This window comes from Paralichthys olivaceus, chromosome 11 (assembly GCF_024713975.1).
Source record: "Paralichthys olivaceus isolate ysfri-2021 chromosome 11, ASM2471397v2, whole genome shotgun sequence".
Taxonomy (NCBI): Eukaryota; Metazoa; Chordata; class Actinopteri; order Pleuronectiformes; family Paralichthyidae; genus Paralichthys; species Paralichthys olivaceus.
In genome coordinates, this window is record NC_091103.1 from 22511746 (window position 1) to 22732427 (window position 220682).

At 41.3% G+C, this 220682-nt stretch overlaps 8 protein-coding genes across 15 annotated transcripts; 3 read left to right on the forward strand and 5 right to left on the reverse strand.

Moving 5' to 3' along the window:
- The first annotated feature begins 3529 nt into the window (after positions 1-3529).
- LOC109630033 (rho GTPase-activating protein 42) lies at positions 3530-66394 on the forward strand. Of its 4 annotated transcripts, none has more exons than XM_069533945.1 (25): positions 3530-3878; positions 22814-22909; positions 25589-25650; positions 43143-43214; positions 50290-50391; positions 50625-50735; positions 52205-52309; positions 53008-53137; positions 53511-53611; positions 54084-54193; positions 55171-55227; positions 57214-57292; positions 57559-57598; positions 57957-58019; positions 58164-58238; positions 58872-58956; positions 59149-59207; positions 60049-60154; positions 60342-60501; positions 60576-60726; positions 60987-61376; positions 61731-61887; positions 63239-63301; positions 63421-63500; positions 64323-66394. In XM_069533945.1, exons 1-25 carry the CDS (start codon positions 3725-3727, stop codon positions 64409-64411), a joined length of 2697 nt encoding a protein of 898 aa, XP_069390046.1. In that variant the 5' UTR covers positions 3530-3724; the 3' UTR covers positions 64412-66394. The 4 variants fall into 4 exon arrangements, with proteins under 4 accessions (XP_069390046.1, XP_069390045.1, XP_069390049.1 ...); XM_069533944.1 differs by having other exon boundaries at positions 3533-3878; positions 60975-61376; XM_069533948.1 differs by lacking the exon at positions 55171-55227 and having other exon boundaries at positions 3534-3878.
- A 35-nt stretch (positions 66395-66429) lies between these two features.
- pgr (progesterone receptor) lies at positions 66430-72486 on the reverse strand. Its single transcript, XM_020087931.2, has 8 exons — positions 71213-72486; positions 70350-70459; positions 69333-69449; positions 68832-69137; positions 68513-68657; positions 68287-68417; positions 67785-67942; positions 66430-67686 (listed from the first exon to the last, which is right to left on the reverse strand). Exons 1-8 carry the CDS (start codon positions 72100-72102, stop codon positions 67531-67533), a joined length of 2013 nt encoding a protein of 670 aa, XP_019943490.2. The 5' UTR covers positions 72103-72486; the 3' UTR covers positions 66430-67530.
- Positions 72487-73403: 917 nt separating this feature from the next.
- Positions 73404-83545, reverse strand: trpc6b (transient receptor potential cation channel, subfamily C, member 6b). Its single transcript, XM_020088170.2, has 12 exons — positions 82881-83545; positions 80812-81580; positions 80533-80718; positions 80278-80442; positions 78607-78823; positions 77863-78090; positions 77103-77367; positions 76757-76952; positions 76023-76229; positions 75733-75789; positions 74692-74767; positions 73404-74608 (listed from the first exon to the last, which is right to left on the reverse strand). The coding sequence occupies exons 1-12, from the start codon at positions 82901-82903 to the stop codon at positions 74469-74471; spliced, it is 2529 nt and encodes an 842-aa protein (XP_019943729.2). The 5' UTR covers positions 82904-83545; the 3' UTR covers positions 73404-74468.
- Positions 83546-84380: 835 nt separating this feature from the next.
- On the forward strand, positions 84381-97263 carry cep126 (centrosomal protein 126). 3 transcript variants are annotated; one of them, XR_011244475.1, is made up of 13 exons: positions 84381-84709; positions 85331-85450; positions 86209-86354; positions 86457-86568; positions 86719-86872; positions 88020-89874; positions 91482-91603; positions 91948-92017; positions 92336-92542; positions 92654-92718; positions 92815-92913; positions 93330-93481; positions 95632-97263. XR_011244475.1 is itself a non-coding variant. In XM_020088024.2 (11 exons), the coding sequence occupies exons 1-11, from the start codon at positions 84675-84677 to the stop codon at positions 92896-92898; spliced, it is 2970 nt and encodes a 989-aa protein (XP_019943583.2). In that variant the 5' UTR covers positions 84382-84674; the 3' UTR covers positions 92899-93298. The 3 variants fall into 3 exon arrangements, 1 of the variants encoding a protein (XP_019943583.2); XR_011244476.1 differs by having other exon boundaries at positions 92815-92908; XM_020088024.2 differs by lacking the exons at positions 93330-93481; positions 95632-97263 and having other exon boundaries at positions 84382-84709; positions 92815-93298.
- A 136-nt stretch (positions 97264-97399) lies between these two features.
- yap1 (Yes1 associated transcriptional regulator) lies at positions 97400-126003 on the forward strand. The gene is made up of 8 exons (XM_020088428.2): positions 97400-98173; positions 99698-99933; positions 111858-111976; positions 112532-112645; positions 118426-118589; positions 120888-121015; positions 122160-122272; positions 123132-126003. The coding sequence occupies exons 1-8, from the start codon at positions 97973-97975 to the stop codon at positions 123365-123367; spliced, it is 1311 nt and encodes a 436-aa protein (XP_019943987.1). The 5' UTR covers positions 97400-97972; the 3' UTR covers positions 123368-126003.
- Positions 126004-127965: 1962 nt separating this feature from the next.
- Positions 127966-168922, reverse strand: maml2 (mastermind like transcriptional coactivator 2). Its single transcript, XM_020087935.2, has 5 exons — positions 167660-168922; positions 135494-136708; positions 129699-129863; positions 129499-129607; positions 127966-129416 (listed from the first exon to the last, which is right to left on the reverse strand). Exons 1-5 carry the CDS (start codon positions 168068-168070, stop codon positions 128575-128577), a joined length of 2742 nt encoding a protein of 913 aa, XP_019943494.1. The 5' UTR covers positions 168071-168922; the 3' UTR covers positions 127966-128574.
- A 2267-nt stretch (positions 168923-171189) lies between these two features.
- On the reverse strand, positions 171190-208736 carry gab2 (GRB2-associated binding protein 2). 3 transcript variants are annotated; one of them, XM_069534204.1, is made up of 10 exons: positions 207387-208736; positions 191763-192063; positions 179459-179687; positions 176890-177485; positions 176010-176107; positions 175551-175830; positions 174742-174832; positions 174465-174567; positions 174213-174335; positions 171190-174096 (listed from the first exon to the last, which is right to left on the reverse strand). In XM_069534204.1, the coding sequence occupies exons 1-10, from the start codon at positions 207456-207458 to the stop codon at positions 173953-173955; spliced, it is 2037 nt and encodes a 678-aa protein (XP_069390305.1). In that variant the 5' UTR covers positions 207459-208736; the 3' UTR covers positions 171190-173952. The 3 variants fall into 3 exon arrangements, with proteins under 3 accessions (XP_069390305.1, XP_069390307.1, XP_069390306.1); XM_069534206.1 differs by lacking the exon at positions 207387-208736 and adding an exon at positions 192183-192267; XM_069534205.1 differs by having other exon boundaries at positions 172285-174096; positions 174213-174332.
- A 142-nt stretch (positions 208737-208878) lies between these two features.
- nars2 (asparaginyl-tRNA synthetase 2, mitochondrial) lies at positions 208879-214494 on the reverse strand. Its single transcript, XM_069534207.1, has 14 exons — positions 214167-214494; positions 212492-212601; positions 212280-212400; positions 212035-212175; positions 211869-211949; positions 211699-211793; positions 210729-210861; positions 210465-210563; positions 210294-210331; positions 210132-210198; positions 209886-210023; positions 209671-209768; positions 209216-209242; positions 208879-209115 (listed from the first exon to the last, which is right to left on the reverse strand). The coding sequence occupies exons 1-14, from the start codon at positions 214317-214319 to the stop codon at positions 208971-208973; spliced, it is 1446 nt and encodes a 481-aa protein (XP_069390308.1). The 5' UTR covers positions 214320-214494; the 3' UTR covers positions 208879-208970.
- Positions 214495-220682: the final 6188 nt, after the last annotated feature.

A 220682-nucleotide genomic window follows, 5' to 3' on the forward strand; every position in this document is an offset into this window, starting at 1 on the left:
GCAGTCTCTTTATGTTTTTTTTGTTGGTCTCCATAGGTGCAGTCACAGAGAAAGACATGCATGGCCTCTCGGTAGAATTATGTTTGCATGACTAATATGAACGCGCAGCAGTCTTTTATGAGAGAGGAGTTCAGGGACACAGTTCTCTATTGAGCATCATCTTAATTAAACCAAATTTCCCTCAAATACTCTACAGGCAGCTATTTTAGATTGCAATTAGCCATGCTTCATACAGCTAACTATTTGTCCACAAGTCTCTGCTGGTGTGTATATTTGAAGACAACCTTCCTGCATAATTTCTGCATGCAGCTGGACTGTAGCACACATTTAGATTTGTTTTCAGAGAATTAGCAGTTCAATGAACCGCCGCTGTTCCCACGGTCATATCCCACCAAATGGATAATGCATGCAATGGGCATCATTATGACGGCAATAATCACTTATCCTGAGGCAAACTGGGCCCTCTGTCCAGCTTCGTCACATGTAGGTTTAATATAATTTAAGCGGTGACCACGGCGAGCGTCACATCGCCTAATGAATCACTCCGGGCTTCTGTTCAGGTTTCATTACCAGACTGGAGATCATCACGGTAAATGTGTGCGGTATGTGTAAAGAAACAGATGCAGCTGCCGTCACTGGTTTCTCGGGTGCAGCCAGAGGCCGGTCTCCATTCCAGGTTTGTGTCCTCACAGCTGTTTGACTGTTGCAGAACAGAGGCACAGAGTCCGAAATATACGCTTAGCACTATCGCCTCACAGCAAGGTTATTTAGCTTTGCATATTCTCCCTTTACAGACCTTGTTGGACGACTAAAAGACATAAAAACCTGAGTGGATATAAATGTACTCAATCTCAATGAAATGAAGACTGAGATCATTATTTTTGGACGACCTGATCTGCTGCAGGGGCATGATGGTACTTTTGGCCCGATAGCATCCTGCAATTGATCTTCTGTGAAGAATTCTGGCGTGATATTTGAGAGCCACTTCAAATCTGACGAGCAAATTAGCTTGGCTATCGAAACAAGCTTTTTGTCAGCTATAACTTCCAAGGACTTGGTGAGAGTTATTCAGGCTTTATTATCTCTATTAGTTAGATTATTGTAATTCCCCATGAATTACCGAGAGGTAATGAAATGCTGGTGTGGCGCAGTCATGTTTTTGACATTTGTTTGTACAAACCTACATTTTTTATATACATTTAATATTCTTTTATTTCCATATTTACAGTGTGTTCAGCACTTTGTTCCTCTGGGGTTGTTTAAACTTGTGAAATAAAAATAAAGCTTGACTTGACTTGATCCCTGGATTTGGGTTTAAGCACAGGATAAGCACTGTAGATGGATGGAGAGTCAAAGATGGTATACGTGCACTGAAGGATCCATTGAGATCAGAGGTGATAGAAGATGGTGATGGATTATTTAATTAGGGAATGCAGATAATCAGAGTTAAGAGTCTGTGTGATCTTAAATGTAACATTGTGCTCCTCACCTCTATACTCCACAGTGAGTGTGCATTGATTCCTGGGACATGAGACAAGGCCTCCGTCCTGTTTATGTAATATTTATAAGTTGGAAATCAGAAATTTGAAGTCGCAGACCTGTCTCCTTCAGCTACAGGACAAACAACCCTTCCAGCAGTCTCGCTCTGGCAGATCCATAATTTAATTGGGTCACCCTCGGGTGACGCAGGACATGCTTGTTAAAGGAAACATTCCTGGCATGCTGCTGAAATAGTTTTTCCACCTGATCAGATGAAGCACTTTTATATCCAGTACAGCAAGTGATAAAGTAATGGTGTAAAAATCCAGTTTGACCATAGACCTAGTGGCCATTGCCGGAATATGATGTTAACACACAATAACAACACAACCTAAATCACATGACGGAGCCCAGGAAGAGGATCTGTCTCCGATGATTTATCTCACAGTTACCTACGGCCCAATCCGCTATCTTGTTTGGAAAAGGTTGCTGGTTAGTCATCAGGGAGAAAAGGTGCAAGCCTCCCGTCAGAAAGCCTCTCCACACTTACAGAGCTTATATGGTTTGCTCTTGATAGTGAAGCACTGAATTATTTAAGCATTTTCATTTGTGTGTGTTGGTTCCAGCCAATGCTGCAACATCCGCCTGTCCATAGAGATATTTTTATTTTTTTACACTTTGCTCAAAGATAAAGCCTCTTCCCGGCCCCCTGATGCTGCAAGGCACCATAAGTAGAAAGAGTCATCCAAAAGACTTAGTGCCACTAGTGACAGAGCCTGTGCTGCATGCCCGCTGAGATACTTACATGGAGCGCGACACCATACTTCCCTGTTGCATGAAGAGAATGTGACAAATTCCCCTGACTCCAATTAGGCTCCTGTTTAATTACTTCCTTTTACCAAAGTATTAACTCAGACCCCTCCCCTCAAATCCTCACTAATTCCAGAATGATGCATTGTCATCCAGACTTTCTGCACCGTCTACAACTTTAAAACCCACAGACATGATTTAAGCTAAAAAACTAAAACCTCTTGAGCCCGCCCTGCTTTAACTCATCAAACTCCAATAATGTCACATTAAAGAGGGAAAACTGTGAAAATATATTTATAGAAACCTACACATGCATATCTTTTTATTGCTTTATTTAAAAGTAACTCTGGTTGTATCTGAAATACATCTAATGGACGAAGCCTGCATGTGAATAACAATGACTGCACTGCAGATTTTGTTTTTGTGAAGAATGGAGAAGTGGTCCACAGAAATGTAGAAACTGTCCTAAATGAACCAGCAGGAGTCACAAGACCACTGATTTCTATGATGTGGGAGACAATCAAAATGGAAGTGAGAAATGAATTATCATTACAGCTCAAATATTATTTTGTAAACTACGCTCCAAGCTTGTGGAACAAACTGCCGCTAAATATCACAGAAGCTAGTTCAGTAAACGTCTTTAAAGGGAAATTAAAAATTAAAAAGAGCAGGAGGAGCGGGCAAGTGTCTTTTCTGTTTTTATGCTTTTTCCTATTTAATTTAATTCCCTTTTTTGTTTCCTTTTTTAAAATGTCATTTTAACATGTTCTTATACCTAAAATCGATTCTCTAATATGAATTACTTTACCTTACATGTTTTGTGAAGCACATTGAGCTCCATTTCTAAGTATGAAGGTGCCATACAAATAAAGATTATCATTATTAAAGTAGTAATAATCATATTCATAATGCATAATAACGTTTGAATGATTGTTATGATTTAAAGGGGACCCTCAAACCTCTTGAACCGGCCCTGCTTTAACTCATCAAAGCCTAATAATGTCAAATCAAAGAGAGTTAGGGAAATATTTATATAATGGAAATATATATATATATATAACCTATATATAACTTATATGTTGTATTGTATCGAGCTGCTGTTATGTAAATGCATTATTTAAATCTTGTGATTTTGCATTGGATCGTTGACTAAAGTCTTTGGAGATAAATGCAGCTTCTCCCAGAATCCGTTTCTAAGTGACCTGAACTAACCAGCAGGAGTCACACCACCACACTTTTCTGTGATGTGGGAGGAAATCAAAGCGGAAGTGAGGAACTCACAGCAGCAGGGGAAACTTTTTTTGGGGGGAAGAAGTTGGAGACGGTTGAATCATATCGGAGCTGAGCGGGATGCGAAGTCAACTCTTTAATAATCTCAGAGTTTAAAGAGTGGTTGTGACTGTGTGTGTGTGCGCGCGCGGGACTGTGTGTTAGGATGGGACTCCCCACTCTGGAGTTCAGTGACTCCTTCGTGGACAGTCCGGACTTCAGGGAGCGACTCAAGTGTCATGAGATCGAGCTGGAGCGGACTAATAAATTCATCAAGGATCTGATCAAAGATGGAAACATGCTCATCACTGCGCTCAAGAGTAAGTGTCTCCTCCGTGTGCGGTGGGTGGCTCCTCTGGGCTGCGGGTCCCGGTCCCGGTCCGGGTCCCGGTGCAGAGCTGAGGATGCTTCTCTGCAGCCTGTTGACAGCGGCTCCGGTCTGAATCAGTCCCATTTATCTCACCGGGGAAAGTTTTCAGTCTCCACGGTGTTCTTTGTGCTCAGATTCTTCCTGAGACTCACTGGCATGCACAGACTTGTTTAAACTGAGGAAGAGTCAGAGCTGCTCATGTGAGAGGAAGGAGTTGAACTTCTGCTCAAAGTGACACGAGACTAGTGAAGGGTTAGAATTCACTTTAACATTTCACTGTCACCTATCAGAGGGAGTGTAGCCTGTATAGATATGTGTATATGTAATGTATGTGTGTGTGAGTGTGTATATACATATATGCATGTGTATATATGTGTGTATGCATATATATATATATATATATATATATATATATATATATATATATATGTATATACAGTATATGTAATTATAGATGTGTATATATATACATATATGCAGTGAAAAAACAAATCATGGAAGTGAGAGTGTCACAGCAAGATATTGAAATTCGCTGCCGGCCACGCACACGCCCCCTGACAAAAAAATACCAAAATACAACCTTTAATTAAAATGAACATGACATGTACATAATTTATAGTTGATGTGATGAAATCTGTAGGAGCAGCATGTGTGAAAGTGCCAAAAGTCATGCCAAATGTATTCAATAGAAAATGTCCGACTTCCTGTTCGGTTAGGTGAAGAGTGGCGAGAGGATTTTTTTGTGTCTTGGCATGATACACATCTGTGCCAAATGTAATTTCTCTGGGCGAGAGTAAATGAATAGGAAGACCATCTGTGAACATTTATAGGGGGCGCTATCGAGCCATTTTCAGATGTGCATCATGTTTCTATACCACCGGTACATTTGATGTCAACAAACCTTCTCTTACCACAGGGTATTTAAAAGAATCATCTCTCAGTGCAGATGAGGCCAAACGTATCTCCGTACTGGGTCTTTCTCTTTTGCAGGGAAATAGTTGTGACGGGGCCGGGCACAGGTGGAGAGGAATATGCTGCTGAATGGTTTATTCATGGCAGCGAGGTTACTCAGTAGCAAGATGTCAAAGGTCCATGCAAACAGTTTAATACCAAGTAAGACCTTAATGCTCCAGGTTGTACTCTGCACATACGGGTAGAATGAGACTCTGATTGCCTTTGATTGGGTTATTGATGCAGGAAAACATCTTGTCCCACCAGGTGGCTGGCCGCTCAGAAGATTAAAAATTAAAATCGAGGAATGCTAATCACCCGTTGATGAACCCTTATGTGTAAACTGTCTGAAACTTCACCACAGAGATGATTTGAAGGAACTTTGCATCTTATTTTCACGGTCGTTGAGGGGGTGTGAGGGTGCAGGAAGCCCAGGAGACGGATGTAAATTATTGATGGTCTTTAACTCGGGACGCCATCGAGGTTTATGACCCTTTATGACCTGCCATCAGTGGTGACATTACTGGAAGACCTTCCGCGGACCCCGTTTTAATAGTAACCATCTCAAGTTTCTACATGGAATGGTATAATTGATGTCTCTGCCTGTGCTGTCTGAGAGAATGAGGCCTGTTGAGCCAAGGTTGACTTCATGTTAATAGATTACCTGTAAAATGGGAGCACACATTACTGAAACCACACCGAGCTGCAGTTTCTGGTGTGTGTGTGTAGCTACAGCGCTCTGTGTGTGTGTGGTATGTGTGTGAATGGGATGATTGTCGTATGTGTGTGTACACTAAAAACAGAGGTTTGGTTATATATATATATATACATAGTTTTGGTTGTGCAGGTAAGATCTGTCTCCAGATGCTGTAAATAACTTTACCTCACTATTTATTTCTGGTACTTACTGTCCTCACCTGTTGTCTATAACAACCACTGACTTTTATCCCTCCGCTGAACTGCAACACACTAAAGGCACTCAGCAATTCTTGAGAGTGTTTCTCACAGATATGAGGCAAATAATGATGTGGCATATTTTGTCATTTGTCTTTATAGGTTGCCTTAAGCGTCACTTACTGTATGTAACAGTGACCATGCAGGAGAGTCAGATTGTGCTGCTGTAGCAAAGAGAGATGAGCTGGTGAAAAAAAGAGTGTATGTAAGGAAACAGGATTTACACTGCAAGGTACTGCAGAGATTGGCCAGTTGAATTAAAATGCCGGAGCATTGGACCAACCAGGCATCTTCAGCACTTCAAGCCCCACCCCAAAGATGCCTGTGCTTTCGTTGAGTACTAAAACATATTTTTTAATCAAAGCTAGGATTGGTAATGTGGAAATGAGGAGCAAGAGCAGGCTACACTTTAGGAACTGAAACATCCCAACCCCCAATCAGCCCTCTCACTACGCCCCCAGTACAAATAAATGTGCACTGCCTGACTACTGCTTGAAGCCGTCTTTTCCGTGACTCTCTCTTACTTCTGGTTGTCGTCTTACCAACCGCTCATTCAGACCCTGGTCCCTGTTCCTGCAAAGGTTCCTGGGAAAAGTTGCATTCAAAACGCGGCTTTAGTGGACTTATGTTTCAATAAGTAATCTTTGCAGTTTTCTGTGTTTTTTTATCAACTTGATTTTGGAGCCCCAGCTGCACTAAGCATTTTCAACCCTTACGACCTTGTTTAAATCAATCTGAGATAAGAGGGACATTCTTTCTTTATGAATTGTGAAGCTAAGGCCTCTGCCCTTCAACTCATAACGCTGTATCACTCATGATGACGTCGTTACGGTACTTTCCAGTGGTCAACGTGCCGTCACAGTGGGTGAAGGCACCAGGGGACTTCCTTTATCTGTCCTTTATCTCAAAAAACATAAAATGTAGTTTGCTCAAATAAAGTACAGAGTGCTGAGAAATATTTTGTGTTTCTATAGTCGGAAATCTGTTTGGATGAGTATGTTTTATTCAAAAAGTGTTATTATCATTTTATCAGTATTTTACTCATCAGTTATGATGGTTTATTTACTCACATTTTGGCTGAGGATGACTTTGGTGATAGAAAACATTTGAAAATACTCTAAAGTCCCATTTATAGAGTTCTAATAGCAACCAGAAACATTAAACTACAGCAAGAAAACTAATATATAACCAGAGGTGGCGAAAGTATTCACAATCTTTACTTAAGTAAAAGTACAGATACTTGTGTAAAAAAGGACTCTGGTAAAAGTAGAAGTACTGATTCAACCCCTTTACTCAAGTAAAAGTAAGAAAGTACAGGCTCTGAAATGAACTGAAGTACAAAAGTAAAAATGAATTTTTAACTTCAATGATACACGATGCCTCCTTTGATAACTCTGCAAAATGAAAAAGTTGGAGGCAAACAAATAAAGATAGTTTTCCTCTTTTTTTAACAACCTGCACAGATCTGGTACAGAGAAAAAAAAAATTCAGACAGAATAATAAAACTGAACTGAACAGAGGTCCTGCATGAGCACCTGGATCATTTTTACAGGGAATAAATGGATGGGGAATGTGCTTGTGTTGATTAAGTCCCTGCCCTTTGTACACACCGCCCGTCGCTACTACTGATTGGATGGTTTAGTGAGGTCCTCGGATCGGCCCCGCCAGAGTCGGTCACGGCCCTGGTGGAGCGACACGATCATACTTGACTTTCTAGAGGAAGTAAAAGTCGTAACAAGGTTTCTGTAGGTGAACCTGAGGAAGGATCATTACCGGTACAGCCGCTCGACTGCAGCCCGGTCAAGCTCCGGGCGCTTTGATTCTCGTGCTGCCCCCCCCGACGGCACACACAGGGGGCAAGCGAGCGAGTGAGAGGTGTGAAAAAGCGTAAAAACAAGTAATGATCTAGTTTTGAGAATGTAAGAAGTAGAAAGTACAGATATTTGTGTTCAAATATAGGGAGTAAAAGTAAAAAGTCATGAGGAAAACATATACTCAGGTAAAGTACAGATACCTGAAAAATCTACTGAAGTACAGCAACTTAGTATTTATACTTCCCACCTCTGTATATAACAATATGATTGTGGTTGGTAATAGCACATATAGCTTTGATTTCCAATACCACACACAATGTATTTTTCTTATAGATATCTGTTCTATAACATAACATGATAAATACTTCTGCTCCAAGAGGTGAAACGGGACATTACACTGAAAAGGTTAAAAAAAACTGATGATTTCCCTCAAATTCTTAATAACGTGGCATGAAAGAGAAAAATATTTTCCTCCATTTCTCCACCGTTATTATTATTTTTTTCATCACGTATTATGTTTCACGTTTGTGTCCCATTTGCAGTCCTCTCTTCTCACCACCTGTCAAGTACTGTTCAATATTCATTAGCCTTTTAGCTGTGGATTGACTGGCCGGCTCCCAAGGAAAATATTTGAGACTGTTTGGCTCACTTTACGTTTTGACCTTTTCCACCAGCCACTTGTTTCCTTGGCTTTTGTCATTTTACGCTAGCGTGCAGCTGGCTCGGTTGTGAGTTTGCATTCAGACATTTTCTGCTACACATCGATTCATTTGACAGAGGCGACAAGCTTTGTAATCGCTTCTCCATGATGACTGCACGTGATGTCACAGATGCTGCATCTATGTTTTCTATAATTTGGTTGAAACTGAGTTATTGGCAAAACAAGCATTGTCAAAAACTGTTGTTGCTGTGTGATTTTTTGTCGTAGGCCGTACACAATGTGGATCCCATTTTTTTGACATTGTTAAATGTGCATGAAAAACATTGGAAAATCACTGCACTAAAGGTCCAGTGCTGGTCCCAGTAGAGTCGGGCGGCTTTTGGACGATGGCGTACGTCCTTCACACATAATTTGTGCAGATTTGCAAAACAGAAATCAACTGCTTGTTCCTCGCTTGTGCTTTTTTTTGCATCCCTTTCTCCAAAAGCTCTCAAATTTAAACGGCGTTGTGCATTTAAAGTTATTGCTCAAAAAAGGCTTTTTAAAGGAGGTTTCCGTTTTTATAAATCTGAGTAGGATTTAGCCCATTATTATATTAGCTGTCTGTCTCCAGCCCATGCCCACGTCTGTTCACCAGCCTCAGAGCGACGCTGTACATGCTGTAATGAATAGCTGACAGGCATGCAGGTTGTTATTATGAAAAGTACAGTATTTAGCAAGTCTGTAAGCGGCACCTTTTAATTGTCCCGACTACGCCTGTGTATGTCAGAGCTCTTTAATGCAACTTAATCGAGCTGTAATTAGCGAGTGTTATTTTTACTGAAAGAGGACGTGACGTGTAGACATTTGGCGAAAAGTGATTTCACAATCGGCTTTGGGAACTCACAGTGTTTGTTTGTCTGAGGACAGATGATGCTCCCAAGGCTCAGCCACAGGAAATGTCCTGTAAACATGCTTGTGTAACCATCCCCCATCCTCCCTCAGATAGCGTTTGGGCTGACATCACAGTGTGTGTGTGTGTGTGTGTCTGACTGTTACTGTAAAACAGGCCGTGTGTTGCAGGATTATATCATTTATAATGTGTTGCTGCTGCTTTGACTACTTTGATAAATTTGAACTCATGTAATGGAAATGTAATACAGGAGTACACTCTGTGACTCGTTCGGCAGTAAAACCGAGTGGAGCGGCGAGCCCGGCTCACGCCGCACTGCGAGGGACTGGCTTGTTTTTGTGGACAGATTTTGATAGAAGGATTACACATTGTATTCCTAAAAGCTGCTTCCCCTCAGACTGTGCAGGGAAATGTGTTTGACTCCAGATTGAGGTCTGCTCACAAGCACTCAGTTGTTACTCTGTCAGTCAAAGTGATTGTCACACCGAGCACATCGTTCTCATGCCTACAGCTGGTATTTCTGCTGCCGCTTCTTCAGACTGAAATGGATAACATGTTGCGCCGTGTGTCTCCTCCGCTAGATTAAATATTAATTCACTCTCTCACGTGTTAAATGTTGCATTGTGCGGTGTTGTAGAGGCTATTGATTAATAGTGTGCTGAAAGCAAAGACTTCTAAGCAAAATGTTGTCACCCAATTATGCAAGGTTCAGTCAAAGGAGACATTTAGCTTTTTCAGTTTTTCTTTTCTCTTGTGCGTTAAAGGTTTTTTGTGAATGTTAAAGGTGTGCAAGATAAATAGCCCAAAGTAAAGGGAGCTCCTCTCCCCCACAGGAAACACGCTCCTCGTCATTAGTCCCGCCGACGCTACTCCATCATTGTGATGTCACAATGCTCCACATTTGCATAAGGCACACCTTGCGGCTAGTCTGACACGCCCCCTAATGAAGCCAGGTAACGCCAGATTGGAGGACGATATTTCCAACACACACACACTCACACAAAAGAGAAGTTGACCAATCAGAGCAGACTGGGCTTCATCTTGTCAGAAGCCAAATCCATCTCAGACTGCTGCAATTTACAGTGTGAGGAAAATGAACATTAGAGCATTTAAACATCTTCAGGTAATAACCCAAATTAAAATTATGAACATTGATATGAGCATAATAAGTCTCTTTTAAGATGAAAATGAGTCTAACTGATCACATTGACTTTCAGAAATGTTGCTTTGGTTACCGGTTAAAAGCAATGAATGCAGACATCTCAAGAAAACCATTTATAATACGTAAATCGGATGGCCGTGGCTCAGGAGGTACAGAGGCTTTGTCAAGTCCTTTGAGTTGATATAATATTATATATACTACATAAACCATCCCTGTGATGAACCAAAAGTTTGTCTGGTAAAAGTTGGTGGATTTGCATGTCAACCTACGCAGATGCTAAACTCAGACTTTGCCTGGCACATTAGAAACTCTCCAGCCCTGTGGGTTGCCAAGTTTCATCACGAAGTGTTTGCACAATGGGTGTTTAATTTAAATTAGTCGTGCACACCTCATGTTTTCTAATTGTCTTGGAAGCATCTCATTGCCTTAATAAGAGCACGACGACTTCACACTTAACGGATCTGTTGTTAAATTGTTTTTCTGGAAGTGCAATGCTAACGATCGCCACAGATGTAAAATCTATTTTTTGTTCCCGTTATGTTTTTTCCTCTCCATCAGAGCTTGTGTCAGTCGTGTTGTCTTTGTGTTGTGTGAATTAAAAATCTCTCAACTCAGTCCAAAGGCCGTGGACTCGGTGATAAATGGTGGAGGCTGGCCAGGCTGCCGTCTATCATTCCAGCTGATTGCAGGGGCTAATAACGGATCTTTTGTTATGTGGAGCTGAAGAATGAACTGTTGTGTTTTTGTTTTTTTTTACAATATATCACGGTAATTGGCCTCAAATTAAAATCTAAAGGTTATATTGATCATAAACGTATTTCCCATCATTCAAACTCCAGGTATCTCTGCGTCCTGTAAGACTAGAGATACGACCTTATATAGCTCATATCGATTGGAAAATCATTTCTGATCATATGGCTGGAATAACATCATCGTGACTTCACTATGGAGGAGAGATGCAATCTACACCCTATGTAGATGAACCCTTAATTCTGCCATCATATGGTATAAATGACATCATGATGACATCATTATGAAATGGCGTTATAATACCATTATAAAATTAGAATATAAAAAGGTTAGCACTGCTTTGGTATATACAGCATGCACACAGGGTATCTGATGCTTGTTACTAATAGTGGTCTGCATACATGTAGCAGATCACTGATTCCATAGATTACTGGTTATGTTTATCCAATCAAAATACCAGTATACCATCTTTAATAGCGATGCCAGTCATTACCAACCAGAATATTCATTGTAAAGTATAAAGTCTGTATGTCTGCAGACTGTATCACTGCTCCCCAGAGAACAATGTATGAGATGAACATCCTCCCTTCATGTTTTATGCAGCCATATTAAGAATTCACTGTTGCTTCAGACTCAGGTTGACCAACTGCCTCTTGAAGTTCCTGACTGCTACCACCTAAGTCAGCGTGCTGTTGGGTTATTCGATGAGGCTGTTTGAGGCAACTGCTGCCAGTGGGAAATGTTCAGCATGTTCCCGGTGGCGGCGGGGGTGAGCGTTTGTTTGGTTGGCTCTCCTGACATGGCTGCAGCCCAGCCCTCCACCACCACCACCCGCTGGGGCGACTGACAGGCAAACGTAATAGTAAGCAGGTGCAAGAGGCCTTACCTGAAGGGCTGCTCCCCCGGTACGCTCCCCCCAAATGGAATCAAAGTGGCACAATGCTCCCCACTGTTGCATCAAAGAGATCTCGCCGTGTCTCGTTAAGCTCGGTGCAAAGAAGCGTTCCCCTTTGAAGACCTTCTAATCTGAAATCAGCGGTGTCTCCCAGAAAGAAAGCGTCACTGTGGCATTTCTCACTGATGCACAGGCTGACAGTCTGCAGTCTCTGCTCAGGCTGCACATTATCACAGGACGCTTTAGTTTTTGTGTGTTGGGCTCAGTAAAAAGACAAAGTAAAGCCTGATAACATACATGCATCTGAAAGAGAAAAGCATTCAGCGTAAAAAGCTGCAGATCTTTCATGTTGCTTTTCACTGGAGCGTTTCTGCAATGGTTTGTATTAAAGCGCTTTGTTAAAACACCTGAGACTTTTCAGAGGAGTGAAAGCGTAACTCGGATGCTGCTGAGTAATTAGCGCTGTGAGGAGCGTGCAACACAGAATGCTTGCAGGCTTCAACACGCGTAAGTCAATGGGACATTTTTCAAATTCTCTCTAATAAGTATTTGAACAGTAGGTTTAACATTTAAGTTTTTCATCAAAATGTGTTTATTTTAGCTTCATTCCATCTCTTATCATTAGCACCTTTTCTTTGTGTGTTGTTTTAGACTATTTATATCATTCACAACATATTTAAATGCCTTTGCGTCCTTGGAGCAATGAAAAGACAAATGCTGCTATTGGAAATGAACTTAGTATAACCCACCCTTAGTACATTTTAGAGATACAGAAATTTTAATATTTGATGTTGCGCATGCATAATATAATAACACAAGGCATAATGATTATATGTATATTTTACGTGTAATATGACATTTAGAAACAAAGCTGTATGGATGTGGGACATTTAGGCAGAAATAGAGTTTGTGTTGTAAAGCATTGGTTTAATTTTAACAGAAAACTAATGTTTCATAGGATACAAATGTACCTTTATCTTTAAATATTCTTCATTTTGAATGAATGAAAATGTTTTTTATTTATTTGGTAAAACATTTTAATAAGCGCTACTGTACATTGGGTAGAATCTCAGAACTACACTTAAGTGGTGTTACAGAATTTTGTGCGTGTCCTCAAATTATATTTAATGTCCCAGTCGCTACAGAAGTAAACATTTACTTTAACTTTTTGCCAGAAAGCCACAGACTTCCCTTCAGTGTCGTCTGTGTTTTGTCAGGGTCGTCAGCACATGGAATTTGGTAGTATGTGGTTGCCTTGGAGACGAGATAAAGGCCGTACCCAGGGGACTTTGCTGTGCTCTGACTGACAGCCATAGTCCTCCCTCACATCTCACACACCAGGCGCTAACCGGGGGTAGCTGCTCCATGCACTCATGCCCTGGCTGTGTGGTCAGACTCGGCCCTCTTTGATTAAAAACCTGCACAGGAGGATATTACACCATAACTTTTGCTCGCTCTGTTTCCTTCTTGCGTGCTGGGTGAGATGAAGTGTTTGCTGTGAGTGATAATGTGAGGTGCTGAAGTGATTGATTAATTAGACCACATGAGTTTTCCATTTCTTCATCCTCTCTTTTCTAATTTCATAGTCCCACTTAAGATCCTCCAAGATGCTCCTTTTATTACTCCACTGAACCGCACAGCCCTTTTTCACACCACATCCTCAAAGTTGGCTTTCTGTGCAGTGGAGATGAAGTGAAGATAAAGTATCTGGAGAACCGTGTTGTTCTCCATCTACCTCCTGAAGGTGTTTCTTCTCTTTCTGTCTTTTATTTTTCATGTCCTTCCTTTCTTCTTCAATAGAAGCGAACCCGGCCTGCTGTCGTACGTCTGCGTTGCATCAGACTTTGTGAAGTGTTGTTGACTCTGATCATTGTAAAGTAGCTGCGACATGACAAGTCTGTGCAGAGCATCGTAAACATTAAAACCGGAGCAGCCCACGTAAATGTCACTACGTACTGTGTAGGGTATTCAGGCGCAATGTTTGTACACAATAATAGATTTCCTTTTCGAAACTTATATGTTCACTCTGCTGTTTATTAGACTATAATCTGATGTGCACAACGTGGGCAAGCAAACTGCATCACAGGCAAAGCTCTGAACAATCGGCCTTATTAAAATTTCAGGTTTGGAAGTTGACCAAGAGAAGAGAGTGACTGAAGCTGATAAACGGCCTCACAGCTGAGGGTCTTTGTCTGCAGTGTTTCCACGAAAACTTCCAAATGTACAGCGCGGAATGTGTTGTGCTGCTTCTGCCCTTACTGCTTACCTCAGGTTAAAAAACGTATCTGTTCATTTATCTTACTTTTTCACTGATTCTCTTGCCATTTATCTTTGCTGCTCGGCCCTGAAATCACTTAAAGTGAGGCAGAATATTCTCTGTGCATCCCACTAATGGGTCAAAGTCACTCTGTAAATAATGCATATAAATAGGGAATAAACTGAATTGTTGTTGCAGGTCTTTTTTGAGCGTTGCCCTGATTAAAATATTTATTCATGCATATCTTCAGGTGTAGACACAGCAGGATGGTAGTAATGAGCCTCAACATGTCTGCAAACCTTTCACTCTGCAAGTGTTTGTAATGACTGAAACCGACATTGTACATGGACACTAACATTCATTTAGTCAAGATGCAAAAAACCATTCATATTCATGTCTGTTGGGTTATGACTGTATATATACTTGTAAGAAAATATACATACATTTGTTTTTTAATATTAGTTCCATGCAATCAATCATCATGAGATTGTTCACGACTTCGTTGGTGTGGAAATCATGATAAACATTGGAAGGGTGCTGATATCACCAACGGCCGAATGAAGAAAGTGAAAAGCTGCCCCTTTATTCAGCTGACAGACAGACAGACAGACAAATGAGAGGATGCAGCTACAGAGAAAGAACAGTGAGTTCACTTATGGTTAGAGGACATTAGCTGCTAACCATCAGTCTCCATGTGAGGTGAGTGAGTCACTACTCAAAGCTTGTGGGTAGTGTAGTATTTGACTCAGGAGCAGAGAATCAAAGCTGTCCCACTTTTGAGCGACCTTCTGCTCCAGCAGCTGTGTCGACCACATCTCCCACGGGCCCTTGACACACGATTGCTGTTAAAGCCTAATGGGAACTGTAGCCATGAAATACTAATTACAAAACATGCTGAAAATAATGATTATTTTTCTAAATTAGCAAGTAAATACTTTGCATGTATTGCTTGAAAGTGTTGTATTCATGTGCCGACCCCTGTGGTTGTGGCATCCGAGAATGTTATAAGGTAAAATGTCTGAAAAGGACATTTTGAGAGATGTGGCTGTTTATGTTTTTAAATGCCTCACAGCAGGTTTTTCTGAGGTAGACGTATCAAGAAACCTTTTTAAATCTGATAAGAGAGAAACTGATCCATATACCTCTGACATTTTTAAATGTATGTACATTTTGTGAATATGATAACATTTGTTTTTCTATATTATATTTTCATACTTCTAAAGGTTGTCTTACCACAGCATTGGCGAAATATGTGTTTTAGCTAACTACCACAAAGTAGTAATCTAAATCTTGTACACTACCATATATTTGTAATTTTAACTTCATAATAAATAGATTTAGATAATTTTTGTGCTATGGACACATTACACTGGATGCTCTTACTTAAAGCAGAATCATGTAGTTGTTATCATGTGGACTCGTTTTTTTCTTCTATTTTTTCAGTTGTTGGCAGAACATTGTTGTATTTTTGAGGTTGGGGCCTGTCTGAATGTCAGAGCCGAAAGATCATCCATTATTGATGGTCCTGCGAGCATCTCCAGACAAGTCCAGCTAGGTATTGATCTCAAATCAGCAGCGTTAGAGTCAGGAATGATATGAGCACATCACTGGCACAATACATCTTCTGAAAAGGTCCACTCAGTGGCACTCGGGGGCAGCGACATGCACATGTTGTCCCAAACACTCGTCTGAGATATTGTGTAAGGTGTGTAAGAGCTTTACAATCTTCAGTCTTCTTATTCTGCTCCCCCAATAACTAAAATGCACTTAAATACAATATCATAAGGCTGACTGCCGGGTAAAGAAAAAGATGCTCACTGACGAATGAAAGTCTTTTTTTTAAATCTGGCTGTTTATGTGCCTGCAGAGATGTGAGCATTGATTTCTTTGAGCTTTTAAGGCCATTTTGTACCTTGGGAGGCCTGTTAGATAAACTGTTGTTGAAGAAGGAGGTTTGAAATCAGTATTCGTTATTACTCTGGAAGATAAACCTCAAACCGACAAGATATAGCAAACGGTAGGAAAGATTTGACACGTGTTGACACTCCAGTTCTAATCATTATTATAAAAGTTATTGGGCTGAATTATATTCAAAATAAATCCTATTCTGACAGAAAATACATTAGAGACTAGTCACATAAATCTAACTCTATTTGAAAATAAAAAATTTACAAAAATGATGATATGATTTTTATTTTTAGATGGTGCCTGCATCCTACAAGCATATTTCCTTACATCTGGATAATACTGTGTTGCCAGACATCTCTACAGCCCCACAGGGCTTCATTTGATGTATTGTGAGACATCAAATCTCAGCTCCTGTGATTTCGATATTGCGTTTGTGATTTTAATCACATTTCTATTGATTATTTAGCTCTAACTGTGATACTCATGCACTATTGCTTTCCTCTGTGTCACATACGTACATTCTATTGTTGCTCTAGGAAATGGGGTTATGGTTTTCAGACAAGAACTCTGGAGAATATCCAGAAAATGGGGTGTGGACATTTTTCCGAGTTTTTCTTTCTCACTTCTACCTGCTGTGTTCCAACTTGGATACTTTTCATACATTTTACTCTGGGGAGTGTCTGGAGCAACTGACATTTGTGTTCTCTGCAGAACAAACCTCACATACCTTTAAATGAAAAAACTGCATTACTTTGCATATTCATACTTTTGAGGAGTCTCATTTGTTTTAAGAACAGACATGACTGTTGATGTGAGGAGAGAAACGGACATTTAACAAAGGATATGAAGGAAAATGTGTATAAATGTGTGTTTTCTAGAATCTATATCTTATTTTGCCTTTAATTATAAAAATCGTATGAATCTTAAAGGTCCAGTTTGTAAGATTTAGGTTAAAGGACTTTTTGGCAGAAACTGAATATGAAATAATCCCAGTGATGTTTTCACTGGTGTGTGTCATCTAGATTATATTAATTGTTGTTTTCTTTACCATAGAATGGACCTTTATATTTAAAAACTATATATTTACTGTGGAGGCTGCCATGTTTTTTACTGTATTACAAACTGGACAAACTAAAACCTTTTGAGTTTTCATGAAACTGAAGTTCACCACAGGTTTTCTTTCATGTTTGGAAGGGGAGGGTGAAATGAGGAGTATTCAGCTGCAACATGAAACTTCACCTCTAGATGTCACTAAATTCTACACACTGAACCTTTAAATCCTCCACTACGTGTTGAAGCTTCATCCCACTCTTTAAATATGCTTGTAAACAATGTGACAGACCCACTTACTATTCTTTATGTAACTGAGTTATGAAACAAATGTAAATCAATTATATCTTTAAAAAAAAAAAAAAATTACAAGTGATTCATTCAGTGGGTCAGATACGCAGGTCAGCACCGCAGCTATTTTACCCTTCGACTTAATATTCAGCTTCATTAGTTTTGCTCCCAAAATGTTTTCTTGTGAATCCGATCCTTTTTCCACTTGTGGAATAAAACACACTGATGGATACTGCTTGCATATACTCTGCTTTTATAGTTGCTCTATGTTTTCATTGATTCTTCATGTTAACGATTTGATGCAGATGGAAGTATTGTTAAGTGAGGTTTATTTTTGTCTTGTCTTGTATTTGGAGCTTATTTTCCGCAGCATACTTTAATATGGGCCATTATATGAATGTATTCAATAATTTAAAAGGGGAATCTGCCTTTTAATGCCTGCCTCAAAAAAGCTACAGGGGTTGGGGCTAGTGATTTTTTTTTGAGCTTTTACATTCTGTTGTGTCAGAATAAAAAATGTCTGAGCCCTTAAAATCTGTTTTTTGAGCAGCTCAGCAGTTGTGTGTTGGTGTTGCCTAATTAGGGAATTTGAGCTTTTTAAATACTCCACATAAACTTTTGAAAAATGCTCACACAGAGGCATTTAGAAAAAAAATACATTATTTCATATAAAATTAAGTGGCAGCACAATATTAAACTTGAAACATTTAACCGACCGATTTCTAACCTCCAGGTCCAAGTCAAGATATCTGACAAGGGCACATTTTGTTTTTTTTAATGTTTTTCTTGGAGACTGGAAAAAGTGAGAGGCTTTAGATGAGAAAAGATTCAGGAAATGAAAACTCTTTTTTTTCCACAGACCCTATTAGATTCTTGAATGGGCATGCAACACTGCGGTTGACTCATCACTGCAAACAATGAGCATATGCTCTCGGCTAATTCTGGCTCGTTGCAGATAAGTTGGTAGAAGCATGTGTGCACAACATCACAGGAGAAGTGAGATACCCCTCCCTGCTACAGATTTTTCTCTGCTGCTCAGACACGGAGCTCACAGCTCGGCTGGCCGTGGCTCCAACAGCAGGATAAGAGCAGATATCGAGCTACGTAGAACGTGTTAAATACGTTCAACAGCTCAGTCGATTCTTTCTGATTTTTAATCATGTTTGGATCAATACAGCAGCTAGTATTCATTCCTGATTGCTGCATTGGAACTCGTTAAAAATACTTCAAATGATTTACACCTTGAGCCAGCTTCTTCTACGCTGCAATGACTGGTGAGGCATCATGGGTAGTGTCGTCAAAAAAGGTAAAACTAAAGGAATGAAACAAATGTAGATTCTTTTACAGAGCTGCGCTGTATGCTGTATGATTGAGATGTTAACATCCAATCATGCTGTGGCATGGACAAGTATAAAACTACGGGCTCAGTTCAATCTCATTTTCTATGAAGAGGAAAAGACCTTATATCTCAGAGGGTTCATTGTCTGGGCACAGGTAGCAGATGCTAAGACTGCTCATCTGGCTGGTGTTTCAATAATAATAGTGACTTATGTTACATGTGCATTTAGATAAAGACATTTGTAAACAGGGTCGTCTATTGTGGTCAACAGCGCACGCTTGATGACCGTGACGCTCGTGAAAAACCTAAGCACAATTTTTCCCCCGTGGGACGGTAAAAGTCGATGCGAGACGTAATCAGACTGTGTCAGCAAGAACAAGTCATTTACAATTACATAGAGAGAGATATTGTAGCAGGGCTGCGGCACATAAAGCCCCTCATCACGAATATAAATGCACGTTTGAGAGTTCAGTGGTGAAAATACAATAATTACTGCAGGTCTAGATTGTGCTCTTGGCGATATTATTTACAGAGACCCAACTTTCCCCCATGTGTAAGCATTTGGGGACAAGTGGAAGAAACCGGTAGAACAGTCGAGCTGAGGGTGGGAGAGAGAAAAGCAGGGAGCGGTAGGAAAGAGAATAGCGTACAATCAGGTTCCCCATGGAGATGTATACTAATAGTAATAATGATTGGAAGACTAATAATAATTGCAGTTAGATTGTAGAAGCATTAGGGGGCTTGCAAACACAGATCGAGACTGCAGCAACAGGAGAGAGACGATTAAGCACAAAACAGTTGGAGAGGAGAAAAGTTTGAAACCTGTAGAGGATGATCTTCCTCCCAGACCCAAACTGGAAGATGGTTCGAAGCCAGAAAGCTGATGGCATCTCTCTCCCAATGGCCGTCAGGAACCACAAGGAGTGGTGTTCTAGGAGTGTGCAGGGTGCTAAGGTGACAGCAGCCAGGGTTTTATCAAGAATCAAGAAATGAGGTCATTATTTCAGAAGCTGTCTGAGCTGCTTAGATTTGGGAAATAATTGTACTTGTATAAAAGGTTAAGAGTTGTTCCACATCTTTATTTCTTTAGGTTGGTTAGCTCAGACTCCAAAACCAAACTGTAAAATTCAGTTTTTATCCATGAAATATTTGGAATGTGCTTCCACCACAAATTATACAAGCAAAGCTGAAGAACTACTTTTATTATCTTGCTTTTAAATGATTGTATTTTTTGTTAATTGCAAGTTGTTTTTATTTGATACACTTACCTTCACAGTTGTGTGCTCTTTAATTTCTTATTAATTTTGTTTGTTTGCTCATTTGTTCATAGTATCACCCTACATGTCATCTGTAAATACTTGATTCTTGTTCGTCACGTATGAAAGGTGCTTCAGAATTAAAGATTATTATTTATACTAAAGATATAATGTTACCCCATCAGTCAGGGCTTTAGGAGTTAAAATGACATTATATATTTCAGTGGGAGTCAAGGCAGAGAAGTGGAGATATGTGATTTCTTTTTCTGTCAGCATCCGCTCTGCAACGTTTTGGATCCTCTGGTGAGAGCAGTTTTGGGGCAACCAGATAAAAAGGAATTGCAATGGTCCCGTCTACAAGTATCAAATGCATTACCTTGTGTTTCTGCATCTTTTTGAAACAGGATGTGAAGGACTGCCTTTTACCTGGTCAATGATAACTCCTCACGATGGTGCTGCGGCCTGGGCAATACCATCTAGACTCACTATATCATTAGATGAAGTGTTTCTGGGGTTGAGGCCAAGTACAAAAGCTTCCATAGTAATATGTAGTTTACACCAAGAGTTAATACAGACCTGAGTGCTTGACCCCTGAAGTGAGAGGATCTGCTGGCTCTGTTATGCTGTCTGGGGCATTTTTACTGGCGTGGAGTTAGTCCACTTGTCCCCTTTAGAGCAAGAGGTCACAGCAAATCAATAAAAAGTGTTGTTCTGAGTGATCACCCTTATCCTACAGTGAAATATGTCTGTCCTGTCCATTCCACAATGTCAGTGCCCCGATCCCTATGGCACGGGGGATCACTGGAGGGTTTGATGAGTATGAAAATGATGTGAATCACATGCTGTGGCCTTTTTGGTCACCAGAGCTTGACCCAATTCAACCCCCCATGGAAGATTTAGACCAACGTGTTAGAAAGTGAATCTGAAGGCGAGGGGTAAGGTTTTTTGAGGTTGGGATCATTTCTAGCTTCTCCAATCATGTTTGAGCAGGCTTTGGTTGACCGCAGGTAAACGACTTGTGTGACGAAATAATTTTGTCAGTAAATGATGTACAGCGAACTGAAGAGTCTTGGTCCGGATATCTGTCTACAACGTTAGACAGCAGCTCACTACCAACAAAACGCTAAATTTGGGGGATTTCTTTTGAAGAAGAAGAATGCTTCTCTTCAGAGTTCTTTTATTTTATTAAAATAGAGACGTCAAACGTAAATTTACAGCAAGGAAAATACTTTTGAAAGTGCAGAGATATAATCTTTTCCACTGAATATTTTAATAAAAGGCAGGATGCACTTTCTCAGCTGGAAATTTATGGAATAGAAAAGCTTAAGCCTTTTCTCTGGAGGTTGTCAAATGTCACTGGAAATATTAGGACAGCACTTTCTTACATCCTGGAATGCAGTAAACAGCACAAATTTATATCTTTCAGTATGGGAGTGTCCAGATGTGGATTTTCCCTCACTGTGTACTTTATCACTTCTGACACAAAGGTTAGGCAGCTCAGCTGGGCTTAATTCTTCTGGACAGATTTGAGTATTATGATTAATGGACAAGTGATGAAGTAAATATTTCAGATATTGCAGTCAGTCATAGACCTGCTATTGTATAAATGTCAGTGGGCTTGGAATTGGACAGTCAGCAGATCATAAAAGTGCATTCTTTTGCTCCTTTGGCTCCTAGAAACTGTCCAACAATAGTCTTTTTAAGTTCCACTGTTTTGTTGTAGTTGCAACTATAACAAATGGTAAACTTAACTGCAGGGCCTCTATGTATACAGATACTAAGGGCTCTATTTTAACAGCCTATTGGCATGAACCAAGTGCACTTAGCTCCTGTGTAAATCTACTTTTGCTATTTTAACTCCAGAAATGAGGTCACAGCACGAGTCAACAAGGTTAAAAAATGTGCTACATTTAGTTTCTTAATTAATCATGAGGAATAAACCAATCAGAGTGCAGTCTCCCATCCCCTTTAAAAAGCCAACAGGTCTGCTCCTGCACAAAGTGACCAAGTGTGTGTGACAGAATGTAAATGCATTGTGCACTCACCTACGTAAAATGTGCATTTTACCATCTTGACAGTGCATAATTGGACCACAAAATACTGCACCATTGACTCCAGACCAAGTTTTTGTTGGTCAATCGCTTTCTGCTTCCTCAAGGTAGCACATTAACAATGATCCACCTCACCACATTCAAGGGTGCTCAGATGGAAGGGAGTGCATTTACTATTTAAACAATGTAAGTGCTGGATCGGAAAATCACAGCTGCATCAGTTTGAAACTAGCGAAGATGCTTGTGTTGTATTGACACCGCTTTGTGCCAGGTTTAAGATGGGGTCCGGGAAGTATCACTGGCTCAACATAAGGAAGAACGATCAATATCAAACTCTACATGTATGCTGGACAAGATTTCAGCCCCAATCAGCCATCGATAGCTGATGGGATCTTTCTAATTATCTTGCTGCAAACTCATCAATAACTGAGAAGGGGTTTTGTGATGCTAAGGCTCCCCTGACACGCTGATATTACCATGAGATGTCTGAGTCAGTCTTCATGTGACTTACAGGAAGTAGTTCTGTAGCATATATGTAGAGAAAGGAGGTTACATTAAGTCAGTTGTCGACTAGTACATTTGTAGAATATGTCTGAATATGTGTGATTTGTTTGTGCAATGCTTTATTCTAATGCTCAGTCCCTCTGATTTCAGATCTTTCTGCTGCCGTCCAGAAGTTCTCCCAGTCCCTGCAGGAGTTCCAGTTTGAGTGCATTGGTGATGCAGAGACAGATGATGAGGTGAACATTGGTAAGTTCAGTTTGACAAGACTCAAGACAGGATCTCTACCCTGTATTCAATATTATTCCCTCTCTGATTTGTCCTAGGAGATACACAGACTTTCTTAAATGGATCAGAAGAGATAATGTCCTGTGGCTCAAAATACCATAATATTATATTAAAGTAATTTTACATTAGAGAAGGTTGTTAATATAGAAGGGAACAGCTTCATTAGAGTCAGGGGGAGTTGCTGGAATTGGATTTGGCTTTGAGTATGGATCTGAAAGTTGTCTGAGATACATGTATAATTAATGCTATCGATTTGCTTATGATGCTTCCCCTGTATCTTTTCGAGCCTATATGAAATCAAAGGGACTAATTGTGATCAGTGTCAGAGATTAATGGAGGTGCGAACCTCCAAGCCTCCAATAGGAATATGGAAGCAGCTGTGCAGAGGGTCTCTCTGCCTCTAATGGGCAGGACTCCCAGTCTGGCCTCTTCATCCTTTCTCTCCTTTTTTTTACACTGCTCATTATCCCCAGCTTGAGTCCTTTGCTCTGCAGAACTGGAGACTGCAGAATTACTGTCCATCTGTGTGGGCTAGACTTGATATCGACCTCCTCAATATGAGGCTGTAATGTTCATCTGAATGCGTAATGAACAGTCCTCTTTTCTGCTTTCTCTCTGATAAAGCTTCAATGGCTGTATGATGGTTCGGGTGCAGGAGACCCATTATGCTTACTGGAAAAATCCACACCCAAATCCAAGCCTCATTGGAATCAAATGTGCTTTCATTTGAGGCTATACACTCATTTCCTGGCGTTCTATCAGGGTGGCGTTGATGTCAGATCGAAACAATTTTAGCTCCCCACCTGTTATATTACTGGACCTACACAGCGTTTTCACTGAGAATCAATGACGCAACAGAAACAAGTGGTGTGGGTTGGAAACAATTTGTCAGTGCTCATTTCACTTGGGAGGCTCAAGAATAAGTGGATGCAACATTTGCACAGATAATGAAATTTTTAAAAAAAATTACACCTAATAGCACTGGACCGACTGCATTATTTTCTGTGTAAGAAGAGTTTCAGTATCATCTTAACTGGAAATGATTTCCTTACACTCTGTGCTGCCCTGCGCTCCCTCTCCTCGCCATCTCCAAGAGAAAATACCGTGATTGCTGTCAGAAGAAAAAAAATGAAACAGCCTGTTGAAATCAATCTAGTCATCAATGAAACTGAGCTTTCTGACTGACATCGCGAGACCCCTGTGTGAATGCCAGCCATGATCTTGATGCGGTATTGCTATAGTTCACTTTGATGCTCCCAACTTCCTCCACATTACTTCGGGATCCTGTATGTGCTGCCAGACAGGTTCACCTGACCTTTTATTGATTTCACTCTATGACTTCTTGCAGTGACATTCACATTTCACGCCAGTTATCTAGGAATCAATGGGGCCAAAGATTGATGTGGCTATAGAAATTTAAATTTCTAGAAAAGTTTCATGCCCTTCTCACAGAAGGTCAATCCAGGAATCTCCTAGAAGTGTTCAGAGCGTTTTCATATGAGCTCAAATCTCAAAGAGCTTGAAAATAAATAAATAGCAAGCAGAACGGCAATATTTAATCTCATAAAATGTTGGTAAATGAATAATCTTCTATATTTTCATATAAGCTTATCTTATCATCTTATTTGTCCACTTTTGAGGCAGTATTTTTTATTTAATTTAGAGATTCATCAGGTCTATTGCCTCTTCTCTATTTACCAGTGAATGATATGCAAGCTGTAACCTCACTTTGACTCCCATTTCCTTTCTTTGGAGCCTAATCTTGTCCCATCAACGGCTCCAGCTGTGCCCTTTACCCCCTGAGAGGTTTGTGCTGTTGATAAAGGGGCTGGCGGCGTTAATAGGAGGCCAGCCTGCCTGCAGGATCACTGGCACAAAATCATTGCTCCCTGGTCTTTAAAAGCTTTGGTGTGTAAATGGGACAAAGTGTCTAAGATGATGCATGGGTCCCCATGCCAGGCCGTCACAGCCGATAATGATGTTACTGTGTTGGCAAGCAGGGCAGCTCGACCGCTGCTAAATGGCTGGACACGGGAAGATACAGGGGGCTGACCAACAGAGGCCACACTGTATCTGGCCCTCTATTTAATGAAGCTGTGAAGCTATCAGGCTCAATTCTGTGGCTGATAAGGTTGGATGTATTGTATGCTGAATTCATCTGGCGCTGCAGAGTGCAATATAAGCTATCAGAGTATAGCCCAGATGGCACAAGCGTGTTTCTACTGCATCAGTCTTCCCTACGTTGTGACAATATATTGTAAAGCCTAGCAGGGGAAGAAAATAAAGGGAAGTAATCAGTGGGTTCCATTCAATTAAAGTATTGTTTTTTACTGCTAGTCTTGGTTTTAAATTGGACATCTGCATGATTTTATTAGCTGCTAAAATGTGCTGCACTGAAAGCTCCGAAGCTGCAGCGCAAATAAACATTTAAGCACCATGCTACTGCTTGTGGGGACCTGGGAACATCTGATGTTTAACGACGGAGCCACTGTGTTTTTTTTAGAAATATCTTTTTTTATCATCTGGATGTTACAGCAGCGTGGCACAAGGCATCATACATGTCGGTGCAGTTGTTTACCAGACATTCAGTCATGTGTCTTTCTCATGGTGTTATAGAAATTATCCATCTTTGTGTTGCAGCACAGTCATTCAAAGAGTTCTCGCAGCTGCTGAACACTGTTGAAGAAGAAAGACGACGCCTGGTAAGAACGCAACTTTGATTTCCTTCTTGAATTTCAGAAACAACAATATAATGGGAACATTGGCTCTGACTGACACTGCAGCTTTTCTCAGGGCAATTTTTCATTGTGTCAGTTGATAGACAGGCCTATTTATAACTCGATGTAGAACAAAAAATAAATCACAAATTGCCTATTATCTAGTTTACATTTCTTCGGTCCCTTTTATGCTCAAAATACAGTCTGTATTGGTTTGCTATTTAAAGTCCAAACATTATGGTTTCCAACCCAGTTCTGTCTCTTGATTTATATGGGGCAATTGCTGTTGAATTTCAATAGTAATAATTAATCAGTTGCAATTCACCAAAATATTAAATGCTCCCTCGTAATGAAATGAATTCTATATAATAACATTGATAAACAGTATCTTGAACTAAAATACTTTTAAGGTACTTTTCTTGACAGAGGCAAACATTTATTCCCCAGTGTGTCTGATGATTGACAGCAAAAAAAAGCCAATCACATCATAAACACTATCCAACAATATGAAAATGTTTAATGTAAAGCAAAGTAAAATAGCAATAGAACAGGAAACTAATGTTTCCTGTGTTGGATCATTTAGATTTTGGTTACGAGCGCACTGATGTTGTTCGTTTTGTACAGACAGTGATGGCTCTGCCTAAAGGCTGGAATACAAGCCTCTAAATGTCTGCCGACAAACCAGGCGTGACAAAAAGGGCAAGGGCAGCAGAGGTGGGGGCTGCACACAAGTATGAGAGTGTTGCAGAATTGGACCCTTGCCCCCCCTGCAATAATATACAGAAGAAAATGAGGGGTTTTGTACATGTATAAAACCCAAGCGCTGTCCTAAATAATGTGCAGAAAGTTGTAATAGAAGAGATTTTGTGAAAAGAACTGAATCTGCCAATTTCTAGCATTCAATTTCCCAAAAAGAGCCTCCAAAAGGGTTTTGCCACTTTGTCTGTATACCAGTCAGCAACTGTGTCCAGCTTCGATAAGACATTTATGCTATACTGAAATAAAGTAGTTAGAATTGTCCACATAAATAATGTAGTCAGCACAGTAGAACATTAATGTCTTGTATCTAAATATGCATGCACACTGTGTTAAGTCTTGTGTTTATTCCTTATATTTACTCATTTCAGTGTAATTCTTCAAAACACTGTGAAAAAGGTCAAACCCTACAACCAAATTCAAGCTCTGAAAATTCCCCTCAACCTTTTCCTTATTACCTCTGTAAAGCTGGCCCACCAACTTTATAAGTTCTCTGCACAACTTTCTTCGCTGTGTCACTGTGTTGCTCCATTTGCGCAGAAGAAAAAAAAAGGTCTGCACTTGACATTTGATTTATTAAAAGTAGACGTTTTTAGAGGATGGTACCAAGAACTGCCTCAAGTCAGGCATTTGCTTAGTCCACATACTTTACATAATTTGCCAAGTCTGATATGCAAATGAGATCAGCTGCAAGGTTGCAGTCATTGGTTTCGTAACGACGTGAGACATTTTGGATATGCGAAGGATCAGACTTTCAGACTTTCAGATTGTTTTCAGTCTACCAGGGCATGAGTATTTGACACTGACAAGATTTGGTGGGGGGGGGGGGGTGGGCACAGATGGGACTAACACCACTCTATGTTAATTCTAAAAATAAGAGAATAATCTGAACTAAAGGTCTCACACAGGGCACCATTCCTATAAAGAACCACAGTTACTGTGCCTGTGTGTAGCAGCTGCTGAAACACCAGCTCATCCTTTAGCTGTTAACGTGAAGGCTTAAATTTATGTAACATCAGTGTTACCTCTCGACATTCCTAGTGCTACTAAACTTTATAATATAAATAGTTGCCATTTGACGATGTGGGTCTTCTCGTTGTGGACCATGTAAGTTCATGGAAAATGGCCCTAATCAATTTGACAGATGTAAATGCACTATAATCATAAATTCATATAGCCTGTTGAGCTAATCCCAAACCTCGACCCTTTTAAAATGATTTTACTGCTGTAGATGGTCCATGACCTGTCATATCTATGTCACTCTGAACCATCATATCTGGTTAATTTAGCAAATGAGGGAATGCTTGAAAAAATATTTAAACAGGATGGAAATTGAATTTACTTAAAATTTGAATTAATGATTCTGTAATACGGCACACAATCATCTTCTTTTGGAATCTATTGCCAATGCAGATACGAGAAGTACTTATCGTTATTTTACTGCTCATCTTGATTTGCTGCCCGCCTGCTGTTTGTCTTTGTTGGTTTTTACTTGCTGTGCTTTGTTGTGTTGTCACTTATTGTTATGCATGTACCTTTCTGAATATTAGTCTGTATATGTTGCTTGTCTATGTGATTTTATTTTAATTTTATGCTGCCATTTTAAAAACTACCCAGGGACAACAGATGAAATTAGCCCGTTGAGCTAGTTCGGGCTCATTTACAGTAATTTTGCTGTTAATTAATGAGCAATGTCCCTGTCAAATAAACAAATAATGACAATAAGTTAGTGATGTCAGTGTCACCATATATTGAGACAAACAACCATCCATGATCACATTCACATTAACCTAACCTGCATGTCTTTGGACTGTGGGAGGAAACAAGAGTACCTAAAGAAAACCCTTGCAGAGATGATATGCAACATCCACCCAAAAAAGGATTCGAACAAGGGACCCTTCTTCTGTGAGGCGACAGTGCTTTACCCCACTGTTGTGTCAAAGGAACATATATTTCTATAGGAACATTGTGGGTTGAAACATGTTCATCTGAATCATCGTGGATGCAAAAGCAGGATGTGACACACTCGCCGGTGAACTCAGTGTGACGCAGTTGGCTCTCTCTGTCTGTGGTGTCTCAAACTAGACGCAGACATATGGTTGTGCTTCTGTCTCCAGGGTGTAGTGGTGGTCATTTGATGGCTGTCGAGGATAATCAGGGCAGACTTGGGTACACGGGCAAGTTTCATGACACTTCAAACAGGCGTTTTTTTGAATTTTTGTCCGTGTGCACATATTTGCGGGATTATATAATAGAAAAACAGAAAGAAGACAAATGCACATTAAACAAGGTGCATGCACATTTTTTTCTTAAGCATCTAATTTGAAAGGGTGTAAAGAAATAAAACAAATCAAGATGACAAACAGAGACACGGCTGAGCTGAATAATAGAAATTAAATGACACCGCAGCTGAGTAAAAGTGTAAGATGAACAAGAAAATGCATGATTGCATGGTAATGGAAATAAACATAATAAATCAAAGCAGCTATATAGCCACGCAAGCTATAGGAGGCAGTACTTCATCCAGCTGTGATAGATTTAATAAGTAAAAGCCTGTTCACAGCCCACACATCCTCCCTCATACACCACATCCCTCTGTACATGCTTGAAAAGCATCCTCTCTGTATCATCTCTCTTTTTTTCGAGGTCTTCTGTCTCTTCAGATCACTGGAACATATAGAAAGACGCCGCAGATCCCTGCACTGTGAGCTGTTGATTGATTTGTAATGTTGGTGGTATAGGAAGTATAAAGCTTATTTTTCATTTTTACATGTTCTAAATCTCTTGGAATACTAGTGTTTTATTAAAAAAAACTGTTTTTAAAGTGAGTAAAGTTTTCCAGGAAGATTACACTGGTGCTGACTTTGAAATTAAATCTTCTTTTTTTTTTTTTTTGCTGCTCCATTAAATTAACTCTGAAATGTAAATGAAACATCTCACTTGAAGGTGTAAAACTGAATGTGAATGACATTGCTTAGTACACCACAACAGGTATTCATTGTCAAGTTCATTTTTAGAGGAGCAGGCTGTGAACTCACAAGAGGATTCTTGTCCTTGGGTTAGATTAACTCCTCCTGACGATCGCGGAGGTGTTTCTGATTTGAGGTTGATCTGAACATACCATGCCAAATGATCTTGATATATATTTATAAATATATATAATTATATGTGATAGTGGGGGTGGTTAGTGTCGGTGGCAGGAGGGAGAGATTGGGCAGGTGGCTCAGGGATTGGTGGCATGGAGAGAGTCTGACGGTGTACAGGTAGCGAGTAGCTGGAGGCAACCCGGACAAGCCCAGCAGGATAATTATATATATATGTATGTATATATATATATGTGTGTGGGAAAACGAAATAAAAGGAGCTAACTGAGCACTGACTTGACTCGTTCTGTGGCGAGGAACCCGCGGTGGCACGGGCTTGCTACATTATATATTGGGGAGACTTGTGCATTATGTAAGGAACAGCGATTGGGCGAGTAATCAGAAACCGAGGGTAAGCGTCACCAACCAGAACAGCCTACAAGACTTCTGCTGTGCCAGGTGGACAAAGTTGTAGAATTGTGGCAATAGGTGTTTGTTGTTCTCTTTGATTACGTTTTTCAGTATAAATCAGTAGCTGACAACACTGGCAGCCGGCCATCATGTTTTTATCCTGAAGTTGCATTTGATCACGCAAGTTTCTGTGAGTTCCCAAGTCTCTGTAATCAGAAATATTTGTTTAAATCACTTACATTTACCATTGGTTTGTGTTATTCCTAACTTTTAATGTTTTTTTTTCCTCAGGCCTGCTGCTGTTATACTGGAATTTATCAGCACATACATATTAACTCTAATGGGAATAACCTCAGTGAAAAGTCTTTGAAAAGCTATAATAGCCTCCTGTTGCTGGAAATGTAATCATCATGAACCTATGTATTGTCAGATGTAATATATTGGAAATACAGGCTTCATATGGCTCCAGACTGAATAAAAGGACCCAGAGCGTTTACTTAGCTCACATTTTAACAGTATTATACATGTTCCGATTGAGTTTTATGTAGAAATCTAAATTGTATGCAGTTCAATTACAAATACTTGCACTGAGTGGGAAACACTCAGCAGTAACCTTTCCATCTCCAGTCTACTCAGCCTGTAATTTTCTAGATGTGGAAGAACAGGGATGAACAGCTCCTACAAATAATGTTTGTCAAGTATGATTGAGTGGTGTCAGGTGTTGTGCAATAGTTTCTCTTGCTACGCACAAAAGATGTAATGACTCCATCATGGATGCTTAAGCTGAAATGCTGCAGCCGCTTGCAATTCAGGAGGGTTGGTAAAAAGCTGCGATGAAGTTAATGTCACATTCATCGTTTTAAGCCTTTTCATCTGTTTGTAGAAAGAAAACAAAGAGCAAACAGCACAGTGGTTCTGTAAGCGATAAATCCATTGTTAGCATATTATTTTCTGACACCAGTCATTAAATCAGTGTTGCAACCTCTTTCAAAGTGTAAAGACTGTTTGATGCTGCCAGATACAGTATATGTTTTTCTACAGCTGTTAAATAATTAACTGGTGGTGGTGGTGGCAACAAGCTTTCAAGATTTGAACATAGTGTTTCCTTTCATGGCTTGCATGCTTGCATCGGTGAGCCATAATAAATTGTAGTGAGCTCTTCAGTGAAGTTCAGATTTTTACTTTCACCGAGGAGGTTTTATGTTTTCCTCATGAATTACGGGGGAGCTAAGAGGATCCTGATTATTTATTATTTATTAATAATATTAATGAATTTGTCAATATGTGATTTTTCTCTCATTGAAATAATACCCCTCTCTAACATATATGTCCACTAATTAACACAATGCTGTGTCATTCCTGCTGTGGCCATCCATGCGTAATGACACTGCTCTTGCATCAAATTTTTGATCGTTATGTTGCCTTCACTGAGTTGGTGCAGCCACTGTATTTGAATGATAAATCGCTCAAAGACAATGATTTTATTTGGTATGCATGCATATTTAGGGGACTTATTTGTTAATGCAATTTGGTGCAGGTACAAACAATATCCAGATATTGCAGATTGAAATGCAGTTTCACGAGGGGACTGTTGGGCCTTGGTGGAGGTATGCCATTTACCAAGTGCCCTTAGTTACCTGTGTTTTATGCTGGATTGTGACAGATGTATCAGAGTAGTATATTATTGTAGTTCCAAGCAGCATATTGTGTTTCTCTTTTTGAGCTACAAAGATATCAAATCAGGAATGACAGCGCAGGCAACACAATAGAGATGAGTTATGTGTGATCTCCAGGGAGAAAGGTGCCAAATGGATTTTCAGCTATCTGTCGGTGGCTTAAACATTGTTACGAAGGCTTTATTTTCTTTATGTATTTAGATTAAACCCTTTGCTATCTCACACATGGGAGAGCACAGTGTTTTCAGATCCTCTCTGTCATAGCTTGTGCATCTGGTTGAATGAAAAAAGCAGGAAAGTGCAGATGACCAGATGGTTTCTTTCTGGTCTTTGTGTAATTTGAAAGCAGTTGGTTTGCAGAATGAATGAAATGTGTCTCGTACCGAGGGGAAACTTCTACTCTACTATACATTGAGTGGGTGTAAACTCTTCATCAGCAGCGGTTCCTAAAAAAAACACATTCTCCCATCCCCCCCTCCCTTACTCCCATTCACATCTGGACTGAATCTGTGAACTAAAAATAGAAGGACACCGACTGATACGAGTGAGTGAGACTCAGACGTTTCAAAGCAGATGGAGAGGAAACCTGAACGCCTCGAATCCAGCCCCAGAATGTTAACCAACATCTACTGTATATATCGAAGGTGTCTCTTAGCCGTAGCCCAATTCCTGCCAGCCCCGACAAGCATGAAGAGTTTCATTGTTTGTTGGCTCGGCAGGTGGCCAGGCCAGAAATCTTTTCACTCATTCACTTTGTGATTGGCTTACAAACCTGCCAAGTGTGTGATTCCATGTGAAGACTTCCCCAGATTCCATCTTTTTAAAAAACGATTCCTGCTATAATTCCCCTGCTGATAAGCCTTTCAACCGCATAAAGAGGAGGGAAAGTGGCTGGAGTTCTGCATGGTTTGAGAAGGTTCAGCGCTGCTAAGCATGGATGACATTTAGGAGTGGAAGGGCAGTGCCCTGATGTTGTGGCTTTTGGAGTGTTGATCATATCCCCGTGGGAGAAAGCCTTTTATGGCTGCAGTGTAAAACAGATTGTTGTTTCCTGTTGTTGTTGTTGTTTTTTCACTGAAAGGGGAAATACTGCATTTTTAATATTCCAGCTCGCTCAGTGGAAGAGTGGACATTGGATTTTTTCAAGATGACATTACATGAAGTTCATTTTAACGAACCATTATGTTTAAAATGACACTAAAGTCGGTAATTGATTTTGGCAGACCGGTGTATATCTGTGACCTGTGTTGAGAGTTAATTCTAAATCATTGGTAATGTGATATATATTTTATTTTGGAGTTTAATTTATTTTACATGGCTTCATGGCTTGACTAATTAAAAAATTACACAGCATGAGCCACAAATTTAAAACTAGTTAATTATGTTAATGTTGTGGCTGATCAGTGTTTAGAAATACTTTAAAACATCATTGAACTTGTGAAAACTTAATAAAGAATTTTTGTATTTTAAAATTCTTAATGAAAATGGTCACGTTTCCTTTGTATGGTGTCATGTTATAGGTATATTTTAAATGGTGAGACTTAATTTATGTGAATATGTTTTAGCCAGGATATGTTATTTCATATATATTATATATTTTAAGTGTCAGACACTGAAAGCTGCGCTCTCATTGTAATTATTGTAATTATTGTGACCAGTATTAAAACTTTTTGGCCATATGACCCAGCCCTATAATACACCTCCATACGGTTTCCTGCAGATGCTTACTACCAGGGCATGATGGTGTTTTGTTATTGATGTGTTTAAGGTACAGTTCCTGCCTCAATATACTAAAAGTTATGTTTTATAGCCATAACGTCCAAAGAGTCGTAACACTGTCTGAAAATAGCTTCACACGTGTACATTCATCTGACACAGACAAACAAATCAGCACATTCTGGAGACATTTTATTAAAAAGCCTATATATCTAAACGTGTGTTGTATAATGGAGAGTAGAACAGAACGTGTATTTCCTTTTCCACTTCTCCTGGATCACGCAGATGACACTTTCTATTCTCCTCTGGAATTGAATTGAAGCATCCAATTTCCACTGCCGGAGGGCAAGATACCACATCACAACAGGGCATAGACAGACCTATGCTCTGGTCAGGTGAGAGGTGACACAGTGCTCAGGCCGGCAAATACACCAGATCAGACTGGACTCAGATATGACGGACATAGACTCACTGTTTAGAGATCGATTCATTCTTTTTTTTTGTTTTGGAAAGAGATGTTCCGATACCATTTTTAGAATATCAATTCCTGTACCTGGACTTTGCGTATCAGTCGATACCAAGTACCGATCGGCTACCACTGCATTAAAAGTTTTATACTGCTAACCCTGTATGGAAGTGATGGTTGCTATCATTGTTGTATGGCCTGGCCCAGGTTAAACCCTTTTAAAAACAAACACATACACAGAATAAATGTCACATAACATATTTTATTATCCTGTTTGACAATCTTAAGGGAATAAGAACACAAATACATAAATGTAAGAAAAAAAACAAAAACTACTCCCTTCAAATAGGTGTTAAAGTGCAGCCACAGCAGCAATACCTATTACCTTTTTAAAAAATGTTCAGAAAAGTGGCCACCATTTGAAGTAACTTATAATCTGCTGCTGTAAAAATAGTACTTATCGACGGCAGTACAGTGTGGATGTGATTTCTGGGAAACTTTAAATTGCAATTTTATTTGGGAGAAACAATATACTTTAAAAGCGTGATATTGGTACACAGATTAGCGTACTCAGTATCTGGGTGCATTATGCATGCATTACAGATGTTGGTATTGGTATCTGAAAATCTCTAGTTTTGAATTAGAAATACAAACTCATAGAACGTGTACGTCTTTAGAGCCGTCTCTCAAATCTTAAAGACAGCTTGGCGAGAGCCATCAAGCTGTAGCATCATTATTTTCCTCTCAGTAATAAGAGCAAAATGCATCTTGTAATTCTGTTTCCCTGCTCTTCTATATGAGATGAACAATGAAAACACTCACGGTCTCTTAAGTGCTGATTTGAAGCATCGCGTTGCGTTTATTTCCCACTTGGAGAGTTTTTCCTCTGGTTTACATTCTCTTCAACAACCTTTAAACACGTACACTAACACATCATTTATCTGTGCCACACAAGCGAAACCAAATGGTATGAATGGTATGGGGGGGGGGGGGGGGGGGAGGGGGGATTTGACAGTACAGTAGCTTCACACTGTGGATACCTTGTGCAGCAGCCTGCGAACTGAGGAATGTCCCGTTGACCCTGAAACAACAGTGTGAAATAAAGGCAGTCATTGTTCTGAGCAACATTGATGGTGGCTTGTTTAATGAAAGTTTGAAAAAGTATGTGGAACGAACAGTATCAACCCTTTGTGCTTCCCACCCACACACACTCACCCCCCCCACAGCTAAATGACCTCAGCGTGAGCCAGGATATCACTGTGTATATCATTATTCACCTCAATCATCGATACACACGATATTAAAGTTCAGCAGAGAGTCTTGTGTCTTTAACACATACACATAAACTGTAAATAAAATTGATGATTTGATAAGGGTAGTATCTTTTTCCAGGAAATCAGTAGACTGTGCAGTACATAAATATATGTAACTATGAGTAATATGAGAAGAACAGATGTTTTTTATTGTTTTCACCCCGAGCCGTCTGTGTGTGGACAAAATAACTCATTAACGCAGGGATACATTTTCACTAAACTTGGAGGGAATATAACTTGGGAGGGTATCTGCAGATGATTAACTTTAAGAGCTGATCGGTCAGAGGTTGAGGTCAACAAAAATGTGTTGCGACAAAAGCATTTTCCAAAATCTAATAGAGCTAGAGAGAAGAATCTAAAGTTTAGATTGATTTGGAGATTATTCACCATCATGTGATATCATGAAGAAATCAGAAAATTATGTCAGGTATAGTTCATAAATGCATTTTTGATGTATCTCTGCATCCTATGTTGTCCCCCTGACATCACAATGAAATCAAATTATGAGTTTGTAGTGGACGGCTGTGGCTCAGGAGGTGGAGCAGATCGTCCACAATAAGAATGTAAGAGGTTTGACACCGGGCGGTATTAGTGGAAAAATAATGGCCTAGATAAATACAGACCATATAGTAGCGTAATGCATTGACAAATCATTTGTCATCATATGAAATAGCAAATAAATATAAAACCTTTTGCATCTTCTTGCAGAGTACACATGAGCCCTGGGTGTCTATCAGCAGAAGCTTACTTGTAGGAAACAAAAATAATTGTAACCCTCTACCCCAAGTCACAGCCTAATTGATGTATAACTAATGTTTTTCACTTCACCTCAACTAAAATTCTGTCAGTACCTCAGCCAAAGAACAAAGTACCTTCTATCCTAAGTAGTTGTTCAAACATTTTGAGCCATGTTGACTGTATGTATCAAACACGTCTCTATATGTATGGATGTCAGTGTTTTGTCAGTGCTGGTGCTGCACTGCAGTGAAATGATCCTTTTCCTTCTCGCTGCTCTAGTGTCTTTGTGCTTTCTGCTTGTCACATGTCACTTCAGTAAAGCAAGGTCACAGATTCCTCTGATGGAAAGCATTTTCTCCTCTGATGCTAACAGTCAATCTGCAGACAGCTACTTGTCTCAAAGTGCGGAGAGCAAAGAAGACATTTAGACAGTTTGCTGACATGCTGATTTCCTGTTGCTCCAATCCCACGGAGTCTGCATGCTGAAATGCCTCCACACGATGAGAGTTTTTATGATCAGATATATCAACCCAAAGGTTCAGCAGGCTTACGTTAATTAATACATGACTCTCAATAATCTATAAGCAGACAAATGATCTCGCTCGCTCAGGGTTCTCAGTAAACTCCACCTGCCAGCTTTACTAACTCTATGACAGCTTCATTTCTTAGGGTCCATTTAATTTTTATGGCAACAGTTTTGGTTGCTGTTGTAAATGTCTCATTTCAGTGCATTAGGGCTGCAGTGCGGGAACAGCTCTACGTTTACTGTAAGAGAGTTTCTAGTTTTGACACACAGGCATAATAACAATGTCAGTCATGTGCTATTTTCTCCTCTTTCAGTGCATTATTGTCATCTGCTTAGAATAACAGGAGTTTCACGACTAGACAATATCATGCATAAGCAGATAAGTTCACATATCAACAAATGTATTTTCAACCACCTATATGAATGTGGTACAGCACAATCTGTGATCCAAATGTAAATGAAGATGTCAGTAGTAGTAGTATCATCAAATTTAAACCGGGGGATATAGTGACAAATATATCCTTCATTTCCATCCATGTGTAATAATTGTAATATTTCCGTCATTTTCAGGGCAAATCTTAAAAACAAAGTTTGACATTTTTTCATCAAACTTTACAATTATGTTAATTAGGCAGAGAAGTGGTTTATTTTTATATTTTAGGAGTTCATGAAGCACTTATTTTTCCTGCATCTCCATGGAAACGGGCTTGATCTGGCCAAAATGTGAGTGGGTTTTGTTTCCGGAGCAACTTGAAAGCATTGTTAATCAGTTGGTTCTCGACTCAACAAATTAGCAACAAAAGATACCAGTATTCTGTATACTTTTTGGTATATTTTGGAATTACTTTGGAATTACTGAATTACGTCGTCACTCATCACTGGACGCCTCCTCATTAAATAAACTCTATGTAAAGACACCTGGCGTGACCATAAATTGCTGTGGGCAGGATGTAGAGTAAGAATATTAACTTTGTATGTCTTACTTTGCTAGTCTTCATAATTATTCTCATGTAAAATACTACAAAATGGTAATGCATGCCGTACTGCGGGAAATATTACGACTTCAGGATCTGATCTTTTGTGTGCTGGGGGGAATAGCTCTCCTGACTCGTATTTAGAAAAATGTGAATTTTCTTAATTTAATCTTCTTTGTGAAAAACAGTTTGGCTCTGTGAGTACCATATAGAAAGTGTTTCAATTCACAAGGATGAAAAACACATTCAACTGCTCTCCTGCAGCTTTCACACTCTGATATCAACAAGCATTATAATATATCACAGGAAACCACACTGCACTTAAATAACAGAAAATCCTTATGGAATCCACAAACCAGCAACGGTTTCACATCCTCCCTTAGCAGCCTTACTCTCTGATGAAATGTGTGGGGCAGATGTGTCACTTGTCTTCGCACGGTGTCACTTGTCTCAACTTGCGGAGTTTTTTAGTTTTTATTTCATTGCTCATAAACGTTGGTTTGGCTTCTGCCTCCGTGGGTGCCGGTGCTGCAGCAGATAAAGATTTAGCCCTCTAATAAGTCACACACACAAACAAACATAAACACCAACAACAATCTGCAGGTTAGAAGTGAATGACACAACACAACCACAGATGTCCCTCTTTTAATAGAGGTCAAATCGCACCATCAGCATGAATTGGGACATTTTACTCTGTAATAATGATCAGGGCAATACTGTTTTTTATGCTTTTAGCACATTGATTAGGTTGTGAGGGCTTTGCTTACACCGACTTTAATGAGTCTGACTAATTCCTTTTGGTTTCATTGTGGTTGTTGGTGCGAGTGTTGCTGATCATTTTATGTGATGCTGCTGGCGATCATTAGCTGTAATACAACTGAAGACAAAGAGGTGCAGATGTCTGGCACTCAGGCTCCTTTATATGTGAGGAATACACACACACTTCCCACTCCTGAGCTGAGCTGGCACAGACTTTGATTACACGTGTCAACTTCGCACTCCGGAATTTTTACACTTAATAAATTGACACAATTGTACATTCAGATCAGCTGCGTTTCAATCTGATAGGCTTTAGTTGATCGTTGGACGAGGGAAATGTAATGACATGACAAGGATGAAGGCGGCTTTCAGTCTGCATGCTTTCAAGGTGAAAAGAGGTTTGTGGGGGTGTTCTTGGTTTAAAGTGGCGACAGACAGGTTTTTTTCTTTTTTGCTACCTAGTGATTATGACGTAATGGTGACTGCATGGTGTAATGGCTGACGAATAATGACACCATCTGTGTTTAGATTGGTTTCCTATAAACTTTGTTTTCACTGTGAAGTTCTCGCTGCCACAGGGCAAGACATTTCGGAGGGACAGTAAAACCTTTATCGATTTTTTTACGGTCCGCAGACCCACCAATGTGGTGGATTTGTCGCAGTTTTCCTAATGGCCAGTACAACTATGGAGGAAGCTGCAGGACTTGACTGACACTCAGTTGGCATTGTTTCTACTAGATCAGTGATTAACGAAACCTTCCTACTTTATAATATAAGTGCTTTCCTGTGTCTTTATCACTTAGAGGTTTGTAGTTGAGTTGTGATTCTTGTCTGTTGTATTGTATTAAGCAAAGAACATGTTTTGCATTTCTTTCATGAGCATCTCTCAATTCCATTTTTACTAGTCTACCAATAAAGGCAAAATATGAATATGTCAACCAAATTTAATAACACTTGGGAACACAAGAGTTTTCTATGTAATAGTTTTTAAACAAAGTTAATATAAAGTATAATTAATATCATGATGGGGGCCTTTTCTGTATCATTGGAGACAAACTATTAATTTTATTTACCAGAGGTTATTTTTATTCAAATCAATCAATAAATAATTATCTTGTTAAATGTCAGACGTATAACTGTAGATTTCTCTCTGAGGCTAAATGTTGGTGTTTTATTTTTTTTAATCTTCTTAGTCCTCATTTCTTCAATCACTCAATGTTTGCACAAACTAACAACAAACTCTAAAACAAATCAGTTCTGGCCAACAGCCTGTATTAGGTCAGATCCCAATAATCTCAGGGGATTTCTCTACCTTTTCCTGTCAGAGGCTTTTGCTAGGTTGTCATAGTTGGCAGATTTTAACTGGCAAGCAGAGGCCGACCCGTCAAAGCCTTGTTACCTTTTTATTTTTCTCCAGAACTTTCTTTTGAGCCTGGAGCCAAGTTTGCCTGGACATTCTGTGTGTAGACGTGAAGTTGCTTAACAACAAGCAAAAAAAAAAAAAAAGCTTTTTCATCTGAATGATGGTGCGGCACAGTGAACGACCGCGCTTTTATGACACCGCTACAGCCGACAAACCACGGCAGCACTGGTGTGTTTATATGTTTGTGTGTATTCATATAGAAAGTACTTCAGTTGATTTGCAGTGAAGAAGCAGGACCTCAGGTGCATTAAGTCGGCTCTTCATTGTGAAGACGATGTCAAAACGGAGCGGGCAAAAATCCCATAAAGGTTATTTACTACCAGATACTGCAGCCAGTGAGTCAGCAATTCACCGTTAAATGCTCCAATGATTGTAACCCACAAGCAAATGCTGTACTTTGATATAAGTACACACACACACACCATTTCCCATGAATGAATGACAGTAACAACCTATACGCTCTTCCAATAGATCTGCAACACGATGATACATAAAACTTGCAGAATAGACTTCATGGTTTTGTCCAGCATTGTTTCATGATCCAACACGATTCACCTCAGTACTAACAAGAACCGACCTGGGGGATGGTTATCTATAGGCGACTGTGGGATTTATGCTCATGTACGCATCCTAATTGTGAGAGAAATTGCAGAAAAGGTTGTCAGATCCTTCAGGGTACGTTTTAATGGCTAGATAGATGAATAAGGGAGAATGGACTAGTTGCGTTTCCAGATAATTTCACATTTAAACAAATTCTACTTATATTTTTTGACAGGTGTCAAAGGGAAATTTCAGTTGGTACACTTTGCACTGTTCAATTTGGCCCGGTCTTGGTGGCATTCTGATCCGTCTCTGCAAATTAACCTCAGAGCAACACTTTTGATCCGCCTGATATTTGGAACGAGCGAAAGCAGGGGCAGGGGAAAAACAGCACATTGACATTCCTCCCCCTATCCAGTAATGAAATTGCTTAGCGCTATTGCATCCTTTCAAGCATCACACTGTGCTCGCTCATATGGATTTAATCCTGTTGAGAGAGGCTGTTGCTGAGGGCATTCGGCACATCGCCAGTTTGAAAGTAATCCATTGAGTCTTAAATAAGTTGGCCCCTTTGCAAAGTATAAATATCTGAATCGGCTTATTGGAAATTATGAATAATCAAATGCTGATAATGGCTTGAATGTGCACTGATTGTCACTACAGAAAAATATGAATACAAATATATTTGTTCTCATTCCTTGTCAAGGTGTAAAATTAAGTCTGACTTGGGTCATACAGCATCTAAATGTTGAACCCCATAGAAACATAAGACATTTTATTCAATGTCCAATCAACTGAAATTTAATAGCTACATTTAAAGCCTGGTAATACTGCAGACTCAATTAGACTGAAAGCATGAGGAGATAAGACAGAGGAAATGTTATTATCACGCTGACAAAGTAGTATTATTCTCGCTGTTGACACAAGAGATAACGCAATGACTTCGATATGACTGCAGAATTGTAACAGTTAGATTTGATGACCATCAGATGTCCTCTACTCTCCTAATGGAAGGTCACTTGTAAGTAGATTGTGTTGGTTTATCTCACAGAAGTAGTTTTTTTTATTGCTTTTTAAATGCCATCTATCTCAGCCTTTAAATGTGTGTTTATGTTGAATGTGGATTGATTTCTGTATAAATTCAGATGTAACTAACAACTTAATGTTTGCACTGCTGTGTCTACATCTGTTAATACATTTGGCCGCTTCCTAATTTACACATAACCTCTAATCGTCACAAATATTGTCATCTTTCAAGAATTCTTATTTGCTCTTACAACATACAGCTAAATGATCTTCAATTCTTGAAATTGAAGATCATTTAGCAGCACCTGACCAGATCTAAAATTTGATTTGTAGAGTAGACATGTGTCATGGAAGGCCAATAGTCTACGTAGTTTTGTTCAGTTAACACTTTTTACAATAAGGCTGTAAATTATTGTTTATTATTGATAATTCTTTCATGAACCCAATGAATTTTTTTAGTTCTTAATATCAAAATTATTGTAGCCCATTGCTTACCTTTGCTTTAACTTAAGTTTTGTTAACAACCATATGTATTAATATGGACAGTGCATCTGCACTCTCTCAAGTTTTATCAAAACAAGCCAAAATATCCCAGATACAGGCGCCGCCATCTTGTGCCTTTGATGCCATTTGGAGCCAGAGCCTTTGCAGTATCGTTTTAATAGCATCCAATAATCAAATCAAACAAAAATCAACACCTACATATTTAAAAAGACAGAGGCCTTGATCTTGAATCACAGAGAAAAATGTATTTACCACTATTACAGTCAGCCACCAGGGGGCGATCCAGATGATTTTGTGTCCCATTTGGGAAATTGTCACGTCATCCATATTCATACACAGATTGTGATAAACACCATCTGAACAGGGTTACAGTTCCGAGTGTGAAACAATTTTTGAATAAGCCCAAATATCATGCTGGGATAAAAGTACGTTCTAAAAAATAAATTGACACCACAATCTTACAACGTCCCACATTTGCTGCATGTAAAGGGAAAGATTGCAGAGATTGAAGCTTCCTCTCTGAAGTCGCTCATCCAGGTTGGTTGATGGAGCTGTCAGGATTATTTTGGGACAATGAAAATGTGCAGTGATTAATGGTTCAAAACAAAAACTCCTGAGATGATGTGTATGTGTGTGTGTTCAGAGGAGTGTAGCTGGGGAACTGATAGTCCATCTCAGCCGACATCTCTAAATTAGCTGGTATCATATCCGTATTATAGAGCACAGCCTTTAGTTTATCACATGCACTCACCACACAGAAAAACACCTTAAATCAACCTTAAGAGCTGTGTCGTTTGTGACAGCGCCTCCCGTTGAGCGGCCCCCGCCAGTCTGATGTCATCTGATCTCGCTGGATGAAAACCCATCCACAGGAAATTCAGGAGCCCCTTAATGGCACCTCTCCGAAATGCTCACCTGCGAGGATCAGGCGTCGACTGTAATTGGTGCAATATATCTCGCCTATATCTGTTTCTGTCTGCGAGGAGGAGGTAGAGCCTCCAGCAGCAGAGACCTTTCACTCTGGTCACGATCACAGGCGAGGTCACCAACACGTGCAAACCTGCAAAATTTAAATGCATCGCAGGCTGCGGCTGTAAAGCTTCCTCATCGGCTGTGCGGTGTCATATTTCTGCGAGGTTTGACATCGCCGGTGCTTCACAGCTCACATAAAAAGGCTTCATATTCTTCTATCTAGCAGGGCCATTGTTGAGTGCTCTGTCGCTTATCTCCGCTGTGCTCATTTTAGAACCTCACGGTGACGCATTGTTCATTGTCACCAGTTTTAAGAGATATTAATGGATGTGATTGCTCCATTCTCCACTTGTATTTGGACTCAATGCATCTGTATTTGACTTGGGTGGGATAATTCTCCGCGCTAAATTTCCCATGTGCACATTTGTAAAGTAAGAGCTTTGTAACGTGAGTGACTGATTACAAGATTAGAGGTTTTTGTGATATTTTCATTCTCTCTGACAGTATTTTTGAATAATTCAGAAGTTGACACCGAGTCAGATCACATCTTTACCTCTTCTGTCTCTGTACTACTTCCTTTTTTTGTCATTTCAGATTCAGAATGCAGATGATGTTTTGATTACGCCCCTGGAAAAATTTCGGAAGGAGCAAATCGGAGCCGCAAAGGTACGAGACCTCCCACACGCGCAATTAGCAGTTGCGCAGCAGATATTTCATGTGTTGTCACACCTTCGCATCTCCCCCTCCTCCTCTTCATCTTCCATACTCTATGTAAATCATTAATTAAAAGTAAATTGTAACACTGCTCGGAGAAGTGGCCCACTCAGACTGGTGGGGGATTACAAAGATGTGTTTGCAAAGGTAATATTAAAAGATATTATAAATTGAAAGGATCATCGCTATTCTGATTTTATGTTGAGATAAAGTCAGCATGTTCAGCCTCATAATCTTTTTGAGATATACATATTTTTATGAAAATGTGCAAATGGTTATTCCTCCTTCAAAGACCTTTCAAGTGCATTAATAATCTGATTACTCTAAAGTTACATGATCTGATATGATGCATTCACACTGTTTGTAATCAGATTACTGCAACCCTCTGACATGCATTCCTCCTCAACCTATTGGATGCAGAGGATTGATATCAGTCGGGGGTTCTGCAGAGTGCTGCTCGAGGGCATGCTGGTTCCACAGTGGATATGCTGTTGAAGCTGGAGTTGACTGCAAAGAGAAGTGTGGGTTTGTAGCTACAAGCGATGCTTTCATTCCCGGCCAACACAAAGGCATGAAAATGAAAATACAGCAGCTTGTTTGTGGTCATTCCCTCGGTGAGATCAGAGGCTGAACACGCCGGTGCAGCTCGGGCCTTTTTACAGGTCTCCCACTGAGTTTCTGAGTTCGCTGCTAACTCTGCGCTGGACCCTGTGAATCATTTTACGCATCTTCACTTCACCCTCGAGACAGACGTTCCAGCCTCGAAGCCAAACTCTGGTCCATCTCGATTTGTTTTAGAAGACCTGACAGCCTCTGCTCTGCGAAAATATTATTTCACTATACTTCATCACAGGCCAAAGGAATGTGATGTAGACGAACTATTTCTCTTCCTGCTTTTCTCAGGAGCAAGAATCAATCACTCTGCTTTTTCAGCGGCCAGGCTAAATAATCATTGTCACTTCAACTCTCAACCATCACGTGGATCTGTCAAAATGAAACGACACATTTCACTGCCATCTCTTCCTCTCACTCCCCTGCCGCAGCCCTCGGTGTTATTTCACTGACTCCTCTCTATGTTTAGAAAATGGTTTCTTAAAAGCCACTACCCCCGTCACTCCCACTACCTCTTATTTCCTCCGACCACTTCCTCCTAATGGCTCTCTCCTCCTGCGGCCCATCCCCCGCCAAACATTAGCCCAACTAGAGTGAGATAAAAAGCAGACTTCACGAGTGGCTGAGCAACTTTCCACTGTTCTGAGAATCTGGAGCTCTGCAGGCTGTCTGACCCTTCTAGTTACTGGGCTTCATGTCTGAGGACGTCAGCCGGACTCTCTGACGGCGAGCTCTTGCCTTATTTGGCAATGCTGCCAGTAATCCCACCGAGGTTACGTACCAGTGTATCGGCTTCAGAGGCACAAGCACAACACTTTTCATGGCCGTAGCACACCAGCAGATTGAGAGCAGCACTACAGTCTGCTTCACACAAGGCTGAATCATGTTTTTGGAATAAAAACCTTGTAGAGTGTTCAACAAATGCACGTTGTGAAAGCAAGCCAAACTCAAACAATCGTGTATTTTCACTGCAAAGATGTGCACTTGCTGCCAAGAAGTGATAGGTAGAAGTGAAATTATTTTGAGGCTACACTTTTTTTGTGTTTCACATGTATAGGAACTGAAATAAGAAATGAAAATATGTCCTGGTTTCATTTACAGAGTTTGATTTCACTCAAATAAATCCACTCATTTGCTAATTGATCTCCGATAACAGAGACCTCCCATTGACCTGCTGCTCTAAGGGTCTACTTCTTCGTTCTTTTCCACAAACTGAGAACCATTGGAGGTAAACTGCCTCAAGCTCGGTCCAGCTACACAATCCGTGTGTATGTGTGTGCTTGTTAGATGTCAGATTTTTTAAGGCCTTAAAATTTAAACAAACCCCAGGGACACTTTCTCAAGTGAACACCAGGGGGTGTCTAACTGGTGGGTGGCATTCCTGCTCTCTGAAATTTTGACAGTATTATATTCCCTTCATGGGCCCTCAACAGTAGAGGCACTGTAGGGGTCCCCCCCCCCTCTAGCTCAGTGTGAAGAATTAGTGCAAACAGACCCAGATGGGAGTCAGATGGCCACCGATAATTTGAGCTGTAGAAAGAGTGCACACGCACATCAGATGATTTTATTTTGGCTGGTTATGCTCTCCAGAGGCAGAGATGACATTTGCATTCATGCAAAAATCCCAGAATATGCTAAACAAGACAGTACGGAGTAAAAGGATCAATTAAAATGGTTTGGGGATATTCTGGCCAGCTGTGGGCTGCACAACTTTTCAACCACACAAATATGTACAGTACATTTTTTATATTTCATTAATCCTGGGATGTTGTGGTGAGTCTGTAGGCATAAGTCAGTACCAACTTCATGCTCGTGCATTTTCCTCCACTCCTCTTCTCTCGAGCTTGTGATGCAAAAAAAAGAAATTACAGGTTTGTGCAAAAGTGATCATTAAAATATTTTTTGTGGGACTGAATATGAACATATTGTTCATTTTACAACATTCTTGGAGTTTCTATTTGCCACAGATATTCACACTCTGAATGTATCATTGCACCACAGTTGCCCACTGCACAGCACAGTAACTACACTGGAATGCTGCAGAAGTTTGAAGGCAGCAGCTTCCTGCCTTTTCCAAAAGGACGAGATACTCAATCAGATCATAAAGGAACTGGAAGTATTGCAGTTCTGTGCATTATTGTGACCATGTATCGTTTTGAAAGGATAATAAGATGAAAAACTAAATATTCTAGTACCTCATACTGTTGAAGTTTTTATATATTTGCACATAATCTGTGACACTGATAACTTAGTTTTACTGCTCTTTGCTTGTTTTTACATTTCCATTCATTATTTTAAAGTAAATATATCAGATAGCATGTGATATGTGCTCCAGTTGTACGGTGACTTCATGGAATTGTTTTGAAGGATGGACTAACATCATGGCGTTTCATCTTCCTGTATTTCCTCCCAGTATACACAGTTCTCCAGAGCTGAAAGGCTGCATGCTTATGTTTCACGTCAGTTTCCCTGTGATTAACTTTTCCTATAATTCTTCAGTGTCTTTGGGTTTGACAAAGCAGAATTGTCAAGGCAAAACACAAGACTGCTCAGCGGTGAAGATTAAAATTTAACTAACTAATGAAATCTTAATCCTTAAGAATTGGCTGCTGCAACTATTAGAATTGACACTGAAATTAAACATATTACAAGAGGAAACAAGTCACGGACTGATGCTGCAGTAATCCAGGCACGAATGGGAGAGTGCCTATTTCTGCCTGGAAAAGCTGTGGACACGATGTCCTGACAGGCTGGAATTTGTGAAACCTGCACAAACACAATAATTTGCAGTGATCGCAAATGAAATGCATTGTAAAACAGAAAAACACCATCTTACTTGCACACAACTGCTCAGACTCAAGAACAACTGACCAAGACTTTCGCCACATGCCTGGAAAAACAAAATAAATCATGAAATAACTTCTCAAAGGATCATTTACAGACAAGGTTAAGTATATATTTCATTTAGTTATTATAAAATTAAGATCAATGAGTAGACAGCCTTGGTGCAAACATTCAAATTCTTCTTGTTTCCTTGAACGTAACTAGTCTGAGGAAGCTCTTTATCCGTGGATAGGCACCGCTAACCAATGACACAGCCTAAAACAAATAATCGCAACAAGGATTTCCAAACCTCCCAATGACTCAAGTTACCTCTTCCCACTCATTACCTCTGCAGGAAGGTGGTGAGAGCGAGCTTTCAGTTGATCTTGACAGGGAGAAGCCTCAGGGATCCCTATAGGATACAGTGCAGTCTTATATTTATGCAGAGCTTGTCAAAAGACTTTTTCACAACATTATAATAAAGAAGCTTTTGAAGATTGGTCTTATGAAGACGCCAGCCTTTTCTTTCTCTTCCCTTGCTGCTTCGCTGAGACCTTAAGTGAGATCAGATACAGAGGCAATGTCAGTGTTTACCTGTTCAGTGTATGGAGCCTTTGTTTTGTCGTTGTCTTTATTATTATAGATGATGTTTCATAGAGCAGATAAATGTTCAGCTCACACACACACTAAATATGGTTCATTTGAAAATCAGCATGTTTGTTTTTCAGCTCCTCAGAAGCAGATGTTTGTAATTATTTCCTGTTAATTGGCAAACGTCTCGCTGTCTGTGATGTCTCCGCAGGAAGTCGGATCTCAGGTATAAGGAAGGAGAAACTTTTGGCTTTTTTGAGGCAAAGAATCTGAACTAGAACCGAAGCCGTCTGTTGCCTCTGCCTCCCCCGTGGAAGCGAGACCAGCCATTGCTCTTTAATCACCATCCTGGACCCCTGCTCCAATTAGATGCCTCTAATGAGCTCACAGACCGGTTGCAGAGTTCTCCCTGTCATGTCGCTGCTCGGAGAATCCATTTAAAATGAACATGTGGTGAAATTTGCTGCACGTGACGCCTCGCTTGCCATTGATGTTTGCATTATTCCAGGGTGTTGGACAGAAGTGAGGAAACGTAGCGTGATGCCGTGTGATATTTGGGTTCTTTACTCTACACACACACACATACACAAAAGGAAACCTCCCTTGCCGCTTACATCTGTTGCCATGGAGATGAGGCTCAGATATGATGGCCCTGAGGCTCATTAGGGTTGGTGTCAAAACTGGTGTTGTACCGCTTGCGCCCAAATATTCCCTCTGTCATGTTCGTGCCTGTTCTCAGAAGCAAACAGAGAACACCTGATGCCCAGATCTGCCCACGGTTTTTCCTTTTAATTATTTTTTCCTTTGTTACCAATTCGTAAAATCGTCCGTACCACAGCTGGCATCAAAGTACTGTCAACAGTAACACAAGACCTTCCAGTTAGGAATTCCTAGGAACCGGCATCAGAATCTCCTCCTTTCTGATTCTTATTTATTCATGAGGGAGCGAACAAAGAAATCAGACGAGGAAATCTCCCAAGTGCTAAGTTCATGTTGGTTTTGTGCACCAGAGTGTTGGGAAGTGCTTTGGGTTTTAGTCATCCTCAGTCAGCTGATAACTGGGGGGGTGGGTGGCGTTAGCTCGTATCAGAAACTCCCACTTCACGTGTGCTTCAGGCTGCACCGTATATCTATCTACATCTGTGTCCTCTGTCTCCACGTGTTGGTTCTTCAAAGCCTTTTCGCCTGCACTGCAGCACCCCTCTCTGCAATTTAAACGGCTCGTATTCCATATTACTCTCATTGCACAAACATGTCCAGAGGGTGGAAGGCAGCCGTGGGGTGGGGGGGATTCACCCGACACATGCACACACCAAACAAACACCTGGTGTTCTGCTGGGGTGTCATTATAGTAGCACCAGTTTATACATGTACTGGCTGGATCAGAGACAAAACAAAAGCAGGACACTTTGTGACTTAATCAGGCTGGTTCTGCCTCACAGATTCAATACACACTATTTGTAAGAGTGAGAGTGTCAGAGCAGACATATAGAGGAGGGGGTTTGTGTGCGTGCGTGTGTGTATGTGTGTTTTCTGGCACACACTGGTAGATTCCTGCTGTGACTGCCGGGCGCAGCTACACCTAAGGTTCTTAATTTAATCTGATCCCCAGTGAGTGAGTGTGTGCGAGTGTCTGTGCAGTTACGGCGAGCGTGTGCGTGTGTTGGGTTTTCCTTTTTTTCCCTGGGCTTCAGTTGTGTGCATGCTCACAAAATAACGTCACGTCAACGGTAGTCACAGTGGCAGACAGTCAGCTCCCCTTTGTTTTGTAATAAAAAAAAGGCCTTAAGGGAAATGTATTTCCTGTCTGCGCAAAATTTAATCGCATGTTTATTTTGCTATCCACCTGTTTATTTTCTCTTTGTTTATGAATAGTGAGTAATTGATTTTATTTCCCCTCCTCCTCCTACTCCTGAGAAGATCTTTCCCAGGCCAGACATGACAAGGAAGATGGAAATAAGATGCTACTACATGAGATTATCTATTGATTTTTGTGCTGTACTTGTAATAGTTATATAGGAGGGTCACAGTGTCTTGTGCTGAATCCCTCCGGTGTGTTTCAGATGCTGTGGTGGTTGCTGAGGCGGAACCCTGTTCTAGGTCATATCAGTAGCATACTAGTAGATTAGAATTGCTAAATTTCAGGGCTGTGGAAATGAAAACAAACAAGCGAGATCTGGTTACTGCCTCCGAACTTTTCCGGCCTCGGCCCCGAGCCACTTTATGAATGTTTGCGCAGCGAGTTGGACCTTAAGTGGCCAAAGCTTCGTTTAGAGGTCAGACTTGCAGATGAGATGACTTGGATGCCCTCACGCAGGCAGGTCCTCTCTGCTTGGGTAGAGTTTGATTAATGCCTGCGAAGTGGTTGATACAGATTTTTTTTTGGGGGGGGGGGGGGGGGGGGGGGGGGGGGGGGGGGGTGCATTTTTTCAATCTCTCAGTCCATATGCTCTATAGATGGGCATCTGGCATGAAAAGCCCATTTCCTGTTCCCCACTAGGAGCCTTGTGGGACACTGTCGGAGTCCTGGGACCATCGTGACTACAGAGCTTGACTTGTCTTTGCAGGTGGTGCATAACGACGGAGGAAAATTCAAACGGCATCCAGCCAGTCCCAGCTGTGACAGCGCCAAATGCATTATGCTATTGATGATTTACAGTGTTAGGTATTTTGCTGTGAACCTCCATCCCCAGCTGGGCTACTGTGAGAATAATAGCGTATATTTCTCAGAAGCCCTATTGATAATGCACAGTCCTTGTTGACCATGCCGGCAGTGCCTGCTCGTCATTACACGCTCATATGCCACTTTTATGGCTCGTAATAATCTCTTGACATGAATTTCAAATGACATGTGGCTGGTGGCATGTGAAAATGTAGTTAGACCTCCACCTAGTGGCAGCTTGAGCACACACACACACACACACACACACACACAGTAAAGATACATGACATTTTCTGGTAAAGCGTTTAATCCTTTCATGTGTCTCGTGCATCTTTTTAGGAGGGGAAGAAGAAATTCGATAAGGAAACGGAGAAATACTATTCCACACTTGAGAGGCACCTCGGCTTGTCATCCAAAAAGAAGGAGGCGTATCTGCAGGAGGTAAATCCAAAACAACTTCTTTCATTCCTATCATGTCTTTGAGTAATGCTGTTTTGTGGTTGGCTGGGTGTCACCTAAAAATAAAGCTATTTGTTTGTGTGCCCCTCTTTGCTCATTAGCTCTCTGAGCACACAAGGTCTCCAGGTGGTGGTGTGAGCATTAACTCTCTGCTCCCCCAGCTTGACCCCTGTCTTTGTTGTGGCACTGACCCCGGTTTGTTTGTTCATTCCCAGGCCGACGCACAGATTGACAAGGAGAGGCAACTCTTTTATGACGCGTCGCTCGAGTACGTCTTCAAAATACAAGAAGTGCAAGAAAAGAAGAAATTTGAGTTTGTTGAGCCGGTGAGAGGATTTCACACATTTCCTGCTCAGTTTGTGTTGACTGCATATCAAAGATGCTGTAATTGCTTTGTGGAATGTGTGTGGAATATATTCAAACTAACCACTTTGATACATGTGCAAAGATTATTTAAAGCTTTTTAAATCATATATCGGTGCTTATATATTCCACACATGTATCATCTTCATCACACAGTGTCTGTGTGTTATTGTCAGTTCTTTGGGGGATTGTGTGTGTATATTTAAATAAATTGGCTGTTGTTAAACACAACTAAAGCAAATCTAAGCCCCCCCCCCACCGTACAGATAAAAGCCGTCGATTCTAACATGTTTAGTCGGGAAGTTTCCAGGAAACATTACGTTCTCGAGGTTTTAAATGTCAGGGAACGTGAGATGGGAGCAAAGTGACCGTTTTTAAAGCCCCCACTCCCATTTGTTTACATCTACTGGCAGCTCACCCGGAACCTAGGCCAGAAATTTAAATCTACGGGCCCAGGTAGTGCTGGGGGGAAATGACAAGGCTCAGCCTTGCCTGTGATGAATCTGGTCACAGATAAGATGGTTCATCCTTGAACATTTGATATACCAAGCCTCATCCCAGAAATCAAATCAGCGGTTGTGTCTGAGGACGTGGCTCAGTGCGGCTCTGTGTTGGGGGGATCCTATATGCTAGAGATGGGATCAGCTTTTTCCTTCAACAATACTGTCGCTGCCTTTTCCGCAACAGTCAGTAATGTTTGTGTGATATACAGAAAAAAAGATCAGTATCTGTCAGACATACAGAAGCCCAACTTTCTGTTACATTCTTTTTGTGGCTCTCAGCCTGTGTGTAATATCCACTTGGAATTTTTAATTTAAACAGATCCGTTAATTATATTTTCTACAAAGTACAATAATGTTCAATTAAAATTTAATTAGGTTTTGACTTAATTTACTCCAAAAGTGTGAGAGTGTGACTATCTATAAGCTATGATTGACAGCACGTAGTTAAAGCAAATTATAGGTTTTTGCAGATGATCCCATGTTTGTGAGCTATAAAATGATAATTGTGATTGCATGGTGGTGCCGTGGTTCGCACTGTCATCTCGGCCGGGGTCTTTCTCTGTGCAGTTTGCATGTTCTCCCCTCGTCTGTGTAGGGCTTCCTCCCACAGTCACAGACATGCAGATCAGGGTTAGGTTCACTGGAGACTCTAAATTGACCGTAATTGTAAATGTGAGTAAATAGTGAAAAGCTGGGACTGGCTCAAGCCCCCTCTGCTACCCGCAAAGGAAAAGTGGTACAGATGATTGACGGATGGAAAATCATAATACATGGTCAAATGTGATTTTAAATGTGATTATTGTTTCTTGTGTTTAAAAAGGTTATTCCAAGCTGCAGTAAACCATTTCTAAAATATGCTGTATTTGTGTAAATTGGTGATCAGGCTCTGTATTCTTTATGAATCACCCTTAAATATTGTTCCTCTGCAGCTCCTGGCCTTTCTTCAGGGATTGTTCACGTTCTACCACGAAGGATACGAGCTGGCTCACGAGTTTGAGCCGTACAAGCAGCAGCTCCAGTTCAACCTGCAGAACGTAAGTCTCAGCAACTCGAGGTTGTACGCAAAGGCAACCAGCCACGTAATCACATTCTGCAGCTTATCATGGCCCGATACAACAACGCAAGAGCTTTCACAAATGGATATGTGTTTTCAGAGTGTTGTGTTGCAGGCAGTCACCCATTTAATGCCACTGTGTCAAGAAATAAATACTTTTGAGTTAAACTGCAGCTGCTGACATGTCCCTCTGCCTCCTTCCATCACTATGACCTCACCTCCTGCCGCCCGGGGGCCAAAATTTCACTTTGACCCAAAGTGTCAGCGTCATTGCCCTGAAACTTTCCACTCCATAACCCTCTCTCTGTGTCCTCAGATACAGAGAGCTCCAATAGGAGCTGGAGAAGGTGACGCTCTCTCATCTTCTCTCAAAAGACAGAAGATTTCTTGCAGCATCAACGACAGAGTCTCTTTCCTAATTTGGCATCATCCTCTTCTATTATGAATTGAATGTGTTTGGATAAGATGCAGTGTTTGTATTTTCCAAATAGCTTCCCAATGTGTTAGTCTTTCTCTCAGGTGTTCTCATGCAGCTGCACAAATATGAATCATTTGCCCGTTGTTTGTGAATCCTCAGTTATTTGTAGTCGCTGGCAAAATAAGGATATTTCCGAGATGAGAAATCACACAGTACACAAGATGTCTGATCTGTAACACAATCCCATGTTTTCCGCGCAGACACGAAACAACTTTGTGAGCACCAAGCAGGAAGTGGAGAAGCTGATGAAGAGGATAAGGTCCGCGGATCAGGACTACAAACCCCCGGGCCAGTGGACGATGGAGGGCTTCCTGTACGTCCAGGAGAAACGTGAGTCTCTCAGACTGGGCTCCTGGCCAGCTCGGCCCTCTCGCCCTCTCCCCCTCTCCCCCTGCGCCTCACTTCTAAGTGCACGGTTATGCATCCATCACCATAAACATGCCTTGAGTTTCTCCCAGGCCTCCGCACATGAGATCGTCTGACACAGAGCTCATAATTCATCCGGTTCTCGGATTCGCTTTGATGTGCTCTCAAACAAGGAGGGGGGGGTGATACCACAAATGATAGATTTTTATCAGCACTCATAAACAACTTTTGATTCATCATGCTTTAATTGCAAATTGATTTTCAGAAGTCCTTCCAGAAGTCTGCGTTTCAGAGAAAAATATTTTGGCTCATTTTGTCTTCTATATTTTTGTCCCAGGTCCTCTGGGATGCACATGGATTCGTCACTACTGCACGTATGAGAAAGACAGCAAAACCTTCGCCATGAGCAACACAGAAAACAAGTCGGCCGGGAAACAGGTAGTTTAATCTAATGAAGCTTGCTTAGGTTTAGTTGCAAAAACAAGCTGAGAAAAGACTGTGATCTGTGTGGGTGAAATCAGAATCCTTTTGAGGCTGATAAGAATGTCTCACCCCCAGAGGAAGGAAAAAAAAAAAGTCAAGATGACAGAACTGCAAATTGGCCTCAAAACACAAAAGACTTAACTCGAAGCCACAAATAACAAGAAAAGGGAAATAACCTTGAAGTTTAGATGAGGGTTTGTGCTGATCAAATAATGGAGTTATAATTGTTTCATACTTTGTGTATTAAATCAAACCATTGCCGTCCTGTATTTTTTCTAATGCATTAATTAAACAATCATATTTCTGTTTTTAGACGCGTATCAACATTTTGCATTTGCAACGGCAGAGTCCAAGCAAGCGGATTCATGTTTCTATTTTTCATCTCAGTTCAGAGGCTGTTTATTAATGTTTTTTTGTATTATTTTAGAACGGTCTTGTCCTGAACCAGCCGGAAATGTTCAAGCTCAGATCCTGCATTCGAAGGAAAACCGACTCCATCGACAAGCGATTCTGCTTTGACATCGAAGTGGTGGAGAGGTCTGTGGCTGTCTGAGTAATCCACATGCTCTGAATGTGTTTAAACATTTTGCCTGATCTGAAAACACAGAACCTGATATTTATGAATTTGAATAAAACATTTAATATCCTCCGCAAAGGCCCAACAGTCCCATCATGAAACAACAATCAAATTCTCTAGATCTGGATTGTTATTTGGATCCGCACCAAATTGCAAACACAGATATCCCTTGAACACACCATTGATTTTTATCATCAAGATCTATGAATTATTAAAAAATCAAGGAGAATGTTGAATCTCACAATAATAAAGAAAAAAGAAATCCTGGATCTGATCCCTGATCTTGAGCTGCACCAATATTTAGTGGCTTCTTACTTGACCCATACAGCATCATTCCACCAGGTATTGTTGGTTTTGCATAAGTCTGCCAACTAAAAGACAAACAAATGAACACAAAAAATTATAATGATTCAGTATCCACAAATCAGTGTATTAGTCTGATTTACTTTACTATATACAATGCAATGTATAAAAATGTTATATTGATTATAATATAGTGACCTCATCATGGCAACACTAACTAAATGTAAGTTTTGAAAATGGTCACAGTGGTTAATTTACATTTAACATATTTTAAGATTGAAGTTTAGTTGATGTTTTGTCCTCATGCATTTTTCCTTCTATTGAACTCAACTGATATTGGCAATTAACCCAGATTATCATGGGGAGTAAACAGCATTTGAACATGGTTTGATTCACATCTTCAAAGACTCTCTGTTGACCAGTGTTACATGTTTTCAGCTGTTTGTGTCCTGCATGTTCCTCCAGTCCCCCCCCCTCTCTCTCTCTCTGTGTCTGTCTGTCTCTCTCTCTCTCTTTCCCTCCCTCTGTCTCCCTCTCTATCTCTCGCTCTTGTTTGTTGTTGTACACGACTTCCATATTTGCTCTGCTTCTAAAACCAACTCCCGTCTTTTTCTCTGTGTTCGTGTGAATGTAGAAATGACATCTGTCGTGGAACTCTTTTCAGACCGCTTCAGTTTTTCTATAAAGTCCGGTATGTGAACTGACCAGTGCTGCATGTGCTGCATGAACGTTCTGCTAATTGTTGCACTCACGCCACAATCTCAAATTTCTGATGAAATCCAATTCAAATTTTGAAACCTTTAAAATTGTCCTAAAATTACTCTAATAATCTGTAAAATTATCTTAATCCAATAATCAATTAATCATGTTTGAGGTTTGAAATCTCTTTTGATTTATGAGAATATTCAAAACTGATTTGTACTGTGACCGGGCAGCGGGATAAGAGATTGGCCGAGCATCAAACACCTGAAAGCGGCTCCCTGCTGATTAAAAGCGGCTGCATTGATCAAGCCAAATCCATGAAAGCTTGATATGAGCTCATTATTATGATGTGAGCTTCTGAATATTATAGAATTATCTCATCACCATGTGTTGCTGCTGCGTCGCACCAGCCGGGCCGCCGCCACCGCTCACCCTTGGCAAGTTGCTGAGCATGGACAATAACTGCAGTTTATTTGCAGGACAACTCATTTATCATAAACAGCGATGCCCCAAGGTGCTTACTCCAACCACAAGGACAATGCGGGCCAAGCTCCAGTCATCTTCAGGCTCATCCATTTATCCTTGTTATAATAAACATGCTGTTGCACCCACAGCCCAGACAGAAGCAGGCCGAACGTCAAGGGTGTTTACACCCACACTACTTATTTATTTTGTCATAGAAGGTATTTTCATTTTATTTGCTCAGATTTTGACATTCAGCCCAATTGACCTATATAAGAAGATAGAAGATGTTTTGACTGGTAAAAGCTGAGAAGCCACAAATTATTTCGATATTGGCTCAGCCCCTTCCATAGACAGTGCATTAAGATGGACTACATGACAGCTCCCAAAAAGTACACTTTAATAATAAGTCATTCTTTCCAAAGATGGTGTTAGTCCTGTTAGATATTCATTCACACAGACTCTATGACAATGATGTCAAAAGCACAAGATGGCAGAATGACCAGGATTTTTGGATTTGTTTTTGTACAATGGGAGCCAGTGGAGACGTGTTGTCTTTATAAACAGTCGATGGTTAAATGTCTCAGTCAGCCATGACAGTGAATCTTATCTCACCAAACTACAAAATACACCACTATGCTAGAGCGTGGATACCTGACCCAAGCGTGACCTGTCGGGATCCAATGACTTGGGCGGGTTTTGGAATGATATTCGGGTCGCATTCAAATTAGCTGTACTTTGTTCTTTATTATTATTTTCATTGTGCTAACCTGTACAGTAAAAAAATCCCTTTTGACAAAGAAATAGTCTATGAGCAGTGTTCAATTTTAGATCCTCAATACACTGAAAACTTTTTAAATCTACAGCAACATGTCTGGAATGAGTGTCCCCAGTAATCCACAGATCTGTCACCAGGTTTCAACCATACAATGAAAAGTGGTAACAGGTTGTTTTATGGGTTGAGAGTAATGGGGGTCTCAATGGATTCTTCATAAACACACATCCACTGTGCAGAAATCTTAAAACCTGGTCAAATAAATCCCAAACTATCTGCATGGCAAAATACCCACGGGTTATTTTTATTGCATGTGTGCATGTGTTATATGAATTGTAACACATGCAACCTGACCTGGCTCCATGCTCGCACTAATTTACACTACTGGTGGGGTGGAGTTTTATTTTTTTTTCCCAGTATCATCAGACAAAGTCATATCAACCGAGGCAGTGCAACAAATGCTTATGCGTGAGGAGGTGACGGTGTGTGCATGTTGGGTGCAAATCAAGGAATCACTCTAACATCAAGCACACGTAGCTTTTAATGACGGGGTGTGGAATGCGAACGCACAGAGCCAAGCGAGGGCATCGCTCGTTTGAGGGCAAGAATTTGCACACGAGCTATTTTAGTCGCACTAGTCCTTTTATAGTGGTTTCAGCCAGTGTAAACATGCTCTGTCCAGGGCCCCAACGGCAATGAGATCAGACTGAGACCAGCTTTTCTCTGAAATCTGTCCAGGCATGGCGTTATGACACTGCAGGCACTGTCGGAGGCCAACAGGAGATCGTGGCTGGAGGCCATGGATGGCAAGGAGCCGGTGAGGAACTCTCGCCAGATTGTCTTTGAAATATTCATTTTGTGCTTGCTGCTGTTTGCCCAGGATGTTTTATTTAAGTGTTGTTCTCCGTCACTGGCGTCCTCTACTGGTGCAGGTCAGAATAGAAACCATGACCTCACCATCCACTTGTGCTAATAATAGAACAGTCAAGGAGCACTGGGAAAACAAACTGTGTGACATAATTCTTCTTCTTCCTGGTTTTGTGAAAAAGTGGTTTAATAATGATTTTTGCAACCTTTCTCTAGATTTACAACCTGCCGGCCATTCTGAGCAAAAGAGAAGAGAGTAAGTGTTTTTTTCTTTAAAACCTCTTTCCTGATTTTAAATGAATCCTAAAAAGAAGAAAGTAAGTGCCTCTTTCATTGAATTCATCTTTTTAGGGTTGTGATCAAATCCACACACACACATAATATAAAATAACATATTTTGTTACCTATGGCTACAGCATGTGTGTTCATTAACACAATCACTTGACATACACACACTCAGCTGACATCACAGAGCCTTCTAGCACGGGAGGGGGGTGTCATATCTTATTAGTCAGAGCAGCAGCACGGGCAGAGCTTATTATTCCTGCAGGATGCGTGGTTAACCCAGACTGTGACTGACGTGTGTTGAACCCTCTCCTCCTGTTGTATTACAGCATTTCTTAATGAGGCGGGATTTAACTTCGTACGGAAATGCATTGACCTGGTGGAGGTGAGAGGTGAGGCATTCAAACACAGCACACGGTGGTTGTGAATAACAATGCGCTGCATTCATTCATCGGTGGACGTGGTGACGCGATGCCTTGGTTTGTCTTTGTTGCTCGTTCCACTTCTTTAATTCCCTTCTTTCTTTGGTCTCTCAGGCATAAACACATTGGGGCTGTACAGAATCGGAGGTGTCAACTCCAAAGTCCAGAGGCTGATGACTACGGTCTTTTGTAAGTAGCCTTGATATCACAAAAAAACACATTCGTACTCACAGACCTGCAGCAGAATTGGGTAAAAATGAGCCAAAACCCATTTTAACAGTATTCATCAAGCACAGAAGAGTTTCTCTCTCTCTTTCCCTTTCACTGTTTCTTTATACTGTTTATATTTAACATCATTCTCACATGACATGCAGCAAAACAAGCAGGTATGATTCTGTGATTTCTAAATACCTGGGTGGCCATTATCTTTTTTTATTGTCTTTTATTTTCCATCCTCTCAGGTTGAATCTAGTGCTTTAACAAACCTAATGTGACCCTGTAGAGTGAGAGAAGAGGTCCTCCTTGTGGCGTGAGACAGTAACAGCCATCTGGCCTTGTCATCATGTTTGCAAACGTTTTATACATTTAAAAAAATGTCTGAATAATAAAACTTGATCTCCGTCTCTGTGACACAACACACATGTTTTTCCCGTGCACTTGCATATATTTCAAAGTCTCCTCTCGAGTCAGTTTACACAAGGAGACAGTCTGTATTTTTAATGCCCGTTTTAAAGCGGGTCGTGTCAGGTTGCCTCGCTTTCTTCAGACAGTTTACAGCTTAATCGTTGTGGAGATATAAAAACAAAGTGTGTTCCCCAACAGCCTCCAAGGCACCTGCGGATATGGACCTGGACCCGGAGACGTGGGACAACAAAACCATCACCAGCGGCCTGAAGAATTACCTCAGGTCAGCTCGCCCTGCCAGCTGTGTGTCCTCAGCTGTCAGGAATCATCATTATCTCCATAATGTCTCTTTGAAACCTTGCAGGTGTTAGTCATGCATTCAGCACTGCCACTGACTCACACATGAGGGGAAGGTGGATGTGTTGAAAAGAGCTGTGTCACCCAGAGAATAAAAACTCTTCTCTTTACTCATCAGGTGTCTCTCCGAGCCTCTAATGACCTTCAAGCTCCACAAAGATTTTATCATGGCTGTCAGTAAGTTATGACCAGTTACTAATAATCATATTGTAGCAGTAAGACTTTCATTATTATATGTGAGGGATTATTAAATTAGCAGAGTACACTCACGTCAGTTTACTGAAGAAAGTTTGAATTGTAATCGTCTGTATTTGTTCCAGGAAGTAGCACATCTTTCACTTTGTTTAAAGAGCAAGAGGCTTTGAACTGAACCACGATTGAAGTTAATTCATTTCAACAGCTTTGTGGACACGTTGACAGTAGGAAGATTCAAACAAGCAACGATTGCACCAATTAAACTCTTTCCATCTCAGAAAATGGCTGCGTGCCATGTGTGGCGAAAAAATTTCAAACTGAGAAATTAAATTGGTTAAATCTGTGCCCATTGGTTTCTTTCTTCACTGCGAGACATAGCTTGAAACTTCAATGTGGAATTTTTTTGTTTTGTTTTCAACCACAATTTGAAGTTCTAGTGACGTCCCCGCTCTAAATATGTCTGTAATTAACGAGCTGTTTCCTCGGCCTGTGGTGATGCTGGTTGCAGTTTTCTTTCTGAAACTGTAAAAGGGACCTGCAGCGATTGCCGCTGCTGCGCAAAGAGCTGCTGCGCAAAGAGCTGCTGCATTTCCAGATCGCACACAAAGTCGACACCTTACGTGTGAGACTGATGAACGATTGTGGAGAGATACGAGTCACATACAGACAGTCAGACTCCGTTTATGTTTAGTAGATGAATTAACTGCATCCATACGTGTCAGAATAATCTATTCTGTGATCATAGGATTATTATTATTGGATAGATCTGGAAAAAAAGCTATATCCCCATCCTAATAATTTTATATCAATTTGCCTTTCTTAGAGTCAGATGATCAGAACTACCGGGTGTGTGCCGTCCACGCCTTGGTGCACAAGCTACCCGAGAGGAACAAAGAAATGCTGGAGCTGCTTTTAAAACACCTCGTCGTGTACGTATTTCAGCAGTGAATCCGTCACATCCCCAGGGGAGACAATTGAAACATTTTATGACTGATTATATTATATATCATAAATGTGACGTGTCCCTAAAACTGTTATTATCTAGTGAGGAATAAATCGGTAGAACAATAGAGTTTGTGTTTAGCAGCGTGTGATTCCCATTGTGTCGACCTGCAGTGTTTCCACACAAAACCAGTGCAACCTGATGACAGTGTCCAACCTGGGTGTCATCTTTGGACCCACCCTGATGCGCTCGCAAGAGGAGACTGTGGCCGCAATGATGAACATCAAGTTCCAGAATATCGTGGTGGAAATACTTATCGAGAACTTCAACAAGGTGAGTTACAGTCTTGAAATTTCAAAACCCCACCTGAAATACAACCTCAATATTCTTTCATGGATCTCCACCAGATTTTCCACCAGCCTCCGGACCCCAACGTGCCCCTGCCCCAGCCGCTGAGCCGGCCAGGCCCTCGCAGGAGCAGGGCCATCTGTCTGTCGACGGGGCCCAGGAAGCCCCGCAGCCTCTACACCCCAACACTTTGTCTGGCAGACGCAGAAAGTGAGTACCAAAGCGGTGATCGCCACCGCAGGTCATTACACCACCATTTGCCAAAATGTGTCAGGGGCCTTTAATATTTCTCAGACATCTGCACAATTTCTGACGGATTCCCCTTCTAACGAGCTGGCTTAATAAACAGAAAGCTGAAGGAATATTATCTTGTGAGAAGAGGGATTTTCTTTAAGTCATAAATGAACCACCTCCTCACAAAGCAGGTTTTAATGAGGGCTTTGTATTCCTCCTCCCTGGTCCCTGCATAGGTGACACTTTGAGCAGCAGTCCGGGCAGCACCCCCATGGGCAGCATGGAGTCTCTGTCCTCCCACTCCTCTGAGCAGAATACCTCCTCCAAAACCGCCTCCTCTGCTCAGGTGAAGGAGAAGTCGCACCTGGACCTCTGCCGGACGCCGTCGCAGCTCTCAAACGGCCCCAAAAGCACCGTGTGTGTCAGCAGCCCCGAGTCCAGCTCCAGGGAGGACGCGGGTCGTACAGACGGAGAGTCGGAGGATGCTCTCAGCTTGTGTTCAGTCAGCACAGCACCCAGGCTGTCTCCCGCACCGAAAAAAGCCCCACACTTCCGCACCGATCTCAGGCCGCCGCTGCCGAGCCGTTCACCTGCTCCCTCCCTGAAATCCCTGCATATATCTGAAGGTGGGACAACCATGGAGTAATCCGTCAGGCCTGCCTGTCATTACTGCATCGATTATGTTTCCCTGGCAGTAATGAAGGGGAAAGTAACCTCATGAAAGTGTCATTTTCAAGTCTGGATTCGTAAACTGGATTGTTTTATTGTCATAACTTATTCCTCCAGGACGTTGTAATTTCAAAGAGTGATAGCACCCCCTCCCCTTAAAGCATGATTTAAATACCTGCATTAAAATATTTCTGACATGGATCAGTTCCTGAGTTATTCGATGCCGCGTGTGTTTCGGGGTATCAAACTTTTTAGTATCTTTTTGTCATTTACTAGCAGACAGAACTTATTATTTGTGTCTCTGCCTCAAGGCCACAGGAGCTGCTCTGGATCTGTCCAAAATCTGTCAACGCTGGAGCCCAGAGAGACTCTAAAGCCTGCGGAGCACCCAGACCTGCCACCCAAACAAGTCATCCGCCGCAGGCTGGACAACTCAGTTGGCAACGGATACCAAAGACCTGGCTCAGTGTAACTTAGACTTATTACTTTAGATTAGTGCTTCTGATTAATCTGAATCGTTAGTATCATTGTGGTCATCTCCGGAGTTCAGTGCATCTCTGGAAGCAGCTATTTGGGCATAAAAATTATGTGAAGATAAAAGAAAATTCAAATCAGTCTTTATTTTTAATTATCAAGATAAATATCACAATATTTTCTTCTTTTAAGTTTTTCTAAACTCTAACTTGATAAACAGCAAATAATTTTACAAATCTGATGGGCTATTCCTCATTGTGCAAAATGCATAAGCAATATATTGATATTTATTTGGAATGTTGTTATATTTCTATTGTGATAAATATAGATATCTCTTTATTGCTCTGCCTTATTTTAAAGTAGGTCACTTGTTTCACTTGGAAATCTGACATCTCTGGGTTTAGACTGAAAACAAGTGATTTAAAGCAGCTAACTTGGCTCTGAAAATGTTAACACACCAGGCATTTTTCTATGTTTTCATCAATCAACCAAACGATTTTTATTAATTATGCTAACACTCCATACACATAATATTCTCTTTGGGCATGTTGATGATAAAAAAAAGTCTTCTCTCCTATTGGGCGAATGTTGATTTTTGGGTCGGTGGTAAAAGTTGGGAAAAGCCAATTAGTGATTACGGTGAGAGTTTCCAGGAAATTAAAGTCATGGAGACACGACTCCCTGTCTCCACCTCCTCCTCCATCTGTTTATGAGCGCAGAGCATTGAGAGGTCTCTAAGATCACATGAGCATGTGTGAGCAGATTTATGTCTTTTCCTCTATGGTGGGAGAGCTGGCTTTAATTATGCTCAACCGGCTCCTGGGTTGACGTGACCCAGCAGCCGTCTGAGCTCACTCTCCCGGGACGAATAGATTGTTTGACTTGTCGTGTGTGAGAAGCTGCTCACGTGGTATCTCAAGTAGTGTCCTTGTATAGCACCCACCCGGCTCGCCCACGGTCCAGCTGTCCCCTTGACTCTCTTGACTCTGGGGCTGTGGTGTGCAGGTTCAAGAGCAGCCCTGTTAAATGTTTTTTAACTTGGTTTATGTGCGTGCTGAAGCTTGGTCCGCCCGGAGGAAGGAAACCTCCCGCCTCTCACCTCCTTCTAGACAATGAGGAATGCTGGCACGGCCGAGAGAAAGTGGACAGACCTGTTTTAGGTAGAAAAGGTCAGATAGGGTTGAGTTTGTCTCTGGGGCAGCACTGCCAATCAAATAGATTAATAATAGTATTGCTTTCTAATCATCTCATCACGGGACTTGTTTTTCTTTCTATGACAAAATATGTTTGTAATCCTTGACATAATCACGTTGAACGATCTCTGTTGTGTTTGTAATGGTTGCAGGGTTGCTGCCAGAGCCCTGCTATTTGAAAACATCCCTTCCCTGCAGTCTGTTCCAGTCGGAAGGTGCCGTTAAAACCACAACACAGCAGTTTTGACTTAATTAACCCCCGACCTTGTTCTCATCTCTTCTCATCTTTCCTGACATTCCCTGTTTTTTTTTATTTGCTTGCCTGTCTTCACAGAGATGCCAAGGCCATGTACTCCTGTGAGGCAGAGCACAGCCACGAGCTCAGCTTCCCCCAGGGGGCGCACTTCTCAAACGGTGAGCAGAGTCAGAGGACAGAGGGGAAACTGTGCTGCAGCAGTTTCTCACCACAGCACACATGCCTCCTTGCGTAGGCTGACTGGACATCTGAGCCGTGCACACAGGCAGTCTGTCATGTACTGGCAGCGAGCACTTGGCCAATTCCCAGTGTTGTGTGGAGGCATAAAATAATTTTGCTCTTAGCGTGACACCCCCATGCATTAACTAAAGAAACAAACAGCCCCTGGGATTTTTTATTGCCTTTGCTTTTTCCATGAAGAGATGACTTGGCCCACAACCAGTGCAGGCAGGTCACTGCAACCTAGAGATGGAAGGCACCAGTGCCTGTTCCCTGTTAACACAGCCAACAGAGCCAGCAGCCAAACGTAGAAACGTCAACAAACGCTCCCCAGCATTTACCAGAGGCCAAAGCACTTTTACAGCTCTCAGCGTCTACAGGCCGATTAGGCCTCCTCCTTATTCAGCAAATCTGATCATTATTAAAACTTAATTTTGATGAATCTCAGCTATCCTTTACCTCATTGTTTCTACTCTAAGTGTGTGATTAAGTAAGATGATCCCATGTTCAAGCCTGATAATACTCTGCAGGGACTGAATTAATGAGCAGCCTGACCCCGAGGCTTCCTTGATCTGCTTTAAATGTTTATTCGTCTGCGTAATAGCGTCTTTAGTTGTTTTGTTTTTTTCCGCTGGTATTCACCAAGTCTGGGAAATAACGTAATTAAATACAAATCCAGTGATTCTCATCAGATTACACTTAATGTGCTTCTTTTTTCTTTCACTGAAGTATTTTTTTTGTTCTCTCTTTTCCTCCTGTAGTTTACCCCTCTGTTGAACCAGGCTGGCTCCAAGCAACGTACGAGGGAAAAACCGGTTTAATCCCTGAGAATTATGTCGTCTTCCTCTAACAGGTGGTTAACGCTGCATCTTTTTCATGGTATCCATGGAAGAAAAAAAAGAATACAGATGTGGTTGGTTGTTGTTCATTGCCGTGCTGCCATTATCGCTGACAACCAACATTTCTACAATTTATGTATTCTTCAAGTAGAGCAGTAATTGTTGTAACATCTTTATTCGAGAGCGTGGTGTTTCAGTTTGAGCGCAGGATTTTATTGATTTCACGTTAAGATTTTGTAACGCTTTCACTTGCACTCAAATACCCCCGCTTGTGCTCAAATTGTGTGCTCGCGCTCAGATATTTTGTTGCTCGGAAAGATTGCTGCTCACCCCCTCATGCTCATGCTGCTTCTGCGTGTTCGTGTGCTAAGTCTGCTCTCTGAGTTCTCCTCAGTTGTTTCTGTGCAACAAATCTGTCAAACTTCAATAGAATACAAGGTGTAGTTGCCACATAGAAGCAGAACGGCATATATTTTGTTCCTATAGCTGCTATGAAGAGTAACCAAATAAAACTTAAGATCCTTGATATTGCAGTTCCATGTTAAACCAGGAATCTGCTGGACTCCTGATCCGTGAAGGTGTTGTCGCTTTTTTCCTTCAGCCCACAAAGGACTCTTAGAGAAGTAAAGCTAATTAAAGACAATTCCCTTCATCAACACTACACCTGGCGAGGAGAATAGCTTAAACTGGAACACAGGAAATCTGCCCAAGCAACAAAATATCTGCGCACTTGAGCACAAGCAGAGGCTGTTTGAGTGCGAGCGCAGTGTTTTGATTGAAATCATTGCAAAATCTGACCTTGATATCAGTAAGTTCGACTCTAACACAACCTCATATTAACAGTCCTAAAAGTTCAAAGTCCAAAATGTACCTCCATTTTCTTTAACAACTTCATTGTGACATGAAAAACAAGAAAAAAATAAGTACGACATTATTGATGGATGTAAATGTTTGTATATGTAATGACCCGTCGACTGCACTGATGTTTTTAGTCCCAGTTTTAACCTTTCAGAGTCACAAAAAAAATCACAATCAATTTCACAAGTTTTATTATATATGTAATAATAATATATCTTTAAACTTCCCGTTATATCAACATAAACTTTCAGCAAGTGCTACATGAAAATCTGCACAGTTTCATAAATATTTCTGTATTAACCGTAATTGAACAAACTGTGATCTTTTTTTTAAAGTAAGGATATTAATCTAATCTATGAGTAAAAGCAATAATGGGGTTTTTGCACCTTAACTCTCATGTGTATGGCCTGTGATCATTGTTGGACCACTGAACCTGCTCACTGCTGCAGTGCACTTTCTGGTTAGCTACACAGTACTGTACTGTACATTAAAGCTCATATGTTCTCCTGTAGTCGCTAATCAAAAAATATTTACTTCTTATCACATCAAATATACGCCATGTGTAAAAAAAGTGTTTTTATAACGTCACGAACGCTTCGTTCATGAGGTGAAACCTTCAGCTCTGATGCTTGGTACGTTAACTCGCTGGTACACTGGTGTACTAGTAATGACAATGTATTCGACTGTGTTGTGTTAAAGACTCCATTTAATATTTAATTTTCTGCCACTGTCGAAACTTTTCCAAAGTAGAAAGTTCTTCATGATCTAAAAAGTGAAAAATAACAACAATAAATAATTTTCTTCTTCAGTTATTACGAACTGAATAAATTACTCCAAAAATAAACTTTCTGTGGCAGGAAAAATGTATTTCTGAAGGTATTTGAGATCTGGCAGTTGCCAAGATCACAGTGTTCTTTTCCATTTACATCTTTAAGAATGTGAAGTGACCTTGGAATAATACTCCCCTACAGTCTGAATTCAGATGGCGGAAGTGACATCAGTATCCTGAATATGTAATCACTTGGCATCATTTTTTTATTTCTTTTATATATTGGCAAGCTTGTTTCCTTGCAATCATCTACTGTGTCTTAACGGTGCATGAACATGTCTATAAATAAATAGCGTGATTCATTACACCCGCGCTTCCATATTCTTTGTCAGAGTAGAACTTGTTTGCTGGAACGAGGAACTTGAAATTCAACATGGGAAACATCTTAAACGTTTTAGCTGTTGGAGGGTTGAATCTCTTCCTACTTTAAAACATAGACGTGCTTTTCACAGAAATAAATCTCAGGATTAAACTGATGATATAGGTTCTTTCCTCTCCACAGTTAAATTTGTTTTATTGCACATTTTTGTCCTTTGTCAAGGCAGGTATTTTTATTTCACTTAAATAGAATTTAGTTTAAAGTTAAGTCCGTTAGTTTTAAGGATTTCAAGACTACATAAACGCACTCAATCCATCACATGCATCCTACTAACATCCATCAGTGTGTGTATATCCATGTGGATTTAGAAAATTAAAAATCTCTTCTATTATAAAAATAACACATGTAGGGCACTGAGCTGTGTAGGTGGAGATGTGCATAGACTCCACATATCACTTACACAGTTATGTTGTAGTTTTCTGTCCTCCACCACAGAGGCTATGTTTGTCTGTATATATTATATATTGTGTAATTTTCTGGTCCCAAGGAAGAACCCATTACATTTTGTTGCAGATCAAGGGAATTACCAGGTAATAATTCATGGATCTTGATGAAAAAAATCTGACATTTACACATGTGTGCAATTTGGTGCAGATTGATTGAATTTAACGGGACTGTTGGGTCTTGGTTTAAACACATGAGAGTTGTCTTCCTCCCTGACGAAGGTGCTGTTAACCCTAAAATAACACGATTACTTAAAGTGGCAGCTTTCTGTGTCTCCTGCACGTCTCCTTTATTGAGGGAACACTTTGGGTTAGAAACACTGAATATTTATGCTGTAGTACAAAAATATCTCTATCTCTAGAGGTTCTCGAAGAGGACGGCTGCACTAGAATCATACAGAGGAGCTTCACTGATTCATGCCTCTGAATTTATAATATTCAAGATGGTTCTGGACTTAAAACGTATTTTTAAGGAACATGTTCATTGTAGTTCACCTCATAAAGAGCATCAGAGGCAGTTTGGCAAATTACAGATGACTGACTACATTTGTAATCGGTGGGTTGCTGAGTAATCCAGTCGCAGGATGTCTCCGCAGGGTTGTGACGTCTACGCTGGCATCGTCATTTGCTGTGGAATAAGAGGGGCCTCACCATGCCGGCCAGGACCTTAGGAAGCTGGGAGGCAATGACCTCTGACATCATCTCTGGAAACTCCACTTTCATGGCGTCGGCCTGGATGAAGGTGCTCAGACAGAACAGGTTGACCTTCTTCACTATCTGTCGGAGGAGAGACACGCAGACAGTTTGTCTTAGCAAATTGCATTGAGACATGTGAATTTATGGTTTTCGTGCTCAGCTGTGCAGAGGGAGCCTACATCGTGCATGGTGTCCATGAGTTTGGTGAGGTGGAAAAATCGCTGGGAGCTGGCCACCATGCCCTTCTCCCTCATGTGGATCGCATTGGTCAGCTCCCGGATGTAGTTCTGTCTCATGTCTTCAAACACTGCCTGACTTTTGAGTCCCTCAAGAGGCACTGAGGAGCAGACAGGACAAAAACACATTCAAAAAAGGATTTTCTCCAAACATGCACAGTAGAAACAAATGTCGAAAAATGAAGTTCCAGTCAACCGTTTTTGTTTTTAACTTAACAAAACAATGTGTTTTTCAGTCTGTGTAAAACCAGGACTCGATAGCAGCTGCTACATAAATCCTGTCAAGGTCCAGTCGCCCTGTGCAACACTCAACACTCCCTTTTTTGTCCAGCAGCTCCACAGTAGATTGTTATCGCAGCATCACGTCTCTGTTTGCAACACTTTATGCTGAATGCTTTTAATTCAAACAAGGTCAGTGTTGCAGAAAAATGGATTTGTCTTTTACCTGTGTTGAGAAGTATTATGGCTTTCATGCAGAGAAACTCCTCATGGGTGACTTGGAGGTTTGCAAACTCCTGGGGAATGAACTGTATTGCCAGGCAGAGGTCGTAAATCGGAGTTCTCCTCATTTGCTCCCTGACGGAAAGAGAACAAAAATGGTTTCCCAACATCTCAAGAGCTGGTTCTTGAATAAATGCATCAGTCTCATGTATTTAACAACTTCTACTTACTGGCTAAGAACCAGGTCGGGTGCAAAGTATAAATATTCACTGGTGACATTCTGATAAGAGCGCCACCCGAGCGAAAACACCATCAGGTTCATCCACGAGTACTGGATGAGGGTCATCTGATCGGTGATGTGAAGATTACGAAATCCTATGAAAGAAAAGAAAATGTGATTGTCAAATTATTATTCAGAACTTGGAATCCCTTGTCTCATATCCAATAATCATGGCTTCTATCTGAGTCAGTGTTTAAAGGATGAGACCTTCAGTGAGGCAGTGGATCTCCATGGCAACAATAGGTGACCCTGAGCTGAGCGATCGTTACCTGGCAAAGACTTGGACCACTTGACGATCCACAGCAGCTGTTTTTCACACAGCCTGTTGAGACTGGTGAGCAGGAGATGGGGCACGTCGGACTGGGAGTTGTCATAGCCGGAGTACATGACGTCCGGTTCAATGTTTTCCAGGATATTGATGATCTGTTGGCTGAGCTGCACCTCTCGGATGCCTGGTATGCAAGACATGGAGGTCAAGGTCTGACTGTCGCTGGACATGGCCAAGTGGGACTGGAACATCAGGGACGGGGCCAGACCCAAGGCTTTCATGGCCCCGAAACGCTTCAGCTTCCTGCCTGTGGCACGGATACAAAGACTGGTTAGATTTGATGACGAAGAGCACAATTTGGGCTTTTTCTTCTTTAAATTTTAAATCAGTATATATTGTCTTTTTAATCAATTGAAACCACAACTAATTCAATTGTTTGTTTCATTTCTGCCATATGGGAGCATTAGCTCTGTGCAAAAAAGAAAATCCAACCCAATGCTACCTCCAAGCATCATCCCTGCTTGATAGCACTTTCTGAGGCGACATGCTGGGCAATTTTTCCTCCGGATTTTGTCCACAATGCAGTCATTCCGCCCAGCGCACAGATAGCTGTGATGACCTGTTGAGTGAAAGGATAGGGAAAATACACAGATTTTTAACAGTCTTTGATTTTCAGATACATGGGGGAGGAGTAGAGGCACATAATGGGGGTGGGGGGTGTTGAAGGGCTCCTGACTATTATCATGACTGCTCCACTCTACTCTGAGGCAGCGTTCTGAGGACAGATCTAAAGAAGAAAATTAGATAGAGGCAAGGCTGGGAGGACAGAGTGACACGGCCGTGGTGAGACATAGTGGCTCTTACATATCTCACATCCCCAGATAACGAGGAAAAACAAGTCCGAGACGAAGAACACGGTGAACACTGGTCAGTGTGATACTGTTGCTATAATGACCTTTTAACAACTACCATTGAAGGTCAGTCAAATTTGATGCGGTAACTCCCCTTTCAATGCACCACAGCATGTGAGAGCTGATATCAGAGAATATAATCCCTCCTTTGGGGTTTAATTTCTTTGTACCAGCGCCCACTGATCAACTCATAGACTTCATAAATCAGCTTAACTTTAATTCAGAGGAGCCCTTAAAATGTAACATTAGTGGAGTAATGGAGTATAGTGATAAGGGGGCGAGAGATTACACATGCACCAGCAGAACAAAAACAATAGATACACTGTTCACTGTGTTGTAGATAGAAGTAGAGAGATGAAAAACAAAGAGATAGTGGTTGATAAAACAAAAAGAACTTGATAGAATAAAGTAGTTTAAGTATCTACTGTAGCAGATGATGTCTCTATTTCCCAGTTCCAACATATTATATATGTGGCTTGCAAATTTTGCGATGTCTTGAATCTTGAAATGTGTACAAAAACTAAACACAAAATTATGTTTGGAACGAGTTGTAAATAGCAACTCAACATTTCCAGAAGCAGGTATTAGGTTTTCTGTATTTCGCTTACCTTCGACTGCTCTTTTAAAAAAGACTTTACAGCTCCCACAGGTCAAAACACCGTAGTGACAACCTGACGCCTCATCGCCGCAGATCAAACACTGTCTCTGTGGCGGCATACTGAGGAGGAGAAAGAAGATAAAGTACATGAAAGAACGCCTCAATAAAGCTAGAGTTTGTATCATAAAAAGGCAAAAACTAAATTTTGATCAAATTATACAGTTTCTATTTTTATTGTCTAACCCTTGACTTAATTCAAAGCTTACTTAAGAGACCTCTTTACATGTTTGCAGATTAAGATAAGACTAAATATGATGACCCATAAGGACCATTATATGGTTATAAAGAGTTTATAGATTTTTAGGAGCGTCCTGTTGTTAAGTGGAAGAACTTATGTGTAGAATAATTTAACTAGAATCCAAGTTTCCATGAAGTGCAGATGACAGTTGAGATGCATAAAGGTGAGCGGATGTGACTCCCTATCAGATCACTTTCTATTTCCAAATGCTCAGAAACAGACTCATGAATGTCATCGTAATCAACACTGGCAAATAATCTGCCTAATAACTTACTGACCATGAACTCACATTGATTACTGAGTTTAAGTCATATCACAAAGTTAGTTTCAAAGTTTGTGTGACTCAATAAAGTTCATATCACTTAAAAGTGAGAGTTTATAGTAAAAGTAATAGTCACTGCTGCACCTTGGAATGTTTAAAGTTTTTGTTTTGGATTTTATTTGACTTTATTTTCTAGGAAGCTCTTTCTACCTTGCTTTTATCTTTAATTTAACTATTCCACTGCTGATCTGACCTGTTTCATCTCATTGTACCCTGTGTTAACTGGAATATAAATGAAACTTGGTCGAATTACCCGGGGAATGCAGCGAAGGGTAAATGGTTCCTCTGGGTGAGGGCCTGGGTCTGGATCCCATCATAGCAGCCGAGAGTGAACGGGTCGTCGGTCACAGCTGCGGACTGGCACCAGTACTGGGGCTCAGCTGGCATCTGCCACCGGGCCACCTCGTTCTTAAACATCGGCTGCTGCGCTGCTGCGTGATTGTTGGCGTCAAAGTTGATGACGGTCTTCCCGGTAGACCCGCACCTGGAGTCGGCCCTCGCCTGGCCCAGCGCCGACAGCTGCTCCGGCTGGTTAAGGTCCATCAGGAAGTTCGGAGAAGCGTCCAGCACCGACCGAGGAGCCGCGGTGGCTGCCGTCCCGAAGCTCGTCGACTCCGCGTCACCGAGCCCGAGCTGCTGCGGCTTCATGTAGGAGTCACAGCAGCTGGCAAGAGCCGGTATCTCCGGTGATGGGTCAAAGTTAGGACACGGGGTCTCCATAATCCCCGAGGGCTCCTTTTCGTCTTTTATGAATTTACGCGCTCCGACTGTCGCTGCGCCTGGCAAACTTTCGGACGTGGCCAAATCCGTCCTCTGAACTTTTACAAACTCTTCCCATGGCAAACTGTCACACTTAAGAAACTCACTGCCCCGGTCGTAAAAGTGTTTTGAAGCGATAGAACCATCGAGCACGTTACAATCTTTAAAAACATCACCCTCGACGCTGGAGTGGAGCCCATGGATCAGTGCGCCAGCGTTACCGAAATTACGCACGGAGGGTGGCATGCAAGTTAGAGCCTGTGCCTCTGTGGGTAGTTTAATATTACCGTACCCGGCTTCACTGCAGTCACCCACTCTTGTATCGGTTGAATCGACGATGGCAACACCCATGGTGATCATCCTTCCGTTTATTTTATTCTCCATTTTCTGAACCGCAAAGCGCACAGCAGCAGAGATGTGGAGCGCGTCCGGAGGCTGGACGGTGAGTGATAAATTGTGGCTCAGAGACCTTCCTGTAATCCTCCTCCTTTTCGAGGAACTCTGTGACTTCGTTCTTTCTTTCACACGAGAGTCTCTGTTCCAAGTTTAACAGCTGATGAGAGAAAACAACGATAAACTACTTGTATGTCTTGATGCTGAGGAATCAGTCGTGCGTAATTTTGAATCTTTCCTGAAAATAAACCTGACATATTTGGATGAATCACAAAGTGTTGTTTCCTTGTTCTCGTGTGTCTCTGAATAGTTGTTCAAGATTTCAGTAACTTTCTTCTTTCAGACTAAACCCGGGAGAAGCTTCCGAGAGGAGAATAAACGCAGAGTCAGGCTGGAGAAATGTATGGAGTTGCACCGCTTTAACTGCAAATCTGTGATAACATATCCAGCCAATGGGAAGAGTCAACAATGGATTACCTCGATGTCGAGGGCCATTAGTCACCACCCTGCTGTACATGGATGAGGTGTAACACGATGCCACGTTTGGCCAATGCCAGAAATTATTGAAAACCAAAGCAAAACCAGACATGATATAATACTTGGCTATACTAAGTAATAAACAGTTCAATTAGAGATCAAAATCCAATATTATGGTTGTCACAGAGACTGAGGACAAAATTATTCATCTAATTTTTAACTTAGAAACATACAATCTATGTAAGTCTGCAATAAATTTAAGTAATTTACTTTGATTTTAAATTTTACCTATTTTTTGCAAAAGATTCAATAGATTTATATATATTTAATAATTTCCTACATTTGCATATTTGCATCTATTCATTATGTTTTTACTGTATATTTGTCATACATGTTGGGAAGTAGTACAAGACCAGGCATACTAATATACTTGGACACACTGAGTGAATAAACACTCAAAAACGGATCAAATCTTAAACCCTGCTGGGTTCAGTTGGAGAGCAGCATATTGTGGGTTCATAATATGCTGAGGACAAAATCATGGATCTAATTTATGCTTCAACATGTATTGACAACTGCGAAACATCATCCAATCTTTGTTATGTCTGTACAATTATAATTTTTACTTTCTTTGCAAAAGATAGTTCTCATTCAATAGTTTCATTTTCAATTATCTTCCATTTTCACATATGTAAAGTTAACGTCCTCAGTTCAGAATGATGTTTAATTATATATTTGTCAAATTCACATTCACAGCCTTCGACAAAGTGACGAACATCTTCTGTTGCATTTCTGAAAGATGTTGAGTCATAACTGAACCAAATCTAGTGATTTACATTTCTGTTATCCTGCTTAGATAACACATCAAGTTTGACAGTTGGAGTTAATCAGTGGAGTATGGATGTATGATGCACACGCAGGCCTTGGTCCTATCTCCTGCGTCAACACTTTAACAGTATCAGAGGGGATCCTCATGTCGTGGCCTACATAGTACTTGGATAACAGTTTCACACTCATATCTAAATGATGTGTTCTTCACAATGCTGTAATGGCCCAGTTCTCAGACGAGACTCTAATCTGTAAATGTGATGCTCGGTGACCACCGGCAGCTTTCAAATCATTGTGTAACCCAATCCCTCTGGCTCCCTCTTTGAAAATCAAATGTCTAATATTGCAGACACACGATAAACGCCGCTCAGGGACCCGGCTCGGGAGCTTTTACTCTCTGAGTCGATGTCTTGACAGGTCAGACTGTTCTCAGATGTGTGTCTTGCTTCACAGCGAGTTTCAGGGAGCACAACAAACATCTCATCTAATGATGTTAGGAGGCCATAAACCCTCTGTGCACCATGAGATGAAAACAATCATGATAGATTTTTAATTATATTCTTTGAATCAAACAAAGGGAATGTCCTGTGTAAAAACCACAGCTTGCAGATTGATTTTAAGGTTCCTCGGAAGATAAATGAGATTCACAGAGACCTCCGAGGTCCGTTACCTCCAACAATCTTTCATTTGTTTTTACGTTTCTCTCATTAAATGACACATCCAGACACATACATCTGTTTTATTTAAACTGATTTTTACCTTCTAATGCAACTCTCCCTTAAATTAAACTATACAAAGATGATATGTGTGCAGTCAGTAGTAGATATGAGGAAAACAGAACCTGTGCAGCAAGAAAAGAAGGTTCCATCAGTGCCACCATGTTGTTAACTGTACAGAGACAGGCAGAAAGAGAAGGTTTCCATATTTAACATACAGAATATCCACATCTGAGCATGAAGGCCTTTTGACCCTCCACTTCTCAATAATGAGATGAGTGCAGTGTGTCCAGTACTTGATATTTACATTATTTTTAAAGAAGCCAGTTTGTGCCTCTACTCTTCTTTCTGCTGAACACGCATGGTGTCTCCCAGTCGCCCGATGAGCTCAGCCAGCATCTCCATGTCGTGGCTCTGCCTCTCCAGCAGCTCGTAGCGGAGACTGGAGATGTCTTGCTTGATGTCTTTAAGCTCACCTGTGGGCCAGGTAGATAAAACGCATGATCACTTTGATTTTAAAATATATACCAAAAAAAGCAATGTATCCAGACAAACGAACCTTCTTTCACTTCGTCGTTGTCTTTATCCGTTTGTGCTTTTACGATGTATCTCTTGACGAGGCGGTTCATTATCTGCTGTAATAACAAATAGATTTGAGTTAGAGAAGCAGCCAATATGATCTGTGGCCATGATTGATTATACAGTGTTTTTATATTGCTGTTTATACCTGCTTTTGCTCTTTCACCTCTTTCTCAGGAGCTAATCAACACTTAATTTCCCTACGGGGATTAATAAAGTATTTCTGATTCTGATTCTGATGTATTTGACTGACTGATTATGTTGGCACATGTAAAGTGAACTCATATATTTGCTATTTCTTCTTTTTTATTTTATGCTGCAATCTTTTTCTATTTTTTAAAAATAATTTTCACTCTACATTCAACATTTATCCCAAATAAGATAAATATCCAACGTAGTACGATGTATCTTGTCACATGTCCATGTGTCTTTTACATCTGGTCACTCTGTCATTAAGTCCAGGCTGTCCTTCTCCACAGTTTATCTCCACATAGGATCTCTGGAGCGCAGCCTGAGTGACCATCAGGTTCCACCCAAGGTCGCTCTCCCCTGATTGCTTCCAAACTTCTTCATTTTAAGAATTATGGAGGTCACTGTGGCTCCTGGAAATCCTTCAGTGCCACAGAGCTTAATTTTAAGTCACTGAAGTTCAATTTCAAGTTTCATTGCAAAAACATATTTTTATGTGATAATTCAGTTTGTCCTTTTTAATAAATTCTACTTCTGTTTTCCCATCAGCTGTCACTGAGTTTAGATTTATGAAGGGAAAATACATTTAAGCAATTGTAGCATAAGGCTGCAACAGAGCAAAAATAGTGAAGGAGTCTGAATTATTTCTAAATGCACTGTAGGCCTATATACAGCAATTATCTGATTAGGTTTTTTAATTTGTCCTCTCGATATGAACTACTTTATTTTCTAGTATTACATTATCTCTTTTCATATATGTGAATGATAATTTATAGTCAGACCAGCAGCTCAGTTGAGATGAGTCAGCATCAGGAAACAGAAATGTCTTTACCTGGTGGTGAGACGGACAAATTGAAGCTTCCACACTCAGATCCTCCTGTTGCTTCAACTTAGATTAGAAAAAAACACAAAAGAGAAGAAGCACTGTTCATATCTATTTTAAAACTTAAACTGCAGCTTTTGAATGTGACACAAGGGGGCCCTGTAGATCCTTATCAAAGAATATACTGTAAGTAAACTTCACCAGGTGAATTTATGTCTTCTAAAATTACTTTACAGACAACAATATGGTTTTGGTCATTTCCTTGCTTGAGATATTTGTGTCAGCAGCTGAAGCCTCACCTTGTTAAGCTCCATCTCATCGTTTGAACTCTCTTTGTTTTTGCCCTGAGGTGCAGGACGGAGAAATCCTCTGATCCCCAGCAGAAGGGAGATGACAGACTTGGGGTTGGGTACGAGGTTGAAGGGCACGGGCAGCGTTACGCCGTGCTCAAAGTACGAGAACCAGAGTTTGGCTCGAGCAAACTTCCACTCGACATCAGCATCGTCCTGCATCAGCAGAGTAGATAGAGAATAAGAAGGTATGAAACATTTAATATTCAGGATGATTGTCTGTCTCCATTTTATTGTTGAGGTATTCTATTACATTATCCTCTATTCTATTCTGCTATACCATACTATTCTATTCTATAGTCAGTTTGCCTTTCTGATGTGCAGTGCAATACACCTGCATTTGCACATGCTCTCTTATCATATTAATTGTGATCATTTTAGTTCCAAGATTGTGGTGTTGCATGTTATTTACTATGTTATAGAATACATTTGCATTTCATGTACATGTACATTTTCATGTACATATAATGTATAATGTAACATAATTTTTGTAGCCAAGTTTCACATCTTTCACAACGTGACAGCTTTTACACAGATCAGCAGTAAATCACAACATTTTTTTAAATGAATGGAGTCCAAAACAAATATGATCATACAGCAAAATGTCCCTTACAACCACAGATAATACACAAGACACAAAAAATACATTTGCATTTGTGGAATTGTGGATGGATGCAGACTACCTGTATTTCTTGGAAGGAGCTGTTGAACATGGCGATGAGCATATTCAGCAGGACGATCACCATGATGATGTTGTACACCCCGTACAGAATGTAGCCAGTGTTCTCAATGAACTTATGGTCGATATTCAGGACCACTGACTTCACTTCTGACAAACCAAAGATGGCCCAGAATAAGGTTTTGAAGCTCTCCTCGAGCCTGGAGGAATGAAGAGATGACAATTAAATGAATGCAGTGCAACCGATGTGTTACTCTCATCTCAAATTGATTCACAACAGACTGTATCTACAGGCAAAATTTGTCTTTCTTTTTTTAGGTAAAAGTTTGATTGAAAACGCCCACACTCACGTTGTAAATGCATCGTTGTGCTTGGCTCCGAGGTAGTACGAGTACAGATTGAACATTCCCACCATGAAAGCCACAAACACTGTAATGAAGACCACCATGAACTTAAAGATGTCTTTCACTGTCCGTCCCAGAGAGATCTGCAGAGGCCCGAAGCTCTCGTTGGCCGGCAGAATGTACGCGATGCGAGAGAAGCTCAGCACAACTGCAATGGCATAGAGGCCTTCAGAAATGAGCTGCGGGTCTGAGGGCATCCAGTTGATTCGAGCTGAGAATAAAGCAAATGGTGTATGAGAGCAAACAGACACAGGTGAAAACATAACGTCTTTGGTGGGAGTCATTAGCCTAAAATCAATTATAGTAAAAAAAAAAAAGCAGCCTGCAGAGATACGTTGCAAAATTTGGTGAAATTTTTTCTCGGTGTTCATGAATTTTCATGCTCATCATCAAGAAGAAGTTTTAAAGTCACCATTGAATCATGCAAACTAATATCTGAGTACGAACCAGGGGAATCTCTTAAATAACTGGAATGACACTGGTCGAGCACAAAGATCCAAATGTCAAAAAGCAATATTTAAGAAAGTGGTTAGGAAAATTCCTCAATCTGGCCCTTTGCCCAAAATTTTGTGGACATCCTTTCTGTACTTTCTGCTGAGAAATAAATAAACAAACACATCCTCCTTTGCAGAGGAAACAACACTCAGAAAACTCACTATTGAATCATTGCTTTATGATTCTTGAATTCTCTGCTCCCCAGACTTACCCAGCTGGAAGTATTGTATGTCAGAGGGCAGGGTCATGTTGGACAGGTCAGTGTAGTGCTCGTCAACATAACACTGGGCAGAATATGCGTGCCAGAACGCCATTAACCTGGCAATGAAAGACGTCATGAATATGGCCAATATACTAAAGTCGAGAAGGTTCCAGGGTTCTGAGATGTACTCCCTGATATCCTGATTCCAAATATCTTTACATTCCTCCCAGATCTTCCCTGTAAGAAAAAGAAAAATACGATGAATAAGGATTTATCTGATCACACAATAATTACTGATGCTGTACACTGGCAAAGTGAATGTGTGTGTGTGTGTGTGTGTGTGTGTGTGTGTGTGTGTGTGTGTGTGTGTGTGTGTGTGTGTGTGTGACGCTCCAGAGTCTCCCCTGTGGAGCTAAGTGAGAGTGTCACCTTTGCCTTTTTCATCTTTGGAAAGTCATTACAAGTCAGATTTATTCTGGTGCACGTGGAATGCATAATTATCTACGTGGGCCATTTCATTAAAGATAGACGTTTGGGATTTATAACTCGTAATATCATTAAAACTGCATGCACAGCAAATTGATGCAACTGTGTCATAGCCGGACTTAAATCATGGGTGGAAGAGAAGAGCCAGCGTCAGAAACGTGAAGACATTAACATAATCTGGAAAAGATTCAAATTTATGAGGAAATGATCTGAGCTTGTAGCGACTGTAAGAATGGGAGAGAGGTGGATGGAAGGGAAACTCTTGACCTATGACCCAAGATATGATGAGAATCTCCATCCAGGTGAAGGGGGTGGTCTTCATACGAAACAGCTGCGATGGGTGGTCGTGGACGGTCATGTTGGGCAGCAGCGACGTTCCCTCGAAGCGGTCGGCGGCGTTAAGGACCAGCAGGCAGAGAAATATCATGAAGGAAGCAGCATGGGCCACAAACTTCAGAAAAGGTCCATGCATGAGTTTCCCCAACTGAGAGAAGTCAGGGCACACAGAAGAAGAAACTATTAAACTGCTGCAGGCTTTTGAAAATGTATTCAACACCTTTTCATGGTGAGAAATGAACCAACACATAAGGCCAAAACAGTAAACTCTGGTCTGAGAGGGTTTTCTGACAAAAATGCATTAATCTTGTTGATGAGAGCAAAAGAACTTAAGAAAAAGTCCACAAACCCACAGCTGTTACACAAAAACTACTGGACAGATTAACCACGAAACTTGGTTGAAGGATGTGGTATGTGTCGGGGGAGAACCTATTATTGGTGCAGATCCAGGAATTCTTTTGCACTTTCTTTAACATTCCGAGACAGGGTGTTGACATTTTCACCAATTTCCCAATAATTCCATGTCATGTGAAAAACGTTGACATATTTAGTGGATTGATATCTGTAAGTTGTGAAATTTAGTGCAGCTTGATTGGCTGAGGGGTAGAGTGGTCATCCTCAACCAGAAGGTCAGCAGCTCAATCCCCAGTCTTCCCCATCTGCATGCCAAAGGGTCCTTGGGCAAGATGCTAAACCCCAAATTGCCCCTCATAGAAAAAAAAGTGCCGCTCATAGATGCACTGTATGAATGTGTGTGAATGAGTGAATGGAAAACTGTACTGTGAAGCACTTTGAGTGGTCAGACTAGAAAAGCTCTATATAAATACAAACAAACCATTGAATTTAACCATTGAATTTTTTCATGGTGGAGATAAATGCCACTCATGGTTGTTGGTTTGTTGATTGCCCACAGTATTACATAAAAGCTAATGGATGGATTTCCACAAAAGGATGGGACATGGGCCAAGAAGGAATCCATTTATTTTTGCAGCCGATCTGGAAATAAATGTTCTCTCCCTATTTCTAACATTGGGACATAGTGCATTTTTGTTAGTCACCAATTTTCCAGGGAACAATTCATGGGTCTTTATGAAAAAAATCTGACGTATTTAGGGGGCTGCTTTCTATGCGTTTGAGAAATTTGGTGTGGATCCAAATAGAAATCCAGATCTAACACGTTTAAATGGGATCCTGTCACAGAATCTGCATCTGGGTCTAAATTAGTAAATCCTTTCAGCTGCTGTACGATAGCTAATAGGGTGAGGAACCTGTAACTATGTGTAGCTGAGATAATGTGGATTCAGTAGAGAATAGCTTTATATCTATGTCCAAATGGCTGTTGGGCCTTGGCGGAGGTATGCGCTCTACTGAATTCAATTTAAGTTGCCTTCTAAAGTTTTTGTTGCAAACATGTTGGCAGCATTTGTTGTTTTAAACGTTCAACAAACATGGAGCAGGATTGGAATCACGACAGCTGCAAATGCAATGTTTATGTCCTTATTTTGCGCTGATAAAGTGCAGTTTCAAATGTTTTATCTAAAAGAAAAGTCAAGAAAACAAAAAGTAGAATCTTGCTTTGCGTTTGACCGTGCAGGAACTAACCTTACTCGAAGGTGCTATCCAGTACATGAAGGCCAGGACAGGCAGCCCGACAGCTACACCGAGGACGAGCAGGATTTTAACCGCTGTGTTCTGCTGACGGAGTCCGGAAAAGTTCTCGTACCAGATGTAGAGGAGCTGCTGCTGGCAGTTCGGATGTGCTACAAACTGAACCATTGACAGAGAAAGCTTACATAAGCATTCAAGAACACGTGACATCTAAAACTACAGAATAAAGTGTGTTCCTCGCATGCTCACCTTTTTAACTTCATACTTGATTGCGAGTTTCAACCTGATGTGGTTTTGTCTGCCAAAGGTTTCATAGCTTTGACACGAGTCAGGGTCCCCGTTTAAGACGGCCTCCACCTCCTCTGTGCTTCGACACAAATCCAGGAGTCCGACGACAAAGTCTTTACACTGCATGGATAGTTTGATATAATCATTCTGCAACAGAGAGAGGCAAGATCTGTAGCATCTTGACATAGCCTGCAATGTTTTTATTCAATCTAACGTATCATCTGACAGAGCTGATCATACCTTGAACTCCTTCTCGATGTTTGCCAGAACAGCGAGCTCGTTGCTCAGCTCGAGGGCTGCCATCACAGGGTCCTCGTTAGAGAGCGACAGATACGCCGGACTGGCCAGACCTTTATATGCATTGATCCTGGATTGTGAATGGCTGAAAGCGTCGTGCCTCTGCTGCTCGCTGCAGGTTCTGCACTGACAGAAGTAGTCATGAGGCCGCTCTATACGGGCACCCTTCATCAGAAGTATGTGCACGATCTCATACTCATTGCACTGTGAAGCCAGGATGATGGGAGTGATGTCGTGAGAGAAGCGCGTGCCGTCCTCGTCATAGGCAAAGAAGTCGTCGTGTGACTCAGCCTGGCTCGGGCTGTTGGTGAGTTTCTGACTGTCTGCAAAGGCCTGGTGAGCCAGTATGGCCTCCACTATGCGGATGTAGCCTTTGCTGATGGCCAACAGCAAAGCATCACCTACTCTAGCGAGGTCTTTCTTCCTCAGCAGGAGCTTGGTCACCTCTAAATGCTCGTTGGCCACTGCCAGCTGCAATGCACTTTGGCCCATGTAGTTCACACAGTTGATGTTGAGAAGTGGAAGCTCCTCCAGCATCCGCCTCACTTCTGGAACGTTGCCGTATTCTGCAGCATCTAAGAAAAGTTCCTCTGTCATGGAGAGGAAGGAGGAGGACTGGGCACGAAAGAGGTAACCGGCTCCTCGTAGAGCAGGTCTTCGAGGTCTGGGCAGAGCCGGCCTCAGCATCATGGCTTCCCCTTCACTGCTCCATCTGGGGAAAGTATATTAGATGATATAATACCATTGTCATATGACTGCAAGTACAAATTATGTAGCTGTAAAATTCTAAATGTTACCTAAAATACTTAATTTTCACTCCAGCAGCTTCAGGATGAATATTAATTTCTCCCTAAGCAGACACATTAACTTTAATTAGTCTACTGGTTTAGATGCATGAGGATTGGCTCCATCTGCATATCCCAAAAGAAGGCCTCGGGATCATAAAGCAGTGAGTGGACAGCAATGTGCGATGGACAGCTGGTCTCAGCCGAATCATAACTCTCACAACATGTGTGACGCCTCCCACAGACTCATCATCTGCTCGCCTTCATTTCTTGGCCTGGCCCTGTTCATCCACTCAGCCTCTGCCCGATAGTCGGCAAAACGTGGAACATTACACAGCGATGCCATCCAGTGTTTAATCCTGGTAAATTTTAATTTACTGTGAATATGATGGTAACTCACTGCATTAGACTGTGATGATGATACTATATGACAGTGACTGTTTTGATGCAGGTTTGTGTCGTTGTCAAAACAAGTAAATCCACTTTCTGTTCAGTGTAATAGCATTTGAATAATGTGGTTATCTCAGAAGCTAATTGCTTCAGCAATGACAGATGACAATGTTCCTTCATTCAATCATAATTAGACCTAACAAGATTTTAAATAATTGAGCAAACTGGTGAGCACAGTATAGACACAAATACACACATGGCATGTTTGGCATCTATATCAGCTGAGACAAATTCGTTTTAAATTATATTCAAAGTGAGGCAATTCTGAATAAAAGTAGATTGCATGATCACCAATTTAAAAAACAAACATTTCTGTTATTTGAAATTACAAAGGTAGCTGGGTTTGTTTCTGATCTTCTTGGTAAAGACAACTTGGATGCGATGAATAAAGGTGGATTAATGTCTCATTGCTTTGGCAACAAAGCATCGCCCCTTTAAAGGTGCACTGTATGATTGATCAGATTGTTCTGCAATTAATTAGTCTTTGTGATATCAGCACACATGTAAACATATTCCACGTCCTCAACATGTGGAGCAGAAGACCTTAGTGTTTACATGTTGAGAAAGACAACAGAAGATTCAGAAACATGGGATTCTGCAGGATTAGACCCCTCTCACAGGCTGCTGGTGCTTTTCATGGGCCTAAAACTTTACCTTCAAAAGCCAAAAATAACACCCAACATTTCTCAAATGACCTCTGCAAGCAATTTTCATTCATTATCAGTGTGTATTATCAGATATTTCACATCAAAATCCAACAAGATAACATCCACTCACCTCAGAGAAAACTGCTCCACCATTAAGTTGTTCGAACCCAAAACTCAAACATCCACAAGCGTACAGCTGCACCTCGTGTCCACCAGCCTCACGGCGTCCTCTCTTCCACCGGTCACACTGACTCTCACCCCGAGACCTGAGCGACAGAGCTGCCTCCGCACGCCCACTGGGTGGTTTTAGAGCAGCTTTGAAGGTGTGTTTTGTAACATGGGATATTAGCATTTGTTGGGTACATTTGGTCCTTCTTTTAGAGATGATATATCTTAGTTTACTTAATTTTCTATAATTGTGCCCAGTGAGCCAAAAAAAGGCAAGATATTAAAACACTTTGTCAAACTAATGGAGGATTTAAGCACTGACCCAACTCACTGTGCCATAAATTCAAGCAGACTAAGGGATTATTGTCTTGTGAACTATTTGTGGTGATGGTCAGTGGTGCACAGGCTTCATGCAGCAACACTAATACTCTATATGATTGTTTAGGATTTATATGATAATTAAATACGGTGGGCTCTGTCCATATTGCATAAGCAATCTGGAAAAAAGCAGATTTTCCCAAATCCTCTTATCCTCACTATGCCACCAGATGTAACAGGTAATAATAACCTTTGTATTTTGTAAGAGGCATTGTCACAGAGCAGGTAAAAGCAACGCAAAAATAATATATCATGAGTATTCAAACTGTTTAAAATAAAGCTATAAGATAGAAATACTTAACTTTTGGAGGTTTCATCAATATGAGGGGGCTTAAAATATCTTTTATGTAGAAAAGCCATGAAATGTCTTATTTGGACTGTTTGTAAATGTTGCTTGTTTTTCATATTTCATATCATGTTATCTTTCTTATGTTTGTTTGTCTTGTTCTGCTCTTTGTTGTTTTGTAACCAAGATCTTTGTAACCTTGTTTAGATAAGTGCTATAGAAATAAAGCTTAATAAATAATAATAATACATTTTATTTAATGGCGCCTCTCACAGCACTCACGTTATGTAGGTTGGCCAAATGGAAAACGATCAGACTGAATATGTCAGTTTAAAAAGATGGGTTTTCAGACAGGATTTAAAAAAGGGAGAGAGCCACTGTTTTATTATTATTATATCAGGGGTGAAATATGTTTGAGCAGACATTTTTCCATATATCTTCCATACAGCCTATAATTAGGGTGTTTTTATAAATGAGACTATCCTATCATTCAGGCTGCAGTAGGACTAGGTTGTATGTCTTGTATAGAATTACATGCAGCAATAATACAAATATTATTATGTAAACGTTTCTGTTTGCTGCTTGTTTCTGTATTTGCATGTGATGTGACTTTTGTCGGTGCACGTGTTGTCGAATTGATGAAGTAGCTTTCTCAACCTGCACATGTTGTGTTTAAGTTGCATCACCTCGTTTATGAATTAGTGCTGTCCAGCGATTAAACAAATAACGAATGAATGAACTTCTCCGACTCTTCGCCATCTTTTCTGTTACTAAGCAACCAGCTGATGACACCGCCCGCTTCCTGTTTACACTGGTTACGTGACTTTACCATGATCACCAGTTCAACCAGATAGTGACGGAAAACACCGGCTGAGCTTTTCTCGCGTTTCCAATCGAGCGCAGAGACTTTGAGGGTCATCGGGAGAAGTTACCGAGAACGCACTTCCGTGTTGGTCTCCACGGTAAACATGGATGAATGAGTTAGCATCGTTAGCACGGAGCTCCGCCGACGTTAGCTTCAGAGGGACCCGAAGCTCGGAGCCTCACCGGCGGGCTGAAGCTGCCTGAGAGCCCGGCGTCAGCCAGCGGAGGATGAGGCTTCCTCACGACAACTTCTTCTACCACTCGTATCCTTCTAATGTTTTATTATAATAATAATGATATTTATAATAATGACTTTACTTTTTTTTTAGAGAGCAACGAATATTAAAACAGTTTCATGTAAAATAAGATGGATATAATAATACCCAGTGGGTAGATTCAATAAATTCTGAAGCAGAATAATAATATTAAATTGAGATTAAGATGGCATATACAGTTTATATAACCATTTGTTATTTATATACTTATTATAATATTTCAGATTTTTTTTCTTTCTTTAGTTTTCATTCTTATGATCCTATATCTATATGCATGCATACATTTATTTATATACTTTTTTTTATTCAACAGAAAACATAAATATTGTAAGATTCCTATAACTATGATTGACATCATACAAGCAAATTTAAAATTGTGAGAACTGGCATATAAATTAAATAAGAAAATGTACATAAAAATGATTCAAATACGACATTATAAAACAAAAAGAAAAGTGTGTTACATGTGTGAGAACAACTAAATTAACACGGGAATCACTATGATGATTAAACCTGTGACCGGCCTGTGCAATTCACAGTGATTCACTGAAGTGAAATGTTGCATTCAGGTAACACATTGAACTGTCTTCCTTAGCTGCTCTCTTCCAGAAATACAAGTTTCGGAGTTGCTGGCGACCTCCATGATGAGAAAAAACTTATGGCCGAGGAGCAGAAACTCTGCCGAGCCCGAGCTCGCAAGTTTTCCCTGGAGACCAAACGACGCAGGAAGTAAGTGGACGGACAATATGATAATGACGCATTGTAGTTTTTATTTTAGCACTATGCTGTCTGTACTCTGCAGACCAAACCTGAACTATCAGGATCAGCATCTTTCATTTCCTACTGGAGGCAGAAGCTGACTTGTTGGTGTAGAGTATGTACCTGACTCCTCAACGTGTAGCTTATGGCTTATGGCTTATGGTCCTGGTCTGCATGGGCTTAGGACCATAAGGGATAGATGAGATTTTTTCAGTCTAGGCCTGGAAATAGATCTTGAGCTGCAAAGTTCATCCTCATACAGACACTAAAAACAACTTTCCTTTTCAAGTGTGTGAGTTTCTAATGAATGAAGTCTTAGCTTGACGCTCTAAAGACTCTCCTCATTTTAATCCACAGGACAACTCTGGATCAAAACAATGATCAATTTCCAAGTTAACCACTGAGAAAACAACTAGTTTCACCCACTAAGAGCCTAGAAAATCAAAACCAATTAAAGTTGCATAGATACTAGGAAGCTACACTCATAGTAACATCTTCCCAAATATTAAAAATGTATAATACAAATATGAACTTTATTGACCCTGTAATGTCATTATTGACAGACTCTGTGGACCCAGCTGCGAGTGTTGGCTTTAAATTATTAATGAACACGTTCCAAACACATCTTAACAACCAGTTTCAGGTTTCTGTATCGAAAACATGGCCAGTCTAGACTTAATCAGTGCAATCGGCCTCAGGTGAATGCTCAGCTCTCTGTCATGGCGCAGGGCGCTGGAGGAAAGACAGAAGACGAGGGACGAGCAGGAGAAGCGGGAGAGGGAGAAGATCCTGCAGCAACGCAGAGAGAGAGTGCAGGATGCGACCGAGCGCTTCCAAAGAGGCCACCTGCCTCCTTCTCAAAGACGAAGACGAAGTCAGTCATGCGTCTTACATACGTCTCTTAGAAATGAGAAACATTGCACAGCAGTATTAACTCATTTCAGTTTGTTTTGTCTTTTCCTTCATGTGGTTTTAGCTTTTACAAGAGACGTTCCAAATATTGACGATTTCCTCAGTCAACTTCAAGGCCCTTTGAGTTGTTACACCCAGCAGTCGTCATACCTGTCCGGAAACTCCAACATTAACAGGTAAAGAAAAGGCAGAATAATATATGAAATATAACCCAATCACTGTTTTTTGGATTAAAAATGAATACATATATATATTTTATCTGTAGCTCTGTCTTATTGTTGGAGGATTCATACATTTTACCTACATTTTTCTGTTTTCTCTTAAAGAAGCTGCACTCCCTCTCCTCAATCCTCCCATAGCCACTCTCTTTTTGTTGTGGAGGCCCACACCAAAACATTTCTGGAGCAGAGGATGGCTTTCTCCAAGAACCTCGGAGAAAATGAGACGACACAAGAGAAGCAACAAAATCACAGTCCACAGGTTTGTCAGTGATTTCAATTTGACTTCAATCTTGAAACCAAATATTTTGCCGTTTTAAGGTGTTCTTACTCATTCCATTTTATACCTCCCTTTTGTAGTATCAGGGATGTTAATAATGCAAGATGCTGTTATGTCTCACACACATAAGGACCTGTAAATAGATCAAATACTGTTGCAAAAAGAATTTAGAAAGATAGAAGGGCATTTGTTGGTGCAATGTACCCAATCTAACATTCACATCTTTTTAATTTTTAAAAAGTAATATGAGCTTGATCTGTTGCTCTAAAACCAGCAGATCATTTTCTACACTTCTCATATCTTGTTGGAAACTATGCAGTTGATTTAGTTTTAAAAAAACTGGGCATCAGATATTAATTCATCCAATGTGGTGTGGTGTGTGTTTGAACATTTTCGCATAACTAGTTTATTTTTAATGTGAGATCTGGTTCTTTTTATATATTAACCTACACGATTAGTCCCCTAGGGTGCAGCAGTGTGACATGAGCTCTTTCCTGTATCAGAGGACTCACAAGCTTCAGCACCCTGCGCTTGTTTCAAACGAATGTACCTTATTTTGCTTCTTGTGTGTGTGGAACCCAAACCCCTCAACTTCGTATTGAACAATAACTTAGATGTCTGGACTAGATTGTCCACAGTATAATTTCTTCTTGTATCAAATCTATACTTCTCTCAACTGATGTGTGTTTAAACAACACATCCAACTCCTTTCCAAAGCTGTTGTACTGCCTCAGCTTTGTTAACAAAAGTAAAGTCCACCTTTAACGGCAGATACGATTTTAAATAATTAAAGTGTTGTAGGATCTCGTGTCCTTCAAGCAGACCAGAAGCCTAGCGTAGTTTTCTTGGTGTATTTACTTAGGTTGACCCCTGAACTTCAGCGATGTGTATGTATAAAGTATCTACATAGTCACCATTAATCACTTCTGCGAGCGTGATCAAATAATGTCTTGTCTTGTGGGTCCAATATGTTGTCAAATGGGCGATTTTGTGCTGGAAAAAACATTTGCACAGTTAATGTGGTATATAAAAGCAAACTCAAAAGCGTTCAAAAACTTGCCAGGACTCCTAAAGGTTAGGAAAAGGTAAATCATATTATCTTCTACTCTCTTCTGCCTCCATATTTCAGGACAGCCACGTGTCTGACAGCTGTAACTCCAGTAGGGACAGTTTGGAGAATGAGGACCACAACCATGGCGGAAATAATCTGTGGTGTTCCCACTTTTACTTACTTGACTCAGAAAAGCCGCGGCATGCATCAGACCGAACTTCATCAGCAATGCGGCTCCTGAATGGAAAATTCACCCAATCAGAAAAGCAGCAGGAGCCACAGCAGAAAAAGCCAAATGACTCAGAGGGTCCTAACAATAAGATGCACATTGCCAACGCTTCCTGGGGGTTCACATCTGAGCAGACGCAGAAAACGGAGACACAACCTGCAGTGAACAGCGACAATTTATCATCATCATGTGAAATTAGTAGCACTGACCCAGAGCACTTTGAGACCAACTCCACACGCAGCTATCCCAAAGACAACATTAATTTTACAGTTACGCTCGACAGCACAGCACTTGACTCATCATGTCCAAAACAAGAGGCTCTGTTGGATCTTAGACAGCAGCGAGTCCACGATGACAGACAGTTAATACATCCGTCAGCTACAGAGATTCTTCTGCCTGCCAAAAATGGCAACAGCAGAGAGATTTTGTTTGGGGCTCCCCTAAAGCCAAATATTTTCCTAAATGAAAGCAACACAGATAATTCCTCACAAGTGGGAACGCTTCAGCACATAGGAAAAGAAACCCAGCATCTTTCATCCCAAAAAGAGCCCAGCGCTTCCATTATTAACCTCAATGCCTTTTCAAACCTGGAGCCGACAACTGAGAAGCCCGTGCTGCAACATGCACGCCTGTCAGACATTCAGTCAGACACCCTCAAATGCTTCAAGCGTCCCGAGGAGGACGAAGAAAAGTTGCCTCTCTCAGTCGTCAGATTAATTAAAGGGATTCTTAAAAAGCCGTCCAGATACATGTCAACTGATGCTGCATGTGGGTACAGTTCAGGGCAAGGGATTTTTGCAGAACAAGTAGCTTTAGCGATCAAAGATAGTGTTGAATTGACCCGGGCAAAGACGAAGGATGTGAGGAGCAGTGCTATCAAAAAGAGGGTGCGTTGGTTTGATGAGGTTCACGAGGAAAAAGAGCAGATCAAATCGAAGTCTTCCATCCTCTCTCAGTCAAAGAAAAAACCAGAAGACCACAAGCAAAGTCTTACTACAGTCTCAGGGGCTTCCAAGCCTGGACCCAACGTGACCCCTGCAGCCTCCACTGGTTATCACTTTACAAAGCAAGCGTGGGCAGATGTTGGGGTTCAAGTCAGTTTATCCCAGGAAAGAGCAGACGAGGTCAAGGTGCTGCAGAGCGCCACCAGGTCCATTGGCCCCAAGGCCCCTTGGAGAGAGCTCCCTGCCCGAGCCAGAGCGGGTCCTGTTTCCTCACGGAGTAGAAAGGGCACCGTCATACGACCTCAATCTGCCACCGAGGTGAATCGGATTGCCAAAACCCAAGGGAGGATCATGGTGCCCCGCCCACCTCCCCGGATGGAAGCGGTGGAAGAGAAGATGGCGTATGTTACCAATACTCCATATGGCATGGATCACACATGTAGTGTCAACAGTAAACAAGCTGTGGCTGGAGAGCAGGCCCTGCACAAGGACGCCTCAGGAGGCTCACCGTACACACATCATGTAATCAGAACAGATTGCAGTGTTATGCACACAGCACTGCCCCCCTCGCACACATGCCCCGTCTCAGAGGGCAATGAGAAGAGCAAGCTCAGCTCAGGTCACCAGGAAACTCAGGGCTGCGGGAGAAGAAGAGGGACGGTGTCCAATGAAAGGGGCCTCTGTTTAGACTGCACTCCCACAGATGAGGAGATCTCACAGCTCTGGCACGGTGTCCGCAGCGCCTTAGTCATCAAGGACGGTAATGTATATTTTGGCTGACCGCCCCTCACGCTGCTCAGGCCTGGATTGCATGTTTGCAGAGATGTGTTATTTAAAGTTGCCCACAGTTTCTCTCAAACCTGTTTCTTGTAGGAAACAATGCCCTACAATCTACAATCTCAGCGACCCTTCGATCCTTATCTTCACACACAGTTTGATCTGATTGAGGCAGAATCTAGTCAATGAACTGTGGTGTTTTTGTGAGTCGCAAAGTTGTGTAGGAAACCAAGGACATCCATTTCCACCGAAACGTCATTTTTCATCATTTACCCATACGCTGTGTATTCTTTGACACCACTTTTTATGTTACACATTTGAATGACTGTTCTTTTTGCGTCGTTCATGTCTCGTATTTTGATATTGAAAATATCTCTCTGCTACATACTCACACACAGAAGAGAGGAAAGAAAGAGTAAGCCTCTAATATGTGGAAAAGTGGACTTAGTTGACCCTAAAACCTTCCTGCCTTACAATGGCCCCTTGTCTGCCTCGCCTCAAGCCCAGGCCAATAATCTGTCCCATGTTGCCATCAGCAGTGTCGGTGTTATCAGCTACAAGTGATGGCTCAAAACTGTATTTTCTTCCACAGCAGGACTGTTAAAAACTTACTTTTAGCAAATGTGCTCCTGCAACTTTCATTTAAGCTTGCACTGCTGAGCAGATCCAGGTTTAGCTTCACCATGGCAAACTATTGCTTTTTAAGTCAGAAACTATTCTACTTTGTTTTTTTGACATCTTTGTTTTGCAATGATTTTTCTCTTTCTTCACTTTGTTTGGAAAAATGCATTAGTTGTGACTGTTGTTTGAAACTGAGACAGAAGGTAGACAGAAGGTAGCGACGAGCCCATAGATCACTGGTGCAACAGCATGTCACAACTTGTTTTACTGCGTTTTATTGTTAGGCAACCTCTAGCAGCTGTAGTGAATATGACGGGAAGAAGTCAGGTGACGTCGTATAAAGAACAAGGAATCAGGAAGTCAGGGTGGAAGGATGTGTTGACAAAACACAGTAGATGCTTTTTGTTTCCTGTGGTTTTTTTTGTCGATGACGGCCTTCACCATTTGACAACATGACGTCTTCTAATCTTAACAATGCCTCATTTGAAATCAAACCTCTATCTTTTCCGAAACCAAACCAAATCGTCACTGTTCCAAAATCATAACTGCGTTTGTATTGTTGCAAACACGGTGACAAAGGTCTGTATACCTCCCACTGTCAGGGCTCCAACTTGGGAGAAGCTGTGCGGTCTCTCAGGTTACACGACTTGTAGACAACAACTACAAATAATAACTAAATCAAACTAGAATCAGTAGAGCGATACCTCCTCCAAGGCTCAATAGTCCCCTTAAATCCAATCAAGCTGCACCAAACTGCACAAAGGAATAATTTCCCTTAACTTTCCTCGTTTTCCATCAACATCCATGAATTGTTCTCTAGGAAATCAATGAAAATGTAAAAATAAAAAACAATGTTAAAGAAATGTTATGTATCAGGGCATGCACTCACCACTTTCTATTATCATTCATGTTGATGTAGTTCTGTTTTTCATGTTACTGTTTTGATTCTGACAAATGCTTTCCTCTCAGCAAAAGCCGTTCTTAGATGCAAGGCGCCGGAAAGTGGGCGGGCTGCGAGGAAACCCTGCTCGGAGCAGAGCAGACAGTCTCCTGGCTCAGGGAACAGGAGGCCTCCTCCTCAGCCCTTTCAGGTACATGCACGCAGTTGCCCTGTGGGTGGGGGGAGGGGGGTTTCAAATAATTGATCAGTGGAGGGCTGTGTTTGAACTTGTTGAATAAGTTCACAGTCCCTTTAATGTTGTCCTCAGTGTTGGTAAAACTGACGAGACAAACTATTCATAAGTCTCAAGACGAGATTTTCGGAGTTGATCTTCAGTAAAACTAAACACAAAATGTTTTGTTTACTTCTTGCTCTACCTGCTTTTGTGCATAATACTTATCAACCAGGATATTTTTCTCAGTACATTATAGACTTTGTGAATATTTTATATAAGATCGATCTAAGCCTTAAATGACTTGTGTTTATTTTGTACAGTCATCAAATCAGTCAACGGAGCCAGGCAGATTGTTTTCCAATCCGTGTGACGTGGCCTTGACTCATGAAGGTACTGTGTTCGGTGCAGATCAACATTTACGTTTCTGTTATAGATCAGACAAGCTTTTCTTTTTCTAAGAAACTGTCGTCTGTCTAGTTCAACTCATAAGACTTCGCTCTTGCGTGTTTTAAGTACCCAAACATTCATATAGATAATGTGAAAGTAAAATTATTTTTGGAGAGAGATCCAAATCTTCCAGATCTTAGAGTTTTTATCAGGAATAAAGACTACAGCACAGCCGTATTTTACATAGAGCAAAACTGCCAGTGTAAAGTGGAAGCAGGTGAGAATACCATGCCTTTGACGTGATTCTGTCTGTGCTCTCAGGAGTGGGGAGTGCAGCCCAGTTACACCTGGCTGAAGTACACGCTCCGGGCCGACTGGAAGAAAGAGATGTTGTAGCTGCCATGGAAACCGCCCAAACACAGAGTCCTGGAGCAATGCAGCAGCAGCAACACAAGAGCCTCACCACCATCTCCCTGGAGGAGCAGAAGATCCTCCTCTCGCTGGAAAAACTTAACCACCAGCTGCACTGTGAGTGCTCTGTAAATGTTGTTTGCGTTTAAGTCAGAGCTGATCGACCGCAGTGTTGTCCTGTTGTCATTTCAACGCATGGTAACCTCCCCAGCCTCTTTCTATTTGTAGGTGTGAAGAAACACGCTGGGAGCAACTCTGGCATGCAAGGCCTCATGCTTATGGATGCAGCCTCTGTGAGTGGGAATATCTAAGGTGTTCACTGCTTCCCTCAGGGTATATGGTGATTTCTGAGCGTGTTTTAATTCTTTATTTTCTTCTGCTGTTTTCAGACTAGGGAAATGAAAGTGACAAACCGCCACAAGCTCCGTGCACCCTCGGCTAACAACCACGCTCGGAACCTGAAGAAATCCTGAATGAAAGCATGTTAGGTTCAGAGCATTCTTCACTCCCATCAGTGCATTACTCCCTGAGTCAAGCACTTTATTGCCTTGTAAAATAGATGTAGCCTCTTTTAAAAATGAAAGTGCCTTCTGGAGTATCTGCTAAGATATAAAACACAGTGGACTGTAGATAATTAAAGTAAAATAAGACCAAAGTAAAATATAAAGTTTGTGTGCCTGAAATTATTGTATTTTCCATCTGCTTAGGCAAGAATTCAAATTCAAAGTGCCTACACATGAAACTATTAATTTATTTTTATTTTTTTTTTAGAAGTATTTGTTAGATCTATAATTTGAGAGAATCTATTTAAGGACCTTAATTGATGTGAACAAGGTTGTTGTGGATACACTGATAAACTGACTGAGTGCAGTGTGTGTGTGTGTGCGTGTCATTATTTCCTCAGCTATGCAAAGCACAGTCAATAAATCGACCCAGGACCGGAAAGGGTTTATAAAAAGAAGTGTTGCGACAGCGAAGGTGTGTTTGTCTTTCCCGACGGCTGCAGAAAGGACGATTATGTCTTGTGCACTAGACTCAACCTACTGGCTCAACAAGGTGAGCCTCTGCCACACGGCCTCCAGTCCTCTGTCGCAGCTGCAGCTACACTAAACTTTACTATTGCTTCGCTAGATACGACTATTTAATTTGAATTGTCTACTGCTAATTTGTAAAATAAGATATGTATTAGTCCAAGGCTTCGCTCTCCCTTGCCAAAAAAAAGAGAAGGTTCATCTGGGGGGAAAAATAGCTGCAGGGATTATTGATGTGAGTTCAGTCGCCCCTCCTTTACCTGCATGTCTGGTTTTGCCCTTCAGTCCGCCTGCTGGAACTTGCTAGAGGTGGAGGAAGCCAAGGCTCATTTAAAGTGTCAGGTTTCCGACAGTAATGAAACTCTTTGTGGTTTAACTGCAGATTTCTGCTTCTGATGCATATGATGCATTATTCTTTCCTGAACGTTTAACAACAGAGATTCAAACAATGGTGTAACTCCGGAACTAGTTGCCATGATAAGAAATAGAGTTTTGCATCATCTCCTTTTTATCGTCAGTTAAAACCAGAGCAGGGAAATACATTTATTCAGGTTTGATGATGCAGCAGCAGAAGAGGACAAGTTGTGTGTAAAAACAATCATGACACAAATTAATGGAAAGAAAAAAACACTGACATTAGATCTAAATAGTAAAATGTTGGGTTATGTTATTAAATTAAACGCATATTCAGGAAACAACTAAACAACTGACTGTCTTAACCTGAATGTACTGTATTTTTGTTAAGAACAATTTTAACTAAGAAAAAAAATCATTTTCAATAGTTTGACCCCTTTATTTTAATCTGAATGGATACATAAGAATGCACAAGTATAAATAAAGAATACTTTAAAATCTTTTACCAAACTTTAGCTCAGAATTCTACCGCTCTGAAATCTGAAATCCCTCCGTCCGACTGTAGCTAATGTACCGAGTCATCATAAGCACACAATGCTGAGCTTAATGACATTTAAGCCTTTTCACCAGAACAACACCCAGAAACTCGACAAGAAAGGGCAAGAGTGCTGAAAATAAGCTAAGACTTTTTCCACAGACGCAAGTTCGAGCTTGTATTTTGGGGTCTGCTGTGAAGCTCAAATTCTCAAGTATTTTGTCATGTTTTTTGGTCACTGTTCATCTAACATGAGGTGAATGACAGTTTGGTCTGGCTCGACTGAATAATCTCTTGGATGCATGTAAAAAAGAGCAATTAACTGTTCAACAATACCAAAGGCTAAGTCTTGATGCAACTGTTCTCGTTTACTTTTGTCTTGTTAACTTTTTCTACCTGTTATTTAGTTTTATGCATTTCACCTCAACTTTCTTGCAGTTTATTATAGGCTATATTATCGAAACTTAATTTAAGACCTAAATGATTTGTGTTTTGTTTTGTGCAGCCAACAAAAACCACAGTCAGTCAGAGCGTTCCCCTGAACATACGATATGCAGTGAACACAGCACCTTCACAGATAAAGGTGCTGTGTTCACTGCATATCTACATATATTTAGGCTTTAGTTACAATTCTGACTAATATATAATTTCTTTAAGAAACTGTTCCTTGTCAAGTTGAAAATGTATGAACATATTGTATAATCAACTGACTGCAAAGATATGCACGCCCCACATGTGTAACAGGGTAAAGTTGTTGATTTGAATCATGGAACTGAACATTGCATATGATAAAAACACTATAACGTGCAGATATCTTTCATATGTATTATATTTGATGGCATACACTTAATTCTTGAGGTCCTAGTTAAGGTTACTGGTGAGATGTGAGTTGTGGTTATAGGTTAAGCTTCGGGTAAGGCTTGAATTGGCCATGGTTGATTAAGTCAGGTTAGGGGTGAGGTTTTGTTCATAGACTGTATGAAAGTAAAATCAAAGTCCTGATAAGGATAGCAGCTCAAACTCAGTGTGTGTGTGTGTGTGTGTGTGTGTGTGTGTGTGTGTGTGTGTAAAGAAAGTTCACATGGGTTTATTATGAAATACACCTATGTAGTAATCATTATAGTCTGTAGGGGGCACTGCCTACACTGTACGTCACTGTGTCCTATAATAACACCAGAGCAACATGTTTGAAACAAGGATAGTAGTTGCAGCCCGGCAGGTTTTCAGCCGTTCAGACTGATTGGAGGAAATAAACCCCAGTTAATGGTTTCTGTTGATTTCTGCAGGTCGTCCAATCAAACTCCACTGAGGATAAGGAGGATGGAGCAGGATGAAGGGCTGTGTTCTGCTGAGTGGGTGGTCTCCTCAGGGAGACACTGCAGTCCATCTCCTTTAATGTGTCTGACTGCATTACAATGATGTGAAAATGAGCACTTCCACCCAAATAATGGAGACGTCCTGACTGGCATCATGTGTGCACGTAATGTTTCATTCATACAACAAAAAGTAGTTCAATATTAAGAGCTGCACTTACTTCAAAAAAGTTATCAGACTGAATCATGAAAAATATTTAAAATATACACAAAGAAATAACTTTAAATCATGTAGGGCAAGGATACAGACATGTTATGATGTAATAAATAGAATAAAATATAGTGATGCCATAAAGTCTAACCTGTTGCATGCTCATCTAAGATATTCTAAAATGATATGTTAAATAAACACAACCTGAATAAATAAAAGCAAATGCACAAACTAAACTTGAGGCCTGTGTGTGTGAGTGGCAGAGCGAGGCTCTTTAATCTGTTCATCGGGGCTTTACAGTGTCTGTGGGCATTTAATAGGGCTTCATAATCATTCATTCAGGAGATGTATGGGAAAAAGGCTGGAAACAGAGCCTCTGTATCCAAAGAGACTGGATCTTGACAAAATGATTTCTCAATGGAAGAGGGGCCTCATTTGCATAACAATTGTGGGAACTGCATGGATCTACTTTTTCATGAGCACTGTAAAAAAAAGGGAGAGAAAATAGTTCCATTATTATGAGAGAAAGTGTGAGTTTGAATTACTGAGTTGTGAAAATGTATGTGGCACCATCATAACCTAAAGATAAACTATGTTCTGCTTGTTTTTCATATTTCAAAAGTTTTACATGTGCACTAAAAACCTTTTTAAAAACAAATAAAAAAATATAATTATATATTTTATATTAGAAGAATATAAACTAGAATGCCACACACCTCTGACAAGGCCTAAATAATCCTACATTATTCTGCAGTTTTTATGAGATGTAAAAGTAAAAAATTAAGTGCAGTTTGATTACCTTAATGAATTATTTGTCGTAAAAATTTGAAAAATTAAATACACACCTACATTTAATGGCTTCCATGTAATGCCCCATCCCTCCACCAAGTTTGGTGGAAATCTGTTAAGCAGTTTTTGTGTAATCCAGCAAATTCAGGCAAATAAACAAAAAGGTGAAAATGTAAACAAAAAGTAAGCACTAAACCTTTCTTTTGTAATTTCCCGTGTGACAATTATATAGCTGAATGAATTATAAAACTTGCTTGTGTATTGTATTTTTTGTTGTGTGTTTAAAACTCAGGCGCTTCTTGCATTTTGTGTTGCAAATGAGCCATAAATCATTGTTCCCCTGAGTGGGCTCTCCAGGGCCCAGCGGGGGTTCCTTGTCGTGTGCAAGCGGGCTGCCAAAAAAAATAAGGAAGACGAGAATTCAGCAATTAAGTGAAAGAATGAGTGTTGAAGATGCCCCATTATTAGATAAACAATAACAAAAGTCACAGTTGAAAAACCTGTGGCTTACACGGGATCACATCGAAAACTTTGCGTTTACATTTTTTTAAATCAAATGTGGCTGATGTTCAATAAATTAAAGTTGATGTTTTGACGTAAGCAGGGGAAATGTAAATGTTTGCGGGCCCATGGACCCTCCTGGGCCCCCGGGTTTACACTCACTGTACCTTTAAAGACTCTTGTCCCAATTAAAGCCAAGCTCCGCCTCTGGAGCAGACATCCCATGAGTCATAAAGTTTGATGTCCTGCCCAAAGTTTAGACCCGACTGGAGCGAAACTTTTTTTTTTCTTGAAAGTGAGCCGCCGAGATTTGTCCTGCGAACCCTGATTGTTTCTCCTTTGTGAGAATAACCTCTAACACCTTTCGTTAGGAAAACAAAACAGTGGGACTCTTTGCGCGTTTGTTGTGTTTTTCGTCTTTTGTGGCTGCGTCTGGGTTTTTTTTTTCTTTTTGGAAAAGCTGGGGCCGGACGACAACACATCAGATTCCAGTGTGGAGTTGTAGATATGCGCTTTGTTACATCCACAACTATGCCAGCAAGAAACCCCAGGGAAACGCTGTGTTTGACTGCAGACTTCGACAGCTAACACACCGCGGGAGAAATCCAGAGTCATCGGCTGAGAAACTTTTAGAATGACTTCGGATCACTTTTGCTGAGAGCCGTCGAGAGTGATCCACATTTCCTCCTGCGTAAAAAAAACAACAGAAGAAAAAAGTTTGGGGATTGGCTCAAACTTCTTGTTGTGCGCCCCTGAACGCGTCAGTTTCGGATTTACGCATAGAAGTAAAAGTTCGCCGAGTGTTTTGGCACAATGGATCCGAGCCAGCACAACCCTCCTGCCGGACACCAGATCGTCCATGTACGCGGTGACTCTCAGACAGACCTGGAGACGCTTTTCAGCGCCGTGATGAACCCGAAAGGCACCATCATACCCCAGTCCGTGCCCATGCGGATGAGGAAGCTGCCAGACTCCTTCTTCAAACCTCCAGAACCAAAGTCCCATTCCAGACAAGTAAGCCCACCCGCACTGCCTCTCCTTCCCCCTTTTCCCAGAAATCACGGTTAAAGCCCAGGCCCATCCTGTGGCCGCTCAGGCCTACATACAATACGCGACTGCTCCACTCACTTTAAAGTTACTTAATCCGACTTTGTACTCTGTTTTTTCCTCTTGGGAAATCTTGAAGTTGCACCCAAACTGTTTACCCTCCTCTCACATCTCAAAATTCATATAATGAGTGGATTTTCCCACCTAGTTGCAAATATTTAGTCAAAATCACCGAAGAAAACAAAACATGTCCCACGGAACCTGTGCGTAAAAGTTTCACAGTAACCACAATATTCTAAAAAAAGCTATTTATTTGACATGAGAAGTTGGTCTAGATGATTTGAGGGGTTGTTATAATTAAAGTTAGTAGTCACTGACTGAAACTACACAGAAGAAGTTGACTTAATCATATGCGTAATATGATTTGATCAGATTCACAACCGTGCATTCACTGAACGTTCATGGACGTTTTGCAATGAATATGTTTTACATTGAAGAAATCATATGATGGTTGATTTCCTCTTATTTATCCCCCCTCCCGTTCCTCCACAACTGTTGCTTGTGGTCCCAGTGGAGTTTTATCATCGGTGCCATTGCGCATGTGTTGTTGTGCAGCGAGTCTGCGCTCTTGTCTGTCCCACACAGGCCTCTGATCCCCCTCCTCCTCTCCCCTCCCCTCCCTTCCCTGGACCTAAACAACACTCAAACATGCCTGCACATGAATGGAACTTCCTAACATATGCATGTGTACTTTGAACACGTATGTAAAATGACTTGGATTTCAAATATGTGTGATGTACATACACCACAACACAAAAATCACTAATTATCTACATGGTGCCTGTTCTGTAGTCTTTTTCATCCTTAACACACAATGAAATTTTGCATTCAAATTTAATATGATTCATTATATTTTATTAATTCTCACATGAATTCTATAATTTGTAAAATGTTGTCTTAAAGGTCCAGTGTGTAAGATTAAGGTGAAAGGGATCTATTGGCAGAAATATAATCCTCATGATGTTTTCACTTCTCCGTTTCATCTAAATTGTATGAATTGTATTTTTCTTTACCCCAGAAAAGACCCTTTATATTTAAATACTTTATATTTACATGGAGGGGACCCTCTCTACAGAGACCGCCATGTTTTTTACAGTAGTCCAGACTGGACAAACTAAACACCTTTTGAGTTTTTATGACAATTAAAGGCTACCACAGGTTCTTGTTCATGTTTGGAAGGAGAGGGTGAGGTGAGGGGTGTTCAGCTGCAACACAAACATTCAACACTAGATATCACAAAATTCTACACACTGTGCCTTTAAGATTTACAACTAATTTATTTCAAAATGACTATAGTGTCTTTTTTATCCAAAGATAAGTGAACAAACCAAAGTTTAACAAATGTTTTTCCACCTCCTAACAACATAGAATCACATAATAGAAATGTACAGCCTCTTAATTGATGATACCTCTCATCCAACCCTGACACAGGCCAGCACTGACGCTGGGAGTGGTGTCACCCTCACCCCCCACCATGTCCGTGCACACTCGTCCCCGGCCTCCCTGCAGTTGGGAGCCGTTTCCGGTGGCTCCCTGTCTGGCATGGCATCAGCAGGTGCCTCCCCTCAACATCTCCGTCAGTCCTCATACGAGATCCCTGATGACGTGCCCCTCCCCCACGGGTGGGAGATGGCAAAGACCACCTCCGGCCAGAGATACTTCCTCAAGTAAGTGTGCCGGCATCTGATGTCAACACTGTTTCCTTGGAAAAAGTTGAAAATGTATTGAAAATGAATGGATGGCTTTGTTGATGTTTACCACATGTATACCTCAGCTTCACTGTCAACACTTGGCATCCTGATAAAGACGATGTAATGTACGTTTTTGTCCATAAAAAAGCGAAATTGCATTTAAATTTTTAGACATAAGAAAATTGGCATCTATGATGTCTAATGTGAACCACCCAACTATCCTGCTTTCATTTTGTGAAAGTTGTGCCTCTTAATGTGATTGAATGACTCTGAATTAGTCCTAAGAAAGCTTTTGGTTTTCACACCGGAGTGGGAAATCTGCTTAAAACCTGGTGTCAAGAAGAGTTAAAATGGTTGTGTTCAAAGTGGTCCAGTCTTTAAGGCTACATCCATACCACTATGTTTTTGTTTGACAATTGTGTTTTCTACACAAGCGTTTTGTCTCCATATCAGTTTAAATGCTGAATTATACGCATTCAAACAGTTGTTTTCTTGTAAAATGCAGAATTGAACTGTACAGCAGCTGTCCAAAGACAACAGGGTCAACAACACTTGTAATTGATTATCCATGCCGTGTTCTACACTGGTACACACGGCTAATGCCAATTATTCTGTTCTGGGAGAGGGTCATGTGACAGGAGCCTGACAAATCAGTGAAGGTTACATTGTGACCAAAAAGAACCAATCAGCAAGCGGCCATGAGTGTCTGCGTCATCGTTTTCCAAACTTCTTTGTTGTAGCGGCAGTAAGGGCTAATTCACATCAGGATAGTACGGGGGACTTGGTTCGATTGGGCAGGGAATTCCGAAAAATTTCACACCTTCATTTGGTCCGGTTTGCTTTCACATCGCACTTTTTAAAGCGGACCAAACCGCCTGGACAGCGTCACGCAGTTACAACAGCTGCTCATTTGGGGCGGTATTGCCCGAAACAACTACTGACCATGAAAAAAAAAAGGCATGATGAAGAAAACCCGGCTAATCCATTGGCCAGGACAGAAAACGGAAAAAATATTTCAATGAGTGCCTATACCTCCATTTTACTACACAGGAGACATTTTGCCACGTTTTCTTCAACTCCCAGTTCGCGCCCCTCACTTTCGTTTCTTCTAACCAAAATACACAGCGCTCTACGTCACCTCCTCTCGTTAGTCCGCTGGATAGTCCGTTTGCGTTTCCCACTGTAAGTGAACAGTTCACACCACTCCAAATGAACCGAAACACCCGTGGAAGCGGACCAGGATTCATTTAAAGCGGACCAAATAGCACCAGTGTGAATGAGCCCTAAATCTCTGCAGTAGTGTGGATGCCGGGCGTATCGGTGACGGAGTAGATGGGTTTTAAAACAAAAATGTAGTAATGTGGATGTAGCCTATGACAAAAGCTCATATAATACAATCTTTACAATAAAATAATACTTATCTTCAGCAGTTTCCTTACATGTAGGTAAAAAACATAAAATTCTAGCCTCCAGCAATGGCTAAGTTATCAACGAAATTGTTCTGAGATTGGATACTGGCACTACAGCTCTTTTCATTGTGCACTATGCTGAGAACCATTGACACATTTGCTACAGCATGCAATGGTGACCAGTGTCCTCAAGTAGACAATTGCAATGGTTAAATTGTAGTTGATTGACTCCAGTCTCCTCTGCAGACAAGAGACGTCTTAGAAGGAGCTGCTGCTGTATGTAGTGTTACTTTACTTAGGTCTCAGGTTTCGGGAGAAACAATGGACCACTGTAGCTGTCTCCCAGACAGCCAAGGACAGACAGTCCTGCAGAACTCATCTCCTACCAGCGCACATCTCATCCACATCAATGATCCGATGCAAACTTTTTAAATAGTCGGCAGTAGGAAAACCAGAGCCCTGTGGGCAAGTCACAGAGTTTATCAGCCACTTGTTGGGTCGTGAGGCGTGTCTTTATTCTGTATGTACTTAATGGTTTTTTAATGCATCCATTCTCTGCAGCTCTGTGAAAAGACGGATTGAATAATTCATCCAAGTGATGTCCTCCTCAGCGATTCATGTTAATAGAATCTGTTCATTGTGATACGTCCCAAAGTTTCTGAAGCGGGCAGCTGCTCGTGTTCAGAGACGATCCGACACCGAGCTTCGTCATTCCTGCTCCTCCTGAAGACGAGATGTTGTCAGTTCTAGGAAATATTATTGCCTGACACAGAGTCTGAACAAACATGATAGCCTCAAATTTACTCGGATCAAAAAAAAAATCTCAGCACCAGATGTTTGAAGGTTTCACATCTGGAGAACATCTGGGCCGTTTGGAGGAGGCTCTCCTAAAATCTTACAAAAAGACGGGGGGTAGGAGTGAGGGAAAACACTTTCCTCAAAGACTCTCCCTGGATCGCAGCAGTTGTTTAGAAACTGACTGATCTGCTGCCCGTCCAGACACTGAATCTATTTTGTAAACTAAATTAAAGTTAAGTTTGGAATGAGAAATCTTGTATAACTTTTTTAGTTCAAACGATTGCTCAGTTTCATAGGAAGGACGTCATTATGTTTTTATAATTGGAACAATGTGTGATTTTCTTTTTGTTGTTGTTATATAACCACCGGGTAATTTGAGATGAGTTTATTCGACTGCTTTTACTTGGAAACAAAACAGGAAAGCAGAGTGAGAGTTGCATTGATTGATTAATTGGTTAACAATGTAAGACAAAAATCTACAATTACAGCGTTTCATAAAGTCTGAAAAATTGGAGCCTTTTGTTTTTCCGCAGTTGCCTTTCACATATGAAAAATGCAGCAGGAGATTATCTGGGTCAGACGTCTTTTCCACCTTGATATATTTTCATTATTTGTGGTTTTGAGTCTGTTGGATTTTAAAAACATCAACAAGAGGTCCACTCCTTTGCCATGAATTTTACAGACATTTTACTTGGGGTGGCTGGAAAAGATCTGGAAATGTTTGGGCACAGTTTCATTCTAACACACAACCCCTTTGGAAAATGGAAGGGAATCGTCTGGAGTTCAGTGCATCTTCCAAAGCAGCTTTAGAGAATGAGAGAATTTTAGTAAAGTATGTTTACAAGTCAATGATAAAACAGAATAAAACACAAATTAAGATGTTTTGTTTACAATGAGTCCATTTTCTTTGTATAGTGCCAAATCACAATATACATTACATAGTGAGGCAGAAAACAAAACACTGCAGCTTCTCTCTAACAAAAAATACAACTAACTGTAAATCTTGCCTTTTTAAAAATATAAATCATAAATGTTCTTATTTAGGTAGAGATTGAATTTAGTTGTGGCTACAAATGACTTTCTGCTCGCTAGTAAACCCGATGTGAACTTTTGGAATTGGAAAAAACAGCTGAGTTACTGCGAGCGGAGCACGGCATCTGTGCTCAAGTAAGGAGACGTCAAGGAGAAATCTTCCATACGGCGAACATCAAAGTGCAGATATTTGATCTGGAATAAAGGCAGCCTCGCCAGAGCTTTGGGAAAAAAGACACTCCCCTATTTATAAACAGGAGTTGCCTGACCAAGACATGTTGCAGGAGGAGTGAGAGTGTGTGTGTGTGTGGGTGGATGGACGGGTGGGGGTTGGGAGAGTTGATCACCAGCGAGCAGAGAGCAGGGGCTCACATTTCACTCCGTTGATCACTGTTGTTCTGAGAGATATATCAACTCAGGGTGAAAGTTTCCCTTTAAAGATGCTGTCTCTCCCTCCTGCTCCGTCCGATGGTTCACTACAGGATCATACAGTTGGGGAATGATCGGCCTCCGTGAGTCACAGCAGCTCCGCGGACACCGATGTCCCACTCCCCTTTTTAAAATCCTGGCTCCGTTGTTGGAATGAATGGAGCTGTGGTACTTGTGATGGTGCCTCCTTTGTGTCAATGAAGTTAAATGGCAGCCATGTGGAGATGACTAGAGGAGAGGCCAAGAGAAACTGCGGCCCTCCCTTTTGTCCAAGCAGTGAAACAGTGATCTTTATTCAGACCACAGGCCTGTTGAGACTCATGTGAGCCTTCCTAAAATAGACAAATGGCTGACATGAAGCTTGAAGATGGTGGAGAGAGAGAGAGAGAGAGGGCAGCGGCTTCTCTCGAGAGTTTGGCCATTTTTCTTGACACCTGAAATGTGACGCTCTTGTCAGGCTGAGAGTTTGGTGTAAAAAGTCCCCGTGCAAGATTAACAGTGTTGACAGCTGCAGTTTTTTTTTCCCTTTTGAATAGTGATAAGTTTTGAAATAATTTGATCTTTGAATTTTTCTGTCCCCAGTAAATGAATAGCTATAGTGCTCGAAACATCACTAAGGCAAATAAATTGTTTTAGCGAGATCTTTTTAGGTCTGCGGGTTTCTATAATATTTTGTTGATCCAGCACCAATCAATTTTTTTTTACAGGAGGTAAAAAAATATACTTTTTACCCAGGAAATGAATTGCCCACCACAATGGCACTGAGTGAAGTGTATACCTCAGCCAAGGCCCAACAGTTCCCTTATGAAACAATGTTTAAATTCACTTCATTCATTTTATTTGGATCTTCTCATATACTGTATATCAGTCCCAAGCTACAATATACCAAGCAGACAGGGATGAAAACATGACCTCCCTGGCCGAGGTAATTAAAGTACATTTGCCATTAAATAAGGTATAATCAGTGAATTCAGCTTCTCAAAGATTCATGAATTATTCTCTGAGAAACACTGAAAAATCTCACAGAGTTGAAGTGTGGGGGAAAATGTAATGGGTCCCTCCTTTGGTATGAAAATCTGTTTTTGAGTTATTGTGCTAACTAACAAATAAACTCAGACGTCAACATAAGTTCCCTGTTGGAAACAACAAATCTGATAATCAATATAAACACAGATTTGTTCTCTTCTTATTTTCCTATCGTAAAGTTTTGATTTCTAATTGTTTCACCGAAGTCCCAAGGATGTGGGGATAAATTGTTGACCGGTGCCTGCAGACCCAATGAACATCAGATACTAGGTCTCCTGCAAAATGTTTTGTTGTGGCTGTTACATAAAAAACAAAACCCCAAAAGTGTGGAGAGGACCGGGAGAATGTCAACAAAGTCTGTTGACCTTTCCTCCTCCTTCTTGCAGCAGTTTGCTGTGGCCCGTGATTTACGACAGCAGGGGCAGGGAGGTGGGGTCACCTTGCTTGGTGCTCGGACTGAGGGCCAGGGTGGGGGGGGGGGGGGCAGGGCCGGTCTCCAGGGTTGGGTTGTAAACTAATGAAGGTTTCTAATTTAGACACACCGGTGAACCAGGAGGGGTAATCACTGTTTCCGGGCGCTTATTAAATGCAGCTTTGAATGAGCTTTTAGTCCGTGGGAAGTCAGCCCTAAGCAGAGGAAAGCTTTGGGGGGGATGGGCAGCTATTGTCTGCCCTCAGGGGCAGGTAGAGCCGTGTGTTGATGGACACTTTTGTCTTTTCTCAATTGGATTCTAAACTGTTTTTACGAGTCTGGTTTCCCACAAGAGAACGGCTGATTTGTGTCTTTTCTATATTTAACTAAAAAAAAAACGGCTGTAAATGATTATATTATCCACAGTGGGCACATCTGATGAATCCTTTTGCTGTGTGCATTTTATTTTGAAGTGTTTTTACACTGTATAGCTGCAAGCTCCCGATTAACCAGGAAAACTAGACAGACTGATAACTAGTGCAGCTTCAGTCTTTCTAGAGTTTCCTGAACATCTGTTGCACTAAATAGAAGTCGACACCCCCAATGAGAGCTGGAGAGATCAGTGTTTACTTGGACTTTATGCAGTATTTATATCTGTGTAGCACATATTAAGATTTTCTGCAGACATTTGTACTATATTACTATTTAGGAAATTGTGGTTTCTTTAATGAGTGCAGAAAAAAGCATCATTGAATTAGTGTTTTCTGGGTTTATCCATATTGTTAAGTAATGCACAATTAAAACAACTTAAGTTTGGTTTTTGGGTGCATAAATAAAGCATATTTTAATGACTGCAATACTATAGTCCTGTGTGAGTGACACAAAGTACAGTTGTTTATTAAGATTAAACATTAGGTGATGACTGTCTCTCCAATTTCTAAAAATTGATTAAAGTGTTATAGTTAAATTACTGCTCAACATCTAATGTAAACTTTGTAATACCTAAATGTTTCCTTTATCAATTATCTAATTTACTGCAACTCTGCCTGAAGCTCGAAGCTATAAATGCTCAAATTGGATTTCAAACCAAGCTGTTATAAACCAACGCCACCCGGTCGCTCACAAATGGTGCTGGGAAGCCCGAGCTGTGAGTCTGCGTGAAGCGCTCATTTGGAGCAACTTTGTGTTTGACAAACTTTTGGTTTATTGACCACACACAGACAAGACCCTTCCTGTTCAACTGGGGCCTGTCTGCTCGGTACACAAATGGGACTGTGAGAAAGTCAGGCTAGTGTTTACCAAAGTCTTGATGTAACACCTCTGTCCCAGACATCAATGCCTGCACTGTCAATGAGGGCATCACCACAGAGACGTAGTATCTGAAAAGCGGAGCCTCTCAGGTGGGGTTCCCGAAAGTGCTCAGACTCATAGAGGCTCATGACAGCTGAATAACAAAATAAAACATATTTGTAAATAGGTTGTCTGTTGCCATATGCATACATTTGTATTATTTCTACTTTTCAAAAGTTTGTATTTGATAATTATTAATAAAGTGTGACGTGGCAACGTGGTAACGACGTGGTAACATAACTGGCTTAAGTTTTTGCAAAATGGAAATAAAAATCAATCCATTGTTCACTTTTTAACTGTTCAATATTCATTTATGTCTCTGAAATTCATTTATACAGGAAGCTGTTTAAGTCTAAGAAAATTTATTTTTATTTTATTTTTTATTATTGTACTTATGGAGAAGGGGTGCAATTAAATAGGTTCGGACATCTGGAGCCTAGCTGAGGTGGTTTGGGCATTTAATTGGGAGTCCTCCTGGGTGTCTTCCTTTGGAGGTTTTCTCCTAACATCCAACATGGAGGATGCTGGGACTGTTATATGTATTGTTCTGGGAACACCTTGGCATGATGTTGCAAAATGTTTGGGAGAGGTCACTTGCTGCCTCTTGTGACCCCGACCCCTGATAAGTGGAATAAAATGGATCGATCGAAATAAAGGGCTGTAAAACTGAAACACAATCAGTCCTGCTACTTGGTGAATTAGTTGCTTCATCAGGAAGCACGATGATACAAACACTCCTTCAAAGGGAAACTTAAAGCCACAATAGGGTCGCAGAGGTCGCCTCAATAATCTCTCTTGATGATGCCCTGCTGATAGAGAGGCAGCCAGGCATCCCCAGTCAACCAGAGTAGAAATGGTCATCCTCATCTTAGAGGACTGATTACATCTGGCCTCCCTCAGTGCACTCTTTAGTCATCGGCTTTAACCACCTTCCAAGCATATACTCCCTGGGTGGAGCCCCTGTGGCCTGAGGATCCCATTTTTAACATTTGACAACTCAGCTGTGGGGTGTGTTTCATCACTGCTGAACTCCCCATAGCTTCACTCCTCTGTTTTAACACCAGTCAAATGCAGCTTTTGACATCTGGCTTTTGAAGAGAGACAGTTTCGGGGGAATAAAAAATCAATCTCGCCTCAAATCCAGCTTTGATCCGCTGTTCTGGCAGGTAACAGAGCTTATTCAGAGACATTTAAACCAAAGGGCCGACTTATTTCTGGCTGCAACGTTCTCCTTTAAAGACAGATGTAAACGCTGCAGTGTTCATGGGTGCAAACAGGCCACCTGTGTGTGTTTGTCAAATTACTGTAATGAAAGCTTTTAAAATTTTCACACTTCTTCGACAGGCTCCCCTTAAAGGGATAGTTCACTGAAAAATGAAAATGCACTCAACTACTCACCACTATGCAGAGGAGTGGGTGAAGTGTTTGAGTCCACAAAACACTTCAGGAGTCGCAGAAGTAAACTTTATAGCAGCAGAATCCAATACAATTAAAGTTGATGATGACCTAGACTTCAGACGTAATAAAACAACAGAGCATGCCTCCATACTGCTCGTGTGGTGTCATCCAAATGTCTGCAAGCCCTGACATTCTATCAAATTCTACTTGAATTCTACTTCCGATATCTTCCTGAGGTGCATTCATGGACAATGGGACACACTAAGTCTGCTAGTTTAGCTACTTCCAGTGGACTTTTTGTCTCAAAACACGGTTTCAAGTCGAATATGAAAGTTGGGGCTTCCAGACACACGAGCAGTAGGGAGGCATGTTCGGTTGTTTTGTTATGTCTGAACTCTACGTCATAATTGACTTCAATTGTATTGGATTCTGCTGCTACAAAGTTTACCCCTGAGGCTCCAGCAGTGTTTTTTTTGGACTCAAACACTTCACCCACTCCTCTGCATAGTGATGAGTAGATGATGATTGCATTTTCATTTTTCAGTGAACTGAAACTGATCCCTTTTAAGGATGTTGAACCTCTGCTATGGTTAGGGTTAACCCTGACCCTGTCACTGCCCATAGGAGAGCTGTTATATCTTCAATTATCTCACTTTTACAAAAAAGAATCACAAGTTGCAGGGGGACTACCCTCATGTGACCAACACTGAACAGAAAAGTTGTTGTACTTAAGCAAAGTCAAGTTTAGCTATTTTTGCGAAAGGCTCCCCCTCCTTCCTCTGCGAGACACATTAAAAATAACAGTGGCACAATAATCGCCAGCTTGATAATTGGGCCATCATTCAAGGAGATGTCAAGAGCCTGGGTGGATCAAGAGTCCTCCCCTGTGCTCTGCTCAGCCACAGTCGACCATGATGACAGCTTGAGCAAAAATTAGCAAGTAAAGCACCATATTAGAGCCAGACAACTTGATAATGGGTCATGTTTGAACCACAGCGCTCTCCTTTGTGTGAATGGCAGTACCTGGCCATTTACAGCCCCCCCCCCACAAAAAGGGGAAGATAATGATTGGTATTCAGTTGTGTGAACCACAGAAGACTAAATATAACCAAACTGTTTTCTTACTGTTATGTCCAGTCCTCCACAATAGGATTGCATATTGGTTTGAAAGAGACATTCGCTTCATTTAAAGATACTGTTGAATTTGGAAAGAAAATGAAGCACTCCAGTCACAACTGCTCTTCAAACAAATGCAGCGCTTTGAAAACAGTGGAAACCACTTGACAGAAATGATATAAAGCTACTATCACACCTTTTGAAGACTTGGACGTTTGGCTGTGGGCTTGTACTGTGCTCCCTTATGAAGATTAGCAGCGTTGACGTGTGTGATCTCAATCAGTTGCAACTGATTCTAATGGTGATAAGGCAGCACTCCTCAATCCAGCTTTCGGTTCACAATCCAACCAACATGGATTCAAGATAAACAGTCTTTAACAGAGACTCCAAAAAATTTGGTTAAAGCTTTAACACCTTGTTAATGATTTGGCCACGTCAGTGTGGACTACAACCCAAACCTTGCACATGTAAACACTGCTTTCAAAAGAATCTGCTTTTGTGTGGACGAGGCCCACACCACAGCCACTTGTCTCTGTGTCCGCTGCCCTGCCCCAGGGTCGGACGGAGTTTTGGGGGAGGGTATGGTATGGCTGTCCTGCTGAGCTCACTGTGGTGTCAGAGACATGTAAAGACAACACCGAGCAGTTGTGACTGTGGAGGTTGCAGATCATCAGCAATTCCTAACAGCAACTGGTGGCCTCCAGCCGTCCGTCCCAACAGTTGCTATGACATTGTTTTGTTTTATTTTTCGCCTGCCGGAAGCAGTGTATAGCCCCAGCCATGTAGGGTACGGGCAGGTTGGGTGAATGGATTATCCTTTAGTTTTAAACCCTAGTGATGAATTATTGGCTCCTGGTAACTCATTTACCAGGTCTCTCAGTTCCCACGTACGGGGTTTTTGAATACAGAGCAGTGCTGAGTTGCAGTGTGTGAACTATATCACAGGGTTTTTGATTATCACCTCCTCTGTGTTGTACTGAAGCTTTGTTTGCATGTGTTTTGTTTGACTTCAGACACAAAAGTTTGATAGAAAATTCAATATTCGTTCTTTCATCTGCGCCCGACAGAGGAGCAGCTCAGCGAGGGGGGGGGGGGGGGGGGGGGGTGTAAGGGTCTTGGAAGTTGTACATTTCCATTCATGTTTTCCAGTTGTTGCATTTCTGTTAGGCACTGGTGTACCAGGATATGCAGGCCTCTCATTTACGATAAAGCCTCCCTTCCCTTCCCTCATCCCAGTGCTCGTCTCCCAGTCTCCTCCCCTGTTCTCTCCTCCCCTCTAGAACAAATGTCATAGTTTCCAGAGTGGGAATGAGGCAGCGAAGGGGGCAGGGCGGGCACTCGGGAGTGTAACAGGACCACAGCAACTCATGCAGCCAATAGAATTCGGGGGGATTGCTTCCGTAGATGTTTTTTTTTTTTTTTTTTCCCTCTTTCATTCTTTTCTGTAGTTGTCTTCCCCCTGCTCGCTGTGACCCCTCTTTCTCAAGGGGCCCCTCCAGTCTGAGCAGTTCCAGCTATTTTGCTTGGTTTGTGGTGTTTGTGTGTGTGTGTGTGAGGCCTGGGGTGGGGGGTGGGGGGTTGTGGTCGGGGATTTGGCAGCTCCTTTGATCAGTAAAGCATAAACAAGAGGGGGCTTCAAAATGGGTTGCATTGTGTGTGTGTGTGTGTGTGAGTGTGTGTGTGTGTGTGTGTGGGGTGGGGGGGTGGAGTGCTGAGTCAGGCCCTCTCGCTCTCTGGCCTGGGATGCAGAGCAGACAGGCAGGCTGGGATTACCACAGAGGCCAAGAGAAACTATCCGAATCTCTCACTTCACCCAGCTGTTCCAAAATCTGTGCTAATGGCGCTGCTGGATCAAATGAACAGCAAGTTGTAAAGAATCACAGCGGGGGGGGGGACCCACACCCAGAACGTGATTATTGCACAGAGCTGTAGATGGATTGCTGAGGGTGATATTCAGTTGCATCAACCTTTTTTTAAAAATTTTTGTCGTGTATAGGGAATTAATTTTGCCCCCGCCGCAACATAAATGTAAGCGTTTGGGGTGTTGCATAAACAAGCTGCTGGACTTTGGTGCCTATTTGTTTGAGATGAGGGGGGTCTCTTAAATAGGATGGCTCAAAAAAACAAAAAACAAAAAAAAAAGAACAAGTGAATAGTGGGGTTTTAGGTCGTAGCTCAGTCTGTGCCTTTGTCAAGCAGGTGAAAGCTTTGTAAATGTGGCGCCAGATTGTTAAAGCCCCTGACACTCCACAGTGTCCGAGCCGCTTCCAGGAAAAAAGGACCCCCTGCGTTGAGCCCTGGGACTGACCCTCCCTCAATAGAGAGGGTCCTGCTCGGGAGAGGAGGGCTTCCTGTATTAGCTTTCCATCTTAATCAAGCAACAAGTACCAACAAAGCACTAATTATCAATGCCTTCACACAACGCAACACAATGCCACCTCCCCCGCTCCAGCCCCAGCAAGGACGAGCCCGTGAAATAGACGGAGCAACATTGTTTGATGTCACAAGAGTTGTTTTGAATCCTCTTGAACATTTTAAAGCAGTAATTTCAACAGTTACAGTTGATTGACTTGATTTATTTTTATAACTTTTGTTTTGCCGTGATTATTCATTACTTCATTTTTATTCACAATGTACAGTTTTATGAGAATTTCAGGAAACAAATTCAACCCTATGTAATGATAACCGGCTCGTGTGGATCTATATTAAATTGTGTGTTCATACAGGCGGTGCAAATAGTTGTCGTTTACAGAAAGTTGTTTTTTTCATCAAAGAGCTTGTTGAAGCTGCAGTGAGTCATCAGCTCCTGCATGTGACCTGCTTTTTTTTTTTACAGACCCTAGTTTGAACTCACTACTGATTATTACTGGTACAAAACATTAATGGCAGTTGTTGTTCATTAATTTTTTTCTGTTGTTGTCTCTCTACAGTCACATTGATCAGTCCACCACCTGGCAGGATCCTCGCAAAGCACTGCTCCAGATGAACCAGGCTGCTCCGGCCAACTCTCTGCCGGTCCAACAACAGAATCTTATGACCCCAGCTAGTGGTGCGTACATGTTGACATAAAAGTTAGTTCAATTTTACCATAGTAGCTGCATACTACATGTCATACACATGATTATTTTTTTTTGGCAGAGTTCAATTTCTTTTCACGTTATTTCCAGGCACTTTCTTTGTTTCTAACCCAATATATAGGATAGTCCTCTGGAGCTGTCTCGTCTAGTTATTACATGTCACTAAGACTCTGTACCTCAGATTTGGCCATGCAGTTGGAATTTGCCCTAGGTGGAGTAAGACGGAGGCAGAACGTGACAGGTCCTGTCTGACATGTTTGGGAGCTCTGTGACTCACAGATTACAGAGTTCACCCGTCAACTCTATCTCTGTATTCTCAAATCGTCACTTCTCCGGCAACCTACGAGTAAATCTGAAAAAAATAACAACAACCTGATAGCATATACATGTTGACTATAATACACTCTACTATCTACAATATACTGTAATTAAACCCTATTATTTATTATACTTATGCAATGCTTCTGTTGGGCGGTGTTGGAGTGGATGAACCACCAGCGTCTCTAACAGAATTTTTTGTCCCTCAGGTTCTCTCCCTGATGGCTGGGAACAAGCTATTACGTCAGAGGGAGAAATCTACTACATCAACCACAAGAACAAGACCACATCCTGGCTCGACCCACGACTCGACCAACGCTACGGTGAGTTTGGTGCAGAGCGGCATTTTTTATTTAAGTTGTTTAGTTTTCAAAGTAAAGTTCACCTGATTTGTTGAAATAATATAGTTAATGATTAGGTAATAGCTACTTAGAATTAGAAAATTAGTACTTTAAAAACATTTTTGTGACGGCAATTTACTTTCCCTAGTGCGAAGCTCTAATCCCCAAAAAAGTAATAGTGTGATTGATTCTACGTGACTCATTTCGCCACACTAAATTGTTTTTTCGAGTGACGAGTTGCACTGTTGGTTGTCGAAACCACATTTCACCTACACTCCACCTTCAGAATCTGCGCCTAACCTTTTGTCAGCCATTTTAGTGCCGGAGCAACAGCTGAGTTGGCCATTAATCCCCCCAGGCACGGCTACAGTTTGACAGTTAGCTTTCTGTGTGTGGTGGCCGGGGGCCGGTGAATTAGTGACAGGGCCGCGTTACATGTGTCGAGACTCTGCGGCCATGGGAATGAGCTAATCCCCCCTTGTGTGCCAGGAAGGTTTCAAGAGATGAAGGTTCCTGCTTATGTCACTCTGACTCATTTACGCTTCAGGTGCCATCCCTTCATTAAAGCAGCATTCCCCGGGGGAGCTCACCCTGGTTCGCAAAGTCAACATGTGTGAATCAGCACGCAGCCTGTTATCCTGTTTAATTTTAGCGTTACTTCTTTTATTTCCTTTTTTTTTTTTTTTTTACGAACCGAGGCACAGAAAGGGCAGTTTTTTTTCTGTAAGAAATTGTGTAACCTGCTCTGGAGGCAGGCAGGAGAGTTCAAAACAGAGTTGTAAGGCGAGCGGGGCAGCTGGGAAAGGTGGCGGCTCCGATCGGTGGAGCTCTTTGAAGATTTATAAGTCTTGAACACACAAAGCTGCTCGGCCCCTGAAAGTGAGTGAGAGGGGGGACGAGACCATGTTAACTCATTATATGCCATCAAACTGAATTTCAGTCCACGTTATATATAATCCTTGCACATCGTAAATCTCAGGGCTCAGATTTAGACTTGTTCCCATGTCGCTCATCTGTGGTTTTTGTATTTTTTGAAGTTCCACACTCTTCAAACAACTTAATATTCATTTGTGGCTCTGTGTTTGAAGAAAAACCAAATGTTATTCTTTTGAGTCATATTCTTTTCACGTTGTGCATAGAAAGGTGCTCCTCTGCATCAGAATCCACTCTACTGCTGCTATGTAGGTCTCTCTCAACTATAAGCCAGCTGCTTTGATAATGGAGGCTAATTTGAGCTTTGAGAAGAAAAGCAGCGGAGCGCCTTTAACTGAGTGCTGCTGCCGGCTGGCTCTCCCCTGCATGAGGCCCAGAGCAAGCACAGCCCCATCCTGCTGCAGCTCCAGACAGACTTGAATCTCTGCCAGGCCTCTTTATTCTGTGGTCCAACTCTTAATCTTTTCCAGACCTTTTCAGTCAAAGAACTCCAATGTAAGACGGGGAGGTTGGGGGGGCACAGGGAGAGTGAGAGGCAAGGTGAAAGGGGGAAAGAAAGGAAAAAGGAGGAACAGAGGGGAAAACGCAGACGGGATAAGCATGCATCCTCTTTGAGGTCCAAAGAGGTGGTGAGCAGCGAACAAGCGTTCAGAAGGGGGGCTGGCCTGTGAGGGTGTGTTGTTTTCTGCACATACTACTACTACACAGGAACAGTAGGAAACACACAGTCGGGGGATGTTGGAGTGCACAAAAACCCAGATTTAATCCAGGAGTGTTACAGTTTTGCTCTGATGCTTTAATGCACGCCATTCGTCAAACCCATCGCTGCGTTATCTGTCATGTGATGTTTTTCTGCCTCTGCTGTCAGAGTCAGAGAAGTTAGCACCTTTTTTATTAATGTCACCTCCATGAGACTCTCAGCGAGTCAGGTTAAAGGGTCCAATCATATTTTCTCACTTACCCTTTAGAGGTATCCCTATGTATGCACAGTTTTTTTTAGATTTCAACATCTGATATTTAGGCTGCCAGTTGAAAAATAATGGTGGTGAATGGACATTTGTTTGGAGGTGCAACATCCTCTGTCCTGAACTCTCAACACGAGTAAAAAAAGCAACACAAAAATAACATTTTAATGGGGGAAAAATGGACGGACAGAAGTGCAATAGAAGCTGAGTGTAGCAGAGCACGTCCGCAAAATGACCATTTTTACAACATTCATGAGAAAAGACATAAATGAAAGTGTAACAAAGTATTTATACAAAAGAAAAGAGGTATGGAAGTATTGCCAATAATAGTAGTATATGTGAGTGACAGCTCATGATCACGGTCATGTGATGAAGAGCAAGAGAAGTTCCATGTGTCATGTGTCCCGATACAATCTAGGCCAATCTTAGCATTGCTATTGATTTCATAAACAATGTCCAAAACTTACTTTTGATGATTCACACACTTTGAGCAGGTTTTTGTTGGAACTGAAAGAAATACTTCATGTTTTATGTAATTTGGATCAACTGACTTTTTAATAGGGACACCCTGCAAATGAAAGGAGGATAGATTGAAATAAAAAAACATACAGAACAAAATTACTTAAAAAAATAATAAAAACATTAACATATTAGCTCATTATATTCAGCTTAATAAATAAGGTATTATTATTAGTATTAAAATAATTCCATGATTGGCTGCTTTAAACACGTTTCTATTGTTTCCATCTCCTTGCTTTGCTGTTCAGAGCCAGGTCAACACAGACTTCACTTCACTCTGACCATACAGGAGTGCGATGATAAACCAGTGTTTGTTTTACATCCAGACTCTTTCTTCACTTATCTCAACGCTACAAACCCAACATTTTCCCAAGGGCCTTTTTTTCAAGACTTGTTAAAATCGAAATCAGCTAAATATTTACCAAGCCTTCAAAGGTGCTTTGCCCTGGTCACATTGAAAACTTCCCACAGCTGGCACACCCTCCTCACCTCTACCTGCCCCAGGTGATCTTGCAGTGTAATGTGCCTGCCAGTGTGATTGCGTGATAAGGGCCTGTGTTGCTGGCTCGCTGTGTTGCAGGAGTGCGTGAAGAAGACAAAAGGCAGACGGCATTAAGTTGTCTCTTATCTGCTTGGCCCACCAGCTATCGCTGCCTGTATGTGCTGCAGACTTCTACCATACACACACACACACACACTGTTCTCTGCCTGGTCTGGCCAACTTTTTAAGCTTTAATCTTTCTGGCCCTCGACTGAACCTGTCCTTCGCTGCTATCTCACCCACAGATGTAATTCCCTGCCTCCATATACTCATTGTTGTGCATAGTTCTTTTCAGCAACATTAGTTACTGTTTGGTCTGTGAAGTAGTCCTTGACTGGGTGGTTCAGTAGAAATGCAGTTGTGCGACCACATTGCATTAGTGCATCTCTTTCTATATTGTATAACCCCCATGTTAGCATGCTTTGCAGAGTTGTATTATTGTTCTGCAGGAGGATACAGAGTTCAGTTTATCCACGCGTCCATCCATCCACCCGTCTGCCCGTAATTATTTTGTTTTTTGAGCAGCACTTGAACAGTTTTTATATTTGGTGGTGGAACACAATTATCTTAATCAGGAAGGAAATGCAAACTCATGTTTACGCACATTGTATTTACCAGAGTGGTAAGACCTGGGAACATTGTGGTTTCAGTACAATAAATCCTCTGGGGGCAAGAAATATGAGCGGGCAGCCCATGAGACAGGTTGTGAACAAGGTGATCGAAAGCACTTTCAGAGGTAAAACTAAGTGTCATTTGAAAAAATAATTACATAGGTTGTCTGTGCAACTTTGACATGTATATTTCAGATATGTAACAGTTTGCCTTTCACACATACACAAAACAGCACGAGGTTTTCTGCACAAATATGTTTACGACAGCAACAAATCATCTGCATTTGTCAGGCGAGAGGTGCAGCAGTATTTCCTGAACTGCAGGGATCTGTACATTTCTAAAACGGCTTATGAGTTCAGTGTTATCGGTGACGTATGACCCAAGTTGTTTGAAACCAGAATTCTAATTAAACGTGTGGTCTCATGTATCTGTGGATCAGTCTGTGTACGCCTCCCCTCACTTGTGGACTGATTCAGAACTGAGGCCTTAACAGATCTACAGCTGGTGTCCTTGGGTGGAGGGATCCAACCACAAAAGGCCTCAGTATCTGACAGAGATAAGAAGCGAGGAGGAGGGACACACTCTCCCATGGATTTGGTTGATGTGTGTGGGAGAGAGGAGGCTACACTGTGTGTGTGGCTATGTTGGGGTGGGGTTGTCAGGGGAGTGAACAGAGAGCGGAGGGAGGGAGGGTGAGATGGAAGGCAGGGCAGGGTGGGGCCTGCAGAGCTTCCCAAGGATAGCCCTGAGCCGCGGTTCATTCAGCTGGTGAGATAGTGTAAACAGTGATTGAATGGTGATGAGAAAGGTGCCGGGGCGGGCAGGACAGCACAGGGAGAGGCGGCCCCGCATGAAAATTGTGCCCTCGTCAAGGCTTTGTTTTGGTTGGTGCCCCGAGCGCATAAGCAAACAGCGCTCCTCATTGGTCCCATTACCGTTACACCCCTTGTGGTCAAGCACATTTGCTTGTCTGTCTCCACTACAGTGATAAAACGTGTGACCTACTTTGCATGCATAGATTACAGCATTTGCCGTGCCGCCTTATACTTGTGTTTATTATAGCCTCCCCCGCTAGAGTAAAGTAAAACAAAGATTTCACTGGGGAGCAGCTGTGTTTTCAGTACACACACGTTTGCTCTGATATTGTAAACATATAGTGAGCTTGTTAGTGCACAATGCAATTACATTTGTTGGGTGAAAGAACTTTGAAGCTGGAGTTAAGAGAGCTACAGTGTTTACCGATGTTGGTCTATTTTAAATGAACCGGGCCGATTTGCATAATGTGCTCATATTGCATTCATTAAATCAGCTGAAGTGGCCTCATCAGGCCGGCGTAAGGAGGCCGTCAGTCTTGAGGGATAATCTGCGATTTGTGTAGAAGGAGAGGGAGAGAAAAAAAGCACAATGAAAGGATAAGTCATGACTGATGCAATGTACGAAACCAACAAAGCCTGTCTTAGTCAGTGAGTGGGAGGGGATCAGGTCTTACAGGAATAGTGATTGTTTCAGACACTAGGTGGAAAACTTGTATCCGGCCGTCACTCGTCCTACACAACCTGCTGCACTGGCTCTGGTCTTTTACAAGTTCACTGTGCAGACGAAGTTGTCAGGCTTGTTGAGCAGTGTTTAAATGCAGCCTTCAATGGAGTATTTTTTTTTTTTTTTCATCCAATTATTGCAGCATGAGAAACAGAATGAGGAATCAGCATAACACTACCAGCTTGGAAAATAAATCATGTTAACCAGAAAATTCTTGATTCTTGATATTAGGTGTTTTTGCCACTACAGAGGAATTCTTGAAGGCTGCTTTACATACAGGTCCCTTATATCGAGTTCAATATAACTCAAATGAGACAAAGTCAAGGGATTTTCCTTAGAAACTACTAGATAATCAATTGACACTACGAACAAGACCAACTAGTTAGATCTGTAGTTCTAAGATAAAGATGTCCTCTCCAACTTAATTGAAACCAAGCAAATGTGTAGGGACATTACCTCACTTACGAAGCATTTCAGACAAAGCTGGAATCACAGGTTTAGGGTCAATGTCCTTTGACATAATGTAGTAACCGTCCATTTCTGCAAAGTCTAAACCTCTGTGTGCAAAGTTCAAAATGAGCACTGGTGTCTCTGCGCTACATGTTATACGGACAGGAGTGACTGACCTGAACTCCCTTTTGTCTCCTCTGCAGCCCTGAACCAGAGGATCTCCCAGAGTGCTCCAGGGAAGGCCGGCCAGCTGCCCCCCAGCATCCACAGCGCAGTCATGGGAGGCAACAATCAGATGCGTCTGCAGCAGATCGAGAAGGAACGACTGCGACTGAAGCAACAGGAGCTGCTTCGGCAGAGACCACAGGTCAGAAATCAAGAGTTACAGCAAAAACTAGACAGGCACAGAGTAAAGTGTGTGACTCCGCTGAGGCCTCACAGTGAAGCCATGTTTAAATTCACTACATCCAGATATTTTTCAGGATCTGCACTGGAATTGCACACACTCGTCAATTTCAGTCATTTAAATGTGCCTGATTCTGGATCTGCCCCCTGATCCGGGTCTGTACCAAAGGTTACTGGGTTCTTCCTTGGGTCATGCCCCACCCCTCTACTGCTAACAATCAAACAAAGACAAAAACATAAGGAAAAAAAGTATGGATGCAAAGGACTTTTGGGAAGTGCCGTTGGACCCATGAAGGAATCAAAAAGGTCACAGGGTCAATACTTTCAGTCGATGGCTGCTGAGCCTGGACACCGGACCTGTAATTGCTCACATGTTGGGCACTAGCAAACTGTTTATATAGTAAAACGAGTGAATCAATCTCGATTTAAATATGAGTCAAAATTCGTAGGTATAGTGGTGGATTACAGGCCCCTTTGATGTGTCTTTTATTATCACACCGCCCTGCAGTGAAGAGCTGAGTCATCTGCGGTCACTTTATTACTTCCTAACGGGGATGTGTCACAGGGTGGTGCAGCCCAGTACGACAGTTTACTCAAGGTTGTGTCACAACACCAGAAACGCAGCTTTATGATTATGAATGACAGCACTTTGTTTAACATGAGCGGAGGGACCCCTGTGTGTGTGTGTGTGTGTGTGTGTGTGTGTGTGTGTGTGTGTGTGTGTGTGTGTGTGTGTGTGTGTGTGTGTGTGTGTGTGTGTGTGTGTGTGTGTGTGTGTACATGCACAAGGCTGTAAAAGGAGAATGATAAGTTACACTATCCTTACTTAAAGTCCAGAGAGCATATACACTGTGCACTTACAAGCCTGATTAGTTTCGGGAGAAATCTGGTTTCTATAATCGGGGTATTAGGGGATGAAGAGAAATGTGGTTTGCACAGATTGATTTCTATGAGAGAATCCAGATTTCTTAGTCACGTCAAACAGGTTTCCTACCTGCATGTGTGCATGACAAAGAAGTAAACCGGGTTATAGCAGTACACGTATCCTCCTCTCTGAGATGTCTTGTGTGTAAATAGCCATAAATAAAGAATAAATGAATGACATAAGGAAAGAATTAAAGTTCTACATATGACGTACAAACGGCTCAATTATCCAAACCTCAGACAATGAAACAAAGAATGTAGTGGGAAATTAAAACTGAAAACCTGACAGACGCCTCTATCTGACTAGATTCCAGTAAACCCCCCAAATTCCTGTAACCTTTTTAGATACTATACTGGATGTTTGAACTGCGGAGGCCACAGTGTTGTAGAATATAGGAAGAAATTGTGTAATCGTTCAGGCTATATGCTCATGTAGAGAGTTCAACTTTGGGGCAAAACATGCCACACCCAAATGTATTCCACATGGCTGAAGTAGCAGCGTTGAGCTCTGCTGAGGCTGCTCAGACATGCACAATGACAGAGCCAGTAAAACCATGGAGGATGTTTATAGCATATTACCCTCAGTGCTTCATAATCAAAATCGCTTTGTTAATGTGTGTGCAAGGGATTTGTGGATAGATCTTGAGCAGGGACTACCTTCTATAGCACCTTCCCTAATCAATGTGAAGTGAAAACTGATAAATGGAAAAAAAAATGAAGGCCTTTAATTCCTAGTTTTGCCTCAGAACGTTGACCATTTATAGTCAGTCTCAATCGACGACGCAAGGGTTTCTGGGAGAGATCTTGGAGAGGAAACACTTTTAATTACCATTGCCAACAACATCAGAAGCAAAAACAAATATGGGGAAACAAAATCCACAAAAAAAAACAAAACCCTTCAACCAACCACCATTATAAAAAAGACATCAGATCTCATTGGATCTCTCCTTGTTGTCATTTATGACCCTCACTTCTCAGGAACCGTGACACCACTCCAGTCATTCCAGCTTCCTGTTGAAGGGTCCAGAGGGAAAAAACCAACATGACTTCATATCCTCAACCTTATCTGATACAGCATGTGTAGAAAACAATTGTCTCCAACTGTGGTTGGCCCCCCTCATGTAATCTGACACTCTGGATGAGGGGGAATGGAGAGTCACCATGTTGGAAGTCTGTGTGCAATTCCTCAATTTAACTTGTTACGCAAAGGCAGCAGAGCGCCAGGCGTACAAGGCAGCTCCAACATATTTTCATGAAACTGTAGCTGTGTGTAATTAGCCTCTGAGGTCCGGGGCGGGGTCGATTGTGTCGCTCATGGTTTTCTATCATTCCACAGGAGCTCGCTCTGAGGAATCAGCTGCCCACCAGTATGGATCAAGATGGCAGCACGAACCCAGTGTCCTCCCCTATGGCCCAAGATGCCCGCACGATGACTGCCAACAGCTCCGACCCATTCCTTAACAGGTTGGTTTCACGGATGTCCGTTCCGCAGAGCAAACGGACAAATAGACGACATAAACAGTGCGGCACAACTGCGAGACACGCGATGTCTGTGCAGGGCTTATCGAATCGTGTTCGAGGGAGTCTGCGAGCTGGGCTGTTTGAGTTGGAGCCCCGGTGAGAGCTCCCTCAGTTACACAAGTAGTAAAAACAGAAGGCCAGTCTCTGGGCTTAACCCTCTTCACATGGTAATGACTCATTCAGACCTGCAGCTCTGCGCCGGAGTTCACTGCACAATGATGACCTCTGGTGTACGACTGCTGCAATAAAGGCGAGCAGAAACCAAAATGCTGCTGGAATGCTGCAAAATTATATTTATATTATAACACGATTTCCACAGCTTGAGGAGTGAAGACACAAAAAAACGGATGGACTGGAACTAGATGTGCAAACAGCAGTGATCAGGAGGTTCTTTTCTAACTCGTCTGTGAAGGCCACTCCGTTGCAGCCTGGGAAATAATTCATGCTCGTCTGTATGAGGACGAAGTGAGGAAAAGAGCTGAATAGCAAGCAGGCCATGAGAACATGTGGTCCAGTCAGTAGACAGACCGACCTAATCTCCCCTCCTCCCTGTTGCCTCCGCTCCCCTGCTCTCACAATGGCCTCATTCATCCTGCCCCTGCCATACTCTGCCTACATATTTTTCCTCTGCTAATTAGTATAGGCTTGTCAAATGTCTCCCTCACTCCCTCCTTTGTCTCTTCTGCCCCCTTTCATTGTTGCTCTTTTTCGTATGTTCCGCAATCGATGGGCAAAGAACGTGCAGCTCGGTTTCAATGGCGTCACTGTGAATTAGTCACCAGCATCGTTCGCATAGATCTAAGTGGTGAAATGTGCACGTATATGTAGAAGATCCCCCGAGGGAACCGAGACCACGCTTTTATTTTTCAGCCTGTGTGCTTTTAATAACCGCGTTTGTTTCTTGTGGGATTGTTTAATTAAATTCACAGTTGAGTTTTTCAAAGCAGAATTGCGGAGATCGTTAAGCTCGTCCCAAACTCTGCTGAGACGAAAAAAGCTTTTATTTCCTGCCGTTTGGTGAGAATTGTGGATGTTTATTAGCGTCTGTGCAGCTCTTTTAGCTCTTTTTTATTTTTGTATTTTCCAGCGGGACTTACCACTCCAGGGATGAGAGCACAGACAGCGGCTTGAGTATGAGCAGCTACAGCGTCCCTCGCACTCCAGATGACTTCCTCAACAGCGTGGATGAGATGGACACAGGTGAGGCTGGGAAACAAAAAGGGGATACGGTCACCCACAGAGATTTACTTGTGAAGTGAATCTCGTGGGTCAAAGTTCACTGAAGTTTAACTCCACGCAAAGCCATGGTGCGTTTTGCTTCTGCACATGAAGCAGTTGTTTATAAGCCTCCTTGCTCGCACTCATTGGAAGTGAACGTGCCACTGACACATCAGCGCATGTGTAACTGTGACGTAATACAAGCATTCAAATCCAACTGCTATAACAACACATTAACAAATTCATAAAAGAAAATGTGTCCATGTTTCCTTAGATGTGGGGATCAAACCCTTAAGATTATGGGTGATCACCACTTTTGATCTGTGCCGCATTTTATGGAGAGACGTTTTTATAAAGCGGATACTGAAATGAATGTGGTGGACATGTCTATATAACAATTTCTTAATTTATGTTCCATTGTTAATCATCATTATAGTAGGAGGGTCATACCATGTAAATGCAGAAGGAGCCATAAGTTTTCAGCCATTCTTCAAAAAGTGAAATCAGATTCAAGCAAACTCCTTTTTAATTAGCTGAATAAACTGCAGGAGTGTTAATGGTGGAGTTTATACACTGAGCTGATAATGACAGTGATTTTTAATTCTCACCACCATGTGGGTAATGGTCCAGCTCTCACAAATCCCCTGCACATAATTACCAGCGAGCAGTGTGATGTGACTGTTCTCTTCCCTCTCGGCTGCTCATATTAATGCTCTGTGTGGTTGACGAGTGCGGTTCAGTTGTTTACTCGTACTCACCGAGCCGACTACGTCCTCCAAACATTCTCTATATCTTGCTCTGTTAGATGATTAAAATATATATTTTTCTTCCCGGTCACCAGGGGACTCTCTTCCACCCTCCATGGCAACACAGCCCAGCCGTTTCCCAGACTATCTGGACGCCATCCCGGGAACAGACGTGGATCTGGGCACCCTGGAGGGGGAGAGCATGGCGGTGGAAGGCGAAGAGCTGATGCCCAGTCTGCAGGAGGCGCTGAGCTCCGACATCCTCAACGACATGGAGTCCGTGCTGGCAGCTACCAAGATCGACAAGGAGAGCTTCCTCACATGGTTATAGAAGGCCCAAGCGGGGGTGCGCCTTCCTCCTCTCCCGACACTCTCGAACTGCTGCCTGCTCTAATCTGTGAAGGATTCATGCTTTTACAAGACATTTCAGCGAGCCTCTGTGGACTTCTGTCTCTGCGTTTAAGGCCAACCTCCTTTTTTGAGGCTGTATCATTCTGTTCTTCTCTCTTCACTGGTGTGTTATCTCTTTTATTTTTGTCTGTGTCTTCAAGGCTGGCCCATGAACAGACAATTACGCAAGGGTCCCCAAATCGTTCACAGCTCTGTCAGTGAATCTAGGGCATCTCCACCTAGAGTAGGGGTCGCCCCGGCCCCGGGTCGCCCCCACCCCCCTCAGAGCGGAGCTGGGCACACACTCCTTTGCAAAGACTGCCCATCCGTTGTCACCTGGGGTCTGTGGTGCCTCCTTTTCTTGCAGCACTACTTTACTGTGTTTGGAACTATTTGCATCTAGCTTAAGTAGCTTTATATTTGGCCTTGTAAGTTTCTTTTCTTTATTTTGTTTGTATTCAACGAGCCTGAGAAACCAAAAATGATGTATTTGAAGCATAAAGAACAATACTGATTTGGAGTAAAGGCAATGTGTGGCCCAGCTCGGACATTTTGGCTTTGCCGCGGGGGGTGGGCTGAGGGTTGGAGCCCGGGGACAGACTACATTGCTGCTTGGCTGTGCCAGCAAGTCTAAGTTAAACCTTTGATAGATCAAGTGCCTTCAGTTGTATTTTTTTGAGACGCGAGCACCACGAACAATTACGAAGTTTCTGTACCGCAATAAGCATTAGGCTGCGTTCATAAGCGTCAGCCACACTCTTCCTCTATCTAATGTTCAATAATCAGAATTGTATTTTTGTTTTATAAACACATGAGGGGATTTAGGGAATAACTTTTTATCTCAGTCTTATCCAAGCCTAATTCATGATTCATTCTTTGTTTTATCTTTTTAGTATTCTTTTTATTTTTAGGTTACTACATATGTATGATAGCGTAGATCAAACGGCATTTTGCTTTTGTTCTTCATTTCTTTCATCGATGAATTTCTACATTTAACAGGGTCGACTGTTATCACAGCACCTCACTTCACCAGAGAAGAAGTCGTCTGCCAGGACAAGGATTGATTCAGTTTTGACTTTGTATTTTATTTTAACAATCTAGCTGATTCATTTCTTGTCTTTTTTTATTTACTATATACATATTGGTGTGATTGTTTTTGTTGATCACATGCAGCTTTTTACTATCTTTCCTAAACATTAACCAAAAAGGCAGATCTCAAACAGAAACTATAGCTCTTTGATCAATTGTGACAACGTACATTATATACAGCGTTTGAAACCGTCTTCCTGTGAGCATGGGGGCGGCTGAACGCCTCCTTGCACGATGCTGTGCTGTGTTGAAATGAGGGGTTTGTAAACTACAGCTTGGACAAGTTTGAGCAGGTTTAAGAGTCAAGTCGAAGGGGTGACGCAGAAGGCCGAGGTTTGACTGACTGGCAGTGAGTTGTGTGGATTGTTAATTTTAATTTTTTTTTTTCGTGGAGTAATTAAGAAAACAATCAGTTATTATCTCAGTCAGGAATTGTGGTGGCAAATTCCAAAGATGTTTCTTTTCTTTTTTTTTTGTAACGCCGACACTTATATTTGCTTCCATTTTCACCGAGTCCAGAAACGGTATGATTTGTAAATCAGCCTCTGTATGAACAAACTGTATAAGCTAATGAGAAAAAGATGTAGGTTTTTAAGTGTTAACGGGCACGTCTGAGTAGGTCTAGCTGAGAGATTCTTTTTTTTTTTTTTTGGTTTTGTTTTGAGTGACTAACCCTGAGATTTAAGGATTTAAGGTTTCAGAACAGAGAAGCAAGTGTTTTTTATCTTCTATAAGCGCTCACATGTTTACATGCTCTCCGAGTAAGAAAGTGCTAAAGCCCCAGTGGAGACGACACACCGGCAACACTCTCATAATCATGTTATTTTGATGTTTACACCATGACTACACCTTCTAATTACTGCAGTAACCTCTGAATAATCAGCCTGCCGTGCACGCCCTTGATGAGGCCTTGCAGGATGTCACAGCGATTCTGTTGCCAGCCAATACACAATTGGTAGCATTAAGTTGATGGAACAATTCTTTTTTTTTTTTTTCTTTTTTTTTGTAGATCTGAGAACATGAACTTTTTTATTCTGTGCGAGAAACCTCTTTTTTTAGTTTTGATTTTATTGATCATTAAATCATGTGTTGACGATGGATTAAGATGGATAAACAGTGTTGGTGAGAACAATGCAACTAAAACGAGTGGTACACTGCAGTGCTTGTATTGCACGGCTACAGAGTTTTCATTTTGATGCAATGATGCATTTTGTCACAAACCTGATTTTATGCTTACTTAGTGTGTACTTGTCGGAGCATATTAGCTGTTGACTGTCAGTGTAGCAGTAGAACTAATCACACAAGTTAAAGGATTTTGTATTTAGAGTTTTTCTAAATGCACATGAAATGATTTATATTCATTAATGATCTATTCATTTTTCGATAGATATGTGCATGTGTTTTAGAACAATAAATTCTGTTACATTATATCTCTCTTCATATGATACTTTGAAATTGACCTGAAATAAACTATATACTTTGTGGTAATATTTTCCCTGTGTGCCAATTTATTCTTTGTATTTAAATTATAAACCCATCAATACACATTTTAATGTTCCAATGGGTATTGACATGTTACTATAGTATATATATTAAATAATGATATTTTTGATGCCTTATGTACTACAACATTTTCCATGATATTTTAGTCAATGCGACTATTATTTTATTCAGGAAATTTGTGAGAAAAGTTAACAAATATTACAAGCAAATATAATTTAATACAATACACAAGATAATTATACAAATACTTAAAAAGACATTGCTTTTACTGTGGGTGTTAAATTCTCTCTGCCCTCTGTTATTCATTGTGAATAACTGAGATATTATGTTTTGTAGTCACAAAGTAAACATAACAATGCACTATACTTTCTGCAAAGAGTTTGCCTTGAGATAATGTATGCTGTGATTTTGCACTGTACAAATGATTCAATTTCCTAATACTTTAGTTTTTGTAATTATCTTCTTTGCTCCTTTGATTGTTGAATGTTTTTGTTTGTAGATTTATTGAACCAGTGCTTCTTAAAAACTTAAAGCGAGACATTGCAGCGCTTAGAAAGTTTATAATAAATCCTCACACATATTTCAGTAATATTTCCCCTCATCGTTTATCTTTTTATCCTGACACAATGCAAAGTAATATTTCCATTTAGAAGCTTACTAACAAAATAAGCAAGATGTAGTTACCTACTGCGACTTCTAGAGGGCAGATTTGGCCCAACTCGACAACACAACTTTCGATGAAGACTTTCATAGACGTTAGGAAGTACAACTAATACATCGTTGTCATGTAAGTGCCCGTTAGGGTTAAGGTTAAGTGCTAAGTTTAGGGTCATGTGCCAAAGTTAGGTTTCGGTTAGGTTGCTGGAACACGTAAAAACTCAAGAACCCAGGTAACAGTGTAAATTTTGGGGGCGTTGATTGTTCTTTTCACCACATTTGGCTCCAAAACCCCAGTTTTAAAGCAATATTTGTTTACTTTATATTCACATATTTAGCACAAAATCAAATTAACTGAAGATAATGTCACTGTTAAATGTAAATATTAAATGTAAACCTAAAGTGTAAATGCTGAACCTGAACGTGAAAATGTAAAAGAGTGAATTTAAAAAATACACAACATTTTGGAGCTAAATAAGGTCAAAAGTTGCAACTTTACTTTTGGCGCCCCATACAGATTTTCCTCAAATAAACAAACTAATAAATAACTATAACTATAACTATAACTATATATATATATATATATATATATATATATATATATATATATACATATATATATATATTAATATGTAAATAATACACAAGACAACAGAATTTAGGGTCAGGAGGTAGATGGAGACTTCTAAATAGGTAATTCAGACAGAGTATGGATCAGCATATTTCTGATTCTTATAATATTGATATGATATAATATCATGTTTACTTTGCACTGGTTGTTCTCCCCTGATGTTGGCAGCATTTTTCTTCTTCATGTAGACGCTGTTGATGTTTATGCTCATAGATAGATTAACCGTTACATCGGACGTGAACACGTTTCTTCACCAGCGTCATCTCTGACATTTCTCCTTTGATAATTAAAATACAAACCAGAGCTGGTTGCAGGCTCTTGCATCACTTTTCAAGGCTTTCATGTTTGTCGACAGCGACTGTGTAACGTCGGAATCTCTCGTGGTTTTATATCAAAATCACAAGAAAATAACTATATGTTAGTATTGTCTGTATACAATGCCTGTGCAGGACATCCATCACTCCTCTGATATTCTGAAACTGAAATCGCTCATTATAATTAGATTGGGGATTTGCTGCCTGGAGTTAAAAGAACATGTCACATAATTGCAATATCTATATTCTAGTAAAACAATAAAAAACACAAAAATAGAAATAAAAGGTAATTTCTGTCTTTGCTTTAGATGCTTGACAGTGAGGCTATTCAAGAAAACAAAACACTGAATTCAAATCAATTTTATTAATTGCATGTGTTATAATGTTTTAATACTATCCCAATAATTATTAAATATCACATGAAAAAAAAAGAATGGTTACATTATTTAAACTGCATCAAAAACTACCACAGATCAAAAAAGCTTGAACAGTACGTAAGAAAAAAATAAAAACATTTGTGTGTTTGTGTGGCAGCAAAACGTCTGAAGGTAAATACCATATCATGCTATAGTGGGTGGAGACATTAAACTTGGAGATGAACCTGAAAGCAACACAGCAATGTTTTCTTTTCACAGTGTGAATTTGGTATCTCATCCTACAGGACAGCACTACAGCTTGAATATGACCGACCATAACAACAGTGACCGCGAACAGAAGCAGTTTCTTGGACAAAATACCAGGAATCGAAATATGCTAAAGACAGAAAACAGATTTCACAGTAAATACAATATAAAACAATACAGTATTACTTGGATAACAAATATTGTGAGTTTATAAAATCCCATTTTTATCATTATTTACAAATGTTTCTCCTTCCACCTTACATACAGTTTTGTGGGTTTAGGCTTTGGGTCTTTGTTTCTTTTTCTTTTTTTTTTTGTGAACGAAAATTCACTAGTGGCTGCCAAGAATCTCATCCAAATTTATGTCTTTCATCCAGTCGTCGTTCCCAGAGCCAGACTTGAGCAAAGAGTCAATAAAGTCTGAGTCTGTGTTGATGCCGGGGACGGTGTTGTCTCCCTCGGGCAGGAAGTCAAAGGTCAGGCGGTTGGCCCTGTTGTTCTGGTGGTAGCTGGTGGAGCTAGGGGTGGGCTCGGCGAAGTTCCCCGCCGGCACCCTCTGTTCAGGAGAGGCCTGGTTCAGGTTCCCCACTGTCGATGGGGAGCCCATGATCGGCTGGCTCGGCCTCGGGCCTGTGTCTCTTATTGAGGGGTTAAGAGGGAGCATCCCTATATCCGGTGCGACCTGGTTCGGCGGTCCGATGTGCCTCTGTTGGTAAGGATGGTTCGACATGTCCAGCTGCGCACCCGGCGACTGCAGCTGGTTGGGTAGACGCCTAATGCCAAGTCCAGTTGTCAATTGCTTGTTGGCTGAGCCCCACCCCATGTTGACATTTGTCATCAAGCCTCCGAGACCCTGCCCCGGGACCCCTGAGGAATGCAGGTCAGCTGTCGTTCTGGGATGTTGGACACCTGCTGCACTGTTCATCCCAAAGGAACCTGCTTGGTTTGGTCCGAGGAACCTCGGTTTATTCTGATTTAGTCCAATCGGATTCTGGTTGTTGTGTGGCTGGAACTGGCTGATACAAGGAGTCGGATGACAGTCGGTGCCGATGCCAAATCTGCGCTCTGATGGTGAAGGACTCATCTTCGAGCCAGACCCACTTGGGAGGTGACAAGACATGGACTGCAGGTCGTTCTCGGGGCCACTGCTGGAAGACGTGGAGGAGTTCTGACCTAAAGAGATCAAAGAAAAGCTGGTCGTGAATAAGAGTTACAATCACATTGATAATTTCAGTCCGATCAGAAATGGCAATACCTGTGAAGATATTTCCTTGCTTGAGTCCCACCATACTTCTGGACTGTTTGTAATCTGGGGGTGGTCTCGTGAGGTGACGGCTGAACTGATCATGTGCGTTGTCTTTGTCCTGAAAAGAAAACACAAAGTTATAAATATAATGAATCATTCCTAACAAATGCTCACCGCTGTCTGAACTGCTCAGGAGTTAGTGATCTTACTGGATTGCTGATAGTGTGCTGTTGTTGGTTAAGCTGTCTCAGCATGGCTGGAGTTTTGGTCGGGCCTTTCTGCAGGTTGTTGGGCACCGGGGCTCGTGGCTGCGACTGGGCTGACATGACTCCTAAGCTCCCATTGATGGGCAGCCTTGGACCAGGAGGAACGCCCTTAGAGGAGGACACACATGGTTTCACATTAAAGTCAACAGCAAATATGCCTTTTTGTTTTTTCTCAGCTGAGTGCAGTGAAAGAAGCTGTTGCAGGGAAAAAAAAATGCTGCACGAGAAAACGATGCAATGACAGAGGTTGGCCACGAGAGGGCAAAACTCTACAAGGCATTTTAGATCTGTGTCAAAGATGCTATGCAACCTCCAGAATGTGGTCAAGGCGACTCCCTCTGCAGATAAAAAAGGGAGACTTGGTGAGAGGATTTTTCTTTTTTGGAGGAGGGGAGTGCGAGCCCTCCTCCTCAAGGCCTGCGTCTCCCTTGATAATTGAGTCTAAAGAGAGTGGAAAGAATCCCTGAGACAGCAGAAAATGTGTGCCGATAGGGAGTTAGGCGCCAGCACCATGACTACCTCCATTTAAGCTCTCCTTTACTGATCACTGTTGTGTTTGGCACGGAGACATTCCACCCTCCAGAAAACCCATTTGGCTCCTGACACTATCACACTGATTAAAACGTTGTAGTCGGCTGCACTCAAAGGAAATTGAGACATCTTGAGATTTTTTATTTGATGTCATGTCCTGTGTGCGCTTTCAAGCTTTCACCATCTTGGCATTTGAGATGTTACATATCCTTGTAATGCATATTTTTCTTTTTAAAGCTGCCATCCATACTCTCCAAACGTAAAGCTAAACCGGTCTTTCTTGTGGACACAAGGACACTCTCTACACTGGAGCTTCGACAAATTGCAAGCATTTGTCATGAATGAGGTTAATGTGCACCAAATCCAAGTAAACACAGGCTGTGTATACAGTGTCAGTCATTGTGTTGACTTAAAATATTTCCCAGGGTGAAGTGGATTAAATCCAACAGTGCATTTAGCAGAAGCTATTACTTAGAGAACAGATTCTTTGCTGAGGACGACTCTCTACAGGGTGGTGACTCTGTGGTCCCAAAAGAAAAACAGAAAGAAAAGAGAGGGAAGTGTGTGTGTACGTGCCTGTGTGTGTGCGAGAGAGTGTGTGCGTCGGTGAATGATAATGAATGGGGGCTGAAATATGGAGAACTAACGAGACAGGATTAGAGAGTGAGTGAAGTTGAAACTCATCAGGAGTCACAAGCCATTTCAGATGAGCTAATATTCGGCTTCCTCGTCTGAGCTCAACCCACACAGCAAACCGAGCATGGCAATGAGGTTACACAGGGACTAAAACATCAAAACACTGGTTTCTCCTGTTACTCTCCAAAGCACAGTCGCTGGCTTCGCTTCGCTGTGAGCAGACTGTGAGAAACTGTGTCCATCACAGACATTTTCCCCACAGAGGTACACTGGAGAGGGCTTGTTCCATCGCTGCTGTAAGACAAACCCAGTGAGGGGTGTTCTAGCATGTTCAACTGAGTAATCCTCTCTGTCATCCTCATGTGTCATAAAGCTGTTTTCCGTGTTTTTTCCCCCTTCTCATTCTTCACAAGCTTGTTGTAAATGAATACCACATGTGGCTCGGGCCTCAGAGAAGGAGCGGAGTGATTTAGTCTCCCATCCTGCGGCAGTGTAGGCAGCTGACAGTGATCCAGGCCCAGCCTCGCCGGCTCTCACACTGCACTTCCTCCAAGTCTGGACTCAGGACGCTGTCCCCGGGGAGCAGCTCGGCATCTGGACTTGGCCGCGGCTCCCTTTCCCAGGAAACAAGCACTCCCTTCACTGCACTGCCGGAGTGACCTGGTGGAGGCTCAACCCTCGTGGCCCAGCTCTTATGAGGGATGTGGTGCCACGGGATAATCAACAAACGCTGCAGAGACCTTATTTACAACAGAGCTTCGGCTTTAGTTGCACTTACAATTTTGGTGTTTCTGTGTGCGTAGAAAGGAGAGAAAGCAGAGTGCTAGCTCTAAATGGGAATCTATATTAGCTGAGGCTAATAATGAAAGCGATGACATTACTGCACAATATTTGTCTTACTTGGAATAATGTATGTACACAAGTCAACATAATATAACACATCTAGTCACTTTTAGGCATTTTATTGATTTTTCTTCTACATATTATCTTTTCTTAAGGAAATTGGGTCATTTGGAGTCCTGAAATATGTTTATTGATTGTTGAATAATATTAAAGAGGTCTGCCTCATGAAATAAAATGATACAATAGATATATACAGATACAATAAGATGTATTTATGCATGAACTATATGCACAATATGTGTCTTCCCTTGTGCTGAGCAGATAAGATTTTCTGTGAAATGTAAATTTGTATGTAAAGGTTTATTAGTGTGCCTGTATATAGTATATAGCCTGTTTCCACTCTGCTAGATCAGTAGATGGTTGAAACTATAAAACTAGGAAGTGACATTTATAAATCTGTCCTGGAGGCGGTTCCAGTTGCAGTTCAACAGTATAAATCCAATCTCCATTGTGAAAACTTGCTTTTTTTCGCAACATTTTATTATATTACAAGAGGAGTGAATAACTCAAAATACCTCAGTTTGAGCCAAAAAAAAACCTCAGTTACTATAATTCTTAAAAATTGCCTTTTCTGCACCTGCGTAATGCTCCAAGGCATTTCGATACTAGAAAATTGCAAACAGATATTTTGCACAAAGGGAAAAAAAAACGTTTGATTTCAGGCAGCATAACGACAGCCTGAAATTATTATGAACACGTCAGGTTTTTCTCTTTTTAGCATTTGTCACTGTAGCTTAAATACACAACATAGCTTCACCGCTGAAGTGTGTCCTTGAAACAGCATCGCCCACCAACCACAGCAACCCAGGTTTCATAATGCATCAGTGTCCTCTACTTTTTCATACATTCCCTGAGTTAGGTGTTTTTTCTGTGTGTGTGACATCATGGGTTGGGATTTGCAGAGTGGTGGGTTTGAATTTTGACACGTCTGACTCTGCAAACGATTATTTCAACTGCAAAGCTGTTTTTTCGAGAAAAGGTCCTCAGCCCCTCTCAGTCGGAGGAAGCCCGGTGCTGTAGTCCCTCTCACTGGTGATGCACGGGGGAATCAGGGCACTCTTTCAGGACCCTTACTTATCCAGCATTACTAATTCAATTCCCTGTGGGAAGAGACTCTTTTTTCCCTCCTCTCTGTGAGCTGTCGCTTCCTCATTAGCTGGACGTTTAACCCTCTCCACGCTGACAGCATAAGACAAACACTGCTTTCAGTTTCTTTCAAACACCTCCTCTTCACATTTTTTAAAATATCTCCTCCCTTCACGTTTGCATATTTCATTTGTTCAAACAAAAATGCATCGTTAAAGCTCAATGTGCTTTGGAGGAAAGTTGTCTCACCCCTCATGAACTCCTGCCAGAGCTTCACGTCCTCAGTAATTTAAAGACCAGAGGTGACTGAGCTTTTTACTTTTAGGAGCTTCGGGCTTTGAAAACCTTTGCTTTTTTAAATTATTGATCAAATTCCATTCAAAGCTTTTTCATTAAGCTCTTCTACATCTCTTCCATTTCCCTGTCACTACTGTGGCTTTTTAATTATGTACCATTTATATTCTTATAATTTCAGATTTTAATATGCTGCATTAACTTCAGAAGGACGGAAATATTATCATAAGTGATTGTCAGCAATGCTTCTAGTGTCACTAATAAAGCTAAAGTTAATGGTAATTCTGGTCATTTTTATTTAAAGGATATGGTAACTTTGGCAGTCTCCCAATCAAATCAATAACAAAAGACCTAGTTTGATGATGTCATGTAGCAGCATGGGATCATGGGAGTTGTTGTCTTCACCAACCTTGCGGATGAACATCTACCTTATGTGACTCCAATGAAAATCACGTTCACGGATGAGGTTTTGATATTTAGTAAGTTATGTAGCAAACAGCAGGGAATAATCGTTGTTCCTTCTCTATGCGTCATTTGCCCTGGAAGTTTTGGCAGAGACGGGCAAAGAAGAAATTAAAAGGCGACCACACGAAACATCCAGGTACCTTGAATAAATTAGGGGATTTCTGTTTTGTTAATATAATATAATTTGTTAATACTTAATATACATTGTTAAAATGTTTTAGAAATGGGGTCATTTGGAGTTCTGAAAAATACAGATTACAGATGAATCAGTATTGAAGATTTCAAAGATCTCAGCCTCATAAAATAAAACACAAATCTTTGATGATGAATATATTCTTAGAGACTTGGGGGGGGGGGGGGGGGGGGGGGGGGGGGGGGGGGTTAAACATGAGTGTACACAGCTACGTGTTGTGTTGAAGGAGTCAGTGGCTCCCTGGTATAGTAGTAAAACTGGTTCTGTTACACCCATGCATGATGATGTATTTGTCATCCTATCTTGTTTACTTCAATGTCTGCACAGCTCCCTCCCCTCCCTCCCTCCCTCCTCCCACCCTCTCCCAGTCACTCAGGCACTTGCCTTGATCTGTAGAGGTTAGGAGAGCTCTCTTGTGTGGCTCGCATTATCATTTCACACAAAGACGGTTACAGATACTGTGAGTGCAAGAAATGAAAGAGGGGGGGACGACCTAAATCTCCCCAATCATAACAAATCAGTGATTCAACCTCCGGCACCAGGCTAAGCAGATTACTGTCATTTTCCACCACTTGTCCCTTGTAGCTAACAACCTCCAATTAGCAAATCCCGCTGTGCATATCTGTGCCCTGATGGGGAGCCACCATGACAAGCAAAGAAATTAGAAGTCCTGCATGTTAATCTACCGTGGTCTGGCAATCTGTGTCATCGTCAAAGCACTTTCAGGGGGAAATACATATTCAACAGCAAAAAGGCAGAGACAGCAGTGAGAACAATGACAAGATAGTCTCAAAACAAACAGCCGCTGCACTGTTGACTGCTGCGAGCAAACTGAGGATGTCGACTGATGAGGAGGACTAATGCGAGTTTGTTTGACTGTGAATCATGTTACTACACCTTCAGCAGAGGAGATGGCATCCAGTGCTATTACTTATTTTACACATAGAGGAATAAAACACGCAAGCCAGTTATTCAAAACTTGCAACAAGATAAATCATCAAGATAAATCCTGAAAGGATGTAAATGAATTTTCGGCCACTCACATCGTGATTTGCACCATCTGTCATAAAAGATGCTGCCATTAACAGCTCATGATTTAATGGCATCAGCTGTGAAAACCTTCTAATGCCAGGGATCATTTTTAAATAAAAAATGCATGATGGAATATTCTGTATATTTCAATTGTCTTGAGATGACCTAGTTTGTGTGAAAAACCCTTTTTACAAACAAAAGAAATGCAAAGCGGATTTGTTTTAACTCCTTAAAAGAGACATATTATGCTTTTTAAGGTTTTTCTTTCAAGTGTGTGATATTGTGTTTGTTAAACTTCTGCAAAGCTAAAAAGCAGCAAAGGGAGCTCCTTTTCCCCACAGAAAACACTGCTACTGAAACGCCTCGTCAGCAGTATGGCCAATACTGGTGACATAACGTTTTCCCACATTTGCATAATGTACACAGAGCGGCCAGTCTGATGGAAATTGTGAAGCACTTTGAACTTCACTAACCTGTATGAAAGGCGCTATGTAAGTGTGATGGATTGAATGAATATGTGAACCTGAATAAGAGCATAACATGTGTCTTTTAAAAAGTTCTACAAATTTTTTTAATAGAACTTAAATGGAGCCTTTACCTGTCGCTGTTGTGTCAGCTTGAACGGCAGCCCGGCAGGAACAGTCTTGGGTTGCAGACAAAGGGCCCCTGACGTGGAGATCTGTTGGTTCTGGAAGTGGAGCGTTGAATGAGGCTGGTTCTGGCACGTCGAAGGCGACTGCTGCTGTTGGGCTGAGGCCTTGTTCACTGAGCTTGCCATGATAGACATCGGCTGACCCCCGGCAGAATGCGGAGCTTTGGGGCTGAAGTGCAGTGTGGGCTTGGTGCTAAGAATCTTCATGTCCAGGTGATGGGAGCCACTGTGGCCGTTTGACTTGAAGAGGCAGTTGTTGATCCCTTTGCTCTGGGCTCCGATCCTCTGCTGGTTAACCTGGGCTGGGCCGGAGACCTTGTCCTGGGGGAAGGTGCTGGTGGAAGAGTGGCTGCTCATGGCAGGAGCCCAGCTGGTCAATCCCACAGGTGGTGGTTGGTGGTGGTGATGGAGCAAAGAGCTCGGCTGCTGCTGGTTTGCCGCCATCTGCTTCAGCTGCTCTGCGTGGGATATTTCTGGCCAGCAGGGCATGGCTCTGGGGTGTCCTGCCTGAGTGTTGGGTTTCTGTGTAGTGGTGGTGGAAGAGGTGCTGGTCAGTGTGAACGAGGGCCCTGCTGAGGCCGGGCGAAGCTGTGGCGAGCCAGCGTGAACCTGGCCATAATCTGGGGAGTGCTCCGTCTTGATCGGCTTGTCCATCGGGGAACACAGACTGGCAGCTGCGCCTGCTGAGCTTGGCCGACCTAGATCCAAACCGAATGTATCATCCTGTTTCAGCATCTTCTCGAACTCCAGGTCATTCAGCGGGGACACTGTCTTTGTCAGCTCATCAAACAGATCCTGGAGATCTGGGTCAATCTGACTGCCACATTCATCCTTGAAGTCAAAAATCATCTCTGTGTTTGATTGGCCACACGACGGGACCTCGATGGGCTCTTTTTTCATTTCCTTCAGGGTCATGTTGAAGATGTCGGACCCCACTCCATGAGGCATCATGTAATTTTTCCTCTGCATGCCCATGGCTGATGACCCATGGAGAGAGTGAGACTGGGTCAAGTTATGGTTGCAAGGCCCATGTCCCAGAGCGCCAGTGTCCACACGGACCCTCTTAAAGTCCGATCCTGAGAAACCGCAGGATAACCCATTCTGCTTTGGTATATGTCCTGGTGCATGTCCCTCGAGCTTTCGTCGCAAAGATCCTTGGAGCTGCAAAAGACAAAAGAGCAGAATTTTAAAACCTTTTCTGAAACAGACACAAAAGCCTCACCTATAGTTTATGTATTTAACATGTGACTAACCCTAAAGAAAATGTTTTCGTAGCTGGCCTTTAAGTCCTGCACTTGATTCCTGTAAGCTAATTTATGTTGTGGCGATAGTTCTGTGTGCAGGTGCATCAAACTCCAAATCCAGTTCAAAGTATCACCATGTAAATTAATCCAATTTCACAATTTGCTCCAAGGCTTGTAGATGCAGCTCACTTGACAAACTTGTGAAATTTAGGAAGATGACTTTGCATTAATAGACAGTTTCTTTTTTTTCACTTGGTAGAATTTACAACAGAGATGACGTCTCAAAATGAAGATTCAGACTGAAACCACCCAGTCACATTGCAACATAAGACCGCACAGATACATTCAGATAAAGCTTAAAATATATAAATGTGTTTAACAACGTGCAGTGCAGCGCAGCAATGAGGGGAAACGCTGCTGCAGCACTTAGAACATTGTTTTTATATAATGTAGTTTGAGCACAGTGGATGGGCTGAGAAGATAGTAAGAATCTGATACAGTCGACAGACCCGAGAGAGAAGAATAGGGTCTTTGTCTGTTTCCCTCATTTGCATACATTATATCTTCATCCATTGTGCTTCCTCAGATTGCAGAGTTTCTCCTTTGTGGCTGAGATTCTGCTTAACATGCTGGTGCAGATATCTGACTTCCTTTTGTCCTTACTCCGTGTTTTCATTTAAAAGGTTCTAAGCACATGGAGATGACTCACAACTCTAACCAACACCCCCATATTACATTAAAAACTAAATTCTCCTCCATGTCATCAAAGAAAAAAAAACTGGATTACTCATATTTTCAGATGTTATCGTCATGTCAATAGTTTCTTCCTTCATGGGAGCTCTTGCATCATCGTCAACAACTCGCTGAGAAAGAAATTGTTTATGCAGCGGCACAGTGTTGTATACACATAAAAGCGTTTTGTGTCATTATCTGACCATCTTTTAATGTGGCGCCTGCATGGAAACAAAATGACTCTGATCCTACGCCGACCTGAACACCAGAGAGAGGAGTATCAGTGTGATGCATATTTCACTGTGGGAACAAATTTGAGTCATTTCCACCTGCTGGCACACATTGCATTAAGATGATTCATAGCCGGAGGGTTTGGAGAGAATCCTGTACTTCACTACATTTCTACTCTGCTCGTGTCTGAGTTACTTCTGCTAATGGTCTTAACAACTGTTCGGAGATGGGCCTGCATGCTCACATTTTAATCAAGGCACAGAGGCATCGCTGCCACTGATGATGTTAATGGAGAATCTCTCCACTGCAATTATCTATTTTCTGCAGAAGATCAGACTACTGCTTTTGCATTTAGCTTACTGAGCACAAGCATTTTCAAAAGCACGATTAACTTCCAGGTAAACATTGGGTTTATTTTAGTAAACATGTGCATGAGCTGCATAACAATGACAAATGTGAAGGCAGAACAAAATAAACCATTCACTAACTCACATTCAGCCAAACACGAAGGGAGACTGATGTCAAAGTGAGAGTGGCCGGTTTGTTTTCTTTATTTTTTTGCCAACAAGATGTCGTCACTTTGTGGAACTGCAGCTGGAGGCAGAGTCCTGCTTCTGAACTTTGTTTGGTGGGTGATTTACAAACCTCCTGACATCTGAAAATGTAATAATATTCTGTCTGTGCTGTCAGAAAATCCAACTGAGTAGAAAGAGGCGGTTTCTTGCAATGAAATGTTCTCGGTCGACATATGACTCAAACATATTACTGTATATGTTAGACTGTCTTTGAATGCAGTGAACAGTGATTGTATTGTAACAGTAGTAATAGTAGTAGTAGCAGTAGTAGTAGCAGTAGTAGTAGTGGTGGTGGTGGTGGTGGTGGTAGCAGCCTGCCTTTTAGTATGACATGTTTGATTTTGTATTGTACTTTATTTCACTCAAACTATATTTATTATATGTATTATTCATCTTAGGCTGATCCATATAGCTGTACTGTTTATTATGTATATGTAAAATAAGACATATCACATAATTTCACCTGATTGAATACAGCAATAATTTAAATTGATGAAATGAATGTATATAAATGCAGTGTAGGAAAAAGTAGGAGTACTAAGTGTTTGACAATAAATAACTAATTAACATTTTAATTATTATTATTATTGACAATAATAATAACAGTATGCTACGTATTTCACATACTGTACTTTGCTCATATTATATATCTATTGATTTATATACATTTGGATATACTGCACTAACTAACGTTTCTATTCTTTTAAATCCTTTTGTAATTCAGGCTGCTGTAACATAGGGATCAATAATGGACAATCTTATCTTTACCTTTACTGCCCTGTGTACAGTGAAATATATAGATAGGAAAAGCAAAAACCTATTTGAAGGGGAATATACTTTGACACAAAAGTAAGGCTGACTTGAAAAATTCTTGACAGAGACAAGAGAGGAAGAAATCTTGTCTGATGATGTAATGGCAGCCGGGTCGGATGATGCCAGTACAGAAAATTACAGAGACACACATACAGTTCAAACTTGGAAATGTTCCATGAGTTCATCTGCACTGTTTCATTCACCAGCTCCTTTCACCATCATCACTGAGGTCCAGGCTATTAAGCGTTGTGCCCCTCAACATATTACTGGACATCTGTTTTTCTCCAGAAACAGATGAAAACAGGCCCTTCCAGTGTGTGTGTGCAGCTCATGCACTTTTCTCTCTAACTCTCCTTGTGGAGAAGACAGACAGGAGTACTCCTCGTGGTTCAAGGCACTGTCTGAGCAAACACGTCATGAATAATGGAAAGGACAGTGGATGTGTTGCAAAAAGCCATTGTGAGACAGGGTTGTCTCACTAGTGCCGCTGTGCCATTTATAAAATGGACCGCGGTCAAGGGTAGTTGTTCATTCAGAATTCAAAGCAGAGGCTTCTAAAGACATTTTGCAGTTTGGGTGAAGGTCAGATCACGTGTGCATCATGATATTACCAACATTTAAGTAAAAAAACATTAAAACACAAGCTCAGACACTTGTTAAAAATACTTTCCAACAAATAAAGGATGGTCCTGTTCACTCAGTGCTCAGATGTAGTAGCCTCCTGGCTGACCTGAAATCCTCATGACAGATCTCCAAGTGATCTGAAAATAGATTTTTTGATTAACATTTAATGAGCTTAGAAGCTCTGAATCACTTTGAAAGTGACTCCTGCTGCATGAGAGGCTCAAACATACATAGTATGTATTATATACCCGTCATCCTGAAGATGAAAGCGTTAAAGTTATTTCTGGGTCAGTAAAAATATGAATTCACCCACTTTCGAGTGCGTAGCGAGCAGATCGTCCACTTAAGGAATTTAGTGAAAACCAAGGCTAACAAAATAATTTCTCACTGGAAGTTTAAAGTTCATCTAAACTTCTCACAACTAGAACTCACTCAGTAGAGCACACACCTCTGCCAAGGCCCAACGCTCCCCTTATGGAACTACATTGAAATTCACTACACCAGATTTTTTATTTTAATCTTCACCAAATTGCACACACACATATATTCATGTCCCCTAAATATCCCTGATTTTGTTCATCAAGATCCATGAATCCAGGTGAACACATGGATTTAAAGGCACATAAGTTGTCAGCGTGTTTGTGACGTCGGAGATGACACACCCTACTATCAATGGGAGAGGAGTTAACCGCCTTCTATAGGTTCACCCACGTTTAAATAACCTGCATATACCTGCTAATTTGGGTGTGAACAGGTGTAACAAGGTTCAACTTCTTTAATTGACCTATACCGGACACACAATAAAACTATTATTGACCGAATCAAGAATAGATTACATGTTTTTGTTTTTTCTTACTGCTCACTGATCCCCTTTGACTGTGGCAGTGAGGAACCTAACCTTGGCCATGTGAACAGAGGCTATCTATTCCTGGGAGCTGGGTGGCTGGTCGCTCGAGTGTCACGCTGAGCAGTGTGGTGATGCTGAGCACTGTGGATGGAGCTTCGGGTGAGCCACAACACCAGGCCTCCCGGTACCATCTGTCGCACCGGTGGCACAGCCCCTCGGAGCCACGCAATGCTTCCAGGCTATTGGTCTGAAAAGTGTTTGAAGGTTTTTGTTGCCTGTGCATGTGTTTGCGTACAAAAGTGCGGCTCCACAAAAAGCCTGCGCTCGCCAGCCTTTAATCTATTCACCAGGATCCCGAGACATGTTGCAATCTGCTCCCGCAAGAGTTAGAAACCTTCCTCTCGGCATCTGACATGGAAAAAACAGCCCCAAAATAAAGGAATAAATACCGCTATTGTGTTTCTAGGGAGACATAATATTTGTGCGGTTCTGCAGGTTGTGCACGGTTACAGGAGGGGATTTCAGCTCGCTTATTGCCAGATAAGAAACAAGAGCCCTCTCAGTCCAGTGCCAATGATCAGCTGTCATGCAAAATTCAGATATCTGCCTGAAAACAATGTGGAGGGCTTTGTTTAATTACAGGGTTTCTGTCTGAAGCTGTAAGCCGTGACAACACTGTAAATCCAGGGAAACTGAATCAAACATCCTGGATAACTTGACATAGTTTATAATGGTGGGGAAGCTGAGGCTGCTCCAACAAGATCATTTAGTTTTAGTTTAATTTCAGTCGGATCATGTCTGAGGGGCTGTCACATCCTTACTGTTAAGTTTTCATTACCTCCGCCAAATGTTTTTGTCTGTGGGTTTGTTTGTCTGTCAGCAGGATTACGCAAACACAGATTTCTACGAAGCTTCGGGAAGTAGTTACGGAGTTTGCCTCTCACATACAATTCTAAAGATCCGTTTACCACAACACAGAAATCTGTGGTCAACACGTCCACTCTCTCACTGTTAATCCTGCCGAGGATCTCCTGCTGTATTTTCACATCGGCTCATGCGGACATTCTCCGGACTTCTCACTAGGCAGCTTCCTAGCAGCCAGATAAACTTCTGAGAAAATCTGGAAGCTGTCAGACATTTGCGTTGCCTCAGACAAGCCCCTCCGGAGGATGTAAGGAGATAATCCAGAGTTCAGCGCAGGTCTGAAGGCAAGTTAACGTTGCAAGATATAAGGCATTTCATTTATTTCTCCGAGAATAATTAATACAAGTCAGAGTTTATCAGGAGCCATATTAGTTGTTCTAATACAACAGCAACTCTTCTTCTGTTTGTTTATCTTTAAACTGTACACTCATCTCTAAGCCGTTTAGCTGTAAGCCTCACATATATGTAATTTAAAGAGATCAGCATGGCATGTAAAGGGATGTGTGTTGAAGGATGCACAACAAGAAATTGTTATTTATGAAATCTATATCTAAAACATATGCCATGCCAACACATAGAGTGTTTTTATAACAATCCAGCAGCTCAGCGCTTGTAAATCTTGGCAGCTACTTGCAGCATTAAAATAAAACCTTTTACAAGACGTTATGGTGGATAAATGAGTCCCTGACAAACTGACTTCTTTACACATAGTGAATTATACACATTTATCAATCTTTCCTCAAAATGGAACAACAGAGGAAACATATTTAACATGTTTCATGTGCCGTGAGGTTGCACAGGGATGTGAGCACACAGGATCGTAGTGTACTTTCCTAATCAGGCTGCTGCGTGTTGGGACAAAGCAGCATACTGCAGAGGTGGGCTACTTTTGGCTCATCAGCACTTTGCATCCCCACACTTCCTGACACAGTTGTATTAGATTGAGGCTGCCCTCCAGAGAGCCAGCAGGAGAGAAGGATGAGCAGCAGAAGCAGCAGCAGCAGGGAAAAAAAAAGAGAGAGAGAGAGAGAGAGAGAGAGAGAGAGAGAGAGAGAGAGAGAGAGAGAGAGGCAGCTTTGTGGCCGCCTCTGGGAAATGGGAAGAGATGATAAGAGCTCCTTTGAAGAGAAATCAGCCATTATGTTTACTGAAGGCAGATTTTTTTAACAGTTACTGTGGCTCAGCTCGTAGTTCCATGGAGAAACTTGCTATTTTAACAAAAAAACGCAGCTTGAGCACAAAATAAATCCTTTTGGAGTCATCGCCGTTCAAATAGCTCTCCATTATCCAAATGCACAGATTAAAGCCAGTATTCCAATCAGCCCATGCTTTGACGTGCCCTTTAGACAAGTTTAATATGGTATCCCCGAAGGCTAAAGCAGCTCCGGCTTCAGAAGAAAATATGCAGGGGGCCCCTACAAAAAAAAAAGAAGAAACAAGCAAAGCTGGTATCTCTGCAATCACCGGTCACTGCACACCCATTACAATGATGAGAGAGCTTAATTGAGGGTGACAAGGTATGTGAGGCTGCTCTCGGACACTTTGAGTCACCGGTCAAACTGATCTTTAATACAGCTGCTGTTTTTTTTCTTCTAAGTCTCTAAAACACAAATCATTAAGGCGACCTATTGTCGATTCTCCTGTGAGGTACAAAGAGTCCAAGAGCTGTGTAGTTCCTGGCCCTCTGATTTAAAAGATGACAGGACAGCAGTGAAGTGATCCTGTGAACCAGCGTGTGTGTGAGTATCTGGTGTGTGTGTGAGGGGGTGGGCGGACTCTTGTCAAGGCCTCGCTGCAGAAGCAGCTAGGCCACGCCATTGCAGACGTACCACAGGTCACCAACATCACAGTGACAAGCTGTCACATCACATACACCCATGGCCATGTGGCTCACAGAGCTCCTGACACTGCTGTCGCCTCTCATCTACATGTCATTCTCAACCACGGAGACGTTAGCTGAGGAGGACCAAGGGCTCCCTGGACTCAGGAGCGATCCCGTGCAGCACGTACCACTGTGGCTTTCAGAGTAAAAGGGATCCCTTCAATAAATGATTTAAAAGCTGCAAACGACATCGGCCACAAAATCATTTGCAGGTTTTAAAGGAGACATGTCGTGCTTTCTCAGGTTTTCTTTCCTCTCTAGAGCGTAACAGTGACAGCCCACTTTGAGAACTCCTCTGGTTCGGGAAGTAAATCTCCCATTCATTTCTCCATGGACGTTTTGTAAGCCTGGAAACTGGCCGAGCAACTACAATGCAGCATTTGAATCTAAAAAAATATTGAATAACTGGAACAAGTATGGAAGGTACTGAAAAAATGATCCCTTTCCATGACTTCCAGAGCTTTTCTTATTGAATTTAACGTTAATATAGTGTTGCAATATATAGTTTTGTGTTTTATGCATATAGTTTTTCATATACCCTATAGTACAGTGACCTAGTGTAGTAGCCTGTCAGAAAGGTAAATCATGGTTGCTTTGAATAGAATGTAACGCTGAATAATCTGATCAGAGCCAAGATGTTTTTCACGGTTGAGGTAAATATTTCCATGGTAACAGCAAGCTCCACCTACCAGAGATGTCGCTACTACACCTAGGGATTGTGGGTAGTGTAGTATTTCTCTTTGACATCATGAATAAAATATATTTTTTCATAGAACACAGCTGATATCAATACAGACTTGTGGCTTCTACATGAGCATATTAAATTGTTTCACAATCTCTTGGCTTGGGGTAAATCTGCCATGGATGGTTAAATTAAAGGAATTTTTACTTCCAGAACCACACTAAACAGAGACAGGTGATGGACAGGAAGACCAGAGCCAGACATACATAACGATACAGGCTCTGCTTGTCACCTCCATACATGCTAAGATGTTATTGTAGTTCAAGGGGTTTCATTTTGTGGCTTGAATTCTCACTGGTCCAGCAACACCCAAGTTGTGGAAACACCCTCTATGAGCTCCTGCTCTCCCAATCCACATCTAAAGTGCTTCACTCTGATCCCCAAAAATGACAGGACATGATCTATCGCCCGTGATGACATGTTTTTTTTCAATTGGTGCATGTACTTAAGTGTGAGAGGCAGGAGGTAAGAAACAATTTTCAGCCTGGGAAACTGCTCGAGGGTGTGGGAGGGTTCACATAAATCAGAACCTTAAAGGGCTCTGCAAGAATAAGAAACTAACAACCCTCACAGACACCAGAGGTCACTGTGAGCATGAAAAGATCAGATGGAAATGTTCAAGTTAACAGTCCTGGATGCACTTTGAGGATTTACAACATCAGAGAAGGTAAACCTGGACAACAGAAGTGTAACCTGAGTCTTTAGGAAGCCTGGAGCTACATGACGTAGGTTAACATATCAGCAACTCTGGGTTCTGGTTTTTTTTGTTTGACTATGACATTACTCCAAAATAAAATAAGTGCTTAGGTGAAACCAAGACATAAAAATGAGGCCAGGACATAAACTGCTCAATGATTTTTCTCGCTCTACTAAAAAACAAACCCCTTGTCTAACCCATCTAAAGCTCGACAAGCATGTTTGTAGCCTTAAAAGGCCATTGCCACACAACTGCAAGCACCTTTCCCTAGTAACTGTCAAACACAGGGCCTGCCTCCGGTAATGCCACAGGAAAAGGCCCATAAGCAGGGAACAAGTTCCCTTCCTGTTTTCAAAGACGATTCCTATGGCATGCAGAGCCGTTTCCTGCTTGCTAGGCTTATTTCACCATCTCAAACATCTGGCTGCTCTTCAGCATGCAGCTGCAGCACGGTGAGAGCCAACAGTGCCACTGCTGAGTTGAGAAACACAGTCGTTCCAGTAATATCTCTGGACACAACAAAGAAAACCAACGTCTAACTTCACTAGGTTATGAAAGGCTTCCTTATAATGTGAACTGTTCAGGATCTGCAGTAATTATTGATGAAATAACCTGTAATTGTGCTCAGGGGTGGAAGTAATGACATATCTTTCACTCTTGATTCTGTATCAAATAGCTTTTTTGTGTGTACTTGTACTTTGTGGGTACTTTTAAAACATTTACTTTGCTCTTTTAACTCAAGGGGAAATACAAAAGTGACATTGTGATTAACTTTTTGAGCCAAATCCGCAGCAGCAGTAGAGCAGAAGTGGCCCCACCCGCCAAAAACATCCGGTGATGTCGTGTGACCAACAGGTGCATGCTGGGTCTGCAGCTAAATTATTGATGGTGAAACCTTCGACTTTTATGTTCACCTATACCTTCAGCCAGGAGTGCGCCACCTCTCTGCTGTTTGGGAAAACACAGAACTCATTCAGCTCAGTGTCCAAACTCGGAGGAGCAGAATGGAGTAGTAGTATTTCACAGAGGGAATGAATAAGCAGTGACGTTGGATTTAGAGCAGATTGTGCAGAACTCACAATAGCGACATTTACAGAGGAGAACAGCTTTCATGTTGCCTAAGAACAGTTTCTGTGTTTGCAGCCATTGTGGAGTTTGTGTTTTTGATGCGTCTCTTAATTTTCTGCTCCTTTAAGCGGAAGCTATTTGATTTATGTAGCTTAATATTGCTAAAGAAAGTCAAACACTGACCTGCTGTGGGATCCACAGGCTGCAAAGGGCCTGACTGGAATGTATTGGTTGTTTTCTGTGTGGTTTTCATGGGGGAACAGCGGATATGGAAGAAAATACCAATGTATATACACCTGCCAGCCTAAAGATGTTTTATCATCCAAAGACTGTTAGATGTAAAGTTAACATGACAGCTGCTCAAAAAAGTGAAGCCAAAGTTTCTCAATCACTCCCTAGTGGCTGGCTGCAGTATTTTTCATAAACCCTGCCTCCATCATGTTAGCAAACTAAGAAGAACACATCAGGCAATTTTTTCTCAAAGATAGTTTTTGTAATTTGACGTATTTCTTTTCACACTGATACATTTCCAAGTGCAAATTTGTCTGTTTCTGGTAACAAGTTGAAACATCATGATTGACAGCAGAGCTTGACTTGTGATTGGTTGAGAGCATGTATTGGCAGGGCCTTGTTTCCACCCCCTTCACAACACAACTGTGCAGACTCTGGCTCCAAATGACATCATTGGTGCAAGATAGTATCGTTTATATTTTGGCTTCATTTCTGGATATTTATTTACAGTTTATGTTACCAACATATATATTTTTTTACACCATCTCTTCTTGTGTACTATTTACTCAGAGTACATTTTAACTGACTGACTTTGCATTTTTATCAGTTTTACATGTACTTGAGTAAAATTTAAGCAACAGTACTTTTGCAGTTCCAAATCAGGAAACAATATTCAATATCTGATAGGATTGCAGCAAAGTGCTCTTTAGCCGCATCGCCGTGGCGATTTCCCACTGAAACAAGGATCCATTTTATATCCCATGAGAAACCTGGGCTGAGTGGTTAATGCTGTGCTAATGCTGCTTCACTGAGCCAGGTCTTGATAAGCCTCATGCTTTCAGAGAGGAGAACACATTTAGTGTTTTAAACCGCTTCAGTGGAGGAAGCTTGGAAAGATCCACTGGTTGAAAACGGCGCACTTGTTGAGTTTTGTCATCTCTCTCAGGCTTCTCTTTAATTACACACTCACGCATGAGGACGGGCGAGCAGTCGTACTAATCTGCCCTCACGCTCTGAAACAATCCTCCACTGGTTCTGTTGGAAAAGGGACTGCTGCAGCGAGAAAGTCAGAAGAAAAACATAAGTGAGTGGGAAGCTTTATTTGACTCCCACTCCTATCAGTCCTGACATTCCAAATAAGGTCTGTGTAGACCAGCATTCGCAAGAGACCGACACAGAAAACACTGCAGAGCTCTCACCGACGCCAACCAAGGAAAAGTGTGCGTGGAGGGAGGAAGGGAGGGACAGAGGGGGGCATTGGGGGGATTGTGGAGCAGAAAATATGTGACCTCTAAAAATTTATCATCAGCCTGACATTTCCCAGAAGGACAAAAACAAAACACCACATGATACTGATACATCTTAGATATTAGTTGAGTATCGCCATCTATGAAAAACAAACAATTCAGGTCAATTCAAAACCTTCTGCCTTGGTTCAGAATAGCTGTGGTCTAAGAAACAATTGGCTCTCACTCTGTTGAAAACAGGAAACTCATGGGAATCATCTGGTGGAGCTCTAAATTAATAGCTACACAATACAGTTTGCACTGAGCCAGCTCCAACATTTCTAGGAGGTAACTTTCAGATTTGAACACCAAGAAATCATGAAAACATGTTCATGGTTAACAGCACATATTAAATTCACTAGCAAAACACAAATAAAGGGAAAACATTGAGTTTGAAGTACAGTGCATGCTTCTTCCTGTGTGAGTTTTTATTTTTATTTTTAAATTCACTTAATCAATATTTTTATAATAACATTGAACCAGATTATTATTGGAAGGGAGCACGGAGCTAACTGCTCCAAGGCTAATGCTCTCGTCATGTGAAAGAAAGTTAAGAAAAGAAAATCCCAGATCTACCAGTTTATCCAGATCCACTCTGAACACGTAAGCGGTTCTTCCTTGTGTCATGTCAAAAATATTCCTGGCTATCAGTTGAGCGATTTTTGCATAATTCTGCCAATTTACAAACAGAGCTACAAATGCCAATTAAAACACTAGAATGGCAGGGAGTAGAGCATCACTCTGCCAAGGCCCAACAGTCCCCTTTATTTCAATCAAAGAAACCAGTCCCCTGATTATCAAGATCCATGAACTATAATGGTGGAAATGTCAAAAAACGTCCTGTAAGCCATGTAATGGCTTCTTCCCTGACCCACACACTTCCACTAAGGTAATCCGTCCACTAGTTTTTGTGTAATGCTGCCTTACATCAGACAAACACACACACACACACCCAGATGAAAACATAACCTCCTTGCCTTGTATTGAACCTCGGAGAATAAAATCTATCTCATTGTCCTGGTTGCAGCACATTTACAGTCTCACCACTCTCGACATCCTTAAGCTCAAGAACCAGATGTTTTTTGGATGTTGAGACCAAAACTGAGATAAAAGAGACGAAAACTTAAATTAGTCAGGTGACAGAAAGCCTATTTGAAATGATAATGATTTTGAGTGAATGGACTATTTTATAAATACATTGGCTACTTTATCTTAATGTCACATGTCATCACAGTGTCAGTTCTGCACTTTAGTGGTCAAAAACTGATTACGCTTCAACTTTTATTTGTCGCTTCCTGATACCTTAACATCTGCATTTTGGCAACAGAACCCTCTTCTCTATTGCTGCCACCATTCTAAATGTATGGTAGTATTTGTTTCACACTAAACTGCTGCGTATTGTCTTGCGAATATGAATTAAAAAAACATTTTTGAGGGTTTGCCTAAATTTCATTCCCATGGAGCCCTGCAGGTACTGAGCTCACAACTGTCAGGGCAAGCGGTGGCTCTCACAGTGGCAGGGAGAGTTCAAGGTTGCAGCAGAGCTTGTGTCTCTGAGCAAGTTCGTGCATGTAGGCAGCTCTCGGTGTGCGTGTCAGTGTGTGTGTGTGTGTGTGTGTGAACTGACGCTTTAGGTCTTTTTGCATGTCGCAGCTGGTGAGAGCCAGAGACACAGTGTGCTCTCAGGTAATCTGTCCAAGTGGAAAAAAACGACTTTCCCATAACGTGATCATTGACACACATTCAAAGTTAAGGGGAAAACACAAAGCAACCGCTGTTATTTCTGACTGTTGGAAGATTTGTTTTACTCATCAAGGCAGTTATCTCTAAGCGTGCAATCCCATCGCCGAATAGGTCACAGCAGTTCAAAGCAGGTCCTAGGTAACGTGGCATCTGGTCAAGAGAACTTCTGATCCATAGCTTGGAAATAGACAAACTGTTCTTAATGGTGAGCATTATGTCCGTGATTTAACATGCATGTCCCAATTCTGCTACTGCCAAGACATATAATCATTCCTACATTGCTAAATTCCTTTTACCTCGTTAAATATATTAAATTCAAAAACACAATGAAAAATACAATTCTGCTTCAACTTCAATTAACTTCTGCTGACAAAAAAACTGTAGAACTAAAAGAACTAGACGAGCAACCAGGGAGTGCCAAGGCCCAACTGTGCCCTTATGAAACCACATTCAAATTCACTAGACAAATTTAACGTGCTCTTTCCTGACTTATGCTGTGACCTTCCAATGGGTTAGCATAATCACATGGAGACAAACAATCTGATATGAAAACATAGCACATAATATATATAAGTATACGACACATAAACTGAATGGACGGTGAACCCTCAAAATTCAGAGAAAGAAAGCTGCTCAGGCGAGGAACTCATAGCCAAGTGGCAGCATCTGTTTAAGAGGAGTGAGCAGAGAGCAGAATCTGGCCGAGCTCCCTCTGCCTGTTCTGTAGAAATGGGCCTTGGAACAACAAACCAGGCAGAGACTGTCGTATAGCAGATGAACCAGCAGATCGCACATGATAGCAGAAGATGAAGAGATTGGAGTGAGAATAAAAATACGTTTATCGATCTCATCTCAAGTTATACACGAGGCAGAGCAAAGTAGGCATGTTGGAGAAGTGTGAATGACACAATAACAAAACCTGTGGCATTGCGTCATTTATAGTTTAAAATGCAGTTTGGTAGAAACGCCATTCAAGCAAAAGCGACATCTTCCTTTAGTGCCAACGTGACAAGATTCAGTTTTATCACCTTATACATTCTGCTGCTGTCATATCAAATTATACCCTGTTGGGTCGAGGGGGCTGCACACATGGAACTATCTGCATCTTCCATCCCAGGATATGATGTTTGGTCTGGGTAGAAGAGATTATCCTGCCTGCTTATGTGAATTTCACAGCTCAACTGGCAAGACGTTCCTTCACTTGCTAGACAGCTGTTTTTTCCCCTCTCGTTTTGACTACCTCAGGCAAAACAGATGAGCCTGGTGACTCAAACCTCAGCCAAGGCAGCATAACAGAGGGGAGAAATCCTTCTTACCAAGGGCATTAATTCACCAGGAATGATGATGAAGACAAACACCGATAAACACGAGTGTCGAGTATGTTAATCATTCAGTTGATCAGAAATGATAGACTAGAAATATGTGCACTCAGTGACCCACTTAAGTGACTGTTTAACCACCACATGTTCAATTACAGTAAAACAAATATCTGAGGTGAACGTATAACTTTTACGGTAACAAGGACAAACAGCGTCATTGACGGAAAAGCCCACAAAACCGAGCAGAACCGCCAATGGCAACAGATGTTCCAGGCCTGCACATGTGGCCCTGAAGTCTGAGTCAACCCAGCGGCTCCAGCTCCAACTCTCTGTGCCTGTACAATCTACAGTGTAGATGGTGAGAGTCACTTTTAAGGCAGCCTTTGTCCGAAGGAAGCTACATCATCACGTTCTTCAGGTTTTACAGCGGCTGTCGCTGCTAGTTTCACATGTGAAGCACCCACATGTAAAACTAATTATGAGACATGAACTCCAGAAAATGACTGGAAAACTGGGTCTGGATATTCTCTGCACTTTGCCTTTAGCGTATGAAGAACGCAGAAGGAGACTGTCAGAGTCAGACGTGTTCATGACTACAGGAAAATCTCCAGAGCGGTAAATGGAGGCGTGTTGCCTGGGTAGAGCAGCAGGAGCCAGGACATAATTTCTTGCAGCAGAGATCCCGCGTTTTTGTTTACAGCTCTTATCACCAAAAGCTCTTGAATCTCGTCGTCTTTCCAAGTTGACATCTTCGTCTGCATCTTCTACGTGTACGGCATGTCTATTTCATCCTGAAATATTTGTATCCTTTTTATTTAATTTTCATGTCATCAATTGACCCACGCGATCACGGTGAATTCTCCCGCCAGACAGAATCCTGCTGTCCTACATGGTGTCACTCTGACATTCTCCACAGATTTTGTATCGGGGTTTTGGCAAGAAAAGTCAGAAGAATGACTGACTAGCATTTTTGCATTGTCACTTGCAGTTTGGAAAATTTCAGGAGATTATCCGGAGTTCATTTCATGTCAGGGAGCATCAAGACTGAAATTATAACATTATGAGGTTTTGATTTGTTACATTTTGGAAACAAACAAACTCACATACATTTCACACCAAACTAAAGGGCTTACAGTATTAAATTCATATTAAGTGCTAAAACTGAGGATCAAGATATTGACAACCTACATGTATTTCAGTACAAGCATTAAACATGATATGTAACTGCTTCAGGGAGCTACTCGAAACCAAGTGGGGGAAGTGAAGTTGGGAAAGCATGGACCTATATTAATTTATTTGACCATGCCTGTATGCAACTGAACCACAGAACACCATGCTGCTAGGTTATGGCATAAAAAGACTGGCTTTGTTGCCGGATGTGGGAAAAACATCCAATAGACTCTAAAAAAAGCACAGGAAGGAAACTGGGGGTGGGGTGGCAGTGAGTAGCAATGGGGGTGTGGTGGTGGTGCAGAGTGGGAGTGAGAAAGGAATGTTCTCTTCACTCTCTCTTTCTTCGTCTTGTTATCATGCATACACACACATAATAACCCCACTTTCCCACTAACAGCTATGAAAAGAATGCAGCATCACAGTTTTTCACCATACGCAGGATGACAGCAGAATGCGTCCTTACTTGCTCGCCGATCAATAGTCATCTCAACTCTGTCCGAACGATAATAATAATTATTACCGTTGTTATATTCTTTCATTTTACTCACCTCAGTGAATTCAGTTTTGTTTGGTCTCATGTGCTGCATGTGTCCTTCTTGGGAGCGACTGACACCATAGGAAATTGATGGGGAAGAGTTGAATAATTCATTAATTAATAATCATTGGCAGCACTTGACCTAACGCATGATTCCCCTTCTGATGCCAGAAAGCATATGCTACATCCATACTAATGTTTTGGAGTTAAGATGGCGTTTTAATCTCTGTCCAGGAGCGTTTTAGCTCCATATCAGAAGTAATCTTCGTCTGTACATAATAAAATAACACAATGATTCAAGTGCAATGGGCAAGTGCATGCCGGTGTAAACAGGAAGCAGATTTTCCTCTCTGCAGCTACATGTTGCTTAGTTGCAAAAATGACTAAAAATGAGGAACAGAAATGGTGAAAAGATCATGGATTTCATTGCATGGACCGACAAAGAGGTGGAACTCTGACTGACACTATATGTGTTAAAGCGGAGCCAGCGACATTTCCACTACATTATAGTTTCAAGTTTGTTTTAAGGATCAATGTCACTGTAGAATAGCTTAAATCTGAATTTATTCTGCTGTAGATTACTCAATGTTGCATTCACATTTGATCTGGTTTATAATGATAATGTGTATACAAGTTGCTGCCATATAGTTGTAGGATTCACCTCCTTTATTGCCATGAAACTTAGTTTCACCTTCTGGAAGCAACACCTGGCTGACACGCTTTCTACTTTTTCCAACTCAGAGGAGCAAAGTAACTAAGAATTAGGAACAATTTCTATAAGAACCTGTGTGCAAAGAACTTTCAGGGAGAGGAAGACACTGAAAATAAAGGGCCTCATTAAGATGGAAGGAATTCCCTCCTTTAACTTCCCCTTTTATATTATGGCTTTCACTTTGAGCTAAAAACCATAGAGAACAAAACCATGGAAAGCTTTCCCGCACAACAGGAAACACCATGAACTACAATCTCAAAAACATGAAAAAACAATAGTCCTTAACATAATAATTATATCTATAGTAAATCTATATGTGATAAAATATCATATTACAGTGGTTTCAATCTCTCTAGATACTCAGTGCACTTATCTGAACCTCTGGATCACTCTCATGCAGCAAGTATGACTAAGTAAAACATGAGGGACTAATACATCATCACATCCATCACATGGGAAAGACTCTACTCCCATCTGCTCATCACTTTCCTCACACTGTCCATTACTGAAGCTTCTCTCACCGCCTCTGTCTGAAATACTTGGTTCCAGCTCCTGTCTCTTTAAGGCCCAATTAAGCCCAGCCTGCTCTGATTGGTCAGCTGCCTCACTCTGTTGTGATTGGTCAACCGCGTCCAGCATGAGTAGGAAATGTCGGCCTCCGCTCTCGCTTTACCTGGTTTTGTTTCAGACAAGCTGCTCGGAGTGCAATTTGAAAGTGTGAGGCATTGGGATGTCACAAGTCATCTCAATAATTCAGGATTTCTGGCCGGACTATGCCAAGCTGAGAGGAGCTCCTTTTATTTGGGCTTTTTAACTTTGCAGAAGTATTATACTCACAAAATAACAATATAAGAACATTTGAAAATGAATCGCAGGTCTCCTTGAACATACCTTGAACTAGACATAGTATATTTAAAATCAAAAAGGTGATCAACACTAATTCACAAATCCATTTCATGTCTGTGCCATAACAGGCTGACATTGATGTAAGCACTTTATGTCACTGCAGGCCTGCTTCCTGCTACGAGCAGACTGCAGATGATTGGACAGGGCAGACAGGGACCAAAGATCTTCCCCTGGTTTCACCTCTCTGTCGATGCAACAGCAGTGTCTGTGTACCTCTGGGCAAGGTGGAGAGAGAGCAGGCGCCAGAGCATAGCTCAGCACCGTGACACCTCACCACAGTTGAGCACTAACGCAAACATTCCAGCTGCCACTCCTCAACCTTACTGGCAGAGTCGCGGCGAGAAACAAGAACCATCTATGTTCCTCCTCTGGACCCATATCTGATGCCCGGCACAGGCTGGTCTAGACGTCGGAAACACATGAATTAGGATTTTAACAGTTGTGGAATTTGGAGGCTTATATAGAACAGGTACATATATATTTTGTACTGAAACATTTGCTGACAGCCAGAATATTATGGTTGATTTATATTATTATTATTGTGGAATGATTTAGTGGCTCTCTAATATTTCTACCTCTTATTATCGCAAAGGCCTTTGAATTACGAGATTTTACCATTTTATTTAAACTTTCACAATTAAATTGCTAATTCTAATATCCTCTTTACAAACTTTCTCTGCAACAACGATGCCATAATGGTCACCTATCGCCTCTACCTGACTGTACAGCCAGTCACAAATGCCACAGTTGAGCTGTTTTCAGACATACACTGAACTCCGAAGATCCTCCGCCATTTCTCCAGAGTGTATGTGTTAACGCAAATGTCCGAATGAGCGCCTCGAGAGTTTCGGTGTACTCTCTCTCCTAGAATAAAGTCTGCATAAAGTGGCAGAAGGCGATGTGAGAACACAGCAGGAGATCCCCCGCTGGATTCCCCCAGAGTAAGTGGAGGGTTGATGTCACTTCTATGAGGCACCAGACACAAAACAAAAATTAAACAAATATCTCAAAGACAAAATATGTCAAGTGAGTCTGTGGTGATTAGAGCCAATGCCGTTGCCGATAAACAAGATCATGTGATCCCCTAAGCCAAATTAAAGGTTCAGGGTGTAGAATTGAGTGACATCTAGTGGTGAAGTTGCATGTTGCAGCTGAACACCCCTTACCTCACCCTCCCCTTCCAAACATGAAGGAGAACCTGTGGTAGCTTTAGTTGTCATAAAAACTCAAAAGATGTTCAGATTGTACACTTGAGTTTGACTTTAAAAAACATGGTGCACTATTGAAGTATTTAAATATAAAGGGCCCATTCTAGGGTAAAGAAAACAAATTAGTGAAAACATAACTAGTATTATTTTATATTCAATCCCTGCCAGTAGATCCTTTTCATCTAAATCTTACTCACTGAACCTTTAAATTGGTTGCTGTTGTGAACATATCTGAGCAGAGAAACCCCACCTGCATGTGCATGTGTGAAAGGCAAACTCCAATTCTCCGGAGATCCACAATAGGGCTTGTCTGAAACAAAGAAACCTTAATAAGAAAGCCAACATTACAAAAACTGATGCAGAAAAATAATGTGCTAACTGCCAGACACATGCTTGAGCAATTTGTTAACAGCTAACAAGCTAACAGTTTAGAAAGACTATCCATTACTTTATCTGGAGGTAAAACAGAAAGTGAACCCACAGAGAAAACTGTGTGTGCAACTTAGGGCAAGTATGGTAGGTAAAACTATGTATGATGAATGTTTACAACCATCTGTTTGCCTCTGTTTTCTGCTTCACATTTTGCAGTACTTCCAGATAAATCCATCTTCAAATCCAAAAGAAAAACATCCTCGTATCTATACTACAACTCTTTAAAATGTCCAGTGAAATCCAAACTACTGATATTTTAATCGGTTATTTAAAGCCCGGGTCGAGGTAGACAGCAAACCAAAAAAAGTCCATATATTAAAACAAGCAGTGACAGACAACACAAAAGATATAATGACACAGTAAACAGACTAATATACAGAACAGACACGGAAACAAATGATAAAAATGATGGGAAATAAAATGTTAAAAACAACTCTTCAATCCCTCCCCAGTAGTTTATTACACCTCTTTAAACTTGTCTTTCTTCCTCAAAATCACATATTCAAAAGGTTGGTCAATAAAAAAGTCCCCTCATGGTCTTAAAATGGCTCAAATGTAATTCTACACCTTCCTTCCTCATATGGTGACTGGAATCAATGCTAATGTGGCCCTGCCGCTGCTGCCCGTCTGCCCACCCTCACAGCACCACATGCAGCTGAGAAGTCTTTTCAGCTACTAAGCCACACCCCTAGGGGGCATGATTGGTTTCTTAGATTTGTGACATCACAAACGCTGGCTGTGAACATTCAGTATTTGTTTACTGTGATGTTTCAGTGGAAAAACTCCATGTTGTTTACTGCTTATTTTGCTTATAATGTCACACAAGGTAGAAGGGGACATGTTATCATGTTTATAAACTTAATTTTCACAGGAGGGGGACTTAAGAATATTTTTAAACAATATTTTATATTGTTTATATCAGCAGAGTGCTCCATAATTACTTCCACCAAGGAGGTTATGTTTTCACCCTTGTCTGTTTGTTTGTCGGTGGTTTGTTTGTTAACAGGATTAAGCAAAAACTACTGGACAGATTACCACCAAACTTGGTGGAAGGATGTGGTATGGGTCAAAAAAAGGATTCATTTAAATTTTGTAAACATTGATTTCCCAGATAATAATTAATGGAGGTTGATGAAAAGAATCGTATATTTCAGGGACTGAGTGCCAGATCCCCCCCCAAAAAATCCAGATCAAATGAATTTAAATGCTGTTTCATTAAGGGAGTGTTGGTCCTTGGCGGAGATATGCAGTCTTCTGAGAGCCCTTCTTTCTATTTGTTTAAAATGCTTTATCATATAAAAGGCCTATGTAAAAAAACTTGATTTTCACCAGAGGGTTTTAGATTGTTTAAATCAGCTGTTTGCTTCAGATTGAGTTTTTAACACAACCCTTGAAGCTTGTAGATAAAATCCTGCCACACAGCAGTGGAATGATTTAACTACTCAGTGATCTGAGAAATAAAAACATTTCACCCACAAATATTCGGTGCAGTCAAGTTGACAACACTGAAAGGTTATCATTTTTGATAAAGTACCAGCACTGACTCAGTAGTTTAACTGTAATTCACATATTGGTGTTAACAATGGGAGTGCATTCACCTTGTGTGCTTTTTTGCCAGATATTGTTCTTGTCACTGCTGAGGCAGAGAGAGGGGTTTGCATATTAAAGAGAAAAAAGATGAAGCAAAGGAGATGTCAAGGACTAGACACAAAAAAAACTGTAACGCATACTTATGCTGAATTTCCTATGAGCTCCTTAAGTTTGTTTCTAAAACAACGCCGGCAACATTTAAGACATGCAAACGTTCCCTATATCAATTAGGTTTGTGACTTTCACCTTTCGTACATTTCACGTATGTAATATTCCCCGGAGGACAAGAGCAGAACGTTACCACGATGCAAATGGAGTTGAACTATGACTTCGACCCCAGAGCACAGGAGCGGGAGGGAGGGAGAGAGAGAAGAGAGGGAGCGAAGGGAGGAGAAGAAAAAGTGAATGCTTGTGCCTCTTTTCAGCACTCCGCAACTCTGGAGCCTGGGAACTTCTGCAGCTTGGCCTGGCTCTGAGAAATATCCTGAGCTGTAATGTAAACATGTCTGAACTCTGATCTAGCGTGCCCCTCCCCTCCACTACCCTTTCCCCTCCCCTCCTCCCAGTTTAACCCAGCGCTCTGTGCTCGGGGTTTGCCAGTGACATCAGGAGCCCACTTTCTCATTTCCTGAGCAGGGTAATGACCCTAGGGAGAATAGGCCGTTTGAAGTCCTGCAAATAAAGCTGCTTTGCTCTGAACCCAATTGTTCCCCGGCAAGAGGAGCGAGATTGGCTGATTTAATTCGCGGTTTGAATGGTTTTGTGTGATAAATAGACCTCGTAATGAACCTATAAACCCGCGGCAGAAGGCTGGAGTGTAGCTTCTTCGGAGAGGTGAGTACAAGGGATGTTGGGTGTGCACGCCGTGACACATACACAGTGAGTGGACATCCACACCCAGTTCTCCTGAGGCAACTGTGATAATCAGATCTGTTTACGACATCAACCGCACAAGTCCAGGAAACTCTGACATATCAGGTGGCTGATTGGATTGTCAGATAAGTGTGAGAACAGTTATAGATAAGCTCCTGTGTGTGCAAGCACACAACTGCTCCGGTTCAAAACAAAACCTGAATACCTCAAGGTAAAATGCAACATGAACACAAAAACACAAGCCTCGTATACTATTATTATTATTATTTTGTTTCTTTGTGCAGATAATTTTGTTTTAAAACACAAAAATATCTCTGTCCAAACGAGAACCAAAAAAATCATGAGAATAATGCGAAACTTGTAATGTAGAGCTAGCTCTAATAACCAAATGTGGAGAAACTGGTATATAGACGCCATTGTTGTGGTTGTTTCTGGTGCATGCTCTTCACACAAAGCAACAGGGGGAATTCCCAAAGTAAATTGCGATGTCATTGATTCCCAAAAGCTCCATTTTACATGTAGCCATACATGGAAAGTTTTTGTAAGATTTGCAGTTGCAGTGAGTTAAACGGTTTTAACACGTGGAGGCGAGGCCCAAACGCAGAGGGAAAATATTCATTTTGCTGCATTAGTGTGGACGGGGCATAAAACACACACCTTTATCACTGGGTTACAACAGACTGTATTTTAAAGATCTTGTCCTTAAATAAACAAGTAAGCTAAGTTTTGCTCATGTTTTGTTTTGTCCCCTGAATTCAGCTTCCATGCACGGCACATAAAATACACCTGAACATGCTTCTTCCCACAGGGTTCCAGTTTCAGCGCCGGGTAGCAAAGCACTTGTGGAAAGACACTCTGAGGCTCTAACACCACCCCCCCCACCCCCCCTCCCGTCTTTTTCCTCACACACAATCCTGCCCTCTCTTCAATTAAGTCAAGCAGGAAAAACCTGACAAACCTCAAAGAGCTCTCTCAGCAGAAGAAATCGCATCAGGCATGAACGGATACCTCGACAAGGCCCCTCTGAAGATATAGATGTACCAGAGCATGGTCCTTTTCCTTCTTCTTCCCTCACATATATACTTTTTGTGTTCACATTGCAAATGATGAAAAGCAATGAAGAACCCTATTTCCGGGATGAATTTATTATCTACAATGAGTACTAATATATTAGTCCGCCTAAAATTCCCCACTGACTGCAGTATAGCACAGATGATGTTTTTTGTGTCTTGAGGTCCACGTAATGCTTTAAAATTCAGACAAAGTGCTGGCAACAACGGGAAGCATGCTGAAAGCACAAATCAACAACAAAGGGATACAGTGGGGACTCTCTAATCCAAACCCCTCGGGAATGGAGGTATTTCAACCCAGAGAAATGTTCCGTTGGATGAAACGCTGAATACTGGGGTAATTCATATTCATTCAAACATGAAACAAGTATCTGCACATAGTCACAGGAGTCTGCTGCAGAATATAATTTGCGGTTGGAGGAAACAGTTGTGCACCATTTTTCCAGGTCATTTTCAAATTTTAGGTGAATTTATCGTATTTCAAGTTTTAGATCCGTATTATTGACAGATATAAGGCTCCTGGATGACTACAAGTAAAATGCAAGAAAAAACTTTACTTATACTAGTTTCATAGACCACACTTTGTTCTTTTTGTTCAGTTAACAACTAGGATGTCAAACACCCACACCAAGGTCAGACAGTGCACTTGTGAAACCATATCTAAATATTTATTTGGATGTGATCCAAATTGCACAAAATATCGGTCCCCTAAACATGTCCATAAATCCATCAATTATTGTCATTTACTAAAAAAAAAAACTTGGATCCCCCTGATCTGGATCTGAACCTAAATGTAATGATATCTTCTCTGACCCATATCAGAACCTTCCAGTTTTGTAGTAATGCGTCCTTTAGTGTTTGTACAATCTTGCTAACTAAAAAACAAAGAAACACATTTTCAGAAGGAAGATTACCAAAACCTGCCTTGTCCAATATCATGTTTTCAGTTTCGATAAATGAATCAACCCTTTTAACCCAAGACACGTCACATCATTGTTGTCTTTTAATCTTTTGAGAATAAACAATGCGAAACAGATATACACAACCTATTATTCATTACTACACAGACTATAAATGAGCCCATTCAGCACATAAACACAACAAAGCCTGTACCTCCAGGGACGAGAAGCTGCAAGGCTGATGTTGATCATGTATTTTCCACAACGCTCATGTCGGAAGGTAGAGCTGTTACCTTGCAAGCTCATCTGGACACCGCGGACCACAACCAAGGACAGAATTTGGATACGATCTACGGCCAGAGGTTCCACTACAACTGCAAGTTAAATTGACTCTACAGATGAGGCTGTTAGATGCTCATACAGCAGCAGCAAAGACCCGTGGGCCCACCTGGACCGTCAGGGGCCTGCGTTCCTCTGAGCATGTTCCCACTTATATTGTATCATTCCCTTGAAGACTGAGGATGAGATGGGTCTGCTACATGATTTCGGCAGCACTCTTCAAAGACAGATACAGCCTTACCATCCCATAGACTGCTGAATAAAACATGAGGCAAGCGCAACGGGGTGGGTTGTGCGTGTGTGCGTGTGTGTGTTATGTGAGAGAAAGAGAGAGACAGGTGGAGGGTTGGATGTGTGGGAAAGTGGGAAGAGGGCGGGATGGGCTGCTCCTCAAAAACACTACTAGAGATACTGTATATACAGAGCAGACGATCCATGAAGGCTTTTGATTTGACACACATCCTCACTGCCCCGCTGAGCGTCTGGAAGCTGCCGTCGTCCTCATGTTCTTCTCTTCTGTCTTATTATCATGTGTGTGGTCTATTTTTTTGTACTTTGTCTTTTCTGGATTAATCTAAATCATTGCAGAAAAGAACGAGAGCTTGCTCGTGTCAGAAGGCAGCAAATACAAATCTTGCCAGGTACAGAGATGTCCCAGATTCAGGGAGCATTATTTCCAACACGCCGCTGTGACACCACATTTGCTGAGTCTCATCTTCCAGGAGAAATTACACTGGAGTTTTTTTATCCTTCCGCCGACATAACATTAAATTAACATTGAATAACATTAATTCCGGAGGCAATAAACATATACTGATTTATTCAATCAACATGGACATCAAATAAATACAATTGCAGTTTAGATATTATTAGTTTCAGTTTCAGTCTAAATATTTTCTTTTCCAGACTAATACGAAGTCACTGTGACCTTTGACCATTTAACAGCTCATCTTTGTGACCAAGTGATAACTGATCAAAACTTGAAGAAATACCTTTAAAGGCAGACTTGAGATATCATGTTCAAGACGCTAAAAACGTGTTGTGACATGGACCTTTGACCTTTCACTGCCCAAATCTGATCAATTGCTCCGTGACCCTAAATGATCATTTGTGCCAAATTTTAAAAGATTCTCCCAAGGCATTCTTAAGATAACACGTTCACAAGGCAAAGAATGTCCCAGGGACCTTGACCTTTGACTTGCTAGATATCATGTTCACAAAATGGGACGGATTGATGAACGGTCGGACCACTTAAATATATAGAAATGCAAGTACATTGCATGAATAGATACTGATACAGTTCAAATCAATGGGAGTTTGATAGTGATCCTGGACTGGACTGACAGAGAAGTGTTTGTGCTAAACAAGGCTTTTAAGTTGACATTTTTACTGATTACTTTATTGACTGACATAACTTCCACTAAGCTTGAATTGTAAATCAGTTGTCCTGAGCAGCCAGTGTCTCATAGGTCTTTTCTGGGAAAAATCCACTGGTGCACAGGAAGTGATACATAATTTCTGGCATTGACAGCGTTGTTTGGAGCCTGGTAGTCAACAACAGCTACCATGGCTGGACTGACATGGAAAAATCCACAGTTTAAGCCTGTGGAGGTGGTGAGAAGCAGCAGCTGCTTCGGACTAAAGATGTCCTCAAAATCAACAAACTAGATTTGCTAGGAAAACCATTTAGAATGTGTTTGTTGCCATCATGACACTGAATATTATTAAAGCTGCAGTTTACATGTATGAAAACAAAGTCTCTATAATATCTTTACTAAGCCTATTCATTAACTGAAAAGGATTGAAAAATAAAGCCCCTCTGAGAAATGACAGTCGGCGATGAACTTTGTTTTGTGCCACCTGAAAAAAAACAGAAAGTAAAGCTTATTGAAGCCTGTGCCCTGCTCTCCCTGGAGGACATAGCAATCATGATCACAAAATTTGTGTCACTAAGTTGTTTATAGCGCATGTTCTCTGATGTTATCATAAAACTGTGTTTACTGGGGAATAGAGATGTTCATTTCATGCACGATTTAGCCTGAGGATGATACAGTAGCTACCGACAAAGTCAAAATCAACATACTGTCCAAACAACTGTCCTGCCGAGGCAGTCATTTCCTGGAAACTGACAGGTCGTGTGTGTGTGTGTGTGTGTGTGTGTGATATTAACCTACCATTTACCTCTCCCTGATATTCAGACCCTGTCTACGTAGATCTGTCACTAACATTTTATGACTTGTCCTTGGATATGACTGTGGTCTGTCCGGAACATGATCTCTGTAAATCTGGCTGATGTTAAGTACAAATAGGTGTTTTCACGTTTCTCAAGGCAAAACGTAACCAGGCTCATTTCCATTTATATCAGAAGAAACAACACAGAAACTGCTATGACTTGTTTTTTTGATCCATGTCCCAACTACTTACATGGTGGAGGCAAGGTTTATGCTGCAGCCAGCCACCAGGGGCCAATCAAGATGATTTGGCTTTACTTTTGAGGAGTTACCATGTCGACCATCTTTATGTATGATGCCTGAAAATACTCAGGAAGTACTTGAGTAAATACTTTAAAAATTGATTATTTACTGAGAGAGCATCTTGAAATGACTGCTTACTTGAATCACATTCAACATAAATCATCATTTAGATCTTTAAATACTAAAATCTTTTAATCTAAGGAGTTTGCAGCATTAGCACAAAGCACTATTATATTCTCAATATACTCACCATCCATCAGTGTGCACAGTTGACAAACATCCTTTTGAAACTATCACAATGACTAAACCATATTGGAAAACATTCTGAAAACAGAATAATGTGAAATGTAATAGATTCTAAATGTTGTTACTAAAACATTTAAATAAAAGATGACAGTCTGGATGTATATTCTACACTAAAATATACACTATACATAAGCAGAATTGGATTGTGACTGTGTTTAAACCATATCTTTGAATGATGACTAATCCGAAATAGAAGGAGGAGATTAACAGTTGGCTTTACACAGTATATACGGAGGCCCATCTTAATGTCTTTTAATCAGAGCACTAGAAGACGCTCGACTCATCTCACAGCTACAGTCTACACACAATGAGACAAGCTTAATCACATCAGGCTTACAGTGTAGCCGCGCTGTCAATAAACAGCACCCACAGCGATCCCACTCCCCACTAAAGGGGGACTTAACGTAATTCAGCATTCAGATCAACTGACAGCCAGCGATCCCGAAAAGAAAAACTTCAGCCTTCCCAGGACAACATGGTAGCGATCTGTGGGCTGAACATGGATCCGCGCTGCATCCTCTGGGCTGGGTAAAGCTGAGGGCCTCACTGTGGGTGGCCCCTGTGGACCTGGGCTAATTGTTTCACATCACAGCCGAGCGGGGCTGAGCTCAGACCACCGGCAGCTCTGATTCAGGCGGTTCAACAGCCAAACAGGGGATGCCAGGAAACACTTACAGCGCACACCCCACCCCACGCACTCGCACTCACACACACATGAACACGCACTTCACCCATCATACATGACCACAGGAGAGTACAAGGAAATTCTTTCTCTCCGCGCTGTTCGAGTGTAGCTGTCGATCCACTAGACAGCTGGAAACTGTTGTTACACCCCAAAGATGAAGAGTTCAGGGGCAGTACTCGTGTGACAATGGTTGAACAAAATGGAGCTACAATAAGGAAAACGTTGCACAAATATTTTGAAATAAGAAAAAAGTATCTTAGAGCTTTTAAAGCTCAGTGATTACTCTTTTTTTTAACTCTGCCTGTTTATCTGCACTTGTTTGTTTGTCAGCAGGATGACACAAAAACTACAGGACGGAGTACCACACAATTTGGTGGAAGTATGTAGCATTGGTCAGGAAAGAAACCATTGAATTCCTTTTACTTTCTTTAACATTGTGAGATGGTCGATTTCCTCAGAGAATACTTCATGGATCTTGATGAAAATCAATGGGACTGATATTTATGAGTGTGTCCAAGTTGGTTCAGATGCAAATAAAAATTCCGGTCTAATGAATTTAAAATGTGGTTTCATATGGGAACTGTTGTCGAAGGTATGAGCCCTCTCACTGCACTTGTACTTGTTAGTTGGATAAGAGGTGGTCTATGAAACTAGAAAAGTATTTTCTTGTATTTTACATTTAGTTATAGATGCGTCTATGATATGGATCTAAAATTTGAAAATGACCATGGAAAATGCTGCACAGATTCCCTCAACTGCAAATTAGCTCCTGCAGCAGAGTTTTGTAGCCAGGACAACCAGGGTGGACATATGCACTCTTTTCACTGCTACTCCAGTTAAACATGCAGTGGAGTGGCTCCCAGAATTTTGGCTCCTGACCCCAATAAATCCCAAAGGGAAAAAAAAGCCTTAATTAGGGCAGAGTCTGAAAAGAAAGCCCAATTTTTGTAGCAGAAAGTTATTTTTATTTCCTTTCCTGTTAATCATCTTTCAACCTCTCTGATTCATCTTGTGACCTTCTGCGGGGGAGGTCCTGAGACTAAGTTGGGAACATCTGATCTGCCATCAAAAGTGCAACTGACTGGAGCTGCCAATTTTTAATCATTTGGCCAAGGTGCTGCAATCGGGCCAAACTAACACATGATGCTCAAGAGTATTTTGGGCATCTTACAGAGAGCGACAGGAAACAATACGGGGAGAGGAAAAAGGAGGATAAACGCCTCAAAACTGCGGACACTGCAGCTGCGTAGTTTAAAGTTTTAGACCTCTGGATGACCGAGGTGCATCATGCTCCAGCTTTGAGAAGGAGCTGGTGCCATGTGGACTACACATAGATTCAGTAGTAGGGGAAAAAACAACAGGCAAACACTTCATCAGCATACAGAGCACTTTGAGCACTCGCCGCTTCAGGCCAACAGTTCTAGGATCTGTCACTAGTACAAGACTGGGAAATAACAAAATCCTCCAAGTGCACACAGGACTGTTAATCACCAGGCGTCCCGTGCCTACTGCTTTTTTCAAGGCCTGTTTGACTTTAAGTAAACACGTGCAGGAAATGTATTCAGTGGCTCTAAACATTTATATGGGGGCCTTGTGCTTCAAACTGTTTCATGGCCAGCACATCTTTCAGGAAGGTGCTTAGTGAGCCATTTGTTAAACGCGTGATAATAGGGCATGACAATGCATGGCATGCTACATGCAGCAGGGCTATATCAGGCTTATGTTTGTTAAGCCTTTAGTTTCTGTGCTCACTATCTGTGTCGTTGATAGACAATGTAACATGGCTGCCGGATCCGGATCTGATGAAACTGAACGTCTGTACATTGTAATACAGGGCTAATGTTTTCCACTCTGTGACCTATATTTCTGTGGTGAATGCTTCCTCTGATACAGGTATGAAGGGAAAGATTGAAAGTTTAAATCTAAATCTCAATCTAAAACGGAATACCCAACAAGCTTTCGACGAGTTCACGCGAGCATTAAGGAAAATCACTTCATGAGTGGCTGGATAAGTGAGCTCTCGTCTCTCCTTCCTTCGCATTTCTCCAATTTCATCTAAGAGAATATCCTTTGTTAATCTGCTCTCAATGAGCGCTGTTGTTAAGTGCTGCTCACTCCGCACTCCCAGCCAGTCATAATCCATTGTGTTGTTTGCCCCTCGCTTGGTGTACATTTCCATCGCAAATTCCAATGTGAACAGTCAATAACACGCACAGATGTGGCCATTGTAGAAGCCTCACTTTTTTTTTTTTAATTCAGAAGAATGCACTATGGTGAATTACAGCTGCACCCCAGGAAATATTTGGAGACAAGCGTTTCACTGTGCTTAAAAGCCCGAAATGATATAAAAATACATCTTTTCAAAGAATTTCGGTTAGAGGAGTTATTCTAATTTTTACACATTTTAAATCAATTCATGAAAGAATTGGATAGAAGCTGTACAACTGCACCGATGGCGGGTTTCTGCAGTTGCTGCTGTTCTGCTTCACCCAATGATCAAGAAAAAAAAAAACATATTAACCTCAGGGTTGAAATAAACATGTACGCCAGGACTTCATTTCCTCCTCACCATCTTGCTGTACTCATCAGTTTTGTAGAACACGCTACTCCAGAGTCAACATCAGTAAAAATGAAACAGTACATGATAATGATGTTCCCTGACCTCCTTTAGACAGTTAAGTATAATACATGATGTTGTTGTCTCCTGCCTCCCATCTTTGTTCCACAGCTGTACTGTACATAACAGCATGAAAACCAAACACGTCAGAAGCCATAAAGCTAAACTGCACTTCATATCAACCCCGTAAGTTATAGCAAATGCGCTTTTCTTGTATGTTAAGAGTCTCAATCGTTGCACAGGCAGATACAGTTGCTTGACATGTAGCAGGAGTGTGTCCCATGCCCAGTTCCAGTGATGACAATAAATGAACTGACGGAACAATCATTGCTGTCCTTTTATGGCCACGCTGGAAAAAATATATGACATTGTTTATTTTTCCATTCGGCATCTCAAGCAAATCCAGAGCAGGAACATCTGCAATCTTTCACCCTTCTGACGTTGGAGTGAAACGCTGCTTGGGAAATAATTCATATGCTGAACTCCCTGGTGCCCAATGAAGGAAAACAACAAAATAAATCTCCCCTCTGCACTGACGGTGCCCTTAATGTATGCCATACAGGAAGTCAGCACCAGCAGAACATTCAAACTGCACCGACACAGTTTATTCTAATACTTTACTCTGGGGATTCTCTGACTTTACAAAATGAGCCTTGAAACGACTGGAAATAAAATCACACAGCTTTTAACTTAATATACGAGATCTCTCAAACACCAAAAAAAACCCTCTTTGAGAAACACTTTTGATGACTAATGTGACACATAAAGTAAACTGAATAATCTGCACTGCACAAAGGAGATGACTGTGCATATCAAAGGAGCCACAGAATGCACCCATGGTTCCATCGCATGCACAGGCGAGATGTTGACATGGTTTTTTTTTTTGCAACAAATGCAAAAACAACATCCCTGTGGCCCAATGACCCCAAAACCATTTCCTCTGAATGGATTGCTTTGCAAACAAGCTTTTTGATACTGTAGCATCCCATCTACTTCAAGGGCCACTTCAATCAGTGAAATCAGGGACCCAGATTTGACATATTCTGGTTTTTAATCCTGCCTGCTGTGCCACTGGGTTTGATTGTCCTGTAAATTTGGACCAGGTCTTATGTCTTTGTTCTTCACTGCACAGTGATTTGAACAGTGAAGTGCAGCTCTCGAACACACTGATCAAATACAATGCAAGAAAAAAGACTTGTGATTGGCATGACCAGAGTTTAGCTCGTATCCAAGTTTGAGCAGAAGTTGGCACATCACCACATGTCACAGGAGCCATAACATCACAATCATCATCATCATCATTATTGATACCTTCCCCATCCCCCCAAAACTCACCGCTATGCGCGTAGAGATCTTCTGCTCGCCCTCGGTACCTTTCTGCTCCCCGTTGGACCTGCTGTACTCCGGAGGTTGCTGGTTCGACCCCCGGCCGCCCTTCGTCTTGCGGTTCCCGGGCCCCTGGTGGACTATGTTGAGCAGGTGAAGCGTGCTCTCATGCTCCCGGTCGGAGCTCTCGGCCTGACCCCTCTGGTAGCGGTTCTCGCAGGTGGAGTGGTGCCGCCTGCACAGCTCGATGCGGGCGCGCAGACGCTCCACGATGGCGTTGTGCAGCTGTGGCACCGCCGACCCTCTGGATGTGGCCACCACCGGCCCGTTGGCGACCCCGCCGGGCATGCTTCCTAAACCGACACCCAGCATGGGTACGAATGGCCCCGAAGCGGACTGAGCGGGGGTCGCCTCTCCCATACCCGCGGGTCCACGACAAGTTTAGCAGCTGAGGTCCACTGAGCGTAAAATGGACCACAGTGCGGACATGGACGAAAACAATGCGTATGGACTCGGCTATGGTGCCATGTGGAAAAGAAAATGGACTGTGCGCACAAACTCACTGGAGCGATACTTTGCGCAATTATCTCCTGAAGCTTATAATAATGATGTAAGAGATAAAAAAAAACTCTCTCCTATAAAGTGAGATAAGGTCAGAATGAAGTCACAACATGCTCCACATTTTAAAAAGTCCCAGTGTTGGAGAATTTCATTAGTGATTTCCTCCTCTGGGGTGTCACTGTGTCAGCTTATAATTAAAACTGTAATGATTTACAAACACGCAAAGCTGCTGGATTCACAGCTGGAATGAATCCGCTCGACCTCTGCGCACAGATAAATTATATTCAAAATGAGCCCCAATGGTCACATCCCTGGCACATTTCACTTTATCTCCAATGTGCCACACTTTATTAAAACAGACCCCCGAAGAAAACCGCTCAAAAAAAACACAAAGGCTGTCGATGATGAATTCAAAGTGAACGCACGAAAAGCACTTAAAGTTCGAGACTCACGGCATTTTTGTGCGTAAAAAGGAAGCGAGTCCCCTTTTCTCTCGGCGTCTTTCTCCTTCCATCCGGATGAGGAGGATCTGATCGCGAAAAAAAATCACAAGTCACCAAGCGAAACGCAAAGAGACGCTGTACAAACCGATAGAGATCCGTCTGAAATAGTCCATTGACAAGCGTTTGTCCGTGTGGTGCACCGAGGCAATAGAGGAGCCACTACACACACTCTCTCACACACACACACACACACTCTCACACACTCTCACACACACAGACCCTCATTGTATGAACATTCCTCCTTTGACATGATACACTCACATGAGAAGAGCTGGGTGCAAACGCACACTCTGGTGGAGAGAAGGGGGACTGACCTGCAAAAAGGAAATAACATTATGATAGTTATTGATAATAGTTGTCTCTCCTCTCTCCCCCTTTTTGTCTCCTCTCTTCCCAACCGAGGCACATGGCACATGTTTGCTTATTGTGGGAACGGTTGGGTTTCTCTGTAGTTTTCCGAGGTCTCGACCTTCCTGTGTAAAGTGCATTGGGATAAGACATGTGAGTTGGTGCTGTATAAATAAATACTATAGTGGCAGGGTTTGGATTTATCATATAAAAGCAACAAAAAGGATTCCACCCATTCACAGAGCAAGACAATATTAACAGGACCTGAGAAAACCGCCATCCTAAATCTAAAGAAACACCAAAGACAGGTAAAAAGAGATCAAATGATAATAAAACATATAAATACAAAAATACTAGGAGATGTGGCAAAATAAAAATAAAGTAATGCTATATGCTTAAAGCAGGATAAGCAAAATCAAAGATAGAAATGAAGGTATTAATTAAAAGACAATTCTGAGAATGTAAAGCAATTATGGTTTTCCTCCTCTCTTTAGTATTTAACTAATGCTGATCACTGTGGTGAATAAGTTAATGAAGTAAAAGAGGATTTAGATATTTCTACTACAAAACTGAACAGGTACATTCAGGGTTTATATATTTTCTAGAATAACAGAAATATTGCAAAAAGAATATAACACATATTGAATTCAATTAGTCACATCTAAAGCCCTATTAAACTTAATTTGTCCACATGCCAATATAATAATGGATAATGGCTCATAATGATAATCTACAACTTGACATCTAGGTTACATTACTAAAACTTCATATTTTGGCTGATATCACATTTTCAGTAAGCAATTAGAGCGAGTTAAAGCCGAGTTATAATAAGAAATTGTGCACTCCCTCATTCTATATATAAAAGGAACAAATATGAGGCATACTTACATGTTTATGTGGTGCATGACCTCTTATTCGTCCAGAATAAACGACTGTCATTGCAAATGTATCTGTATTAAGATGCCACTTTATCAATTCACCAATAAAAGAGATGGGGTGCTGCTCTACACCCAAATTAGGTCTCTTTCAGGTCGGCGGCTCATGAAACCTGCAACCAGTGTCTTAAATGTTTGTCTAAAAGGGGGAGGTAAAGTGAATTGGTTTTGCCCTTGTTATAACCCCACCACGCACCCCCACATGCACACACACACACACACACACACTCCAGTTAATTCAATGTAACAGACCTAATGACTTCAGCAGAGGGTCGTACTGCAGGGGGCTGCACACTCACCCACCATGAAGACTTCATAGTGGATACCAGTAAAACCACAGACAGTCACAGAGACAGGATGCATGTTTTTGTAATGCAGAGGGAAACTGCAGCTCTCAGAGGAAAACCACAACAACATGGAGAGGACATGTCAATGCAAAAGAGAGCCCAAGAAGAAATAAGACCCATGGGACACTGACTTGCCTTCCGTGTGAAATATCAATAACACAGTCATAATAATAATAATAATCACAACAATCACAATGGAAACAGCTTTCAGCACCTTGTTGTGGGGGTGGGGGGCTTTAAAAAGAATTTTTAGGACAACACCTCAGTACACTTTTGAATTTGAAGAAATTTGAATTCATGATTTCTTGCAGGACTGCAAAAAACAAATTATAAATGTATGTTTTTTTTCTTCTGTACAAAACATTCAGTGAGTTTGTAACAAGGCACGATGGAACAAGATATTATTGGTTTAGCTGGGGAAAAAACCTTAGACCTCTGAATGTAGAATTCCCAGATCCCATGATATATATATATATATATATATATATATATATATATATATATATATATATATATATATATATACATATATACTCAGACAAAAGTCCAGGGAATGGTGTGTAAGAGTTTTTTTTTCTTTCTCTGCTGCTGCTCCTCAAACCAGGCGCAGATCAATACACGCACGGTCGATACTGTCCATTGTCTGCTTGTATCAGTATCACTATTATCCATCAGAGGGGGGGGGGGGGGGGGGGTCCTTCTGCAGGAGGTGAACAAATCAAGTAAAGAAGAAAAGTAAAGAAATATTCTTTTCATTAGTCATTTTATTTCTTCAGCTGTGTCCTCCTTGTTCAATGAGTCAGATAATTTGTCATTAAGGTTTTTGGTTGACTAAGACACATGTGGACAATTAGTCATTTTTTATTTATGGGAAATTACAAGTTATTGGTCACTACTGGAAAATGTGACATATGTTGGAGTACAATAGAAGTACAGTCAGGTAGATTGAGAGATTGTATTTCAGTAAAAGAATAATAAATAACTGAATGTGAAATTGCCAGATGGAATGCTGCTTCAGTCATGGGGGAAAAAAATGACAAGGTAGGCAATAAAATGTGTAAGGTTTTGGTATGAACAGGCAAAAATCCACTGGTGAGTGTATCAGCTTAAAACCTACATACGGTCTGAATCTTCTAGCTAGCAGCTATGTCCTCAGATCCTTTTACAAATGCAGCTGTTATTCTTAACAACAGGGGGCAGCAGACGTTACATTATTCTATGTTACAGCACCAATTACAAATCTGAGAGATGAGTGGTTGGAGTCGTTAATGTCGGGGAAACAACAAAGCCCCTAAAGTTCCCACGGGGGTGATTTTCTTTCTCGTGCCCACAAGATAAAACAGTGTCAGCGGTGTTTTCATATTCACAGAGGATCTTTAACATGAAACCTTTCACTTCTTGATTTATTCTGTGTCCACAGTTTAAGTCTACCATAATACAGGAATAAGAAAACCTTGTATTCTTGTTTAAATCCCAAGTCAACTGTACCACATTGTTACCGTCACACTGGCATTATTTGTCATATTGCTTCACAAAATCAAGACAGTTTTGCATACATCAGTGTTAGTAGAGATGATGATTCCTCGTCGGGTCGTAGTTGTTTTTCTTCCTTTTGTTTTTCTTCTCACAATTCCAAAAACACACAATAAATTAATAAATTAAAACACGAGCAATCTGCGAATGCTTTACAGTAGTAGCATTAAAAGTGGTTAAAAAAAAACATGGTCTCTACTGGTATACAGTACGTCAACCCAGTCCGACAGCAGATCTGTGTTTTTCAGTGTCAGGCTGTCATTTAACTTACTACAATTCACGATCTACTACAACACATACACAGCTCTTCTGCTTATGACGGGTCTCTCTAGATAATAAATTACACATCTATTTCACTTCAGAGACTAACAGGGGAGACAGGCTCTTCAGTCTTTGCTTTCCTCTTTCGCATCTTCGCCCCCATCACAGCTCGCCTGTTCAGTGCAACTCAAACCGCCAGCCTTCCCCATTTCATGTATAAAAAAGGGAATTTAACAATAAAAAAAAGGAATAAAATACATGTTGTAACAAACTTAGCTTAATTTAGCCGGACCCCGTTCTCACGAAAACGTCACGTGTTCACACCTATCAGTAAAAATAATGATAGAAAGAATACAAAAGCAGTAAAAATGGTAGAAAAACATTAAGAAGTAAATCTTAATGAAATAATCAATAATACCATCGAGCACTGCGTGGCCACACTATTCAAACAGGGGATTCACCCTTCAGTGGTTCCAGCCCACAATGAAATACTGGACTTTGAGGTTGAACTAGAATCATTCAGTTGTCCTAAAAACAATATGGCTCTTCCTCGAATAATATGGCAAATAATTAAAGCATTTCTTCAAGGCAAACTTTATAGTCTTAAGTGAAATGAAAACATAAGGCAAATTAGACAGTAGAAGAGTTAAGGAAATTAAGAAAACATTCTTTCCTCAACTGTTTTTCTTTTTTAAGTGACCATGATCACTGGCAAATCTTCATCGTTTGCAGGAACAGCTCAATATTACCGAGTGCATCAAACAGTCGACAAGACGTGCTGCGAATATGTTGTTCTATTAATAATTTACACACAGGAAACAACTGCTGTTGTGTACGTGGCTATATCAAAGCCCGAAGACATAAATCAGTGAGCCGTTGAAAACATAAATATGCTTCTCTCCTCCTACTTAGCCTGAATTTATGGGCGTCTCTGAACTGCTTTATATTTACTTTTCCGTCTCCATCATCTCCTCAGTCAGTGCACATTTAAAATGAAATGCATTCGAATATTACGATTCCTCACGTGCGGCTCGTTTTCTTCATTCTGTACATTTGGACGTTACAGACTTTGTACCTGCGTAGAAGTAATCGGCCTGCCATCCCACCCTGACAGATTTTTAAATACGTTCTTAATTGAAACTGAGGCAACAGTCATGCACAATTATCATTAGGGCTTCTGACACAGGCCTTTGCATCGCTGTATTTTTTTTCCCCCTCCCTCCCTCCTCTTACCAGACATGCACTGCTAAGCTGAAATGATTGCCTGCAGTGAAAATAATCTCCTCGCTGCTTCTGCAAGACTCAGCACAAATGATGGATTGAAGTGTAGAAGAGAGAGTCTTGCCCGCATGCCAAAATTAGGAGTGCATCTTGGCATTCCTGAGACCAGTGAGCACACTCTTACGTTATATTAAAATGGTCATCGACCGGTTTAACCACTGTGTTAAATGGCAGCAACTTAAAAACGTTGCAGAAGGGGAGGCGGGGGGGGCACAGCTTCGATGAAAAAGGATTGACTGATAAGTAAGGATGATATACATACATATTATCAACTGTCCATACTCTGTTATAACAGTCTGCGTGAAGAGCTTTGGCAGGAAGCTTCACCTCTATGGCCTGATATCCTGCACGTTAGCAGTGCGCTGCAGTTGTAATCATCACGGAGAACAGGCGTGGGGTCGGTTATGGCTTTTTGTCCAAACATCTCAGGCTTAAACAAGCCCCACCAGCATTCATAGCAATGATAGTAACATGACACTGGTGACGCTTGTCTTAAGATTTTGTGTGGTTTTTTTGATTCGTACAAGTCAGTGTCAGGACTTGACCCCCTTTGCAGGTTCAGTAGACTGCCGCTCTTCGCTCCACTCCTGCATGGTGCTTTGCAGTGCCTGGGTCTTCTCCTTGTCCACCTGCACATAGTCCACCTTCTCGTCGGAGGTCACAGAGGACGTAGAGGGCTGTGGAATGATAAATAAGGCACGAGTGAGATACTGGCCTGAGGGCGGACTGCGCTGCACTGCGGTGAGAAACAAGAACAATAGCCAGTGATAGTCGACAAAAAACATCTGTTTACTTTTCTGTGCGGGCTGGGTGACCCGGGCTGGAAGTCCAGCGCTAGGTAGTCCACGTTGCCACACTTCCTGGGGGCCGGGCTGCTGGTGCCGCTCATGGCTGGAGAGGTAGACGCTGGGTTCTGCTAATGGGGGCAGGAGGGAGGTGTTACTCACGCAGGGCCCAGCGAGCTACTAGCATGCAAACAAGTGAATCATTAAAACAAAGAACACAATGTGCTCTCCTGATCTCCCCTCCGGCCATCGGGACTCACCATAGCCACATAATTCTCCTCACTGTCTGCAGAGTCGGTGCTGGTGATGCTTTGTGTGGAGATGGGTCGACAATGCTGGGAGGATATGGAGTTCATAGCCGGCCTGGAGCAAAGCAAACAGGACAGTGAGTGCATCTACCTTCTGACCTCAGGCAGAAAGAAAATAACAGCGGCAGTCTGTGCCATCAAGCTGTGTGTGTGAGAGAGAGACAGAAAGAGTGTGTGTGTGTGTGTGTGTGCGTGGTAATCTATCTTGAATGACTGATATGAGACTCACATGGGCCGTATCCAGGACATGGTGACCGGACTCTTAAATGGCAGCTCATCAATAATCCCATTGTTCTTCAGATCGAGAGGTGTTGGCTTCGCTGTGGAAAACAAGAGCAGACACTGTCAACAAAATAAAAACCGTCTGTGTTATACAATTAACAATGCAGACCTGTGGAGCTGCTGTGAAAATATAAAGATTTCAATATTTACAACTAGAGCCTGACATGTATATGAATTATTGGAGGTCGATGCCGATATTAGGGAGAAGAAAATTCCCAATTCTGATTTTTAAATCCTTATGACAAAGAAACGTATTGAGGCTTGATACTTAATGATAGTGACTTTATGATAAACAGTTATGGATAAAAATAAAATGCAAATACAACTACAACTACCTATTTAGAACTTAATTTAATATAATGAATATATCCGCAAACAAATATGCAGATACTGATTTGTATTTACATATAGCGTAAATGTATATATGTATAAGCATGTTATAGTTTTTTCAATACATTTTTAACTTATTGTTTTTGATGTTCATTTACTGTTTATGTGTTTCATTTTTATTTTATTTCAAAAATAGATAAAAAGGTTAATAAAAGTATTTTCTATGATTTGCGAACTTTACACTTTAATTTCATTTTGTGAAACACCTTAAAACTGTGGTTTTGAAAGGCGCTTATAGAAATTATTCTTATACGATTATGTCTGTGAAAGGTTCATATCAGCAATCAATCAATTTTGAAATCGGATGACCAGTAGTTGCGATTCATGTTTTTACATGAGTTAGAAATACAGCTGCCAAAAACTTACATTTCCTGTTAGGTTTGAGGTTACGGTTGATGGGTGGTGGGGTAACATCGCTGAGACGGCTGGGCCTGTGACACAGGGAGGCACTGCTCCCCTTGCGGGCAGGTAACGTTGCAGAGAATCCTGGGAAATCAAAGTGATGTGGCCCAGGGCTCATGGGGATGTAGATATTCTTAGGACTGTCAGCCAGCGCAGCGCTGAGTGGCGAGGAGCCAGGATTCATGGGCACGTAGTTGTCATCCGAGTTGCCGCTGTCTGAGCGAGTCAGGGGGGCTTTGGTTCTCTGGTGTCAAATGGGCACAGCGGTCACATGACATCTCAATCTCTCTGGGCTCAATTTTGCAGGAAAACTGCAACGCTCGACTTGAGCAAATATCGTGGAAATGCATTTTCTATCTCTGCGGTTCATGATGTTGCACCCACAGAATTTATATGTGCAGTGAAAAGGAGCCAGAGACTCACCAAGTAGGAGCTGAACCCGTCGTTGACAGACTCCACAGACTGGCCTGAGTTGCTGAAATGGATGGGACGGTGATGGCTGTTCGTTTCAAAGGAGGAGCCTGTGGAGAGAGAGGCGAGGGGCGAAATCAATGTTTACCACTGCTGTAAACTCTAAAAGGAAAAAGAAAACAAGTGAAACAGAATAGTGCAAAGTCTCCATGAGTCAGATGTGCAATTATCACAGCAATGGAGGCTGATTAAAAGAAAAAAAAAAGACATATCAAGGAGTAAAGTCATGTTTCTAATGGAACAAACACAACATGAGTGACATTTAATTAAACGCTTGACTGGGATATAATTAGTCTTCGCAGCACAGGTGTGTGAACAGCCTGTAGCCTCACTAACAAGGGTCAGAGGTCATATCTTGCTTCAGGCTATATGAGGCCCGAGCACGGACTTTGCAAAGTGGAGAACATAACATATTAAGAGGCCGTGCATTGTGTCTGCAAGTGTTTTTTTTTATTGCTCATCAGCCTGGAACGAAACATTCTGGAGTCGCTGTATGGCTTGAATTTCATTACTGTCTCGACAGAACAGTGTCTGCCAGACTGCCTCCTTTGTTTCTGCTCAGCTGCTGGTGTTAAGTCAGTAAAATGAGAGATAGCGGAAGAGGGAGAGAGCGAGGGAAAGTGGGGGAGGAAAGGGAAGTGCAAAGTCGCCGCAACGCCACAAGAGGATGGACCCGTCGAGTCCGTGCTGCATTTTGAAAACAGGAAACAGGTGAAAAGTGCGATTTCAAAAGATCTGAGCGAGTCCACTGAGGCTGTGTTTTAAAGGAAGAAGCGGCGTTCAGGAGGAACACATTAGGAAAAGTGTTGAAGACTAAAAGAAATATGTGTACCTCTGTGCAGCCTGATGTTCTCAACAGCAGGGAGAGTATTCCTGCGTGGGATAACCGACACTGCAGACGTCACCTCTCCGTTCTGGCTTCCTACTGACTGGGGACTCCCCCACTGCCCCTCTGACCCCTGGCTGGGTTTCGGGGGCCTGGGAGGAGGCGCACAGGACGACTCGGAGCTGGAGGGTGTCAAGGCATTGTGATTCTTGTCAAACGTCCGGGGGATCTGATAGAAGGAGCCAGGCGTCGTGGGAATGTCGTAATTGTCAGGCTGACGCTCGTTGTTGTGCATGGTGGCTAGGGCGTTACAGGGCGTTTTGAAGGTGTAATCCTCCTCGTTCTCCAGCTCGGGGTCGCCCAGCCCACTGTGAGTCGGCACCTCGGAGCTGTGAACCCGCGGAAGCACGTAACAGGCCTCCTGGGACGAGTCGTCGTGCGATGGTAACTGGTGTTTTCCAGGTTTGGGCAAACTGTAGAAACCATGCAACTGGGCACCCATGCCATTTAGACAATGGGAGAAGCCATGAGAGAGTTTCTGCACAGCAGAGTCGCTCCCAACAAACAGATTGCTTCGTGTGGCCTGGGAGAAACTGGCACTCCTGCAACAGGGACAAAGACACACATATAAATCAGTCTGTATGCTGCCTGAATATTTGTCTTAAAACTCAATGCAAGCCTTTGACAATATCATGTGCAGTTGCATTTAATGTAACTGTCCATAGAGCCACGAGGTGGCACTGTAGCACTTCACAGGAAACGTCCCCTCTGAAGGCTGCAGCACATTTAAAAACAGCACATCTCTGCATCAGTGTTCGAGCACCTTGGTGCAGCTACGGCACAAGTATCAAATTCCGGATTGTTGTTTATTACATTTCTTTGAGGAGCTGATTTGTTTACATGTTTCTTAGCGTGTTGTCAGGGACAGGGCGTCCACGTTCAGAGGGAGAATGCTATGACTTTCTCACAGTTTGTCGGCCTCGGGTTAGACACCCCAGGGACATGCCTCATTTATTCTGGCTCCTTGGCGGGGCCTGACCTTGAGTAGCAACTACAACAAGCGCTCAGTTCAGACGTTTCTAGCCAGTTAGCTGAGCAATCACCCGACTAAGTTGTCCAATGGAAAGATAAGAAATCCTCAAGGGGTCATTTCTTTATGACCATGCTGATCTCACTCTGAGATTTTATTCACATGCATTAGCAACTAATGTTCTTGAATATAAATGGAACAAATTTGAATGAATAATGCATCAAAGTGATGTAATTAATATTGACATAACATTTTGCTGCCTCCTCAGGATTTCGATCATCAATCAATAATTTTGTTCATCATTTTTCCTTCCGTCACTGGAAACTGAACGACGGCTTTTCACAAAGATTAATTCACACCATTCGGTCATCAGACCAATTTTAATCTGACGTAAATCATAGCTCGTTACCAGATGCCAGTCTTAATTAGCCGAAACACGGAGCAGAAGCTGGTGCAAGAGTGACGGAAACATCTGCATAAAGCTGATGAGATGGATCATGAGGTTTGATTTCCTGCGTCTCACTGAGGTCCAGCGCAGCAGATTTATGTGCAAATTGTGCGGCTGAGAGGGCAATTCTATCCTGGGCGAGTCCAAACCTATAGCAGTGATGAATTGCAGCCTCAACCTCATTGATCATCTAACTGTACGGCCTCTCTGCAGAATGGCATCATTATTACAGCTGCCTTTTGATTCTCGGAAGTGGGCACTGGAGGTGAGATGAATGTTAATGTGCAACTCAGGAGTGCATTTAATATAAAGTCTTTGTTTTAATGCTCAGCACAACTGTGTTGTATATCCATGTAGAAACAGCAACTGAGCAAGTATCCACACTTTTTGATTTGTGCATATTCATGACTAGCTAATTGTTTCCATTTTAAACTCTGCTTTATGTTAAAATATATATATATATTTTTTTTTCTGCTGGATTGACCAAAATGAGACATTTACATGTGGTCTTTAATGATCAATATTTCAAATTAAAATAACATATCACTGTGTCTATCCATGTGCCCTTTTCCCCCTTTTCCAAGTATCATTATTGTATGATAATTAGTACCTACCATGGAAGTTATGCTTTCATCTGTTTGTTTTGCTCTCTGTTAGTTAGCATCATTACACAACAACTACTGGAAGGTTTCCACAAAACTTGGTGGAAGGATGCGTTATGTATCTGTAAATAAGCCATTAATGAATATTGCGGTTTTCTTTTTCCCTTTATCTTTCAAATGTGTGCCACATTTTTTATTGATATCCCAAAACATAATTAATTTGTGAATTCAAATCTGGTTTCAAAAGAAGATCAATAACAATACAAACAATACATTGATTTATTCCCTCATGTTAGACTTGTTATAGAATACATTAATAATCTACAACACACACAGTTGGCTAATTTCCCCCTGTTGGCTAATTTCCCCCCCCTGTAACAGAGGTCCGAACCCTCATGGCTTCTAAACTGAGGAAGCGCCATGAACCTGTATGTTGACCTGCATTAACGGATAACAGGAAACTGACACAGGACGCCTGAGGGTCGCGACCTTTACCTTGCGCTCTCTGTCTTCCTGCTCATGCACTGGTGGAGGAGGAGGTAGTCCTGGGGTGCACTGTTGGACAAGGAACTGTGGTGTGTGTGGCGCACAGGCACGTCGAAGGTGAAGAGGACTGGCTGGCTGGAGTGGATGGGGGCAGAGGACTTGCGATCTCCAGTCAGAGGGGCCATGGAGCCGGTGACATCTGTTCCAACAGAACGTGGCATATGTTGTAACCTGCCATCTGCAGACGAGAGAAATTGAAGCTATTGATTGTTTAACCCACAAGAGTCTTTTTCTTTCTTCTCCAAAATCCAGCTTGTTTGAAAGATGTAAAATCAGTGTTGTGCAGTCGAGGCATGCTGCACATTCATATGCTAAACAAAGTAAAGATCAGTCATGTAATCATCCCTTAAACATTTTCATTTTGTTTGGTTGTTTTCCACAATCCCTGAAGTCAAAGTGTGTAATTCATTTGAGGGGTTTAAGCCTTTGCCTGACCTTGCTTTGCATGGAGTCTTGTTTTCAGTAGCTTTCAGTCTGCTCTCTAATCAATAGCGAGGACGGATCTGTCTCAGGGGAGGAGAGACAACAGAACCCTTCTGCTTTTTTGGGCTGCAGGGTGTGAGTGGTCCAAAAGCACATGATCCAAGTTATCCTTTATGACCAGGGTCAATGTGCTTTGTTTGATTTTATTGAGCTGACCACTGCTTGGCACAGCATGACTGTGAGAACAAAATGCTCCTGCAAAATCAGAAAAAAAACCTTTATTGCTCCGTGCTTTGTTAGAAACAAGCAGCATACAGTTAGGAAAGCTAAAGTAAATAAGTCATGACAATAAATATATTCATCCATAAATTCAAATGTGCATGAAATAAATGTGCACTCATTTGTTTCTGTGCAACATCCCTGTTATCTGCATTTAAAGGCTACAAAGGAAGTGCAGATCTAAGATGGGGATACTGCACACAGACTGGGCAGGAGGCCAAAATGAGCACACTGTGCTGTAGGAGTAGAGAGTGGGCGGCCCACTGTTCCATCGACCCATGGTGCTGTGTGCAACACAAGCAGGAAGTAGCAAGACTAAAAAAAAACAAGTCTTTTGCAGAATCGAATCTCTGTTCTTTTTCACTGTAAATGCAAGGTTTTGCATGATCATGTGTGGGGGAATTAATGAGATTCACTACAACCACAAGTAATCACTTTTATATCAATTGTGTCTTTGACTTATTGTCAAAAAACAAGTAACGAAAGTAAGTAAAGAAAAATGAATTGTACGATTTCTAAGTTAATCAGGAGACACTGAGAAAATTACATTGTATTTAATTAAAACAACAACCCAAAGATATGTACAAGGATGAAAACCAGAGAGAAACTGTAAATCTTCTCTTCAAGACACGTGTGCAGAGATGCTGGCTGCAGTTTTCTTTCTGAAACTGTAAAAGTGACAGTCGATGACAGTAATTGAGTCTGCTGAAGGATTCAGTCCACAAAACCCACAAAAACTGCAGGAAGAGCTGTTCACCTGGTTATTCAAAGTTCAGCCAAGCTCGACTCAGAACCCAGTTGCTGTCGTTAACGAGTTGCTCTCACAGTTGATGGTTCAAATCGCACCAAATTCAACACTGCACTTCCTTGAGCCCTTAACAATACATAAGTGAAGTGTGAAGCCACGTTTAACCAGCCGAGGCAGGTGGCCGTCCACCTTGTGTCTAGTTCTAGAGGTTTTCCAGTTAATGAGGAGGTTTTGCTGCTCATTGCGGGACCTGTTGGGTTTTCTCTATGATCTTTAACTTTTCAACCTTCTATGTAAAGTGCCTTTACGAAAATGTATTTTCTGATTTGGAGCTAAACAAATAAAATTGAATTGAGATGGTAGCAGTGAATATTAAATATAATCAAACCTATTTCTGCTGTAATTTAAAGGATATTTTTCTCTAACCGATGCACATGAAGTCATTTCCTCCATGCTACGTCACTCTCCCTCTGCTTTCTCAGAACTTTACAAAGCACGTTACGGGTCAAACGGCCTTTTAACAAGAGGGCAAAGCTCTGTGAGTCATGATGAGTGGCGACCATACAGAGGGACCACAGGCCCGGTGAAAAACAGAAAACACACACACATGTGGTGTGTGAGCATTTGTGTATGCATGTCGAGTGGTTGGAGGGCGGGGTTGGGGGGGCATTCTGGAGCCTAGTTAGCTAAATGAGGTCACATCAATGCCTGGGGGGAAAAAGGCCTCTACTGTGGGGTCTTCGGGCCAATGGACATCAGTGAGATGCCCGGGCCCAAAGCCACACGGGCAGGGACTCCCCCCAATGATCCTCAATTACGCCAATGTTCTGAGTGATTCCACTCTCCTCAGGCTGTTTAGGCATCATCTCCCTTCTCCACAAAAAGCTTTGTAAAAGCTTTCATCCAGTGTGGTGAGTACTGGGGCCCACTAACACGGGTAGATATATTGATTTATCGTAGAAAGTCAGGTCCTCTACCAAGCTAGTGTGCAGAGCTACGAGGAAAAACACACGAGCAGGCTTGATCATTTCAATGCAGGAAGAGGAAAAAATAAAATTTGCAAATATATAATCATTGAGAAGTGCGTGTCTGGGTGTATCTGTGGCCTAAATAATTTCTGATTAAGTGTATGACATGTTGCTGTACGAAATGAAAGAGGACCGGGCCGGTCTGCTGATGGAATAGCCTACATGGCTCATCTCTGACACTAATGGCTCTGATGATGTATGTTACCACTGGGAAGCAATTCCATCAAGTCACTGCAACCACAACACAGAAATAGAAAAAAGCAGAAAACAAAAACACTGAAACTTCCCTCCCCCCCAGGTTGCTTCCAGGAATATTCCCTCCACTGGCTAATGTACTGTGTCATTTTTTTGAGTTACAAGTTTAATATCCAGAAATAGTTTTCTAACACTGAAACTGAATCAAACAAAGCACTTAAAAGAGACAAAGTGTTCTTCCTACGACATTCCTCCGCTTGAAACAAACATCAGAGCAGCGATGCATTAAAGGACCTTTTTGGTTGGTGAGCGACATATGGCTATTCCGGGTCAAAGAGCCCCTAAGTTCATGCGCAATCTTCCAATTACTCTCTCTAATACATCACCTACTGTCTCTTCTGCTCTCTCACCATAATCTAATAGAAGCTGGCTGCTGGTCTCAGGGGGCCAAAATTAGAACCCTGCTGTATCGCTAAGAACAAGAACGTCTTTGTAGGGTGCTCATTTCCTCTCAGCCTGGCCAGAATTAGCAGAGGACATACGATAATCTAATCTGAAACCAGATACAAAAATAGAACATATCATGGACCTATTGAATTGATAGTGTGCCGGATGGACACATGAAGGAAGAGGAAGATGTTTGAATTTTCTCTGTACCTGTTGTTGCGCGCTTTTCACTATGGGATCACAATCATCCTCCCTAAAATATTCCATAAAAGAGAATCATCTCACGTTACACGCTGTCCACCTGTCTTCAAAGTGAGTACTAGAAATATGCAATTTTCTTAATGGTTTCATAAGAGATTGTATTTAAACATTATAGCCTCTGAGCTCACAAGGCTATGATGAGTTCTGCAAATTAACCTCAGATATATCAAGGCTCAGCAAGGGTTGGCCGGGACGAGGCCATCGTGTGACACAAAGGTCAAGAATCGGTTTGATCCCCCATTCCTTCAACGTGCCCTTGAAAAAGGCATCAAACCTGGAGTAAAGGGTTAATCCTTTGTTTTATAGTATAATCCTACATTATTTGTTTTCCTACATGAGGATGCTGGACCAGTGGCTCTTTAAAGCAACACAGCGTCCCAGGAGGACACATAGTGGAATCCATTTGCATGTGTGGTTAGTGGGGGGGGTTGGGAGCTCTCAATGAGACGGACATAACTGAAAGAAGGAGCTGAGATGGGATAGGTAGGACAACGAGGCGAGCTGTTTGCACCGAAGGAGCGTGACGCCCGGCAGGAAGAGAGAAAATGGCCTCCTCGCTCTGCTGAAGTGAACAAAGTGACATGGCTGTTTCATCCTCCCTTGAAAACCGCTCAGTTGTGTATTAAGCAGAGCAGACACACAGGAGCATTCCCTGATCACATTATTTCCCTGTGCCTGCTCGCTCCGCAGCGTCACGTGAGCACCGCCCCTTAACCACATTTCGACATCAATTTGCCTTGAAACGCCGGATTGATCAGTCACCTAAAAGGCTTGAGCTCGTCGGGGGCCACTGAATTATAGAGTTTGGCTGCATCTAGAAACAATGGCTCATTTTCAACGCCATGACCTCATTCCTGCAAGGTGGTGGTGGGCGGATGAATACTGTGGCTGTGAAGCAGTGGGGAGGACGCGGGATGCGAGATGAAAAGTTGAGACAATTTGTGGCGGAGGATGACTCTTACTTTTCATGCTGTCATCGGAAAACTGCAAGACCTACCTGGAGTGGGTTGTGCCGCAGCCTGCAGCCAAACCAGGCCAGAAACACAGGGATAAATTGTTCTGACAGCACAGTGCATTACAGAATGGGAACAAACTTGGTCTAGAAACAGAGAAAAGTCATGATGAAAGCAGAATGTGATACTTGTTGATGCTCTTAGCAACAACATACACTGTTGTAGTTCAGTCAGGATGAGCTTCAGGGTGATTCTGGGTTGAATCTGTTTCTATGATTGCCTGATCAACTAGTGCTGGATAAGCCACAGTTTATTTGGCTAAAATCAGTACAGTGATCATACTCTTTTTGGAGAATTATAAAAATCTCTGTTGTCATAATTATGCATTTTAGATAGTCAAGTCTGCATAAATGTTGAAAACGACATATGACTTGAGACAGAGTTAAGCGATCACCAGTTTGACTTTTAAACTGTACTAAATTAAATGAATGTTGCTAAACGGAACTAAAAATTAAAACAAAAATAAACATTCCACTGATATGAAGGCCTCCATGGCACACAAGCAGATTGGAGTAAAAAAACAAATGTTCCGTATTGTTCATCAGTTTTTTTAAAAGGTAGTATTGGTCAATTGTTTCTGAAGCACATTTGATCTTATTGGTGGAAATCCTCTTCACGTCCAGATCACCATCAATAAATAAAGTGTCTGTGGCCCTCACAGGAAACTGATGAACACGACCAATCATTTGATTCATAATGAAATGTTGTCTGGTTTGTCCTTCTGACACCAACCGACCTGCCCGCAGCTCATACCGCTCATGACTGGTGGTGACTCACGGAAAAGTGTTGCAGCTGAATACCCTTCACATCACCCTCCCCTTCCAAACATGAACATGTGGTAGCCTTCAGTTGTCGTAAAAACTCAAAAGGTGTAGTTGTAGTTTGTCCAGTCTGGGCTACTGTAAAAAAAATTTGAAAGGCCAACTCTAGGGTAAAAAACACAACAGTTCATAAAATTTGGATGAAACACATTAGGGAATTAGGATTATTTTCCATATGTTCCATTTCTGCCAATAGATCCCTTTCATCAAAATAGTACACACTGGACCTTTAACACTTAAACAAGGATTCATCTGTGTGCTCCTGCACAAAAGGAGGCAGTGCTGCCATTACACTTCATATCTCTGCTAACACCACCAGCCTACTGATTACAGCCAATGTAAAACAGTGTGACAGAAGTGGGAGGCCTGACCGTATGACAGGAAGCTGATTACCAAATAAAAAAACAGGTACAAAGATCTACAGACATCAGCTGAACTGAATATAAACAGTTGGCAAAAGGAAAAGCTTCCATGCAACTGTAGGTTGAATGATGTGAGCTACCATTAAGAGTGATTGGCTTTTCCACTCGATATTTAAAGAATCAGGCTGATGCCAATTTGAAAATGAAATTATTTTTGTTGACTTAAATTCACCAAAATATATATAATATATAATTATATTATATTTCCTTAAAAGATTTTTAAATTTTGCGGCATACTTTAATCACATAATGACATTCAATTTTAAGAAAATGAGAAGCTTGAATTCATAATATAACAAAACTGCTTGAATGATTTTGATTATATAGTGAAATTCTTGTCTAGTCATGGAAGGTTTATGTGTTGCCAGAGCCAGTCATAATTTAACTGGCAGTGACCACAGCTTTACTATCTCTCAAGTAAGGTCCTCTTTAATCATTGATGGTAAGTGTAGACTGAATCTTTCCCTTTTCATTGGAAGCAAGGGGGAGTTTGAGTAGATTTTTCTCCAATGAATTTATATTTTTTTATGTTAGAAACTGGAAATGCAAGTGAGATGGAAAAGCCTTGATCACCATGATGTTGATTACTGTCACTAAGACAACATTTTCAAGCCACCCAGCAAGCTATCAATCTGGCTTCATAGCTGGGGTGAACGCCCTCAGAAAGATCTATGTGAATTAACGTAAGCACTTTTCAAAACTGCTGATGCTGATGCTTGAAATGCCAGATTTGAGCAGTTACACTGAAAAACAATATGGAATGTCTTCCCTGGGAAAAGCATGGAAAATACAGAGGAGGGGAAAAAACAGAGTGGGAGCCATCATACACAAAAAGAGGAGTGCTGACGAGTAAAAACCTCATCCCTTAGTTGAGCTTATTCGCGTCTCTGAGTTCAAACAGCCAGGAGAGAGAGAGCAGAACAAAGCCCGTGATTGACGAGATGATGTTCCATTCATTCGATTGCGCTCGGGGGTGGGTCTCCCTGGGTGCAGACACACGCCATACACACCCGGCCATCAGTATCTGATGACAACAGCGCCAACACCCTGAACAGATTGTGAGACCTAGAAACACACTATAACTCAGTGAATGCATGTGTCAGGCAAACAGAGGAGTTATTTAAATCCTCAATTAAAACAATCTGCACTTGTCTATCATCTATTTATCTTTTGCTCAGTTACTAAACCTTAACACAGTTCACACTTTCTTTAATATCTGAATTCTGATCTAATTTTGTACTGACTCTGCCATCCTCTCTGGTGATTTGGACCACAAATGCACAGTGCATTCTCGAGTCTCTGGTTTCCAGCAATCCCTCAGATGCTGCCAGTGGTTTAATGGGATGCACAGCCATGGCAGCAACAGCAAACCATCCTCAGACAGCTCTGTGGCAGCAGAAACCTGACCTTCCAGTGCCATGGAGCCTCATTATTTCTACAAAAATCAATGCAGACAAAGGGCAGTTCGGGAGGAGAGGAGGCAGACATGCAGGTGTACAGATACTTAGCAGTAAATCAAATTCTTTAAATTTCTTGTACTCTTAGCACATAGAGGGCAGCTTACATTTTTTTAGAATTGACATTTGAAACATCTGCAAAAATAAATGTCTGAAGTAAAATTCAAAAAACCACACTGCTGTTGCGGTGGTCAGTCTTTAAGTCCAAATAAAATCTGTGAAAAAAAAATATAAAGCAATTCCCTATTGGCTGAATTGAATATAATTTTCCGGTTTGTGATACTACTGTGACCTTTCACCACCAAAATCGAATCAGTTTATCTGTGAGTCTAAGTGAACATTTGTACCAAATTTGAAATTATTATCTTTCAGGGTTCTTAAGAAAACACGCAAAAGAGTTTTATATACCCTCACGGCCTTCTTGAGATATTAGGTTAGCCAGGCAGAAAATTCGATATGCAACAGCAACAGTGAACTTTAAACACCAAAATGGATTCAGTTCATCCTTGAGTCCAACTGAACGTTTATACCATATTTGAAAAAATTCCCTCAAAGCATTTTCGATCACGTTCACAACAATGGGAAAAATAATGCATCCAGCCAATGACGGTCACCAGCGTGGAGGAATAATTACAAAGGAGCATTTAAGGACCCAGAATGAATGAGTAACAAATATCACATTGGTCTCAGACTCTAAATGAAAAATGCATGTGTACAACAGAAACAAATGGAGACATAGTGGGAAGATAGACTGAAAGAGTTGCTGTCAACAGTTGTGTAACAATGAATCGTCAAGTGCTGCCCTCGGCCAACTTCACTTCACAGTTCCCAGAGGCGGCAGGAGCCAACTCTGACTAACAAAAGGTTCGGTTCAGATGGAGATGTTGATACAACTGATGTTTTCAATTATCTGAGGAAAATACTCTGAGAAACATGCGTGTCAACACTACTTAATACACACTAGTGTTTGGCAAAGCCCGGTGAATTCCTTTCACAATAGTTTTGGACTTTACACCAGCACCGCAGCTACATTAAAACAACAAATATGACATTGTGTACAGTGTGTGACGCTGTGGCTGCTCCAGGCTGATGTAGCTTCTCCCTGCTTTAAATATGCTATCTACATAACTTGGTATTGTGCTTCCCCTGGTTGTCAGATAGTGTAATCCTACCTAGTCTGTTTTCCGTCAGCGAGGTAACTCCCACTCTGTTGGGTGACACACTGGCTCAGATCTGCAACTGTCAGCTTGGTGGAAAACCCACAGCCCATCCTGCTCAAAGAGGTGTGTGAACAGTTGTCCTCTGTTAGTTCCCAAATACAGCAGATACAAGATACAGCTGATAAATGCTCTGACGGGTGAAACACCGGCGCGGCTTCTTGAGCGTTAGAAGATATGTTCACGGGCGCAAAGATCAAGATGGGAGCTGCTGTGGGAGGAATACTGATGCAGACAGGAAGTCATCAGGTTGAGTCAAGAACACTCCTCTCATCTGACATACTCCATTTCTTTTGCCAACACATGCTCAGTGACTGTTGCATCAGTGCACCTTATTGTTGACAGGTGGTTTGTTCCAGCTAAGTTAGTCAGATGTGGGGAGAATTTCCACACAGCAAGACTGTGTTGTCGACCACAGCAACCAGGAAAGTTTGTTTTTCTTAAAAGTGTACACTACTTTGATACATTTGTTTTTGAGTGAATTTTGAAATATGGTAGAAAGACTCCCTCGTTCGGACCTGCCTGCTGCTGTACCAGATGAATTTCCCGAGTGTATGGATCAATGAAGTTTTATCTTATCTTATCTTAAATGAAAATAGAAAATCGAGCTGAGCCAATTCGAGCTCACAAAACTGCTGTGAAAACTTCTGACCTACAGCAGCGACTTTCCTCTGACCTTTTGTGGAGCACTGTCACTGATTAAGTCGCCAAACTGCACCTCCTGCACAAGATCCGGGACAACTGAATGACAACACGCTCAGTCGATGCTGCGTCATCCTGCTCCTTAGTTCATTTTTGACCCTGGACACGTACAAGGAGATGTACGCTCGTCCTCGCCGGTACTGGTCCAGTTACATTTGTTGGTACTTAGGAATTAAAGCATCTTTAAGTCTAATCCTTCATCAAACCGACTGTTACATACGTGGCAGCTATTGTAAAATCCCCTTGAGGAGATCTATGACTGGGTATTGTATCATCGAATTGTATTTTTTCATCAGGTCACTCCAGATTAGCAGTCTCGCTAGTTTTCCAAATGTGTAAAAACACATTTAAACACCAACTAGTTATACTTAAGGCCGTGCTGATGAAAATAGGAGGTTAGTATTTATTTCCATCTTCATAATGACAACAACAACTTGATCCCACTCAAGGGAGGAGGTAGGAGCTATTCCAAGGAAGAGAGGGATAAATGCTCATAAACTATGAGTCAACAGCTTCTTCCTTGGTAAAGCTTGTCATGCAAACATGTTTTTTCAAAGAAAGGTGTGTGTTATTTTGACAGATCTAAGGAGGTGTGTGTGTGCATGTCTGTGTGTATCTGTTGCAGATAAAAAACTCATGTGACAGAACAAACGCATTCAGCTGGTGGGTCTATCACTTCAGAGCAGCAGTGGGTGAGCTCAAAATCGTCTTATTAACATCCTCAGGATGTGTGGCTGCCTCTCTCAATACATTGCTTTGCTTTTCCACTTACTAAAGACAGCCATAATGACGTAATTGGGGACCAGCGGTAAAATAAGCCTTTGCAGAGCAGATATATGAAACAATAACATCTATGATCCTTTCTCCCATGCATGTTTAGTTCACAATTTCAACATGCATGCATGGACGATTTGAAGCTACTTGAGCATATTGAGTACTATGAGAGGGCAATAAGGTCAGTGGCACCATAAAATTTTCCCCAAAACATTTCCATGGCTGTCTAGAGCATTAAATCCCTTAAAGCACATGTTAGTTTCGGTTTAGTAATGCTAGTGAAATGCTAGTCAGAACCGGTTAATGTGTGCCGGGGGTGTGTGATATTCACTGAAATCCTGGAAATGACAGCCCCCTGGCACAAATAAGAATGAGAATGAGAGAATTCAGAGAATAAGACGGTTGCAAACAAGTTTTACTTTGCACTCGACTAAAATAGAGTATGAAAATTGCATTTGGACGGAGAGTTCCTAGTTTCTGATAAAGTTTCTCAGAAACAGCGACTTAACATTTCAGAGAAAAACAGAGTTAGATGATAGATTAAGCCTGATGTGGTGTTTACACTTAAAGAAACCAGCATCACTATTGCAGCTGCCATGACATAAACCCTCTCACTCCTCCAACGCACTCTCCCTGCCACACCCTGCTGGCTACAGTTGACACAGTCTGATGGTCCTGAGAGGACCTTGATAAATATTGAACTCGGACCTGGGGATCCCCCAAATGATGTGAACATGAGATTTTTACACTCTACACAGCTGTTTGTTTTTGTTATCCTACACCTGGACATATTGCAGGTTACAGATGATCAACCATGCAAAGAGATTAACGACTACCAGCAACCAGATGGTTGGAAAAACAATAGCATGAATACAATCTGGACGAAAAAAAGAAAGAAAGAAAAGGTTTAAGCAAAGTGATCGAGGTGTTTCTGTACCATTTTCCCTTCTCATTACTGCTTCTGATATCTGGACATACCTGCCCAAACGTACAGCAGCCCCGATAAATTCAATCAAGTGCACCAGATTTCACACACTCAAAGATATCAGTTCCCTTTGTGCATCAAGATCCATGAATTATTCCCAAGATTCTTCCGTAAACCATACTGCTTCCTTCCAATAAGTTTTGTGACAATCCTTTCAGTTGTTTTTGTATAATCTTGCTAACATACAAAACCTTTGGCATATTTTAACAGCTGTATGCAACATGCAGTGCTTTATGAGATCTCTAGTGTTGCAATTGGCAATACAAATGCAAAATTGATATTTTAGATTTTATTTGAACATTTAATATTTTAACTAGCTCTAGCTAATGCTCACTTCTGTGAAACTTACTTTAAAGACATTCAAGTACCTGCCAATGCCTGATTCCTGCATTTTGTGCAGTATCAGAGGCATTTCTGTTGCTCGTATCGGTATCAGAACATCTCTGCTGAATATAAGCTATCGATTTCTCATGTGGAGCAGAGAGATGCTATCAGCCCTCAGATATCAGCAGCTATAGACACCACATATATGCAATTATAGAGAGTCTGTGATAACGTATAGCTTCACAGTGCAAGTATCTTTAAGTCATCATCGCAGTATTTGTGTTTTTAAAGGCAAGAGATCACAGCAGAGTGTAGATCAGCTGATAAAGGTACATTTGTCATAAGAGCATTACTGCATGGAAAGGTTGTGGTTATGACTCATCTGATAGTTCCTTATCATAGGTAGCAACAGTGGAAAACAAGCCAATCTCACGCACAAAATATCAAACACCAAACTGAGAGTCTGTATGTGCTTCAACCTTTTAAAATGGCCCATATCCAGAATAAGAATTTCCATCATCCTGAATACAAGAGGCAGAGATGAGACCCTTCTATAAAAACTAATTAAGAGAAAAATCGATTACACTCTCAGACACTGTGTCCATTTATTTGGCAGCGTTGTTTCTATTCCTCTCTCTCAAATAACAAAAATGGAAAAAAACATGATCTCCGATGATATCATGTGGTCGGACCTCTGCTGCTGAATTTCTTGTGAAAACTAAGACGCAGGCTGCTCCAAATAACTCCAGAAAGCAAAGTGGGAGACTGATAGAGGTGTTAAGATGCAGTATTATACTCTATATACTGCACATGTTGTAGTTTATTCCAACCATATTTTTTTTGTGTGTTTGACAGAACAGTGCTAGTTCTTTCTGTACTTTCTGTTTCGTCTCAATTAGATAAATAAGCTAAGTTGAAAGAACGGGAAAATATATAGAAAAAAACAAACAAAACATTTTTTATTAAAGGGGCGAATTATTGTGGTCATTTTGAGACGTTATTATGAGTTGTAATCAGCTGATTTGATATCAAATTGGTGCGGTTAACAAAATCAAAGAACTGTTAATGTGGTTAACAGTAAAAGCAGAGACAGAGAAGAGGTAAACAGAAGCAGAGGCAGAGTGATGGAGCATCAAGAAGAGGTCAGGGTTCCCTACCGTGGTTGTCATCCGACTGGTTGAACCCGCACAGCTGGCAGATGGAGCGGACCCACTTGCTCATCTCCTCCTCAGTCTCCGCCACGAGGTAAAAGGTTCGGTCCGAGGTCCTGATGTCAAACACGAAGCTGTCCTGGAACTCCTTCCGCTTAAAGGTCAGGCCGGCGTCCACCTGCTCGCAGCAGTGCAGGTCGATGACCCGGATAGGTTTCTTGGAGTGGTCATTCTTGTAGTACTCAAGAACGTCGGGGTCACCGCTCATGCGGCCGCTGCGAAGGATGAACCAGCGTTTCTTCCATGCCTGGGGAAAAACATAAAAATTGAAACGTGAGAACGTGACAATAAAACACAAAAAAAAAAGAATGTGCAGCCAAATAGAAATTTAAAATATATTTCGATGTAAACTCAATGAGGCCGAACTTTTTAAATAATACGATGATGCAGATCACTGTGTACTTATGTTGCACTGACACATGTCAACAGCTGGATGGTTGTGGTGTAAACTGTTGATCACATCTGACTTTGAGCATGTCACTGTGGCACACACGTGGTCGTGTGTGGTTTGCGTGTGCACGCACAGAGGCTGTGGGAGGGAGGCAGCAGGTGTTTGCTCCCTGCCAACGTATTTCCTGTGCTGATGTCCCTCCTTGAAAAAATTGAGAGACGCACACGCTCTGTGACAGCTTTGTTACGAGACTGCAGGCTCCTCCAACCTCCACAACTGACGAGTGACACCGCTTTGATCCACACGAAATCATGCTACATCTGCATTCGACAGTGTTACTGCTGCTGGAGTATCCTCCATCACAGACGCAGTAGAAGTGTATGCTTCAATAATGCAAGCAGATAGGACTCAAGAATGGGAAGCGTCCAAATGCAACATGTGGATTTCACACCAACAATGCCATTGTTGCATTTAACAACTGGGAGAAGCACAAAGGAAGAACAGTGGCCTTGATTACCACACATCCATACATTTTCCCAGTGGCTGTCTTAAAAGGACTCTGTGTTCTCTGTGTCCAGAGACAAAAGAGGAAGATTGACCAGGAAGGGAAAGGGTGAGTAACAGGGGGGTTGAGAGAGGGGACTTTTTGGACATCTGCCAGTGATGCACTTCCGCCAGGCAATGTCTCTCACATGCAGGCTGCTGACACACAGGATCCTGCAGGCCCAACCCCCCTCGCTCTCCATCAACACAGACACTGCCGCAAGGCTAACGGCACCCCCACACCCCCACCCCCCCCAAAAAACAGATTTGCACCATACAGATGCACAAATGTCTATTCTGCTCAAATGGAAATTTCTGCTAAATACTCTTATACGCTCTTAAATTAATGATTTTAGCAATTCCAGCTTCAGCATTACCATATTGTGCATATTGGTTATCTGTCACACAACACTGGGACGCTGGGACTGAGAGGTTTAGGATGTCTCCAGTGAAAAAGGCCTTTCCAGAGCCTCTCTGACTCAACATTAATTTTTAATATGCATTCTGCTCATTGATCAATGCTGCAGGGCTTCTGAGTCAAACAAATCAATCATGCAGTTTAAGGTGCTGCAGGATTGCACTTTTCATTTTCTTTTAGTGATACAGGTTTTCAGTGCTAACGCTAACATCGTGGAATCACTTTAAAATAGTGTTAACAGCTGCAAATAAAGGTTTTCTTGTATCTACACAATATACATATTATATGTGTTATATACACAAAATGAGGCTATTTCTTTGATTTTTCCCTTCGCCAAATGTGGTTTCTAGCCATGAGTAGGTGGTGGTGATAGTTGCTTAATTGCAGGAGCTTTAGCCATTGTGGTGTTTGACAGAACAACGCTAGTGCCTTCTATAAATTATATTTCGTCTGAATTCTGGAGCGATTTAGTAGACCAATTACGTCACAGCTGCGTGACTAGGCGGTGCCAATTCGAAGGCTCCTACAAATATGGCTGCCAAAAGTGTCCTTCCATCGCTAAGCAATGGAGGCTCCACAGAATGGATCCTTAAATGTAGGTACTCAACCACATAGGTAATGGAACACATGAAAAAAAAAACATAATTTGCGGGTGACTATACTATGACAATAGGAAGAATAGACCGTCTCATTTTGGTTCATTAGCTATTTAGAACAAGCCCCAGTTGCCGCAGCTATGGAATTTATAGCCTCTGTGAGATAATCTCATATCTCACGATCTCTGCACATTTCCCCCTGAACATTAGGTTTTAGAAAACATGAACGATTTCTTCTTAAATTAGTGGATAATGTCTTTATTTGAAAAAGCAAATGTATGTTGTGGTAAACCCTCAGATCTGGTTAATAAAAAAACTTTGGACCTGGGAATTAGTTGAATAATATTCAACCTATCAACAATGGATTTCACACTGCATGCTGAAATAAAGAATATATCCTTGAGGATATTGCTGCAACTGGTGATTTCACTGTCAGCATGATATAATTGGTCCATTAAAAAAAACAATTCAATTTACAACAAATATTTGATTGACAGCTTTTTTTTATATTTGTTGCTTTAAGTGTCTTACCTGCCATATTTAATTGAACAAAATATTAATAAAGTCTTTATGAGTGTTGTTAAATCAAGTGAAAATAACACAATGACTCATTGAGATTGCATCCATGGTTTCTTATGCAAAATGTTAGTATCATTTTAATATGTTGCCAGTTTTGTTTGTTTTTCCTCTGAGAGGAGGCAGCAACAGGAACCAGGAAGTGCAGATTTAGATGTTATCTTCATCACAAAGCTGAACTTCTGTGGTTATGGGGGGGTAGGAGACTATCTCATTTTATTTTCCGTCAGACTGATAAAAGCTAGAGGCACTATGGCCTTAATGATATTGATAGTAGATTCTTGCTTATAGTTGTGCGTAGGTGAATGTGAGTCGCACTGCAATTACTCCACAGAAACCCTAGTAGAGGTGGAGTTTCTATGGTTTGAGTGTCTTCTGCTTTCTGGTCCGCTTATTTACAATTTATCTTGCGTCTCTGTTTAGATATTGAAGAGCAATTACTTTTTCTAGAGAATGGCATCTACGTGTAGGCTAAGGCATAGCTTCTACGCAGAAGCATGTATTTGGCATTAGGACAAAAAGGTGTAGGTGAAAGAATAGATTAAATCAGCACTATCTGACGAGCTGTTCAGTTGTGTGACTCTGCATTAGGTCATTTCTTAGTAAGGGAGGTTGTTATTGATGTTCACTGGGGCAGATTAAACTGTAAAGGGTGTGGGCAAAAAAATACAGAGAGAAGTCCACAGTTACTCCTCAAGTCTCCGTCTAAAGGACCCAACTGAGAGTGTGAACTTCCTTAAAAGAAATACAGTAGAGTCATCACACTACTCCACAGAAACATTCACAAAACACATTTAGTTTACTTTGCTCCAAGTCCACATGGCTTTTAACTTTAGTGAGACTACACGAGTCAGAGAGATTATAACTCTTACAAACCCCATTTAAATATTATTGCCTTTTCTGGAAAGAACGAGCGTCAGTTAATTGAGACCTGGAGCAGTGCCCAGTTTCACGAGGTCAGTGTGACCAGGCTGGGTTATTCCTGGCATCTTTCAGCTGCAGCCAGTACATAAACCCATGACAGCAGCAGCTCTCCACCACAGAGGAAAGACAACTCATTTACAGGGCTTTATTGGACTAAATATAGAATGAGCATTTCCACAGGAAAGGCAGTTGCTGCTTAATTCAAGAATAAATTCATTTACATTTTCCTCTGTCACACTTTGTGACAGAAGACAACATCTCAACTGGCAGCGCAGCTTTTCTTATCTCTTTCTCATGCACTTTTTTCAAATTTGAAAAAAAAAACTTCCCCAGCAAAGTAAATCATGGGGGAGGAGGACACAGTGAACTGAGCGAACCCACCCACCGCTATGTCCTACAGAGCATGTCTAAGCCCATCGATCATTGTCTAAGCACTGGGAAGCTGTAAAACTAGGCTGAACTCTCCCAGCTCTCCAACTTTCCCCTCCCCCCGACGGCTCTGGTTTAAACTACATCACTGTTTAAAAAAAAAAAAAGCCTAGACACACTGCCCTTGTTATCAACTGGACTGGACAGTCCACTGGACCACAGAGAGTTCGCTAATCACATCCCCAGCTAACACGATATCAAAGACAGATATTGCAAAGGACATGGGACGTGTTTTTCTTCTGGGTATTTTGGCGTCATGATCTTTAGTCCATGTGAATTATTTTCTCAGAGGAAACAAAAGTCAAATAAAGGTCAAATCTAAGTGAAAAGCAAAAACAAAACAAAAGAACATTAAGGGGTGTCAAAACTTATGGATTGCTTGCTCCCACTTGAAGCACAAAAAGAAGTGCAGCCATCCACATCATGAAAACCCGGCTTATATAGTCCCTTCAGTCTTATTCAATCATCCCATATAAGCTTGATCATTCCTTGTTCCAACATTGTCTCATTTGTGCTGACGGCACACACACACACACAAACACACACACACACACACACACACACACGCACACACGCACACACACGCACACACACACACACACACACACACACACACACACACACACACACACACACACACGGACTGGTTTGGCTACAAAGGAGCACACCAGTCCTGGCATCTATTTTAGGTGGCCGGCAATAAAAACATTACAAAACAATCTTTTTTGGAGTCTAAAAATAGGATCAAAACTAGTTTGTCTGGCCGATTCCTTTGTTTCTCCACATGTTGAAGAGTGGACCTGCTTTGGCTCTATTTCTGTCTGTCGGCAAAACAATGATTCTGTGGGAAAACAAACAAATTCTTACAAAAGCGCTCAGTTCACAGAAATAAAAGTGATACAGGAGTCTGGTATGTGTCGTCTACCGCAGCTCATAAGTCACTGCAGCCATTAACTGTATTCGCACACATCTAATGCAACTAAACACAACTTATTACTGTTCTGTTCTAATGCACTGTAAAGATGGTTGCAGCCTAAACAATTATCCAAGGTGTGTCTTTTATGGCAACAGAACAATACGTGGTGTGTGCGTATGTGTGTGTGTGTGTAGTAGTAGGCTGTGTCAACAGGCCTACTGATAAGCATCAGTCAACATGTTTTTAAATGTGCATGAGCAAACATCCAAACTAAACATGTTTGTTATCCATGTAAAAAGGCTGGAATAGTTTTGTTTACCTCCGCTCCTACTAAAGCAGGGGAGGAGGGGACAGCAGGTTGTCGTCTGTGACTCTTCTGCGTTACCTGCTGCTGCAGTACACACAACTCACAGCTGCACAAACACCGCTTTCTTGTGCATTACCTGCTCTTGTAAAGGTCATGCGCTGCGGCACAGCGATTTACCTCATGACTTCAAATGTTTGACTACGTACGAACTGGATGCCTCGGGCAACGTGTCGCCTCGTGTTTGTGATAAGACACTGGAGCTCGGCCATTAACGCTTAATTGGGATAAAAGGTGAATTGGAAAGTAACCAGTGTGTTCTAAGGCATGGGACTGTGGATGAAGAGACCGAAGGGAGGAAGGAAAAGTGGTGTGAGCTCCAAATAAAATGAAAATGTGCCTTGATCAGATCTTTTTTTGATTTCAATTATTATTTCATTTTATATTATACAGCAAAGGCAGCATTTGTAGAAAAACAATATTTTTTTCTTGAATTTCTCATGTAAAACACTTTGAAAGTTATATATTGAAACTGTATTATGAATTACTGTAAAAGAGTAAAAAGCTGCTCTAAATAAAGACAAAAATAAAGCATCCCTCCCACATCTATTCTATGTGGTTGTTGTTCTCAGACTTCTCAGAGTCAGTGAAGAACAAAAGAGGAATATTTAGCACATCAGTGACTTCGCTTCTCGTCCCTTCTGGTGGATGAAAAAGGCTTGAATTTCATCTTCCCAGAAAACTCCTCCTGGCAAAAAGAGCGGCAGTGAATCCACTTTGCGATGCATGAATTAAAAAGGTGGGACCAGCTATAATGGCCACGATTGTATGAGCCGTCCTGCCCGGACACTGATTCTGGTTAATGTGCTGGTGAGGAAACAAAGCTGGATGGACAATGATGACAGAGCCCTGATTATCTAGTTCTAATCAATAGTGGGTCACACGTCAGTCCACATTACGGGAACAGATGGGGAGATTCAGCCAGTGAGGGAATGATGTCCGTTTACATCTGAAGAATAATCACCTGGAACTTTACACAGCACAGAAGCACTTGTGGGAATAATTCATGCATTTTGATGAAAAAAGGACTAAAAGTGTGTGAAATTTTGTGGGGGGGGGGGGGCATGGCAAGTCTATACAGTCTATACTACTGAGAGCCATTATAGTTTTAATTTGCCACAAAGTTCTAACAATTGAAATATTTGCGTTGTAGCACCTCATCTACAGTACAAAAGTTCCAGCAGAAAATAGAAGTTAATTCTGTGGGAGACACGGCAGTTTATGTAACAGGGCGCTAAAATTAACCACAAATGGACGTGAGAGAGCATGTAGACGAATCTTGGAAGTCTAACAGTTTACACAACGCTCCACATGTCAACTCTGAGTAAGACGTTGAGCAGACAGCTGCCCCGGACAAAGTTTATAATGCACATTTCTGGAGCATTTCCAAAAACTTCAGGTCACAAACAAAACAGGACTCGTGCGACCGTGCACGTGCCAACAATGTGTGGCCATTTTGTATTCTCAGCAAATCCCACAGTTTATCTGTCTCAAGTGCTGAAGACATCCAGATGCTCCCAGGGTTGGACGAGGCTCAGTGCCGTCCGTGTGCCCAGAGAAGTAAACATGCAAAGGTGTTTCTGAAACTACAGGCGTTTAAGTCCAACAGATGCATTAGAGAAACGCTGCAATTTCAATCAAACCGCTCATATTTCCCAAAAGTCAAAACACTGACCTTGAGGGAACAGGCAGCTGCAAGACATAACGCAGGCAGATAAGACCAAAACAGGCCCGTAAATTCTTGTGTGTTTATAGAGAAAGGTGGGAGATTAACCACGGGGCACCGAGACACACAGGGTCCTCTCCAGCGCAGGAACACTCATGCTTCCCCTCTGAAACGTTTACGAAGATGTCAGCTGTGAAACCCATTTACAACAGAGCCTGATGTGATTCAGCTTCAATGACATTACATCAAATATGATTCTGTGCACAATGCCACCATATGAGCGTGATGGAAAGCTCCATCCTACAGGTGCGATGCTGATGAAAAGCTGCATTTGGAGCCTCCAGCCCTCGTTCACGGGGGCAACGATCTGCAAAATCCGCAGCATATCCTGCAAAAACAACCCCTCAAAAGCTCTCAGTGAATATAATCAGCCCCAATTTGCAGTCGAACACTTCCATCATGAGGAACATGTAATCTCTTGCCATGTAGCGGTATCAGCAAAAGGCTGAGCTTCTTTAGAGTGAGCCCGCCCTGACAGTGTGACTAATGGGGAGCATTATATTTAATCAGAACTCTTTGTGTCACTTCCCCTGCCTCTGCCATCTGCTGCTGCTCATACACATCTGGGTGCGGAGTGTATGCCGAGCTTGAAGCTCCTCCGATTCTGTCCAAGGTGGATTCAGATGCACAAGGGCAGATAAACCTCGACGATCAAAACAAGGGGGGGGCGGGGGCCACAAAGTAGAAACATTTACATTCAAGGGGAGAAGTTGACCTGAGCACTGTAATTTGTTGCACCTTCACTCCAGCTCTCACGTCACAGCGGCTATGGAGGACCGGAGGTATCTCTCCTCACACAGCTGTGTGCACCATTACAGTCTGATGCTGCATCTGTATGAAATGAACTGTGAACACATAACATACAGCAGGTTTTGTCAGGTAACATCTAAACGCTCCGATATCTGAATTCATCGCTGCAATATGGAAAATGGAGTTTAACTAAACTAACACATTTTCAACAATAGCAATATAACAAAGGCTGAATATATATTGATATATTTCTCATATTCGTTCTTTCTTCTCACCTCATAAGAGTTTAAAACTATACCTCACTCAGGATCAGGTTCTAAAGGTTATAACAATAATAATGTGACATTTATTTTGATAACTATCGATATTGAATGATATTAATTAATTTTAATCTTGATATTTGTGTTCATTGTTTATTATTGTCCAACGCTATGTTTACCACCAGAATAGTGGTTTGTTACGACCAATCAATCATTTCTATCTCAGCATCTCTCTCCTGAGATATTCAAAAAATGAGACATCCGAACTAGTTTCCTTAAGAAGGAAAATAACTTCAAGGTCTTGAAATGGCTTGAATGTAAGTGTTCACCTTTGCTTCACTTTAGCAATTGCAAATCTTGGAATATCCAAACTGGCCTGGCCTCTATTTGCATAACTGTTTCTTTCTTGATAAAGTATCAGCTCTCCTTTAAATGTAATTCCTTTGGTAACTGCAGGTTGGAAAACAACAACGTTCCACATTGCAATCGTTGCCCTGTAGTAGCATCACAGGTCAACCTAAAACAAAGGCACGAAAAAAGGTTCTGACTGAAAGTAAAATGTCGAAATAAAAATTAAGCTCAGCTAATCACGTCGATGACCGTAGCTGATTAAACGTATTATTGGAGAAATGCATAATTAAACCTTATCATAACTTCTAGATTACAAAATGTCAAATTTTGTGCCTTTACCATTTTCTGGGGTTAACACCACCAATGGGTGCAGCTAAAAAGTCACGTGGAGATTTCAAATGCACACGTCAGTGATGGGCATCAGTGTCTCTGCTCACATCAGTCAACATCATCCTGTGTTGTTTCACTGAGTTCCGTTTATATTTGTACATTACTCAAAGTGTATTCTTATCTGAGTTTCAGTTGAAGGAAAGTTCCTTAAACTGAATAGAAATGACTCATCACTGTCTGGATCTTCAGAGGAAGACAAAGCCCTAAGCTGAGCAGTGTTGATACCAAGTAGAAGCAAAGTTAAAATAAACATAATCTAATTACCACTTAGAGGAGGTTATGTATTTTCCCATGCATGTTTAATTGTCAGCAAATTACTAAAAAACAAATTGTATCAAACGCATTCAATTTTAGTTCAGATGCATTTTTTACCACAAAGCAAGAATATATATATATATATATATATATATATATATATATATATATATATATATTCTTTAGATCTATATAACAGCAGATATATTACAACACAGAGCAGATTATCTACTTCCTGTTTCCTTCTTTCTTTCTATAATAAGCACTGGACAGATGTTTTAGTTTTTGAGATGTGATTCTTTTTTATCAGCTTCATGCCCACTTGTAAAGTGCTTTGAAGATGTCATGAATAAAATATGGTATGTAAACACTCATATGATGAATTACTTCTGTGCGTGACTGTGGCTGTTTTCAACTCGAAGCCTCACATTTCTAACTCCTACAAACTATCAGTAAGTAGTGACAGTGTTTTACAAGAAGTGGAAACACAACATGTCACACGCTAATCTTAGTATATTTATAGTTACTAGTGTTAAAGTTACAGTCTATTTCCACTTTAGTTAAAAAAAATGTGTTAAAACCAAAACACCAATATGTAGAACACAGTTCATGACACCGAAATTTAGTTTTATGTAGGTAAGTCACATTAACCTATTCCATTTTGATTTTTTTTAAATATATTTTTCTATGAAATTGCTCTTATTGCTGAGGTGACCTGTTCTTTCCATCCAACAATTTCCATTTTGTCGTTGACCCTGTGTTAAATATATGACAAATCCAATTTGAACTTGAGTAGATGCCCACAATTGAAGCTACTGGACATGTATAAATATCATTACCAACATATGAACTGTACTGAGGTAACAACAAATTCTTCTTATCATGTTAAGCTTATTGCAACCTACATATATGTCTGGTATGTTTATTTTCACATTCAATTAAAACAAGTGGACAATTCAAATCCTTTAATGACCACCACGATGATCATTTCATTCTCTACAGGAGTGGAAATGACCTGGAAGGAGAGAGAGAGAGTAGCAGTCCTCTGTCTCTCACCATCTGCCGTCTCGGCGCTCAGGTGTTTGGAGCGTAACGAAGGGTGTCGGTCAAAAGGAGCAAGTGTGCTCAGTCAACCATCCCTGGGTAAATAAATGCCATAAAAGAAAATTTGATGGTTGTCGTTGAACCTTCTCAGTTGCCACTCACAGGACCAAAGCAAGTACATCCCCTAAATCCTCAGATGTCAGAACTGGCATTTAGCAGGACGCTGAAAGGCTTTTCTACTGACATACGTCACCATGGCAGAGCCCATTTGCGTCAGAGGGCCAATCCAGCGACAGTCATATGACATGTGGCTAGATTAGAATGTGGATTCCTGTACGCGATTCCATGTTTGGATATAATAAGCATTACAGAAACATTTTTTACTTAATGTAAAAAACAGAAAACACTTATCACACCAGACAAAGCAGCATCTGTGATCAGTGGCCATTTTATTTTGCTGTTATAGACAAACCAATCCAAACCAAACAATCCACAGCACATAGATACCAAAGCTCTTTGTTTATCTCACAAGGACAATATATTTTTTCTGTAACTGTCATCTATGATGTCTGGATCAGCAGAACAAACGAGAAGTAGTTGAAGTCAGCTGTCTGAGTTGTTGGAGTCTGACCACTTTTTAAACATTTTAAGCACCATTAAATAAAACATTGGTGAGAATCCAGAAAATAAGTACCTCTTTGTGGTTGTACATCAGTTAAGTTGCAATTTACATCCAGACTCCTATGATATTATAATCTTTATCGACTTATTTATTTAATTTATTATTTTATTAATCGTATATATATTTGAAGTACTATTAGCTGGTATGAGCCTTTTAAAGACATATCAGTGTTTATATTTGTCAAAATGTGCCACTATGAAAATTTTTTATTGTACATAATAATCAATGTAGAAAAGATAACCATTCATGTGTTTTACGTAATATTGTTATATTTAAAAAGATTTATGTTCAATAAATATATATATATTCAAGTTCTATATATTTGGTTGTATTTGTATTTTACCAAGCCCAAATTACATTTTATTATCACAAGGGTTTGATAACGACATCTAAGGACTCCTTGGAAAATGTTTATTTTCTAATATGCAGTATATATATCAACCGATATATCTGTATTGAAAATGTTTTATTCTCTAATTTTGGTACCGGCCCCCTCATTTGTATTCGTATGCGTCCATAAACTTGGTCAATAACGGTGATTCTGATAAAACACAGTTGTAGACCTGATAACAAACAAATCTTCAAATATGGATGTTTCTACAAAGAAGCTACAGACTGAGACACGGAAGCTAAACTTACATTTTCAAGATGAAAACCCATGATTAGTGTCACCGATTCGGAAACTGACCAAACATGTAGAATGGCCATTCTTTACTTCTGCTGAGAAAAATAACAGTATGATGTCACAGTGAAGTAGACTTTGACTGAAATTTTAAAGATATTCCGTCAAGGCCTTCTAGACACATCGAGAATGGGATGGAAGGACGTACAGATGTGCAGACGACCACACAGACAACCCGAAAACATAAAGCCTCCAGCAGCAGCTGTCCCTGCATGGCGCAGAGGCATTGAACAAAGAGAAAAATCAATGGGATCTAATTTCCTTGTGAACGACATTATTTTAAGCTTAGCTGAAATGAGTCTTGATAGATTGAAATGCAGTTATACACTGGCAGACATCAATTTAATATCTTTCCCTGTCATGGGAACTCTGTCACCACACTTCCTGTAGGTACCATCCAAAGGAAGTCTGGCATCTGCTATTGGTGCAATAATTAAGTTGTGGACAGAGACACACCTGCCAGACCAGAGTTCATGGCAAAGGACAGGATATTATGACACAGGTTCCGACGAGGCCACCATGGGACATTCACAGTGAACTGAATGTGAGACGATGGACAAAAGAATAACTGTGTGACAAACAACTTTGACTTTTAGTGTCGATCAATGTCAAAAAGACTGTTGGTGCTTCTCTGAAAAGAAAACTGAGAAGGTGGTCAAGGTACATTTATCCAACTTTTTGAATTTATAAAAATGAATCTTCGATATCATATCTTACATATAGAATTTTCTGACACATTTACAGTAAAGAACAATCTTTTATTAAGAGTGAAGTTAAAACTTAATCAACAGTGACTATCATCACAGTCAATCACAAGATTCCCTTTGAGTGCACGTCTAACGATAGTAAACTAATCTGATGTTGATACTGCCGTCACCCCCATTTTGTAGCTTCGGGGAAAGGCCGATGTGAGGTTCCACAGATAAAGTGGAACAAGGAAAATGACTGTCTGAGCGCCGGGTGTCTGTCAAAGCAGGAACTGGGAGGCGTTCTCGGTTGACCTCTGAGGGCAAGGACTTCCCAAAGCCCCTCTGCAAAACATCAGCAGACCCGGCAGCTGACAGTGGGACACAGACTGCTGCGGCTATGCCTACTTTAAAAACTCCTCTCCTCCACTCACAGGGGCGAGATGGCAAAGCATGAAGCAGCAGCTATCACCTTGCCGATATGATCCGTCTGGAATGTGGCAAAGCTCTACTGTATGTGAACAGACACGTTTTGTGTTGTCAGATACAACGCTGGACAAATAGGAGGGTTCAAAGCCGACAGTAGCCTGATCCCGAGCTGAAGAACAGGCATTAAGTTGTTGGTAGCGTGACACGTCACTTGTATGATTTATAATGCTTCATACGTGCATGACTCACGTAGATGGCTTATGACTAAGCATATATCAATACTGGAAGTCATCAGAGGTGTAACTGGCTCAGTTTCCTCACCTCCTAAGTTATAACTTAACTTTAATTTCTAGTTCCTTTATGTATTAAAATTCAAGTCTCAAACACTTTGCACCAAATTTAGCAAGTTTCTAATTTCCATGTGTCATCCCCTGCCCTGAAACAGGTGAATAGAAACAACTAGAATGACACTCAGATGGCACAAAGCTCCGCCAAGGCCCAACAAGCTTCAGATATCAGTCCTCTTAAAATACCTTATATTTCTTTCATCAAGATCCACAAATTATTCTCGGAAAAATGTTTAAAAAATGCTACAACTTGCGATGTTAAAGAAAGTGAAAGAAAATTCCTGGATCTTCCCCGATTCTGATTACCACCAAACTGTAATCTCCCGACCCACATGCATCCTTCCACCAAGTTTCAAACTAATCTGTCCTGTTGTTTTCAAATAATTCTCCCAACAGACAGACAGACGGACGTAAACACAGTAAAACCTCTCATCTCCACTTTAAATGGACCAACAACCTTATATATGACATAAAGAATATTGATCAGACTCTAGATGATGCAGCAGACAGGATGAAGTATGAGTTCTGACCCCCTGACGGATGATGAATGATGAGTAAAAACAACTTTAACAGATCTGTGCAAGAGGCTCTGGCTAAGTGCTGGATTACTCAGTTGTTTTCATGTTCCCTGTGCTTATTCTGGCTGCTGTTCAAAAAAAACAGCGACCACGCTAGACCCCTCCCACCTATCCTTAAAACACATGCCCACCTCTGGAGCCTCGATCAGCCCCCGCGAGGAAAAGAACCAAACTCCTGCCGTGTGATTCACTTTATCTGCTCTGAGACAACCGGTGCGCGACTGTTTTCCTTGGGGAGCTCCAGAGAGCAACACATAGTGGTGCTATCACATGTTAAGGGGTTGGCTGAGTGGGTGGGTGGGTGGGAGGGAGGCTGGGAAGGGGAGAAGGGGGAGGCACAGAAGGTTTATGTTCATCATGTGTTTGAGCTGCTGCAGAACAAGTGAGTCACTCAAGTTAATCGCATTTATAAACGGTAAACATTTAACCAGGACAGGTCATGCTTGTTACTATGAGCGTGAACATGTTGTCTCCTGTCGTCACCAGCTGTTGACGTCCCGGCTTCAACTGCCATAAGTGTTTGTGCTCCCTGACTTTGCATATGATTTGCATGGCTGAGCTGCGGTGGTAGTACCAGTTTTCACTCTCTCCCCAGCCTGGGTTCTACTACACGTTCAACGTGAGCAGCCATGCCACATGTTCAGACAACCTACCGTGGAAAGAATACAACGATACAACTACTGATTAACTGGCTTGGGAAAGACTCTGTGTTAGGAGGCGGTGGAAAATTGACAGAGAATTTGTTGTTAAGGATTTAAAAACAGCTTTCCATTGTTGCAAATAATCTCCTAAAACAGCAAGGACTGTTGTTGCAGCTCCAAAACAATGCGCGCCTTACACCTCGTCAGCTCATTCCAACGTAATGACCGATCAAAACTCGCAGCCGTGTTTATTGAGGAACACAGTACACCTTCAGGCTGGAATGTCTGCAAGTATGTGAGAGTAGTATCTGAAAATATCCTTCTGCATTAGGACGCCAACTATGTCAGATGACAGCAAATCTGCCGAGTAAATGGCCCCGATTGTCCGCAGCCTGACTTTAAGTGGAAGGAATTTCAGATGGACAGATTATCGCATTCACAAGTCTGCCTGTTGTGGACACTCCATCTCATGACACTGTTTTCTGGCCCTGCATGAGTGAGGGTGTGTGGTTGTTTATAGGTTATTGCTCAGGGTGAGAAGCAGGTCGAGAAGAGCTGAGAGCTGCTCCCTGCTCTCTTGCCTGAGGAAGGCCATTATGTTATAGCTCCATTATGCCTGGTGATAGGGTCTCTCTCTCTCTCTCTCTCTCTCTCTCACTCTCCTGTTGTTTATACAGTAGTGCTATGAACAAAAGCAAGTTTTTCCCCCCCTGCACCACTGCAGCTGCTGTTCCATACTGACCACGGTGGTCTCTCTATGTAAACATTAACCAGCTTTAAGTGGAAGACAATGAGGAAATGACAGGACAAAAGCGGGGGGTGGGGGGGGTTACAGTATTTCAAGGCATTCAAGGATGGATTTCCAGATGAAACACAAGAGATGACATCATGGCAAAGTCAGCTAGTAGGAACATGGAGAGGCCTGGTAATGTAACACCACGCATAAACAGTGGACAGCTGTATTTACAGGAGATTGTCTCATGGTTGTATCTGCCTCCATAAATCCTATTATCTGATTTGCAGGCTGCCCGGCTCCCGGAGAGAGGAGCAGCTTTGGCTTATGTGAAGCTTTATCCAGGCACTCAAGTGCTGCTGCAGTTATCACTATTGTTGGGACGTTAGAAAACTGGTCACACCAACCAACGCTTGATTAGACATTACCTCATGTTGATGGGATAAAGCAAAAATGGCAGTTTGAGTGTGTCTGGGTGCGATGTAGACAAAGGTAAAGGCAGCTGCTGGGTACAATACAGGCCTATCGACATGATGGAGGACTGGGGAACATAGGACCCCCCCTCCTAAAAGTGGGTGAAATGTGGCAAACTGCATTTTCAATTCACAAACATGGATTTGTAGTTTTACAAAAAAAATGATTCAGGCTGTTATTGTGGCTGAGCACAATGTGAAGTTCCCTCCATCAATAAGAGAGGAGGTCAGATGTGAGTGGGATGCACCTGCCACATCTGGACTTTGAACATCATGACACCTGGTTGAAAAGCAGAAAACCTTCAGACAAACTGGGTCACACCTCCAACCTTTGCAGCAGATACACACACTCGTAAACAAACAAAGCGAAAGTGCAATTCACTCACATATCTCCGCAGCTTTTTCTCCGGCGGTGACTTCCTCAGCCAGCCCTGGAAGATGATCTCCCCGCCGCTCATGTTTTCTCACAATCTGGCGTTTCCTCTTGCGCTACAACTGCGTGTCTCAGTACATGTCGGCTCCTCCTGGAGGTTTGAGTCCGTTCAAAGTGCTGCTGCTGTCGGCGTCCGGCTCCCTCTGATGCAGCCTGCTCCCCCCATTTGATTTAGACACAGACAAAAAAAAGGAGAAAGGAAACAATCGCGTGTTGCTGGTGGGAGATGTAGAACCAGACGCTCCTGGTGGTACTGCGCGTAAAAATCCCCGCCCGAAGAGAAAAGCGCACGGAGACGCTTGGAGAATTACGCACGGCCAGCTGACGAGGAGCCGTGGGCCAAACTCAACTGATGCGGGGTGAGGAAGTATCACAGGGTGTCTGCAGTTTGTTTTCCCAACTCACACCACGCCCACGGAGCAAAGAAAGAGGGATGGGCCGCGGTTGGAAGAACAGGATGGAGTGCGCGTCACAAAGTAGCTCCGAGAGTTTGAATAATGGAGGGATCGGTGGATTTAGAGGCTGATGTTCGTCAGCAGCAACACAGAACTGTTGTTAACGTGATTCTGTTTCATTTTCCAATACTTACACCTGATCTGATTTCAAACAATTAAAACAAACATGTGCTGAAGGCTTTGCCAAATCCTAGACTCAATTACATCAACCATAATTAACAGAGGTTATTTATTCATATTTTTTCTGTTGTTTGAAAATTAATATTAAATCAATAGCCAACAGCTGGAATGAGTAAAGGGGTCATGATTTTTCAACTGCATGGCACAAGGGGGAGAAGGCACCATCTGGTGGAAAGGAACAGACAGTGTCTCTGAAAACCAACATCGACCTAAAATAATAAAATATGCAGGTTGAAAAGGTAAAAGAGTTTAGGGCTGGTTGATAAAACGATAACAATAGAACTTTTATCAAATAGCAATATGACAAATGTTCAATATAGAGCAATCAGTAGATTATAGTAGTAGTAGTAGTGATGCATTGTCCAAGCATGGTGTTGAGTTGTTATTAATCAGGTTTAATGTTCTTACTCAGATATGTAAAATGTTTTGCCATTTTCTGAGTTTAAAACCACAACCTTAAATAAGGTGCAAAAATCAGTCTCAAACGTGAAAGAAATAATAATTTGACACTTATTATAATTAAAGAGATCCACTGATTTCCATCTTGAAACCAACTTGATGTAACTAAACTCTTAAAAAACATTAAAGCATAATAAGATGAATGCTTTTTGACAGAGATGATGTTTAGGCCTTGTGAATAGAGCACATTGTTGAACCAACTTAAAAAAAAAAAACGTTGATTGATGATTTATTTTTAACACAATTGGAAACTTCAATTTGAAAAAAAAACAACTCATAACTTATCACTCAATTCAAACAACAGTTGCACATATATTTTCATATTCACACACAAAAAACCTAAACACTGTACAGTGTTAAATATCATATTTATTTAAGGTTTACCACACGGTAAAAACAGACTTTACACACTTAAAAAAGTATTTACTCGTCGAACAGTAGTTTTATAGAGGACAGGAATGGGAAAATCTAGGGAAAGGAACTACGTCTTTAATGTTGTCGACACCGAGGATACATTGTAAAAATCTCTCAAACCCGAGCCCGAAGCCGCCATGAGGGACCGAGCCGAAACGCCTCAAATCCAGATACCTGCAAATAAAGAAAACAGCATTAGAACTCTGCTGGTCTGTAAGGATGATGCTTTTTAAATGCTGTTCATGTCAATATTAGTATAATAATTTTTTTTTACCAGCTGTAGGTGTCTTCTAAACCAACCCTGGAAAAGAACGATAATTAATTAACATAAACTCAGGAGCTATAAATCTTCCCGAGCATCATTTTCATGTATCATCGATAATCGAGCTAACATTAACTGACTTTGTAGATTTTCTCTTTGAACCTACATTGAGAACGGATGCTGTACACATTTGGCTTGGATTTGGATTTTTTAAATATTGATTAAAACACGTTTTCCGACAAAAACATCTCCACCTGGAGAAAAGATTGTTGTGTCTTTGTGTGTGTTATTGGATGGTTGTGTACAAACCATGTTTACTTTAACCAGCCAATGCAATATTTAAATACACCACACTATAATGTAGCAGCCGGCCCAGAATGCCACTCTGAGGATTAGCCCCTTAGCACAAGCTGACAACCGTATTCTAAATATATTAGCACGGGCTGATATACAGTATGTGTTCTTACGCTTCCAGCCGAGCACTCAGCAGATCCAGCCTCTCCTCTCTCAGTGAGCCCCCACACAGCTCACCCACTCCTGGCACAAGGAGGTCAACTGCGGCCGCCTGCAAACACAGAACACTCACTGTCACCTCAGATATGCAGAACAGCAGCGACATTACAAGGAAATAACTGAGCAGGTACATTATTGACTCGCTCAGCATTTTTTAACAGTGTCTCACGGTGTGCTTGGGACGGTCCAGGTTGTCTCTTGCATAAAACGGCTTAAGGTCATAAGGATAATCAGTGACAAAGACTGGAGTGTTGCCGCAATGTTTCACCAGGTACTTCTCGTGTTCCGTCTGAAGGTCACATCCCCACTGCAGAAGAGAAGCGCTAAGGTCAGAGTGGAGTGAGACTGCTGGTAGCAAACATACAGTAGAAGTCGGCGAAAGGAGAAAAAAAAGAAAGAAAGGATCCTGACTTACGTTTGTGGGGAAGACAAATTTCTGAGAGCTGCCGTTCAGGATGTCTATGGCCTCACTGTAGGTAATCCTGAAATTGAGATGGTGTCATTTATTCAAGGACTTCAGCATTTCTCTTTATTCTGAACTCTTTTATATAAGATGTTTACAAAAACAGAGGCTTACACAGGGAATCTCCTCTTCGTCATGGCCTCTACTGTGCCCTTTGATTGATGTGACAGGAAAAACAATGTGAGTGGAAACGATAATGAAGTCAGGTGATGTTGGAACTGGTTGGTATGAGGAGGCAGGTTATGTGCCCGAGCGAAATAATCGTCCTTCAGCACCAGCACTCACCCTGTGTCCAGGAGTCACATGCTTGTGAAACAAATCCACATCCTCTGCACAGTGAGCCAGCACATGCTCCGTGGCAGACCTGAACATGTCCTCCATGACCTAAGGAGGGGACCCAGTTTAATAATTAAAGCTCTCCCGGGCAACTGTGCTCAAGGGCAGCTTCGAAAGTCACAAAAGCTACGTTTAAAAAAAAAAAAATCCTCTTTGTGCTTCTCTAATCCATATCAGAGCAAAACAGTTTTTGAGGTCAATGACATAGTGTACCTTGGTGAGATCCTCTAAGGACTGTGTGAAGGAGACCTCCGCCTCCACCATGTAGAACTCGGCCAGATGGCGCCTGCTCTGGGAGTTCTCTGCACGAAACGTTGGCCCAAATGTGTAGACTCTAGAAAAAGCTCTGCAAAAGTATGAGTGACAAGGCGTAATTACGAAGGCACTCCAGTGTGTGTGCATGCGTCTCTGAGGAAGAACCGAAGACTGTACATAAAGATGGATGAATTTCCTGGATACTGGAGCGCTGCCGTCTTGTACTTTAAATATCGTTTGGTGCCAGAGTCTGTTCAGTAGTGATCTTTGTGTGGAGCCGCGATATCAAGGGCGATACATTCAACACAGTATCGACACAAAGATATTATATACTGCAATGACAGAAACTATCATCAAGAAAAATATATGAGTACTTGGACATTTTAGTTTTACGAACTGACACCTCTTTTACACAGACAGAAGGTAAAAGCAGATATTTTATACAAGGGTAATCCACATAAACAAGACAATTAACTCCTTTCCCATTGCCGGTAGAGGAGTTTGACTTCTTTGTTCCTCGTGCGTCATGTTCAATGTCACAAGCGCACCGGAAGCTGAGGCACTCTCTCACTTGTGTCTCATTTACATCACTGTCAATCAGAGACAGAGCCATTAGAAACTTGTGTCTACTTTAGAGTCATTTAATCGGGGAGTGAATGTTGATCGTGTCCACTCTCATTACAGTTTAGAGCAAGATGTTAGCTGTGATAGTGTTTTGACCAAATGGAAAAGGGGCTCTATACTGCAGCCAACCACCAGGAGACAATCCAAATAACAAGTTACTCATTAAAGGTGCAGTGTGTAGAATTTAGTGGTGAATTTGCATGTTGCAGCTGAAGTCCATCTTAATAAACAGTCTATGGGCAGAACATAAAATAAAAGCTGTGCAGATTATAACCAGGAATACATTTATTATACTTAATCTCACCCCGACATCACTTCCAAGTGAAGCTGACCGGACACGGTCAGGAAGGCCGGGACGGAGAAAAAGTTCTGATCTTCGTCGTGATCTGGGCCTGACGGCTGGGAAGTTTCAAACAATATCATGAATCCCTCTGTTGCATTTACAGCATCTTCCACTTTATCTTGAGTTCTCACCTCAACCTGAAATAGCTCCCCTGCCCCCTCACAGTCATTTGAGGTGATGATTGGAGTGTGAATTTGCACAAAGCCATTTTCCTGAAACAAAAAATAAATAAATAGAAAAAGCTCCTGCTCTGCTTTAGATAATAACTCTTCCACTGATCTCTTCACTTCCACTGACCTTGAAATATGAGTGAATTGCTGTAGTGGCCTCACTTCGTATTCTCAACAGGGAGCTAAAGGCATTTGTTCTGCACCTGAGATGAGGAAACTGACGAATATACTCGAGGTCGTGTCTCTCTTTGATTTTAAAAGGAAAATCCTGAAAGACAAAGCAACAGTATTTAGTTACATTCACTGGATGATTAAATTAAAGCTGATAAAGTGAGTTTGAACGTGGGATGTTTGAGGAAATTATTTTCATACCAGTGGATTACATTTTCCAACAACATGGATTTTCTCTGCCTCCAGTTCAATTGGCTGTTTCTGATGTGGACTTTTCTTAAGAATACCTGTGACTTCAACGGCGCTGCCAAATGTCAACAACCTTAATATGAGGGGGAATTATAAACAGTCAGATATGTTACATACGTGATAAGTGGATCCTTCCTATGTGTAGAAATAAATCAAGTGCTTACGGATCATTCAGCTCAGAACCTGCAACAACCTGCAACGACTGCAAAGAGCTCCCATCATTCACATGGAGAAAGAGATTTGTCTTCTGGGGTCTGACAGAGCGAACCCATCCCTACAACAGAGATATAAAAAAACATTATTCAGTAACATCTTCTTTTTGTTTGAATGTTTACAAATGTAACTTCTCATTCTTTCCCACTAAACAAAACGTGAGTTACATGTACATAGTTGAGACACTGCTGTCAGTGCTTTACTACCTGCAGCAAACAATATGTACCTGCTTTCACATATACGTCACAGTTTGAAAATGCTTTTTGTAACCAGCTACAGTGTCTTTCTATTCTTTAATGGTTTAAACTCACTGTAACTGCAGATCACTGCCCTGCACATACAGCATGTTTGGGATGTACCCACAGATTTTCAGCTGTGTTTAAGTCTGGGAACTGTGAATTCCAAAAGCTCCAGCTTGAGTTTCTTTTCCTTGTTGGACTTTGAGGTGTGTTTTGAATCATTGTCATGTAGAAGTCGGCCTCTTTACAGTTTCACTTTCTTGATACCAAGTGGAATCCATTCTTCACTCTAATTCTTCTATCTTTTCTGTCTGTTAAGTTTTAAAAGTCTCTTTGTTTGTTGTCACAATATCACAATCAATATTTCTTTTAAACACACTTTCAATAGCTTTAATGTCATATGACTCTGAGCCAGTGATAGAAACTGGTAATAATACAATTCAGCATTGGTCAGTGGTTCACAGGACATGGAAGCAATTTAAATAAAATACATTTGAAATACAGACAGACAGACAGTTAGTTAGTTAGTTAGTTAATTAGTTAGTTAGTTAATTTGTTAGTTAGACAAACAGTTAGACAGACAGACAGATAGACAGATAGATAGACAGTTAGTTAGACAGACAGACAGACCAATAAACAGACAGAGAGACAGACAGATAGACAGACATAGATAGACAGTAAGTTAGACAGACAGACAGACCAATAAACAGACAGAGAGACAGACAGATAGACAGACATAGATAGACAGTAAGTTAGACAGACAGACAGACAGTTAGTTAGACAGACAGACAGACCAATAAACAGACAGACAGACAGATACATAGAGAGTAAGTTAGACAGACAGACAGACAGACAGACAGATAGACAGTTAGTTAGACAGACAGACAGAGCAATAAACAGACAGACAGACAGACAGAGCAATAAACAGACAGACAGACAGATAGATAGAGAGTAAGTTAGTTAGACAGACAGACAGACAGACAGACAGTTAGTTAGACAGACAGACAGACAGACCAATAAACAGACAGACAGACAGACAGACAGACAGACAGACAGTTAGTTAGACAGACCAATAAACAGACAGACAGACAGGCAGACAGATAGATAGGACAGTAAGATAAACATATAGACAAGCTGACAGATAGATGGATAGATAGACAGATAGACAGATAGATAGGTAGATAGATAGATAGATAGATGGATAAGACATTTAGATAAACATATAGTCAGGCTGACAGATAGATGGATGGATGGATGGATAGATGGATGGATAGATAGATAGATAGATAGATAGATAGATAGATAGATAGATAGATAGATAGATAGATAGATAGATAGATAGATGGACAGACAGTTAGATAAACAGATTAATAAAAGAAGACGTCACCTGGACTTTAACATCTGTTCCCAGCTCAGCTCCTGAGAGAGCCTCAGAAACTCGCAGTGTCTTCTCACAATAATATCGAAAGCTTGACGATAGTCCCCGAGAAACTGAAGCGGTCGAAGCCGCAGAAAGTGTTTTAGCCGCGGCCTGAAACATCGTGAGAATCCGCTGCTGGTCCCGACATTGAAACAACACTAAAGCCTCACCATGCTGCGGCAGCCTGAAGAAGATAAACACGTATTTAAAGCTACTTTCTTTAACATTTACAGCGTTTAGCTCCGCTGCGACTTTCACGTTGTGTCACTTCTCTTCCTGTTTGGGTCCCGCCCCATTGGTCCCCTCTGTCACATGGTTTGTACTGAACCAATCAGATTTCGTCTTGTCACAGCAGGAACTATGGAAGCTCACACGTGTCAAGGAAAATATATTGCATATGTTCAGAAAATAAAAACAAAGAAATACAAAGCGTTTCCTGATTTATATTTTAATAGTTCATTAAAAAGAGGATAACATAATTATTAATAATGAATTGATCCACGAATAAATAACCATAATTTAAATTAATAAATAACTATATTCATTTTGAAATATTTTTGAAAATGAAGATTGAGAGGAGAATTTTAAAACTAGATTACATATTTATTAAAGAATATGTTTTATTTCAGGCAGGTAAAAAGACAATTTGATTTTAATGTGAATTCCTATTTCCCTGTTGCTTGTCCTTTTCATATTTACTATTTGATGTCATTTATCTTCTGCATTTAGCTTTCCCTGTGGGGGAATATTTATTTATAATATAATATAATATGATATATAATATAATATTTAATTCCTATTTTTACAACCCATTTAACATCATATAGTTAATTACTTTGCAATTTAGTGTATCTATAGATGAATACACCCATTCACAAATAAATGCATTAATGCTATTTTTATTGAACAATTAATCAATGAAGTACCATGTTATTATTTTTGCTATGATTATTATTATTGTTGTTGTCGTAGTTATGGTTGTTATTGTTATTATTGTAGTTTCTTTGACACTCAGTATCTACTTTTAGCTGAGAGGTAGTTTTATTAAAATTAGTTTGAAAACAGATGCAGCTCAGCAGTTTAAGTTTTTTTATTTTGTCAATGAATAATTTATAAAAAATACATTTTATAATATTAAATGTTGGCTGGATAAATATTCAGTAAAAGGATATGTAATAATTTTCAAAAGAAGATCAGTATGCCTTTTAATAAAATCACTTCAGTACTTTACTTTAGTCACCTCTGATTTTACCTTTTGACTGAATCTAACTAGTGGTTAAATACAGCAGGGAAAAACCCAAAATTTAAATATTACTCTCTCGCTTTGTAAAACAATTCAAAATTATAATGTTCCAGTCACTGCATTTATCAGCAGTGAGTATGTATGAAAACACTGTGGAAAATGTGACACATTTTCTAATGCATGCTAAATCTACTCTGGGTCCACTGGGCAGAATATTTCATACAAATGGCCACAGACCAGGCTCCTTCCTACAAACAGGCAGAAATGTAAAACAGCCAGAGGAAAGGGCAACACATGTGGAGTGATTCAATAGTTTAATGAAGCAAGCAGAGCAGCTATCACAACCACATGGAAATCCTCTTTAATCTTGCATGAGGTATCTGCCGTCAGCATGGAGTCCATGTGCACATAAACCTTGTTAATTCAATACCCACAACGACACTTGGTTTATTCCCACCATTTGCTGCCGGAGTAAATCAGATCATGCCAACGATGTAATAAGATTCCATAGACAATTATTCACCTGGTCTCGCCTGTCAGCTTTGGAGCCCCTGGTCTGGGCCTGCCAGCAAAACACAGAGCCGGGTGTCTCCACCTCCGGCTGCTTGTGACACATCATCATTAAAACCAACATGATGCATTTGAAGAGTCAGCGGGGTCAATGATATTAATTATCTTCAGCATGGATGGAGCAATTATGCACATGGTCACATCTTAATGGGGAGCAGAACAATTCTATTTTCTGACTCATTGAGAAAGGGTGCAACAAAAATGATGGGGGGTGAATTTTACAGAGGTCACGTATGTTTCTGTGTCTTTGGAGCAAAGTTTAAACATGGTGACAGTGAAAGCTGTGGAAGCCACCAATCATGAGAGAGCTACATTTGATTTACAACAGGGATTAGTGAAGATAAATAAATACACAAAAACATCCATTCCAGGAAGTCTTGATGATGATAAAACTTTATTTTGATAGCACTAATCTAAAAAATATTTAAACCAGTTATAAATCTGGTTTTCCTAGTAAAATGTGTTTTAATCAAAGCCAGGCAATAATAATTTAAAAAAAGAATGAATGTCAATTATAGCACCTTAAAAACACAGTTTAAAGCTGTGTCACAAGTTAAACATGAAAAATTGAAGGCAAACAATGGGAATGACATAAAAGTAATTTGAACACCAAACTGCATTAGAGCACAGATAAATAAAAAAGTGTTACGGACAAGAAAAGAGTGAAAACAAGATTTTTTAAAAACTGTGTAAAATTATAAAAGAAAACAGCAAGTAAGATCAAAACTAGGAGAAAGCATATGAACAAAAATGTTTATTTAAGAGAGATTTAAAAGAGGTTGTGAAACAGATCTCCTCAGTGAGATTGTTCCAAAGAGTGAGAGTCCTGACAGAGAAGGCCATCGCCGACGACCTCAGGTTACGACCAGGCACATGTTGCGTCAAAAGATCTGGAATGTACAGAACTGGCCTCAAAAGACACGGATACAACCGTACAATGTTAAATCTAATGTCCTCAAATGAGGAATTTCACCCATAGTTTCCACCCTTGATTTATAGGAACTAGTAGTAAATGATCGGCAAGATCTTAGATTATCACTTGGAGCAGAGGGAGTAAGAAGAATCTTAGCCAGTGAAGGGAGGCAAGAATTGAAGAGAACTGGACCCTTAAGCTTTGAAATGCACCTAAATTCATTGTGTATAAAACCTGCTCTCCCTTTCTTCACTATCACCATGTGCAATATCTAACTCCTCCACAGGGTAGTGCTGTAGCTCCATGAGACTTTCCATTCACCTTCCTCATCTCCACCAGCTCTAGATTTATTCATTTACCCCTGAGTTGCCTCCTGTACGTTATTAATTTGCTCGAATGGAACAAGCTGGCATTGTTATGTTCGTTCTGCAGCTCTAAGGGTGGCTGGTGCTCACCGGCTGCAGAGAGTCCAGAGCAAACACTGAATTCATGTTGCATCCAAAAACGGCTTTCTACAAAATAGAAAACAGCGTGGTTGAGGTATATCCCCCAGTGTTCATATCCATAACTGTAATTTTGTAATTTCCTCCCTTTATGGCAGCTCTGACACATCCTGTGACGACCTGCATGTGGGAGAGATGCTTGATGCTGTTGCATGTAGCAGAGGCTATTTATGTTCCTACAAATCAGCCCACACAAACCACAAGGCGATGCATGGAACAAGGTGAAAGCAGCATACTCTGCCGCCTGTGTAAAACTCTTCCACGGCTATAAGACAAACACCCCGAAGTGAAATGTTATCCTGTTTACACTCCACATGCCAGCCTAATAAATCAAGAAGGGAAGTCAAAAGCTATTCCTAATGGGAGATGCATGGCTCTGTGTTCCCGGAGCCTCTACAGGTGGAGGAGCTGTTTGGCAGTGGCCTGACAACCTTATTTGGGCTTAACAACTAGTTAAAATCAATACGTGATTAGTCAGCAAAACAAAGGATTTTGCTGTAAAAGCTTGGATCTTGGGAGGATCTCTGAACTTAGAGGGCAAGTGCATCCTTTGCTCTCAGCTGGCCTGCCTGTCCAGTGACCGAGGCGCCGTTATCGACAGCAACTCCTGCCCTCGTCCATGAGCCTTCATCGGCTACTCCAAATATTCTGCATTCAGGAAAGGAAGGGTGCATTGATTTTATGTAACATGGCTCGTTAAGTACTGATTAGACCATTATAGTGATGTGATTTCAGGGAATGGGTTTGGGTGACAGGCAGCCAAAGACAAATCAAAAGGAACTAACAATCCTTACACTGAGGGAGATTTGGGCGAGAGCACCGCTTCACCTACAACTCTCCAGTTAAAACCAGAACACTGTGCTCGGGTTCGATTTATATCTAATGGGCCAGCTTCAGAAAATCTGAAGACTCAAGAAAATAATGAAATAAAATAATGTCAACAGAGCTCAGGAATGTTGGGGAATGATGATGTTCAGCCATCATAGAATAATCGAAATATTATACAAATGGATTTAATTGTGCTATAGTTCTGAAATGATTATTTCATTAATTCAGCAGAAAATCAACTTGAAGAAGAACACAAAACCTTGCCATGGCCCAACGCCCTTCAATTTAACCAGGATGCACCAAATTTCACACACTTGTAAATATTTATTACATTATTACTTTCATTAAGATCCATGAATTATTAAGTATAAGTGTAAAAAATAAATATTGATGATTTACACTTTGTTTTCCTGGTTTAAACATTGTATGTAATCTGTCCTGTATCCCGGGGTTTTTATATCTTTTCAATAAAACCACCTTAAACAGAGTTTGTCTCATTTTTATCTTATTTAATTTCCAATCAATTCCATAAGGTTGAGTTCTAAAAAACATGAATTAAACTTGTTTGATTCAATTATTTTAGTTCAGCATTGCAATGTAACTCAGTAACATTAAATTGCATGAATGAACCTAGTCTGAACTATACAAACACTATTAAATCATACTGTATGGATGTACTTATTTTGAGTTGGGGCTACATATATTTACTGGATGTAAATCCTGCCCACAATTTAATTGAGTTCATCCAATTGGTTATGTTTTTAATCGCATACTAAACTGAGTGTTGGTTTATATTTGGGTTTTGCTGGTGAGACATTAACATTTCACATTTTAAAATCGTTTTAGAGCTTGATTCATTGATCTATTTTAAAACTCATTTACTAATAATGAATAAAAATGATTAGCCACATTTCTAATTCATGCAGGGACGTTTGCAGAGCGTCTGATGAAAGCCACGTGAAGAGAAACCTGAAATTATAATGGGAAATAAAAAAAAGTGCTTGACATCAGGTGTGACTTCTCTTCTCCTGGACGGACGAGAATAAATTAAAGATATTTAAGAAAAGTTAAGGCAGTTCTCTCCTGAAGGGTTTTCCCCTCGGGGTACGGCCATACTTTAATTATCATATTTATCTTTTTCTTTTATTCAGCACATTTTTATTCTAAGTGTTCTCACTGAAGTGAATTGTGATGGACTGTACAGTTTCTTCTGTTTCTTTCTACCACTCCAGTGTAATTTAAACTATAAATGCTGATTCTTAGTCGAACTTGTCAAGTTCCTGCAGAGCTGAATAAAATCTTCTCTTTGCACTCGCACCGCAATGTGGTTTAATCCCTGATTACTCTATTGTTCTCACTGCAATGCGATAAATGTCTGTGACTTACAGTGCTGCTCTTTATGAGTAATTGTTGTACTCAGTAACAGTGTAACCATCGAATCAGTATCTGACGTATGTAATTTGGAGGCAACAATCCTGCAGCAGTGATGGTGGTGAATACTGCGTGTTGAGCTGGAGTAAAATATGAATTTATCATAATTTAAGATTCAAACGAGACAAATACTCTATCTTTCTATCTATCAACCATTCTATTTATCAACCTATCTATCTATCAACCTATCTATCTATCTATCTATCTATCTATCTATGTATCTATCCATCTATCTATCTATCTTTCTATCTATCTAACAGTTTAACACCTGAACTTGTTCCTCTCTATTCTTTCGCTGAACGTGTCAGCAAAGACATGACTGTCCTGAGGAGGCTAAGAATAAAGGAGCAGAGCGGTAATATCAAAACACGGAACCTCATCACAGTGTGTTATTCTCATCCGCAGACATTGGTCACGCTCAAATTAAACAATTCATTCTCATCAACACTTTACAGAAAGCGAGGAAACAGCGAAGCCCCGATTTTCCGTCTGCAGGTTCTTTCATTTGACTTCCAATAAGGACGTGTCTCCCTCGTCCTCATTTACCTAAATGTTAATCTCAAGTGTGATGCAGGGATTTTAGTTTTTATCTAGGTCATCCCAGATACAACTGGAATTCATTTTCACACCTTGTGGGATGTACAGTATGAGGAATGTGTCTGCGAGAAACATGCAGCATTTGTTGTATTTGTTTTTTGTCTGACAACATGTTGTCATAGTGTGAAATATTAAAATGGAACCCATTGTATAGAAAACACCTCAAAGCCATGGAAACAGTATTTTGTCAGTCTGGGTCTACGAATGAGACGACTTTGAGAAAACATTTCGTATATTTCCAGGGAGGTTTTGAAAGGGAAACGCCTGCTGTGGTTTTTTTATGATCTATAGCTCCACCTGAAGGCAGAACAACTCTTTTGGACATTTTTAGCTCCCTAACGTCGCTGCAACCTGCTGTGACTTCACCTCATCTGCACCCAAAGACAGCGCCTTAATTT

Bases quoted from the DNA above. Each gene is read 5' to 3' on its own strand.
- LOC109630033 (XM_069533944.1), top strand. From the start codon at position 3,725: ATGGGACTCCCCACTCTGGAGTTCAGTGACTCCTTCGTGGACAGTCCG. The intron at 25,651-43,142 runs GTAAGAACGCAA...TTGTCATTTCAG, and splicing joins AAGAAGAAAGACGACGCCTG to ATTCAGAATGCAGATGATGT. The intron at 58,020-58,163 runs GTGAGGCATTCA...TTGGTCTCTCAG, and splicing joins TGACCTGGTGGAGGTGAGAG to GCATAAACACATTGGGGCTG.
- pgr (XM_020087931.2), bottom strand. From the start codon at position 72,102: ATGGAGAATAAAATAAACGGAAGGATGATCACCATGGGTGTTGCCATC. The intron at 70,460-71,212 runs GTAATTCGACCA...TCTCCTCCTCAG, and splicing joins CCCTTCGCTGCATTCCCCGG to TATGCCGCCACAGAGACAGT. The intron at 69,138-69,332 runs GTAGCATTGGGT...TCCGTGCCACAG, and splicing joins AGCAGGGATGATGCTTGGAG to GCAGGAAGCTGAAGCGTTTC.
- trpc6b (XM_020088170.2), bottom strand. From the start codon at position 82,903: ATGGTGGAGCAGTTTTCTCTGAG. The intron at 77,368-77,862 runs GTAAGTCTGGGG...CTTTATTCTCAG, and splicing joins CATACAATACTTCCAGCTGG to CTCGAATCAACTGGATGCCC. The intron at 75,790-76,022 runs GTGAGGCTTCAG...TTCTAATCTAAG, and splicing joins ATGAGATGGAGCTTAACAAG to TTGAAGCAACAGGAGGATCT.
- cep126 (XM_020088024.2), top strand. From the start codon at position 84,675: ATGAGGCTTCCTCACGACAACTTCTTCTACCACTC. The intron at 86,873-88,019 runs GTTTGTCAGTGA...TCCATATTTCAG, and splicing joins AACAAAATCACAGTCCACAG to GACAGCCACGTGTCTGACAG. The intron at 89,875-91,481 runs GTAATGTATATT...CTTTCCTCTCAG, and splicing joins CGCCTTAGTCATCAAGGACG to CAAAAGCCGTTCTTAGATGC.
- yap1 (XM_020088428.2), top strand. From the start codon at position 97,973: ATGGATCCGAGCCAGCACAACCCTCCTGCCGGACACCAGATCGTCCAT. The intron at 118,590-120,887 runs GTCAGAAATCAA...ATCATTCCACAG, and splicing joins TGCTTCGGCAGAGACCACAG to GAGCTCGCTCTGAGGAATCA. The intron at 121,016-122,159 runs GTTGGTTTCACG...TGTATTTTCCAG, and splicing joins TCCGACCCATTCCTTAACAG to CGGGACTTACCACTCCAGGG.
- maml2 (XM_020087935.2), bottom strand. From the start codon at position 168,070: ATGGGAGAGGCGACCCCCGCTCAGTCCGCTTCGGGGCCATTCGTACCC. The intron at 136,709-167,659 runs GTGAGTTTTGGG...TGTCTTTTGCAG, and splicing joins AGATCTCTACGCGCATAGCG to CTCCAAGGATCTTTGCGACG. The intron at 129,608-129,698 runs GTAAGATCACTA...TTTTCTTTTCAG, and splicing joins AGCACACTATCAGCAATCCA to GACAAAGACAACGCACATGA.
- gab2 (XM_069534204.1), bottom strand. From the start codon at position 207,458: ATGAGCGGCGGGGAGATCATCTTCCAGGGCTGGCTGAGGAAGTCACCG. The intron at 179,688-191,762 runs GTAGGGAACCCT...TCTCGTCTGCAG, and splicing joins CCAGTCGGATGACAACCACG to ATGGCAGGTTACAACATATG. The intron at 174,336-174,464 runs GTGAGTCCCGAT...TGCCCCCATTAG, and splicing joins AGGAGAATTATGTGGCTATG to CAGAACCCAGCGTCTACCTC.
- nars2 (XM_069534207.1), bottom strand. From the start codon at position 214,319: ATGTTTCAGGCCGCGGCTAAAACACTTTCTGCGGCTTCGACCGCTTCA. The intron at 210,862-211,698 runs GTGAGATTAAGT...ATACTTTTGCAG, and splicing joins CACTTGGAAGTGATGTCGGG to AGCTTTTTCTAGAGTCTACA. The intron at 210,199-210,293 runs GTAAGCCTCTGT...TCTCAATTTCAG, and splicing joins ACGAAGAGGAGATTCCCTGT to GATTACCTACAGTGAGGCCA.